General features: G+C 38.1%; 1 protein-coding gene across 15 annotated transcripts; it reads left to right on the top strand.

Annotated features, from left to right (window-relative positions):
- Positions 1-55437: 55437 nt before the first annotated feature.
- On the top strand, positions 55438-240078 carry MBNL1 (muscleblind like splicing regulator 1). Of its 15 annotated transcripts, XM_062212964.1 has the most exons (12): positions 55438-55651; positions 122938-123057; positions 125919-126475; positions 198945-199115; positions 211128-211328; positions 220380-220637; positions 221815-221868; positions 222724-222877; positions 230897-230932; positions 231619-231713; positions 234661-234735; positions 236688-240078. In XM_062212964.1, exons 4-11 carry the CDS (start codon positions 199047-199049, stop codon positions 234715-234717), a joined length of 924 nt encoding a protein of 307 aa, XP_062068948.1. In that variant the 5' UTR covers positions 55438-55651; positions 122938-123057; positions 125919-126475; positions 198945-199046; the 3' UTR covers positions 234718-234735; positions 236688-240078. The 15 variants fall into 15 exon arrangements, with proteins under 15 accessions (XP_062068948.1, XP_062068923.1, XP_062068940.1 ...); XM_062212939.1 differs by lacking the exon at positions 125919-126475; XM_062212861.1 differs by lacking the exons at positions 122938-123057; positions 125919-126475 and adding an exon at positions 85189-86182 and having other exon boundaries at positions 55439-55651.
- Positions 240079-288358: the final 48280 nt, after the last annotated feature.

Below are 288358 nucleotides of genomic sequence, written 5' to 3'. Positions count from 1 at the left end.
CTTCTGTGCTTTCAAAACTTCTGGAGTCAGCCCTGGCTCTGCCAGCCCAGCCCTCTAGTCCCGGAACAGACAGAAAAGGCTACTGAATGTGCTCATTATTTTGGTTTTGAAAGCAAAAGTTTATAAGCCTTAAAAGAGACCAGGAGGCAACAGGCATTCCAATAACTGCTCCCACTAATCATATCCAAATATGTTCTCAGTACAAAGTTAGGACTTCACTACATAGCCTTTATTTTCCTAATAAGAAGTTACATTTTAGACTCATTTTAGGGATAGAGAACTAAAGTCCAGAGGGGTCAGATAGTATGTCCATCGGCATGAAAGAGAACATTATAGGTCCAGAATCAAATCCCAGTTTGTTCCAGCCCGTGGTGCTGCATCTTAGAGCAAACATCATCCTCGTATTTCCTGGTTTCACCTTTCATTGCAGGAACGTCTTCATTTTCAGAAGCAACCTGGCATTTTCATGAAAGCTCCCTCTGACAAACTCTGTCCTCTGTCCTTGCCAAGACTGTTTTTCTTCCAGGTTCTATAAGCCTAGCAGCATTTACCTATCAAATTACAAATAGCTACATATGGAAGCCAGATTGACACACAGCAGCCAGATTGATCCCAGTAGTATTTTAGCAAAAATATTCAGGAACATATTGGAATTTCAGGCATTGTGAGCAGATTCATGGAGGGCATTTTGGAACAAGGGTAGTTATTAGTGACCTATGGAAGGCAGAAAGCTGTTTTCTGAAATCTGTGTAATCCTATCTTTTGTAGCCACACAATGACAATTACAGCCATAGTTAGTGGTAGTGGAAGATTTGCTTTATTGATCAGGAAAGGGATCTGGATGGAAATGGTTGATGTCTCTGTGGTTAACGTGTGGATTGTACAGGAAACATGAATCATTGGAAGTATAGGCAGACAGGAGGACATGACAATTGAATGAAATGTCGGAAGAAAAACAAAGGCACTAGCTTTTCAGTTCACAGAATAAGCTTCCTAACCATGACAAGAGACAGAGAGGGAAGTGGGATTTCATGCCTACAGATGACAATGCAATTTTCTTCAATTTACTGTATTTCTCAAGTGAAATGCTGTCCAGCAGAACCTCTGAAATAATGGAATTTTTTTATATCTCAGCTGTCTCATAAAGTACCCACTAGCTATATATGACTATGAGCACTTAAAATGTAGTTAGTTCTACTGAAGAACTGGGTTTTTTAAATTAATTTAAACTTAGATATTCTTCTATGGCTAGTAGCTACTATATGACACAGTAAAGCAGACAAAATAGAAATGTGTGTGTCTACCTCTCATTCCTGTCAGATTTCACAAGATACCTTTTTGTTAGGTTTTATGCTTTCTAAGTGTTATGAAGGACTCAAGGTTATATTACATACAGTGCAATTTAGATCCTACATCTCACATCTCAAAATGTCAGTTATAGTAAATAGTGTCATTAAAATAAAAATAATTTCACAAATATGCATCAGTAATGAGTGTGCAAAGATCCAAATAGCATCAGATATTAATGACTAAAGTAGCATTATTATTTAAAATGATGCCATGGAGGAAGGAGCTCCCTGGATAAGCACCAGCCAATGACAAGGACATCCTTCCTTAGTGGCTGCACATTGTGAGGAAAGGGGGAACTACTGAAAGGAAAGATGAGAATATAACTCAGATTTTTCAAATCCAAATGTCTAGAGGGCCTGGGCAAATAACAATATGTGATGTGTAAATCCAAGCTAAGTATGAAGCAGAAGGGACTCCCTCCTGTCCCCAGCTAGTGTACTCTCCAGTCATGGCAGTGAGCCATGGCATTCTGCCCTTACCACCATCACCACCGCCCCAGCCCATCTGGTATCTTTCAAGTGGTTTTTAACACCACCATACTAAAGGAGTTCTAAATTCTCCTTCAGTTCTGATGCTCTTTGACTCTAGGATTATGTGCCCAATATCTATAAAGAAGGGGAAAAAGGGTTTTGTTGGAATCTAAATGTTCCATCTTGGAGGTTTGATGTATAAAGATAATTTGTATCTGCTACAAGCGCTTATAAGGAAAGGGATTTAGAGATTATTATGTATTGTTTTTTCCCCTTGTAAAGTGCTATTCATCATTATTTGCACACCAACTAAGAATCCTAACTTAAGGAATATCCATGGGTCTCTAACTAGTAGTGTGTGTGTGTGTGTGTATGTATGTCTTATATAATTTGCATAATATCACCACATATCCACCCATCAACAATTTAGGAATATAATAGATGCTCAGTGAGCATTTAATGAATGAATGATACAGAAATCCCTGTAATGAAAACAAATACCTTTCTGCTTGTTAGAGTTAATTACCTAACATCTTCATGCTAAAAAAAAAAAAAAAAAAAAAATTCCAAATCCTTTCATTGTGATAGTGTCACTTTGTGCTTTTATTCATTTTTCAAGTCAGACAAAAAACAAGATAAATTATTAAAGTCAATGATAAGAATTTGTGCTTGCCTATTGTAAATCCTCAGAGAATAGCCACAGAAAGTGTCAGTTATCTGGGACTTTGCTAAGTCACAACTATATTTCCATCCCATCTTCACTCTCAAGACCCAGCAGTTAGCTTCTGCTAAGTGTGGAATCATTTTCTTTGTGTTTATTCTGCCCAAAGACCTTGATGAATCTGTAAGTTTATGGTTTTTAATGAGTATAGGAACATTGCCCCTTATTTCTGTTTTCTGTTCTTTCTTCCTTCCTTCTGAGTCTCCAATTACCTACAAACTAGACAGCTTGATATCGTTCCTTAGATTGCTGGAGCTGTGTTGATATTTTTCAGTTTTTATTTTCTCTGTGTTTCCTTTTGGAGAGCTTCTATTACTATATCTTTACACTTCTTGATCTTTTCTTCTGAAGTGAATCATTGCTGGTAATTTTATCCAGTGAATTTCTCATTTCAAATATTTAATTTTCATCTCTAAAAGTTTTCATTAATTTCTCTTTTATATACTTTGTGTTCTCATTATGTTCATATTTTCTTTTATATCCTTGAGAATATAGAGCATATTTATAACAGATATTTTAAAGTCCTTATTACAATTTTATCATCTCTTTAATGTCTGGATTGTTTCTATTGAGTGATTTTCTCTGGGTTACAAATTTTTATTCTTTTTCACATATCTAGTAATTTCTTATCAAGTGCCACACTGTGAATTTAAAGTTACTGAGTGCCAGATAGAGTTATATTCTTTTAAAAATTGTTATATTTTGGCCATATTTTAAAATTTTTAGCTTTTAGTCTCCTTTGAAAGTCATTTTAGGGAAGGTCTAGAATAAAATTTATTCTGGGCCATGTTAGTTCTATTTCTAAAATGAGCCCTTTGTGAACTCTACTGAAAGTTTTGTGTATTCAATCAGGCATGTGTACTATGCATGCTGGGAATTCAGAAAAAATTCCCGAATCTGTATGTGTTCTGTGAATTGTTCACCTCGCAGCTCCAACATAATTTTTCTTTCCCCAGAAGATGTACTGAGTTTGGACTCAGGGAGCTTCCCGTACTCATTCATATTTGGTGTTCAGATGAAATATCACAGAGGTTGCTAGTCAGTTCTTGGAGGTCTTTCTCTACATAAGTTCCTTTATCCCAGGCTCTTAACCCGAAAAATTCTAACTGCTACAAGCAGAAGTTTCCTGATTTTTAAGCATGACTTCCTTTAATGTATGTGATTTTACGACAGTTGCTTTTAACACAAGACCCATCCCCCTCCCTGACCACTGCTGCTTAATTATGTATAAAATAAAAAACATTCCTGAATAAGTGATTTTTCTCTTAGGTTGCTAATTCTTCTCTTCTTGGGAGAACCTAAAATATTTTTAAATCTAGATCTTTTACTGAATATATGAAACCACTTTTGGGACAAGACACATTTACACTCCAAATGGGGAGTCTGGTAGAGATGTATAGGAAGAAAGAATTAGATGCTGTTGACTCACAGTTCCAGTGATTAAGTGGTGGTACCTGCAGTTTCATGAAAATGAAATATGAACCTCAGTGAAAATAAAACCATAATACTAAATAGATTTTTATTATAATTTATTAATTGTTTATTGGTAGACTTTTGCTTGTTCTTCTGAGTGTTATATGCACGTCTAAGTTTTAAGTGAAACTCAAAGTGATACAATACAAAAGTTTCGTGCAAAATAAATCCTGAGAGATCAGGCATTTAGGTTAGCAGATAAGACACCAGCGTCCTGGATCAAAGTGCCTGGGTTTAATTTCTAGCTCTGGCTTTTGACTCCAGATTCCTGTCAATGCAGATACTGGGAAGCAATGGTGATGGTTCAGATAGCTGGGCCCCTGCCACCCTCATAGGAGACCTAAATTGATTTTCTGGCTTCGAGCTGCAGCCCTGATTCAGTCATGGCCTTTCTTGACATCAGGGGAGCGACCCAGCAGATGGGAACTTGCTTGCTCTCTGTCTCTGTCTTTCACTGTCTATGTCTACTTGCCTCTTAAATCAATAATTTTTTTAAAGATTTATTTATTTACTTGAAAGTCAGAGTTACACAGAGAGAGAAGGAGAGGCATCGAGAGAGAGAGGTCTTCCATCCGCTGGTTCACTCCCCAATTGGCCACAATGGCTGGAGCTGGGCCAATCCGAAGCCAGGAGCCAGGAGCTCCCTCTGGGTCTCCCATGTGGGCACAGAGGCCCAAGGACTTGGGCTATCTTCTACTGCTGTCCCAGGCCACAACAGAGAGCTGGATCAGAAGTGAAGCAGCCAGGACTCGAACCAGCGCTCATATGGGATGCCGGCACTGCAGGTGGCAGCTTTACCTGCTATGCCACAGCTCTGGCCCCTAAATCACTAATTTTTTTTTTTTTTTTTTTTGACAGGCAGAGTGGATAGTGAGAGAGATGGAGAGAAAGGTCTTCCTTTTTGCCGTTGGTTCACCCTCCAATGGCCGCTGCGGCCAGCGCATCGTGCTGATCCGAAGCCAGGAGCCAGGTGCTTCTCCTGGTCTCCCATGCGGGTGCAGGGCCCAAGCACTTGGGCCATCCTCCACTGCCTTCCTGGGCCATAGCAGAGAGCTGGCCTGGAAGAGGGGCAACCGGGATTGAATCTGGCGCCCCAACCGAGACTAGAACCCAGTGTGCCGGCGCCGCAAGGCGGATGATTAGCCTGTTAAGCCACGGCGCCGGCCCTAAATCACTAATTTTTTAAAAACATTTAAATCTGGCTTTAAATGTAACTATGAAGTTTGCCAGTTACTACTCATACTGAGTGAGGAAGATGATGTAGCTGCAGGTCTAGTTAGGCAAAAATTATCATAGTATTTTTTAACCTTGAAGATGATAAATATAGATCTGTTACCAAAATTGATTAATAGTCATCATCTTGAAGTATATCAAGTATAACTTTGTAGTTTAACTTCCATTTTAATCATAAACTTTGTAATTTGATGTGAGGCAAATTGTCCAAATGTGTATAATATCAAGGTGTTCATATTGCTATTTACTCCCATACAATACAATTCAACTGAAAAAGAAAAGGATTTTTAAGTGGAGAATTAACATATATTATGAACCCTATAGGGAGAAATATCAGGAAGGGTTATTCAAGGTCAAAAATAGTTTAATAACATTGTGTGGTATAAATTTGGTAAGTCAAAAAACCACATTTTTTAAAAATACTGATCTATCCCTGTAACTTATTCTAAGTAATATTGTGAATTTATTCAGGTAAACAGCAAAGACCTTGTGACACTGTATTTCAAAGTGAAACACTGCATGATGTACATCTTCAAATGTTTGGTAACATAAACAATTAAATTTGCCATGGACAGTCTGGAAAATCGCCTGGAATGAGGAGGCTGCACATTATTTTGCTTCGACATGAGATCTACGGAGTTGGAAAGCTACGGATCCTACCACTTTTTTGTCTCCCTCCCTTAGGGTTAGTTGTTGCACTTCCTTATAACAAAACTCCTTTCAAAAATCACTAGCATAATGGATGATAGCACACTGATCCAGTCACATTTCTGTTCTTTTGTAGTACGGTTAAAGATTTTATTGTTGTCTTGACCCAGCTAAAATAAAACAGATGCAAGTAAATCTGAAAAAATGTGAATTTGGCATATGAGGAGACAGAGAGTAGAATTAATATTTTTTCCTTATTATTTAGTTAAGCAATGATAAACATACCCTGTTATTGTGAACAAGGAGTAATACTTTAGTAGTAAAAACTGCTAAATTTTGCCAAGTTTGAAATTTGTAATAAATTGAGCTTTGGAAAAAGAGAGAAATGGGCAGCACATGACACTAACATCTGGGAAATCTGAACAATAGGATGGTTCATCATTGAATTGCTTTCTCAGTAAATATCTATTGAATGTTTTGTACGTGTGTATGTGTGTGTGTAATTGTAAATATACTGTGCTAAGTCATGTGGGAAATACAAACCACATTAATTCAAAATGTAGCCATCATCATAGAAATGATCACTGCAAGATAAAAGTGAGAAACCATAAATAAACCATAGTTTATTTACTTTTTACTCCAAATAATTTTATGGTACTGTTTTGTAAGAAAAGGAACAATCCAATATCAGTATGATTAAAGTCTACAAAATTGTTTATCAATCAATTTGGATGTTGCATTAGTCAGTATTCTCCAGAGAAAGAATTGATAGGATATATGTAGGTATATGTGAAAGGAGATTTATTTTGGGAACTGACTCACATGATCATAGAGGCTGAGAAGTCCAATGAGGGCCATCTGCAAGTTGCAGACCCAGGAAATCCAATAGTAGGACTCAATACACAAGGCCAGAAAAAATGGATGCCCCACCTGAAGGAGAAAGAGGATTTGCCTTGTCTCTTCCTTTTTGTTCCATTCAGGTCCTCAATGGACTGGATGATGCCTTCCCACACTGGTGAGGGTGATGTTCTTTATTAAATCTATTGATTCAAACGTCAGTCTCTCCTGGAAATATTCTCACAAATGGAAGCAGAAATACTGTTTTCCAACTATCTGTGCATACTTTAACTCACTCAAGTTGACATATAAAATTACCTATCACAGATGTTGATAATGGAGACAAAACTAAGTTTTAGTTGAACAAAAACAAAATAGTCAATTGTTGCTTAGGTCCATGGCCTGCCATATTCTTAAAAAGCAAGAACATCTAGATACAGTTTGAGTACATACTAAAAGATTCTTGAATTAGTTACCAAGAATCTTTTAAAGGCTGGCACTGTGGCGCAGAAGATCCAGCAGTCACCTGTGACCCCAGCATCCCATATCGGAGGCTCAGATCAGGGGGATGCTCTGCTTCCGATCCAGCTCTCTGCTAATGTACTTCGGAATGCGGCAGATGAGGGTCCAAGTGATTGGGCTGCGCCACTCATGTGGGAGACTATGATGGAGCTCCTGGCTCTTGGCTTCAGCCTGGCCCAGCCACCATGGCAGCCATTTGGGGAGTGAACTAGTGGATGGAAGATCTCTCTGTCTCTTCCACTGTCTCTGCAACTCTGCCTTTCAAATAAATAAATGAATAAATCTCTTAAAAACAGAAGTCATGAGAATTTAAGCAGGAAGCAAATATTTTCATTCTAAAAAGTTATATATCTTTTTTCCTTTTTAAAAATACATTCTAGACAAACTTTTCAACATCGATGTTCTATCCAAAACTTTACATATTCTATCATATAATATTCTATTATATCAGTTCTGCTTTAATTCTTAAGTAGACATTACGATATAGTAAAATAAAGTATAAAAATCTGAACTGTAGATAATTTTCTTCATTTTTTTTCTCTTTCCACACAACATTAAGCAGGAAATTATGATGGATTAAGATACACGATGTGACCAGTGCTGTGGCGTAGTCGGTAAAGGCACCACCTGCAGTTCTGGCATCCCATATGAGCACCAGTTCAAGTCCCAGCTACCCCACTTCCAATCCAGCTCTCTGCTATGGCCTGGGAAAGCAGTAAAAATGGCCCAAGTCCTTGGGCCCCTGCACCCATATGGGAAGACCCAGAGGAAGCTTCTGGCTCCTAGCTTCAGATTGGCACAGCTCCACCCATTGCGGCCAATTGGGGAGTGAACCAGCAGATGGAAGACCTCTCTCTCTCTCTGCCTCTCCTTCTCTCTGTGTAACTCTGATTTTCAAATAAATAAATAAATCTTTAGAAAAATATACATGATAATTTCAAATAAAATAAACCTACATAAATAAGCCAATAAAGGAAATATAGAATGTCAAAGATTACTTATTTATAAAATAATTGATTAATATTTTTAATACAGGCAGGGAATCATTAAAAAAATATGTCTTGATCCATTTTAATTTTTCTAGCTGAGAGAGAAACTTCTTCCTTATTATTTTTCCTAAGCAATATTATATGTCACCATGGAGAAGGGATGATTCATCAATGATTCAGTAAGTTTTATTCACATTCTCTCTGTAACCTTTTTGGAATTTTCAGTTAAAACAGCTTAAATTCTTGTGCATAAAGTGTACATTAAAATATTTCTGTTTCTCAATCTTTTTACCTAATAACAAGTATAACTTTACAAGGTATATATATATGAATATACATACATATATTCATATATATATATAATTTTAATCAATGCTAACCAATGGAGAATTGTTAATTCTCCCAATTTACTATATGCCAAAGAATCAAGGAATAAGCAATTAAAATTGCTCCCTTAACAAATAAGAGTAGACAGTAATCTATTTAGTACTTGAATTATGCCTCACATGTACAAATATGATAAAGTAATATGATGAATATGACAAAATAATTTATTAAATGTGATAAAATGAATAAGATGGCAAATATAAACTATACAGCAGTAAGAAACAATGAAACCCAGTCATTTGTAACAAGATGGAGGAATCTGGAAAACATCATGCTGAGTGAATTAAGCCAGTCCCAAAGAGACAAATATCATTTGTTTTCCCTGATCGGTGACAACTAACTGAGCACCAAAGGGGAAACCTGTTGAAGTGAAATGGACACTATAAGAAACAATGACTTGATCAGCTCTTGTCCTGACTCTAGATTTACAATGTTAATACTTTATCCTTTTTAGTATTTGTTGTTGTTGTTGTTGTTGTTCTAGTACTAGTGGTTGAACTCTGTAATTAACACACAATTATTCTCAGGTGTTTAAATTTTAACTGAAAAGTGATCCCTGTTAAATATAAGAGTGGAAAAAGAGAGGGAGGAGATGTACAATTTGGGACATGCTCAATCGGACTTGCCCCAAATGATGGAGTTAGAAATGTGCCAGGGGATTCCAATACAATCCCATCAAGGTGGCATGTACCAATGCCATCTCACTAGTCCAAGTGATCAATTTCAGTTCACAATTGATGGCTCTGATAGGTCTAAGAGTCAAAGGGATCACACAAACAAGACAAGTGTCTGCTAATACTAACTGATAGAATCAAAAAGGGAGAGAAGGATCCAACATGGGAAGCGGGATACACAGCAGACTCATAGAATGGCAGATGTCCTAAACAACACTCTGGCCTCAGAATCAGCCCTTAAGGCATTCGGATCTGGCTGAAGAGCCCATGAGAGTATTGTAGGCATGGAAAGCCAAGATACCATGGAAAAGAAAAAAAAGAAGAAGACCTAAATGAAAGATCTCTGCAAGTGAGATCCCAGTGGAAAGAACGGGGCCATCAAAGAAGGAGATACCTTTCTCTGAAGGGAGGAGAGAACTTCCATTTTGACTGACCCTAGCGGAATAAGATCAAAGTCAGCGAACTCTAAAGGCTTCCATAGCCCTGGCAACTCATGACTAGAGCCTAGGGAGATTACTGACGCCATGAGCAGGAGTGTCAAATTGTTAAGTCAACAACAGGAGTCACTGTGTACTTACATCCCATATGGGATCTGTCCTTAATGTGTTGTCTAATGTGCAGTGATGCTATAACTAGTACTGAAACAGTATTTTTACACTTTGTGTTTCTGTGTGGGTAGAAACTGATGAGATCTTTACTAATTATATACTGAATCGATCTTCTGTATATAAAGATAATTGGAAATGAAAAAAAAAAAACCTGGTGTTAAATTGGAAATGGCATAGAAAATTAATTAATTAAAAAAATATTATGTAGGATCTCTGTCTTTAATGTGCTGTACACTGTTATTTAATGCTATAACTAGTACTCCAACAGTATTTTTTTCACTTTGTGTTGCTATATGGGGGCAAACTGTTGAAATCTTTACCTAATATATACTAAACTGATCTTCTGTATATAAAGAGAATTGAAAATGAATCTTGATGTGAATGGAAGGGGAGAGGGAGCGGGAGGGGGGAGGGTTGTGGGTGGGAGGGAAGTTATGGGAGGGGGAAGCCATTGTAACCCATAAGCTGTACTTTGGAAATTTATATTCATTAAATAAAAGTTTAATAAATGAAAAAAATAAAAAATTAAAAACAATTTTAAAAAATGTTTGTAGGCCGGTGCCGCGGCTCATTAGGCTAATCCTCCACCTGCGGTGCCAGCACCCTGGGTTCCAGTCCCAGTTGGGGTGCTGGATTCTGTCCCGGTTGCTCCTCTTCCAGTCCAGCTCTCTGCTGTGGCCCGGGAGTGCAGTGGAGGATGGCCCAAGTGCTTGGACCCTGCACCCACATGGGAGACCAGGAGGAAGCATCTGGCTCCTGGCTTTGGATCAGCGCGGCGTGCCGGCTACAGCATGCAGGCCATAGCAGCCATTTGGGGAGTGAACAAATGGAAGGAAGACCTTTCTCTCTCTCTCTCTCTCACTGTCTAAATCTGCCTGTACAAAAAAAAAATTTTTTTGTAAAGATTTATTTTTAAATAATCTTTGAAAGGCAGAGAGAGACAGAAAGATCTTCCATCCACTGGTTAACTCCCCAAATGGCCACAATGGCTAGGACTGTGCCAGTCCGTACCAAGATCTTCTTCCAGGTCTCCCAAGTGCCTTCAGGGACCCAATAACTTGCCCATCTTTCACTGCTTTCCTAGGAATATTAGAAGGGATCTGGAACAGAAAAGTAGCTGTCGGTTTTTGAACTGGTGCCCACATGGGATGTTCTTGTCATAGGCAGAGACTTAACCCACTATGTCACAATGCCAATCCCAGTTTTTAAATTTTGATTGTATTTATATGAAAAACAGTGAGGCAGTGGCGGACAAACATCTCTCATTCACTGGTTCACACCCCCAACAGCCCCTAATAGCGAAAGCTGAGATTCAAGAATTCAGTCTGGGTGTCCCACATGGATGGTAGCAATTCAACTACTTGAGCCTTCACCTGCTGACATCATGCTGATTTGCATTAGCTGGAATCTGGAGTTTGACACAGAGCTGGACACAAATCCATGCACTCTGATACGCAATGTGAAAGTGGAGCAGTGGGGGTGCTGGTGCTGCAGGCTGTTGGCCCCAATGTCCCAAGTGACCTCCTAACTGCTATGCTCCTATCTTGACTGCATTTGACTGTTTTTGAAAGGTGTTCTCTGGTTTGACATTGATGAATTTTTGTTTTTCTCAAAAATCATGTTATAGGAATGAAATGAATAGGTCTTTATATATGTCAAGCATATGTATAAAACTAATCAACAGCAAGTAAAAAGATCAGGACTTCAGTACTAAAGACACCAGAACTGAGTTCTACATATAACCTAAGCTTGGACCCTACTGCCCAGATGCCTTCAGAAGACTCCTTGATTTCAACAGTTTAAGACTCTCAGAGAGGAGCCCACACTGTGCACAGCAGGTAAAGCTACCACCTGCGGAGCCAACATCCCATATGGGCACCCATTCGAGTTCTGGTTGTTTCACTTCTGATCCAGCCCCCTGCAAATGTGCCTGGAACAGCAGCAGAGAATGGCTCAAGTACTTGGGCCCCTGCACCCAAGTGGGAGACCCAGAAAAAGCTCCTGGCTCCTGGCTTTGGATCCATCCATCTCCAGCCTTTGCTGCCATTTGGGGAGTAAACCAGCAGATGGAAGATCTCTCTTCTCTCTCTCTCTCTCTCTCTCTCTCTCACTCTCTGTCTATCTATCTCCATCTCTATCTCTCTCCCTCTCTTTCTCTCTCTCTCTGTAACTCTGCATTTGAAATAAATAAATTGGGGCCAGCTCTGTGGCATAGTGGGTAAAATCGCTGCCTGCACTGCCAGCACCCCATATGGGCCCCAGCTCAAGTCCCAGCTGCTCCACTTCCAGTCTAGCTCTCTGCTATATCCTGGGAAAGCAGTAGAAGATGGCCCAAGTCCTTGGGCCCCTGCACCAGTGTGGGAGACCTGGAAGAAGCTCCTGGCTGTTGGCTTTGGATTGGCACAGCTCCAGCTGTTGTAGCCAATTGGGGAATGAACTATGGATGGAAGACCCTCCCCTCCTCTCTCTTTTCCACTCTGAATGTAACTCTTTCAAATAAATAAATCTTTTGAAAGAAAGAAATAAAGAGAGAGGGAGGGAGGGAGGGAGGAAGGAAAGGAAGGAAGGAAGGAAGGAAGGAAGGAAGGAAGGAAGGAAGGAAGGAAGGAAGGAAGGAAGGAAGGAAGGAATTTTAAAAAACACTTGATCAGAGAAATTAGCCATGCTATGCAAGGGTCCTGATCCACAGATTGTTTTATGTTGCCAAATTAGTGGTAATTTGAAGACTACAGAAAACTCACAGAAATGTAACAAAATTACCTATATTTTACTTAGAGTACACTAAAACTATAGAAAAATATAGCAAACTAATCTTTTTGAAAAAATATAACCACCATTCCATTATTACAGCAAACAAATTAACAATCTCTGTACATCTGATATTAAGAGGTGTCAGAGGAGTTGCTCATTCTGGCCGCCATATTTTAAGTTAAGTAAGCATTAATGAACCAGTCACAAAAGTTGACAACAAAGTGTAACCTAGTAACTATGGAGGAGCCAATTTAAACCACTTCCACAAACTTTTGGATCACATCCTAATAAAACCTGGAGCCTGTTTTTCTGCAATTAATCAGCTAGAGAGTTGTACTCAAATGATTGTAGAGACTACATTGCTTAGAACATGTTAAATCATGTCATAGTTAGTTTCCCCTCTGCAATTTTCAATAATGACAATGAGTCATTCATTCTAAAAGTTTTTGGAGAGTATGCCATTTGCAAATACATATTACCAATTTCTCACAATGGTGCTTTTCTCTTTTCAGTCTCATTTTGTACTATACTCAAGGACTTCACTTGGTTTTTCAAATGAACTATACAGAGAATAAAATACTAAATGAAAAATACCCAAGTGTTAATAATTTTTACTTGGATAGAGTTTAAGTGTATTAGTAATATTACTTTCTGAATTAACTCCATTTAGAATTTTTGTTTCCAAATTAAAAAAAACTAGTCATTTTTAAAAATACTTCTTCTGACACTCTGACATAAATTTTTTTGTGAATTTTACCTTTTGATTATCCTTAGGAAAATGTTCCTGGATGTTCTTTCAGACTTTGCCTATCCATCTCCCTGAAGTACTCCTTTGCAGTACTCCTCTAGATCCTTCTTTAAAGGCCTTTGACAGATCTGTAGTCTTTTTAGAATATTCCCAATGTTTTATGGAAAGATACTATTGATGCATCTCACTCACCTTTAATGTAAGAACAGCAAAAACTCATGAGTTTTCTTCATGAAGTCACATAGTTACTGATTCCCAAGCTTGGCTCTTGCAAGTTTTGGCCTATTCTGGTTTGGAGCAAGTATTTTGTGAGTATTTGCTGATAATGGAAGATATAGTAGTTGAAATTACCTTGAGGGGCCTGCATTGTGACATAGCAAGTAAAGTTGCTTTCTGCAACACCATGATACCATGTGAGCAATTCAAGACCCGACTGCTCCACTTCCAATCCAGCTCCCTGCTAATGTGCCTAGGAAAGCAGAAGATGCCACAAGTAGTAAGGGGAGAAGAACCTGGTTCAGCCTGACCCAGCCCCAGCTGTTGCAGCCCTTTGAGGAGTGAGCAAGCAGAGAGTGGAAGACCTCTTTCTCTGCAACTCTTTCACATAATAAAATAACTAAATCTTTTAAAAAAGAAATTACTTTAAACATAAAGTAATCAAAATAGCCACACAATCTTGGTTTGTTGTTAAAAGATTCAAATCAGCAGTTCTAAATGTGTGGACCACAGTCTTTACAAAAAGTCTTCTAATAACATGCAAATAATTCAGTAACCTGCATTATATATATCTTCTGTTAGAATATTGTACTGCTGTTGTTCAAACATATGTGTTGTTATGAATAAGAATTGTTAGTGTTATTAAATTTTTAGCAGTTCCACCATTATGTGTTTTCCCAGTCTATGACCAATAAAAGTTAAAAGACGGTATTGTAGGATTCTGCTGTGTATTTATAACTCCATTAATGAAATGAAAAATAGTCTCTAGGGGCCAGCGCTGTAGCACAGCGGGTTAAGCCACCATTGTAGCTCTGGCATTCCATACGAATGCCACTTCGAGTCCCTGCTGCTCGACTTCCAATCCAGCTCCCTGCCAATGCACCTGGGAAAGCAGAAGATGCCTCACGTATCAGTGTCCCTGCACCCATGTGAGAGACCAGGATGAAGCTCCTGACTGTGGCTTCAGTCTGGCCAAGCCCCAGCTGTTGTGGCCATTTGGGGAATGAACCAGCAGATGGAAGATCTGAGTCTCTTCTTCTCTCTCTGTAACTCTTTCAAATAAATAAATCTTTTTAAAAATCTCTAGGTAGAGCAATAGAAAGAAACATTAATCAAAAGGGATGTACATCAGTTGATTCTAATAGTGATCTTTGTTTCCCTTCTTACAATTTTTGTATGTCTTCTAATCTTTTATGATGGTCACATAGTACTTCTACAAATCCTTCCCACCAAACATATCTATATATATCCACACATATGTTGTGTAGGTATATCCCCAAGAAAAAGAATTTTCAGGAGGTAAACATGCATCATATCTTGACAATCAAGGAAACTTGCAAGCCATTAATTAAATGAGAGCATGAGTTTAGTTTCCCTGGTATGCAGTATGTTTCAAGAATCTGAGCTGTCGTATTCTGTGAATTTTCAGTCATTCTGTAACATAAGTGACTTCATCTGAAGCTTTCTAATAACAGTGTAAATGCTGGTAATTGGCTTTTGGGAAGAACAGAATGCATTAAGACCCAATTTCTGAATGTTTTATAACAAAATAACACATGGTAAAGCTACTGACCATGACCATCAGAGTTCAGTCTGTAGTGGCCAAATGGGTATGCACTTGCCATCAACTGTCAGAATCGATTCTCAGATGTCAAAAATGGTTAATTCTATTGAAAAAGACAGCTGCTTCCAACAAACAGTTATTAAATTCCTTCTAAGAAACACCACTTCTCTTTTTGATGCTTATATTCCCTACAAACTATGAATTCCTACAACATTTACAAATAGGGATCTCATTATTACTCCAACAAACAAACAAAAAGCAAATAGTGAAGACAATGAATGCTTTTATGAAAACTTCTAACAATAACAGCACCATTTTTCCCTGAAAGTCCTGTTAAAGTGGCCACTGCTATCTCACGGGGGCTATGATTGCTGTGAATACCACCAGTGGCTGCTGTGTTGCCTTGTCTAAGTCTAGGTTGGCCAGTTTCCAGCAACTCCCTTCTGGGTACTTTTACTCTGACCTGACCCCCATTTTGAAACATGTTCTTGTGTTATAGCAGTTGTGTACTGTTAAAGAACATCCTTTCTTTGTCTCACTATAGAAGTAACAAACATAACTCTCATTCAGTTGACAGCAACAAAAAGCATTTCACCTTGTATAAAGTGCCTCTACTCAGAAATTTGAAATATTCATACAGAAAAGGATGTTTCTTCCAAAAGTGCTTCTATCAACATAATTCATTTGCTAGGGCATGAAGACTCTTAGAATTCATATCATTTGACTAAACTTGTAATAGATATTCCAGAATGAAAAGTATTATATCTTTAAATCATTTCACATTTATGAAAAAACAGAAAATGCAGTGTTGATTAGAAAAATTTAATCAAGAAGTTAGGTTAAAATTGAAAACTATTTTAAAGAGTTTAATTTCATTTTGTATTACTTATTCAAGAAGATTAGAAAGACTATTATTTGTATTCTATAATTCACTAGTTCCATTAAACAAATATAATTTTTTTGAGAAACTGGGACAGGAAAGTAGTATGAACAAAGTAAAGCATATTCCTGGCTTTAGAGCTGACAGTTCATACTGTATTTTCCTGATTCTTAGATTCTTACTGCTTCCCTATTTAAATAAATCCAAATGCATACATTAGAAAAAATATTTTTAATCACTTATGCATCTTACTTGGCTTCTTCCTCTCCTGCATCTGATGATTTAGAAATAGGAAACCAGAAAGTCAACACCACTTAATGCCATGGGAATGTTCTGAATTTCAGTGAGAGAAAAAGAACACATGAGCAAGGTCTTAAGAAAGTCTTATTCAACATGAGATTATTTCTTTGACTGCCATGCTCTAGACGAATAAGTGTTTCTGCTCCCAAGAGAAATTGACGTGTGTCCTTAGGACTCCATGCAAGGGAATGATAGAGAAAGACTAAATTAAGAAAGTTGTGAAGATGTTGTAATGCCAGTTTATTTTTCTTAAAATAATGTTAAAAATGTTAAACAGGCATTGTGGTGCAGTAGATTAAGCTACAGCTTGGGATGTCTACCTCCTATATTGGAGTTCCTATTCAAGTCTCACTACTCTGCTTCTGATCCAGCTTCCTGCTGATGCTCCTGTGGAGGCAGCAGAAGCTGGCCCAAGTACTCGGGTTCCTGTCCCCTCATGGGAGATTCAGCTAGAGTGCCAGGCTCCTGGCTTCAGCCTGGGCCACCCTGGCTGTTGCGGGCATTTCGGGAATAAACCAGTGGATAGAACAAGTTTTTCTCTCTCTATCTCTCCCTCGCTCTCTGTCACTCTACATTTCAGATAGAAAAAAAAAAAACTTAAATAGATATATTAAATAGCTCTTCATTGTAAAGCTAAAAGAATTTCCTGTAGGCTGTCCACTTACTCTGTACTCTGGAATCTATAGCCAAGGACTTGCTATCCAATGGTATTGTGCACCTGGAATGTGGCTATTGCAATTGAGGACTGAATTTTTTTAATTAATTAATTTATTTTCATAGACAAGGTGATACAAAAATCTCCCATCCTACTCCAAATGACAAAAACAGATACAAGGCAGAACTAGGCCAGGCCTAAGCCAGGATCCAGGAGCCAGAAACTCAGTCTAGGTCTCTCATATGGGTAGCAGGGATCCAACCATTTGAACCATCACCTGCTCTTTCCCAACATGTGTATTAGCAGGAAGCTGGAATCAGAAGTAGGTTGAAGACTCAACCCCAGGCACTCTGAATGACATGTAGGTATCCCATCTTTTCTTAACCCTACACCAAACACCTATCCTTGAATTTTAATTGTACTTAATTTTAAGTAATTGATGCTTCCATTCAAAAATGGAAATACTATAATTTTCTATATTGCTACATATTAAAATAGTGATATTTTGAATATTAAGTTAAATAAAATGATTTATTAAAATTCTTCTCAATTGGTTCTTTACTTTTTTTATTTTTTACTTGAAAGATAGAGTGACAAAGAGGGAGAGGAAGAGGGAGAGAGAGAATCTTCTATCCACTGGTTCATTTCTTAAATGCCCACAACAGCCAAACAGCCAGGGTTAAGCCTCTCTGAAACCAGAAGCCCAAAACTCGATCCAGGACTCCCACAAGCATGGCAGGGACTCAACCACTTTGAGCCATCACCTGCTGCCTCCCAGAATGTGCACCAACAACAAGCCCACTAGGAGCCAGAGGAGGATTCAAGCTGGCACTCCAGTATGGGATGTTGGCATCCCAAGCAGTGGCTTAACTCGCTGCACCACAACAACCACTCTTTTTAATGCAGTTACTAGAAAATTTTAACACTATATGAGGCTTGTGCTTTATTTGTATTGAACCAGCACCAGTCTAAGAACAAAAACAAAGCTTTTTTTCTTGATACTCAACATTTCAAATGAAACATGCTACCTGCTCCACAGTTCCCCCTGCCCTGAAGTAGAAGACTTTTTGGTTGCAAAAGTCTTCTTGAAGTCTAGTTCAAGCCGGCACCGTGGCTCACTTGGCTAATCCTCCGCCTGCAGCGCTGGCACCCCAGGTTCTAGTCCCGGTTAGGGCATCGAATTCTGCCCTGGTTGCTCCTCTTCCAGTCCAGCTCTCTGCTGTGGCCCGGGAGGGCAGTGGAGGATGGTCCAGTGGAGGATGGCCCAAGTCCTTGGGTCCTGCACCCGCATGGGAGACCAGGAGGAGGCACCTGGCTCCTGTTTTCGGATCAGTGCAGCACGCTGGCTGTAGCGGCCATTTGGGGGGGTGAATCAACAGAAGGAAGACTTCTCTCTCTCTCTCTCTCTCTCACTGTCTAACTCTGCCTGTCAAAAAAAAAATGTTTAAAAAAAAAGAAATCTAGTTCAAATGGTTTTAAGAAAAACTAAGAATGTTGGGGCTGGCGCTGTGGTGCAGTGGGTAAAAGCCTTGGCCTGAAGGGCCAGGCATCCCATTTTGGTGCCGGTTCTACTCCTGGCTGCTCCTCTTCCGATCCAGCTCTCTGCTATGGTCTGGGAAAGTAATAGAAGATGGCCCAAATGCTTGGGCACCTGCACCCACGTGGGAGACCCGGAGGTAGCTCCTGGCTCCTGGCTTTGGATGGGTGCAGCTCTGGCCTTTGCAGCCATCTGGGGAGTGAACCAGTGGATGGAAGACTTCTCTCTCTGTCTCTACCTCTCTCTGCAACTCTGTCTTTCAAATAAATAAAATAAATCTTTAAAAAAAGAATAAGAATGTATTGGCTCAGCAAATGAAAAAAAGAAAAACGTGGTTCAGACACAGTTGGAATCAGGAGCTCTGATGATGTCTTCAGAACTTAGTCTCTCCTCTTGCTCTCCCTCTGCTTTGCTCACTTTGGGCATCCTTCTTTTGCTGCTAACCTCCTCACTGTGATCCCTAGGAGTATCAGATTTGCATGTTTCTTAGAGGTAGCCAGTTACTGCAAAAGTAGAGCTTAAGGTTTCCAGAAATAAGTGTTACCAGCTTGCTTGAATCGTGTGTGTCTCTTTGCACTGAACGTTGTGGCAAAGGAAACAGATTAGACTTATTCACCAGACATTGGTCACACACTTACACCTGCCTTGTTATAAGAGATAAATCAAGGTTGGTACCTCCGGTGGGCTGAAACCAAGGAAGGGCTTGTTCCTCAAAGAAAAAAAAAAGCATGAGACTTTCTACCACAAGAAAGAGACTCAGTACCAGGTAAGAAAAAAGCAGAGATACCCAAAAGACCTCATTGTGCACACTTACAACATGTTTGTCTGCCTTTCTCCACCAAAGGATGTATTTCAGTGCTCTTCATTTATTTACCAAGGTCTCTTTCTCTCTGCTTCCCCTGTTTGTGCTCCTTCATCAAGCCCTCTTCCACCTTTCCAGTTTGTGTTCCCAGGTAGGACATCAAATGCAACTCTATAAATGTGATACTATCTCTGTCTTCCCTGTCTTTTCCAATTTGCCCCACCCTTCCAGACACTCTTGAGTTCCCACCCATCCTTTAAGTCTTGGGGAAATCATGTTTCTAAGGCAATCTGGATTTCCTCTAGCCTAGGATGTCTTCTATAATTTTCTACCTCTGTGTTTCTTCTGAAACTGTACATCTTCTAATATGTCAGACTTACATGTATGATTTGATCGTGTGACAGTACTAATGTAGAATTTATTTAAGATTTATTTCTTGTTTAAGTTACTTATCCATTTTAAAAATAAATTTATTTATTTATTTTAAAATGCAGAAAAACAGAGAGAAAGACAGACAGAGAGAGAGATCTTCCATCTGCTGGTTCACTCTGCAAGTGCCCACAACAGCCAGGTCTGGGCCAGGATTCTGGAGCTCCATCAGTATCTCCCATGTGGTGGTGAAGGACACAACTCCTTGATCCATCACATTCCGCCTCCAAGACTGGGCATTAGCATGAAGCTAGAATAGTGAGCAGAGGTGAGAAACCACGTACTCTGATCTAAAATGTAGGCATCCGAAGCATTGGATGTCATAACCCTCAGCCAAATAGCTGCCCACTAATGTAGATCTTAAGTAAGATCTGCATGAATGGTCCATTAAAAGGATTCATTTTGGGGGGCCGGCATCATGGGGTAGTGGGATAAGTTGACGAACATAGAACCGGCATCCCATATGGGCACCAGTTTGTTTCTCAGCTGCCCCACTTCCTGTCCAGTTACCTGCTAATGTGCCTGGAAATGGAGCTTGGGCTCCTACATCCTCATGGGAGTCCTGGAAGAAACTCCTGGCTCCTGGCTTCAGCTTGACCCAGCCCTGGCTATTTTGCCCGTTTTGGGAGTGAATCAGCAGATGCAAGATCTCTCTCTTTCCATCTTGCCCTCTGTTACTATAACTCTGCCTTTTAAATTAGTAGAATAAATCTTAAAAAAATAATAATACATCTCAGTTGATATAATGAAAGGACTATCTAGAGGTGTTGGCATGATTAGGAGTCAATGCAAGTACGGTAGAGCGCCTAGAGATTAGCAATGGTAGGAAGCTATCACTACCCTGAGACTTGAAAGACATGGAAGAGCTGTGTAGCTGGAATCTAGTCAGAGCTCTGACTGAGAAGGAGGGGCAGAGGGAGAGGAGTCATGGCTGCGTGCCTGTAGATACAGGAATGTGGCCAAACCGTGCCCTGACAGAGTGAAGGGGATATAAAGAAATATTCCAATCTCTTCTTTATGTCATGCTGGTACCTCCATTAGCCAAAGTCATCCAGCAAGAAGAGGGCAAAAGAGCTTAATGGAGTGGTGGGTAGAGGTCACTATATCGGCAAAAGAGCAGGGAAGGGTAAAACAAATAAAGAAAAACTGCACAGTGTACTTCTTTTAAAAAAAAAATATTTATTTGGAAAACAGAGAGACAGAAAGAGACGAAGAGACAAAGAGAGGGAGAGATGTTCCATCCACTGGTTCACTTCCCAAATGGCTGCAACAGCCAGTGCTGGACAAGGATAAAGCCAGGAGCCAACAACTCCATCTGATTCTCCCATGTGAACAGCAGGCATCCAAGCACTAAGGCCATCTTCCACTGCTTCCCAGGTACATTAGCAGGAAGCTGGATGGGAAGCAGAGTAGCAAGAACTCAAATAGACACTGTAATACGGGATTCCACTGCACCACAATACCAGCCCACTTTTTCATTTTGTATTCTCAGCACTTCCCACAGTTCCTTATGGAAGGCTGATGAAAAATCTTCTCCTATATTCCTACATTGTTTAATTCACTTTTGTTAATGAATACATATTATTTTATGCATAAATATCTGCAATTTTTTTCAAATAAATTTAGAAACTAAAATTGTTTGGTCCAATGTGTATTCTAAAATTACAATTGTATATTATCAGCATGATAGTTATCAGGAAGTACATTCTTCCTGTTCCTTTACCCATGATAACCAATTAATCTTAACAGCACCCCAGTAAACTTGATATTCTCACCTCCTTTTATAGATATACAGACTGAGGTTCAGAGATATTTGAGGATGGTCAGGTGATACTCTTGTTTCCATTCCCTGACTGCACAAAAACAAACAGAAAAATTATGATTGTTAAAATATTGATGCCATTTCTATAGTAAGTTAAAAATAAAATCTGGGAACCTGAGGCATTTCTGTCACCACTGAGCTATGAAGATAGCAATTGGAATAGTGCTACTTCAATAGTTTTGAATTGGCATGAATTGTCCATGAAAGTATGCCCTCAGAAAGAAATAATGACCAAAATCATAAATATATTCATTTTACTTTAATTGAAATCTGTTTTCAGATAAATATGCACAGATTCTTTTTTACTTTTTTTATTTTTGTCCATGTGAAAGACAGCAATAGAAACAGAGAAAGAGAGAGAAAGAGCAAAATCTTCCATCCACTGATTCACTCCCCAAACACAACACTCCCCAAGCACAACAACCCAGGCTAGGCCACAGCAAAGCCAGGAGCTGGAAACACAATCCAAATCTCCCACATGGTTGGCAGGGACCCAATTACTGGAGCCACCACCAGCTCCATCCCAGGTATTACATTAGCTGGAAGCTTGATTCAAGAGTGGAACGGGGACTCTAACTCAGTCACTGTGATATGGGATGTAGGTGTCCCAAGCAGTGTCCCCTGCACCAAGCATATACTTCTTGTTCACTTTTAAGTCATAAGTGCACTTAGATCGAGTATTCCTTATCTAAAATGCTCATCTGAAGTGTTCTGGATTTCAGAATTTTTCTGATTTTAGAATATTTACATACATATAGGAGATCCTGGGGAAGGGATGTGAGTCTAAAAATGAGATCCATTTATGTTTTGTGTATACCTTATAAACAGCCTGAACATAATTTTATGCAATACTTCTAGCGTACCTGCATTCTGACTACAACCTGTTATATGACAGAAGGTTTGGGGTTTGCCACTTGCAACATCTCATTGGCACTTAAAAAGTTTCAGATTTTGGATTTTTGAGTTAGGTATGCTCAACCTGTAATAGCAAAAAAAAAAAAAGAAAAAGAGAATAAAGAAATGGAGAATTAAAAGTATAAACACGGATGGGCCGGTGCCGTGGCTCAATAGGCTAATCCTCCTCCTGCGGCGCCGGCACCTTGGGTTCTAGTCCCAGTCGGGCGTTCTAGTCCCAGTCGGGGCACCGGATTCTGTCCCAGTTGCTCCTCTTCCAGTCCAGCTCTCTGTTGTGGCCCGGGAAGGCAGTGGAGGATGGCCCAAGTCCTTGGGCCCTGCACCTGCATGGGAGACCAGGAGGAAGCACCTAGCTCCTGGCTTCAGATCAGCGCGGTGAGCCGGCCTAAGTGCGCCGGCCGCAGCGGCCATTGGGGGGTGAACCAACAGAAAAGGAAGACCTTTCTCTCTGTCTCTCTCTCTCACTGTCCACTCTACCTGTCAAAAAAAAAAAGTATAAACATGGATGAAAGTAATGGAAAATACTGTATTATTTTTCCAATCGGGATGATGATGTTTTGAAGTTCTAAATGTGAAGTATGACTACTGATATATTATTACCTTTATTTCTCAAAATATTCTTTCATACTAAAACTACGCTCAATTGTGATTTAAAAAGAAGATATGGGAGCCATGTTTGGCTCAGTGTTAAGATGCTACTTGGGACACCCACGTGGCATATTGGAGCACCTTGACTGGAATCTTGCTTTCAGTTCCAGCTTCCTGCTAGTATATAATGGCTCAAGTGCTTGGGTCTCTGCTGCCCACACAGGAGACCTGCATTAAAGTTACTGGCTTCAACCTATTGTAGCACCAGCTGTTGGGAACTGGACCACCATATGAAAGATCTGTCTCTGTCTTGCTGCCTTTGAAAGGATAAAAATAAATTACTGAAAATTTTTTAAATAAAAGGCATTTTCTTGTATGAGTATTAGATTTACTAAGTTAAATTATTTTAATGAAATATATGACATAATGTACACACATTATGAAACTTCTAACACATGTTTAAATTATTTTTTCTTCCAAGTGTGTATCCCTTGGCCCATAGCAGTAACTAACACCTTGCTAACTGAATTCAATCCTGATGTTAACGATAAGCCAGTAGAAGTGAGCTCCACTAAAGTTCACAATGTGATCTCAAAAACCTCTACCCCAATGAAAGGAGCCACGGTCCTTCAGGGAAACGGATGATTTCACATCTGAGGCAGGAAATACACCAAATTAGCCTAGTTATCTTGGTGTGCCAGAAAGCAAGAACATTATCAAAGTCTATTAAGGTCATCTCAAAAGGTTACAGAAACCAACATGAAAGGTCCTAAAAGGGATGATAGAAGACTGGAACATCATCAAAAAAGAAACAAGGGAAAAATGAATGATTGGACTGCATGGAAACAGGACGTTCTTCTAACCCCACAAATCAATAAAAAGCTGACAGTTATTCAAGAAACAAATGTCTGGAACGAATGAACAGGCAATTCACAAAACAGGAAATATAAGGGGGGCACAACATTAAAATATGTACAATCTCCATAGTAACCAGGGAAATGCAAATGTTAATATTGAGACACCATTTTTGTTCATCATATATGCAAATCTTTAAAAGTTTTATGATATCAAATACCAGCAATAGTGTGGAAAAACAAGAAATGTGGGAGGCTTAAATTGGTAAAGTCTTTTTTGATTGGAAAATTTGGCAGTAACTATTACCCTCTTCTGGCCCAGTAATTTCATTTTCCTTTATCTACCTGAGAGAATGACTTGTGCATACCTTGCTGGTTTTTTTTTAAAGATTTATTTATTTATTTATTTGAAAGGAAGAGTTACAGACAGGCAGAGGCGGGGGCAAGGGGAAGAGAGAGAGAGAGAGAGAGATTTTTCCTCCACTAGTTAACTCCCTAGATGGCCACAATGGCCAGAGGTGGGCCAATCCAAAGCCAGGAGCTTCTTCCGGGTCTCCCACGTGGGTGCAGGGGCTCAAAGATTTGGGCCATCTTTTACTGCTTTCCCAAGCCATAGCAGAAAGCTGGATAGGAAGTGGAGCAGCTGGGACTTGAACCAGCACCCATATGGGATGCCGGCAGTGCAAGCAGTGGCTTTACTCACTAACAGCACAGCGTTGGCCCCTTGTGCATACTTTGAAAGAGGCATTTGGCCAGGGCCGCGGCTCAATAGGCTAATCCTCCGCCTGCGGCGCCGGCACCCTGGGTTCTAGTCCTGATCAGGGCGCCGGATTCTGTCCCGGTTGCCCCTCTTCCAGTCCAGCTCTCTGCTGTGGCCCAGGAGTGCAGTGGAGGATGGCCCAAGTGCTTGGGCCCCTGCACCCGCATGGAGACCAGGAGAAACACCTGGCTCCTGGCTTTGGATCAGTGCGGTGCACTGGCCGCAACGGCCATTGAAGGGTGAACCAACGGAAAAAGGAAGACCTTTCTCTCTGTCTCTCTCTCTCTCACTGTCTACTCTGCCTGTCAAAAAAAGAAAGAAAGAAAGAAAGAAAGAAAGAAAGAAAGAAAGAAAGAAAGAAAGAAAGAAAGAACAAGGCATTTATGATGCTGTTGACTGGCCACATTATTTTTAATTGTGAAGAGGCTGATCAAATTCATAAAGTGGGGGGAATTAGACATATACCAATTAGTTCAAAAGGATGTCTTCGGAAAACTTGAAATGATAAGTTTAAAAAACGGCATGATGTTGTTTATATTAAAATCTCACAAAATTATTTAATTTCATGCATGTCATGTATGTAGGTATGTAATTACAGAGGAAACAGATCTGCAGAGATGAACATCAAACTGATAGCACTGCTTATCTCTAGGGAGAAGAATTGCATTAGAGAGAATTAAGAAGGACTTTTGCTGTATCTATTTTTTAATTCCCAAAGCACCAAGAGGTATTTTTTATGATTGTCTCATAATCCTATTATGTGATCATTTAAAGGCTCAATTTATTACCGAGGCAACAGGGCTCAGAAATAATGACTGACTTACCCATGCTAGACAATACTAGAGTGGAAAATCAATCATGTTACCCTTCCAGCCTCCGTGTAAACTCCTCTAGATCCCAAATAAGAATGATTCAGTATTTTGCAATGGTCAGAAATTCTCTATACAGGTATCCAGGTTGGAAACATACATTTGGGAGCAATCAGTATTTGCCAGTTGAAATCTTGGAACTACATTGAGGAGGCCAGTAAAGCTACCGCTCGCAGTGCTGGCATCCCATTTGGTCGCCGGTTTGCATTGCGGTTGCTTTACTTCCAGTCCAGCTCTCTGCTATGGCCTGGAAAAGCAGTGGAGGATGGCCCAAGTCCTTGGGCCCCTGCACCCACATGGGAGACCAGGAGAAGCACCTGGCTCCTGGCTTTGGATCAGCACAGCTCCGGCCGTTGTGACCAATTGGAGAGTGAACTAGTGGATGGAAGACCTCTCTCTCTGTCTCTCTCTCTGTGTCTCCTTTTCTCTCTGTACAACTCCAACTTTCAAGTAAATAAATAAATCTTAAAAAAAAAAAAAAAGAAATACATTGAGGAGTTGGTGGAGTAAGAAGAGAAGGTCTAGAACAAAATCCTGAGAAACCAGAACACTAGTTGATAAACACTGTTAAAGAATCCTATAAGTAAATTAAAAATAAAATGTTGCTACAAATCCAAAAATGTGGGTGTGGCCAAGAAACCAAGTACAGAGTGCCCTTCCAGGAGGAGGAAGTGGTCAACAGTGCCAAACACTGAAAAGAGGTCAGGAAGGAGGGCCTTAACGTGTCACTCTGATAACAAAGAGATCATTTAGTGACTTTGGCAAGAGAGTCTTGGTGCATAGGAAGAAGCAGAATCCTGAATGCAAAAGGAAGAACTATAAGGAAGAGAGCAGGACTAAACAGTACGTGGTTCCTCAAAGGTTTAAATGTAGAATTATCATATCTCCAGTTCCACTTCTGGGTATATACCTAAAAGGACTGAAGCAACTCAAGCATACTGATAGTTCAATGGATAAACAAATGCTCGATGCACATACACTGGCATATTATTCAGCCCTAAAAAGGAAGGAAATTCTTACCCATGCATCAGTGTTGTTGAACTTAAGTGAAAAAAGTCAAACAGAAAAGAACAAATCATGTAGAATTCCACTTACACGAGAAACATGGACTTGTCAGATAGGGGCTGAGGCGTGGTTGGAGTAAGGAAGTTTTGTTTATGGGTACATAGTTTCAGTCCAGAAGGAGAAGAAAGTTTGGTTGATAAATGGTGATCATGGTTGCACAGCTATGTGAATTGGCTTAATGCTTCTGAACTATACACTTAAACATTATTAAAGAGCGAGCATTTGGACCAGTTGTTAAAATCCTACTTGGGATGCATTCTGAATCATTACGCCTAAGTTTATGTCCCAGCTCTGCTCCCAATTCCACCTTGCTAATGTGCAACCTGGGAGGCAGTAAGTGATGACTGAAGTAGTTGGGTCCCTGCATGCGAAAGACCTAAACTTAGTTCCTTCTCCTGGCTTTGACTTGTATCAACCTTGATTGTTGTGGGAAGTGAACCAGCAAATGAGAGTTCTGTCTCTCTCTGTCTCTGACTCCTTCTCCCTTGATGTCTCTGCCTTTCCAATAAAATAGATAAATAAATATTTCAATGGTTAAAATGGTAAATTTTGTGCTTAAATACACACAAGAAAGATGAGGACTCAGTCATTATTGAAGACTTCTTCAAAAATTTCAGAGGAAGGAAAAGAAAGCAATAGGGCAAGTCAGACAGAGGAGAATTTTTTTTAAAGATACAGGAACTCTGCACTTATTTATTAGCCTGTAAAGGGTACATAGAGAAGCAAAGATGCACATCCACCATTCAGGTAATAGGGACACAAACCTCCAGATATTGAGTGCCATGCTTCCAGAAGGGAGCCTGTATCTTTGGGGCTCTTTGGGGCTGAATGAGCCTAGTGTTTTATAATGACACTCAAATATAATAGTATTTAAATTTACCCAAACAAATAGCGGTCTTAGTTACATCAAAAACTTTTTATTCAAGGATTTTCCTTTAAGTATTTCACTAAAAAATTAAAATAAAATTTGATGACTCTCAGGTTGTGGTTACTGTTACTTGTGCTTTTCATGTTTTTTTTGTGTGTACGTGTGTATTTTTGGTAGAAACAGCTTGCTTTATTTCTTTATTTATTTATGTGACAGAGAGAGAAAGAAACAAACACAGAGAGAAAGACATTCCATCTGCTAGTTCACTCCTAAAATGTCCACAACTAGGACTGGGCCAGGCCAAAACCAGGAGCCAGAAGCCAGGCATTCAATCTAGGTCTCCTACATGAATGGCAGGAACCCATGGATTTGAGCTATTACCAGCTGCCTCCCATGGCATGCATTAGCAGGAAGCTATAACCAGTACTAGAGCTGGGATTTGAATCCAGGTACTCTGATATGAGATGCAGGAGGCCCAAGTGGCATCTTAACATGGTTTGGAATGCTGACTCCAAGGAAGCAGCTTTCTTACAATTTGTTTTTATTTTTATTTCCTATAAATTCATATTAAATATGAGTTTAGGTGAAATAGAAACTTTTAGCATTCTAATTATCCTCTAAGTACTCTTTATTGTCCCTTTGGATATCCGGTTAAATAAAAAGCAAAACTGTGATACCCTGAGAGCATGATAATTTCTAAAACCCAGAAAGTGGTTCTTGCAATGTGTGGAGGTTTGCATAATTACTGTTTTCTTGCAATCCACCCCCTTCCGTTTCCCCAGTGAGCAAGAAGGGTGGAGGAACTGCGACACAAAAACTTAAGACTATCCAGTGGCTTCTGTTATCTGGCAACTTGAACCTGGGAGAAATGCATATTAGGGATATTCAACAACTTTGTGGGCAAAGAGTATTATGAAAAAACTATGCATGGATTTTAAATTTTTTGAATATTTCAAAATAAACATATCTTTTATTTCCATTTTCCCAAAACTTTTGAAAGTACCTTTGTATCTATCTGAAGTTGGTAGCAATATTTGCTTTGTTCCACTGTTTATGTCTTCTTTCTACTGTTGCCCCTACTGTCCTTTAAATATTTTTATTTAGTGCTCCAACCTGGAAGATATTTGACCAGTTCAATGCTCAGCCTTGTAGGCTCTGCACCTGTGTTTTACTCTTGGGGCTGCAGTTGTGAGAGACTATTGCTCAGGGATAGGTTAACAGTTTCAGTTTTGCAAGGCTTTATCTATAAGTAACAGACAACTATTCATGAGAAAGGAAGCATAAGACTTGTAGGTAGAAAACCACGGCCCAAATTCCAGGAAAACACTCATTTGCTAAACCTTTTTTTCGCTCTAAGTTGCCTATAGTCATATTAGAATTTAGGTCATATTCCAAAGACTTTATATTAATTAGCCATTACTATAAAAGCAAGTTTATTCCTCGCATATAAGCGCCACAGTTTTCTTCAACATAGAGCATGATTTTTTGTTTTTCTATAACTCTCATTTATTTAGTCACACAGGAGATATTTTCTTATGTAAATTAGCACAATTTATTCGAAGTATAAGTTTTGATAACTTTTCTAAAATTTTCCTGTGCATGTAAATATGTGTATACATTAATTATATATGTATACATGCACAAAATATAGCTTGCTATCATGATTCCAAGTATGTAAGCTTTTGAATAGTTTTCCATTCTCTGTAGAATTTATAAAGCATAATGACTCTGGTGTTTCACAACTTCCTCTTTTGGTGCACTATCCTTTTACAGGGAGGGGAAAAAAAATAATGTGGCCAGAAAAGAGAGTCTAGCAGAGAACAGAGCACTTTGAGGTGCTGGCAGTGTAACTGAACCAATGAAGCAGCTTAACAAGCAACTATAAATAAGGCATAGAGGTAAGCAATGCTGTTTGATATTTTTTCATTTTATTATTTGGATTGTTATCTATATACCAACAATTTAAATGTTGGCCACGCTACAAAGTAGACTAGAGAAATCTAACATTTCTCTCGAGAGTAGTCAATATTTAAAATGAAAAATTCAATAAATTTACAGTTTCAACCTCACAAACAACCTTTTAAAAAGCTATAAAGAAAGCTTTTAAAAAGATGAAAAAAGTTCCTATTGATCTCCCAATTATTTTACCTGTAAAATCAAACACTCCCTTTCATATGCAATTTTACATGCAACTTTGTGCTACAGAAACTTCTGGATTAATAATAAATTTGAGAACCTTCTTCTTTTTCAAATAATTTTCTTTTTGCCTAATATTGTTTGACACTTTCCAAGAAAAAGAAAATTTTTGTATTTGCTTTTACCTAAGTGAAACTATATTGTGTTATTTTAAATGTGATATTTCTGTACTATTTCTCATATCAGCACAATATACTTAAATTTGAAAAAAAAATAATTTATAGTGTAGCTAGTATGACTTAAAAGTCTAAATAAGAAAAGCTAATTTTAGAAACTCATCATTCGCTTAATAAGATTAATTTTTTATTTTCAATGCTTAAAATGTAGAACTAAAGCAAAAACTATTTAACTTGATAATAAAAAAATGAAACTAAGTTGAAATTTATCCTTTAATGAAATTCTAAAATAATCTAGAATCAATAGAAAAAAATTTGTTGTTTCAGCCAATCTAGAATAAGAGTACACATATTAACCATATTCAATAGGATTATATTTATAAGATAGCAATTTTTAAATCCTCCTTTTAAAATCCATTGCTTGCTTAGACTTTGGTAAAATCATTACATATGTTTAATTTAGTACAGCTTTAAAAATGCATTTTAAATGAACTAGTCTGGTTTTATATGTAATGAAGTTCAGGTAGTCTGCCTGTGCGTACTTTTATAACTTTTATAACTCCTAGTACTTTTTGTAAATTAACCATATTGAGAATTTGCCACACATTACACATTTGTATGAGATTTGGTAAAACAGATATCCCAAGTAATATATTTGATTGCTTACTTAATTTGGGCTTATATTTCAGACAAGTCTCATGACTTCCCCAAAAGAAAGTCTTATTTCATCAGTTAAAGGATTTGTTTTGTAAATTTAGGGCACAGTAGTATCATGCTGATTTAATTGTAGTATTTAGTGACTCCTTGTTTTCTTAAACTGTTTTCTGCAATTCGCTATATCAATAGATGCTGTCATAAGTATCGGGAGAAGAGAAGGATACTATTACTGCTATAAATTTGGGAAATGAATCCTTGACTCAATTTTAACACCCTTAAGCCAATCAAATATTTTAAATTGATAGTTGTAAGAGATTCATTAAAATTGTGCATCTTTATGGATCTCACACTAATTAAACACAACTACTTGAATCAGAATTTGGTTATGCTATTTGCAACAATACCATTTTTTGATACCCCTCTTCTCTCTTTTTAAAAAAGATACAAGTATTTTTAAATGTCCAAAATTTTAAGAATGAGATACTTTTATATCATAAACTATTAATTTCTATGGATATGACATGAATAATGTAGTATTACACTAAGTAGATAAAATCCACTAGAAAACATAGCCCATAGAAATTAGTTTAAGTTGGTCATCATTGTAATTCAGAACTGCAAACGAAAGCCAAAGAAGTAGGAAAAAATGCCATTTTCTTGCAAGATAGCATTGTTGGTTTCATTGCTGTTGTTTTTGTTATCATTGAGAATTACTAAAGTCCGAATGACCGATTCAGTGACAGATTATGAGAAACAAGTTTAAAATTTGTTCTTTCTTCGAGAAAATTCTGTTTACAAAAGAAAAAACAGTGCTTATCCGAGGGGGTTTTTATGAGACATGCAGATTGTTGAAGGAGAATGTTTGGGTCATGATGAGAACGGCAGGATGCATTACATGTATTTTTTTATTTCACATACTGTCATTTTAAAAAACCATTCAGAGTTGGTTACAAAAACCCAGAATTTTAAAGTGAAATTAGATATGAATGGTCATCAAAAGGATAATGGAAAATTCACATTATGAAAAAAACTATGAGTGGATTTCAAATTTTTCCAACAAAATAAATGTCTTTTAATTTAATTTTACCATGAAGCTTTTTGAAATATCCTCATTTAATATTATAAATAATTTATAGCTAGATAGATGAATTTTGACTTTTGAAGTATAGATATATTTTACTGTTTCAATAGATTATAATCGTGTAACACTTATGTAAGACAGACATTTTTACTGACTCTAAGAAGTGCTAAATGTGGATGGCTACAGCATCATAAAATTTGGTCTTTGCCTTAATAAAGAATGGTTGGCTTTGTGGGTGACATGTGGGTGACCTGTTGGGAGTCGCCAGACCTGGTCTTCATAATAATCTCAGTTAAGTGGGTATCTCTTTGCCTCCTCTTAGATGACCTTCCCAAAGTGTCCATCTGTAGAAAGGAAGACTTGGTTACAGAGTGCTCTATTTCACCTTAACGAAGGACAACTACACTATTTAATTTCACTTGAAAACAATGCTATTTGTGACACAAAGTACTGAATTTCCAAAAGAACATTGAAATATTTTCTTTTTCTTGATTGTTTTGTTTATACTTCTTTTGATTGTTTTTCCATTTGCAAGAATAAAGAATATTTGTTGCCTAAAAGAAAGATTATGGTTTGGGTGCAAACTAAGAGACTGACATGTTTTGAATTCAAAAAGAAAACCCTCTATATCTAGCCAAGAGGGGTCTTTCAGCCCTTTAAAAGTAGATTTGCATCCTCCTACATCTATTGACCTTCTACTTATTTTTAATGAACGCAACTTTCATGTAAGTGTCATATGTGGCATTTATGTATTTATTATATTAATGAAAATATGTGCTGATACTTGAGAAAACTCTTGTATTTGCAAAAATAAGCATGATTACAGTGCATGTGCTCTCAAGATAGACTGTGTATTTCATTTTCATAGAAGAAATAATTTGTGCATATATAAAGGGTAAGGACAAGTCATTTTACATTTCTATCGAAGCAAACAATTGAAATACAGTATAGTTTATACATCTGCACTATATAAAACAAAAATATCATTTGCTAATTTCTAATTTTTTAACGTCCATTTATGTTGTTTGAGAGTTACTGAACTATTTTCGTCATTTGTCTGACATCTTTGGCTTTTAAAATTATTTTACACGAACTAAAATTAGGCATTTAGACTTGATGTTCTCAAATTTTCTTTCAGTTTTATTTTTCATCATTCTAAATTATTGAAAATAGCTTTAAAAATTTTATGTATTACTTTAGTTACATTTAATATTTCCAAGGAAAATATCATATTTGTATTTTTAAATCCAAATTTAGAGAAAAATAGCATTAAAATTTAATTTGCAATCACAGAAAATTGAACAGAAATGAAGCTGGCCTATTGGTGTTGCTCCATAAACCAACATAAAATTTTCCACCTTGCTTTCATTCTATTTTACAGATATTTTATTGTGAGCCTTTTTTTTTAATATATAGTGATTATCAGAGTCTCAAAAATTCTTCTTACCTTGGGAGAAGAATTATCATTATAATTTTGACAAAATATCACCACAATTCTTACTCTGAAAAAAAATAAGATTAGTAGAATCTTAAAAGTACACTTTAATTCATTTTATTTATACTTTGCATAAAAAACAACTTTTCAGCTGGTTAGTTTTCTTCCCTTATGTTGGTGAGCAGAGCTAAACTGGAGCAGCTCCAGAATTCTCTGTGTAATGATGCTGCATCCCAAGTAAAATGAAATCAACAGAATATCTGATATCAACAGAATTTCTTAAATTCTCTTCAGAAACTCATGTTCATATCATTTAATTTTAAACATTTTTTATGTAGAAGTAAAGCCAAGCTCAAATAAGTTGTAAAAATAAAAATAGTACAACGAACACTCAATATCCTTACCCTCATTGGCCTAATCTTAATATTTTATTCCAGTTGCTTTATAATTTACTTTCATTCCTTTTTCCTACCCATCCTTCCTTCTGAATCCATAATTTTCTTTTCTGAACAACTCAAGGGTCAGTTACATACAGTGTGGCCATTTACTTCAGGGTGTGTATCCTTAGAAGAGAAATTATCTCTTTCAAAACAGATGCACACAATCATCTATTTCATAAATCTCATTAACATACTACTTTAATATTCACATTTTGCTGCTTATCTAATATTAATTTTATAATATTTACCTCTCCAACAAATGATCCAGTCTAGAATCAATTTTAGTGTTTTATTGCCATCTTTTAATTTTCTTTCAATAGCAAATAAAAACTGTACACTTATTGTGTGCAACACGCTGTTTTGACATATGTCTACAATGTGGTATGGCTACATCAAGCTAATTAACATATGTATTTAGCATATTTGTGGGGGGGAGTCAGAATAGTTAACATCTACTCTCAGAAATTTTCAAGAATGCAAGACATTGTTAAGAACTATAGTCACTATGTTATACTATAGGCCTCTTGAATATTTTCACTTTATTTCATGAAGATTATAAATAATATGTTCTATCCATCAACTCTTTTTTCTGTACTTTCATTTTAACAACATCACCCATTTTGTCTGACATTTCCTCGTGACTAGATTGTGCTTATGCATTTTCTGCTAGTCTACTTACTGCGTAGGGGATACTGTTTCTCTCTCTTGCTTTTCGTTATCTAGAGGCACATTAGGCTCATTCTCCTGCACTGATGATATTGACTTTTGTCACCTATCCATGATGTTGCCTGACTTCCCCACTGTATAATAACAACGGTTCCCCATCCAAGTTTATCCTTGGGTTTGGCATTCATTGATGTTATCATCTAATGAGATGTTTACTGTAATTGTTACAAATACACGATTTTCCAACTCCAGCACTCCCTTCACTTTACATCAGTCTTTCCCGTTCTACTGTAGGAAAATACTCCCTTCTCTCACATTTATTTAAGTATTGACTTATGTACTTATTTGCTATGGGCTCACAAACTTCTATCTTTTTCAATGACACATTACTCATGGCTGTCTTAATTATTTTGGGATCAAATTTATACACATTTGACCAGGAGAGTACCTTTATTCTGGATTCCATATCCTTGTTGGATGCTCTTATCTCATTAGTGGGCTCTTTCTATCTTCCTTCCTCCCCTGCCCCCCTTTTTTCATTTGAAAGTCAGAGCTACAGAGAAAGGGAAAGAGAGAGAGATGGAGTGGGGGAGAGAGAAAGAGAAGAGAGAGAGAGAAAGAGATATCTTACACCTGCTAGATCACTCCCTAGCTGAGCCAGGCCACCAGGAGCCAGGAGCCAGGAGCTTTCTCCAGGTCTTCCATGTGGGTGGAAGGGGCCTAAGTACTAGGACCATCTTCTGCTGCTTTCTGAGGCCATTAGCAGGGAGCTGAATAGGACAGGAATCAGCACCCATTTGGGATGCCCAAGTTGCAGGCAATGGCTTTACCTGCTGTGCCACAACACTGGCCCTGTTCTTTCTTTCTGAAATTAAAACGATATATTCTAGGCCAGTCTGTCACCTAATTTGTTTTACCCCTGGAATCACTCCTCATTTATTTAATAAGAAAAGATATTAGATACAAAGATCTGTTAGTCACATTCCTACTGGAATACTTTTCATTCTTGGCTCTTGCAATAGAAACATATTAATGTATACACTCATATACAGAAAAAATAAACATATATACACATCTATGTACAGACATATAAATATTAATATACATCCTAATATACACACACATTCTTTAGATATCATGAGTTCATTCTGATACCTGCAGTTTCAATCCATCCTCACAGGCTTTCTCCTTGCCTTTCTCCAGCCCATAATTGTAAGCTCCTTCTTCCACAATGTGAATCCTGCATCCTGAAGACATCACAGTTGCTCAATTCTATAATTTATCTAAAAGTATTTCAAGTTTTCTTTGCCCAAATCATTACAATAAAAGTCTTCCAAAAAAGAGTTGAGGGTTTGTGTGCATTTCTTCTCCTATACACCTGTATCTTACCAAGTACTTTATAAATTACTTGGATGAATTCTTCTTTTCCTATCTCTCTCCCTTCCTCGCTCTTTCTTAGTTTCCTCAAGGTGATCCCAACATTCTCTTTATTTATTTTTTTTATATTTATTTGACAGCTAGAGATATAGACAGTGAGAGAGAGAGAGAGAAAGGTCTTCCTTCCTTTGGTTCATTCCCCAAATGGCCACTACAGCCGGCGCTGCGCCAATCCAAAGCCAGGAGCCAGGTGCTTCTTCCTGGTCTCCCATGCGGGTGCAGGGGCCCAAGCACTTGGGCCAGCCTCCACTGTCCTCCTGGGCCACAGCAGAGAGCTGGACTGGAACAGGAGCAACCGGGACTAGAACCCGGCGCCCATATGGGATGCCGGCACCGCAGGTGGAGGATTAACCAAGTGAGACTCGGCGCCAGCCCACCAACATTCTCTTTAAATACAAGTACATTTGCTTCAGTTCATTTCCAGTTTTAGTTTTTTTTTTTTTTTTTTTTTCACTTTACATCCTGGTTTAAATCTTTTAACTAATTTACTTTAAATCTTTTCTCCCTAAATTGTGGCTATTAAACAAAACTTTTGCTAGCCATTGCTGTAAACTGATACATCCTAATTCAAATGTTATTGAGATAATTCAGAAATAGATGCTTGAGTTATTGGTTGAAATTTTAGCTATGTATTTAAAATTCTAATCAATCTACATTTAATGAAATTAAATTATCCTTTCTGGTATTCCAAAAATTTACAATTTCAGAAAACAAATTAGGTATTTATGGCCACTGTAGATCTTGGTTTATTTTGCAGATATATCGAAGGTTTTCCTGAGTTAAATGTGATGACACATCACATTTATAGAAAAGTAATTAAGTACAGAAAATAAAGAACGGAGCAATCATGAATTTGTATGGTGTATAATTTCTACTCTTTTATATGCAATTGTAGAGTGTTCCTACTCATAATACTTCCCCATATTCTACTCTAGTATTCACAGCTATAAATATTCTGTAATATCTGTGGTAGGAAGAGAAAGTAGGTTGATGTAAAAAGATTCATTTTCGAGTTCCATGGTGTCACTTACTGTCCGTGGATCTTGTAAAAGTTACTTTTCTTCTTTCTCCAAGTATGGAGTCCCATATATTTAAGTTTTTTTTTTAAATCATACATTTTTAACATTATGCTAATTTCTGGACTCATACTTCCAATTGATTATTAATTGTATTCACTTACATGTTAACAAGCATCTCAAATTCAACAGGCCCAAAACAAAAACTCCATCACCATTTCCCCAGTTACCTAGGCTAAAAGCACCCTTGATTTCTTTCTTTCTTTCATCTATACTCTGCTTATCAGAAAGTTTCTCTGTTCTACTTCTAAAATATATTCCAACCTTAACCTACTCACCCCTTCCACATCTTGAGAGAGCAGTGTAAAACACAAGCATGTCTGTTTTTGTTATAATTTCCTATGAAAATTCTTTCTCCTCCTGCATCCATGCCAACAGGACCTGTTAAAATAGAAACCCAATCATATGACTCCCTTCTCAAAATCTTCAGTTGCTTTCTATTTTAATTCTGGTGAAATCCAAATTCCTCTCCATGGCTTGCATGTCTTGGTCTCTGCCCACGTGTCTATCTTCGCGTGCAACCTCTCTTCTCTCCGTTCATTTTGTCCTAGCTGCACTCCACCCTTTGTCCTCAAAGCATCCCTAGCTGTTTTGTGACTTGGGGAGTTTACATATGTGCTTTCCCTTCTCTTCCTGGCACACTTTGCCTGCACACCTTATTGGGATACAATCCCGTCTTTATTCAGGTCTCTGCTCAAACCATCCTCCTAAGAGATGTCTCCCATGACCAACATTTATATTTGTAGTATCCCTAACCTAGTCATTTCTTATCATTCTATATCACTTTAATTTTCTTGATAGTACAGAATACTACATATAATTTTAGTTTTCATTTCTTTATATGATTAATTGTTTTCTGTCCCTGTCACTAGAATGTGAGCACCACAAGAGCAGAAACCTGGTCTGTCATGTTCACGATACAAACCCAGTTTCTACTGTTGAAATCTTTACTTAATATATACTAAATTGATTTTCTGTATATAAAGATAATTGAAAATGAATCTTGATATGAATGGAATGGGAGAGGGAGCGGGAGTTGGGAGGGTTGCGGTTGGGAGGGAAGTTATGAGGGGGAAAAAGCCATTGTAATCCATAAGCTGTACTTTGGAAATTTATATTTAATAAATAAAAGTTAAAAAAAAAACAGTTTCTAGTGAAATCCATGAAGCATAGAAAGTATTCAATAAATAAATGATTCAGTAAAAATCCTGAACATTTCTGAACCTCATATAAAAATAAAATGGGCATAAGGAAAATAACTCTGAGGCAATCTTGGGGAGCCCTTGTTATAGCAGCGCTCTAAACACCATGCAATTGTCAGGTGGGGTGCTTCTGTTCATGTGGAGCCGAAGGAACTGAAACCAAACCGCAGTCCCTGGAGACAACAAACAGACCAAGTTCTCATTTCTCCTACTGAGTCAAAAAGAGGCAAGTCCACATGGGTTGCCATCAACATTTTAGAATGCCAGGGGGCAATAGTCTTGCATGTCTTGCCCATCGTCTTTGCACGTGTTCTGCCCCTGCTCTCAACACCAAGAAAAACATGTGTCCATTCTTCTTTGACAGTTAGGGCTCTTTGCTTGCCTTCAGTCAGACGGAAGAGTAATCTCCTTCCAGAATTTAACCATCTGCTTCTGATGGCCTCACATCTACATGTAGCTCACATGTTGTTTTGTAATTACTTCCTCTATTTTTTATTTTGAAGTGCATTATAAAGCTACCCTAGGCAAACTGCTTTTCTTTTACATCCAAAGTATGAAACTCAATGATGTAAATATAGGAGTTGTTTAAGATTATTAGGCCCTCAATGATGATGATGATGTTACTAGTGATGGATTTATTATAACATGTTGTATCTTTGTGTATCATTGCATGTCAAGGGCTTCATATGATTAACTAATTTAATTTTCTCACTAGACCTGTGAATAACAATCTAAAAAATATTAAGTTGTCATGTGAAAGATCAAAATAACTGAAAATTGTACTTCTGAGGGCAGTGATACACAAGCATCCCTGGAGTAGGGTGTTTTAAAGTTGACATTGTTTCAATAGGTGGAGAAAAGTTGGTAATCATACAGTTTTAGAAGATTGCAGAAAAACTTTCAAATACATTAAAATATTTTAGTATTACATGAATTTAGTAGTGAGCCATTTGTTTCCTACTCTGTAGTCTTGGCATAGATATATTCTATGACCCTGAATTTGTGGTTCTTCTCAGGAAATGAAGTATTTGAAGAGAAGATTTTTAAACACTTATTTCAGGCTGGTGCCGTGGCTCAATAGGCTAATCCTCTGCCTTGCAGCGCCGGCACACTGGGTTATAGTCCCGGTCAGGGCACCGGATTCTGTCCCGGTTGCCCCTCTTCCAGGCCAGCTCTCTGCTGTGGCCCGGCAGTGCAGTGGAGGATGGTCCAAGTGCTTGGGCCCTGCACCCCATGGGAGACCAGGATAAGTACCTGGCTCCTGGCTTCAGATCAGCGCGGTGCGCCGGACGCAGCGCGCTTGCCGCGGCGGCCATTGGAGGGTGAACCAATGGCAAAAGGAAGACCTTTCTCTCTGTCTCTCTCTCTCACTATCCACTCTGCCTGTCAAAATAAATAAATAAATAAAAAACTTATTTCAGAGGCAGGAGGAGAAAAGAGAGAGTGAGGGAGACTTTTTGAGAGAGAGGTAGCTCCTATCCACTGGTTCACTACCTATATGCCTGCAAAGTCCAGGGGTGAACCAGTATGAAGTTAGGAGCTGAAAGTTCAATCCAAGGCTCCCATGTGGGTATCAGAGACACAATCACTTGAGCTATTACCCACTTCCTCCCAGGATCTACAGTAGCTGGAAGCTAGAATGGAGAGCATAGCCAGCACTTGAATCCAGGACCTCTTTTGTGGGATGTAGGTGTCCCAACAATTGGCATAAGCACCAGACAAATTTCTGCTCACAAGAGAGAGGATTTGAACACTTGTGGGAAGCCTTGGTTTTCATTCTGAAGTGAGTTGACTCATGTGTTCCTTTATCATGCACTAGGCATTGGGCAATATTCTAGGTCTTAGAGAAATAATGTTGGGTAAGACCAAGTTTCTACCCTCAGAGAGCCTTCAGTCTGGATGACAAGGGCATTGGATAGACCAGTCAATAAACAAAATTTAAATAATTTGGATAAAAATTTAAAAATTAAATAATTTGGATAAAGACAGTGACCTGCAGAAAATTTTGCAAAGTAAAAGGATGTAAAAACAAGGGAAGAAATCTCAACCTAGATGGCCTCCCAAGGTAGCTTCTCCAAAAGGGTACTATTTAAGCTAAGACCTGAATCATGCAGAAAGTTAACAGTGTCATTCAGAGAACTCTGGGAAGAGTTGCCTAAGAAGAGTGACTAGCAGGTGCAGGGGTGGGAATGAGTTTGGCATGTTAAAGAAGCAGAGAGAAATCCAGGTTTCAGGCAGAGGCTGCAAATGTCATTCAGCAATTAGGTTGATTAACGGCCAGGTCACACAGATCATTGGCTGAGAAATGGAGTAGTATATTGTGCGCAAACATTTGTAAGGACAGGTGCATTTGTGAATTGGGGATGGGACTGCAATGAATGAACAGGTCTTTACGACTAACATATTCTAGGAAAGACTATTATTTGAAGAGAATAGATCAAATGAATTATTATACTAAGATGATTTTCAGATAAGCCAAGTTTACCTCTAGAGGTTAACTACATTTTCTTTCTTTTTCATTTGCATGATCAGTGAAGGATAATAAAAGTGAAAAGGGCTCAAAATATTTTTTAAATTTATCAAATTAAGATTTTAAGCAAAATTGCCATGGAATGATTACTCTAACCATGACCATTTGAAAATATGTATACAGATAACTGGTAATGGGGCCCTCATGTACTTTAATTTTTGCATTGATATGAAGCAAAAAAAAATGAATAAACCATGTTTTCCAGTCTCCAGAGACCACAGATGTTCCTCTGTTTATTCCTCCAAATCCTAGCACCAATGACTATTGGGCCCCTGGCAAGATCAACCTGTTCCTCTTGACAAACAGCATTAACTTATTCTTCAATTTTCCATGGTAGTTATAAATTTCCTCTGCTTTATTTTTATTATCCCAAGAGATATAAATGATCCAAATTATTATGCTTTAAATCCCAGAATTAGTTTTATATAACTTTTTGGGGGGGTACGAGATTGTGGGGTGTGATTTGAAAAGGGAATATAGAATAGCTTACTGAAAAGAATACTTATTTTATTGAGTAAACCCAATGTATATTAATTAGGGACCACAAGAACAAGTGACCTTCTCCCCTTCTTAAGAAGTTAATGACAAGCATACCTTCTATTTTTGGTTTGCATTAAGAACTGACAGTGAGTAAACTAACTGGCCTTGTATTGAATGTGTCCTAGAAGGGTGACCACAGTCAGATGAGGAAGGGCACAACCATGATTTCCTCAAGACAGGCAAATATGAAGCTGTAAGAGTCACATGCTCACCTCTGAGTGCTCCTGCCAACCTTCAAACAGAAAACAATTGTGTTACTCATATTTCAGGATGTGGAGGGGTACAAACACCTTACGTACTAGTTAAGCAGTGTACTCCATCCCATCATGTAAATAAGTGGGTCTGATGATCCACCATATTATTGAATTATTACAGAATGTGCAGTACATAGTTCCCAACTGAACGTGTGTGAGCATAAACGCATGAATATTTGTAATATGTGAGAACACCTTCATGATGTTCATATTAAGCCACTTCCTGATCTGCATGAATTAACAAAGGAAGGAAATCTCTTAAAAGTATGAGAGCATTAGGTTTTTTGCAACGAGGAGTATGCATTTTCTTTATTCATCCATCAGTGGACACCCAAGTTGATTCCATATCTTACCTATTGTGAGTAGTGCTGCAATAAACATGGGTATGCAAGTATCTCTTCAACATAATAATTTCATTTCCTTTGGATGGACACATATATGTATATTTCAGGGAGTTGGATTGTTGGCTCATATGGTAGATAAAATTTTAGCTTTTTGAGGAGCTGCCATTACTGTTTTCGCAATGACTAAACTAGTTTACATTCCTACCAACATTATGCAAGGGTTCTCTTTTCTCCACATCCTGACCAGTACTTGTTATCCTTTGTCTTTTTGTTTTTGTTATAGCTAATCTAACTGGAGTGAGGTGATATCTCATCAAAACAAGTGTGAATATTAAGTATTTCACCATAAAAATGATTACTTTTGGTCATTGTTAATTAGCTAGATTTAGTCATTGACAACTATATACATATTTCAAAACATTGTGGTATACATAAAAAATGCATATAATTCTATATGCCAATTTTTAAATTAACTTTTCAAAAAGAGCAACATACATTTGTTGGTGAGAAACAGGTTCAGAAGAGAAATGTGGAAAGGGCATGGGGACATGAGGACTGATGCAGTTGAGTTAACATGGGGCTGACACCCTCCAGAAGTGGATGCTAAGGGTGCCTTCACCAGAGCCAAGAGTCATTTCCTCCTGCCTTATCTGGCTTTGGTCCTCTCACTGGGGATCCACTGTGTTAGAAAAAAAAAAAAAAGCCCTTTCAAAAGTGTCAATGTTCCTCTTTCAATGGGTGATGTCATCATTCCTGTAGCCAAGGTGTCTGCTACTAAACAGTACTTAGCAACACATAAGCAGTATCTTCTCCTCTTATTGCCCTCATTATGTTTTTTTTTTTTTTCCTGAGGGAATTGGGAAATAATATTTTTCCGGGAGGTAGGAGCAAGAGCTGAAGAAAGGAAGCTAGGCTTGAAACAATTCCTTGAGTTGTGTGACTTAAAAGAAGCAAGAACACAACTAAATTTTCACCCTGTGACAACAGCTCAGACGGGAAAAAAATAATAGCAATTTTGAAATATGGCTTTAAAGGAAGTGGTTTCCATGCATCTGTGCACCATACATTCTTCTTCAAAGTGCTAGATGCCTTTTGCTGGGCTTGGCTCGGTTTGTCTTTCTCATGTCTTTCTTTGTAAAGTGGGTGGGGAAGATTAGACAAAAGAAAGTTGTGCACTGGCCAATTAAGAGTGATGTTTAGTCTAAAGTTCCTGTTTCTCATTCTAGGGAATGTCTTGAGATAATCAAAATATGTAAGTGTATCATCTTCATCTATCTAGCTAAGACTGTCTTTGAGAAAATAGTTGTACATATTTTTAAAGATTTATTTATTTCTTTGAAAGTCAGAGTTACACAGAGAAAGAAGAAGAGAGTAGAGAGAGAGAGAGAGAGAGAGAGAGAGGTCTTCTATCCACTGGTTCACTCCCCAATTGGCCACAACGGCTGGAGCTGCACCGATCCAAAGCCAGGAGCCAGGTGTTTCTTCTTCTAAGTCTCCCATGTGGGTGCAGGGGCCCAAGGACTTGGGCCATCTTCTACTACTTCTACGGGTCTCAAACCGATGCCCATATGGGATGCTGGTGCTTCAGGCCAGAGTGTTAACCTGCTGCGCCACAGCGCCGACCCCAAGTTGCATATTTCTTAAAATTTATAGTTTGATTTAAATCCTCAAATTCTGGAAATAAAGTTTAATAAGAGGCTTGATATTTTTTAAAACAGTCTATATTTTAAAATTCATAATAACTATTTTGTTAAAGGTTCATGTATTTATTTGAAAGGTAGAGTGAGAAAGAGGGAGACACACACACACACACACAAACACACACAGATATCCTCTATCTGTTTCATTCCCCTAATAGTCAGGGATTGGGCAGGTCATAGCCAAGAGCCAAGAACAGAGCCAGGGGCCCAAGTACATGGGTTTTCATCTGCTGCCTCCCAGGTACATTTACAGGAAATTGGATTGGAAGCTTGAAGTAGCCCATATGGTTAGGGGCAACTCAAATGATACCTTAACCTATTGTGCCACAATTCCCACCACCTATTTTAAATAGTAACAATATCTATAATTAGTCAAAAGCCTGACATGTTAAAATAATTCTCATAAAGTCATTCACTATCATAATTTCATGAGAAATACATTTTGAATTTTCAGGAAACAGACTTGGAGAGATTATATAAAATCTCACATCTAATAACCTATTGTACAACCTATCTTCATCAAACAGGAGTCAAGGCTATGGGCTCCTGAACAGCAACCTTTGAAACACTACAGTTTTTTCCAACCTCAGTCTTCTAAAAGGTATAGTACATACCCAGACAATTGCACCAAGCTGGTGTTGGTTCAGGGTAATTGTGTATGCCCTGTTGCAGAGAGAAAGGCGAGGCTGCAGTAGGATGAGCCTGCAGCTGCAGTGAATTGTACTAGTGGAAACTGGCCCATGTGTCATAATTGGCATGTGAAGACCTGTTGCCAATAACCCTAAAGTAGACAGTGTTTTACTTTTAGTCACCCAGCAATTTAGTCATAAACAAAACAGATTTACTTCAATTGGCTAAGAAAAATACTCAATGTTGTGCCACATGTCATCCATGCACTCTTTCTTCCTAATAATTCATTGTGGCTGCTTTGTATGAGTTGAATACTGGTGCCAAACAGGCTCTTTCCCACAAGTTCAAGACTAATGTAGCAAAAGTTAACACCTTCCTGTGCCCACATGGAGTGCTTGTTCTGTAAAGGCTCTGACAAACTACTTATAGCTTCTTCCAGACAGACCTACTAGAGCTTTGTAAGAATAAACAGACTTCAAAGGCCTCCCAGGGGGAAAAAACTGTCCTGGCTAAGTCTATAATTTAGCCTATCTTTAGAGAGGCACAGCTCCATAAAGAGAGAGGCCCAAGGAGGCCAGGCTGTTTTATATAGTTAACGTTTCCTTAGCTTAATTGTAAAGACTAAATGACAAGTAGCAAACTGCTCTTGCAGGAGCGTGGGAGCCTCAAAGCTGTAGAAGGCAGTTCCACCATGCATGGGAGTAAGTGTGTGGGTGGGAGTTATAGTCTATTGCTCTATTGCTAGTCCAGAATAACCTGCATAAACATCTTTACAATGGTACCTTGAACAGAATCGATAAACCCCTATTAAAGGCACTTCATACATTATTTAAAATAAGCACATGGTACCTTATATCCGGAACAGAAAAATGTTGTTTTACATTCAAGAAAATGATTTCTAAAAGAGCATTTAACTCAACAAGATGAAAGATAATACAGTTGAGTTTTCATTTTATTTTCAAATATTAATTCAAAAGCCGATGTGCTCTACTCCTTCAGAAATATCAAAAACAAGTTGGCTTTGTTGCTGGCAAAGCCTTGATTAAGCCCAGGAAGTAAATGAAAGTAACACCAAAGAACACAGCAAGGGCGTAGTAGAGATGATCAGTCACAGATCTCTTCCATCCTGCCCCTCAGGGGCTATGTGATGGACACCCTGCCACATAGCAGAAATAAAGTTACTATTTCATGCAACTTGTAATAGAATTCTGTCCTTACAAATGAAGAGCAATGTAGGCCACATAGACATGTAGTACAAATACTGTGATGTCTCCCATGTGGCTATAATTCTGGACTTTGAATTTAATAAGAAAAGGGGGAATCATAAAAACAATGATATTTTTCTGTCTGCTGTCTTTAGATTTATCACTTGAACACTTTTGTTCTCTTTCACTACATTTTGCACGTGTATGTTATTTACTTAATTTATCATAATTACTTGTTATTTCAGGTTCATTGTGTTTGCAAGGCTGTATATTTCAAGGGATCAGGCCTAGGTCTGCTCACCTTACAGCCTCAGATGCTGTGAAAGGCTGGAGTCATACTTAATGTTCGGTGACTATGTGTGGGCAGGTTAGGAAAGTTGAAAGTAACAGGCAAATAGTGAATATGTAGCAGGAACTCCTAAGTTCGAGACCTACTGTGAGGTGAGCAAAGTTTGAAAGGGGGAAAGAATGCTCCACATAGTCTAAAAATATTTATTACCGGGAGAGCTAGGTGGGATCAGGCCCTGTCAGCAGTTATTCATTGCTAGGCCTACTGCAGAAATACAGGCATTCAGATCCATCCGGGAAGGGTCATTTGATTGATGGCACAATCACAAAGGGAACAAATTAAGACTTCTAACATTAAGTTTAAAAGAAATTCAAATAATGTATGTCATGTTAATTTATTTGTGTTTATGATTTAACACTATTACATTGTGGAATGAATTTATAAAATATACTACAATTTGCAAAAGAGCTTCTTGGATATTTCTTCAGACACTTATTCTATACCCTGAGGTATATCCTTGTGTGTGTATATTACATACCTATATATATTTATACATAATACATATACAAATGCTACATATAAATACTCCATATTATATATATGCAGACATGACACACATATGCAATCTCCAAAAGAAAGTGGTTCAGGATGTACTTGATCTCTCAGAGGCTCTGACATCTTTTTCAGGGTGCAACTATGATCATAATTTCTTATCAAGAGGCAGGGGATGGAATTTTAAGCAAACAGCAACCCAAGGATTTTGGAATATACAGTTATCCTCTATGTGATTCTGTTTCATCTAGCTTGCTTTTAAGCTCACAGATATTGGTGCTTACTTGCTCTAAAGTAAAACATGTTTTGGTTGCCTAAGGAGCACCATTTCCAACCAGCTGCATGATGAAAAGTATTCCTGCTTGACCAATTTAGTTCCCCATGACTAGCCCTAACTCTCACATTTCTAGAAGTTTAGCAGTTCCAGTTTACCCAAACCTGAGACACAGATTCCTGCAGATAACACTATTTCTACTGAGTCAAACTTTACTTGCCAAAGAAAGAAAGGTAGCAGGAATCACAGTTTGCCACTGATTATGGGTCATTTTCATTTCCTAAACTCTAGCTCAGAAGTTGGCAACCTTGACTGTACATTGGAATCACCCAAGAAACTTAAAAAAAAAAAAAAAAAAAAAAAAAAAACAGTGCTGGGGCTGGCCTTGTGGCATAGAGAAAAGCCAATGCCTTTGATGCTGGCATCCCATATGGGGACATGGGCACAGCTTCGAGTCATGGCTGCTCCACTTTCTGATCCAGCTTCCTGCTAATGTGCCTTGGGTAGGGAGCATCCAAGGATGACCCAAGTATTTGGACTTCTGCTACCCATGTGGGAGACAGAGATGAAGCTCCTAGCTTTGGCCTGGCCCAATGCTGGCTGTTGTGGCCATCTGGGGAATGAACCAGCAGATGAAAGATCTCTCCCTCTGTCTCTGTGTCTCTCCCTCTCTCTATAACTCTTTCAAACAAATAAATAACCAGCTAAATAATTAAATCAATGTCTGAGAGTGCCACTCCCAGACATTGATTTAATTGATTCAATTGGTCTAGGTTGTCTTCTATTTTTTTTTCAAGTTCTTTTCAGAAGTTTTTTATTTGAAAGATAGAGTAAGACAGTGAGAGAGAGAGAGAGAGAGAGAGAGAGAGAGAGAGAGAAGAGTCTTCCTTCCATTGGTTCACCCCCCAAATGGCCGGTAAGGCCAGAGCCATGATGATCTGAAGCCAGGAGCTTCCTCCTGGTCTCCTATGTGGGTGCAGGAGCCCAAGCACTTGGGCCATCCTCCACTGCCTTCCTGGGCCACAGCAGAGAGCTGGACTAGAAGAGGAGCAACCAGGACTAGAACCCGGCTCCCATATGGGATGCCGGCACCGCAGGCGGAGAATTAACCAAGTGAGCCACAGCGCCAGCCCTGTAGGTTGTCTTCTATTGATCCAAGATATAAACAAAGTTGAGAACAACTGTCCTAGTTTTAGTTGTATTTTTTCTATTATGGGCTCATAATTTCCACTGAGGGTTCGAAGAGAAATTATGAAATTATAGTCCTTAACATTCCAAATTCACCTAGTTCTATTTTTCCTTTATGTAGGCAAAAGAAATAGAAAAGGACAGAGGTAGGGGTGGGGAGCTTGGGAAGCTGGGAGAGTGTTATCCATCCAAAGAGCCCTGCAAGTTCTTCCAATTAGAGGTTCATTAGGGTTAACAAGCTCTCCTTTGTCAAAAGCAAACACTCTTGAAGGATTAAGCCTCATTCTTGCCTGGGTGTGAATGACTTTAATCAGATAATCTCCTATCACCTAGTTGAGGATTTGTGAACTGAAGGTCTAGGGGAGGCAAGGAGGTGGAGCTGCAAGGCCCAGCCTGGGGATACAGGCGCTAAGAAGCTTGCTCTTTGGGAACCCCATGCTCATGACACGTAGTAGATTTTTCACAATGACTGCAGTGGTTCGAATAGGATGTGGTTCCTGAATGTATGCTGAGAGTTAAATATCAAAGCCATTAAGTTGATGGTACTAAGAGCTGGAAGCTTAATCCAATTATGGTGTCTAGGAGGTGGGCCTAATGGGAGGTCCTTAGGACACTGGGGGTGAGCTCCTGGAAGAGGGTTGGTTGTAAAAGCCCAGTCTGTTGACTCTTCCTGCTGGCTTGCCACGCAATTGTTCTTCTGCCATGCTCTGCCATTTGCCATCCTCCAACCTCACAAGGTGATTGAACCAATGGATTCTGTTCTACCTTAGATCATGAACCTCCAAATCAAGAGCCATAATAAGGCCCCTGACTTCATAAATAGCGTGCCTTAGATATTTCACTGTAGTAATGAAAAGCTAATACAATGACAGTAGAAAGAATCTGAAAAATAAACATTGTCCATATTTCAATGATTTATTGAAAGTCATCAAGTCTCTCACCTGTATAATGGCCTCTATGATTTTTTCCTGATTGTCTTTCTGTCAGGAAAACACATCAGCCCCTTGAGTCTGAGGAGCAAGGCCTATCCTGTCCTTCCTTGTCACCTGCCAAGCACATGGAAAGTATGCAGGGTCTGTTGAATTTACTATTGCTTCATTTGCTACATTCTTTTCCAAGAGTGTTTCTTCCCACATGTCTGTCCCCGCTGCTGGATTAGACTGCTAATACTTATGGAAGATGAGAACTTCTGCATCCTCATTGCAAAGGATGGCTCCTGGCTTACAGCCAATATGCAATGACTACTTGTTAAAAGAATTAAGGAGCAATAGCCACATACTGATGCCTAAGATATTAAAATTTGCATAATTTTACTGCTCAGTTTCCACACCGTTGGACAAGCAAAGAGGGAAGAAGAGAAAAAGATGTGTATACAAAACTGCTACCATGTACTATTGGGACAAAAGTTTGTCTTATTCAAAACTCCTTTTAGGACATCCCTTGAAATATGATTTCAAAGTCATTTCTGGAAACTCATGAAGTTAAAAGTAAGAAACGGATCCAATAAAATATCCAAAGAAAATATCATAGGAGACAAAAGAAAGGAGTTTCAAGAATGGAATGAGTAGATATATACAGGAGACATTTAGAAAAGAAAAAAAGCAATCTGGCTTTTCACATTCTCAAAAAAAGTTTGCTTTTTGAAATAAATAAGACAACAGCTATATTTTTCCCTATGCTTTTTCCCCCTACATGAAACAGAGTTAATATATAGAAATGTTTGGATTGCAGTACATGAAACAGTTACACTATAACACTTATGCTAAGAAGATCCATTAGTTACTATTTTTATAAGATTACAAGAGAATTCTGGGCTAAGCTACAATTCACATTTTTAGGAGATGATAGAAAGCAGTCCATAATATTACATGTAGTTTTACATTATACAACTATAAAACAAATAGATAGTATGCCCACAAAGACCTTCTGGCTTCATATTTATTTTTTTATGTTTACTTTATTAAAAGGCTACTATGACATATTTTTTTCCTTATTGACAGTCCACAGTAGAAGATATATAAACATCCCAGGTAGAGTATTCAGAAATATATTGCAAATTATAGATTAGTTCAGGATCTTGGACTAAAGACTGGGAACAAAGTGAGACAGGAAGTTTCAAATCTTGTTAGCTGTAAGGTTTTGGTCAAGGGTCAACTCTCCAGCCTCTGTTATCAGATAAGAAAAATGAAGATTATAATGAAAGACATAAGAAATGTCATTTGTTTTATAAGGCTGCGTTAAAAGATGAAATGAAAAGAGAAACCAGAAAACAAAATTGCACATATAATACAATATGAGCGTGTAAAAAAATGTATTGTAATGCTCTAGAAGGAAATTAACTCTGACATTAAAAGTAGTTATCTTTGGGAACTGAAATCATTGCTGATTGCTCTGAACATATTCTAAATTCAGTAATTTTTAGATTTCTATGTTGTGTTGACCCTAAATAAGTCACAGGTGCACAGACAATACCACATATCTTACTTTACTTAGGGCTTGGAGTTGGCTGCCATAGGGATTCTTTTCAACTCCAAGAAGTAAGATCCTAATGTTTGATGTATCCACTGCTAAGGGCTTTAACCAGATCATTTCTGGCCACTGGGCCTCCAGCCACTTGCTTTTCTTACCCTCCAGGACATGGCCAACTCTTTTCTCCCATTCTCAGCAGCGGCACACTTCTTCTGTTCTGTTCTGAGATTAGACAATCAGCATCCACACAGCAACAGTCATTCAGTAATATTCGGGAAAAGCAGATTTGTATCGCACATTCTCCTCTTCCATCCCAGCCACCCACCCCCTGCACACACCTCTACCTGCAACCAGACCTCTATGTTTCCACCAGACTAAAAACATCATGACTGTAGCTTTGCATTTTGACTGTGATTAGTTGGATTGAAATTTATTGTTTCTCTTGCTCGATTGTAAGCTCCTTGAGGTTAGGTAGTCTGTTAGCTTTTATTCATCATTGGATTTCAGGCCTTACATTGAGGTCAGGTGTTAGGAACTGGGACATGTGGTCCCCTCTGGGATTCCTTTCCCAGGTATTCCTTACTTGACTCTTGGTTCTGCCTGTATATGACCACCTCAATCCTTGTCCTTCCTGTTTAATGCACAACTGCCTCTCCTTACCCCTGCAACCTACTTTATTTCATAGTGCTTATTTCCATCTGAAATTCCTTGCTACATTTACCTTTTTCTTTCTCTTATTCTTCCCTTGTTTATTACTTGTCTCTCCCTGGTAGAAGTTCCCTTGAGGAGAGTGATTTATTTGTGTTGTTTATTTATGTAGCCACAACTTCTAGAAAAGATTAAAGTCTGGTTGATAATATTATTTGTGTAATGAATAGGGTCATTGGGTGAAAAGGATTTTTCTGTTTGGAAAGAAGAAAGGAAGGATGGAAAAATGGAAAGAACAAAAGAAGGGCAATGGAAAGGAGGGAAAAATAAAGGAAGGAAGGATCATACTTCCAGAAGTTAACGTGACCCTTCACATTCAATTTGGCTACTCTTAGTCCTATATGAGAGCTTCTTCTTGCTTCCATGTTTTATTTACTTGTTGATTTATATTTATCTGAAAAGCAGAGAGACAGGGACAGAGAGACACAGAGAGATCTTCTACTCACTGGTTTACCCACCAGATGCCCATAACCCCAGGCTGGAACCAAGGCCAGGAGCCCAGAACTCATTCTGGTTCTCTCAAATGGATAGCAGTAACCAAATTACCTGAGCCATCACCACTGTGTTCCAGGGTACACATTAGTAGGAAGCTGGAATCAGAAGCAGAGCCAGGACTTTCACACAGGCACTCCAACGTGGGAGGTGGGTGTTTCAACTGGTATCTTAACTGCTAAGACAAAAGCCTACCCTTTGTCACCACTTCTTCAAGAAAAAAAAAAAAAAAAAAAAAAAAAAAAAAAAGAAGACATCAAAGATAAATAGCCGGAGAGATAGACGACACTGATGCCAGTTCTGCTCTGCCACAGTGACCAGTTCCTTGTATAATGCTCTCCTTTGGTCTAAGAAGGGAACAGGGCCGGATGGTATCTAACAGTCCATTCACTAGTAAAGTTCTGTATTTCTAAACTTTTAATTCTGAAATGTGTTTGCTTTCTATAGTTCTACTACCAGATCCGAAAATAATTATACTTAAGATTTAGATTTAATTTTCTGGTGGAATCAGTTGAAAAATGCATAATGGACTTAGTATCAATTATTTCAATTTTAATAAATATTTTAAAAGAAATATATTGATTTTATATAATATTTTGATATTAATATATTTTATACAATGAGGGGTATAGATTATGTATAGGTTACATAATATATGATGTATATTTATAAAAGAATACATATAATTTAAATAATGAACATAATTTAAGGAATGTATATTGTGTGTAAATATATAAAGGTCCTTGAAAATAAATTAAAACCATACAGTTTTATCAAATATATTCAGTTATTTGAGCAAGTATGAATTCAGGTTACAGGAGGGTCTCCCCTCTCTCCACCTCCTGCTTTGAAATTTAATATAGATACATTTAATGCATCTATTTAAAATTTATCCTCCATATAAGACTGTTTGCAATGTCTCATTGCTTTCTAGAAGCTTCTTCCTTTAACCATTTATATTTAAGAATTAGAAAGAAACTCAGTTTTGATGCTATCTTGCAATTAATTATTTATATCCTTGTATGATAAAAACAATATTTCGAGATCAGTGATTCAAGACCTTTTTGTATTTATATTTTTTTTTAAGTATGCTGCCTTGGAACACTTTCATTTAGATGACTGGGTGGCTGGGGAAGGGGAGGGGAGCAGAAGAGGCAAAGTATACTTGGGAGGCAGTGAGTGCTTATTGAGCTGCCAATGTGGTATACAGGACAAGATAATATACACACACACACACATTCACACACAGAGATGCCTTAAATACTTCCATTTTACTGAAAAAGATGAATGCTACTATTTCCTTTATCTGTAGTATTGGTAAACAAGGAGTTGATATTATCTCTAAAAGCCATATCCCTTAACTGAATTTCTTTTGGGATTCATTGGTACAATTAAGACTTGAATGGATGTTAGTATTTCAGACACTTGCAGTAAACACTCTCTTTTATATGAAAATGTAGCTTTATTTCATCTGAAATTGTTTTCTATAATTTCCCCTTCCACCCACAAATCACCTTCTTTTTATATTTATGGATATAGTCACTCATGAACCTGTGGATGATAACTACACCTCATAGAAGTAAGAGAAACCCTAATGCTCTCCTGGCACGGAGGGAATTCTAAATGGGGAACTATTAACTTTTTATTACTATAATGATTTTCTAGTAACCTCCACAATTTGAAATGTGGTTAGGATGTAGTTGAAAGCTGGCAACATGACTTAATATTTTTTACACATGATCTTGTGTTTCTTGCAGTGCTTCAAAATCTTAAAATGTCATTATATTTTATTGTTATCAATGACAATAGATTGAGCTCCACCAGTGGTAACGTGGTTTCCTATCACAATTTATTTTGATTCATTTTTGAGTTCTAGATTGACTATTGTTTGATGTGTTTTCTGAGCCATCTCTTTCTTTTTATCTAATGTAAAATAACATTTTCTGGCTTCTTTGTCATTTACTAGAATGTTTATTCTACTGTTCCTAACATTCAAGGGTCTTTCTTGTATTTCTTTGTGTTTTGTTCAGTGGAGCTGAAAATTTGTCTCAGGTTCAATTTCTTTTTTGTCTTCAGATGTTCACCCCTTCCTGCAGTGCTGAAGTAGAAAAATAATTTCACTTCTTGTACCATATACAGGTTCAAAGGCCTGATTTTCACCATGTTGTTCCAAACAGCGAATTTTCAAACCCTCATTAAAAACAAAACAACCACCAAAGCTTGAGCTTGGATGTCTCCAAGGATCTGAGAACAACTTAAATTCCTGAAATCAGAATTAGCCCTCCATGGTACATGGGAGCATTCTGAGGAGGGGCGTGGAGGCCCGTTAGGGCACCAACTTGCTAAGCAGGTTTAAAGATGGCCCACCGCAGAAGTCAGGTCTCCATTGTTAGAGAATTAGAGGCAAACTGCAGAAACCGAAAGGCAAGTAGCAAACAATCCAGTAGGCAAAGCCAGGAGTTGGGAGTCTCCCCAGGCTCCTCCCTTCCTCATTCCCTGAGGAATGAATGAGTCATTTTTCCAGTCTGTCCACACCCATTCACTCTTCCATAGGCCACCCTCATGTTCCCCACTCACGCTCCAAGCTACTGCCACAGGAGCTTTCGGCAACTCAAGCCCCTACTCCAACTATTGCCCCTCTCGAGTAGCTTTTCTGGTTCTTAGCAGCGTCAGGGTAAAGCTGAGATTCCTCGCATTAACACAGACCTACTGTTGGTCTCCTGCCAGTGCTTGCCGATACGGTTTCCTCCCTGGTCACAGAAAGGCTAGCAGGTCCCTCCTGTGTGCCATGCTCTTCTCTCCACTCTGCCCAGATTCTATTCCCTTTCCACACAGTGAACTTCTACACACCTCTGAAGGCATCAGTTAAATGTAACTCCTCCAGGAAGCCTTCTCTGACTCTCCTCCAGGCCTTCCTAAGTTTTTGTCTATGGTTGTAAAACCTTTCCTTAGGCGGAGCTGACGGGTATGTTTCTTATTATCCTTGGGTGCAGGGACTCTGTCTCACCCATTCTCGCGTCTCTGGCTCAGAAGGCACTGTTTGTTGAAATGATGGCTGGATAAGAAATCAAGCCCTTACAGCTTGGGGTAGTTACTAACTGGCAAAGAGAGAGTACCCATCCCTGCTTTCTGAGAACGTGTCAATGTCCTTTCACTTGGCTACAACTATGCGGGCACTGGGTACTGTTTACCTGGCTAACACCGGGCAGTGGTGCCATTTCATTACATAATTTGTTCTACAAGGGATCAGTGCACACTATTAACTCGACGTCGGGTGTGTGTGTGTGTGTGTGTGTGTGTGTCTAGCCGGGGGCCAAGAACTGGAGCCTGTTACTAGCGCCTCCCAGAAGGTATGTCTGTACTTCAGCACTTTTCCTCATGTCTTGCCTTCTTCTTAAGCCAGCTTTCCGCCCTCCTCCACGCAGCCAAAGAAACCTGCGGTAAGAATCGAGTCCCATCTCCAACATTTTGTCTCCAGTTGTGCCCCAGACGTGGAACAAGGCGGCAGAATTCCTTACATCCAAAGGAAATCCTGGTCCCACATCGCCAGAACTTTATCATCTCCCAGAAGTCTAGGATTCTTCCCATTAAGTGAAGCCAAGGCAGCTCTGAGTACCCAGGGAGCTAATGGGTCGCGGGCCTTATTTGCTTTGGAATACGCCACTGTTTCAGAACATGGCATTTTGTTTTTAAAGAGAGAGGTCTGCCATCTGCAAATCACACAGGGCCGACTTGGCAGCACAGGGGGCTCTCACATCTCCTATTCCTTACACACTAGACAGGAAGCTGGCGTGTGAGTGTCGGTGCTCGTGTGACAACCAGCTTTGCCGAGGCAGTCCCACACCGTGCACAGCTGCTACTCACGCACCGCTGGCGGTGCAGATGTGTTTCCCGCCCGTGGGCTCCCTTTTCAGGCGGCAGCTCCACCAGCTCACAGAGGGTTTTAGTCCAAGCGGATTGTTAACCTTCACTCTAACCTTGCAAAGCCCCACCCAAGGGCACCCCCTCCCCGCCCCGGGTGGTGGTGGTGGTGGTGGTGGTGGTGGTGGTGGTGGGGTGGTGGCCCGGCCGTGCGGGGCAGCGGCGGCGGGGCGCGTCCCCGCGGCGCTCGGCTGCGAGGCGATAATGCCGAACGTAGAAGATGGAAGATACCAACGGCACGCGGAGGGGATGCGCCGCGCCAGCGCCGGGCCCCGGCCGCCCTCCGCTCCCCGCGCCGCCGGGCGGGCGGCGGCCACGGGCCCCCGCAGAGCGTGTCCGGGCGGGGGGCGACGGCGCGGGCCGCGGCAGAGCGTGAGGGCGCGGGCGCGAAGGGCAGGCGCGCCCGTCGGCCGCCGCGTGCGTCCCGGAGCTCGACGAGTCCGCCCCGGGCTTCCTGGTGGGGCTGGGCGCGCGGGGGAGGGGCCGCGCAGCAGCAGCAGCGGCGGCGGAAACCAGAGCTGGGCGATAAGAGGCTGCACAGCGACATGCAACAGTCTTTTCACTGCGGCTGAATGAGTTGTGGCGCTCACCATGCTGCCGTGACGAGGAACTGACAAGTTCCATTTTCCACCGCGGGCCTCTGGGAACCATGACTCCCACAATGCCTTGGGCACTCGGTCGACAGTCGGGCTGCCTCTGAAAAACATGTGAGAGGTGAGTTTCCATTTTCGCCCTCTGCCCGCGCTGCGCCCCCGCGCCTCATTGTTCCCACGCTGCCGAGGCTGCCCACGGCCGGCCGGGCAGGCAGAGGAGGCGCTCGCGGCGCCGCGTGTCCCGGCTGCCCCCCTCCTCCCTCGCCCAGCGCCTCGCGCCGGGGGCCCGGAGGGGCTCGGGGTGGCGCGGCGGGCGCGGCGGGGCTGTGTCAGGGCGGCCCCGGGAGGACCCGAGCGAGGAGGCGGAGGAGGGGTGGGGAGCGGAGAAACAGGTGCGGGAAAGAGTACTTACAACTTGGCGGCCTTCGCGGGGCGAGGGGCGCGCGGGTCCTCCCCGCAGCGCCCGCAGCCCTCGGCCCCGGGGCTGACACCCAGGGGCCGCCTTTCCTCGGGGCCAAATATGTGCACGCAAAGGTTAATTCTCTGCCTGCTACCCATAAATTACGCATGACATGTTTAGCTGGGCTGCCTTATATGGAGAGCGCTGTATTTCAGTCCCGTTTGCCTTTTGCCAAGTTTGCAGGGCGGAAGACGCCCTGCATGAGAAAGGGAGAGAGAGAGAGAGAGAGAGAGAGAGAGAGAGAGAGAGAGAGAGAGAGAGAGAGAGAGAGAGAGGGCTCCTGCTTCTCTCCCTCCTCCCTCCCCCCACATCGTTTTGTAGTGCGTCACTCAAAAACTGTAAGAAAAGTAAGTACAGAGCCTCTCGGGTGGAGCCGCAGTTGGTTGGTTGAATGGCTTTCAGGGAACGGTTGAAAAGAATGAAAACTAGTTAGTTCTTGGGTTCTGGTTTTTAGACAAAAGCAGGATAAATATGAAGCGCCCCCCCCTCCTCCCCGCGCAGTTTTTTTTTTTTTTTTTAAACAGAGCCTGAATCTGTTATTGGTAGTAATGTGTCATGTGAGAATACTTTGATTCCAGAGCCTGTAACACGAGCAGGTATATGGTGGGGCTGCGCCTTCCCCCTCGCGCAGTGCTTTGCAACTACAAGGGCGTCGCTCCCCGCGTCCTACTGGTCCTAAGCCGCGAGGGAGTGTGCGGCCGCCGGAGTTCTGCTGTGGATCCACCTCCCCCCCCCATCCTTAGCCCCCCCCCCCCCCAGCCCCGTGCCTCCCCAGGGTCCAAGTTAAGAGGCTGCCCCAAAGGTTACTGCCACTGTCTTCACTGTGTGTGCCCACCAAGGCGGGCACGGGCGGTAGCCAGTGGAAGGTGGACTCTGCCACACTCTGAGGCATTTCTTAAGCAAATTAATACGGCAAGGGAGAAGTCCTAATTGAGGCCTTGGGCTTTGCAAGCCCCCAGCAACGTGCTTTGAAATACTACACCAGTGGACGCAGTGTTCCTCCCCCCTGGGTTCCAACGCAGTGTCTGTTTATACAAAGAGGGTATTTAGTACATGACTATTCTTTACCAGTCTAAGTGACCCACTCCACCTTATCTCTTGCTATGGGTTCCTAAGAGCCTGGGGGTTTCCCCTTGTCCTGCTGTGGAGATAGAATACAATCACCCAGGTGGGTTGAAATGAAAGTTCAATGATTGTAAAATTCATCCTAACAATGTTCAGTTTGCTACTTCGACTGTCTAGACACAGAGCTGGAGACACTGAACAAGTTACTTTGTAGTCCTAGAAAAGCATATTGCTGTCACTTGTATCTGTTTTGTTTTGAATGTGGTGACAACTGTGCCTACAGTTCAGAACAGTTCTTTAGGAAATCTACAGTGTTCAATTTTCATCTGTTTTGTTTGCAAGGGGGTTACTTTATTATTGTTGTTGTTATTTCTATGTTGTTAGGCCTTCTCTCAAAATGTAGTCATGATTTCTAGTTTTATTTGTTTAATGGGGGGTTTCTTTACAGAAGACTACAAAAGTTGCCCTTTGTGTTTTAGGGAACAGGTTGGGTCAGCGCTAGACCTGTTCATCCGACTGTAATTATAGTGTCACTTAGGACATAATAATCAGGTTGTATTATTACGGAGAGACTCAGAAAAACCTCACATGTGCCTAGTTTAATTTTTTTCGCATATAACTATGATCAAATTTGTGTGTAGACACAAAGTGTCTGCAGTCATGCCAGAAGAGAAACCGAAGTGTTACATGGTTTGAGATATTATTGCTTGTGTTTGTGTTTCCACATTTGAGGCAAATTTAGACTCCAAGTTGAATTCATTAAATTTTGATGCCAACATTCTGTTCTTCCTCTGGGCACAGAATTCCTATGGAATGAAACACCAGATTCTGTTCCAGAAGGAGAAGAGACTATCCCAAGGTTTCTCGTAGCGGGGGAGGGGGAGGAACGATGGGAAGGGAGGAGTAAAATTATATTTCTCCTGGAGGGAAGGGTATGTTAATTTATGATATAAAATTTCCCATCTTAATGATACACACAAAAAATCGCCCTTGAGTTTGTCACTGTCACCATACATTAGGCTGGTAGTTGACATGTCTATTTATGGAAACTGCATAGGCTTGCTGCACCTTCTGGCTTTCTCCTTGTTGATAGAAGATGCGCAGATTAGAAAACATCTCAGGTCTTGAGAAGTTGAAGAGTAAGGTGATTTGAGTTTTTTTATGCTAAAAAACCGTTAAGATGGGCAGCAAATACGAGGGCCGAGAATGGAGAAAGGGAGAGAAATATGCTCATTAAATGATTGCCTCAATAGCAAATCCTCAGACAGCGTACCGGTCGGTCATAGAGGATGCTACATAGGGCAATTTGAAAATACCTGGGCTTTTAGTTCAAAAGCTCTCTATTTTTGGAAATCTGGAAAGTGTTAACCAGTGCAGTAGCCACTAGCTGCATGTGGCTATTGAACACTTGAAATGTGGCTTGTCCGGATTGAGATGTGCTTTAAGTATGAAATATGCACTGGATTTTGAAGTCTTTGCACAAAGGAAAGAATGAAAAATTTCTGACTAATATTTTAAAAACCAATTGCATGGTATAATAATATTTTGAATATATTGATTTCAACAAGGCATCTTGTTAATTTCACCAGTATTTACTTTTTCTTTACTATGGCTACTAGAAAACAAAACAAATGTGGCTTACATTTTTTTGTATTTATATTGGACAGTACTGCTCTAGAATAAAGCAGGAAAATAGTATTCTGGTAGAAAGCAAAGTTTGTTGATCAAAACACAGTAAAATTTTGTTTTATTTTTAAGAGGTAAAGAAGCTTATTATTCAGAGAAATACCTAGTTTTTCTTATCCATTATATCCAAAATTTGAGAAAACACATCAACATCTATTTTTATTTATTCAAAGCTACTATTTAGGTTAGAAATTTAGTGGTGAGGTAGTAATAACAGAGAAAAGGCTTATAATTAGGGGGGTGAGTCTTAACACCTCTCAAAGGCCAGAATAGAGTATGATTGCTACTTATGAACATTTCAGAGACACCATAGTTATCATTGTCCTGAAGTTACCAACCATAAGCAAGTAACTAAAATTTATTTTAAAATAGTGTTTTCAGTAAATAGCAGTTATCTTCAAATGCTTAATATATGTTTTCCTTTGCTATGACTTTCCTTCCTTAGAAGATAAACACACAAGTAAATCCAAACTCCTGACCAACAAATGTTAATGAGAGATTAATAAATTTATGAGAATGAAAGACTTTCAGCAGCAAGGAGTGCAGCGTTGTTTTGAATGTTAGGAATGGTAAAAATATATTTCTGTGGTAATGTTACGGGCTTTGAAGATTTTCTATTATGTGGAGCCATTGTCTTTACAATTTGAACACATTCTTGAGAAAGCATCTGACTGGTAAACAAAGCACAATGGCACAGGTCCTAGAAGCATTCCTTTCAGATATTTTCAGAACTGAAATACATTTTGCCATGCACAGTGTTAAGCTGAGAAAATGTGGTCCTTTTCTAACCATATAAAGTGTGCTTATTAGTTTCTTGAAGGGTGTCAAAGATACAAGGTAAAGGTAGTAGATTCTTAGGAATGGGGCAGATTTTATAAAGAGCCTCAAGAAGACCTGACTGCTGGCTTGGTGCCATCTTGAATCTGTCTTCTGCTCCATGAGGCATGGCTCCCATTGGTGTCATCACGTGTGAGGAGAGTGAGGGGAAGAATGATCCCCATTAACTTTGTATGTCATTTCTGATGAGTCATGGTGCATATTCGCTAATGGTTGGAGAATTATTGATTGCAAAGCAGATGTTTCAAGAAGACCTATGGAACATGATATTACATGTTTCTGGATGTGTTTCATGTTTTTAAATTTGAGAAAGGGAAATTGGTTTTTCTGTAATATTTTTCATAAAATAAAATGTACATTTATGTAAGTACAGCAACTATTTCTTTGAAAAAAACCCTTGCAAACACATGATTACAATTGACTACATATTATTAGTTTAATGGGTCTACAACATCTTCAAGGTTATTGTGTTTTTAGAGAGGCGTCTTGTCACATGTGTTGTGACATCCATAAAAATGAAGACTCTTTGAAAGAGAGATATTAAAGTATTAGGCATTATGTATTTGGTACTCCCCCCATGGTTTTTGAAATCTTACTCTAGCTTTCTTTTATCCTTTATTAGAACATTTCAGGATATATTAATCTCACAATGAAATGTAGCCATATTGGAAACAAAATTATTTTTCCATCAAGATCAATTATTTCTGAAAGGTAAAAATGTTTTTTGAAATAGTGTCATGCTTCAAGTACTGTGCCTGCTCCCAGAGAAAAGCTATTCATTTTGATGTTATTTTGAGAAACACAGAGAATATCTTTTATATAACCAATGAAGTGAATAATACGAGAGATCTTTGAAAAATTCATGGAAATTTCATGGTATAAAGAAACTGCACATGAATTTCAAGTTTTAAAAAAATTTTTTGCACCCCACTAAGCTTAACTTTTAAGGTCCTTTTTCATAAAATTTTTGAAGTACCTTCATATATGATTAAAGTGCACAAAATACATGTTCCTATGAGTTATGAAGAGACATAATTTGTATGTGAGTCCATGTGTGGAAATCTACATTTTTCTAAGATAAGGTCAATTTATTTGAATTGTCTGGGTATTAAATGACATCATATTATTAGAAAAGAATCTGGTGAATATGAAATCCAAAGCTCAGAGCTGATGTTTATACAGATGGCAATTCCATTCTAGCCCCTCTCTACCTAAATTTGTAAAATGAAGAAATTATTTGCTCTAAAGAAGTTTTTCAAAAATGTATGTTTGACACTGGGTTTTCTCTTTGTTTACATTTTTCGAAATTGGAAGCTATGAATTAAAAATGTACTTGTTTTAAAAAGCTTCCAAGATTACAAGATTTGGGGACAAATTCAGTCATATAAAATTGATTCATAGGTGAATACATACCACGACAAAACTTTCACAGTATGTCTACTGCAGTTGACCAGGACATACCTTGTTATGAAAGAAATTTCAGTCTGGTAGGGGAAATGAGTTTTGAAAATAACTGTAAAGTAGAAAGTGATATTTCACAAGCAATGATTAGGTAACACGGTATAGAAGTTCAGATAAGGGAAAGGCAAGTCTTAATGTAGCTCTGACTCACATACATGTGATAAAGGGAGCAGTTCTAAAATGGAGATATGAGATAGATTCTTTATTTATAAGCTATACTAAAGCATTATTCTGATAACTTTTGTCATTAGTTTTATTGTTGAGTACCCAAAATGTCAACTTTTGCAGCCACTAAATAGTTCACTGTATCAAAATGGTGAACAAGAAGTGTAGATTTGCCCAAGAGAAAGCTAAGTTGAAAGTAAACTGACAATTACAACTACGTTACAATTCCAACTTTAATATATACTAAAAATATGTCTGTAAGGTTCAGAAATGGAATACTAAAACAAAAAAGTATGTGGAATACTAAAACAAAAAATGATTTCATTTTGGAAAATAATGAATAATATGAAATGAACAACAAAAAGGTAGAATAGCAAGGAGATTTTAATCTGAACCAGCCGGATTAAATAATTAATTATAGCTCTCAATAAAAGGAAAGTGAACAAAAAAAGGGAAAGTTTTGACAAAAGTAGATGTATCACAAATAAAAATACAATTTTTTGAGTTTTTAGCAAAATCATAGTATTTTAAGAACCTAGTCTGTGGAAGGTACAATAACATTGTAATTCTTTATTTAAAATTTCTGCAGGTTGACATCAATCTACAATGATTGTGACTGAATAAATTCTTCCTGGAAATTTAGAAAGTGTGACAACAATACTATAAGCAGTGGGAATGTGAGAAATATAAATAGTGAGAAGTCTTTACCATTGAATAGTCAATATACAACATAAGCTTGTACTGTGTAAAATAGCAGTGATGCCAAAATAAGGCTGTAAGCAGTTCGAACTCATATATAGAATATTATCTGAGATTTCTCAACTTAGCACTAGAACTTAGAGACCATTCACAAGATTTGCATCCAAAAAATTTGGATCGTATATTCAATCTATTTTAAAATCTGCCTTGCTTATGATAGTAAAAATAGCGGCGTTTTATTTGTTTCAGTCTTTCCTGATTATGAGAAAATTAGTATCTTTCCAGTGACATTTTAACACTCTCTGTGGATGGGTAACTTTCCGAAGGAGAAAATGCAGGAGAGTAGTTAAGCCAGGTAGTAGAAGATACAGAAGAGCATAGGGCTTGTGCAAAGGGAAAAGCTCTGAGCCTTTGGCTGGACTTGCAGCTCAGTATCACCGACCCAAGGCTCATTCACTGAGATTTCCACTTACTGAATTTCAGTTTCAGAAAGCCAAGCTATGGAGAGAGATAATACCATATCTAAATTTGTTTTTAAAGTCCTTTGTGAATTGCAGTGTAGGTAAAACAACAAACACTCCTCATTGGGGGAATAACATGTTTTGAAAACTGGGATTCTTTTGTAAAAGAGGGAATATTAGTGTTATGATTATTATCTTATCTTGTGTTTCTGTTTCTTAAACAACTTTTGGGCAAGAAAACCTTTATTCTTTCCATAATTTTGTTTATAACATGTAAATATTAAAACAATAGAAGTTGCTTCTTGCTATGCAATTCTTTCTAAATATCTCATTTAATCTTTTCTATGGCTGTGAAGTGGACCTTACGTCGTTTATAAAAATGATGTAGTGTGACTAGAACTATTTGGCTCATTTATAGAGCGGGGGCTTTCTCTCTTTTTTTACTTTGTTTTTTTTTTTTTTTTTTTTTTACAGATTTATATATTTATTTGAAAGGCAGAGTTACAGAGAGGCAGAGGCAGAGAGAGAGAGAGAGAGAGAGAGAGAGAGATCGAGGTCTTCTATCCGATGGTTCACTCCCCAGATGGGCTCAATGGCCAGAGCTGTGCTGATCTGAAGCCAGGAGCCAGGAGCTTCTTCCAGGTCTCCCACACGGGTGCAGGGGCCCAAGGACTTGAGCCATTTTCTACTGCTATCCCAGGCCACAGCAGAGAGCTGAATTGGAAGTGGAGCAGCCAGGACGCAAACCAGTGCCCATATGGGATGCTGGCATTGCAGGCAATGGCTTTCCCCGCTGTGCCACAGCGCTGGCCCCTCAATTTTTTTTTCTTCTGACATCCACATTTTAACGTATCCTCTAATGATATGTAAAGAATAGTGATAACAGTAATAGCTGTAACAGTAGCTATTATTTTGGAGCACTTTCTGTGTGCTAGGCCAAGATTCATTAATTAAATCATGTATTCCTCAAAGCAGCCATCTAAGGTTGGTACCACTAATATCTTGGCTTTCAGAGATGGAGAAACTGAGGCATAGATAATTCAAATTAGTTGTGCAAGGTAATTAACTAGGGGTTGGACCAATTTTAGAAACTAGGCTCTAAAAGTGTAAGAAAAGGTTTTAAAAACGTTTGCATTGGGTGCTGATAGGAGAGTTAAACCATAAGCATTTGGGATACTTCTAGAAGAGTCACACCTTCCAGGGCATTTGAGGAGACCACAGAAGAATAGGTAAAAAGTAAAATGGCAGAGAGAAAAGGCATGTTTGGGAATCAAGTGGGAGAAGGACAGCACTGCTGTAGTTTGGAGGTCACTGAGGAGCAGGTGCGGAGTTTTCTGCATAATGGAGTGATCAGAAGACAGAGAAGCAACCTGTCAGGTGTCACCTGAGTGACATTGTGGAGAGGAAGGATAAGACCCATAGAGGAGGCAATAAGTTGGAGTGTGTGGTGCAGAATCTAGGTGAGGACCTGGGAAGGAGAGGAAGGAACTGTGTGCTGGGAGATGTGACCAGCTCAGGGTCTGTGGGACGTGACAGTGGACTGCCTGTGGATCTTAAAGGTGATGGGGGATTTTAACAGTGATTTTAAAAATACAGAAAGACTGAAAAACTTTTTCACGAATCAAAGATTTCTTTTTAAAAACGCTGAAGTTTGCTTGTCATATTGCTCCTTATATGTTTTGTTAAAGGATTCTATTTATAATATCAGTAATAGAAAATCACTTGAAACTATGTTTTATCAGGGATTATAACTTGACTACTAAAAGATACATGTTAAGTTCTTTAAACATTTCATTTCTGTATTAAATCTTTTAAAGCACAGGATCTGATAAACTATAAGAAGGTCACCAAATTCTTTATCCTAAATTGGTAATTCTTAAATAAACTTAGTTTCATCTTTAAGGGTATGTTGTTATTTGCTGGGGAATGTCTCAGTGTCGACCAGGCAGTTCTGGCCCTTATGGAAGTCCCCACAGACTGCCTGTGTAACCTATCCTCAGTGATAAACAAGGTGGCAGATAGATACATGAGAAAACGGGTTTGCAATGTGCTCAATGTGCCTGGCATTTATGCTTCTCAGACCTTGCTATTTTAGGGAAGGTATCAGTATAACTGTGTATTCTTTTTCCTGGAAATATAAATCCTTATTAATAAGTTCTTTTTATAAACAGAGTGACATATGGGAATAAATAAGCAGTTGCATTTGGTTAATGGTTATCTGGAGTTAGGAGGACAGTTATGTTTCAAGGAGAATAGAATGCTTTATTAGATGCATTTTCACTTAAGGCCCATGCCTGCTTTATAGAAAGAAATGGCTTAACATAATTTAAGCAGAAAATGTCAGAGCTATGGTAGATTATGTTTTTTTAAATCTATCTCCCTATAAAACCAAGACAGTTTCAAAAAAAAGATTCTGTTTGTAATAAATACTTACCACTATTTTCAGTGTGTATATCCATGAAAGTAACACAAATTGCACTGTTTATATATTTTTAAATATTGTATGTTTACTTAAAGCTAGAAAATAATGTTCACTATTTTATTTCACTTTTTCCATGTGTGGATTAGTATTACATGAAAGTTACACTTAGTACTTGTTTTTCTTAACTGTTTTTGCTTTGTGCTATAAGATTATGGAAATCTGTAACATATTTAAGATAATGCTTAGAAAATGATCATTTTAAGTAACTAAGCAGTATTAAAATTAGAAATTCTTCTTTGCCTTTTTTATTACATCATTGGACTAATTTTTTTTTATAAAAAAAGATTTATGTATTTATTTATTTGAAAAGCAGAGTGATAGAGAGACAACCTTCCAGAGAGAATCTTCCACCTACTAGTTCACTCCCAAATGATTGCAACTGCTAGGGCTAGGCCAGGATGAAACCAGGAGTCCAGACATCCACCTGTATCTCTCAAGTAGATGGCAGGGTCACAAGTATTTGGGGCCATCTGTTGCTTTCCCAGGTGCGTTAGCAGGGAGCTGGATCAGAATTGGAACAGCCATGACTAGAGGTTTCTCAAGCAATGGCTTAAACTGCTGTGCCACATGGCTGGCTCCTTTGGGCTAATTTTAACTAGACAAATTACTCTAAGTTATTTTGAGTCATTATTTGAGTTTCACCTTTGTAAGATTCAAGGAAAGCTGCATTATCAACTTAGTAGCATTCAGATTAGGCTTTTGGTCTTAAAAAGTTCATCCAAAAGATGCTAAAAGATTTCGTGAACATAGTGTAAGTGACCAGCAGGGAATAAAAGAAAGTTTTTGACCCAGATGTAGACTGTCTCTGAGATATCATGTACTGTTTCCAAAAAAAATTAATTTGAACAGTACAAAACGATCATTGAGGCTATTAAAAAATATATACCTTAAGTAGAATTCTGCCTAATGCTTTCAGGGAGTAGCACATTTGCTGAAAACTACCTGAGAAATGACTGTACAGTTTAGGGGCTCATGTTGTGCAGCAGATTAAACCATGGCTGGCTGTGCCTATATCACATACAGGCAATGATTGAAGTCTTGGCTGCTCCACTTCTGATCTAGCTCCCTGTTAATGCACCTGAATGCAGCAGAAGATGGTATATGTACTTGGGCCCCCATGCCCACATGGGAGACCCAGAAGAAGCTCCTGGCTCCATTCTGGCTCAACCATTTGGGGAGGGAACCAGCCGATGGAAGATCTCCCTCTCTCTGTAACTCTGCCTGTCAAATAAATGAAGTAAATCTTTAAAACAACAACAACAAAAAACCACAAAAATACAGTTTTGAAGACAGAGTTTACAAGTTAAACACTGTTATTAAGAGCAATTAATTTAGGAAGAAGAATATTATGCCTCTTAGTAATGTATTAGAGTTTACTAAATGCTGAGGTCTTTTCCCTTAAAAAGTTTCTTTGCCATGTTAATGATAAGGCCACAGAGAAGCAGTTCATCTTTTGTGTTCTCTTAAATAATCAATTAACAAACATTTTGAGCACGTATGAGAATTGGGGGCACAAGAGGAAGATCTAAGGTGGAATTATTTAGTTTCTATCTTTTCTGTGACATATTGAGTTGGGGAGAAAGACCTGAAAAGTTTACAATACACGGCACTAGACTGGGAGTGTCAGAGGAGGAAACAGGAAGAAGGAAGTCTGCAGCAGTGAATGGTTAGAGCATGCTGTGTAAAGGAGGTGGTGCCTGATACAGGCCTGAAGATTAAGCACTCTTTTCAGAATATGGAAGGAAGTAATAGGAAAAAGATGGAAACAATGAAGCTACTAGCACCATATTTGAGTGTCTTTTGGGTGTGAGACATTTCCAGCTTCCATTCTTTTTGGGAAAAGGCTGGTTGAAGGAAAACATCAAGGTAATGGTAATAAACAATAGTAAATTGGCCTTGCAGGCAGGAATCACCATTCTCTTGATATTGAGGACACTGGGATGCAGAGATGGGAACTTACCTGTGTGCATTTACACAGCTGGTGAGCAGCTGAACTGAAATCTAGCCCCATCTTGTCTGTCTTCAAAACCAGCATTCTTTCCCTTTATGATTCTACTGGGAATGAATATGGCATGTTTATGCTATAGTAATTTAAAACATCACCCATGCAATAACTGACATCTAAGTCAAGAAGGTATAAATTTTATTTAAAAGGTGGTCAAATAAATTTGCATGTTTTTCATTGATGTTGAATTACAAATGGCATATGGTTTGACAAATGCTTGTAGTCCTTATTTTTTGGATTTGTAAAAACAAAAACAAAACACTTGGCTTCTTGTCTTTAACAGATACGGCAAAGGCTTGCAGTATTTCAGTGTGTTACAACATTGTGTCTGACCCGAGGGAGATCCACTTGGGATCACCTCAGAGGATTCTTTGAGAAGATTGCTAACAGTGTAGTTTCTCACCAGTGATTTGATGCCATAAGTTTTTTTTTTTTTTTTAAACCAAGAAATAATGACAGGGATTACTCCAAAAACATATTCTAAATTTGTAGATCATCAGTTTATTTTATGTTTTCATATTTTATCATTTTCATGCATTGGTCTGTGTTCTCTGTGATTCTCCCTGTGACATAGATTATGAATACAAAATAAATTGAAGATTTGTATTGTTGGAGACATGCCACTTTGCTAACAAATTCTTCTCTTTGTAGATCTGTTTGGAACATATTCCAAATAAAATTATATATTGTTTAGAGAAGGAAAATGGGAGAGTCCTGCTTCTCTTTGAGTTTCAGAGGAAAGCACTCTTACTTAACAAATATTTATTGAGTGTATTGCCTGTATGCAGCCTCTCATGTGATGTTCTTTGGAAGATAAATAGGTAGGTAGTAGGTGCCTGTTTTCAAGGTAGTTTCCAGTATAGTGATACAAGTATTCACAAATAATGTGCAGGCAAAACAAAGTGGGCACAGAAGAGCCAAGAATAGGCAGTTTGTGGGCAGAATGTGGAATTTGCCTAAGACCATTCAGTAGACACATTAACTCCTTAGATACTTGTTCTATATTGGGGAAAAAACAAAATAAAATCATGGTTTATTAAAATGATTTGACTCAATATTTAGCCCACTTATTTTTCTTTGTAAGCATGATCCAACTATAATACCACCCTGCAGTAAACAGGAGAAATACACTTGTCTCTGATGTTGGCATTTTGGAGAAATGTTGGAGCATACAGTTCAGCTGAATCTTTTTCATGTTAACTCCCTGATTAGGAGCAGAGTAAAAACCCTCAGTATTGACAGTAAGATTTCAGAGTCTATAACTTTTATGTTAACAGAAGGAAAAAAAATCCATAAGAGAGGTGAGCTGTATTTAACTTTAATGACAAAGGGTTTTCAATATGCTGTTTTCCCTTTAGCTTCTTTTTGTGCAGGAAGTAAAGCTGTATTTTGTAGGCCAGCTTCTAGATTTTCAAATTATGAAACTGCAATTGTGTATATTCTGTAAGACCCCATTCAGCTGTAAAGTGTTCCCTGTTTCCAAGATTTAATTTGCACTTTTTAATCATAAATATTTGCTTAAAGTTCATGGTGTAACAAGTTACACTATAAAATTTTGATTGGAATTTTCAGAAGAAATCATGGATAAAGTTTCTGATTTTTTAAATTTGTAAGTTAGAGAAAAGTGCTCTTTCATAAGTGAGATACTGAAAGCTGCACAAAAAGAAGAGAGCTGACGTGTAGTGATGGTAGTAATTATCAAAATAGCAAATTCTTTGTAGGCATTTACTCTTTAGCACCATGACCATATGTAGTCTTCTACAGCTGTGTGGGAATAGCTCACAGGTGAGAATATGCAATCTTGGGAGGATGAAGATTAGATAATTTGCTTTAGGATCTTACAAAACGGTACAGTGAGAGGTGAGCTTTCAGCCCAGGGGTTTTGCTGCTGTTTCTGTCCTTTTGGTACCACACTACACAGATATTCACAGCAATGTAGATTTGAGGCTTACTCCAAGTTAATTCTGGGAAGACTTAATGAAGGAGGTGAAATATGAAAGAGATTTTTTGAAACATTGTGGTCATAAAGCAGCAGAGATAATGGAAGGACTTTAAAGTTTCACTGGCTTTGAATGGAGGGATGTATCAAATGGCCTGATCTGCCTGAGTGATTTGTCCAGTATTACTCTTGCTCACACCTAATACCCTCTGCCTTAGTACTTGCCAAGATCAGCAAAATCTACTTTTAGACTCAAAATCATTACCACCTGTGAAGTTTCTATGTCACTTCTGAGTGACATAGCACTGCCAATTGCTGTATTGGGTGGATTGTTAAGTGGCACATTTTAAGAAGTATTTTGAGCCCACAAAGAGTGTTGTAAATGCTTATACCACATTCAGCTACATTATTGAGGGTACTAGGGTAATTCAATTCATTTCATCACTAAAAGCTGTTAATCTGTTGCCAATATTAAAATAAGCAAGCATGTCATTGAAAATTGAATAGCACTACATTCACTTGGAAATCTGATTAATGTTTCTCACTTCCCCCCAAATCCCTAGCAGAGTTACTAGAGCATGTCAGTGTGTGTGCATGTGTGCATATTTTGTGTTATGTCATTATGTTCATGTGTTTTCCATAAATAATTATGAAGTAGTCATAAGTTATCACTAAAAACAAAATAATAAGTATGTTTAACTAGGGGATCCATTCTCTAACTAATGAATTAATTTATAAATTTACTCTGACGTATATTTAAAGCCATTTTGTGATCCTCTGCATTGATTATTTTAAGCATCTACCATTATTGCAAAGTGTCTACCAATGTTAGATTTATTATGCTTGAGTGAAGTATTTTATTTTCCTGTAATGAAAAATGTAATTTTATGGTCAGAATTAGTTCTTTACAATTAAGCAAGAAAAATAGCATCATAAGATGATGCAGAAGGAGAAAACTCAATTTGGAGTGGCAGGAAACCATTGTGAGTTTAAAAGGTCAAGCTGGTGCAGAAGGCTCGGTTTTGCCCCTCAGTATCAAGCAGAATGCTGTGACAGACAGGGCTGATACAGCTGAAAATATCTGCAGCCTTGGAAGCCTTACAAGTTTCAATAGGTCATTTTGGCAGCATAGTAGGAGCACTGATTCACAGGAAAGGTCAAACTGGACAGCCCGGCAAGAAGATAGGTTGCTAAACCTAGTGGTAGATTTTGGAGCAATTGTCAACTGCAGTAATGGTATAATGGTATTCTAGTTTGATGTGGCCACCTTTCATTGAAACATTTATAGAAGAAGGAACTTTATATAATGCGTAAGTTCTACATTCTTTTTTTCCCTTTTGAAACTTTTTAAGTGTTTTACCTCCAGCCTTATCTGGTAGCTGGACAAATGTTACTTTTATTTATCTATGATATATTCTCCATCAAAACAGGATGTAAGTTAGTTTATAGCGGTAAAGTGCACATCAAATGGAACTGTAAAAAAATTACATAACAAATCAATTAGAAGTAAAAGATGAAATAAGTATTTGAGATGAATTGAACACTAAGTTTATCTCTTCAGCTTACTGGCAACAGAAGCAAAAGCTTCAGGAGGTAGAAAACCCTAAGTTTCTTTAATAAGATTTCTTCATATCCTGAATATTGTCTTATTCTAATGCTGTTCAGGGTGTTAGGTTAAATATTCCAACTCTGCCCTTGAGTTAAATCTTGGAATGGATGAATGCCAATTACTTAAGAAATGAAGGTTGAGTTCTTTATCCAGGCCTTCAAAACCTTTACTGATTAGATTCTAGCCCGAGTTCCGGCTTCATCTTCTGCCAGTTCCATCGCACTTGTGTGCTCATATTCAGCACCACATCCCTACTTTTGCCTTCTAGTCTGTATTGCTGTTCCTTTTTGTCGACTTCTAACAAACTAAAACTTATCCTTCCAGACCTATCTTAGATACTGTATTGGCCTTGAAACCATCTGGCCTCTCTTCCTTGGACTCACCACACTTGATTATCTCTTGTTCTCACTTTCTTACACAATTATTTGTGTGTTGTTTTTATGTCCTTCATTAATCAGCAAATTCCTCAAAGCCTGAATCCATGTAGTTCCCCTGCACCTAGCCTACATGGAGAGGATGATCAATAAACAGTTAATGTAATCAATATGTGCATTATCTGTGTTTTGTTTGTTGTTAATGAATATGGTTATTCATTTATCAGCATTGTTATATTGATTATATTTGGATTTCTTTAATTAAAACATTTCTTTTTATAACAGGGAACAAAGAGAATTTAAAATCACAATTAAGGGATGATACCTGCCAATTTTTGTCATGAGATATTTTGGGGCAGTGGAACTAGGATTGTAGTTTTTTAATTTTTATTGTATTGACTTTGGCTTTTCATTTTGTAAAGTATTGCGATATTTCCCTTTTCTCTCTGCCAAAAGGTAGCTAATATAATAGAGAATACGTTTGGTATATATAAAAGCAGAAATCATTTATGGCATTTAAAAATCCTTAGATCTTTTTCTCTGGTATACTTTTCTGTAACTACAGCTGTCAAGAAATCGGTCTGATTCTATGACTTCAAAGTATTTCACAGAGTTACTCCATCTCTTTTACTGCTCTTCAAACACTATTTTAGTAGTTGATACAGGTCAGCTTTAGTGAAGGCATGCCCACTTCGCATGTATCAGTTTTATACTTATCAAGCAGCATTCCATGTTACCTATCTGCAAGTTTTATGCTGACATGTTTTAAACTCCAGTGAAAACTCTGAAGAAAATGTAGGATCCTGTTTTTTGGGGAGTAGAAAGACAAGAGCAAAATCATGCTCAAAGTCCTCTTCCTCAATGGTTAATCTTTTTGTCAGTTACTGAGTATTTAGCATTGTGTAATCCATTGAAAACTGCTTAACAATCTTAATTGAGAAGAAACTGTTAGTGTAGAATTTTCAAATCTCCAAGCATACATTGTTAATATCTATTGTCTACTCCATAAACAAAGATAATAGCATCCTCCCCTCAGCTTTCTAGTCTTATTGCCTCAGGATCAATGAATACTCCAAGCTTTCTCCTCTGCTTTGCAACATCTCACTCATAACAAACCACATACCATGCAGTGGTGGTCTCTCCAATATTCCCCACTCTATTCACTATTCTTTATTTTTGGCTTCTGTTGTATTGCCATTGTTGCTTTCATGGAGTTTGATATTAAATTTCTAGCATGTGTTGAGAATGGCAAATGTTTTGGAAGCAGAAGACTGGATTTGGGTCCTCATTCTTCCATTTAGTTAGCTTAGAGAACTTTGGTAACCCAATCACTTATCCATGCAGGCCTCAATTTACGGGTATTTGTTCCCAAGTAAGGAAGATATAAGCATAGGAGTTATAAGACACAAATGACATATATATAATAAATGTATAAAATCGTATTTGCTGTTGTTAAATAAGGGTAGAATGTGTGAGTTGTGGGGAAAAAGAAATTTATGTACTTGGCTTGTCCAGTGGAAACCTTTTTTTTTTTTAAAATAAAAGAACCAAATTGTTCTTTATTTCACATTTTATCTATAATACTAACAACGTATGTGGTCATATTTTAATGATCGAATAGTTGCATTAATTTTTACTCATTTTTGGTGAAAAATTATACTATTTAAACTATTCTTATAAATAAGAAATGCTGGCCGGCGCTGTGGCTTAACAGGCTAATCCTCCGCCTTGCAGCGCCGGCACACCGGGTTCTAGTCCTGGTTGGGGCGCCGGATTCTATCCCGGTTGCCCCTCTTCCAGGCCAGCTCTCTGCTATGGCCCGGGAAGGCAGTGGAGGATGGCCCAGGTCCTTGGGCCCTGCACCCGCATGGGAGACCAGGAGAAGCACCTGGCTCCTGGCTTTGGATCAGCGAGATGCGCTGGCCACAGCGGCCATTGGAGGGTGATCCAGCGGCAAAAAGGAAGACCTTTCTTTCTCTCTCTCTCTCACTATCCACTCTGCCTGTCAAAATAAATAAATAAATAAATACATCTTTATATAATTAAAAAAAATAAATAAGAAATGCCTAAATATCACAATGTCTAAAGCATTTCTTCTATATGTGAATGTGATTGTATGTAATAGTTCATTTCACATTTACATGATAGGGAAATATGGGAAGTTTTGAGATTGCTACATGGTCACTCTTTTAATTTTTCTATTGTATTTCTTTAGGTATACTGTGGGAGTAGATTTTATGTGCTAATTTGGAGTGAGCTGAACAGGACTAAACCAGAAATGGTTTGAGACATGATGAATAGTAGTATATAGTAAATAGTATCTTAGAGTGATGTGGAAGGCATGCATGATTGAAAAGAATATTAATAATGAATAACAACAGAGCTTTGCATAATGTTTTGCAAGCAGGCTAGTTTTCTGAATAGTTGGTAGAATATAATTGAAGAGCATGTCACCAAATCTTCAAATAAGCCATCATTTCAGGGAAGATATTCTGGGTTTTGAGGGAATTATTGGGTAGAAACACAGTAAACAATCTCTAGTGACAGTAATATTTTACCTTCAGTTGATTATGATTGCCCAAATTTAATGGGATTACTAATAAACTGGAGAGTTTGGTAAAAATGTAGATTATTGTTCTCTCTCCCTCAGTAGGTCTAAGATAAGTCTAAGGAACATTCATTTTTCAGTCATCTGTGGATGACTGATCCAAGTAGTCTTAAGAATCTTTCTGGAACTTCAGTATCCCAGAACAGTAGGTCTTGCTGCTGTAAAACTTCTGGCAGTTCCTTGAGTTTATAAACCAGCTGTCGTGGGAAGGTGGTCATTGCTTTTAAAATATGGTGCTAATAGAAGCACCCAGAGCTTTAATCACTGTCTCATTAAAGGGGTGTAGTCTGTGCTTCATGTTTCCTCATGTGTTACATCTTTTCCAGAATGCTCAGGGTCTTATGTGTATGCAATTAAAATAATTAGGAAAAGAATATTTTTTCTATTTCACAAAGGAACCAAGTCTCAAACTGCCATGTTAGTTTTTCTGTTACATGCGTTATTTTGGAAGTATGAAATCCTAAGAATAAAATCTTTGATCTCATCTCCTGAGAAACGTGACATTATTTGTACTCCGACAACCTGGTAAAGTCTCAGGGTCAAAATGAAAAATCAGAGAATTTGAAAAACCCAGATTCTGCCAACCAATCATTTAAAGTCTTCTTAAAAACTCGCTTTCAGGTACTTTTTTGTTCTATGAACTGTCATTTAATAACTGAGAAGGAGGTTACTTAAGGGAGCCAAAGTGAGAGGAGAATGGCTTTATTTTCCAATAGAACATATGTGCAAAGGCAAAATCATACAAGAGTATGTAGTACCAATCTTGGTTATTTTAGCAGGAAGAGTACTGGTGCTCTAGGAAGATTTCCCATTCCACACTCAGAAATGACTATAAATGGAGTCCTGGCCTCAGGGAAAATTACCACATGGAAAAATATGTTGGGACCTACATGAGTTTTCCAGGGTTCCATTGTGCCTTAGCTTGTTTGATAATGCCTTACATTATTTATAGCAGTTGTCAGAACCATTTCCTTTAGTTAATTAGTATCTAAAAAGGAGTATAAAAAGAGGATTTTTTCCTGTCATTTGTAGAAATAATGTGCAAAAAAAGCATTCCCTTAATCATATGACATTGTACTATCAGAGAATTTCCAAATATAACATGCCCTGCGTACACTTTTAACTACACACTTTGTTTTTGTTATTAAGAAAATAATAATAAGCTTTGTTGAGTGTCCATTTTGTCAACTGAAACATATATTCTCAACTCCTGTTTTTTGGAAAATAATTACAAAATACAAGCATTGTAATTGTTTCAGCAATGCAGTGCTTTATTTTGAAATAGAAGTCATTGAAAAACTGATTTTACAAATGTTTCCATTGATCAGCTACCATAAAAAGACTACCAGTTGAAAATTATTTTGCAAAAAATAAAAAGTCTTTACATTCTGTTTATAGGAAAAGAGACATCATACTTTTAATGTGTTCCAGCAAGAGAAATTTATAGTGTAGATTTAAGGAGAGTATCTTTTTAAGTCATATCATAGATTTAACAGATACAAAAAACATTCTATTCATTGTTGCTGAAAGTAAATTTTGGTAATTGTTTTCCTGAAAGAAGTTGTGTTTCAAAGAAATTATGTGAATATACTTATGTTCTGAGGATTTATGTTATTAAAAACCTGCAAATGTAAACAAATTTATATGTGTAATTGAAGCATTGCTTGGAATTGAAAAATTGACATTAAGTTTAGTGACTATTAGTTAAAAAAACTGAGCAGATACTCAGTTAAAAAGTAAATTTTTGTTTGGCGGGTGCTGCGGCTCAATAGGCTAATCCTCCGCCTGCGACGCCGGCACACAGGGTTCTAGTCCCAGTCCGGATGCCGGATTCTGTCCCGGTTGCCCCTCTTCCAGTCCAGCTCTCTGCTGTGGCCAGGGAGTGCAGTGGAGGATGGCCCAAGTGCTTGGGCCCTGCACCCCATGGGAGACCAGGAGAAGCACCTGGCTCCTGGCTTCGGATCGGTGCCGCGGCAGCCATTGGAGGGTGAACCAAAGGTAAAGGAAGACCTTTCTCTCTGTCTCTCTGTCTCTCTCTCTCACTGTCCACTCTGCCTGTCAAAAATAAATAAATAAGAAAAATAAAAAAAAATTTTAAAAAGTAAAATTTTGTTAAAAATGCATTTGTTAAAAAGTAAATATGTTGTTCTGTTTTTATTAATATAGAAAGATCATTAATACATTTTATGATTCTACTTTGTTATTGAATATTAATCTAATTTGTTCAGTGTCTTAGATCTAATTAAGTATGCAAGATATTTGTGGAACTTTTCTCAAGGATATTTATGATACCTTGGAGTAAAAGTGTGCGTTGTCTGTGAATGTCTTTGCATTGTGACATATCTTTTAACATAGGAAAAAGCAATTGGATCTTGATTCACTATTAATGAAAATATTCTTATTTTTATGTCAGCACAAGTGAATTTGTTTTTTAAAAAAATCAAATTAAACTGATATTCTAATATTTTATTAGGAATAAATTGACATTGGCACATTATTAAGAATGTTTGGAGATTATTTGTTTAAAAGGTAATCTAAGTTCAGATACAGTAGAAATATACATAGAATTGTAATGTTAAACTGTGTAGAACCAGAATGGTTTAAATATTTGTAAAGTTTGGAAAAAAGAATACACTAGTAAAATAGTAGGAAACTTTACCGATTATATGGCAAGGAGAAAATATTTGCGTATTGTGTTATATCATGAGAAGTCCAATGCATTCAACTGATTTTCTACTATATTCACTCATAATTGGTTTCATTTGTTATATTCTGAAGAATAATTAATTTAAATGTTTTAATTTAATGATAAACATTTTCCATACTTTTCTGTAATTATTAATGATTTGCCAATATGTTTTTGGGAATCTTCAGTAGAAATAAGTTAGTAAATTTTTCCCAATTGTGGTCATTCAGTTAGATTTTACATCAGACATTTTAAAATTCAAGATCTGTGAAGGGCTAGTTTTTGTGCTCAGACTTAGGTAATAGTTTTGAAGGAAATTGACACATTAAGTTTTTAGAAATTTGGAAAATTCTGGTAACTATTTTAAGTCTGACCCTGATAGATACAATCCTTTATGTTTGGGCAGGATTTTTATTATAGCTGCCATTTCACCATAGGCTTATTTTACATTTTATCTCAATTATTTAAGTCTGCTAAGATGGATAAGAGGTATAGATTAATAATGTTAAAGATCACGTGACCACTGGTTGTGAGTCCAGTTTCTGCTGTGGAAGGAAAGTTGAAATAGTGAGGCAGAGATACAAATGAGGCAAATTTCACTTGTGTATGGGGTGTCATGGGAATATTTTATGTTTTATCACTGACATTTTTCAGATGTGCTTCAATATCATTAGGGAAGCATGGATGAATTTGCTACTATGTCTTAAGCAGTGAAGCTCTTATTTAAAAATGTCAGAGACATAGGTACTACAAACCTCAGTAACAAGCTAGATCATATTGTTCAGATTATGTAGAGGTCAGATTTAAAAGTAATATTTTTAGCTTTTAGCTCCTACGTTGTATAAAATATACCTCACTTAAGTCAACTTCAGAATCAGAGTCCATAATCAGGACATTACAATGGGATTAATAGTGTTACAGTGTATTTTATTCCATTTAGCATTCATAGTTGTGCCATGCTAGTTTCACATAGTTAGATTCTAGTTGTCAATATATCATTCTTCCTGAAAATTGAGGGAAGATTGATTTTTCTCACATTTAGCTTTTGAGCATATAACATCATCAACTTTATTGTAGTCTCTTCAGATTTCTTCTGTTTATCATTTTAGAATACTAAGTGTTATGGACAGGTGAGATGTTACTATTTGAGGTTAACAAGATAGCATCTTTGTGTGATATAGAAGAGTAAATAAAGCTCTAAATAGGGTTAGTATTTTCTTATGAAGGATGATAAAGTAGTTTTCACCATTTTACCTTATTATACCTTCTCATGTAGAATAGAGGAAGATGTTAAAGCCCTGGCTGTTTGAATGTCATCAGAAAAAATGCAGATGATCCCTTCTTTTGCCAGAATTGAAGACTGGTTCTGTCAGAAATTCACAGATAATTATTTAACTGTTTTAAGTTTGCAAAGCCACACATAACTGTTTCTGAATTATTCTGTGAATGAAAAAATACCTTTAACTTCAAAATCAAGGAGATTTTTAAATATGGTTCTATTTTAACTTCCTTGTTTTATCCTCTCTTCCAAATGAGCAGCATTTGATGTTGACTTCCTCAAATATTATAAAGGTGACACTGTAAATGTATTAAACTGTGTGTGTGTAGCTCATGCATTGTAACTTGTAGGAAATACTTGTAACCTAGTATTCATTTACACGAAGAAAAATAGTCTTGCTACAGATAGTGATTATTTGCTTCCTCTGGGTCAGGCACTGTTTTGTAGCAAAAACTGCCTGCTCTCACAGAGCTTGCATTCCTGCAGTGCAGGCACGTGCTAACCAGACAGTGGGATAAGTGCAGAAGGGTCCTCTGCTTCCCTTTTTATCTTGGTACTAGTTAGTGTTTGTTGTAATGTTATGTACTCTCTCAGGTCAGGTCTGAACTTCTCTTAGGTAGAACAGAAGGTTGGGTGCTTTTGAGAGTGGGCCTGAAACACCTCCAAGATACCTTTGCAGTGGGGACTGGATGAAGGCCTGGTGAGGCACAAAGCTAATGACTTAGTGTACAGTCTTTTAGAGATCTTAAGCCTTTTAAATTTGTTTTGCCTGATAGAGAAATCAACTCAAAATAACCTTTTATTATGTGGAAGCTTTGTTTTGTTTTGCCTAAAGTATAATTTCTTAATGGACAGAAATCACTTTCTAACTTAAATACTGTTTAGCTAGTTGTATCTGAGTTCCTACTCTTGAGCAACAATGTATCACCTAAACACATAGCCAACACTCTTTCATCCTTCCAGTAACAAATAGTAGACCACTTGATGAAGAGGGAACGAAGCCTATAAAGGGATCAGAATTTTCAAAGACTGCTTTGACAGGCCTTATTTTAGTAAACACAACTTTCCTTTTCTTGGCAGCAGCTTGTCTGAAATGTGTCAGACCAGCAGGCCACATTGGCAGTTTCTGTGCTATTCCAGAGGATGGGTGATGGAGGGTTATCTTTGTCTTAGCAATATTTCCAAAGTTTCAGTCATTTATACATCTCCTTTGTGATTTTTGCTGATTTGTTTACTTACTCTTTAAATTCTTTTGATTAAATTTTTATCTTCCTGAGCTATAGGGCTGATGTAATCACAGACTTGATGATCCAGTTTTAGCATGCTAATGAAGCTTTTAAAATTACGTTGTTTTTGCATTACATGGAATCTCCATGGGTACTATACGTAGTGTGCTTACTCTTTCAGTGAGAAACACTGATCTCAGCTTTTTGTAATATGGTGTTGAATACTACTGCAGGCTGCATTAACCCATTCAGACCATAGTTTTTCCCATATAATAAATAACTGCTTTGTTGCTTAGTACCTTATTGACTATACAGCTTCCAGAAATGCTTAATTGGTTATATACTGAAATCTGTTAATATTTGAGACAAATCCTGGGGAAAATTGTATGTGAGCAAACTTAGTTTGCTAAAGTATTGCATTGCTAATTATGACTTGCTGATGAAAGTGAGCCAGAGGAAGAAGTTAAAGTTCAGGGCAAGGGGTCCCCTCTTTTCACCTCCATACTTAAAGTTGGTTATTTCTTTCAGAGTTAAATTGTCTTAGTAAATGAAAACTCTTAACAAGAGACCCCAAATAATTATTTAATTAGTTTTCTCAGTACATTATATCAGCATAAACAGCCTATGAAAAAAGTCCCCAAAATTCCTGACTAACTACTCTGGGATATAACCAGATTGACCTGCCTTTATTTGTTTTAGAATAAATGATATGGTTAGTAAATTTCTGTGGCTAAGAAATTTAGCCTTGCTCATAGAGGCCATCCAATTCTCAAAAATAGAATTTTATTCTCGTACCTTGTAAGAGTCTATTTATTTTCTGTTGCAATCTGTATGCAACTCTTAAATAGATATTTATGGAGTGTGTCAGTTCAGTGCCATCCAGCTAATATATATCACTGACTAAAACAATAATTGTTAGTAATTCCCCATGGTTTTCTTATCTTTTTAAAACTTTTATGCATTTCTTATCTTTTAAAATCTTTATCCATTTCTTGGTTTTCATTATCCCAATGGTTTCTTATTTTCTTTATTTTCTTCCTTTCTATTTTTCCCCTTATAGCTACTTAAAGTAGAATATATGCATGATTTCTGAAGAGATATTGGTTCTTGGGTTTTGTGGCAATATATGTTTGTAGAAGATGTCATATAAGGTGAGAAACTATAGTGTTTGGAATTTGTTCAGTGGATTAAAGATGGCTTGTGGTTACATGCAGATTTCAAAATGTTTGATACTGCAAAACCAAGTCCCTCAAATAGTATTTTTGTTCCTTTTTCACAAAAGTTTATTACATATCAGGCAGAAATTTACCTCAGAAGCAATTTACTTACTAATAAATATATTGAAAATAGAAATATTACCTTTAATAATTACCTACAGAAGAAACATTTTTAGGGCAAATATATTTGTAAGAGTTTTCATAATCTGGACATTATCCATACATTGTAATTTTTTAAGATAAATGGCACTCAAAGTACTTATTTTTATTATTTTTATTTATTTGAAAGGCAGAGGGGGAGAGAGAGAAATATAGATTTTCCCTCTGTTGGTTCATACTCCAAATGCCTGCAACAGCCAGGGCCTGGCCATGCTGAAACCATCACCTGCTGCCTCCCAGGCTGCGCATTAGCAGGAAAGTTGGATCTAAAGGAGAGCAGGGACTTGAGATGAGGCACACCAATGTGGGATTTGAGTGTTTCAAGCAAGTCTCAATTACTGTGCCAAATGCCTGCCCCATGTACTTTAAACATTGTTTCTATTTATTTATTAAACATTTACTTATTTATTTGAAAGGCAGAGTTAGAGAGAGGCAGAGGCAGAAAGAGTGGTCTTCCATCCACTGGTTCACTCCCCAGATGGTTGCAATGGCTGGAGCTGGGCTGGTCTGATGCCAGGAGCCAGGAGCCTCTTCTGGGTTTCCCACTTGAGTTCAGGGGTCCTTGGGCCATCTTCCACTGCCTTCCTAGGCCGTGGCAGAAAGCTGGGTTAGAAGTGGAGCAGCCGGGACTCAAACCTGTGCCCATATGGTGTGCCAGCACTACAAGCAGTGGCTTTACCCACTGTGCCACAGTGTTGCCTCCTGTTACTATTTATAAAACAAAAACCCATTACTAGTAGAAGCAATGTTTTGGGAAGTAATATTGATCCAATCCTGTAAAATTTTACGCTGCCAATAGTTTTGGAGTTTTCTAATCTTCCCTGAAATCCTTTTTTACTAAAGAGGAAGAATATAAAGCAGTAATCTGATGTCAGCAATTTCATCCAGTAATTTATAGGATATAAGGATATAATCTGAGTGCTTCTGCCTCACTCCCTCCCTCTCTCTCTCTTCCTCTCTCTCTCTCTTCCTCTCTTCCTTTCTTCCTTTTTTTCCCTCAGTGCCCTATATCAAAGACTAGCACACACATTGCCAGGTTCAGCTAATAATGTCTGAAGTCAGTGTCCATTCTAATTGTTCAGTGTCAATGCCTGGCTAACTATAAATACTTTGGTTAATCATCTTTCCCTAAACCCTTTGCAATTGAATTGTATAATCAATTTAAATATACGTATGTGAGGGTACTTTGACAAGTTTGCAGAAAAAAATTTTTTTCCCTTCTTTTAAATTGAGAGGCAGGCAGGCAGACAAGTGAGCTCTCCCATAATAGTTAACTCCCCAAATGCTTGCAACAGCCAGGACTGTGCCAGGCAAATCTAGGAGCCAGGAACTCAATCCATGTCTTTTATGTGGTGTTAAAGACACAACTACTTGAGCCATCACTTGTTGCCTCCAAAGGTATACATTAGCAGGAAGCTGGGACTGGAAACAGAGATGAGAACATGAACTCTGATACGGAACACAGGCTTCCCAACATCATAACTGAAGGTCAAATACCTGCTCCAGAAAAAATGGAATTCTTGAAGTCCTTGCATAGCTTTCTCATAATATGCATTTTTGTCAACTTTTTCAAAACTTTTCATATACATGGATCTCAAAAAAATTTTTATTCCAAAATTAACTTTAAATTCCATTTTCCATGAACTTCTTGAAGTCATGTATAAGGCTTTCAGCAACACTTTTGAAATGAATAAAATTTCTTTCCAATAGAAAATGAAAATAACCAGAACACTTAATTTTCTAAGCATTTTAATGATTAAAATATGTTTTGTACTTGAGTCTGGCTAACCCTATTGTATGGCAAAAAGAGAAAAAACTCCAGAAAGCAATTTTGTGGTTGTGTTTAGACATAATTAACAGGGAATGTAAATATTTCTAATGGTACCTTTCTTCTTCCTCATACTTCATGGACCCCATAAATCATGATTTAATAATTTTCTTGAGACTGGGGACACATTGTCATGTAATGTATTTATTCCTACAGCATGAATATTCTTATTCATTTATCCAACGTGTTAGAAACATCTGTTACGTTCCATGCTGTGGGTGATGGTGGAAATTAGGAATGAACCCTGTTGTCTGGGAGTGAGGGGAAGGTACAATAAGATATAAAATATCGACAGTATTCTCAAATGGAATAATGTTTATGGTAGTTGGCTGTCTTATGCAGAATATTTGAATAGGAGTTTAAACAAGGAGAAAGGGATTTGCCAAGTTGTAGGGGTAAGGAAGTATGTGTCAAACCAAACAAAAAGTAGCATGTAACAAGTCCCAGGAGCTTTCAGCAGCCCCCAGCAGCCTGACAGTTCCAGAAAGCCTTCACAGCACCTCTCAGGAGGATAAAAGTGGTGTAGCACAGGGTAAAGCCGAAGGTAAAAGGTATCAGTTCAACGAAGGGAAAAGGTTTAAGAAAGAGGGAGTTGTCAAGTAAAGCCAAGGACCAAAGCATCTTTGGATTTGGCTTGTATGAGAGCACTGACAGTTTTTGTTGAGAAATAATGGGTAGGGAAATCAGACTGATAAAAGATTCAGAAGCGAATGGGAGAGGAAGAAGCAGACAAACTGTACATAACTCTTTAGATTGTTTGGGAACTCTGGGTTTAAGAGCATTAGGGAGAAGACGATGCATAGCCAGGACAGGGTCCCCTTCCTCCTGCCATGCCAGTTTGTCCATTTTGGAATTACTTTAGCAGGTTTATGGGCATGGAGAACTGCCGGAAAGGCAGGGCATGCAAGTAGAGGGTGTACAAAGGGACAGGTCTTGAGAAGGAACCAGGCAGGGTGGCAGCTTGTGGAAGCTTAATCATTGGCAGGAGGTGAGAAAGCTCCTGGAAGGTTGAGAAGAAAGATACAGATAATTTAAAGATGGCTCAGCAGAAGGTCAGATGGAATTCATGCCCCAGGGCTACTGTTTGTGAAATATTTCTGACGTGTTAAGTAAGAGCATCTACTGTTGACAGTGAGAAGGACATGGAGGAAGAGGAATTTGAGAATGATGAAGTATTAGAAGAGCCTCTGTGTGGAGTGGATGAAGAAGCTGTTCAAGACCAGAGGGAGACTTGTAGGCAGTAGGAGGGTCCCGGTGACCCTGGAATGTAATAATATATGTAAGCAGTGGTATGTGTGTATGTGTGTGTGTTTGTTCATGCACTGTGTTCATACATGTGTTTGCATGGATAAGTGAGTTGTAAGTGTACATTTTTTATGCCCTAGAGGTAATCCCAGTCCTGATGCATTAACTAATTATTTCATTTACCAGTGTTTATGGAACTCCATCTATTTACCATCACTATACCAGGCATTGGAGAAACTGAGATGGGTTATATTGTTTCTGTTTTTGGGAACATGTGGTCTTGTGGGTCACACATGTAAGGAAATAAAACACTGTAAATGGCAGGAGGTACATTGATAATTCAGAGAAGGTAATATTAGTGTTAATATTTTATGGAACTACTAATAATATATGTGAATAGAGATGAAAGAAAGGACATATTCAGAATCTTGTAGGAAGAAATAACATTGTAGCTGATTTTAAAGGAAGGGAATGGTTGCTGGTGATGCACCTGAAGTTTCTGGATAGAAGGACTACCAGGATTTTTGGCCATGTCCAAGGATTGAACTTATTGAGAAACCCTGGATCCAGAGCAAAGATTCAGGAAGGATAGAATATGTGACTGGACTTGATTTTGTTTCTGTTAGAACCAGCCATTAAGATATGAAAACTTTGTTGAAAAGAAAAATGCTTCTTAAACACTAACATGAGTTGGTTCTGTATCAAAAATTATCATCTTACTGCAGTGTTTCCCAATTAGCTTTGGAAAGTAACATTTAAAAAAAAAGTAAGAATAGTAAATAATCCTAAAATACAGTTTCTGAATTCTACTGATTTTATGTGAATGCACATATATATATATAAATATATTCATATTTTATATTCTAATTTCCAAAATTATGAGTGTACCATATGCCAGTAGACAATTGTTGGCCCGTGAATAAGTAAATGTAATCAATCACTATTTATAATACTGCATCATTGCCTCTTTGGAAAGTGAAACTTAGCTTTTAAAGCCTTATCTTTATTGGCAACATTCAAAAGAAAAGAAAAATGTAACTTTTTCTTATGTAACTTGTAAGATTTCTCTGAAAGTTCCTCATGTTGATTGAAAGTAAGTGTTAAAAGCAGAAATGCAAGGGTCTGAAGTGGTGTTGGAGTCTAGACAATGGGGGATCCTTCAGCCCCTGCCCTCTGGCTTCATTTGGAATTGTCCTCCTGAAGCGCATCGTGCTGCCCAAATCAAATTGCTCACTGAATATTTAATGTTTCTGCGATGGAATCACTTTCTCCCTGGAGGTTGACTTCAGATTTACCAGACACACTGACAACACTGCACTCCTTATTTTCCCCACATGACCTCAGCTTCTGCTTTAAAAATGTTGGAATAAAGGATGCTTTTGTTCATATCTCGCCTGCTTGTGATATATTGACAAAGTGTCTGCCGGCTGAATGGAATAGTTTTACAGTATGAGTGCTGCGTTCCGTGGAGGGGCAGGACTTGGGCTTCAGAAGGAAGTGAATTGGATAGGTCAGGAGAATGTACCATTTGTAAACACCCCTTTCCTTTTTTATTCACGTGTCAGGACAGCAGGAGCAGGCTGTTCAGTGCCCGTTCCTGCTCAGAGCCAGAGGGAAAGCAGCTTGGAAGTCAGCTGCAATTTTTAAACCTGGCTTTTTATTTCCTGGTAATGATCTTCAAGTGCTTGGACTTATCTTAGAGGCTGTTTTGAAACTAACATGGTTTAGTCCACTAACTGCATGTTGGGTAAATTCAAAACCCACATGCTCGTCCTCTTGCAGTGGAATAAGTCACATCTGATGGACATTTTCTGTGCTTATAGCATAGTAATGAACGTCTGACAGGCGCGACCTTTCATAAGACAACCCACACTATTGGCTTTCTGCCCAGAGTATTGCTGCAACACTATCTGTGATTGGTTATCTCTCTATCATGCATTGCTTCACAAGGGGAAACGGCCCCCTTTTTTAATAAATCTACGATGGCTGGCTGCAATATGCCTCACTGTAAGTATTTTGTATGTGTGTGTGGGTATGTGTGGGAGAGGGAGAGAGAAAGGCTGACTTGAGTATTACTTAGGCTGGTATCACATGGCAAGGTTGTGATACTGTAGGACATCAGTGAAGTGCTACTTAGTAAATCTTAACCTATCTCTTTTTTCTACAGGTTGGTACTAAGAAGTGCCTTTCCTGACGTCTCTGCTGCTTGGAACCGCTTCTAGAGCAGTCTCTGCTTTTGCCTTGCTTGCTGCCAGCTAGACTGTGACGACAGCACATCCACCCTCCACCTCTAGCCCAGACACCCCCATTTCTACTTCTAATCAAGAGAAAAGCTCTAAGTATCTGGCATTGCCCTAGGCTGCTTTAGTTTTAAAGGAAAAGTTTGCTGAAAAAGTGAGATATCTTCTGCCAGGAAATCAAGGAGGAAAAAAAAAAATCATTTTCTCGATTTTGCTCTAAACTGCTGCATCTGTCTATGCCAAACTAATCAATACCGATTGCACCACCAAACTCCATTGCAAATTCAGCTGTGAGGAGATTCCCTTTCAGACAACTTTACTGAAAGCAGCTTGGAAATTCGGTGTCAAAGGGTCTGCCACGTTTTCATGCTTGCATTTTGGGCTCCAAATTGGCACTGGGAAAGGGTTACTGAGAGCACAAGTCTGATTCCAGGCCCTACTTTTAAACGTTCATCTACTTACAATCCTAGTATTTCTCTAAAAACCAAAACTTCTTTGAATTAACAGTTTCATGCTGTGAATTTCTAGTGGGAGATCTTTTCCTTGATATTGAGAACACAATTTTCCATGTACTTTTAAAGCAGGGATTGGGGAAAAGTATTTTGGAGGGGACATTTTCATCATCATTTTACTGTTTTATCAGTTCAGCTTTTTTTTGGGGGGGTAGTTGTAGCTGTTTTTTTTCCCCCCCGGGGGCTTGGGGTTGTTGATTTCACTGAAAAATTTAACTACCTGTAAAACCTAAACATGGCTGTTAGTGTCACACCAATTCGGGACACAAAATGGCTAACACTGGAAGTATGTAGAGAGTTCCAAAGGGGGACTTGCTCACGGCCAGACACGGAATGTAAATTTGCACATCCTTCGAAAAGCTGCCAAGTTGAAAATGGACGAGTAATCGCCTGCTTTGATTCATTGAAAGTGAGTAAATATTACATTCTTTTAAGGCTATGCAATAATTGAATAAAGGAGATATGGACATGCAGTCCTCCGATTTAGGAATTATGGATGACTTTGTTAACAGTCTAGTTCTGTAGTGTGTTTCTGCTGATGATGTTGGGTTGGGGAACTTTATGAGAAGGAATAGAACCGAGTCTGACCAAACTTTTAACTCCATGATTTTTTTCTAGAGCAAAAAGTGTTGCTGTCCTTTTTACTTAGTAATGGCAGAGTCAGTATCTTACTTGGCAATAGTAAATGGAGATACATGCATGTGTTTAGCATGTACATATATTAGATGAGGCCATGGCAATAGCTGAATGAAGTGGTTTTTTGTGTGTTTGCATAAAGGAGCTTTAATGTTAAAAAAGAAGAGCAGATTTTAAATTAGCAAAACTTGGATAGTCTTTTTACTCTTGATATTTTGACATTTTGGGTTTCCTTTTTATTTTACTGGTATGTCATTTTTGTGCCAGAAGCTGTGCACTTTGTGGAATGAAATGCTAGAAGTAAGGTTGTAAATTGCTGTTTATAGTCACTTACCTGAGGGACAAACTTTGTTGAATGTGAGTTTTGTAATTAAATAGGAATGTGTAAGTACTATTATCCATTGTATTTTTTTTTTAGCTTCAAAAATTCTGATGTGAAGTAACTTAGCTATTCATTTTCTGTTAGATTCTGATCATGCTTTATATGTAACAGTCTCAGCCAGAAATATTAAAAGTTAGCTTTGGTGGGCACTGTAATACTAAAAGATTCACTTTAGTATTTTTTGACATTCAAATATGTCATTGGGTTCATAATTTAGGTATCAGGTTTCAGAATGGGTCTTTTGGAAGATAGCATACATGTCTTTATTTTGTTGGTAAAGGTCAAGACTAGAAATGTGTTCTTGGGGTCTCTCATTCCTTTTGATTTAGTTAAGTTTCTGAATGCTAATACCCCACTTTAATTCCTTGAACCTTTGAGGAGGGGATCCTTGTCACTTCTGATTATATAGAGAAGCAAAAGTCGCTTAGATCCATCTTGTCTTTTGCAAAAACCAAATAGTGCTATACCGATAAAGCTTCCTTAAATAACATGAGGGTGAGTTACAGGTTAACTGTTTTGAGTCATTTCCTCTTTACCAGTTTTCCCTTTTCAGTTCACTTGACTAAAGTTTTTGCCAGATTCTAAGGATATCATCTTCAGAGTGGGATGAAAAGGAGATATTCACAACATCAGAAATATTTGGAGATGTTAGATTAATCTTAATGTCATAGTTCCAAAAATCACTAGGTAAAAGTGGGAGATTCCCACGGAGCCTCCCTCTTCTCTCCTTTAAAAGACATCATGAAGGTCACATGGGTTGTACCTTTGTGAATGTGTGTTCCTAAATTCATGCTGACTACATTCAGGTGTAATTACAGACCAAGAGCCATAAAATGAGGGGCAAAGGGCTAATTGCTCTTGTTGGTAGCCAGCTGTGGCCATAAGTAACCCTGTTTTGACCCAATTATGAGTAAATCCAATTTTTAATCCTATAGACAGTTAATGGTGCACTCATAGCTGCAAAATGAAGGACGTTAAATTTGGCTGTGACATTGAGTGGTTTTCACAGAAGACCTGCTTCCACAGCATTGGGAAACATTGTGAAACCTTAACATTCAGTTGCTATTTTTCCATCTCAAAATATTTTTTTAGTTGCTGCTCACTCGTAGCCACAGAACAGTCCCCCTTTGAGTAAAGCAGCAGCATTGCTTAATGACATGCTGTGTGGTTAACAAGATTCAACTGCCACATCAAGGACTTTTTTTTTAACAAATAATTTTAAGATTTTAAATTTATTTTTGAAAGGAACTCCTTTTAGCAGCTAATCAATGAAAACTTTGTCCTCTTTCTTTGTCTTTCTACGAGAAACTAAAATTTAATTTGTAGTGTCTAAAACTTGGTGAAATATTTTGTACTGGGATATGAAGAAAAAAATGAACACAAATTTATTTATGGTGGACCTTCCTACCCAGTACAATAGCTCCTTAAATGTTAGTGAAATAATAACTTTATTAAGGATTAATTGAAACAAGTTTGAGTATGCAAATTAGTATTTATGTTTCAGAAACCATATTTCTTATGTATGTATATATTTATAACTAACACATATGTGATTCTGTATACATTATTTAGAATCTTACCTTTTAGATAGTGGTCTTCCGTATTTAATTTTGTGTCTCAGACACATGAAAAACATTTTAGAACAGTTAAAAGTAACTATGACTCACACATCAAGTTCTGAAATTTGGGAGTGTTACAAGGTTTGCATGCCAGTAACGGTTAGATCATTTGCCATTGTCTCAGAAAGTAAACGGAAGGAATTTAGAAAACTTGTAATATCCTGACTTCTTTAATAAAACGTGTTCTGTGTATTGCTTAAATCTGTAGTCCAGCCGTTTTTGAGTTCTTAAGCCATGAGATGGAGGTAGCCTGTGTAATGCACTATTTTTAGAAAGTTAGGAAAGCAAACCAAATACTCTCTGAGAGGACCCTGTGAAATGGCTGTACCCTTCAGCTGTGCTGTTTCAGAGTTGGGCCAGGATCCCAGGTGACTGACGTCTGTAGCAGACTTTGAGCTGGGAGAGGGGAATTTGTTTCATTAAAAAAAAAAAAAAAAAGCAAAACACACAAGTCTGACAGTTCAAGAAAGTATTTATGTAAAAGAAATCACTTGGCAAATTACTAAAGATAATAGGAAGAATATTAGCTGTTAGGATTTTAGTTTCCTGCTACGGCTTTTAAGGTTTATTGAGGTTAAATAGGAAAATGTAGAATTGTCTATCACAGTAATTATGTTGCTTAGTAAAATAGGAATATCTGATAATAAGGAATGTTTGCATATACCAGGTGTATCCAAATTAGAATAATAAGAAGGAAGAGCAGGAGCTATAATAATATGTCTAACATATAAATAAAACAATATTTTAAGCACTTAAGTTCGCTAATTTTGCTTTTATACTTTGTGTTTTAATTTATGGCACTCTTAAGAATGTACTTAATCTGAGACTTAGTAAAAATATTTATAGATTTAGGTATAGAAGCTACTTCAAAATTCCAGAGTACTTGAGAATCTACATTATTTTATGATGAAGATTTTTTTTATTATGGGTTATGAAAGGGACACCAAAAAAGAAAGCAACTTAAATGTCAACACTGCAAGCCACCATTAGAATGATACTATATTTTAGAGGTGACATTTCAAATAATAATTAATGACAAGTTGCCTATTTTCATTGTCCACGAGCTTTCAACCAAAAGTTAGAGATTTCATATAAAGGAAGTAAACAGAATGTATTTTATTGTGATGCCAGGTCATGTATATTCTCAAAAATGAGCTTTTACCATAGTCTACAGAATTAGACTTACTGCTTATACAGTTCTTTTTCAAGTATCCATTCATTTTTGAGGTGCAGAGGATAACAGAGGGAGACTATAACCTTTGTTTATTATCTCTTTTTAAAAATTTAGCCAAACTCTTAACTTTACTCTCAAATTGAGCAATTTTGTCCCAAACTGTTATTCTATTATATACATTCATGTGTGAAGCATTTTCAATAAGTTCATGGAAAACATGTGTTATGCAGAAATTGCATGGATTTCTGTTTTCTTTATATGCCCCCCAATTTTTCCATGAGTTTTTTTGAAATATCTTCATGTATGGATAGCGCCACTGATCAAATTTATCATGGATCCATTAGGTGTCAGATTCCACTTCAGAGTGGCATGGAATCAAAGGCAATGCATGAACACTTTTAAAGTACCTCTAAAGACTTGGCAAAATGTAAGAAGTATAGAAACCATGTATTAGGATGTACACAAATATTTGCACATACAGGTAAATGAGCAATTAGAAAACTCAAAATCAGTGAGGCAATCAGGTTTCCAGATGGTTGCATGTGGATTAAATGGCTTATCTAGACACTAAAGAAATAGTCTTAATATGTTCATGTTTACATTTTTGAATATCCTCTGTTGTTAGCAGAGTGTTTCTTTAATGCAGAAATTGTGTAGGTTGTTGCTTTTCTTTCTAAGTGCCCACCATAGTCTTCCTTGTATTTTAAAAGCAGTTGAAGAAGTAATCCTGATGAAATGATATCTGCAAGTTTCAGACTATTCATCCAATTTTGAATAAAAATTTTAATTAGGTTACTAATCTGAATGATTTTTACTAAGTATTCTGTTGTTTGATTTTTGCTCTTGGGATCGCCCCTATGATAATAAAATTTTGAAATATTATATCCTGTATGCCTCTAACTCACGTATATTCAGTGACTGGTTGACCCAGTTCTTCCTTGCTTCCCCTTATGATATGGGAGATGATCTAATAGAAGGCATCACTTACTCAGCATTGCATTTGGTGTCAGAGTTCAACTTTTGTTCTGTAAGCAGAAACTTTGCCTACTTCCATTCATATACTTGGAGATTCTTTAGAAAATGGTGATTTTTGAAAAAAATGAGTGCAGATTTTGTAAACTGTTGGGCCAATGAATTTCAGGCCCTGTTTTGAATACAGTACCTAAGGCAGTGATTGTAGATCTAGTTTTTTTTTAATTTTTATTTTCATAAGATGTTGGTATATTGCTTCCATTTTTTTTTTTTCTCTTTAAATCTTGCTCCTGTCTGTGAGTGTGACAAACTACACACATGGAAAGCAGCTTACAATGCAGACATGTACAACTACTCAAGAGTTTTGATTTCGATGAATAGCCTGAAAACGACCCCATGTACAAGACTGTCACTGCCTAGAAGATGGGGTAAATCCTCTTTGGAGGAAGTTTGTGACTGATGCCTAGATCATGCAAGAGCTAAGAAGCTGAGTGTTTCTCAGACCCCAACAGATACCTGGGGACCTACTTTGGGAAGCTTATCCTGTCTTTTTCCTTGCCAAGAATAAGTAGAGGATTTCAGCTATCAGCTTCCTCTAATCCGTTACCTTTTAAGGTTTTTTTTTTTTTTTTAATTTCCTTTTTTTTTTTTTAACTTTAGCTAAAATGCATTTGGGCTTTTAGATAAGGGAACAGTTTTCTATGTTAACAGACCAGAAATCACAACAACCAATAAAAGTGGGTGACTAAATAGATTGCTTTTGATTTGGCACTAATGATAATTATTGGTGTGCCAAAACTTAAGTGACAGCGATTGGAAAGGCTGGGTAGGAATATTTAATTGTTTGATCTATAATAGATTATTGGAATACTAATTTCTCTGCAGATTTCACTATAAACAGGATGAATTCCATTAAGGACTTCTTATTTTAATCATTTACAATACACTAAGCAAAAAAAAAGAGATTTTAAGATGTATTTGTTTATGTGAAAGGCAGAATTACAAAGGGAGAGAGAGAGAGAGAGAGAGAGAGATCTTCCATCCATTGATGCACTCTCCAAATGGCTGCAATGGCTGGAGCTCAGCTGATCTGAAGCCAGGAGCCTGGAGCCAGAGCTTTCTCCCATGTGTGTACAGGTTCCAAGCACTAGGGCTATCCTTTACTGCTTTTCCAGGTACATTAGCAGGGAGCTGGATCACAAATGGAGCAGCCAGGACTTGAACCAGTGCCTATGCAGGATGCTGGCACTGTGGGCAGTGGTTTTACCCAGTATGCCACAGTGCCAATGCCATAAAGATATTTTATTTAACACTAATTCTCCTATCTATATCATCAAGTACACTTTTTTGTATTTTAAGATTTGTTTTTCTGAAAGGTAGAGTTACAGAGAGAGGGAGAGGACAGAGAGAAGGTGCTCTTTCATCCTTTGGTTCACTTCCCAAATGGCTGCAACATCCTGGGCTGGGCCAGGCTAAAGCACAGAGCCTGGAACTCTGTCTGGGTCTCCCACATGGGTGGCAGAGGCCACAGCACGTGGACCATCTTCCACTGCTTTTCCAGGTGTATTAGCAGGGAGCAAGATTGAAAGTGGAACAGATGAAACTCGACTGATGCCCATACAAGATGTTAGTGTTAGAGGCCATGATTTAACTTGCTGTTCCACAACGGCAAATCCCATCAAGTGTACTTCTGCCTATTCCTTTGGGACATTTTTGAAGGCTTTTCACTTTGAGATAAAGTTTGGCTTCTTGTTAGAGATAAACATAGGAAAGTTACTGAGAAGTTGTCAATTCTGTAGCCCTTTGTGCATTATAATTTAATTGGCAGCCTGTGTCCTGGATACCTTTGGACCTTGGCCATCTCTGACCTCTCTTCCATTTTTGTTATCTCTCAGTTCTTTCCAGCTTTCTAACTGTTACTTCTGATTCTTCATATTTGTTTCTGGAATCACCTGTAAGTGATTTAGACGTTTTGTCTGTGCTGAGTTAGATTCAGCTGAGTTTCAGAGATACCTTCCCCATCCCCAGTATTTGGCCTAGATGAAATGGGGATTTGTGTTTCAGGCAGTTTTAGGCCTGTTTGGTGACTGCAGTCATTAGAACTCAGGTTTCTTCAACCCTTGTTCTTCAGGAGCACATGGCTTCAAATTTTAGAGCTATTTTGAAATTACAAGGTGACTGCTGCAGCACCAACCATCATCTCCTTATTCTAGGAAACGGGAAGAGGCAAGAGCAGAAGAGAGCACATCCTAGTCCATTCAGACTCCTTTTTGTGAAGGTCTTGTAAGCTTTACATGGTACATGTTCTCTGATCTCTCATTGGATATTTTTGGCAGCAGGAATAGTCTTAACTGTTGCCTTGATTAAAATCGGGCCTCTGGTAGATAAGTCAGAATGGATGAGCATTTACTGGGAGAGTAGAATTTAAGATGTTTTCTCTTCAGAAAGCTTCCAGAATCAAGTAAATCTCTTGACAAAACAGCTGGGTATGGGGATCCTTGAGAGGAAGACAATTCTAAAAAGAAACTTAAGTCTTATCTTGGCAGACCTGTTGCCACTTTGCCTGTTTAATTTAGTCTTAATTAGTCTGTCAAACCTGCCGTGTCATGAATGGATAGATTTTCATTTATGTAGAAAAATAAAACAGCTTCATTTTTATTATCCAATTGCAATGCCTATTTATATATACAGCTATGTTTTTATAACCAGAATATAACAGGAATATATGCCATAAAAACAACTCCCAACGATTTTACATGACAAGAGTCTAATGAGTCTTATTTCTACCTCTGTTATACATTCTGAGTTCTGTGCAGAATAAAATAATAAAATGAGTTAATATTTGTTGAAAGTTACTATATGTCTATCAGAGTTTTTTGTGCTTTTATTTGTTCATTGGAATTAGCCCTTATAAAAACTCTTTAAGATACTCATATTGCTTTCATTTAGCAAATGGCCACACTGAAATGCAGAAAAGTTAGGTGAAAGGCACAGGCCAGTCAACTAGTAAAATATGGACTTGAAGACTGGTAACTTGATTTCAGATCTTACATGGTTAACTACTTTGCTATAAAACTTTGTTTCTTTGTTTTTTTTTTTTTTTTTGTAAAGATTTATTTATTTATTCGTAAGTCAGAATTACAGAGAGGAAGAGAAACCTTCCATCCACTGGTTTACTCCCTACATGGCCTCAATGGCTAGGGTGAGGCAGGCTGAAGCAGGAGCCCGGAGCTCCATCCTAGTCTCCTATGTGAGTGGCAGGGGCCTAAACACTTGGATCATCTTTGAGTGTTTTTCCCAGGCAATTAGCAGGGACCCGGTTTGGAAGTGAAGCATCCAGGATATGAACTGCTGCTCATATGGGATGCCAGCATCACATGTAGCAGCTTTATCTGCTGTGCCACAATGTCGGTCCTTAAAACATTGTTTCTTAACTTACATATTTACATTCTAATGATAAAATAAAGAAAATACACTAACAGTGTTTAGGAATAAAAATGAATATTGAAGACAAATTTACAGTAAGTACTTGGAAGTATTATGCATGTTTTAAGTCAACAAATGAATCCATAATTGAATGCAAGATAGCAAGAGTGCTACTCTCAACTTTCAGAGCTTTAAGTTATGTCACCATATAAGAAAACAGATTTTAAATCCCTCATCTTAGGTAAGTAGACACTGTTTAAACTAGATAGCTGCCTCCTAATGTGTAACACAGCCATTTCCAAAGTGTTCATTGTTTAGAAAGTATTTTCCCACAGAAGCCATGCATTTAAAACTATTGGGCCAATCCTGAGAAAGCACAGTAATGCATAGGATGCTTGAGTTTTGGTCCAGTATAAGTAGTACCCTGGAAACTCTGGTTATTAATTGAACCCAGGAGGCTCCAGAGGAGCCTTCTGAGTACCGATTTCATCATAAATCTTATTGCTGGTGTCATAGATTCCAACTGGTTTTGTCAAGTTGTTTCTTCGATGGGAAATGTATTTTAAGTTTGGAGTTCTAGAAATGCATGTAGGCTTAGTGTAGGGAGATGACCTTTCCCAACCTGAAACACTTTCTGTGAGCCAGTGTAGGAGTTCTCCCCAACTTCAGCTTCGGGCTGAGCCTTTTGCCTGCAGCCCGTCTTCACCAGGCAACAGTGGCTCAGAATCCACAGGGACTAGTGATGGAGTGTTGAGTGAAGGCTGCCTCCTGTGAGCGTGTAGCCCTATGCTGGGAAAGCTTCTTGGCAAGTTTTCCAGGTGACCTCGTTTTCTTTTTTCTGAGGACTTGTCTTGCTGCTTTTCTGAATGTACAACTTGTTGGTCCTGGGCCTGATCCACTATGAAATATAGTATTTTTTAAAATTTTTTTTTTTATTTTTGACAGGCAGAGTGGACAGTGAGAGAGAGAGAGACAGAGAGAAAGGTCTTCCTTTTGCCGTTGGTTCACCCTCCAATGGCCGCCGCGGTAGGTGCGCTGCGGCCGGTGCACCGCGCTGATCCGAAGGCAGGAGCCAGGCGCTTCTCCTGGTCTCCCATGGGGTGCAGGGCCCAAGCACTTGGGCCATCCTCCACTGCACTCCCTGGCCACAGCAGAGAGCTGGCCTGGAAGAGGGGCAACCGGGACAGGATCGGTGCCCCGACCGGGACTAGAACCCGGTGTGCTGGCGCCTCAAGGCGGAGGATTAGCCTAGTGAGCCGCGGCGCCGGCCAATATTTTTTTATTTTTTATTTTATTTTTTTATTTTTGACAGGCAGAGTGGACAGTGAGAGAGACAGAGAGAAAGGTCTTCCTTTGCCGTTGGTTCACTCTCCAATGGCCGCCGCGGCCGGTGCACCGCGCTAATCCGAAGCCAGGAGCCAGGTGTTTCTCCTGGTCTCCCATGCGCATGCTGGGCCTAAGGGCTTGGGCCATCCTCCACTGCACTCTGGGCTACATCAGAGAGCTGGCCAGGAAGAGGGGCAACCGGGACAGAATCCAGTGCCCTGACTGGGACTAGAACCCAGGGTGCTGGCGCTGCAGGTGGAGGATTAGCCTATTGAGCTGCGGTGCTGGCCTGAAATATAGTATTAATGAGCAGGTTTCCCCCATTTTCTTTCCTTTCTGAACATTTCAAAAATGTGGCTCTTTTTTCAGTGTCATTGCTTTCTGATTGCTAGTAGCAATGGAGAAATAGGTGAAGAGTGGAAATATCACACTCAGATATTTTATTTGTTTTTCTTTCTGGTAGTTTTATCATGGACACAGTTGAGATCAGTAATAAAGGCCTGGATGTAAGGAACAGAGATGTTTGGAAGTTGATGGGGGATGTTGATTCAACGAGGAGTATCTTAAGTACTCCCTAGGTCGAACTTCGGGGAAGTAGATACTAAAGACACAGTCCTGAGGAAGCTAATTGCTGAGCATGTGACCAGTATGGAAGGTGGGGGTAGAACTTAGGAGGACTTCTCTTCAGCAGAGATACGCTTAGTGGCTGAACTGGAGGAAGGAAGAGAAAAATGACTCAGGAGGCTTATTTTACCTTTTCTTTCCTTCCTTCCCTCTCATAACTGCTAGACATTAGACTACCAGTGATGATAATAGAACTAGAGGAAAACCCCAATGAGAGAGTTCCCAAAGCCATAAGCAGCCAGATTGGGACAGATGTCCTTGGATCACTGATCAGTCAGTATTTTTACTTGAGATCAGAATTTTAGGCCCAGAAGAATTCTGAAAATATTTGGGTTTCTTCAGTAATATATTTTAATTTGTGTTAATGTGAGATTGAGATCTAAGACCCTGTTATCTCCAGATCCCATGTGACTACAGCATCCTAAGTTAGAATTTATCTTTCTGAATAAAATTCAGTCACTGAGTTCAGGATTCTGTATTTCAGAATCACTTATCTTTAAGTCCAGGCTGATTTCAAATAATTCAAGAAGCATCTGCTGTTAATAGATGACAGTAAATTACACAAAGTAAAACATGGAAAATTAAAGTTAGAAAAGCTCTTCAGCTTTTCTATCATTTTCAATTTTCTGTACAAATATGGACATAATCAGTGTTTAGGATCTGCTTGTGATGGGGAAATTACATCTGTAATTCATTCTTTTCCATGTTACTGCGTTCAGACGATAATTTGCTTTCAGATATCTTTGCTCATCTAATATTCTAAAATTGTTCATAGACTGAAAATTAGTCTAGTAACATCTCCCAATCCCAGGAAGCTTTTGTAACTAAAAAGTGTTAGCTCACCAAATGTGCGAAATTAAAAAAGAAAAAGTTTTGGAGAAAAACAGAGCCAAATTTATGCCTGAAATAAGATTCCTCTTCAGTAGAAGACACTGCTTTTCATAAAACAATTCTGCTTTAAGGGAGGCAACTGAGAAATGAACCATGAAGAAAGAAATAACTAAAGAATTCATTGTTTATATCAAGAATGCTGTTAAGAAAGATCTGTGTTTTGAATGAAATATCTTTCTTCACATCATCTCGTATCTCTTCATGGCTAAGTGGAGGCTAATGAAATCTAACTGTAGCTATAAGAAAAGATTATCATCATGATTTTATTTGTTGAATTTTTTTTTTTTTTTTGCTACTTTTACTGCCAGGCATTGCTCTCCATGTATCATACTAGAATAGTAAATTGAAAACAATTGTCCACATATGAAACAATAACAACAACTTGAACTTTGATGAACTGGGTCATTATTCACATTAAAGAAGAGTCATCTGTATTGCAAGTGTTTTTATGGCGGGATATATTTAAATAGCTACTGTAAAGCCTTTAAAATATGATTAAAGTATAGTAGAATAACAGGTACCATAGAGTATGGTGGGTTAAGTATGCAGAGTGAGAACTGTAAAATAAATGCAAATGAGTTTTCTTTTTTTAAAGAATCTCTATTAACTCTTCTTGGCTTCTGATTTCCCACTAAATATGCATAATACAGGAGGAGAGGTCTTTATCAGAAATGTACATTTAAAAAAAATTTATTTGAAAGGCAGAGTTACAGAGAGGCAGAGGCAGAGAGAGAGAGATTCATCTGCCATGCTCTGGTTCACTCCTCAAATGGCCGCAGTGGGCAGGGCTGATCAGGCTGGAGCCAGGAGCTTCTTCCATGTTTTCCACGTGGGTGCAGGGGGGGCCCAATCACTTGGGCCATCTTCCTCTGCTTTCCCAGGTACACTAGCATGGAGCTGGATCAGGAGTGAAGCAGCCGGGCCTTGAACCTGTGCTGTGGGTCCCAGAAATGTACATTTTTATAGGATGCTGCAGGCCCCAGAAATATACATTTTTAAGGTAAAGGTTTAATTAACAAATTGAAAGAGATTGCAGGACATAGTATATGTCTGCTTTGCATCTGAATTACTAGAAAATAATCCATTCTTTCTTTCCTCTTCACCTTTTATTAACAGCTGTGTAACAAGCATTATGTTGGCCAATCCTGTTAAAAGGGTGAATGACACTCAGAATCCCTGACTTTTTGAGTGCTGATAGCTAGTGGTTATTATTCAAGCCTCTGATAGGTCTACAGTGAAGATTAAAATGCTCAGAGAATAATAAAATTTTGTTTTTAACTCTTTTAGTCTTAACTTTTAAAATGTCCCTGAAGAACACAGGTAGATATTAAATATCCTGATATAAGGAGACTTCAAAAAGTTCATGGAAAATTGGGTTAAAAGATGTTTTCCAACATTTTAAAAAAACTTTATTCAGGAGGCAGAGAGAAAGGGAGATTGAGATTGATTCCATCTGCTTCATCACTCCCCAAAGGGTAGTGATGCCAGGACTGGTCTGTGCTGAAGCTGGGAACTCAAGTCAGGTTCTCCCATGTGGCAGGAACTCAAGCACCTGAGCCCTCATCTGCTGCTTCCCAGAGTCTCCACTGCAGAAGACTGTGACTGGGACCTGCAGCCAGGTACTGAAACTCAGGTACTCCGGTGTGGGATGCAAGCATGTTAAACAGCGTCTTAACTGTTTGGCTAAATGCCCACCAGCTTTGTTTGTTTTTGATTTAAAAGAAACCAACTGTTAAAATTCATGTATGTGAGTGTCCTTGAAAATGAATATTATGGGCTGGTGCTGTGGCTCACTAGGCTGATCCTCTGCCTGCGGTGCCAGCACACCCGGTTCTAGTCCTGGTTGGGGTGCTGGATTCTGTCCCGGTTGCCCCTCTTCCAGGCCAGCTCTCTGCTGTGGCCCGGGAGTGCAGTGGAGGATGGCCCAGGTCCTTGGGCCCTGCACGCACATGGGAGACCAGGAGAAGCACCTGGCTCCTGGCTTCAGATCAGTGCAGCGCCATTTGGGGGGTGAGCCAATGGAAAAGGAAGACCTTTGTCTCTCTCTCTCTCACTGTCTAACTCTGCCTATCAAAAAAAAAAATATATATTATGAAAAAAACCTGTGGTTTTAAAAAATATTTTGAACCAAAATGAACTCAACCTTTAAATTCTGTATTCCATGAACTTTTTGAAGTATCCTTGTATGTGTCTGAGAGATTTATTATGAAATATATTGGAGAACATAATGTAGTCATCTGAGAAGAATAGTTTCTGCTATGGGAATATGCTGCAAAAGAATCTGCATGGTTGTATTACTCTGCATATTACTCTGTATATTTGTATTACTGCTAATTTTTATATGGTAACAGATTTATGCCCAGGCCTATCATCAAATTCCATAATTTAGTGATACAAACCTGAGTCTGGTTAATTTTTTAGGTAACATGTAAAAATGGTTAATTTTAATTAATTGATTTGGTCATCTATTGATTTTTATAAAATGATGAAGCTCAAAACAGTTAAATAACCTATACAAGATTAAGTGATCAGTAGGTAGCTTAACCTGAGATTCAGCACAGGTAGTTTGAGCCTGCACTTTCAACCTCTATGCTAAGTTGAAGTTGTTTAAGGTGGTAATATAAAAGCACTGTACCATGATCCTGCACATAAAAATGTTACTTATTAGTGAATCTGCATATTATAGTGTCAGACATACCCGGAGAGAGAGAGAGAGAGAGAGAGAGAGAGCCCTTCAGTTCACTGATTTATTTCATCACTACCCACAACAGACAGGTCTCCCGCATGGGTGTCAGGGGCCTAAGCCCATAGACCATCTTTTGCTGCCTCCTAGGTGTATTAGCAGGAAACTGGATTAGAAGTGTAGCAGCTGGGACTCCATCCTGCACTCTGATAGGGAATGCAGGTGGACTCGACCTGCTGTGCCACAACTTTGGCACCGCTACATTAATTTTAAAGATGTATTTAAAAATTGGTCACATCTTTCTTTTTAGTTTAAGGCTTTATGTTATATGTAATTGAAATAAAATAACTACATAAATATAAGAATCATTGATGATATTGCATTAATGATGTGATGGATTGAGCATGTTTGTTCTCAAATATATACGAGAATGTGGTTTCCTCGTTATTTCATAAACATTAGTTTAAATTGTAATCCTGGACTCTTAATAGATGTATTTCAGTATTAATGTGCTAATGTTCATTGTGTGATTTTAAAGTGCTCTGTGTGAAAAATGGAATTATTATCACTGAGCACTTTCATTTGGCATAGCTTGGACAAAAAGGAATAGAAAACCATGAACCCCAATAGCTGGTACTTCAAGTGTTCTTTGCTTTACTGAAATGATGAGCAGCTCATTTCCTTTGGTCATTTTCTAGAATGAATTAATATAGTCAAACTGCCATTTAAAAAATGTTTTTTATAAAGTTGATTGTTGTATAGATTCAAACTTGGTATGTAGGTTGGGCTTGTTTTGTGTTCAGGACCAAGTTAATCACAGGAAAAAGCAAGTGGTGTTCCTTGTCCTTTGATCTGGGCATTTTCTTCATTTGTTTGCTTTAGCTTTACTTTTGTTGTGTTATTGATGTTTTCTGAGTGTCTAGATCAGCTTCTATGTTCTTTTCCTTAGTATGAAATTTTCAAGAATTGTGTATAAATGCGGGTACCAGGCGTAATAAGAATGTAGCCCTTAGTCATTTTCACTCAGACTCCAGTGCCACTTTATTTAAACCAAAGTAGGATCTTCAGAGTAATTGTACAAAGCCAGACACAAAGATGTGGAAGTTAAAAAAATAAAAAACTTTTCACAGCAATAAGTTAAGACCTTGTTGAGTCCAGACTGTGGATTCTGCTGGATATGGATTAGATTCCATAGAACTTCCTAGAGACTTGATGTCAGTCATTTTAGTTCTCTTAGTTGATTTCCTCATCTGTAAAATGAGTGTAGTAATACCAGCTTCAAAAGTTTGAGGGGGTTCAACAAGAGCAGCTTTAATATATAAATCATTTAATACTATGTGTCTTGCTTGGTATACTTCATAAATTGTAGCCACTAGTAAATTCTTGCCTAAATCCTGAATTCAGTCTCAGTTTTCTTTCTCCTTATGAAAGGAAATTTGTGTTATGTTAGAGTAACTCTTGCTTGTCATTTTGCATCATTGCACTATTGGTATCTATGTGCTACTTGTTTGAAGAAATTAAAAAAGGAATTACCCTTAATGTGTATTAATGTGCAGTGTCACACACTAGCTTATTTACCTACCTGCCATCAAAAGAAAATAACCTTGTAATCTTTTATCATGTGTATCTTTTGGCTTCAAGCTGATTAGGGTAGTATTAGACCAACTTAGTAGGTTCATTTAGTATGTGAATGGAAAAATGGTAGTAACCATCTGTTTCAAATTTTAATTTCATGTAAAACTAATACTTCTTTAGCTTTATGCTGTTTTACAATAAATAATTCACATCTGGGGGCCGGTGCCCTGGCTCACTAGGTTAATCCTCCGCCTGCAGCGCCGGCAGCCCATATGGGCGCCGGTTCTAGTCCTGGTTGCTCCTCTTCCAGTCCAGCTCTCTGCTGTGGACTGGGAAGGCAGTGGAGGATGGCCCAAATCCTTGGGTCCCTGTACCCGTGTGGGAGACCAGGAAGAATACTTGGCTCCTGGCTTCGGATCGGCACAGTTCTGTCTGTCGCAGCCATTTGGGGAGTGAACCAATGGAAAGAAGACCTTTCTCTCTGTCTGTCTCTCACTGTCTAATTCTGTCAAATAAATAAAAATAAATAAATAATTCACATTTGATATTCAAATACTGTATTGTTTATGTAAATGTCTTAAGACTTACTGAAGACTTGTTTTTTCAAAAATAAAATAGACATTTACTCATTGGAGTACTTGTACAGAGTAGGTTAAATGTTAAAGTCTGTTTTTTTCATGATTTACACTATTCTCTCTTTGTTCTTTTTATACTTAAATAAACTTCCTTGATGAAATGTCTACCACTTACTTCCTCAAAGGTGTAAAAATGCATCTCAATCTTGGTATTCTGTCATAGCCTCTTTTTTTCCCCCTTTCACTGCTACTTAGAATTGATAGGGATCCAATTCCGGTGCATGAAAATGATCCTTTTTCCTCCAAGGTATTTAAAGGTGTTTGCCTAATTTACAAGTTTGGAACTTTTGACTCGGTTAGAAATATATACTTTTTCCAGAAGTGAAAGGAAAGAAAAGCAATTCCCTGATTTTATTGGTTCTTTGGAAATAATAAACCTGGTTATTTCCTCTGGGCACTGCTGGGTTTCCTTTTGCAACTTGTGTAAATGTTATTGCTAATATTCTAATTCTATTCTAACTCATTACCACATATGAGTTGTGCATTTATTGTTTGATTTACTGAGCCATGCCACTGCCTTCTTGTTAAGGCTATTGATTATTGTCTGTTCTATACTATGTATTGATTTGGTATGTGGCAGTGAGTTAATTGTATTACTTGATGTTCAAGGAGGCTCAGATAAATGTCCAAAGGTGATGCTTGTAGCCTGTGTAATTGGGTTGGCTATTTTGTGCTTTAACATGTTGTGAAACGATTAGGAGAAAGGACAGGAGTACCTCTAAGAACAGGGAACATAAAATTTGTTTTCAGCTTTTTGGTAGTTTGTAAGATGGTGCAGTAAGACCTTCCTGGAGTTAAGAAGTCAGTTGGTATTTAGTTAGCAGATGCATAAAACCTAGGATTTCCCTCTTTTATTTCTTTTAAAAATCAAGAGATTTTTAGATGTTCATAATTCTCTTTAAGAATGGTTTCATATTGAAATTGTTACTAGAAACAAGTAGAAATAACAAGGAAAGTATTTATGTGTATGTTGGCACTCATGTTTTGAGGGAATTAGGGAGACAGAAAATTAAATGATTAAGCTGGGACTCAAATGCATTGTTTTCACTTTCTCCACTGTTTTACTTCACTCATGGTTTCTAAAATATCTTGTCTATGTAAATAATAACATTTAAAGTAAGTCTGATATTTTTTTATTTTCTTTGACATTAATAGTTTGAATGTTCCAATTTGCAGACAATTTACAGTTAATGTAAAAAAAAAAATAACCTTCAAAATGAGATCACGGTACCATGGTCTACTAATGAATGTTACCTTTTGTTTAAGCAGCTCTGTTGGCTCTAATCCATGGAAACATTTTTATTTCTCATTGGCTCCAGGGTTGGAACCAAACCAAAGTTAAAGAAACCTAAAGTAGACAGTTTCTATAGATAACATCAACAAAGTGCTTGCTTACACTTGCTCTCTTGCTCCCTCTTTCTGTCTCTGTCTCACACATACATTTACATGCTTCTTATAGAAATATTAGATCAGGAAAAATATTGGAATACTGATAATGAAAATAAATTTCATGTTACTAAATGCTCTCCTTATTAATCCTTTCTAGTCACATTATGGCCCCAAGGTTTGCTTGATGTTTCCAAAATATTCACTTTAGAATGAATTAAAGGAGTGCTGTTCTCTCTCCATATTACTGTCTTCCAAGGCTTTTTAATCTGTAACCTTTTGCCATGTCTCATTTACTTGGGTAGCATATGAATTTTAAATAATGAGGGAGCATAAATGATTAGCTGGTTGTTTTGAAATGTCTTCTAAAGCCCTGGCCTCAAAGGACCTGCCAATTCAGAATTTTACAGTAAGAATGTAAAAGCTCAGCATTGAAAGTAGAGAATATATAAGAGATGATGCCAATTGGACCACTGTGCTACATATAACTACTAGATGAGACCATTCCCTTGTCTAGTGATTGTGTGTATTAACAGAGGGTGGACTTAATGCCATGTGTGTCAGTAGCTTGCATACTGTGCCCACTATGTGCTGAACAGCATTTCAGGTACTCTTCCAGGCTTCCTGCAAAAAGCAGAAGATATTTGTGAAAGTATATTTATGGCCGGCGCCGCAGCTCAATAGGCTAATCCTCCACCTGCGGCACCGGCACACCGGGTTCTAGTCCCGGTTGGGGTGCCGGATTCTGTCCCGGTTGCCCCTCTTCCAGGCCAACTCTCTGCTGTGGCCCGGGAGTGCAGTGGAGGATGGCCCAGGTCCTTGGGCCCTGCACGCGCATGGGAGACCAGGAGAAGCACCTGGCTCCTGGCTTCGGATCAGCGCGGTGCACCGGCTGCAGCGCGCCGGCCGCGGTGGCCATTGGAGGGTGAACCAACGGCAAAGGAAGACCTTTCTCTCTGTCTCTCTCTCACTAACTCTGCCTGTCAAGAAAAAAAAAAATTAAAAAAAAAAGTATATTTATTCCCTTACCCCACAGGTATGTGTGTGTATGTGTGTGTATGTGTGTGTGTGTATCCAGATTAACAAACTATTTAATACTGCCAAGAGATTCAGGGAACATATTATTTTATTTATATATTTATATTTGAGATAAAGAGTGCTCCCATCTTCTTGATCATTCGCCAAGTTCTTGCCACAAGTCAAAAGCTAGTAATACAACCCAGGTCTCCTACATGGATGGCAGGAATTCAATTACTTGAACCATCACTCCTGCTTCTCATAGTTTGCATTAGCAGGAAGCTGGAGACAGGAGCCAGAGCTAGTTATTAAACCTAGGTACTCTGATGTGAGATGCAGGTGTCTTAACTGGCATCTTAAATGCTAGGATAAATGCCTCTTTCTGGAACACAGTATTTTTGCCATGACTTATCAATCTATTCAGAAGATGTATTTGTCTCTTAAGGATAAAACCATATGGTAATCTTCACACGTTCCAGACTCTTATATAGAGCTGGCCTTGCTTTCCTGCTACAGGTATGGATAAATTTAAAAAACAGAATGTAGAAAATAAAATAATCTCTTGACATAAGTGTAATTTCTTATTAAAGGATTTACTGTTTCATGAATGCTTCCATTAAGTTTCTGATTCAAAAAATAATTTTCCTCTCTGAATACCATTTCCTGTGTTCTTTGGTGTACAATGATTGTAATTAGTAGGTCTCTTATCTATAGATCTTTCACTTTGCTGTATTTCTTCTATTAATATATTTCTTCTATTAATGATAGTAACTAGCTGAGTGGTAAAATAATTTGTTAACTTTCAAAATATTTTTATATAATTTAAGAGACTTAGAATCCCAGTAAGTACTTAGTATGACTTTATAACTACTTTATTTTTGTACAGTATTTTATATATTTCATTTTATTATCTCCAAATATGTCTACATGGAGTGATCTAAAAAACTGTCATGTCTTCTCAAATTTCTAGTTGATCCTCACTTGTGGTACTAAAGTTGAGAAAGATGATAATGAGTTTATTATAACTTAAGGACATTTTATTTTAAGTTGTAATTTTTCTTACATAAAAAGTGGTATTCCTTAGAGCAAATGAATAGAGTGGACTGTGTTTATATGTAGTGTTATAAAATATCAACTCATGCAGGTAGTCTGATGTTCTCAATGTTAACTTTAGAACTTCATGTAAAAATTGTGTGTCTCATTCTTGGAAACAGAGAAAATTGGTGGTCAGCCTTTGCCTGAGTGTATTTTAGCAGCATGAATGAGTCAAGCAAGCAATTTTCCAGACTGTTTAATAGTACAAAGGAAAAGGCTTCTAAGGAAGTCATTCTTATGACTAGCTGGAAAATATTTTTCTTAGTAACTGTTTGCGATAAAAACAGGTCACCATGGGAAGAAAAAAGAAATCTCAAGTTACAGGCGTTCTGAAAGTGATTTAATCACTAAAATGTGTTTATGTTATGAAAAACTTCCTTAAAAGGATACTGGTTAGAATATTTCCAAATATTTAATGAATGTTGTCTTGAAACCCAACAAGAAATTATGTGGCACCATTATGTTTTAATTCAACTATGATAGAACTTTTTGAGATTTTTTTTTCTTGAACTGTTTATTGTCCAGCATCTTTGTAAAGATACAAAGATAAAATATTTTAGTTTATAAAATTCCTGCAAGTTTATTTCACTGTGTGGTTCTAAGCTGCATTTGAATTAAATAGTACTTGATCAATGGAAAGTCATTGCTTTGTGGGTTTATAGAGTCTATTCTAGGTCGTTTGAAAAGATGCACTGTCTGGCAGCAACTGTTTTTCACCCAGAGACATGGTGCTTATCGTGAGCTTGATGGATTCAAATCACTGGGTTTATCATTACTGCATAGATCTTTGAAAGGACAGGCTGCAAATCTTGTTTCTAAGCCATGACCAGCTATTATGTCAATTTGAAGAATAGAAGTAAAATCAATACAGATTCACAAAAGACACTCTGCAGTCATTCACAGGCTGCAGCCAGTTCTCAAATTTTAGCATCCTGGCTACATAAATTTCCCTGATTGTTATGATTTTTTTCTATATTCGTTTAATACTTAAAGCTTGGAATATGACCAACTAACCTTATTTCTCTTTGCGCTATCGGAAGTACCTTTACCATTTCGGAAATCACTTGGAAGCAAATAGAAAAGTCTCTGTGGTTCTGCTTAGGTTAAATTTTTACTGGAGTAACTGTTACAGAGACAAACGACCAAGTAGTGAAGCCCTTTACAATGAAAGCTTTATAAAAATGTTGAGTGAAAATTTCGTTTGCTAGATTTAGTCCCAAGAAAAATTTGTACTTACTATTTGTGTTTTGAAAGATTGTGAATGTAATGTTCAGGGGCTATCACCAGTGTTTAGAGGCTTTGTTGCATTCAGCATTGAACTCCAGTGTTCCATGGATTGTTGGAATTTCAGTTAAGAGAGTCTTCAGAAATGATGTCATGCAGTCTATTTGTTTTGCAGATTAGGAACAGTAAGGTTAGGGCTTAATCACAGTCATAAAGATTTCTAGGTTGCCAGGACACTGTCAATAGGACTAATTGATAGTTCATAGGAAAAGCTAGAAAATGCTCTATTTTATGAAGATATAGCATCATTGATACACTTGAAAGATGAAAACTGCTGTAAAGGTTGAATCCAAGTGAAGAACTTTCTTTTAATTTTTAAAATATTTTATAAATATTTATTTGGGGAGGGGGGAGAGAGAGAGAGAGAAAGCTCTTATCTACTGGTTTACTTCTTAAATGCCCACAAATGTTGGGGCTGAGCTGGGGCCAGAGCCAGAAATGCAATCCAGATGATCAGCTGCGTGACAGAAACTCAATTACTTGAGCCATCACCACTGCCTTCCAAGGTCTACATTTATGGGAAGCCGGAGTTAGGAGCAAGAGCTGGGAGTCGAATCTAGGTGTGAGATGTGGGCATCCTAACTGCTAGGTTAAAGACCCACACCTAACAAGTTTTCTTGACTTTCTTGATTTACTGGTTATTGGTGACATTAAAGTTTTTTTTTTAACTGTGTTTTGTTCTTTGACAATAGACTTTAAAAATATGCATATATGAATAAGTTTATTATAAAGTGTACTCATAGAGGATATGTAAAACGATTTAAAATTATAATATACAACACAACTTTTTTTTACTCCCCAGATGGCCTTAATGGCTGGAGCTAGGTTGATCCAAAGCCAGGGGCCAGGAGCTCTCTCTGGGTCCCTGACCTGGGCTGTTAGCAGAAAGCTAGATTGGAAGTGGAGCAACCAGTTGTTCCATGTGGGACCTCTGCACCTACTGGCTGTCATAGGCCCAATCCACTATGCCATAGCATAAGCCCCAACATCTAACATTTTAAATTGTATATGATTTGTTGATTCTTCCAGATGCTTTTTTGAATTGCCAAACTCTTGCAACTGTAGCCAACCTGTGGTTGTAATTCAGTGCTGTTAAAGAGAAGAGTCCCTCATCGTCCAGTGGTTTTCAAATGAGGCATCCTTCATGAGATGCATAACATTTACTTCTGTTTCCTCACCTTTTCAGTATCATGGGATAGATCACACCGTACCTGATTTTACAGTGAATTTGGGCATGTTTCTATTCCCTATTAATTTATAAGTGCCTTAAGAATGAGAAACTGCCAGCGCCGCGGCTCACTAGGCTAATCCTCCGCCTTGCGGCGCCGGCACACCGGGTTCTAGTCCCTGTTGGGGCGCCGGATTCTATCCCGGTTGCTCCTCTTCCAGGCCAGCTCTCTGCTGTGGCCAGGGAGTGCAGTGGAGGATGGCCCAAGTGCTTGGGCCCTGCACCCCATGGGAGACCAGGAGAAGCACCTGGCTCCTGCCATCGGATCAGCGTGGTGCGCCGGCTGCAGCGTGCCAGCCGCGGCGGCCATTGGAGGGTGAACCAATGGCAAAAGGAAGGCCTTTCTCTCTGTCTCTCCCTCTCACTATCCACTCTGCCTGTCAAAAAAAAAAAAAAAAAAAAAAAAGAGAAACTTACATTTTTACCTTTGCACACATGGTATTTTAAATACTCTTGGCATTCAAGAAGAGTTTAGTGAATTGAATGCATTGTTTCCTGATGACCATGGCCAGTGATTCTGAACAGATTTTATGTGCTTTTAATATCACCTTTGGAGAATTCCTTTTCATTTAATGGGGCATTTGTTGGAGAGCAACATATATCTGCTCACACAAATTTTCTCAAAGGAATCTAGCACCCTTCATTTCTGGTGAGATTCATTTAGTTAAAAGACTCTGACACTGTCGTGGACTATTGCTGTTCTGTTGATGTAAATTTCTGGAAAAGGCCTTTATTTGGACTCATGCCAGATTTTGTATGTTATCTTGTGCAGGCAGCACATGGGGACTTGATGGTCAAGCTTCCTGGTGTAATGGCTGTATATACAGCCTATGCCTCAGGAGGAAATGATAAATTGGTCAGTGTGGCAATGTGATACCCAGTTATTTCGTTAACAGTATTAACTCTTGGTTCAAAAGAGTACTTTGTTTAAGTATTGTTTCAATGGAGAATAGTGTTTACTCTTCATAGGGAGAAATGATACAACCAGAATAACAAATTCTATTAGTGTGTTTTCTTCTTTTTTCACTGTTAAGAATATTGAGAAGAGCTTTGTTTAGCATTGTTGTTTGTTATGAGAGGAACCAGACTATTACAATAATTGTTATTGTTTTTTCATAGAACTAATAGCTGTAACAAAGATACATGATACTTGGATAGAGATGCATTTAACTCTTAAACTTCTCCATGCTTTAATTTTAGAAAATAATTTAGGTTTTATATTACAAGGAAATCTTCAACCTGGAGTAGAGGAGGGAATCCAAACTTCTAAGAAGTATAAATATGTAGGCCCTGCCACTTGTTAACTTGCTTACTAATTTTTTCCATACAAAAGATTTGGGGAGCTATATGATACAAGCTATTTTTAAAAGAACTGAGAAGTTCCAGATTATGTATTGTTACCAGTAGTACTAGCGATTAAGTATTTGATTGAAGAGAAGCCTATATTTATCCACTTTGAAGAGGATCATCAGGAGGGATTAAATATTTTAGTACTTCAGGCTCATTAAGGGGTAGAGTGCAGTAATTATGCATGGAACTGGTAACAAATGCTACAGTCACCACTTGAGCATGAAGAGATGCTCCATTGAGACTTATTAGCCCTTTATCTTCAAGGAGCTTCACAATTTGTGAAAGTCATCTACTTGGAGTTTACATTCTGATGTTCCCTTATTTTATATTTGCACGATTTTCTGAAAGCAGAGTGTGTTTTCAGAGAAGCTAAGGCCTTGATAATAATCTTTAAAAAATATGTACTTTATAGACTAATTCCCCTAAGCAATTCTTAAGGTCTTGAACAGTGAGTCTTTTGTTCCTGAGGTGCTCAAGAGAAGAGTATAAGGAAGACCTTCACATTCTGTTTGTTTTGTTTGCTGGTGATTGGGAGGCTAGTCTCATTTTCTAATCTTGCAAGTCAGAAAATAATTAAAATGCTCAAGAGGCAGCAGATTGAGCTTGGTGTGCCATTCTTCATCAAAATTTCAAGAGATTTTATATCAGTAACTTTGCTGTGGTATTTTTAAAATCTTGCTTTTTATTTGTATTGTGCACAGTGGCATGTTAATTTCAAAAGAAAATAGAGTCAGATCCGTTTTCAAACTGACTGGAAAAGATGCTGGTATTTATTCAAAGGTTGTTTTTTTTTTTTTGTTATGGTGGTAGCTGTTCTTTGTTTTTTAAATCTAGACATCTCAGTTATCCCCTTAAAAAAAGTCTTTTAATTCCTAACCCAGAGTCTGTTCATTCTAGTTTTAAATAAGAATGTAAAAGCCAGGTAATATCACTGTAACACAGAAATTTTAAAAATGGTGAAAAAAATACATTATTACTCACATTGGTTTCCACCATAAAAATGCAGTGACTGGAGAGACACATAGAAATCTGTTGCCTCCAAGCTCAGACTGATGCTGTTAGATTTTAACTCCTTGTCCCCTGTTTGGAAGTAAGCTGTTTAAAACAAAGCCTCTGCCTTTTTCATCTAAGAATCTCCATTGCCTACCCTTAGCACTACTACATTATAGCCCTACCACATGTTAGGCTTCTAATAAATAGTACTCTACTGTATTGAATTTAAAATGGGATGGAATATGGAATTTCACCAGAAATAGTAGCTTCTGACCATGCCACAACCTTCCTTGTGTGTCCCCAAGATTTTTTTAAAAAACCATAACACTGTGAAATTAATTATAGTCATTAGAGTTGTAAATTAGGCCATGCATTTCATTAAAAACTGATGCAGTCTCTTTTTTGAAAGGCTGTGTCGAGGAGATGAAAACTAGCCTTGTGCTTAGAACTCTCAAATTATTTGACTTGAACTTGAATTTATAATTAAAGATAAAAAAGTACATTTGTATTCTCATTTCAGTCTGATAACTGGGCTGAAAAAAATGTCAATCCAGTTAAGTAACAGAACTGAGTTATTTTGTGTACTAGACAATAGTATTGTTGATTGATTTGTTTTTCATTTTTAGTCACTAATTCTGTGCGTTTTTTTCCCTCAAGGCAGTGAACTGAAAAAGTGATATTTTTCTGCCATTTATAAGCATTAAGAGGAGAAATCAATAGTTAAATTGACCCAATAAAAGATTTCTGTGCCCTACTATTGAGAGAACATCAGAAAGAAGATATATAGGCTCCAGCAAGGCTCAAAAGCATCTATTGCACCTGTTTTGCATATGAATTTAATAAGCTTAAGACAGTGCTAATGAATTGCATTTGTTTTCTGGAGTCCACTTAAGCTAGAATTCTAAGAGGCTCTGGGTTCCTGAGAGATTTGATAGCAGATTAACAGCAGACATGCCACAGGCCAAAACAGGGATATACTCCTTTCAGCTTGCTACGGGTCTAAGCAAATTTGTGTAGTTTGTGGCTTTGCTAATCATTGCTCTTTTTCTTTATTTGCATTCCATATGAAAGACAGATTGCAAATGTATTTTAAATTTATCTAAATATTTATTGGACACTGGTACATGATAAAGGAACTTTATGAAGTGGTAGGATCAATGTATTAATAATTTTTTTTAATCATTTTTGATACATGTAAAGCTCATTATACTACACTGTTCATTTTGTGCTATTAATTACCTAAAGGGATACTTTTAAGGCAATATTACACTAATGTTAATAATTTGAACTCCTTTCTTTACAAGTGTATCATATTTATCAAATATTAAATATAAGTTACCCAGGTCTGTGATTGGCTTTCTTCCCTCCTTTGATCTGAATATACATTCAACACATTTTATATGTGTGACAGTTTAAAAACCCAGGATATGGCCAGTGCCGTGGCTTAATAGGCTAATCCTCCACCTTGCGGCGCCGGCACACCAGGTTCTAGTCCCGGTTGTGGTGCCGGATTCTATCCCGGTTGCCCCTCTTCCAGGCCAGCTCTCTGCTATGGCCAGGGAAGGCAGTGGAGGATGGCCCAAGTCCTTGGGCCCTGCACCTGCATGGGAGACCAGGAGAAGCACCTGGCTCCTGGCTTCGGATCAGCGAAATGCGCCAGCCGCAGCGGCCATTGGAGGGTGAACCAAGGGCAAAAAGGAAGACCTTTCTCTCTGTCTCTCTCACTATCCACTCTGCCTGTCAAAAAAAAAAAAAAAAAAAAAAAAAGCCCAGGATATGCAAAAATAATTCCCCTGTTTTTAGTTGTAATGCCTATTGCTGAACTTGTTCAGATAGCTTCCTTCTGTTGTGTTTTCGTTTTCAATTTCTCTAGAAATTGAAATTAGAAATAAATCATCTTACGATCCAATATGGGAAGTGGGAGACACAGCAGACTCATAGAATGGCAGATGTCCTAAATAGCACTCTGGCCTCAGAATCAGCCCTTAAGGCATTTGGATCTAGCTGAAGAGCCTATGAGAGTATTTTAGGCATGGAAAGCCAAGACACTCTGGAAAAAAAAAAAAAAAAAAAAGAAGACGACGACCTAAATGAAAGATCTCAGTGAGTGAGATCCCAGTGGAAAGAACGGGGCCATCAAGGCAGGAGGTACCTTTCTCTAAAGGGAGGAGAGTACTTCCACTTTGACTATGACCCTGTCAGAATAAGATCGAAGTCGGTGAACCCTAAAGGCTTCCATAGCCTTGGCAACTCATGACCAGAGCCTAGGGAGATTACTGACACCATAAACAAGAGTGCTAAATTGTTAAATCAACAACAGGAGTCACTGTGTACTTACATCCCATGTGGGATCTGTCCTTAATGGGTTGTCCAATGTGAAGTAATGATATAACTAGTACTGAAACAGTATTTTTACACTTTGTGTTTCTGTGTGGGTGCAAACTGATGAAATCTTTACTTAGTATATACTGAATCGATCTTCTGTATATAAAGATAATTGAAAATAAAAAAAACTTGGTGTTAAATTGGAAATTACATAGAAAATTAATTTTTTAAAATAATATCATGTAGGATCTCTGTCATTAATGTGCTGTACACTGTTATTTAATGCTATAACTAGTACTCCAACAGTATTTTTCACTTGGTGTTGCTATGTGAGGGCAAACTGTTGAAATCTTCACTTTATATATACTAAACTGATTTTCTGTATATAAAGAGAATTGAAAATGAATCTTGATGTGAATGGAAGGGGAGAGGGAGCGGGAAAGGGGAGGGTTGCGGGTGGGAGGGAAGTTATGGGGGGGGGAAGCCATTGTAATCCATAAGCTGTACTTTTGAAATTTATATTCATTAAATAAAAGATAAGAAAAAAAAAAGAAATAAATCATCTTGTGTGCTCCCTGAGGGAGGAGTAGTTTAGCAAGAAATCACCTGCTAATCACAGTTCATTAATTTTATATAGAGAAAAATTGTTGATTATTGTCTGTCATTCATAGACAATGTATGTTTCCTTCAGGAATCTATATGAGTTACTTGTATATCACACATTATATTATACTCCTAAGAAGTTTATTAATTTCAATTATAAATTGATTGTTCTTTGTAAACAGAATACTATGAACAGCAGGGAGAGTAGTTGCACCTGTTTTTTGCTTTACTTACTGTCTTCTCATCTTCTCTACCAGTTAACCTGTTAATTTCACTCTCTACCTGCAGAGCTTGTTGAAAGCTCCTGGCAAAGGTGTGCTGGAACTGGCTCACTTAACAGCTTTTCTCAACTCCATGATCAGTAGTATCACATTGGCAGCCTGAAATTGGCTATGGTAGGAGCATTTACACCATGGAAATTGGCAAATGCTAGCTACATCTTTATGTCCTCCCCTGTCTTAGAGAGCCACTTGCTGCTTACAGTGTTGTCTGTCCCTTAATAAAAAAAAAAATGCTTCAATGTGGAATAGCCAGTAAAAATTTTCTTCTATATATTTTCTTTCCATACTGTTTGAAAGACTCAGAACAGTACTAACCATGCTACTTGCCAAGTAAGTGACTGGGCAAGTTACTTAGCTATTCTGTGCCCCAGTGTCTTTATCTATAAGATCCTGATAGTAACAGTTCCTCCCTCAGGGTTAATGGGAGATTGAATACAAAATCAGTTTATCACAGTGTTCTAGCATAATGGCCTTGCACAATGAGCACTCAAGTAAAGCTACCCTTTAGCTCTCTGTTCTTTGATTAATAGGCATTTACTGATCCCTTACTAAGTACCCAGCTTTTTGGTGAGTCCAATTGTTCATCTGTTATGGTAATAATTGAGTATTACCATGTTCACCTGTGGCAAATGACTTCTTTGGCTGCTCTAAACTAATGTTCTTTTTTTTTTTTTTTTTTTTTTTGGCCTATGGCTGTATGAATTTTGTACACTATTTTCTTATTTAGATTTGGTTTAGACATTACCTTTTCCAGGAAGCTTTTCCTTACCCTAGCTCTGGCCACATAATTGCCCTGTATCTGCTTTTGTAGCTTATCCAATTCATATTCTGTACTTTATTTAGAACATGAATCATGGCTAGGCATCTTCATCCTTGTCTGGATTTGAAGTCACAGACAGTGGCTTACGACTTTGTTATCACTCAGTAAGAAATACCAGACACAAACTCAACTACTAGCAGTGTTTGTTGAAGGATTGTTGGTTGAAGGAGTAAGACAAAGACATTATTCAGAGACCTTACTATTGGATTGAAGAGGTAACACGTGCACATGTGACATGAAGCTGAACAAGAACATTTATTAATGATAGCTATATTTTTAGTTTGTTTTAGTTTGTATTTTTTCATACACATATGCTATGTGGACATTTGTGTTAGAAATATATTGAAGGGGCCAGTGTTGTTTTGCAGAGGGTTAAGCTGCTGCTTGTGATGCTGGCAGTCCCTATCTTGAGTACTGGTTTGAGTTCCAGCTGCTCCCGTTTGGATTCAGCTTCCTGTTAATATGCCTGGAAACTACAAGTACCAAAGACTGCTTGTAAACCAAGTTTTGTCACTTCAGGTCAGAAATATGAAAGAAAGTTTAGTTACTTTTTTCTTTACAAGATGTTAACTTTTTTTTTTTTTTTGTAATTTGAAAATTCTTATGGAAATTGTTAAAGCACAGCCAAAATTAGAGAAAATGTTAAAATGACATCCATGTACATATCAATCAGAATTTAATCCATCATGTTTCATATATTGCCCACCCTACATTTTAGACATTAAAACAAATCTCAGACATCTTATCATTTTGCCTATAAATTCTTAAGTAGTATCTGTGACAAATAAGTTGTTTTAGATATAACTGCATTTTGAAGTCTGTCAAAATTGACAATAATTTCATTATATCATTTAACACTTGCTTTATATGTAACTTTTCCTGAATATCACTCAAAGTCTTTTTTAAAGATGTATTTTTCAGGGCAGCATCTAAACGAAGGTTACATAACTCCATTTGGATGTTATCCTTTTTTTTTTATTTTTAGGTTCTTAATAGCATGCCCTCATGATAAATGATATTTTATCATTGAAAAGTTTGTTATATAACGCTTGTACATATATATAAATACATATACATGTACATATAATAGTTATGGGGTACAGTGCAGTTTTTCAGCACATTTGCACGACATGAAGTGATCAAGCCATGCAACTCTCCAGTCATTTCTTTATCTCTTTATGGTGTTTGTAGCCTGCCAGCTCTTCTCTAGTTCTTCAAATGGTATATAATACATTATTGTAATCTGTAGATACCCATCTCTACTATGGAACACTAAAACTTGCTTCTTTTATCCAATTATATGTTGGTACTCATCATCCAACCTCCCTGAATCCCCTCTCACACACCCTGTCCAACCTTGAATAATCTGTATTCTAAATTCAGATTATTATTTATTTACTTTTTTTAGCACCACACTCTAACCAACTGAGCTAACCGGCCACCTTTTTTTTTTTTTTTTTTAAACTTTAAGTAATAACTGCTGTTAAGGGTATGGAGGGAAGGGAATCCTTAGGCACTGTTGGTGGAAATGCAAATTTAGTACTGCCATTATAGAGAATGGTATGGAAATTTCTCTAAAAACTTAAAATAAATGTGCCATTTGATTCAGCTATCCCACTTCTGAATATATATCTGAAGGAAATGAAGTCAGCATATGAAAGGGAAGCTGCACTCCTGTGTTCATTGCAGCACAATTCACAATACTAAGACATGGGATCCACTTAGCTGTTCATTGATGGATGAATGAATAAAGAAAGAATGGTATATATACACATGGAATATGATTCAGCCGTAAAAAGAATGAAATCATCTCATTTGCAGCAAAATGGATGGAACTGGAAGTCATTGTGTTAAATGAAATAAGCCAGGCACAGAAAGACAAACACTGCAAGTTCTAAGTTGTAGTTGGTTGTATGTTTTAAGATTCTTTTAATGTATAACAATAAACAATAAGATGAGTCTGTTTAGGGCACTGTATGTGACAAATAAGGAAATATTTCTGTATTAATTTATTTATTGAGGCAGTAAGAATTAGAAAAGAGAATAATGGTGTCCTACCAAGACTGAGAGCAAATGATAGGCTCCTGTGCTATTTTTTCTCAAGCAAACGTTTGACCTTGATTTCACATCTCTTTTCAAGACATAAAGGGAAAATTTTAGGGATATCTTTGTCTTCAATAATGTGTTCAGGATTTTTAAAGATGTTTTTGAAATTCAGAAAATGTACAGTTTCTAAAGGCTCGTGAACCTCTTAATGTATTATTAGCCAGTGTAAATAGAAGAATTCAGTTTCCCTGAGGTATCCTATGACTATGAGAATAGTGAATATGATATAATACCTGATTCACCAAAAGATAAACTTTGTAAATCTTGGGTTATGAATTATGTTGTTCTGTTAGGCATGTTTTGAATTGTAGAATCTATCAACAATCATTGATAATTCTAAAAATCTCAGATTTTTCTGTAGAAGAAAAACTCAGATCTTTTACTCATGTTCAGATACTCATAGCTATTATAACTGAGATTAAATGGAATGCAAATTCTTGGCATAAAACTAAAATATATTTTGAAGTCAAAAATTAGAAAAATGGGAAACCTTTATGCTAACATGTTTTATGATGTTATAGAGGAGTACTAGGGAGAAGGAAATCTTTAAAAGGAGTGGTATTCTGTTTGCTTTGGTAGAGTACCTTATCAGAAAATTTGAAAGGAGACAAAAAGCTAAGCCCTTTAATTGCAGTATCTGGTAACTCTAAGGATTAGACTGAATTTAAATTTGAAGATCGACAAATGTATATTTATTTATGCTGATTGAAAGAGTAGTTCCATTTTTGACTAGAGGAAGTAGCCTAACTGAATAGCACAAAAGTTGATAAAAATTTTTGTTAATGCATAACTATAAACTATTTTAATCTGTTGGAAACGGAAGGCTAGCACCAAGGAGACAGTAGTAAAATTCTAAAAGGAGCTGGTAAAAAATAAATGTTATGCAACATGAAAAGAATACCAGGGGAAAAACTGACAGAGTAGAATAACAGGAAGATTAGTCATTTCTGGAAGGGGAAAAAAAAGATGGGGGTGGGGAAAAGTAAAGACCAGGAATGTGGTACTGCAAGTGCCAGTGCTGAAGGAACCAGATGAGCTCAGTTGGGAGCTAAACTGGAGTTGAGTATTAATCACAAAACATAAAATGTATATTAACAATAAACAAAAAAAAGTGGAGAAATTTTCTGGTAAGAATTAAGAAAAGCCTGTACAAATAAAATAATGATGTTTATCTTTAGTGGAGCTGACTTGGCTTAGCTCTGACAGGAATGTCAAATGTGAATAAAGAAAAGGTATTTCTTATGAAACAAATTGAAGTGCTATTATTTTTTCAAGTATTGGATAAAATAAATACATTTTGAATGTCTTGATGTGTATGTTACTTGGTTTAAAATATTTCACTAATATATTTATTTATCTTATAACTGAAGGAATGGCAATCTCCAAATACTTGGAGAAGTATTTCTCTAATTACCCCAAAATATAAACCGTAACTCTTTACATATCATACAAAAAATAGACAATGATGCCTGAAAATGGAAACACAAAAATGTGTATGTGTTGGTGGAATCTCCTTAGTCCCTAGTTTTTACTGAAAATATTCAGAACATTCGTGAAACAGATTTTTATGTATGCATTTTTTAGCCACTCTGAGTGCTCATCTGTCTTGTAGAAGTGCACTGGCCTCAAAGTTGTGCAGTGAAGAGTAACTGAATTGGTAAAACATAGGCATTTACCTTCCACAAAAGTGGTATTTTGTCCCCTTACTTTATCCTATAGCATAAGTATGGAGCACAGATTTATATGATGTATGTTTAGTTAACACATGAGACGATGGACTGTTGCAGTGGAAGTTTCCTGATACCTCAATAGCACAAAATGTCACTGTGTGGGTTATATTAGTGTCCATACCTGACAAATATAAAACTATTATGTTGTTTGGGTATGTCTACAGTAACTCTAATAACTAGCAAGTTACACAATATATATTTTAAATAAAGTGGAGAATTCTAGGTTTATACCAGAGAACTTAAAAAAGTTCAGGGAAATACAAATAAAAAATAAGTTTAGGGGTGGGTGTTTAGCCTGGTGACTTTTCCTGTCTCTGGCTCCTGACACCAGCTTTCTGCTAGTACAGATCTGTCAGTGGTGATGGCTCAAGTCACTGGGTTCTGGCCACCCATGTAGGAGACATGGATTATATTCCCAGGCTAGTTTTAGCTGTTACAGACCCATTTGAGGACCGAGCCGGCTGACACGAGCTCTCCATCTCCCTCCTTTTCCAGTCCTCTTTATGTGCTTTAAATAAATGAAAAATTTTAAAATTGAGTTAAAAATAATTTCAAAATCAATGCATACTTTTTTCATATATGTATTTTTCATGAACTTTCTGAAGACCCCTATATTAAAATGACTGTACGAGAAAATCTACTCTTTGTTCTACCAGGAGGAAAAAATGCTATTAAGTTAATCTAGACACCCAAGTTTTCTATTATTTTATGTAACTATGAAATACATAATTGTGTATCACTGAACTCATGAAAATGCAGTATGCAGTCTGGTGGGCCGTATGGCTTATTTTATGATAAATTGCAATCCTTTCATGGCTCATATGCACACAATTTATGATGTAGATTCTAACTCTTGTACAAAATGACTGGTTTATATGAACAGCAAATACTGCTAAAAAAAAAAAAATCTTTTTCTGTCTCCTCCTCCCTCTCTTCCCTTATCCACATGCACTCTTAACACATACCATAGGCCACATACACACAGCCTACCTTGGGCCTAACTGAATAGGAAATGTTTATTTTCCAAATTACAGAAAACAAATGTTATCTCAAACATTGAAAGTCCTTCCTTTTCCTGGTTTGGAAACACTAAGTCATACTGAGTCACTGGTAGATTTTCCTTAGACAGTTTTATTTGAGGCATAAAGTTGTGAAGACAGAATGACTCAGGAATTTGTAATTCATAGTTGGATCTTTTCACTTTTCGGTCACTAGTTCATATATAGTTGGGTTAGTGTTAGTTAAGGATTGGCAGTTTAGTTTCCAGGAGAAACTAGAGTTCACTGTAACTTTACCTGTTCCCACCTTTGTGGCTTAGCCTCTCTACATAATGATTAATTTCTAGATAAAGCCATGTTTAAAGAATTAAATAAAACAGAGTAGACTCTGAAATAGTTGATGAATAAGAAGCTGTTAGCTTATTTATCTACAAATATTATTCCTATTGATACCACTTTAAAGTCTGTAAAAAGATCAGAAACTAATACATGTATGTTAATTACACAGGCTTTAACAGGGAGAAATCAGAACCGTATAGGCAGTGATAAGTTGAACACTCAGAATCTGTATGTCTAAATCTATCAATATGTGAATTTGTAAGACTGCATCAGTGAGTCATGATTCTTACTCGTCTAGCATTTAGTGATGCCAAGGTCATAAAAATTACTTTGTTTTTCTCACCCAAAAGATGTCAGAATGTGCTTTTCAGAATTTTTGAATAATTTTTCTGTAAATTCTGTGTTCAGATCAGACACTGAGACAAATTTAAATCTGTTGTCAGCCAAGGAGTAAATCAAGCTTATGTGGCTACAGTATACAACACCACTACCCAAGGGATTCTGCTAAGAAGGCAGTTGCCTAGAGATTGGCTATGAAATTGTCATCTTCCCTCTTTAGTAATTTTGGATTACAAAACTAATCAAGAAAACAGAGGCTCTAAATGGTACTTTACCCCAAGCTATGCCACCCAGCTATCTAAAAACTTCTTCCCAAATGCCACCAAATATCTCTCTTTCTTAGAGCTTATGGCTGAATTCTGGTAGAAGAAACACTGCACATAACTATATTTCACTCCAAAAGTTTTCATGTTTTTGTTTGTGCTAATCTATGTTAAGTTACAGCTAAAAAAAAAAATGAAGATAGCCAAAATTAGTCCAGAGATTAGGCTTGGTGTTGAAATTAAGGAATACATTGGTTCCAGTATTCTTCATTGATTTTGCAGTCTTCCATTCTGGGCCCTTGCTGCTTGCTGTAAGCTCTCTGAAGTTACCCAGATGACTGTCCTCAGAGCTGAGTCACGAAAAGTCATTTTAGCTGTTGAATATTCAAGGAAGTACTTTGGTCCAAGGTTGGATTCAGCCATATCTCATGGGGTGATCCTTGGATTTCGGAAGCTCTCCCTAGACTCATAATTATTGTCTGAGTCCTGCACAATATTAAATGTATTTGCCAAGGATGAGAATGAGATATAAGTATGGCTGGCTGAAGTGGTAGTTCTCCAAAACAGAATGACAGACACTATGATGCTAATAATGTTACTGCCCTGTTAATGCCTTGGAAGATAGAGTGTACACCTGAAAGAAATGTGCAAAATGAATTTATCCTTGACTTTCTAAAATCTGAGAATCACATGAAACATTTGTTAGTCTTTGAAACAAATAAACATCATTAAGAAAAGGATATGCATAATAAAGGCTTATGTAAATATTTTTATTTATTAAGTTATTAAAAAGAGATGGGGCTATCAGATCCTCTTCTCACCAGGGTTCTGGCCAGATATGTCATTTCTTAATGTCTTTCTTAAAAACCATTAACACTTCCTCATCAGCTTTGGAGAGAGACAACAGATGGCAGGCATAACACCACAACTTCAGGAGCTGTATGCCCTGGATCCAGACCCTCAGTGCCTAACATTCATCAGATGTATCTTGTTAAATGGGCCTACATATACCTTGTTGTGTTGTTGAGAATCTAGATAAATTAATACATGTAAAAGACTTGTGGAATTTCAGGGTGCACACTAAATCATAGCTGCATTAGCTAGTAAATCTTAATGTTACATAAGTATTGTGTACTATCCTGTTATCCTGGAAGTACAGAAATAAGTGAAAGCCAGAATTAATGTTACAGTTGTAACCAAATGATTTAGAGCTCCAGTGGTGGAACTATACAACTGGATTTAAAATACTGTGACCCTGAAGAGGCTATATAACCTAACTGAGCCTCAGTTGCCTCACTTCCAAAATGTGTTAAGTCCTAATATCTAAGTGTCTAGTATTTACTGAGTGTTCTGTATTAGTCATTATTATTACTTTGATGATGAAGTAAGCACTGTGAACTATTTACATACAAGAAACATACTCAGAATCTGTGTAGGGTTTTGGGTTTTGCTAATAACTTAACTCTTCCGTGTAGAGAATACATGCCTTGGTTTTTGTAATTCTCTAAGAAGTTAATAATTAGGAAAAATAATTATCTGTTTTTCACTTATCCTTTGTTGAGCTATTTGAATTCCAAAAATGTTCTCTAGGTAGTTTTTTTTTTTTTTAAGATGTTTTATTTGAAAGATAGGGGGGAGACAGAAAAAGGGATCTTCCATCTACTGGTTCATTCCCCAGATGGCCACAACAGTAGAACTGAGCCAAGCTGAACCCAGGAGCTTCATCTGGGTATGCTGCGGGGTTGTCAGGGGCCCAAGTACTTTGCTCATTTTCTGCTGCTTGTCCCAGGCCATTAGCAGGGAGCTGGATTGCAAGGGAAACAGCTGGGATACGAACTGGCACCCTTATGAGATGCTAACATTGCAGGTGGTGGCTTTATCCACTACACCACAATGCTGATTCTATATAGTTTTTTATCAGCAGAATTTTAGCTTTGTTTTTTTTTTTTTTTTTTTTGACAGGCAGAGTGGACAGTGAGAGAGAGAGAGAGAGAGAGAGAGAGAGAGAGAGAGAAAGGTCATCCTTTTTGCCGTTGGTTCACCCTCCAATGTCCGCTGCAGCCGGCGCATTGTGCTGATCTGAAGCCAGGAGCCAGGTGCTTCTCCTGGTCTCCCATGCGGGTGCAGGGCCCAAGGACTTGGGCCATCCTCCTCTGCCTTCCCTGGCCATAGCAGAGAGCTGGCCTGGAAGAGGGGCAACCGGGATAGAATCCGGCGCCCCGACCGGGACTAGAACCCGGTGTGCCCACGCCGCAAGGCGGAGGATTAGCCTGTTAAGCCATGGCGCCGGCCTCAGAATTTTAGCTTTGGATGTTTAAGCTAACTGAATGTTTTAGTAGTGGTGTTTAGTGCTTAACTCTGTTGTCTAGCCACATTCTAGGCAGTTAAGTTGAAAACTATTGGAAAGAAAAACAAATAGTAAGTTACATCAAAATGGGAAATGAAATGGAAGCAAAAAAAGTCTTTGCTCCTTCTGTAAAATAAAGATCATAAGACTTGCTATTTCCCGATCTAGTCTGAGTCTTGTAAACATTACAAAAGTACTAACGTTTGTAAAAAAGAATCTTAAAAAAAAAAAAAGTGATTCTTTGCAGGAGGGCAGATAAAGATTACTATGGAAGAATGATCTCATGGTGGAATTTAGTTCACATGATAGCATCCTTTCTTTCACTAACAGGAAATTTTTAGGCAGTCTACCTGCTTATTGGGAATCAATGGGGAAGTTGAACAAATGTTTGACAAGACACATCAAGACTTGATTATAATAAACCTTTTAGAACAAGATTTTTTATGCAATTAGAAACAGAATTTTGTAGTAACAGTATATTCATCACCTTGTTTGGAGCAGATTTTAAGTATGATCACAGAAAAACACCTGTGGAAAAGGTACAAACATACAGCAAGCTCTGTTTAGGTTTAGAGTAAACAAGAATGCTTTGGCTAGCATCCTGCAAGGAGGTGGGTCTGAACGATCTGCTCCAGCTTCTGCTGCTGCTGCTGCTGCTAATATTGCTGGGACGGAAGAGTGGCTGACCTGGCATATCCTTTACCCTTGGTGCTGCAGCAGTCACTCAGGAAATGTTGTTTAAGGGGAACCTTCTGGATCCTTTACATGGCACCATGGCAAGAAGAAGCCGTAACTTATCTATTGAAGATAAAGCATGGAGTTGGCTAATGGATGCTGGTGAGTGAATAAGGCAAATGGGGAGCCAGTTTACTATGGTATCTTTTGGGTAGACCTGGTCTCTCAAGGATTGAGATGGCATCCATGGAGAAATAGCATCTGATCTCTGTACATCTGAAACTTTATTCAAGAGAGGAATCAAGGTGTTAGCATTAGTGACCTGATCTGTGAGCCTGTTTATGTTTTATAAATAAAGTTCAAATTTATACCAAGATTCATTATTTGAAGATAGTAATCCCAAAGTGTGTTAGATATTTCAATAGATGGAGCATGATTTTCCATGTAATTTATTAGTCACTGCTTAACCTCTATTTTTTACTTAATCCATAGTGATTGGAAAAAAAAAACTTTCTAGTTATTTTGAAATGAAAGCAATTATTCCTCCTTTCATTTCTAAATGAGCTCCCTTACTTACCTCAACTCTCCCAACAGTAGATTATAGGGTTTTAAGTTCTTTTATGTGCATAATTCTTGCCAGGAATATTCTTTTCAATTGAAGGTGATTATATAAGCCAGTTCCTACAGTAGATTCTTATTAGTCACATAGTTACACAGGACATATCTTTGATATTAGCAATAAAGGAGTTTCCTGGAGCAAGTTCCTCTATTGGTGAAATAAATGCTGTGAATGAAGTATCTCAAAAGTCTTTTACTCACTAAAATTTTCTCTCCTCAAAGTGGAGGCCATTTTTGACAAAGCCTAGTAATGTGATTAGAAATAATAAATATTAACATATAGACAGAGCATATCTCTTATGATTTATAAACAGAGATGTGCCAATTAATAATTTACTTGTGTTCTTCATTAACATATTGAAAGAAATAGAAAGTTTAAATTGTCCATAGATATGTAGGCCAAATATCTGTAGAATTATTCTGAGTAATAGTATTCTGTAAAAACTATACCAATTAAATTTGAGAACTTAAAGCAGCATAATAAAGGTCTCACAGGCTATGCATGAGGAGACTTTCTTACCTTATTTAGAATTTTAACAACTTATTTGACCTTAGTGCCCCTGCTCTCCTCAGACACATGACATCTGCAGACTGCCTTTTTACCTGTGTCACCAGCCAAAAAGTATTCGTCGAATACCTACTGTGTTTCTGGGGAAACTAGAGGCTTGGGATATAATTTTGAGCACATTTGTCAGAAAATTTCTCCCATTGTGATATGTAACAATACTTAAATGTAAAATCTTGATTCACATGATCTGATCTTATGGAAGATATTTTAGTTACAATATAATATAATATAATTTTTATTTTAAAAATACCAGCACCTGTTTTTCTGTTCCCACTGAATGACATATCATAAAAGCTAAAGCGCTTTATAAATGAACTGTGTACTATACCAGATCAGCAACATTTATTTGCTTCATTGTCTTGTATTCCACATTTTTGGGGGTTTTAATTTTGTTTAGATAGTTAAAAAGCTGCTGTACAGAAATGGATGTGAGAATATTGGTACAATTGAAAGTCATATTACATTAAGAAAAAGTCAGCTTCCATTTGATTTCTGCCATAGAGACTCACCCAATCTTTCTATATCACATTGACATGATTATGTTTTTAAAAATTAAATTTTAATTTGAACCTACATCTAAACTTAGGCACTGCCTACAGAATTAAAAAAAAGTATTTTTAATGGGAAATTTAGATTTCTTATGCTTTTTCCTTATAAAATCCCTCAAGTTTAATGTATTAGCTGTTCTTATTAGCAGTTCTTAATATGTTTTAATGTAACAGTTATTGATTGTCTCACATTGTCTGACCCTGAATGACTTATCGTACGTAGATGAACTTTGCCCAAATAAGAGCTGCTTTTATTTCTTTTGTTAACAATATATGTTTTGGATGCAAGAGAAGGAAATAAACTTCTCTCTCCAAGAAATATTATTTCAAAAGATTATTTGAGCTATTTAACATAAGTAAAAATAACAATTGTTAGTATTGGTTATCTTGGACTTAAATATAAGAAAATAGAAGTAGAATGATGAAATCAAGGATTACACACACATTACTGCTATTAGGTGATAGGATTTCTTCTCACTTGGTTCTAAAACTAGTATGGTGAACTTGGGTCTAGGAGTTTCTAAATGATCCTGATCATTTTCATTTGATGATGTTAAGGGATCATTAAAAACCTCTCAGAGTTCAGACTTAGTCTCTGACTTGATTTTATCTGGCTCAGCAAAGCAAAATTGCCATTAGGATTTATCTCTTGTAATGGTTTAATATTTAATATTCAGTGACTCCTTCAGCGGAGTTCCTGAAGTCTGTGAGCATTTGAAAAGCTGTGAATAGTATTCAGCCTGTAGGGTCTCCATGGAAAGTATAACATGAAGTAGCACAGATTGAGGAGAATGCTGGCAGGGAATAGTTTATCTGATAATGCACCTGAACTAAGTTCATCACATTTCCTTTCTTCATCCTGCTTCCTCTTTTCCTTGTCATGCCTCCATCTCTAGCTTTTCTTATCTCTGCACATTCATTCTCCATTTGGCTCTTTTTTTTTTTCTTTGATATTTTCCTTCTTGTTGAATTCCTCCAGTCTCTCTCATATGATGATAACAGAGAATGATAGTTTGATAAAATATATGTCGTACTTTTAAAACCAACTTGAAAACCAGCTGAATGAGTTTACTTTTCTCTCTGTGTTTTTATTTGGTCCTCTAATTCCTGAAAATTTGCCTTTTAATTTTTGTTGCTAGTGGGTCAACACCCTGGGATTATTTATATTTGTAAATTTCTTTGATAGAAAGTTTGCATTGATACAATTTAGTAACATTAAGTCAGTTCTTAAATTTTAACCTCAAAATAGCTGGCATGCTATAATATGTGTTCCTTACTTTTCTTTCTAGAACTAGACCTCCATACCCCTCCTCATCCGTGTGTTTGGCTTTCTCATGGGATGCGTGAATGGCCGATCCCTTTGTATTTTGTTGCATTTCTCCATTGCTTCTTGTGTTCTGGCGGGGAATTTTGGTGATTCTTTTCAAGCGCTACCTGAGCTCTGTGCTAGTTGTTCCCCTTCTCCCAAGGTCTTGTGCTGCGTGGCCATGTCTCTACTTCCTCAGCCCTGCCCATTGACAGAACCTTAGGTTCTGTGATGGCTGCCTCTAAACCCTTGTAAGAGCAGGGAATATCCCTCCCCCTGCTGCTACAATTGAGTCCTGTGCTGGGTACCATGTTGCCCTCTACACTTGCTTTCAGTTGTTAAGGCTTCCCAAGCTTTGGCTGTGGCTCAGTGATCCTGCTGTCCAAACCCTGAAACTTTCCTAGCCTCAACACTCAGTGGTAGCAGCAGGTGTTGGGATTTCTCCAAGCCCTTAAGTCCCTGGGAGGAAGAGAATGGCTGTTGACATAGACCTCAGGAGTTTTCAAAGCACCAAGAAACCTCTACAGAAGATGTATAAAGGTAAGATTCTGATTTTTTTAGGAAGCTATTATAGAAGCTTAACATACCTGTAGTTATGGATTTAATGTAAACTAATAGTTATAATTATCCTTGGGGAGCTCTTTGATGATAGAACTAAGATATCAGTCCTAAATTGGAACTGCCTATTAAAAACATTTGTTTTAGGAAAGTTGTGTGATAACTCATTTCTATTCAGGTTTTTTTTTTTATGTTAAACTTGGCATTAAGCAGATTTTCAAAAAATTTTTTATCGTTTCTTCAAATTGGAATGGATGATGTACTTTTTTTTCTCTTTCACAATCTGCATTGTGTAGCTGGTAAGAGAAATTTTGTTGAAAGTTAAAATGATTTTTAAAAATAGACTATATTGATTTTACCAAATGCCTACATTTTATCTACTTCTTTATGACTATTTAAAACCAAAACCATTAAATGAATGTATCTTCAGTTTTTCAACTCAAATTCCTGCATCCTTAATTAATTCAAAAGGGATCAGAAGAGCAGCCCAGATTTTGGTAGTGCTAGGATGCATTACTCTCCTTTGTCACAAATTACTTCTTTAGAAAGAAATTGCTGCCTACCATTCTAAATGCAGCAGTCTCTATTTTTTTGGCAGTGGAGGGGTGGAGGCATTATTTTCAGTTTATTACAGGGTTTATCCCAACCCATCCCTACTTATGGTGAGAGAAACTCATGACGTATGGGTACAAATAGCATAGATGAAGGATGTATGTCAGTGAGATGGTGGGGGTGGTGTGCATATGAGGGTTAGGGAGAGAGATCAAAGCATCTTAATGTGGAGAAAAAAATCCATCTTTTCAGTGTTGAGGCTTTTGTGGCACCTGTAATTTATTTATAATCCCTTGTTCTGTACTCTGCTTCTATTCAAAGGCATTAATTTGTGAAGTGATTTTATTAAGACCCTTCTTCTAAAAAAGAGATCATTTTCAGCCTTACTATGAATTCATGTCTTCTTTTTTCACCCCTTTCTTTTCTTTCCAATATGGACTTGATCTGGTAATTGACTCCCTGTAATTGGAATCAAAGCTATTTAATTATGTGTTGAAACTCTTTAAAATTTCAGTAATCAAATATTCAGCTTAATTCTTTTTTTTTTTTTTAAAGATTTATTTTGTTTGAAAGGTAGAGGGGTGGGAGAGAGAGAGCGAGAGACAAACATTTTGCATCTTTTCACTCCCCAAATGGCTACAACGGCTGAGGTAAGACCAGACTGAAGCCAGGAGCCTGGAACTCCATCCTGGTCTCTCACGTGGGTGACAGGGGCCCAGGCACTGGAGCATCCATCCTCTCTTTCCCAGGCCCATTAGTGGGGAGCTGAATTGAAAGTGGAGGAGCTGGAACTCGAACATGGTGCCCATATGGGAGGCTGACATTGCTGGTGGCATCTTAAGTGCCACCATAACGCTGGCCCCAATGTAATACTTAAAATTTAAGATGAAGAATGTTTGCTAATAGTTGTATAAGATGAATTGATAGTCTTTATTTAGGATGCTTTCTGTAGTAAACTTTATTTTCATTGATATTAATGTAATTTTTGAAATAGGGCTGTGTGGATGATGAGCAAAAGAGTAGATATCCTACATTTACTAAAGATTTTTTTTTCCCCACTCTATTCTTAGGATGGCATGAGGTTCAGGAGCCCTCAGTGCCAACACTAATATTTTATCCCTTGATTATTAACTTATATTAAAAACATTAATATCCAAAAGTTGAGACTACTATAAAAAATAAGCTCTTATGTTATACACCTGTCATATTCTAATGATAATTGCTGATTTTTTTCCTTTCCAAGTTTAATTTTTCTTTTTAAGATTTTTATTTATTTATTTGAGATGTAGATTTACAGATAGTGAGAGGGAGAGACATAGAGAAAGGTCTTCCTTCCGTTGGTTCACTCCCCAAATGGCCACAACTGCCAGAATTATGCCGGTCTGAAGCCAGGAGCCAGGTGCTTCTTCCTGGTCTCCCATGCGAGTGCAGGGGTCCATTTTCTACTGCTTTCCCAGGCCACAGGAAGAGGAGCAGCCGAGACTAGAACCAGCACGCACATGGGCTGCCGGTGCCCAAGGTGGAAGATTAACCTACTGCACCATGACGCCAGCTCCTGTTTTTTTATTTTTTTTTATTTTTTTAAAGATTTATTTTATTTATTTGAAAGAGTTACAGAGAGAGGTAGAGAAAGAGAGAGCGAGAGAGGTCTTCCATCCACTGGTTCCTCAAATGGCTGCAATGTCTGGAGCTGTGCCAATCTGAGTCTCCCTTGTGGGTGGAGGGACCCAAGCACTTAGGCCATCTTCTGCTGCTTTCCCAGGCCATAGCAGAGAGTTGTATCAGAAGAGGAGCAGCTGGGACTCCAACCTGTGCCCATATGGGATGCCGGTACTACAGGCCTGAGCTTTAACCTGCTGTGCCACAGCACCAGCCCCTATTTTCGTTTTTTTTTTTTTTTTTTTTTTTTAACTAAAATGTTAGGATATGTGAAAATGCTTTACTTCTCTGAATACATTAAAAGTAGTCGAAGTGTGGGGATTTTTTAATCTTTGGAATCCAAACTCCTTGGATCCTGTGACATCTTTTAAGCACTGAACCCACCAGTGAGGAGCACAGCAGGCAGGGTTGGTACACTGCCTAATTCTGCATAGCTACTGACTGCCCGGCAAGCAACCAGTGCTGTGCAGCCAAAGCCAAACAGTTGTGATGGCAGAGTGGGTCAGTGTCCTCCAGTACCTTCTTCCCACAGTCTAGACAGGAGACTGTATCAGGCCTGCACCCAAACCACTTTCCCAAAGGTCTGGGCTGGTTGATGAGGGCAAAGAAGATGAAGGATGCTTATTTTTTATGAAAGATATTCCACAGGCATTTTATTTATACTTGAAAATATCCAAGTTTCGTTTCCTCTAGATATCAAAGTGTGACTTAGGTTTTGAAATAAGTTTTTATAGAGTATTAAGATGGGTAACTGGTTTCATATGTAAGAAAAGGAATGTGGAATTTGAATGCATTTATTCTTAACATTTAAAATGATTTTACAGTTTTAAAAAATGAATGACACAGCCTCCATCTAGGAATTTGTATTATTCTCAGGCATTTTCCTTTTTGTACTTAAACAGCTCTCATATTCCCTTGAGATTAAGAATCAGACTAACAGAAGAATCTAAGCTCGGAATTCTCTTTTTAGGAAGTTCAGTTTGCAAAACAGTTTGGGTCTGTTTGGAGCAGGAATTTACAAAGTTTATTTTGCAAAAAATATGAAGAACTTATTTACTGAAAATCTTAGAAGTTAGTGTTAGTTTTCAAAATAAATTCTCAATTCTAATCAAAATCATTCCTCGGAGAATTTCTGCCATTTCTCAGTTCATCAGACTTGTTCCTCTCAATTTTTCTTTCTTTTTTCTTTTTTTTTTTTTAACTTACATCCCCAGTGCCTAGTACAAACTTTTAATAAATACTTCTAATTGAATGTCCCATTGTTCTAACCAATGGAAGTTAAAAAAAAAGCTTAAAAGCTATTTATAAGCATGTAGGTTTACCTCTTTTATTATATGCATTAACTGTGATCTTAAATCTCTCAATTTCCATTATTTCCTCTTTCCCATGTTTTCCCTGTCCTCTTCTTGAATCATAGAAGAGTCATGTATACTGGTGCACCATGAGCAGAATATTTAAAGTAGATATTGAGAAAAGCTAGATTTCTTTCTTGTAACAAGTAGTTTCCAGCCTGATCACATGTACTGAGCAGGAGAGAAAAGAACAAATCCGCACTTTTTAGAATAGCTCAAAAAGAAGGTAGATATAACAATGAGCCCAGATATTCATATATTTTAAACCTTAGGGTTCAAAAACAACTCCATTTCCTATCCAGCTCCCTGCCAATGTCCTGGGAAAGCAATGGAAGATGGCCCAAGTGCTTTGGGTCTCTGAATCACATGGGAGACACAGTTCCTGACTTCAGTCTGGCCCAGCCCCAGCCATTGTGGCCATCTAGAGAGTGAACCAGTGGGTGAAAGATCTCTCTCTGTTTCTCATTCTCTCTCTGAAGCTCAGACTTTCAAATAAATAAATATTTGAAAAATATATTCCTGTTTATTCATTTGTATATAGAAATCAATGCTGCTTACTGAGCCAGAACTATTCAAAATCTTAAAGTCATCTTTTTAATTAATTAGAAATTCATTTGAATGTCAGTTCATTGTCACTGTACAACAAAACAGTGCTCCTGAAATCCTATAGCTTTTACATGAACGAAACTTGATAGGTGCTTCCCATAATTTCACATTAATCTTAAAAATATATATGATATTACAAATAAAATATATGTAATATTACCAATAAAAAACTGTAAAGCTGGAATAAGTCTTTCTGAATTATCACTAATAAAAATTAAATTTTTATTGACTATAAAAAATAATTTATTGGTTACCCATTACCTATAGTCCCATTATAATCATTTTAGTTATTTAGAAAAACATCTTCAATTAGTATTATTATTTCACCTTTACAATTGAAGAAACTGAAACCAAGAGAAGTTGAGTATCCTGCCCAAGGTATCACAGCTTAACACGAGGATTCAGACCCTGGAAGTGTGGCTCCAGAGTATATCTGTGAATGTTCTTATTTGTTGTGACCCTGACCATGAGTGTTCCCAAATTCAGCCCTAACCTTTTCCATAACCTAGTGTTATTGAGAAGTTTCTGCTAAAGCCTCCTCCCAACAAACTGCTGTTTGTTGGATTTTTGACCTTGGAAGGTTGACATATCATCCTCTCTCTGCTGTAGTCACCTCCTCCCTCTAAAATGTGAATAGTATCATCTCCTTGTCAGGATTTTATGAAGATTTAATTTAATTTAATGAGAGTGTATGCCAAGCACTTAGCACAGTGGCAAGCACATAGAAGATAGCCAATAAATTGTTGATGTTATTATGTAATTTTTCCAAGGTCACACGGCTATAAAGTGATGTGAGTCAGAATTCAGACCTGAGTCTGTCTGACTGGAAATCTGAACAAACTTGAAACACACATACATAACACACATGTTCCACGTATAACAATAGGAGCTACCAAGGAAAACTTGTGCTCTTTCTGGACTTGTCTACCTCTAACCATACCTTTCATGATGAATAAGCTAGGATGTCCTATTTGCAAGAGGGAGAAGAGTTAAGTGGTTTAGGGCAGATTAGAGGCTTCGGCTTCCAGGATTGGGATCCCAGCCCCATCACTTAGAAGCTGTGTGACATGCAGCAAGTTTAGGGTTATCTATATGTTAAGCTAATACTTGCAGCTATTATGTTGTCATGAACATAAATGATATAATTACAGTTAAAAAATTCCACTAACTTGGCCTCTATTAATTGTTAATGGAGACATAAATATCTATTTAAAAATACTATGTGTTTACAAAATTGAAATGCATATTTAATAAAAATTACAAACATGTAGAATTTTAGAGAGGATAGGATCACAGTGATTAGAAGATCTTTCATTCTCCCAAAATCTGTATGCCATTTAACCTCAGGGACAGGGCAGTGGAGAGGGGGAAAAAGGCATTAGAACTGGCCCTAATGTGTGGTGATTATGCTGTTAGAGAAATGGGCAGGCTTCTTGCAGTCTTGGCTGATGTCACCCCCAATGGTGGTATTGAGAGTCATCAGAGAGTGGAATTGTCCTGGTTAAGCAGTTGGAGGATTATCATTTTTGTGTCTTTTCTCTGAAGCAGAACCCAAACCAGCAACTGAATTTCAAGTCCTTTCTGAAGAGAAAGTTGCCTCAACTGAGATTAATGCTGGGGTTTAGCTTTGAATGATAATCATAGCAGGGTCCTCTTGAAATTCTTTTTTAAGGGGTTAATTTATTTGAAAGACATTGTGTCAGAGAGATCTGCCATCTATTGGTTCACTCCACAGATGCCTGTATCAGCCAGGGCTGGGCCAGGTCAAATCCATGAGCCCAGGATGCCATCTAAGTCTCTCTTACAGGTTGTAGGGGCCCAAGTACTTGGACCATCATCCACTGCCTTTCCAGGCGTTTTAGCTGGAAGCGAAACTGGAAATGGGGCAGCTATTACTTGACCTGGCACTACTATGCTGCTCTACAATGTCAGCCTCTTCTTGAGTTTTTGCTGCTTATGTGTCTTAACTTCTCTATCTTGATTCTGAGCTTCTTGAAACCAGGGATGGTTATCAATTATTTGCAGTTCTAGCACAGTGTTGGGAAATAGTTGATACTCAATTCATGTTTGTCAATTAAGATAGAAGAACCCCACTGAGGCTGTCAAGCAGCCAAAAGGATTGGAAAGCAAGGACGATTGGAAAGCAGCTGAGGAAGCACAGGATGCCTGGGGCTTCCTCAGGAGCAGAAGGAAGGGTTGGGGCAGATCATCAGGTCGGGGCAATGTGCCATGGAGCTGAGTATATGATCTTGGCAATGAGTGGTTTAAGGACCTGGCAGAATTGAAACTGTCAGTGTAGCCTGTTATATTTCAAATTGTCTATAAAATTTTGTTACGAAAATGACATATTTAAAGATTGAAAGCTATTGGAATCTATCTATATTTGTTTTTCATGCAGTGAATAATAACATTTCTGGCACTAAAAACTCAATTTTGGTGCCAGAGACTTGAGGAAAAGTGTACTTGTAAATGTGGCATTGATTTACACCATTATATAAATGAGTTATTAAAATATTTTAAATCTGTAATATCATAAAATTGTAGTTTGTAATATGTGAGCATAAAGTGAAGACGTTACATAGATGCTGTGGGGAGTTTGATCGTAGGTCTAAAATCTGAAATAGGGGCAAGTGTTTGGCCTAGAGTTTAAGAGGCCAGTTAAGACACCTCTGCCCCACATCAGAGTACTTGGGTTCAGGGTTTGGCTCCAGCTCCCCTTTTCAGCTTCCCGCTAATGTGGGACTGACAGGCAGCAGGTGATTTAGCTCACATAGTTGAGTCCTTGCCACACACAGGGGAGACTAGGATTAAATTCTTTACTCCTGGCTTCAGCCTGGCCTAGCCCTGGCTGTTGCAAGAATTTAAATGAGGAACTTTTTGTTTTTCCGTATTTCTGCCTTTCAAATAATAATAATAATAATAATAATAATAAAAGCTGAAATTTTTAGAAGGTTATTGTTACAACTTTCTTGATTCCGCCCCCCCCCCCCCCCGGAATGATATGGGAAAAGTGTCTTTCAATCTAATCTATATTAAAAACAGAAAACATATTGGCCGGCGCCGCGGCTCACTAGGCTAATCCTCTGCCTGTGGCGCCGGTACCCCGAGTTCTAGTCCCGGTTGGGGTGCCGGATTCTCTCTCAGTTGCCCCTCTTGCAGTCCAGCTCTCTGCTGTGGCCTGGGAGTGCAGTGGAGGATGGCCCAGGTCCCTGGGCCCTGCACCCACATGGGAGACCAGGAGGAAGCACCTGGCTCCTGGCTTTGGATCAGTGGAGCGTGCCACAACGCACTGGCCATAGCGGCCACTTGGGGGGTGAACCAACGGAAAAAGGAAGACCTTTCTCTCTGTCTCTCTGTCTCTCTCTCACTGTCTAACTCTGCCTCTCAAAAATAAAAATTAAAAAAAAAAAAACCAAAAAACATATTAAAAAGAACAAAGAAAATTATGCTTGATGTTAAGCCAAATGATTTGTGTTAACAGGAACTGCAAAGCAAAAACTCATGCTCTCCTTGCACTATAATACTTCCTCTCAGTTCTAGCTATACTATTTTTTTTAATTATTTTTTTTAATTTTTGACAGGCAGAGTGGACAGTGAGAGAGAGAGACAGAGGGAAAGGTCTTCCTTTGCCATTGGTTCACCCTCCAATGGCCGCCGCGGTTGTCGCGCTGAGGCCGGCACACCGTGCTGATCCGATGGCAGGAGCCAGGTGCCTATCCTGGTCTCCCATGGGGTGCAGGACCCAAGGACTTGGGCCATCCTCCACTGCACTCCCGGGCCACAGCAGAGAGCTGGCCTGGAAGAGGGGCAACCGGGACAGGATCGGTGCCCCGACCGGGACTAGAACCCGGTGTGCCGGCGCCGCAAGGCGGAGGATTAGCCTAATGAGCCGCGGTGCCGGCCTAGCTATACTATTAATAGTCAATAAATCAGGTTGCCCATGTGCTGAAGAAAAAACTTACATGGTTTAATGGTATCCAAAGGTAATTTCAGGCAGTCCCAACAGTCATTCAATGATTTGGCATGGTGGTATATTTAAGCCAGACATATTAGCACCTTGTATTCAAATTCTAGATATTGTGCTTTGGCACCTGAAGGAAAGTTGTTGAGAAAACTTCAACTGAGAATAAAAATCAACCCAAATGTTTCCATGAACATTTGTGTCTTCTTAATTTGAAAAAAACCATATGTTGCAGTAGTGCTTGTGTAAGATTAAGATAGGGGGGAACTTTCCAGAGCATATCAAGAACAAACTCTTAAATCAAGTGCCAAGTTATCACATCTATAATGATTATCCTTTAAAGAACAAATATTGATGTGAAGGTAAACAAAGATTGAGTCTGAGAAAAGAAAAAGTATCACTAACAAGCACCTCATTTTGTAGAAAGTAGTCTCTCTGTGCTTTTTAGTATTTTCAAATGTGCCTGTATTGGTTTTTCATTCTTGCTCTTCCTCCATATGCACAATCAGGAGCACACACGCACACACACAGGTACATGCACCCAGAGGCTTTTGCTTTCACTATAAAAGAGTTACACTGAAATAGGAATTGCATGATGCTGTCTATAATTCTCTATAATCCTTTCTTAAATGGCTGTGTGTGCTTGGAGTTATTTCTGTTTCTGATCTGGCTTAGCATTTGGGCCTGGAAATACTGCTTTACTGCACTTAGCCCTGGAAGTGCTTTTTCTTTTTCTGTTTCTTATTTCCTAATGCCACTTTTAGTTTATTTTGTCAATTCACCATGTAAATTTTAATTAGGTAGTAATTTTGGGATATTATTGAAGCAGTATGTGTGAACCAACAAAAGTTTAACATGAAGTAACTTAGCTACCTTGAGCCAGGATTTCTCTCCATGACCCTTGTCTAGGATGTGCTTTTGGCACTTTAATCTGCAGTTTTCCCCTTATAAAAACATAAAGGCAGTGGCACAAATAAAATCAGTGCTATCTCCCTGAGGAGAAATTTGTCATCAGAAATAAAAGTGTCAGCACTAAAAAAAAGAAAAGCTATAAAGTATGTGATGTTTGGTAATTGTCACCACTCTTGATCTTCTATGTGGCGATTGGCCTTTGAGGTAAGATTTTTAAACGAATGTTGCAATTAAAAAAACAAAAATCCATCTTAGTTATTGGTCTCTTTAGGTTTTCTGTGTCTTCATGACTCAATTTTGGTAGATTCTGTGTGTCCAAAAATCTATCCGTTTCTTCTGCAATTTCCAAGTTTTTGGCATATAGCTGTTTGTAGTAATTCCTGATGATTTCTTTTTATTGTGTTGTATCCATTTCCTTTTTCATCTCTGATTTGATTAATTTGGGTCTTCTCCCCTTTTTTGTAGTATCAATAGTGTATCAATTTTGTTTATTTTTCCAAAAACTCAGCTCTTCACTTCAGTTATCAGAAAATATTTAAAAATTTTTATTTGAAGGGTAACTGTACAGTTCAGTTGCTATGTGTGTTTATAAAATGTGTATAATATATTAGACATAATTTGCAGAAGCTGCTAACTTTTATGCTATTTCTAAATAGAATTGCAAATATACTAGTTTAACTTTGCGGCTAAGAACTTTAACTTTGGAGCCAGATCACCTGGATTAAACCACTTAGAACAGGGTCAGTAATTATATTTTGCTATTCTTTTTGTTTTATGTGTTGTTTCCAACAAAAGTAGTTATATAACCTCCTGTTCTATGAGGCAGGACCTGTGTAAAGTGTTAGTGTTAGAGAAAGGTATAACTGAAAGTCAGTAGAGGGACTAGTATAGTGGAGCAGCAGGCTAAGCTGCTGCTTGTGATACCCACATTCCTTATTGGAGTGCCAGCTCCAATTCCAGCTACTCTGCTCTTGATCCAGTTTGCTGCTGATGTGCCTTGGAAGGCAGCAGATTATTGGGGACCCTGACAACTGTGTATAAGTCCCAGGTGGAGTTCTGGGCTCCTCGCTTTGGCCTTGCCCTGCTCCAACCATTATGGTCATTTGGGGAGTAAACCAAGGGATGGGAGATCTCTCTCCCCTTAATCATTCCCGTTAGTTGCTCTGCCTTTCAAATCATCTTTTTTTTTTTTTAAGAAATTTATTTATTTTATTTTATTTTACTTTATTTTTTAAAGATATTTGTTTGAAAGTCAGAGTTCCACAGAGAGAGGAGAGGCAGAGAGAGAGAGAGAGAGAGGTCTTCCATCTGATGGTTCACTCCCCAATTGGCCGCAACAGCCAGAGCTGCACTGATCCGAAGCCAGGAGCCAGGAGCCAGGAGCTTCTTCTGGGTCTCCCACACGGGTGCAGGGGCCTGAGGCCATCTTCTGCTGCTGCATTCCCAGGCCATAGTAGAGAGCTGGATTGGAAGTGGAACAGCCGGGTATGGATCCGGCGCCCAAAAGGGATGCCGGCGCTTCAGGCCAGGGCGTTAACCCGCTGCGCCACAGTGCAGGCCCCAATAATCTTTTTTTAAAAAATAAGCCAAGAGGTCAAATGCCAGAAGCCAAATTTGCATGGTAGATTGGACTCAAAACTTAACCAAGCTTAAGAAAGGGAGTGAAGAGGGGAGTGAGCTAAGCTTAAGATAAAAACATTGTGAAAGTAGAGCCTTGGGCAGTGGGTGTTTGAAGTGTTGCCCCTTGGGAAAATTTTGGGAACAGTATTCCAGTTGTATCCATTCAAGATTTTTTTCTGCATCTCAGTGTCATATGGTCAGGAATTTCCACCAATTTAAACTATCCTTTCCTTCTGTTCCTTATGTATTCATACTTCTCACATCAATAAGCCAGACTGACTGACTTTCACATTCTTCCTTCCTTTCTGGCTCCTTGATTTTTCTTGGAAGAGTTTATTTTATAAGGATTAACAAAATAGTTAATACATGGAGTAGACCTGATGACCATCAGACTGACTAGATACATGATAGGCACATATTTTTTCTTGGAATAATTGCAACTTTAGCTTTTCTATTAGACCTTGTGTTACTATTTTGAGGTTAGAAAAGTGCATTCCTGCAGTTATGTGTTTGAAGTTTGCCTAGGCTATTTGAAGCCATCATTATCATCTACATCAAAAAGTGAAGGTTGCCTGGAGGAAAGTACAGAACATCTCCAATTAAAAACAGTAATGAAGGCCCCACAAGCTGCCTTTGTGATTGCTGATCCTGAGTTGGAAAGTTCTCTTGTCCCAGTTACTTCAGCAGGTGTGGTGACACTGTCCACCCAGGATTCACAGAAAATTTTGCTTGAAAATCACTTTAATTTGAGAAAATAATTAATTTATATTGTATTTTCTTACTGTCTTTAAAATATTTACTTATTTGTTTGAAAGGCAGAGTTAGGAAGGGAGAGACCTAAAGAGATTTTTCCATCTGCTCATTCTTCAAAAGGCTGCAATGGCAGGGCCAGACAGAAGCCGGAAACCTGGAACTCCATCCAGGTCTCCCAAGTAGGCGGCAGGGGCCAAATGACATCAGCCATCTTCCACTGCTCTCCCAAAGACATTAGCAGGGAGCTGGATTGGAAGCAGAGCAGCCAGGATTAGAACTGGTGCTTAGGTGGATGCTAGTATTTCAGGCAGCACTTAACCCACTGTATCACAACGTTGGTCCCAATATTGCATTTTCAAGTTGTAGGATTAAGAGCTGTTACTTTCTTTTGTGTGATTATAGCTTTGAAACTATTCTGACATATTCACAAATATTTGGTAAACTTTCACACAATAAAAGAGTAACTGTACTATATTAAAATTGTTATGTAAACAAATCTCTTTTTTTAAAAAAAGAGGCCATCTCAATTTAGAGGAAAGCTTGATTTATGTTCATTTTAGACCAAATTATCTTTATTTTCACTGGGTAACATTGAAAAAGCTTGATCTTTTACAAGTACTAATTGACACTTTTTTTAAAAGATTTGTTTATTTCATTTGAAAGTCAGAGTTACAGGGAGGGAGAGAGAGAGAGAGAGATCTTGCATTCCTTGTTTTGCTCCCCAAGTGGCCTCAAAGGCCAGTGGGCTAGTCCAAAGTCAGTAGCTAGGAGCTTCTTCTGGTTCTTCCATTTGGATGCAGGGGCCCAAACACTTGGGCCTTCCTCCATTGCTTTCCCAGGAGTGTTAGTAGGGAGCTGGATTAGAAGTGGAGCAGCCTGGACTCAAACTGATGCCCAAGTGGGATTCTGGGGCCTCAGGTGACAGCTTTACTGGCTATGACACAGTGCCAGCTCCTATACTTTATTCTTAAAAGATTTTTATAGCAGTTCTAATTGAGTTAAAATTTTCCTTTAAATTATTTTTGTTATAATTTTCTTTTTGTGAATTTTTAAATGTTTTACAGTGGACAATTCTCAACATGCACAAAAGTAGACAGCATTATACAATGAATTCCCATGTGTCATAATTTTCTATTTCAAAGATATTTTATACCTAGGTTTCATGTTTCTAAAGTCTGCAAATAGGCCACTTTCTATCTGTAGCTCATATGTGCCAACTCTTGTGGAATCCGGTAATTTCTACTTACAATTTTTATTTTATTAGCATTTTTGGTAAAAGGAGATTTACTACAAAGATGACCAAAAGTTGTGTAAGATAGTGGACAAAGCAATGGAATTGGAGGCAGTTATTTGATTTCCTGTGACAGACCCCCATTTAGCCACCAAGTTATCTGTGTGCCACTGTGTCCTCTGAAGCAGCCTGCCATCTTACCTCTGAGGGCTGAATGAAACTAATAATGACAGTGCACAGCATGATGCTTTTCAAACTCTCCTTCATCTTCTTTGCTTATCTGAAAAATAATGTGAGTGCAAGTTTCAACCTATACTGTGAATCAGTCTTTTCCAGAATTCTGCCCATGGATCCCACAATTTTATATTGTTTTCATGAACATTAAAGTTGAAAGTGAGATGCGTACTTAGCTTAGAGGCTAGCTAAATCAGTTAATATGTCCACATCCCATATACTATGTCAGAGTACCTGGATTTGAGGCCCGATTCTAGCTTCATGATTCCAGCTTCCTGTTAATGCAAGCTTTGGGAGGCAGTACTGATGGCTCAAGTAATTGGGTTCCTTTCATTTCTGGGAGGATTGAGTTCCTGGCTCTAGGTTTTGGCCCCACCCAGCCCAGGTCTTTGTGGGCATTTGGAGAGTGATTCAGCAGGTGGGAACTGGCACTCTCTGCCTCTCAAAAAATAAAATAAAAATGTAGTTTTTGTTTTTACAAGTATAGTTGGTAGCATAAATTTTAATCTGTTTAGAATATCAGGGTAGGAAGAACAAGTCCAGATTCTTCTTCAATTTATGTCATAGGTTTTACAAATAAGATGATATTTAAAACATAGTCCATGATTTTGAGCATGGTGCCTGTTGTTCAAGAGTTCTATATGTACGTTCCAAGACAGAAAGTGAATATATTGGGTGGAAAGATAGTGTCCAGAAAACAAAGCTGTGCCCCTTAGGGAAAAAATGGATATTGAACACTATAAAGAATATGCAATTTACTGTCAACAAAAAATGTTGTTTCTTCAAACAGCTGAGTAAGCCAGTGTGTATCTAATGAATAAATGAATGTGTTAGTGAAAATCAGTGAGTGAGTGAATAAATTGATGAACTTAGTAGGAAAGTGATAAACGAAATTCAGTACTGATTGAAAAATAAACTCTGGCCTATGTTATCACATCCTAAATAAAAATAAATAGATTTAAAAAATTAAAGTGGTGAGAATCTTTGCTGTAGAGAAAGATGCTGGGCTTCCACTGGGAAAGGTCATTGCAGAAATAAACTGAGGTGGGAATGAAGCAAACTAAGAGCCTTTGCTGAGAGGCATGCAAGGTCACATCAGCCTAAAGTCCTGGATCTCATGGCCTCATTTGGGACTCATTGCCTGGTAGTATGTCACTTGTGATACATGAACAGGGATGGAAATGCACTCCACAGAAAGTGGAGATTCTCCAGCAACAGTTCTTTTCAGGGTTACCATGTAGTGATTTCTAGCTGTTGCATTTTATTTTTCCTTTTACTGAGATGTAGAGATAATTGTTGACTTGTGTTACCTACAGTGTCTTGTTTCATAGTCTAGGATTAAACTATGTAAACAGCATTGAAGAAAAATCATAAACATCAAATATCCTTATTTAGGGAATAGAATGACTAATTGGAAATTTATTATGTTATATTTGTGACATTAAAAATGAAAAAAGAAAAATAATTTTAACTTAAACATCTGAATGGACAGCATATTTAATTCCCAGCTTATGATTTTTATTTCTGCTTCATGGTAGAAAGTTTTTACTCTTTCTTCAAAGGCCAAGAGGAAACCACTGAACTAGAAAAGCTGGATATCACTTCTGACTAATCTATTAGTCATCCTAATAATGGGAAATTATTTAGTTCCTGTATTTCATAGTAGTCCATCTTGAACCATAAAATCACATAGCCCACTCAAAGATGTTTCAGAAAATTTGAGATGATGATGCTTTGAAAAAAAAAAAAGTATTTAAAAGTAGGGCACAGTCAGTGTTTTGCATTATGCTTCTGTTTCATTGCTCATTTCTCCACTGAGTGGAGGTATGACCTTGAGATACGTAGTTTAAATGATTAGGATGGAGCATTGTCCTTTACCAAGATAAGATATACTCTCTATTTTTAGGGAAAATAAGCAGGGACCATCTAACTTGTTAGGTTTGAAAACTTCAAATACCTTTCACCTGTAACTGATAGTGCCTTGTTACAGGATAACAATGCCCAGAGAATGTATAGTAAGGAGAAATGATCTATAGACAAATGGTGCATCTCTGTCTAATCATCAGTCAAAAAGGATAAAAATCAAAGAAAGAGAGAAGGAGCAGGTTAATAGCAGGAAAATGAGGATGATGCATTTTCAAGAATAGCCAAAGAGAAAAATGTTTTGGAGAAAGTAGTTAATGGTACCAAATAAAATAGAGAGGAGAAATAATGGAAAAAGGACACCGCCTCTGGCAGATAAAAGGACACAAGTAACTTCTGAATGCAATTTGAGTAGAATCCAGTTTGCAAACCAGATTCCAAGAAGATGAGTCACTAGTAAATAGGGAGATATACATGAGGACTCAACAAGTTCAGACAACTCTATAAAGAAAATCGGTAATGAAAAGAAGTGGATGTCCTCCAGAGAATTCAGCACAAGACAGGCAACTGTTGCAGAGTAGTAGGGATTATTTTGTAGAACAGTGAAAGTGTATTTTTTCCGCGGAGAGAAAAATAGGTGTCAGGGAGAGGGGGAAAGAGTGAATAATTGTCAAGGTAGGGGTATTGGTTAAGCTGCATTTCAGAAGCCTGGGGAAGGGATCCACACTGTGGTTAGGGCTGTTGGACTTGAAAGGAAGATGAACCAAATGCTGCTTGAGAAACAGAAGTGAAGAAGGTGTTCAAGGAGTGAGATTGCTTTCCTGAATGTTGCTTCCTGTCCTTTTCATGTATGTGTTGCTCAGATGTTCCTTGTTCATGTGTTCTTACGCATTTCAGTAACTTCCACAGTCAGTGCTATCAGGAGCTGGGTCTGGTAGCCCTGCCAGACAATCGTAATACAAAGCTAAGGCTTATTGGCTACCTAGGTGAACCTCCAAAGTGGTTTCCAAAACAAATCCTTAGTTTCAAATGACTGGGACAGGATATTATATCACACTTTCTTTTCTTCCTGCTTAAAGCAGTTAGAACATAACAAAGCATAACTTAGAGCTCAGAAGTGGGTGCTTTGAAAGGCAGATAAAATATTTAACCATAGTTCATTGTAGAAACTTTTGACTGAAAAATAAAATAATTGTAAGACAAATTAATAGTTACTAAATGCTATGGTTTTTAACACCAATTATGATTAGGTTGTATCATTAACTTTGATCTGATCCACACATCCCTTGATTAGAATAAGCAATATTTTTGAAGCAAAAATAACTCTCAGCAAAAGTTAAGCCTAAAAATAGTCTTTGCCTTTGTAGTTGCTATTTATTTGTTCTATAAATTGAAAATTTGTTCAATTTTATTAAAGGTGTGCTCTCACAGTTGGAACATATTTCTCAAATCTTGACTTTTTAAAAGAACTTTAAGGTATATTTTTATGTCTGAGCACTTGCAGGAGAGGTATAAGGGTGATGGGCTTGAAAGTGAGACTGCTGGTGTGAATCACTAGCTGTGTGATCAGGTACAGGTTATTATAAACTGTAGTTGCCTCATCTACAAAACTTAAAAATCCTTCCTTGATTGGATTTTTGAGGGATTTAAATGAGAGAAAGCACATACAGCATGCAGATAGGATCTAGCACATAGCAAAGCCTCATTAAATGGAAGCTGTCATTATTATTAATATTTTTAAATTATATTTCAGAGATTCAGAAGTACTTAGTGGCAAGTACTCCTCCAAGCATATTCTTAGTGTCTAGAAGTCTACTTTTTAAATCTTTACATAAATGACCAATAATCCATTTCTCTGAAAAGTAGAGGTTCATCCCCATAGAGAAATTACAGACTGTTTACCATTTTTGTGATTTTAGGCTCCCCATTACATTTAAAATGAAAAATTGTAGCTATTTTTATTCATAAATAATGTACAGCTGTAATGTTTATAATGTTAGCCACTAAATTTTATTCCTTCTGAAAATACTTGGTTTTATTTCTCTTTAAAAGAGAAGAAAAAATAAAAGAGTGAGATGATACACTTAGAAGGAATATACACTTAGGAGGTATAGAATATGATAATGACAACTTTCATGTAACTAAAGCAAAAGCAAATAATTTTTAAAATCCACAACCACTTAAAACACTGATCAGGACAGATACGTTATTTTCTTCCGGAAGGTCCCAGGAAAGCAGAAGTCTCTCTACTAATATTGGAACTGTAAATTGCAATGTAACTTTGTCCTGGCTCACTTCTCTAAGGGACAGCTTGAACTCTTCGGTGTAAACTTTGCTCTCCAGCCTCCAGGAAGCCTCTTAAACATATTTCCCTGCCTCACATTACTGTTTTCATACCATTTCATCTTCTCCTGAAAAACTCCCTACTCTTGTTTTAATTAATGACTACCTATCCTTTTTGGCTCTATACTAGAGACAGCTCTCCCAGAGAGGCTTCTTTGGCCCTTCTAGTGCCTGGCTGTCCCACCCTGGGTTTCTATTCTAAGCATTTATTGACCTGAGCCCTCTGCAGTGCAGCTGGCACTGTGGCCATTGTTTCTGTATCCTCTGTCCCCAACGCCATTGTGTCAGTAGTGCATGCTCAGTATTGCTTGAATGACTTTTCAGGAATAGCTATTTGACTTTGGACATGAAGCTAGTTTTTCCATATTAGTTTGGAGACACATAGGCATACATTTTTGGATTCTGTGTGTGTTATTAAATAAACTTGTTAGAATCTACCTTATGATGATTAGTTTACTGGAATGTTGAAGTAGTGCTTGAAGTAAACACTCTAACAATTAAAAAAATTATACTATGTCAGAGGCACTTTCATCTTTTTATATAAGAGTAACAGGTTAAGTTGTGATCCTTTAACAAAAACCATTCTTATCTTAGTGACTTATCCTAGCAAAGGTTTATTTCTTTCTCCTCTAAGCAGTCCATCATCTAAGGGATCTAAGCTGGCTCCATTCACCAACATGTGACAGAGACAGAGAACATTGGCTTCTAATCATCTCTTAGAAAGTCAAGCTACCATTTATGTTTAAATGGTAAACATTTAACATATCTCCCGTCAGAGAGAATTATGTGGTGTCAACTCATTGCAACAGAGGCTGGAAAAGATCATACTTCAGAATACATAGGCAGAGGAAATAGTGCATAGGAATTAACCCATTCACTGTCTTCTGTTTCTCTGTTGTGTTTCTGGATTTTTTGTTTTTGTGCACCTTCAGAGTGGATAGTATAAGTAGATGTCACTAGGTGAATTGAAGTATAAAACATTAGTCCTGTGATTTACTGACCCTTTTTATATCTCAGGCATAATAATTACTGAAGAGTCTATTTCAATAGATTATTTTTTGGCATGTAGTCTATATGCCAAATTAACCAAATGTCCATATATCCTTTCTAAGATGGAAGGCATTATATAACATAGTATATCTATCAGTATGCAGCCTAAAAATCTGGCATGCAAACAGGGATTTGCAAAAATCACTGTAGCCCACCCATCATAACCTTTGTGGAGCTAAAGTCCCTAGGTCTGGGCTACAAAGATTGGTGACTTGTTGGAAAAGATGAGAGAAGTCAGTAAGGACATAAATTTTACTGCATTAGGGTGAACACAAGGAGCTTTTAAAGAAAATTAGGACTTCCTCAATTTGAGAGGAAGAGGTAATTTGCTTGCTACCTAGATACAGAACCACTGAGGAAGAAAAATGTAGACAATAGACAAAATTATGGATGAAAGTATAATCGAGAGTCAGGCTGCCGATTGAGGGCTGAACAATAGCTTTTATTCATAGTTTCTTGCCTGTATGAGGCTTTAATGATAAATGGATTAAATTATTCATGATTTTTTTCTGACTGCATTTCAGAGAAGTCAGTGCATTGCTATTAAAATATTATGTATTTGAATTTGGGGATCACACAGATTAGTGAAAAGACTACAGAAGATTTTACAGCTTAATTCTATATTCAAGTTTCTTCATTCTTTAAAATTATAAAGCAAATATCTTAAATTGGGATTTATTATTCCAAAGTATTTCACTCTAATTTTACATTTTTTATGTTATGAAAAATATCTGCCTTAAAGCCTTTGGTTTATACAGAATAAAACAGGGAACATGTTGCCATGTAAAGAAAGTTGATATAGACTTACAATGTTTATTTTTTTTTCCCCTGTGGAGAAATAAATGAAACATTGACATTATCTATAGTCATCCCACTGTGCAGAACACCAGATGTCTTATTCCTGTCTGGCTGTCCCCTGGTACTCATGAGTTTACCTTTCTACCCTCTTTACTTCCTTCCCTAGCCTCTAATATCCACCATTATATTTTTAACTTCTGTGAGGTCACCTCTCTTGTAGACTGCAGGTGTGAGTGAGGTCATATTTGTCTCTCTGTGCTTGGCTTATTTCACTTAACATAATGACCTCCAGTTCCATCAAATTATTGGAAATAACACAACTTTGTCCTTTTCATGGCTGGGTAATATTCCATTGTTTATATACACCACATTTATTTTACTCATTCATTAGTGGATGGACACTTAAATTGTTTCCATTTCTTGGCTCTTGTGAATAGTGCTGCAGTAAACATGAAAAGACAGATGTCTCTGAGATTCAGAGAATGTACATGATTCCCCATGAGTTTTTGTTTTAAGAACATTTTATACTACCATTTTCAGCAGTTTTCTCTCTCTGTGTGTGTGTGCGTGTGTGTGTATAAAGGAGCGAGTATTGTTGTAGGCTGCATTTAAAGAGAAGAAAGATTTTTTAATTTTAGAATATTAAATTTTCATATACTGCATCACTGAGGATAGCATCTGGCACCCTGTGACAAGTCAAATGTGAAGAATGATTAAGCTTTAAAAGCACATTGTGGGGAGCCGGCGCCATGGCTCACTTGGTTAATCCTCCGCCTGTGACGCTGGCATCCCATATGGGCGCTGGGTTCTAGTCTCAGTTGCTCCTCTTCCAGTCCAACTCTTTTCTGTGGCCCGAGAGGGTGGTGGACGATGGCCCAAGTGCTTAGGCACCTGCACCCGCATGGGAGACCAGGAAGAAGCACCTGGCTCCTGGCTTCGGATCAGCACTATAAATCATGTAAGAGTTTATGCACTACTAGTAAATGTCATTATCTTTGATTGCTGATATGTTTTATTAAAGGCATTTTTATTCGTATTTAAACACAAATGTGATGAAGTTGTGATATGTTACATCATTGACTTCTTAAGAATTGGATAGCTGGATTAATCAACTAAAAAAAAAGCCTGTCAAAAAAATAAAAAAAATTAAAAAATAAAAAAAATGATTAAAGAAGAGGAAAAGTAGAGTAGAAAATTAACCTTTAGGTATTTAAATGACTCATTAGCATAAATGATAAAAAATATATTTGAAAAATATGTATTTCATTCACTTTTAAATATATAAGGTCAAATAGTTTTCTTCTTAAATAGGTCTGTTTTCTTTGATTTTTAGTGGAATGAATTGAGATGTTCATGTGATAGCATTCTGCTTTTCGTTTCTTTCTGATTGTGTATTACATAAGAAAGTAAGCGCTTAGTTGTCTCCATCGGTTAATCTCTGAATTACATGAGGTTTCATCTTGTTTTTAAGCTAACAAATATACATGTTATAGGAAGATTTCAGTTACTTAAAATTGTATTAACTAATATCCTATATTTTATTAATTTCCCTTGAAGGGAAAACAATTTATTGAAAAATGAGATTTACTATATATGGGCATTTTATCTCCCCTAGAGATAAAATTTTATATCCTCAGAATAATACAATTTAAGCTTGTTCACCTGTTCTGTCATTTGACTTCTAGTACATGTTTGAGCAAGAAATGGTTTTTGCTTCCTTCTTGCTGACTTTAGCAGGAACTATATATATTTGACCTAGTCATATGGGCAGGACAAATTACATTGTAAGTTTCAAATAATTTGATTTACAGGAGGCATCCAAAGCTGATTTGCTTAACAATAGAATTCTGAATTAAGTTTCAAAAAATAATTTGTTTCTCATGTAGTTTTCATTTAAAATATTATTCAAGTCATATTTTTCAGTTGTAATTTATTATGAGATGCCTACTTTGGTTGCTGATTGTCTAGATGGGATGGATCCAGTGTGTGCTGATAGATGTTTATGGTCTGAGGGTGTGTGTATGTTGGGGGGGGGGGCACCTTATTTTGCAGATTTGCTGATTTCTGTGGCATAGGTATTAGCATTATAATACTAAGCTACCAGAGTGAAGTTAGTGATTATGGAGTAGAGACTGGATTCCTCCATCAGCAGTTTCCAGCCTGTGCTAACTCTCTCCAGACTAGATGCAGAGGGGTCAGCACTACAGAATTCCGAGATTTGAGGGAGGAGGCTCTGGATATCTCTACTGGTATTGGTGAATGTGATTGCTACATAAGTATAGGTTGCTTTGGGCCCCTTCTATTCAGATAAAAAATTACTCAGTGCCTTCCCTGGATTTAATAAACTAGGAAGGAGTTGAGACATTAAGTAAATCATCCATGTTTTATAATGCCTACCTTGGCTTCATTTGCAGTCTGACCAGCTTCGTGCTATAAAACTCAAAGCAGAATAATGCCCAGATCATATTCCTATGAGAGATTTAGAAAATTATGATCTTATTGCCTCTTGAAAACATTGACCTTTTTCCTCTTTGTTCAGCTTCTCCCATGATACCTGCTTGTCAAGTCTTCCTAGATTCTTTTGGCTTTTTCAGGACAGCCAGGTACCTTGACCAGAGCCTGATGATTTCCAAATGCTTAATTATCTTTAGTTTCTGATATCCTTGTTAGGTCACTGTTTTAGCATCTGTATATCTTCCCTAGGCCTTTGGTCTGCACTTAAAAAAAAAAATTATTTATTTGAAAGAATTAGAGAGCGAAAGATCTTCCATCCACTGGCTTACCCCTGAAATGGCCACAATAGCCAGAGCTGGGCTGATCTGGGGCCAGGAGACAGGCGCTTCTTTGAGGTCTCCTGTGTGGGTGGCAGAGGCCCAAACACCTGGACTGTCTTCTGCCACCCTTCTCAGGCACCTTAGCAGGGAACTGGGTCAGAAGTGAAGCAGCTGGGACTCGAACCTGCACCCATATGGGATGCTGGCACCGCAGGCAGTGACTTAACCTGCTACATCAGGCCTGCATTTCTAAACACATAAGTAGGGGCCTGTGCTGTGGTCAGGCCTAGTAAGGGGTTCATCTTCTGTGCTTCTCTATGGGGCTCCTAAAGCACTCTTGATCTTCATTAAGAACTTTCATATTTAATATCATGACTAGCATTTTCTCACAAAACTGTATTTGAAAAATTTTAAATCACTTTCAATAAAAAATTTCAGTACTAGCCTAAGGAATACCCTTGTGTCATTCAAGGAGATTTACCCACATGCACAAGAGGATCTGCAAAATGCTCATAGAAAAATGGAACTAAAAAGATGTTTTTAAGTCAATGCATAGTGTTTTCATAGTATACATTTTCCATGTACTTTTTGAAGGCCCCTTGTATATGCTAGTCTGTTATTGAAGAAAGCGTTTTGTGACACATGTCTGTGTGTATAACCTAATGTGATGTAATTATGACCTGATCATAAGAGAAACAATGTGACTTATAGACAGAGAAAGGACTCCGTATATCCACATCTGTTGAAGTACGATCATTCATCATTTCATTGATTTATTGATTCAGCAATCAACATTTTTATCTCCTCTGTGTCAGGCACTGCCTGAAATTCTGGTGAACACAGTTGGGATTTTTACCTTTAGAGAATCCAGTCTCATATAGGAGAGAGAGAGTTGAGGTCATCCGAGAATGCAGTGGAATATGATTGTGGAAGGAGATCCCCAAGGAGCTATGGAAACAGAAGAGAAGGAGGCTGGGTACTCTTTCTGAGTCGTTGGGTGGAAATGTGCAGGATATAAGGATAAGGAATAAACTAGGCAGAAAGAGGGACATTTCTTGCCCCAGTGTCTCTTGGGGACATTATTGCCCCAAGAGAACCTGTCAGTATGATTTCTGCAGGACATTTCTGCACATTTTAGAGTGAAGCATCTTTTTTTTTTTTTTTTTCCTTCTAAGATTCGTTTATTTTATTTGAAAGGCAGAGGCAGAGAAAGAGAGAGAGAGAAGAGAGGTCTTCCATCTGCTTGTTCACTCCCCAAATGGCTGCAAGGGCTGGAGCTGTGCCAATCCGAAGCCAGGAGCCAGGAGCTTCTTCTGGGTCTCCCATGCTGGTGCAGGGGCCCAAGCACTTGAGCCATCTTCTGCTGCTTTCCCAGGCCATAGCAGAGAGCTGGATCCGAAGTGGAGCAGCTGGACCTCAAACCAGTGCCCATATGGGATGCCGGCACTGCAGGTGGTAGCTTTACCCACTATGCCACAGCACTAGCCCGAGAGTGAAGCATTCTTGTGTGTCAAGTCAAAGGAGCATGACAGAGTACAGGTGTTCCAGGAACTGCTCGAAGTGGAATACAATGGGAGTGGCAGATGCTGAGGCACAGTCTAGAGAAAAGGGCAGGCACAAGGCTGCAAGTGTAGGCTCGGGGTTGCAGGTATAGGCCCAAGTTATGAGGGGCTTTGTGAGTTCAGCTTAAGAGCTGAAAAGCTTTGTGCAACCACTGAATGATTCAGGTAAGATGTAAGATAGTGATAGGTAACAGATTAGTGTTTTAAAAAACTTCCCTAAAAAAATAATGGAAAGGATTAATCTTGATACTTTTAATTTGGGGTATTAAATCATGTTTTACTGTCTGCTGACTCAAATATTAGCAGTGATTCAAAGGGAGATTTAAGATTTAGGCCATTATTATGCATTTAATAAATTGTCCAAATTATTGAGGCCTCAACCAGTTTCTGTTACCTAAAATTTTAGTTTCTTTCAGATACTTTCTTCTAAGGAAACTGACATCTACAATTAAAAAGTCTGTTGCTCTTAGCATGGAGTTAGTAAGCTCTGCAGCTAATAATGCTGAGGGAGAGAGAGAAAACAAAGGAGTTCCTATAATTAGACACCTGGCATTTCAGGGTACTGGATGTCATTCAAATCATTTTATTTCTTTCTGCAGAATTCTTTTTGTTGAATAAATGAGTAAGAATTAATCAATGAAAACATGACAGTGATTTTCTAGATTTTATAATTGATGTAATGTTTTTGTTTATTGGACCAATTAAGCCTGATTGACTTGCAGATTGCAGCAGCTCAGACAAAGCACCCATTGCTCACGCATTTCAATTCTCTTTGCTAACAGCACTGCGGATCCACTGGCAGGATCCACAGACTCCATAGATCTTGTGAGAAAGAGCTTTGGGTGTTACTTGTGCAGATCTTTGAAATTATATGATACACATTCAAAAACGTTACCTCGCTGTGTTAGTTTAATACATTTAGCTTGTTTTGCCATCTACAACCTGGTAGCATAATTCACACTTCCAGGTTATTGCTCCAAGAGAACCTGTAAGTATGATTTCTGCAGGACATATATTGCTAACTTTCCATGTTGTCTAGGTTTCAAAGCCTTGGCACTGTCATTGTGAATCTGTTAAATCGTACAGCTGTCCTGAGCATTGTAGGATGCTTAGCAGCATCCCTGACTTCCATCCCATGATGGTAGCAGCTCTCCTACAGCTTCCAACTGTGACAAAAAGCAGTCACCCATATTGCCAAATGTCCCCTGGCGAGCAAAACCACACCATGGTGTAGGCATTTAACAATTGAAATAAAACAACATAGGTGGTTTAGTTCACCTTCACATATGCTGATTGCATATACTCATTTTTTAAATCTCCATCAGTTTATATTGATGCATTGTTTTGATATTTTGCTAAATGTTTATATTTCATAGAATGAACAAATCTGAAGTCTGGAAATTTGTCTAAATTAATATGCATGAAAATTATTGTATTTTTTAAGATTAAGGTGGAGAGAGGAAACTCAAAGTGATGTATCAAATAAGATGAAGTTTTAAAATTCTGTGTTTTTACCTTCTTTTTTAAAATGATTTTTTATTTATTTGAAGGGCAAACATAGAGAGGAGAGAATCAGAAAGACAGAAGACAGAGAAAGGTCTTCCATCTGATGGTTCACTCCCAAATGGCTGCAATAGCCCAGATGGGCCGGGCCAGGGCCAGGAGCCAAGAGTTTCATCTGGGTTTCCCACATGGGTGCAGGGGCCCAGGGACTTAGGCCATCTTCTGCTGCTTTCCCAGGTGCATTAGGGGAAGCTAGATTGGAAGTGGAACAGCCAAGACTCGAACTGGTGCCCTTATGGGCAGGCCCTGGTGCCCTGGAGGCCTAGGCTTAATCACTCTACGCCACAGCCCTAGCCTATTTTTACCTTCTAAGAGCAGAAGTAAGGTTAACTCTATAAGAACATGATTACAAGAGTCTTTTTCAGACATGGCTTACAATTTTGGAATATATTTGTTTATTTTTCATGTAAACATATAACATTTTATTTTCACTTTTTACATATTATTACTACCATCAAAAATGGCATCAACATTCATGTTTTTATAGGGCTTTATACAGACCTTGCATACCAAGAGCCTAATCTTATATAAACTATTAGCTTAATATTAAATTTATAAATTAAACACAAGACATCAGCATAAGAGTATTACAGTAAAGATTTAGCAAGGACCATGTGCCATAACATGTTGACTAGCGGTATATAGCTTTTCTAGCTATTACAGAAGAGAAACATGAAAGTGGTAGATAAGTAAGACCAAGGCAAATAATTTCACTCTTAGCCTAGTGCTACAACTGTATCTAGACATCGTTCCTTTCCACCCCGTACCGCATAAGCATTCATCAAGTGCTGAATATATGTCAGGTATTATAGTACTAAACTGGGTGCTTTTACTTAGATAGTTTTCATTAATTCTGTAAAACGGCACACCAAATCAGGTATTACCAGCTCCATTTCCGAGATGACAAAACTAAGAATTAAATACCTAAATAAGGATTACTCAGTTGATTGGTGTTGGAATCAGAGATTGAGCCTCAGTGCTACAATGGTTTTTTATTTGGCATATTCAACTAGCACCTACAATGTACTGAGTAATTTTTCTGATGAAAAAATGTCGTTTACTGCCCTTTTATAGCTAAATCCTTCATCAGATCTCATATACATTTCATTATTTTTCATATTGTTTGTGAATAAAACTAAGAATGAGAATCATGAATCACACAACTGATGGCTCCAGGAAACATAACGTATGTTGATACAGTAGCCTTGTCCCTTCAGAACCTTTTCATAAAAAGAATACTGGTCAGGTGGACTTTTTGTTCCCCTAGTATAAATAAGATGCCCTTATTCTTCATGCACAGCTTCTGGAATAAGATTCATGCTTTTTCTGTATGATTTGATCTGGTAAGCTGTGAAATAGAGACTATAGTAACACTTTCTGTTTGTATTTCATAGCTTGTGTGATAGCATTTTTGTTTAGTGGTGCTAACATCGTTTACATTTAAAATTCCTTAAGAGGAGACATCTGTACACAATGTGGCTATAGTGTGACTTACAATAACTTTGTGTTTTTGTTATCTCAGCAAGAGATCACTTGCAAGGAGACAATGCACCTTTTGTAATTGCTAGTAAAATACCGCAGTTTTATGGGTCTAGCATATGTATAGTATGGTGGAGGTCAGGAAGGATAAATTCATTCTAGAAATCTGCCTCTGTTGGAATTGTTGTGTAAGTTGAAATCTATTTGTCCCCCCAGATAATTAATTATAGAACACAAGCTGCAACTGCAGTACATTTTTTATGGCCCAAACCTCTGATTTGGAGGTAAAAATAAAAGTATCTCTAAACCATTTTGTTTAGAACATATTTACAACTTAAGACTATTTTCCAAACTCAATCCTGTTAACATGATTTAACCTCTCATAAAATATCTTAAACAGGTAACATAAAGTTTTGACAAAAGCCTGTAACCTGGGGGGAGAAAAGTCGGCAGACACAGTGAAAGATTGTGAAGACTAAGATCAAATTTGTTATTACAACAGTGAAAAGGAGTCCAGGTTGTTATTTTGTGACTTGTCCTGTTTCTGGCATAGCCACTCTTGCCGTTTTAAATAAATATCCAGGTCAGTCCATGGTAGGGTTTTGGTTACAAATGTGCCAGCAGCTTCATAGAAATGAGCTGCTTTGAGTAAACGCTGATCTATCTTCCATTACACTGAGTCCAGACTTTCATAATTGGCCTCTCCTTTGGGAGACTCTTCAAATAATCCCAGATACTCTTTATCGCCAAATTTAGAATGGCTGCAGGTAACTTATTTAGGAGGCATTTAACTATGCTAGATGTTTGAAATAAAGGCATATCATATTTTTAGCCTGTTTTATTTAACACTATAATATGTATTTTGAAAGAAATTTCATAAAGAGTAATTGGAAATTTTGTTATTAGTTCATAAAGTTCATAAATTTGAACATAAAATTAATATGTGTGGGCTAGACAGTTTCCTGATAATTTTAATCTCCTTTTTTGACATGATTAAGTAAAAAGTTATTACATTTTTTTTCAGTAAAAAGACAACATGGTTGAATGTTTGGTAGTTCCACATTGCTTCACTACAAGCACTCACTCAGTGCTGTAATTATTTCTTTTCTGTCAAAATTCTTAAAGCCTTTTTCTTTTTCAAATTTTAAGACCTTAAATTAGATGACAGTAATTTAGTCTTTAAGCTCAGTTATCTTTCCTGATACAGAGATTGCTAGAGTGAATTGGTGGTGTTGAGGAGTTAATCTATTTTCAAAAACTCGTGCTTCCTCAAATGAAACTGACGAATCCTTGTTTAATTGTATTTTGTTTCTTAAGAACAGTTTGTGTGAACAACCGACACAACCGTAAGTTGCTATAAACAGAAGTGTGTTGTTTTAATTATGTAATTCTATGAAACATCTTTCATAAGGCTGAAGGGATGAAGACTGATGAAATATTTTTTGTAGAAATTTCAAGATTTTTTTCTTTTCTGAGATACTCTATTTGCTTAAAAAGAAAATATGTGTATATCTTTTTATTCTAAGATTTCATGATTTACTAACTACAAAATTAAAATTGGGGAAAAAAGATTAGCTTACAGTGCAGCTAAGAAATTGTTAATTAGGCTGGTAATCATAGCTAGAGGGTTTGTTGCTGTTTGATTACAGAGTAACATTTTTCTAACCCTGAATTTAATTGCCTTCAGAAGTGTCTTATTCTTAAAGACCATATATTTTAAGTTCCAAGATACAGTTTTTAGAGAAAGTACACATTCTCCATCACATGTAATTTTTGCAGGTTGGTTTTTATAGCTCTTAATTTTATTCCATTTCAATCCATTTTTCGTATTTTGCTGTGTGAGTGAGTCATCTTGCTAAGCTCTGCAGAGTATAATGGAATATCTTCAGCACCTAATAAGCTGGCAGATATATTTCCATTTGAATGTGGATGCTGTGGAAAATTTAACTGAATTAGATTCTAATGCTTCACTTACTTTTAAGTAGTCCATGCTGGAAGATTAATGAAGGAATTTTTTTTACCTCATTGTACAGTTTTAGAAATGTATCTATCTGATGCTTTGAAAGGATAGATTATAACAGGTGCAAGACTGTGATTTAAATACAGAAGCATAATGAAGAACTAAGTATTACAGCCAGTTAAGAAGGTGTCAAATGTCAGAGCCATCCTTTGTTGTTTTACTATTCATTATGAAAAGAGGGTATCAAATTATTTGCTTACTAATGTCAGTTATTTTGAATGTTGAGTAGAGTCAGATTTTCTCTGGGTACTATATATTATTTGCCCTTAATAATGAAGGGATAATTTGCAGAATGTTAGACATTTATAGCTGATCTGGCAAAGGTAGAATAAAATGATACCGTGTTCATACTTCCATTCTGTAATGTAATTAAGGATGTATTATGTATTTGCTTATAGTAATTAAAATTAAATTTTAAAGGAAAAGTACATGAGACATAGTTTATATTTGACTTATTTTGGGTGATTTAATTGATATAAGGAAAGTGGTGATTTAATACAAAGTTCTCTATATATATTCACACTTATTTAAGTGCTTCAAATGAAGGTTTTCAAGCATATACTTAAAGGTGGTAATATAATAGCCATAATATAATGCCAACAATTTAAAAATTTACTAATATGAATGCTTCTATCCTCCCACTATTTTGGAGATAGGGATGGGAGTGGACTCAAATATTTCAAAGCAAATCCCAAATGGCATATAATTTCTTGTGTAAGCACTTTAACAAGCATTTTTTACATATAAAGACCAATTTAAAAATGAACCTTTCCTTTATCTTTTCTTCTTTAGGAATATTTAAGCTTAAAGATAACAGTCAGGAGAAGAAAATATCCTAGCCATAGCAAGAGTACTTAAAAAAAATCAACTCTTCTTATAAATTTATTATGTGCAGTATTTTATTACTTGCGAATTGTCTGGTTTTTAAAAGTACAATGAAAGATATGATTTGGAGGTGGGGAGCTAGATGGAGAAGGGCCATGTTCAGTTTTTGAATTGTGAACACCTACAATGACCTGATGCAAGGAAAAAGCTCTGAGACATCATCAGCTGGAAAACATCCATACCACATTCTGTAATCAGTGTCAGCCACCAACATCTCCAGCAGTACTGTAAGCAGTCAGTCCCCAGCTCTGTTATAAATCGTTAAGTAGTCACACTATAGTGGTTTAATGCCAAAGAGCTGACAAATATGCCCTGGTATTTCACTTGAGCCTTCAAACCAGGGTGTCAGTTTAAGTTGAAGGATGCTGACTGAAAGGCAGGTTGTGGTTGCCAGGAAAGTGAAATTGAGGTGTTACTCATTTACCAGTATGGTAAATGGAGGTGTTGTAACATTTACCAGTATGAATCTGAATATGCAAAAACAGTTGGAAAAGTAGAGGTGGGCTTCAGTGGTATTGGAACTGATATGACATAGTAAGTGGCTGTGCCCCCATCTCTTCTTGTCAGTCAAAAGAGAAACTATGAAGTAAGAGTAATTTTTCCCATGGACAAAGAATAGTTGACTTCATGGTGTGATTTCTTGCAACTTGTCTAATATTCTTGCATTTTACTTGTATAGCAAGGAAGGTTTCTTCTTAGACAATAGATTATAAAGAGTAGAAGTCAGTAAGCTCCTTTAGTTCAGTAGTTGTGTTCTACAGTAAGTAAAGATAGATTTCCCCAAAAGGAATTTTTTTTCTTCCACAAGAAAAGCACAATATGAAAAGGCCTCCCTAAGCAACCTATTTATAGCTATTCTCATGATGAAGTGTAGAAAATTGAAGATTAATTCCATTGAAATCAGAAATGTACTACAGTCTGTAGATTATTACTTAGGATAAACACTACTGATTACCATTCAATTATGTGTACAAATATTTACAGCGCCTTTGTAATGAATTCACAAAAATAAATAATAATTATTGTAATAGAGACAATATTTATATTTTTCCAATCTCAAAAGGAGTTATTTTCCAACTCCCAATACTACTATATAATTTACTAAGGATGGGAAATATTTGAGATGTGATGTTAGTCACAAATTTGATTTAGATGTCTTAGAAGTTATTCTCCAACATTGTCCTAAGGGAATATGTACTGAATTATATCTTAATTGTTTATCTTTATTATTTTAGTCTTTTATCTATTGCAGTGGTTCAGTTCTGCCTTCATTTTAGATTTTCTTAAGCAAAAAAAATTCTTTGAAAGTACTGTTGTTATTTGTGGTTCATATCTGCAATATGATCCTGTTTAAGAAGCAGAGTGAGATGTTTATGATTTATACTAATAGGTGTTGGAAAATTTCCGTTTGTCAGTTTATTTTGTGGATGATCATATATTAGATCTAGCTAAGAGGAGTTTCAAAGCCCAGAGAATCTAAAAGAACGTGTTGTTGGTTAATAGTGTGTTTTTAAGAATAGCAGCTGCTGAAAAGAATGCAGAGGTGTTGTGTCGCTGCCCCATATCCATCTCTTTGGGGACATGGTGTTCTGCTCCTTCACCATGAAGTTTGTGTGTGGCTTGATCCCATTTTCTGCTTGCTTCCCTTCTTACCCTCACTTCCTGTTTCTCCTTACCATCCCTATTCCTATCTTTTCCTTCAGACTCAAGATGTGATCTGGAGTAAGGTTTGTGGTTGGTGAGTCACATGCCAACTTCCTGTTATTTTGAAACAAAACCCCAAATCCAAAGCAGTGACAGAAGCAACAGTAAGGCTATTCCAAGTAGTTGAAAGATTTTCATTGTGGATGAAAAGCTGTTAATGATGACTGTAATTGTCCCTTTCCTCTAAAGTGCCTTCATTGTTGCTAAGAGGATAATTTGCTATAGTTAGAGGAATTGTGCTCTGATACTGCTTTTCTCATTGGTTTGACCTGATCCTTGCTATCATGTGGGCCTTTGAGTCTGGGTTGAAATGGCCTCCTGTTCACTCTCTTTACTGTCTGCAGAGACCCGAACACAGCACCAGAGAACCAGTGTAGCTAGAACCCATAGGGTGGTCTTGAGTTCAAGGAAAGTGACATCTTTGTTCATCAGCCAGAGACCATTGGCGTATTCACCTGTTTGTGTTTCTCTTTCATCATCTGTCATTTTGAGATAATAATAGTGCCTACTAGATAGAATAGAATAGAGTAAGATCTGAAATGAACAAATACCTGTGAAACACTTAGAATGATGCCAGGCATATGGTCGATGACTAAATGTTCATTGTTATTTTGCATCACCAGGCACATTATTGGTAGAGTTGAAACCTATGTATCTGAGGCCACAATAATGATTGAGATAGAATCTTTGGCATTTACTTATTTAGAATTCCTTAACATTGAGAAATTCATAGTGCTTTAAATATCTTCTGTGATCATATTTATCACATTAGTTAACCTATTGTTTGATAAAAAGTACCACTGTCAAATGATGGGTGCAGGATAGAGCATAAAGACTATTATAGGAAGCAGGCATTTGGCCTGGCAGTTTAGATGCCTGCTAGGTTGCCTGTGTACTGTATCAGAGTTTCCGAATTCAGTGCCTGCCTTCAGTTCCTGATTCCAGCCTCCTGTAGTATAGATCTTGGGAAGGCAGCAGTGATGGCTCAAGTGACTGGGCTACTGTTACCCTTATTGGAGACCAGACTGAGTTCTAGGGTCCGATGTTTGCTGGGCCTGGTCCCAGATGTGGTGGACATTTGGGGAGTGAACCAGAGGAGCACTTGTGCTCTCTCTCAATCTCTTTCTTTCCCCCTACCCCATTAATTAACTTCCTTCTAATATAAAAAGAATATTTCATATATGTTTTAGCTATTCAAGTGACATATAGCACACATTCTTTTCTTTCTAAGTTTTGTTTTATGATAGCGAAATTTACATTTTGCTATTATGAAATAGGTATAAAATAATGCAAGTATATTTTAATGCTATTATTTATCTGTATTTGATTGTATTTAATAATATATTCCTGTAGGGCATTTCTGTGATAGCTAACAGCCTTTTGCAAATGTATTTTTTTTGAAGATTTATTTGACTTATTTGAAAGACAGAGAGAGAGGTCTTCCATTCGCTGGTTCACACCCAAGATGGCCACAACGGCTGGAACTGTGCCAATCTGAAGCCAGGAGCCAGAAGCTTCTTTTGGGTATCCCACATGGGTGCAGGGGCCCAAGGACTTGGGCATCTTCCACTGCTATCCCAGGCCACAGCAGAGATTGGATCAGAAGAGGAGCAGTTGAAATTAGAACTGGCGCCCATATGGGAAGCTGGCACTTCAGGCCAGGGCTTTAACCTGCTGCACCACAGTGCCAGCCCCTTGCAAATGTATTTTAAGTATGCTTATATCATTGCTTTTTTCTGTGAAATATTTACTCCCTAAAGTCTTTCAAGGCATTTTATAATTCGAGTAATTCCAAGAAATCATACTGAAGTTACTGTGTTACATTATTTTTATAGGAGACTAAGCACTCTATTAACTATACTTAGATACATAAAGTACTTATTCTGCATGTTTAACACATACTGAATTGCATAACACTAGGTTGGGAACAATGACAATTAAACATAAAAACTTGTTATGTAAGGTTGCTGCTGACATTTCTGATCATTAACATTAGGTTTTTCTCTTGAAGGCTGTAGCACATTTATACAGTCTGTGCTGAAGCAGTAATTCCTATACATCTAGCTTCATGCTAACTTTTTTTTTTTTAAGTTTATTTGAGAGGCATATACACGCGCGTATGTGCACGCATACACAGAGATGAGGCAGGGCCGGGGAGGAAATCTTTTTTTTTTTTTTTTTTTTGACAGGCAGAGTGGATAGTGAGAGAGAGAGAGAGAGAGAAAGGTCTTCCTTTTTGCCGTTGGTTCACCCTCCAATGGCCGCTACAGACGGCGCATCGTGCTGATCCGAAGCCAGGAGCCAGGTGCTTCTCCTGGTCTCCCATGTGGGTGCAGGGCCCAAGGACTTGGGCCATCCTCCACTGCCTTCCTGGGCCATAGCAGAGAGCTGGCCTGGAAGAGGGGCAACCGGGATAGAATCCGGCGCCCCAACCGGGACTAGGACTCAGTGTGCTGGCGCCACAAGGCGGAGGATTAGCCTGTTAAGCCATGGCGCCTGCCAGGGGAGGAAATCTTATCTGCTGATTCACTCCCTAAATGCCTGCAATGGCTGGGGCTGGGCTGGGGCAGGAGCCAGGATCTGGGTACTCAATCTAGATTTACCCTTTTGGGTGGCAGGAATCCAATTAGTTGAGCCATTACCACTGCCTTATAGTTTGCACTGACTGGAAACAGAGTCAAGGGCCAGAGCCCAGAAATGCACCCAGACATTCTGATGTGGGTCTCTGGTGTCCAGCTGTGAGGCTGAACACCTAACTTTTGATGTGGTTAGTGCTGAAAAATTTTACCAACTTTTCTGCCAATCAATGAGCGTTAATATTCAGTAATTTATAATTACTGTAACTAATTAATATTTATAATTACTGTAATTAAGTAATTAATATTCAGTAATTTTGCCTTGCAGTGGAAACTACCTGTAGATGCATAGTATATTTGCTTGGGTAATCAAGTGATAAAACTCTCTCAGATTTTCTTTCAAGTTGTTATTTTCATTGTACTTTGTATGTTTGGCCAGATGTAGTTTCCTTTCCTGGGACCTTTCCCAATTGCTCAGAATTATCTTCATTAAATTTGTTGCAAAACAGATTTACTATGTGACATATACATGTAATAATAGCTGCAGATAGGCATTGAGGAGCCATGAGAGTGGTTAGAAAACTTTCAGATTAGTAATTGATTGCTGGGTATAAGCTTCTAAATTAGAGTGTTGCAAGAAGTTTTATAGCTGTTGTCCACTCTACCTCACCTGCGGCCTTATCCCTGAAGCCTTAGCTAAATACACACAGAGCAGTGAGATCTTATGTAAGTTAAAATCCCAGTATTATAGCACATTTTAGTAAGCCCTTCATATGGGAGTTCTACATTTTCACATGATATATTTAAATATAGCTCTTTCACATATTTTCCTATATTGAGTTTATTTTGTAATCATTTCTGTTTATGCACATCAAATGTGTGTCTGTCCCATGATACATTTTTCTGGGCATTGAGTTAGTGGGTTTTTTTTTTTTTTTCTTCTGCATATTAGTATGCTGTTGTTTGGGATTACACAGGGAAGCACTTTAAATAATCAGAATATTTACAAGCAAATTACAAATTAATTAAAATTGTTGGTTACAAGAAAGTTTGAGATTTACACAGTGAAATAAATTGAAAATAGGGCAGTGGTAGAATAAACTGACTTTACTTAAGAAAATGTCTCCTTGTTTTCAGATGAATCTGAGTGGCAGAAATCACAGATATTTTGCCAAACTAGGATTTTATAATAGTTGTTTTCTTTATAGCAAGTTTAAAAAATCTGTGTTATAGAAAAGGCAGCTCTAAATTCTGATCACATGCAGTGTTATTTTGTAACGAAGCCTAGAACAAAAACTGAACCCATTTGGATCTGGGGAAATGTGTGCAGATGTGTGTATGTGGAGTTAGCAGAGGTAACGTTCTTTACCAGAGAATGTCTGTATGCTTCAGGCAGAGGTCAGAAAAGCCCAAGGCTTGTTGAGCTAGTGTTTCCTTGCCTGCTGCAAGTTAAATTGAAAGCAAACTCAATCCATTAGTGCATCCTATTTACATTTTAAATAATTTAAATTTTACTATAATGTAGTAATAGGAATTCATTTGATTATTTATCAGAATAGGTAAATGGGTTCTCTACTGTATACTGGAAAACCGCTTGTTAAAAAAACCCATTTTGATGATTATCTAATATATTCTGTAGTTAGAAAAATTTTATTTTACTTTTCTATATTGATACTTGTATAGAAATTGATCTTAAGGCAGAAGAAGTTTTTTCCTTTCTAATACATTAATTTACACATGTTTCTATGAGGAGTTTTTATTTAACTCTGATGAAAAAGTGTTACCTAGTGTAGATTTGCAACGTAGTTGGGTAAAAAAAGGCTGAAATTTGTTTTTTTGAAATACTTCATTTCCCTTCAAAACAGACTACTCAAAGTAGTGGAAGAGTTTAGTTATTTGATGTTAAATAACTGTTTGATTAATTTATTACTTCAGTTTTTAACTGCTTTTCACATCCTAACCTACTTCAGTTTAGAGATCACAGCTTCTAGGTGTTTGGTGTTGTCAATTGATTTAGAAATAACCTTTGTGTAACTAAGTAGTCATAACATATCCCTTAGTTACCCAAGGAAGGTATATTTAGACCTGTTTAGTAAGCAGGGGTGGTACTGTTTAACCAAGTAAGCAAATATAAGTATGAAATAGTTTGCCTTTAAACCCACTTGGCAGCAGAAAGAGCCAAATGGAAAACTAGCTGACCACTCTTATCCTGTTTGCCTTACACAGTAGTTAAGCCAAATGCCGCTCAGACATTGATTTATTAAGTTAAAGGAAACGTTTTTCTTTCCTAAAATCATCATGTAAAATAATGAATATAAGAATACGTTATGAAACTGTGATAGAATCCTTGTCCTTTCAAGGGACAAAAACTGGAGAAACCATACATTGCATTAGCAAGAGAAACTAGGGAGATAATACAAATAGGATTTCCCCAATCCCTTGCCTACAACCTCTAGTAATTTGAAGTGTGAAAGAGAAAGTACAAACTTTGAAAATCTAAAACAAGTGAAAAAATGTGCTTTTCTACAGGCACTTTTTCATTTTTAGAGGACGTCTCATGCCCAATAAACCCTGCTGGATCTGTATCCCAGTCAGTTAGGCAGAGTGCATTCATCTTTAATAAATACATTTACAGTTTGAAAGGTGTTTGTCTTTAGTAGAGGAAAAAATTGGAAGCAGCCTAGGTTTCCTTTGGTCTGTTATCTCTTACTACATGGGTTGCAGTTCAATTTTTGTTATCTTTAGTATGTCATCCTACTTCATTTTATGTTTTGCTTTAGCATTCCTAGTTAGTACTTTTTTTTTTTTTTTTTTTTTTGGACAGGCAGAGTTAGTGATAGAGAAAGACAGAGAGAAAGGTCTTCCTTCCGTTGGTTCACCCCCATATGGCTGCTACAGCTGGCATGCTGCACCGATCAGAAGCCAGGAGCCAGGTGTTTCCTCCTGGTCTCCCATGTAGGTGCAGGGCCCAAGCACTTGGGCCATCCTCCACTGCCTTCCCGAGCCACAGCAGAGAGCTGGACTGGAAAAGGAGCAACCGGGACAGAATCCGGTGCCCCAACCGGGACTGGAACCCGGGGTGCCGGCACCGCAGGCGGAGGATTAGCCTAGTGAGCTGCGGTGCCAGCTGACACCATATTTATAGGTTGTCTCAACTACTGCAATGTTAATAGTAAATCTCTTAAACCTGAGGTCTTACAGTGCCTACAAAACCCTCTGGAATTTTATGTAATTGTAAGTGTATATTTTTCTGGGAAATGAGTCCATAGCATACAGAGGTATCTGTGCTATGACCCTCCACAGTTTAAAAGCCCTTTCTATGCACTGTGCAGAACCAGAGAGAACTCTGAAAACAGAAAAAATCCAAAAACTCTGCTTATAGGGAGTTAGTGGTTATGAGTAGGGAATGCATATTATTCTAGGTGAGCTGGCCTAAAGGATCCAGTTTAATGAGATCAACAAAGATTTGTTATTCCCACATGGAAAAGGTGCTATGGAGCTAATTCCCAAGTGGATGCTCTTGAGTTGTTTTTGTCAGAATCCTCCAGGCAGTTCCATATTATATTGATGCTGAGGCAACACGTGAATGTTTTCAGAATGTAAACATGTCATGATATACTTCAGGGTCCTTTAGCTTGAAAACTATGTTGCTGCCATGTTGGAAAAATAACACCTAACAAAAAACATGGATTTCGAGAGTGTACCTTTGATCTGTAACTAAGAGCATTTTTTATTTCATCTTCAGTGACTTCAAATTCTTCTGTATAATGGAAATTGAGGAAGTCTATATTGTACTCATAGTACCTAAATAAATTCATATCATTAAAGGGAGTTTTAGATTTATTACATTTTTTAATTATTTATTTATTTGAAAGAGTATCACACACAGAAGGAGAGGCAGAGGCCTGGGGGAGGTCTTCCATCCACTGGTTTACTCCCCAGTTGGCTGCAATGGCTGGAGCTGCACCAACCCGAGGCCAGGAGCCAGGAGCTTCTTCTGGGTCTCTAATGTTTTCCCAGGCCATAGCAGAGAGGTGGATTGGAAGTGGAGCAGCCAGGACATGAACTGGCGCCCACATGGGATGCCGACACTGCTGGTGTGGGCTTTACCTGCTATGCCACAGCACAAGCCCTGATTTATTACATACTAAATTTATCATTTAGATTAATTGCAAATTTGACTTTGCTAACTGGGTAATGAAGTGACAAACATTTTATGTAAATTTTAAGTTATCCATACCTGAATTATTTATTGTTATTATTTTTATTTTAAAGGCAGACTGAGAAAGCAAGTGAATGCTAATGCTCTCTCCTCAAATTTGAGGTTCACTCCTCAAATGCCTGCAGAAACCTGGGCTTGGGTCAGAACCAGAAGGTAGAAACTCAGTTCAGCTGTCCCACGTGATTTACAGGAACCCAAATATATAGAGCTGTTGCTGCTTTTGCAGGATTACAATTAGCAGGAACCTGGAGTTAGGAGCCAAAGCTGGGGATTGAACCCAGGCACTCCAAAGTAGAATGTGGAATTTTTTTTTTTCTTTAAAGATTCATTTGAAAGTCGGAGCTACACACACACACACACACACACGGACGGACGGACGGAGTGGGGGAGGGAGGGAAAGTGAGAGCGAGAGCAAGTAAGAGCACTGCAATGGCTAGGGCTGGGCGAGCCAGGAGCCAGGAGCTTTTCTCTGGATCTCCCACATGGATGCAGGGGCCCAAACACTTGGGCCATCCTCTATTATCATCCCAAGCACACCAGCAGGGAGCTTGATTGGAAGTGAGTGTCCAGGTCTCAAACTGAGGCCCACATGGGATGCCTGCATCACAGATGGTGGCTGAACCCAGTGTGCCACAATGCCAGCCCCTAGGGTGTGGGATCTTAACCACTAGGCTAAATGCCTGCTCCCCATATTTGAGTAATTACAAATCATTAAGGACTCCATATATTTAGTGTATAATAAAAGTTTATAGTGGTTATTTTTAAGGAAAGTCATTCTTTGGGAAGGATGATAGAGGTTAAATGCAGCAAATTAGAGGAAATATTTCTCAGGGGAGTTACTACCAATCATTATACTTTTTATCAATATATCAGGGAAGTAAAAAAGTTTTAAAGCACTGTTCATATATAAAGTAGTCCTTTGTCCCTAAATAAGGTTTTGTTCATGAGTTTAAGTCTGACTAAAGAGTCACAGGAAAATAATAGAAAAAGGTATACTGTTTGAAAATAATCTCAATTAAATTCAAATTGATTTTTAGAAGTTACATTTTCAAAATGTCACCTTACATTGTCAATGTAAAACCATAAGTCTTCTGGTGTGAGTACAATGATAGGACAATAGAACCTCATGTCTTAGTAGAAGGAAACTAAATGACAAGCAGTTGCAGTCAGGGTGTTTAACATCCTTTCAGGCAGGCTGATGCAGCGTGAGCATGACAGAGTCTGACACGAGCGCAGCCCGTTTCAGTGTCCACTGGCACATGCAGGTTTTATACTGTTGTTTTTTTTTTTTTTTCTAACTTTGATTCTCAGACTTTGAAATCTAAATTGTCAAGAACATGTTTGCTTCATCAAAAAGACATTGTTTTGTATTTCTTTGGAGAGTTCTAACTTTGTAAATTTATGTTGTCAGGAAATTTTAATTCTAAACTTTGTACTATAAAATAGACAGTGGTTCTGAGCTGGTCAGTTGTTTATCTGAGTGTCACAGAGGTTATTCCTTAATGTGGGTGACCTCGTATAGTTTATTTAGATCATTGTTGTTTAAAGTCTGAAAGGAAGATCAAGTCACTGTGGTGTGATATTCAGAATTTATTTGTATTTTTTATGTAGTTGCAAAATAGGTTTTACATCTCTAGTGGAAATCTCAGAGAACTCTTTCTGTTTGGTAGCAGTAGTTATTGGTTTTTTGATTTTTTCAAAAGGCAGAATTGCAGAGAGAGAGAGAGAGAGAGAGAGAGAGAGATATCTTCATATGCTGCTGGTTCACTCCCCAATTGGCTGCAAGAACAAGGGCTGGGTCAGGCTAAAGCCAGGAGCCTTGAACTGCATCTGTGTCCCCGCTGTGGGTGGCAGGAGCCTAAGCACTTGGGCCATCTTTCGCTGCTTTTTCAGGTGCCTTAGCAGGGAGATGGATTGTAAATGCAGAAGCCTGGACTTGAGCCAGTGCTCAAATGGGATGCCAGTGCCACAGGTGGTGGCTTATCCCCCACAGACACAAATCTGGCTCCAAACATTGGTTCTGAGGTATGATTTGCAAGTTTACTGCAATTTATATTTTTAATTAAAAAAGGTTTATTTTATTTCTTTGAAAGGCAGAGTTAGAGAGGGAGAGAGAGAAATGTCTTCCATCTGCTGGTTCAGTCCCCTAATAGCTGCAATGGCTGGAGCTGGAACGATCAGCAGCCATGAGTTTCTTCCGGGTCTCCCATGCGGGTGCAGAGATCCATGGACTTGGGCCATCTTCTACTCCTTTACCAGGCCATAGCAGAGAGCTAGATCTTAAGTGGAAGAACTAGAACTCGAACTGGCACCCATATGGGGTGCTGGCACCACAGGCTGAAGCTTAACCCACTACGCCACAGCATTGGCCGTGTCTCATAAAATCTTTAGTTCTTTGATTTAAAAAAAAAAAAAGTCACCCTCTTTTTTTCCTAACAGCTGTGTTCTTTTGCATAAAGTATACTATGTTAAAATTTTCCTACATTTCCATTAAATCAAATCATACTATTTCTGGATAACCAATGATGAACTGTATTAATGAGAGTATTCTACCTTTTCCATATGGTGGGTAATTCTACCCTAAACTTACAAAGGAATAATTTCTTTAAATTTTAGTCTTGTAAATTATAATTAGTGATTATTTATGAGATAAAAAGTGAGGTTATGATTTATCAATACAAAATGGAATAATTAAACTAGGTAATGTATCTGTCACCTGAAATACTTAATTTTTGTGTGTGTTTGGGTGGAGAGACATTGGAAATTTACTCTCAGCTGTTTTGAAGAATACACAATTTTATTTTTAACTCTATTCCTCAACTATGCAATAAACCACAAACTGCACATATATTCCTCTTCTCAGAGGGTCACTTTATTTTCTGTATAGTGAATCAAGTCACATCATAATAGATCTACTCTTTCAAATTTTAAATGTGTTGCTTGCTTTTTTAGTGATGTGGGTGTGTGTACAATCTGGGAACTGCATGATAAAATTTCTTCAAAACATTAATGTTTATCTTTTGGTTCACAACCCAAAGACTAATAGCACCATGTCTAGAATTCTTGTCATGGACTGTGTTAGTAAAACAGTAATAAAAGTGATAGAGTAGTTCACTATTTTATATCCCGTGGCTAGTTATGGTCATCTGGCTAAAGTCTATCCCATATTAATCCCTTGAGTCAACAGTCAGGAATATTCAATGATGTACTTGAAAATTTTTTTTACATGTGGTATTTAGAATGTTTATAGTGTCAAAGGATCTTTTGTAGTGCTCTTCCCTTTGAGTAGTTCAAGAGATATTTTTAAAATTATTTTTCAAAGAACACAGTGTTTGGATACTTTTAGAAAATAAAAATCTAGTAGAGTACTTTGGAACAAAAACATTCACTTCTAGAAAAAAAATCGTAACACTGAAGTGATATATTAGTCAAATAATGTATGAAAAATTCAAGGAAAGAGAGTATGTTCATTTTTAATTGACAAAGGGAACTTTTTCTTTTTCATGAACAAGAGAAAATATTCAGTGTTCCCTTTGGGAACTACACCTTTCTCTATAATCGTGTTTTTCACATTTTATGTTCAAATGTAAATGACTGAACAGATCATATAACCTGTTCATAGTTTTCATAGAACGTATTAAGGCTATTTCTATGGCAACAACTTTTAATTGGCAAATATTCTGTTGATATGCTCAGGCCTGTTTTTCTTAGGTGGTTTGAGTTGTTGGGAATATATCACAAAGTGAAAGTTAGAGTTTGCATTATTCTTTGGAATTGAAGATGTTCACAGTCAAGGATTTATTTTACTAAATAATTTAGCATTAGTATGTTTGTGTAGTAGGTTGCTGTGGACATGGTACATCTATCCCAGCACTGTGTTCTGTGTCACATTGGTACAGCCACTTCTGGCTTGCAAACTAAGAATAGCAACTTGCCTTATTTCACTCAAGTAAAGAAAGCAACTGTCTTACCTGGCAGAAAAAACAGAGTTTGAAAAAAAAAATTAAATCCTTTTAAGTGATGTTTTAGATGTTTGAAAGGTGTATTTATGATTTTTAGTTCCATATGGTTCTGACTTTTATAGTATAAATTGATTTATTAGAAACAACCATTGCTTGCCGCTTTCTTCTCATAAATTTTATCTCTTGAATCTGTGCAGTTCACAATGTTGAAGCAGGTATTTGGTAAGTTGGATTCGGCTACTGCAGTGTTATAAAAATAGATTAGGTAAACAGACACAGCAGGCCAATGCAGCTTGGATTTTGAATGCTTCTGAGACCCAGTAGAACTTTAATAGTTATCCATGGTTCTAGGGAGGAAGAGGTATGAAACCCTAAAGTGATTTTAATATTATATAATGAAAGAAGAACTAGCTTATAGCAAAGAATCAGGTGTAATATCTTTTATAATTATTTTGGAGTGCTTTATCTGAAGCCTTCACATTTTAAGCTATTCCAGTCAGTGGTGTTTTTTTTTTTTCTTTGCTATTTTTGTATCACTGCAGTAGCATAACCCTGCACCAAGCACAAGACAGCATTGCAGTTGGTACTGAATCTAAAACTGTTATTAAATGAAAGCTTACAAAGCAAATCCTTGGAAAGAAGTAAATTGTCCACCTTGAAGACTTGCAATATTGAAATTAAAATTGTCTTCTAAAAATTAAAATGTGAAAGAAATGAAACTGTTTATTTCCTCCCTCAAAAATCATGAATTTATTTAGTCAAGAATCAGAATATGTTCAGTCAATTTAATTATTCTCCACTGTTGCAGATGTACTATAAAAATACTCCTTCCTCATATGTAATCTTTGTCTCTTAAAACTGTCCTTAATTGTGTTTTTGGATTTTCCTTCCTTTGTCACAACCCATAGAAAGCTTTTATGGCTGAATAAGTCAACCTTACCTAGGTAAATTACCATTAGACCTATCTCATCAGCCTGTTTCCTGAGCAATTGCAAAATCATTATTTTATAATTATGTGTAGGAAATTAAGTATATATTTAAGTATTTGTGTCTGTTTACTTAATGGTTTGTGAATGGATTTGATTGTATCTGTTTATTTCTAGCAGTCTAAGAAAAAAAATGAGAGGGCAGTATTAAATTAAACAAAAAGCGGTAAATCAGGTTACCAAGACAATTTCATGAATGAGTGAGGAAAGTGAAAATAAAAATAAAGAGGTCAGATGGCCTACAGTTCCCTGTAGAAAAATCTGTTCTCAGAGTTATAAGGCCTGAGCATTATTTTGTGGGCCAATAGGATCATCCATGTTCTTGTAGTTTAGATTTCAGGTTTTTAATATTCAGGAATAACTTCAAAGACTTAGGACACAGAATCAACTGTGTTGGTGCTTGGGAGTTTCAGTCTTGTACTTATTGTGAGCTTGGTGGCTCACTGGGGAGGGCACCCAAGTGGCCACCTATCCCTGTATGATGACTGTTTTCAGGGACTGGGAGTGTCCATCCAGTGAGCCATTTTAAGGCCTGCAGAATCATTTGGTCTGGCCCTACTGAGGTAACCACAAGCAGAACTAGAAATTCAGTAGATCTTTAGCGGGCTTATTTTTTAAGTTGATACTTTCGTATGGCCCGCAAATGATGTTATAAATATCCAAATGGTCCTTGACAGAAAAATGTACCCTACCCCTGATTTACATATACAACAATTTTGATGAAGTGGAGAGAATTTATAAAGATCTGGGGAACATACAGTACTAAATGTCAAGGCTCTTTTCATACAAGTGCCGTACAAACAGGACTTGAAAAACGAAGAAAATCTCGCAAAGGTTAGTTGTTAAGATTTACATCTTCAAGGCTGGCGCCGTGGCTCAACAGGCTAATCCTCCGCCTTGCGGTGCCGGCACACGGGGTTCTAGTCCCGGTTGGGGCGCCGGATTCTATCCCGGTTGTCCCTCTTCCAGGCCAGCTCTCTCTGCCTGTGTCTGTGGAAGACACCTGGTAGCCCATATGTATGTTATTTCCACAGGTATGCAGGTGTATGAACTGATTTATGTTTATTCCATGCAATGAACTGTGCTGAAAAATACTGGCAAAGGAGGTTACATCGCCTTATCAGGTAGACAATAATTCCCATTTTAATGATGAGAAAAGTGAGGTCCAGAGGCTTAAGTGATGTGTATAAGGCCACAGGGCAGGTAATTGGCAGAACTGGTATTTGAACCTGAATGTTCTTTTGTGGGTTTTTAGTCCCACTAGGAAGCCTAAACATCTATAAAGTTTTAAAGGAAATTTGCAACATAATACTACATATAAAGGTACTTTCTCTTGAAAAATTAAAACCTTGCCTGAAATGAATAATGATGGCTCTAAGCTTAAGACATACAGACTTCATAACAAAGAAGTAGGTTATGTAACTGCATAAGCTGTTTTCACAAATTTTTGACATTACCATTCAAATTCCTGACCTTCTTCCTACATTTCTATTTCTTTTTCCAGGTCCTCATATCTGTAGATTTTCTTCCTTTTGACCTTGTGATTTGCAAACCTGGTTCATGCAACTTTCTTAAAATATCACATGGGAGCAATAACGTTTCCTGCAGCTCCAGAAGCTTTTGGGCTGAAGGCTGACAGCATTGGGGACTTGGTTCTGCATACTTCCTTACTCTGCATTAAGCTCCATCCCTGACATGGTTTTGTTTTTACAAAATAAAATAAAAAACATATGCCAGGCATTATTGCAGTATTTCCTATAGAAAACATTTTGGCACAGTTCAGGATGAAAAACAGAGTATACATGAGAGGTGAAAAAGCAGATTTGATCAGCAAAGTGCTGACATCCTAATTGGAAGCAGTGAGAAGTAGCATACAATTGCCTGGGGCTTGCTGAATCTGTTTGTCCCCTACCCACCCCCACCTCACAGGGATAACAGGGAAGCACATTTGGAAAATTCTGATGAATTCATTCCAGTTCCATTTTGGTGGGAAAGGCTGAGTTTGCAAGGAATTTGTAAGGAAGTATTTGCACTCTCTATCTCTTTCATCTGCATGAATTGCAAACTGTCTTTAAGTTTCTTTTGCCAGAACATATAAGCAGCTTTATTTTGTATTTAAAAACATACATTATAGAAAAACAGTTGATTTCTACATAACAAATAGTGGCTAATAAAGATGCCTTTTCCCTTTATATAGTGGAATATAAATAGAAATCCCAGCAAGAGATACGTGAAGATGGACTTTATTATTTTTTAATATATAATCCCGTGCTTAGGTTATATTAAATCTATATTAATATGTATTTTACATCATACTAGTATGTAATGCTTTTAATAAAATTTAAAGGCTTCTTTCTGAGATAGAAACTGAGAATTGACAGCAATATATAACTCACTAGAGTAGTGTTAATGGGAACAGAGTTCAACAAATTGAGCCTTTTGTACATATTTACATTTCATGGGCTATTTCAGAACTCAAATGCTTTTGAAAACCTTCCTACTTCTCCTACTTCTGCCTTTTTGAATAAACAGCTACTCCAGAATTTCTACTTTTGTTAAGCTACAATAAAAAGTAGAAAACCTCCCTCATGTTCATCTTTAGCTTTTCAGTAATAAATGTCTACTTGAACATTTCTTTTTTATCCCTTTCTATTTTTCTTCTCTTTGGCAAAATGATGTAATAGTTTTATTTGGGTATGCTATGATTTTAGGGTAGGAAAAATACACAGGAAGAGAGAATACATGTGACAAAAGCTGCCTGTCAGAGTGTTCCATTGTTCTTCCGTTCCCTCATGTTCCTCTAAAAGGTAACTCCTTGCACTATTCTTATCATTTTTTCTTTCCTTCTTTTTTTCTTTTTTTTTTTTTGGTAGTAGTGTCAGGTAAGCCTCATATAATATGCAAAAATATTCCCGAGAATTCGAGTAGAAATCATAAGGTCCTTTTTTTATGTTTTTAACAAGAAACATGCCAGTACAGATCGCCTGTTGTGTTTTCCAGCATATTAAGGCAGTGTACAATTTGTTGCCTCTAATCCTGAGTTTCTAGAGATATTTATCTTTTCCCTCTAAAATACCTCTTAAAAAGGCCCCCAAATCTCTTGCCTACATGCCATCTGAAGGAAGCAGAATTCATAAACATCTCCGTCCTCCTAGCCAGCCCTCATGGGCCTGTCTCTTTGACATCTGGAATTTCTCCCTCAAATCCTGTGTATCTGTTCTGGATAATTCTGAGTTACTGGGCAATGTAATGCCAACAGAATGGATGGAGAAGGAGCATGCAGCCATTTAATGGCTTTGAAATCTGTAATGCAAATTAGAACCCTAATTGCCTTATACCTATAATTGTCTTAGAGAATTTTTGATATCCATGACTTAAGTTTCAGAATACTCTTACATTTTTATTTACCTACTTGTTTATTTATTATGCTTACTTAAAAGGCAGAAGCAGAGACAAAAAGAGGGTGGTGTATCAGATTGAGAGTTCCCATCCCCTGGTTTACTCCAGACATGTAAGCCAGGATTGGGAACTTAATCCATGTCTCCCACGTGGTTGGCAAATGTCCAGCTACTTGAGTTGTCACAGATACATCCTGCCAGGGTCTGCACTAGTAGCAAGCTGGAATTGGGAGCAGAGCTGGGATTTGAACCCAAGCACTCCAATGTGGAGTACAGGTATCCCAAGCAGTATCTTAATTTCTGTACGAAATGCCCTCCTCAGAATAGTTTTAATGGGTCTGGTAGTTCCAGGTCTTTCATTATCTGAGATATGAGACTCCCACAGAATGGCAGCAAAAATCAAGAGGTCTCAAACCATGTTGAGCCACTGGCTTACTTCTTGAGAGAAAGAGTAGTAGGTGAAATACAAATTCTCTCAGGACTGAGAGAGTGTCTTTCGACCTTCTTTTTCTCTCTTTTTGAGTGTTCTGAGGAAGTCATAATCCACTGATGTCTTCTAGATCTAACTTTCTTTACTAGTTAGAATTGTATTTTGTATTTCTTTTTCCATTCTGTATTATTCAGCATAATGATAAGCCAGTAGGAACCTGACATAGTGGGTTGAGGTAAAAAACATAGGCTTGCTAGGTTGCCAGTTTATAGCCTTCTTTCCTACAGATAAACTTGACACAATATATTTTAATATTTTATATTTCACTGGTTCGTTGTAGACATTATTTTCTTAAGAATCATTTCTTGTTCATAGCCCTTAAAGGTATTACCACTTTAGTAGGAGGTAAGAAACTGTTTCATTGCAAACATTTATTTATTTGAAAGTCTGAATGACACATACCGAGAGAGATATCTTCCACTTCCGAAATAGTTATAAATGACCAGGACTGGTCCAGGCCATAGGTAGGACCCGGAACTCCATCCAGGTCTGCCTTGTGGGTGTCAAGAGCCAGGTGCTGGGACAGTTATCCTCTGCTTTCCTAGGCACATTTGCAGGGAGCTAGATTGTAAGCAGAGCAGTGGGAACTTGAACCAGTGCTCCAATATGAGATATGGGCCTTGCAAGCATTAGATTAACCCAATGCACCACAACACCAGCCCCACAATAAATTATTTTAAATAATTTTTTTCTGTGAACTCAACTGAAAAAGCATCAGATTTCTTGAACTTTTCAAACAGTTACTTCGAGCAATCAGTGTATTATGAATCTGATTTTCTCTTTGACATTATTTTATTCTACATGGTTCTCTAAAATGAACCTACCATTTTAAAAACTAAGGTTATCAGATTGTCTTTATCCCAAAATGAGATCCACTGAGAGCTACTACTGTCTTTTTTGTAGTGACACTACTAATATGAACCAAGCAAGGGGTAACACAGATAACTTCGTTTGTATGTGTAAGTCAAGGGGCAGATGGTGTGGCATGCAGGTTAAGCTACCAATTGGTTTATTTGTATTCTGGCTACTATGCTTCCGATCCAGCTTCCTGCTAACGTACCTAGGAGGCAGCAGATAGTGGCCCAAGTACATGAGTCCCTGCAACCCATGTAGGAGGAGATCAGGAAGGAGTTCCTGGCTCCTGGCTTTGGCCTGACCCAGCCATGCCTGTGGTGGCACTTAGGATGTGAATTGTCAGACGTAAAATCTTTTCTCTCTTTGTCTTTCCCTCTTTTTCTGTCAATCTGCATTTTCAATAAATGAATAAATCTTAAAACAAAAAAGGGTAGACTTTGTTCTTTAAAAAAAAAAGTCCTAACTAAATGAATAAGGTATCAAAGTCGTAACAATCAACAAAAGTCAATTCATATATCAATTAGTATGAACTCATTGTTAAATATGTACTATGGTGATAGCTGTAAGAAGTCTAACTATATTTCTATCCATGAAAAAAGAGTCTTCTACAGATTATTTTCTAATTGCTGTACTTCAAACACTACTAGCTACTTGAATTTCTACTAGTTTTTTTTGGTTCTGAATAAAGCCTGACAGGTTTGTTTGTGCAGTCCATGTGAGTCAGGCAGATGTCTCTGTGACCTTGTATAGATTATGTAACTTCATAGAATCCGAGTCTTCTCTGCAAGGTGAAGGTAACAGTACTTACATCATTCAGTTGTTGAGAGGATTATGCGAGATGCGTTCTCTGTACCTTCATTCAGCACCCTATGACCTACCGGGTGCTAGGTGAAAAGAGGCTCCTGTCCTCATGGGTCTCACATACCCATAGGAGGAATCAGTCGATACATAAATTCATAAGCAAGCAGCATTATTACAGTTATGCCAGCTGCTTATAAAGAAAATAAATGGGGCAAGTGTTAAGTGGAGCTGGAAGGACTTTAGATCTGAAATAGGTGATATATACTGCTCTTCTGGAAGAGTTAATTTTCTTACCTTGTATTTAACTGTTATGTTTTTGTACATGATTATTTTTTAAGATTTATTCATTTATCTGAAAGACAGAGTTACAGAGAGGCAGAGGGAGAGAGAGGAAGGAGGGGAGCGAGGATGGGAGGGGTCTTCCATTTGCTGGTTCACTCCCCAAATGGCCACAGTGGCTAGAGCTGAGCTGATCCCAAGCCAGGAGCCAGGAGCTTCCTGTAGGCCCACATGTGGGTGCAGGGGCCCAAGGACTTGGGCCATCTTCTACTGCTTCCCCAGGCCATAACTGAGAGCTGGATCAGAACTGGAGCAGCCGGGACTCAAACCTTCGCCCATATGGGATGCCAGCACTGCAAACGGTGGCTTTACCCTCTATGCCATAACACCCATCCCAGTTGTTCATAATGCATAAGGCAGAAGTATAGATGAGCAGTTTTTATTCTATGAGAAATACTTTGTTTTTATAAATTTAACACAACAGACATGCCATTGTTTCAAGGTTCATGGGGTAACTAGGTACATTTTTGTTTGTTAATAAGGTACTGTAAATTGTTTTAAACTTTTTGTTTTGCTTAGGTACAATCCCAACTGGTATACTGTTTATCAGATGATAATCCTGGTTTTTGTTTAAGACTGTTTTTTTTCTTCTCTGCTATTTGGTTACATAACAAATTTATGGAGGAAGTTTATATGTGTAGTGACCCTATTAACCCACATGAACCATTTGGGCAGCTGTTTAACCCAGGGTTGTTAGATACTAAATAGCTACAATAGCAGTCATTATTCTTGAATCTGCTAAATGAGCACACAGTCTTTATCCTTGGGACCTCTTTGCTGCAGTGTCTTTCTAAAACTCAAACAGGCCTATGCAAAGACATTCACTGAATGGATTATCTTGGCTTCTGTTGTAGATTTCTTAACCATGTCTTTAAGGTTTTTTTCCCGTGTGACTCTTGCCTTAACTCTCTGAACTTACTTCCCCGAACAAAATCTTTACCCATCCACATTGATTTAGCCACTGTCTATTCATTGGTCTGAATGTTTGTACCTGGATGGTTTTATTTACTGCAGTTTTACCTAGTGGGACCTCCTAGCATTTTGGATTCCTGGGAAGCCAACTGTGTTATAGAGCACAGTCTTAAGACTTGTTACCAGACCTGCATTTTAGAAACTCTGCCACTCGGTGATCCTAGCCAAGTTATTTAGCCTTGCTGAACATTAATTTTCCCATTGGCATAATGTAGTTAATGCCATTTAGGTACTCTGACACCGTGTGGTTAATTGAAAATGCTTGTGGAAGTGCTTCACTCCCAGGCACTTTCCTCTGCATTTTGTCCACCATGATACTACAGTGCATTTCATATCACTGATCATCAATTTTCTGAGCTGTTCACTGTATAATGCTGCTGACCCCATCCCACCTTTTCTTCTGTGTTCTTAGTCAGCAGGTGAGAGACAGAAGTAAATTAAAATTCTCCAAAAGAAAGCTTAGGGATTACCTGTTCCATTTCATTGAGTCATCTGTTCATTTGTGGGAGTGAAGTATTTTATTTATGAAAAATGAGATACAAGATATGGTCTACATGAATCAACAAATATTTTTACATAGAAGACATGTAGAAATATAGTAAAGAAAAGCAAATAGAGCTACAGCATGATTTTAAGTGTATCACTGGGAAGACAACAAAATGAGAAATGACAGAAATATACCCACAGATTCATAGTAAGCTTGCAGGACAGTATGAAGAAAAATTATAATAAGGCAGTGCTGTTAAATCTGTGTAATGAGTGTTGTGCACGGCTGAAATACATGGCCTCATCTGTTAGTCTCCCCACCTGTACAAAAACTCAGAGATGAGAACATTCATGTTCCATTCCAAGGTCTACTTGGTCTCAAATGATTGCTAATATGTTTTTAAGTATATATGATGAAACTATTGATAATTTGCAAACTTGCTTGAATTTATTTAAAGTTTTTGCAGGTCTTTTTTTTTTTTTTTTAGAAAACTTTTATTTAATAAATATAAATTTCGAGAGTACAACTTTTGGGCTATAGCGGTTTTTCCCCCCATAACCACCCTCCCACCCGCAAACCATCCCATCTCATTTGCAGGTCTTTTTCTGATAATCTCATTTAACCTTTCCCTAAAATAACCATATTGACAAATACATTTTAAGTCTTTTCCTGCTGTATTATGTGGGTTTCCAGTACTTTCACCAGTTCCCTCATATGGACAGGAACCTGTCCATCCTTGCCTCACCCACCCCCACCATAAGCCAGTGTATCTCAGCAAAAATTACAAACCTGGCAGTTTATATTATAGAATATTTATTTTAGAAGAAATTATTTATTTGCATGTTTGGTCCATTTGATTAGCAGTTAATTTTTTTTACTTTCCAGAGTTTAATTCTAAAATCAAACTTTGAGTTATTAAAATGCCCACATTCCACACTGGAGTATCTGGGTTCATTACCCAGGGACAGCTCCTGACTTCAGCTTCCTGCTAACTCAGACCTTGGAAGGTAGTGCTGTTCACTCAGATAACTGGGTTTCTGCCATTCACATGGGAGAGCTGGATTTTTTTTTCTGGCTCTTGGATACTGCTGGCATAGCCCTGGCTGTTTTGTGTATTTGGAGAGTAAACCAATAGTTGAAAACTCTGCAGCCTCTTCTGCCTCTCTGCCTTTAAGGGCTTGCGGGATCAGAAGGGGTGGCCCACTGGCTTCTGCCCCACCAGCCTGCAAGCAGCGGCAGGGAACTCTGCTTCTGTAGCCTGCTCTGTTCGCAAGTCCTGGTGCCTCCAGCCCCCACTGACACGGGACCCTTCAGTCTTCCAGGACTGGAACTTATCTTTAAAGCCATGCTTTTTTTTTTTTTTTTTTTTTTTCTGAGTTTTCTGAGAATGTTGGCAAATCACACCAGTCCTCAGATGAGTTCTCCCTGTGGAAATGATGCCTTTATTTTGCTGAAACTGACAGAGAAACCTGGGATAGGGTTGAGTTGGAAAGAAATGTAAGGAAGAGTCATCTCATCGAGAGCCGGGTTTAGTGCAAGGGTTGAACGGAGGCTTGTGGCTCCCAGACTCTGCCTTCCTGGTGTCCTTCCTACCTCTTCTCTGGTCCTTGCCACCTTTAGGCAGCCCTCAACTTCTCTGTCCCCTGGCCTCTGTTCCGTAGTGGTGATAGCTCTTCTGGGATTAGAATACACTCTTGCTTTACTTTTGCTGTTCTTTGTGAATACTTGTTCCCCCCACATTCTATAGCCATAAACCAGAGGTTGGGTTAGAACTAGTGGATTGTTAATGAAATGAAACAACAGCAGTTTTTTTTTTTTAAGGTTTATTTATTTATTTGAAAGGCAGAGTTATAGAGAGGCAGAGGCAGAGAGAAAGAGGGAGGTCTTCCATCTGCTGGTTCACTCCCCAAATGGCTACAACAGCTGGAGCTGGGCCAGTTCGAAGCCAGGAGCCTGGAGCTTCTTCTGGATCTCCCATGCAGGTGCAGGGGCCCAAAGACTTGGGCCATCTTCCACTGCTTCCCAGGCCATAGCAGAGAGCTGGATAGGAAGAGGAGCAGCCAGAACTAGAACCGGCACCCATATGGGATGCCCACACTACAGGGGGTGGATTTACCTGCCTACACCACAGCACTGGCCCCACATCACCAGTTTTTGATGTAGCAAAGATTTAAATTTACCACCCCCTTTTAAGCAATTCATACAATTAAATTTCTTTAAGAATGAAAAAAATTAAGGCCGACGCCGCCGTGACTCAGTAGGCTAATCCTCCGCCTGCAGCGCTGGCACACCAGGTTCTAGTCCCGGTCGGGGCGCCAGATTCTGTCCCGGTTGCTCCTCTTCCAGGCCAGTTCTCTGCTGTGGCCCAGGAGTGCAGTGGAGGATGGCCCAAGTTCTTGGGCCCTGCACCCCATGGGAGACCAGGAGAAGCACCTGGCTCCTGGCTTCGGATCAGCGCAGTGCGCCGGCCACAGTGCGCCAGCCAACGGCAAAGGAAGACCTTTCTCGCTGTCTCTCTCACTGTTCGCTCTGCCTGTCAAAAAAAAAAAAGAAAAAGAAAAAAAGAAAAAAATTAGTTGAAAGTTCTGTGTTTCTATCTCTTGTCTCTCAGATAATTTTTTAATTAAACAAATGTCCTCAGTAACTCTTTTTTATTTTTTTAAAGATTTATTTATTTATCAGAAAGTCAGAGTTACACAGAGAGAGGAGAGGCAGAGAGAGAAAAAAAGAGGTCTTGCATCCAATGGCTCACTCCCCAGATGGCTGCAACGGCCAGAGCTGCACTAATCCGAAGCCAGGAGCTTCTTCCGGGTCTCCCACACAGGTGCAGGGGCCCAAGGACTTGAGCCATCTTCCCCTGCCTACCCAGGCCACAGCAGAGAGCTGGATGGGAAGTGGAGCAGCCGGGACTAGAATCGGTGCCCATATGGGATGCTGACGCTTCAGGCCAGGGCGTTAACCCGCTGTACCACAGCGCTGGCCCATAACTCTTCTTTTAAAGGCTAGTTTATTTGAAAACTGGTGTGAAAAAATTTATTACAGAATAGGGACCACAGATTTTTGTTTTGTTTTAAAGGCAGAGTGACAGAGAGAGTGAGCCAGCAAAAGATCTTCCTTCTGGTTCACTGCGTAAAGATCACAGCATCCAGGACTGTGTCAGGCCAAAGCCAAGTGCCAGGAACTCAATCTGGAATCCCATGTGATAGGAACCCACCGACCTGAGCCATCGTCTGCTGCTTTCCATATGCACATTAGCAGAAAGCTGAATTAGGAGCAAAGCCAGAACTGGAACCTAGGCATTGTGATACAGGATGCAGACATTCAGGTGGTGTCGTAAGTGTTAGGCTAAGCACACACTCCAGAAATGAAATTTGACATTATTTTGACTTATAGGTAAGTGCTAGCTGCCAAGCCAAATAAAACAGCACAAACATAGTTTCAGAAATGGCTCAGAATAGTTAAATGTAGAGACTTAACTTAGAATTCTTTTCACACAATTATGATTCACTGAAACTGTTTTAGAAAAGTTATCTAAAAGGCAGGCATAGCTAACATTTATTTTTATGCCAGTAATTTAATGCACAATTAACACAATTTAATGCACAAATTTAGCACAATTACTTTTAAGGGCCAAAAAAACCTTTCATGTTTGATTTATTGATATAGTAGGATTCTCTTACTGTAACTAATAAATTATTTTCAAATATTTGTTTTATAGTTATTTATTTCATATATAGAAAACATTAAAATTATGCAAAAATGGACATTGAACTTTATTTTTGTATCACTTTTGGCTTTTGTGAAATCAAGAAAAATGTAAAGTGGATGTTCTAACAAGAAATAATACAACCAGGAAAAAAAAAGCCATTGTAGTTGCTTTTTAATGATAGATCCCTTGAGCTTTTGATAGATCCCTTAGAACTTTTTCGATATTGGTATTTCTAAGTAATGCTCCTAACTTGAGTAACTCAGATCAGAGTTATTATTCACTGTTTTCCAATGTTATTTTAGTATGTAATCCAGTTTTTATCTTGGTTTGAAGGTAGCAGTTAAGCATAATAGCAGGCTAATGATTGAACCAGAAATTTGCTGTTGAAGTTGCAAGTGATTGAATAATCAAGCCTAATTGGCAGCTAATCAGCAGGCACATTTTGTGAACATTACTGGGTTTTACAAGTTAAACATATAGTTACTATATGTGATATTACATGTAAATTTTGCATTATGTATCTACTATATGATTCTTTCATGAGACTTCTTCACTTACCCTTTCAATGAATTGACACTGTTATGAGCCTGGCACTACTCCAGGTGTTCTCAGTTTGGGGAATACAGCTAGAAAGTAAACAGTCATGGTTCTTATCCTCATTGAGTCTGGTGTAGTGAAGGAAATAGACAACTAATAAGCAGTGTAATTGCTTAAGTGTAACCGATGGGCTGGGACCAGCTAAAAGAACATTTAACAAAGACTTGGAACGTTAAAGAAAACTTCCTGGCGGAGGTAATAAGAAACCCTAACTCTAACCAGGAGTTAGCCAGGCCAGAAAGAAAATGAGAGAGAGGGTGAAGTATTTTAATAGTTGGATCTACATGGGCAAAGTCATATCATCTGTAAGGGATTTCACACAATGAAGTTTAGTGTGGCCAATTTATAGGATGTTTGTGTGTGTGTTAGAATAGGAGAGTGGGAGGTTATGAAGAGATGGTCCTGGGATTTCCTAGAGAGCAGGAAGGTCTTTGTCACTTTTTTCCTGAATTATGAAGATAATTTACACTGTTGTGTCCTCCAGGCTCTTGGCCACTTCAGGTCCTCTTACACTCCTGTCTGAGAATTCATGAAATGCAGCTTTGCTAGTATCATCCCCACCCCATCCAGTGGCTCTTGTTAGCAAACAGAAGGAAGTAGACAATTGTTCACACAATATTTGAAACCTTCTGTAAGCTAGACTGAGCTACTTTTCAAACATTTCCCACTGCTCTTCTTGCAGATTTATTACTTTTTATTGATGTCTCCATTTTTGCTATTTTTCTTACTTAGATATCTTGTTCTCTCTTTGTATAAATGCCGCTTGTTCCTTGAGTCTGTTTCGTATCCTCAGTCTGCCTTAGCATTGAGCACATGAGCGGTCTCACTAAATAGTGGTTGAATTATTGTATAAATGAGCTATTCTATTAAGATATGGTATAAAATATACCTCTTTTTCAGCCTTATCCGTTGCTTCCTTTCTTCTCACTTATTTTGTCAGGCTAGATTAGGATATACTGAGTTAATTGTTCTGCTTTCCTTTTCCCTGTGTGTGTGTGTATACACGCATTCTAAATTTCCAATCTGGTATACATCTGGCTCTTCTAGAATAATGTTATGGTGTCAGAATGCCCTATTTAAGTCCAAATAACACAAAAGGCACATACTACTTAATTTTTTTGTGTTCTATTAGGGAAGCATATACTGGTTTTTCGTTATCTTTTCTAGTGGTAACATCATTTATATGAAAATAAGCAGAAACAACACCACTGGTGGAATGAATGCTGACCTAGACGATGCTAGTACTTTTTTTTAAAAAAAATTTATTTATTTAAAAGATTTATTTATTTATTTGAAAGGTGGAGTTATGGAGAGGCAGAGGTTCACTCCTCAGATGGCCACAATGGCTGGAGCTGCACTGATCTGAAGCCAGGAACCGGGAGCTTCCTCCGGGTCTCCAACACAGGTGCAGGGGCCCAAAGATTTGGGCCAACTTCTACTGCTTTCCCAGGCCATAACAGAGCTGGATCGGAAGAGGAGCAGCCAGGACTCAAACTGGCATCCATATGGGATGCCAGCACTGCAGGCAGCAAGCTCATCTACTATGCCATAGCACCAGCCCCCTTATTTTACTTTTTAAGGACTTCTTTATTTATTTGAAAGAGCAGCGATGGAGAGAGAGATCTTCCCATTTTCCAGTTCATGCTCTCATCCAAATACTAACCAGGCAGCAACCCTGCTTAGCTTCTGAGATCAGACAAGATCAGGTACCTTGAGGATGGTATGGCTGTAGACCAGTTCATTCTCTAAATGGCACAATGGCCAGGGCTGGCCCCTGCCAAAAATAAGAGCCAGGAACTCCATCAGGGCCTCCCACATGTGTGCAGGAGCCTAAATACTCAGCTTTCTGAGGTGCATTTGGAGAGACTTGGCTTGAAAGCAGAGCAGCCAAGACTCAAACTGGTACTGATAGAGGATGCTGGTGTTGAATTTGGCAACTAACCTGCTGTGCCACAATGCTGGCCCATACTTCACAGTTTAAAGTTGTCTTGGCCTTTAGTGGATTATTTAACCTTTGGAAACCCTCAGTTTCCTTGTTTGTAATTTGAGGCCAATAAGAATCACCTCATGGGATTTTCATGAAGATAAATGATAAGTATTATTATTAAAGTTAATGATAGACATTGTAATTACCTTTGAACAGGCGACTGATGAGAGACTTCTACCCATTGTAATTGTCTTCCAAATCAAATGGCAAGGATCCTGCTGTGACTTCTTATCTCCTTGCTTGGAAATTTATGATATGTTTGCTTACTTTTATAAACGTTTACTGCAGTTGTGAAAATTTTGCCTTGAGTTTAGACAGTTTATAATGGAATTGTATAAGCAATGTTGTCATATTAACATAGGTATTACCTGGGCCTGCATTGTGGCATAGTGGGTAAAGTCTTTCTGGTGCCGGCCTCTCATATAGGCGCCAGTTCATGTCCCAGCTGCTCCACTTCGAATCTACTTCTGCTGATGGCCCAAGTGCTTGGACCCCTGCCACTCATGTGGAATACCCTGATGAAGCTCCTGGCTTCAGCCTGGCCCAGCCCCGACCATTGTGGCTATCTGGAAGTAAAGATAGCAGACAGAGGCTCTCTCTACTCTATGTCTCTCCTTATCTCTCTGTAACTCTGACTTTGAAATAAATAGATAAATCCTTAAAAAAAAAAAAAAAAAAAAAAACCCAAGCAGAAACATAGGAACCACCTAGGCTCTCTAGCCCTCAATGAATGACAATGCAACTAAACTGTGTAGTTCCCAATATTATGTATACATAATACACTCTTTGGGGTACCATCTATGTTAGATATAATTAAAGAATCCTTAAGAATTTTCTTGCGTACATTGGAAGCCTGGATCCTTTATCCTTCCTTTTCCCTTGAGATCTGTTGACTCCTATGACCAAGGCATTTAGGAATAACCCTTTGTCACAGAGGTGGTGCTGGTCCCAGACCTTGTTCAGGATGGTATACCCAAAAGAATAAAGGACAGTAGCTCCTTTTGTACAGTCCCTTGTCCTTAAGAGCCCTTTTTCCCTCTGTGAATGAAAGGAGCTATTTAGCAAACAGGGGTGTCAGTTAACTGACAGATAACATTAGCAGCTTTCTTGAAACCATTGGCAAAAACTAGATTTAAAAGACCTCTGGAAAAGGTTGTGATGTGTAAATGAGAATGTGTGTCGATGTGTTTAGACTAACCGGTTGTCTTCAGAGTAGCACTCATTAGAATTATATGGGAGCCTTTAACATACATCTGTGCCTGTGACCTAGTCCAGGCTGACTAAATCAGGATTTCTGATAGAGGAGTTTTTATTTGTAATGTATAGTCATGATCAAGGAATAGTGACTTAGGCCTTCTAATGTGGTTTGTGTGTTGTGCCCTATTTGTCTCCAGAGTAACATATCAAATCCTGCAAACATTTACCAAAATACTTAGGTTGCTAAAGTAAGTTTACTCCTGTCTTCAGCAAGCTCTTTATGAAAAGTTGTAAACTTTTAGGAATTTTCTATAATACAGTTTGACAGTGCTGAGTTTATTCTATCTGGCAAGAAAGGAAAGCAGCAGTTGGCCGGCGCCGTGGCTTAACAGGCTAATCCTCCGCCTTGCGGCGCCGGCACACTGGGTTCTAGTCCCGGTTGGGGCACTGGATTCTATCCTGGTTGCCCCTCTTCCAGGCCAGCTCTCTGCTATGGCCCGGGAAGGCAGTGGAGGATGGCCCAAGTGCTTGGGCCCTGCACCCACATGGGAGACCAGGAGAAGCACCTGGCTCCTGCCTTTGGATCAGCGCGATGCGCCGGCCGCAGCGGCCATTGGAGGGTGAACCAACGGCAAAAAGGAAGACCTTTCTCCCTTTCTCTCTCTCTCTCACTATCCACTCTGTCTGTTTAAAAAAAAAAAAAAAAAAAAAAAAGGAAAGCAGCAGTTGTGAAGGAAAGTGAAAGAAAATGTCCACCGAAAGTGATTTTTGGAAAGGATCTCTTCTCTTAATCAAATTTAACCTGTGAAAACTGTTCCTTTGTGTTTTTAACCCCTTCTAAAATAGCCCAGTTTTTTAATGCTAGGAGAACAAACATGAGTAGATTCTTAGATTGGCCACTGAGTAAGCTTTCTCACAGCTACCCCAAGAGTTCCTGTTACTTAGACAATTTCGTCAACAAACGTACTGATTGGGCAGGGAGGTTGAGTATCTGTAGATGGCACATAGGTATGGGTGAGAAAGCTTCAGTGCTTTCGGGTCTCCTTGACTTCTGAATATGTAATCTCCCCACTGGATAGTAGAGTTTCCATTTGCAGGCACTAGTAGAGGTAATAGTGTGGTTTAGTTCATTAAAGAAGACTCTGATGGTGAGCAGGAAGGACTCTGACAAAGGAGAGGTTGAAGGAAGATGAGAAAGGAATTCTTTCGAGCTTGTCTGGAGAAGTAGTCCTGCATGATGAAAAACAGTGTTGCAAGGTTCCAAGGAGAGTGCTAGGAGAGTGCAAACAACCCAGTCGTTTTACGAGTACCAGCCCCAAATCAAGATTCTTGCTTACATACTCCTCATTTAGTACTCACTTCATCCCTAGGATGATGTTCTTATCTTCATTTTTTTAAGATTTATTCATTTATTTGAAAGAGTTACAGAGAGGAGAGGCAGAGAGAGAGAGAGAGAGAGGTCTTTCATCCGCTGGTTCACTCCCCAATTGGCCGCAACGGCTGGAGCTGCACTGATCCAAAGCCAGGAGCCAGGTGCTTCTTCATAGTCTCTCACATAGGTGCAGGGGCCCAAGGACTTGGGCCATCTTCTGCTGCTTTCCCAGGACATAGCAGAGAGCTGGATGGGAAGAGGAGCAGCCAGGACTAGAACTGGTGCCCATATGGGATGCTGGCACTGCAGGCGGCGACTTTACCCACTATGCCACAGTGCTGGCTCCAGGAAAGTTTTATTTAATGAATATAGTTTTCTTAGCTGCAAATTTAGGAATATAGTGGTTCTAACCCCTATACCTGCCTTTCCATCCCCACTCCTGTTCCATCTCCTACTCCCTCTCCCATCTGATTCTTCATTAAGATTTGTTTTTAATTAACTTTATATACAGAAAATCAACTCTGTATTAAGTAAAGATTTAAACAGTTTACACCCCCCCCTCCCACACACAGTATAAAGTACTGTTCAAAAACAGGTTTTACAGTTAATTCTCATAGTACAACTCATTAAGGACAGAGTTCCTACATGGGGGGCAAGTGCACAGTGACTCCTGCTGTTTATTTAACAGTTAACACTCTTATTTATGATGTCAGTGATCACCCAAGGTTCTTAACATGAGCTGCTGAGGCTACGGAAGCCTCTTGAGTCCACAGACTCTGTCAGTATTTAGACAAGACCATAAGCAGAGTGGAAGGTCTCTCCTCCCTTCAGAGAAAAGTACATCCTTCTCTGATGGCCCCTTCTTTCCACTATGGCCTCACTCACAGATATCCTTAATGTAGAATTTTTTTTTTTTTTTTTTTTTTTGCCACAGTGTCTTGTCTTTCTATGCCTGAAATGCTTTCGTGGGCTTTTCAACCAGATCCGAATTAATCTTCTATTTTTCTAGAAAGGGGGGCTGTAGTTCAGTGAGGTTGAATTGTCCACCCAAGGTCTCAAAGTTGGAATTTGAGCAAACAACTTTCTGACTGCAGTTCATGTGATCTTAAAGTACTGAGCTGGGGCTATATTGCCTTTTTTATATCAGATCCCAGGATTGTCTCTTTCTGAATCCTTGTACTTTTATAAAGGCTTTTGTATATGAGAAGCGGATAAGCTAAGAACCCAGACACATCCAGCAAATGACCATATTTGTTATTTGGTTGGAAGCAGAGTAACAAATTGTGCTTGGATAGCAGTGAGAAATTACCTGAAAAGATGGGCAAATGGGAAGAAACTAGGGGAGCAGAAAAATAGATTTGAATGAAGAAACAGAGCTATAGTATGGGAGTCAATGGAGATCATGGAATGCTTGACAACTGCTATATAGGACAAAATTTCCTATATTCTGCAGTATCATCTGGACACCTTCATTTGGCAAAAACATTTTGAGTTTGCTTGACTGGGAGTAGGTTGTGGACACAAGGACATGGAGGCACAGACTCCCCTCAGCAAGCAGTCATCAGGGAGGGAGACAAGCACAACGTACAGTCTTAGCAAGAGGCATGTTCAGTGTGCTAAGAAGGAAAAGATCACTGTTTCTAACAAGTGCCACCTGCTTTAGCCAGAGGTAGAGAGAGTAAAAAATCACAGATATGCTGCTACTCATTTAATGCACCCAAGCTGGGTGGTTAGCAGATCTGGGCTTTCAGCCTAAATGTTGTTGATACGATAGCAAAGGAAAAACATCATGTGATGGCCTTCTGTGCTTTTCTCCTTCACGTTCACATTCTGGTTTATTAAAAACAGTGTTGCCATGGCTGACATTCCAATGAGGCCCAACATCTATGCTTTTCATCTTAACTAAGCATTTAAGAATCTGCCCTGCAGTTTCTGATTGCTCTTCAGAACATAGCTCCTTGTGATGACTAAGCTTTTTCCAGTGCCTTTGCTTAAGTCGTGACTTTCATATCGCCTTCCAAACTTATCGGTAAATGTTTTGTAAAAGTTGCAGCAAAGCTTATAAATCTATTTTTATTTATTTGTTAATAGGGATTCCTTCCCCCCAAATTATTCTAGTATACTAGACACATACATGAAATGCTTCTAAAAATTCTGAGACTTTCTCGTCTTATTCCCAAGATAATTTTTAGGTGACGTTTGTTGATTTTTACTTCTTTTGATATTTGGCAAACTGCCCTAGGAAGCCAGTGTCAGTGGAGGTGGAGTGCAGAGGAGGAGACCGGCTCAGATAACCTGCATTGTGATACTGCTTTTTTGCTTCCAGAGATTTTTTTTTTATTCCTTCCTGCTTAGTCTGCTGCAGTGAGCATCCAAAACATGTCTGGGGCTCCTGAGCCAATTGCCTTCCTCCCCTCTGCAGCCTCAATCTGAGAGCAAGCTGATGGCTGTGTTCAGTTTTAGCAAATTGTGGTGGGGGTGTGAGGAGGTGTGCTATCCCTACGAGGACAGAGCCAGTGTCACTGAGCACATTTTGTTCAATTACAAAGTTGATCTGTCTGAAGGAGACAGTGGTAAGCTGGGGTGAAGACCTCTTTATCACCTCACCTGCTCTTCGTGCTCTGTCACTGTCATTTATGTGAAGCAGTAGCATTTAACAGCTGGACCTCAGGCAGATTTGTGAGGTTGGAAAGCAAAAGTGTGTTTTCAGTAAGAGAATCCCATAGGTTTGCAGAGGAGTACCAATTAAAAATTGTAGGAAAGGAAGAGTCTGATATTCGACAGAGACAATGATGTGTCTAAAAGGTTGGAGAACACAGTAATATAATATGCCTGCATATAAATGGCAGCCAAAATTGTAGACACCTTTTATAGTTTCGAAAATTATTTAAGCACTTGTTCTATTCATAATACACACTACCCATCTAGTAACCATTGATGGAAGGTTTGCAATAGAAATATTCATGTGAGTGAGTTGTTGGAAGCATATTGCATAATATTGTACCTTGAAGTTTATTACAACTAAATAATAAATGTTATGACTTTACATATGTAACTTTCGATAGGGTTTATGTTCCTTTAATTGTAGGGATATGTAATATTTAGCAAGTATAAATATAGCAGGTGCTTAATATAAATGTCAGGTGATGATGTGAGCTGACTTCATCAAAAGTTGTTCCCTTCCTCATTTCCTTTCTTTTTCTTTTTTAAAATTTTCCTGAGTAAAGGACTTGCCTGTTAAAATATATATTACCATCCAACTTATATGTCACACACACAAAAGGAAGTTAACTTTTTCATTATATCTGATACACACAAATTGCAGAGGCCAGGTCAGTGGAATACATAGATAATTCAAGAACCTCATTTGCCTCTCTAGTTTTTTTGTTGAAATGGATAAGGTGAAGCATCATCTTATCTTGTTTGATTTTTTTTGTTTTTTTTTTTTTCCTTGTGATCCTATAGTACATGTACTTCTGAGGGGGAAAAAAAACACCAAAATTAACTTGAACATCTAGGTTTTTCCATTACACTTTCGGAATACTATGTGGATTAGGTTTCTCAAAAATTGGTTGCTTATGCTGTGAAACATCTTTTCATTTGCAGAACTCAAAGTGGGTTGCAGCCTCTATATGGTTCTGACAGTTTTGGTTAGTCTTTTGCATTTCTAGTGTAAGCAGTCAATAACTAGGAAAACGTAAGATGATTAAGTGACATGTACTTGGTTTGAATCTATATGTCTAGGGCAATGATTAGGAGTGGCAGTTCTTAGACTGCCTAGGTTCAATTTGGGCCCTTGGGCAAGTCTCTTATCCTATCTGCACTTCAATAAAATGTAGCAGAAACTGTAAAATGTTATAAAAATATTTGTCAGTGATATTGAGACGATTAAGTGAATTAACATTGGTAAGTTGCTTGAAACAGTCCCTGGAACATAGGAAGCAGTATGTAAGTTCCATTTTACCAAAATACTGAAAATATACCTTTGGGATTTAATCCATATCTTATGGTAGGAGGAAGATTTAAAGATAGAAAGTTTTTGCTTTGTAAATGAAAGAGTTGTTAGCATAACTTTGTAAAGAACTGCCTAATCAAGTCTTCCAGGAGACTTATAAAGGGAAAATTGTGTACATTTGACTTAAGAAGTTTGCCTCCTTTTACCTTCAAGGAAACCCTAGAAATATAACAGGGAAAGTCTTGCTGTAATCCACTGAATAATGGTTTGATGATGAATTGGGTTATTTGTAAAACATTTTGTATTTCTCAATTGAGAGACATGCACTACAAGTAGAGCACTAAATTTTATTATGTAAATATTAGGGCTTTTAATTATTAGTCAAGATTGAGGAGTGTCTGATTTGGATGTCCTAAAACTTGAGGAGTGTTTGAGCTGCAAACAGTTTAGAAATCTGGCAGTTGCTCTATGGAAAAAATAATGAAGCAATTGAAAAAATAATAGAAACATAGTGATCTGGCATTTCCAATTTTATGATGCTATAAAAAAGCAGCCAACAAATGTTGGACTGTTTAATGATGCTGGCACTTACCAAATGTCACTGGACTTTCACAAGGTCATGGAGACTCTGGTTTGATTCAGGGATGCTAGCCAGATCCATCTTTGGAGCTCAAGAGGACTGTGGAATAGGGGAAGACAATAGTTGCAGTTAAACCCTTCATATCATTAGCTTCTGTGATGGCTGTGTAGTTTTGTTGGGTTCTGTAGGTCAGAGGAGGCCAAAGGTGTAAAAGAAAAGCGAGACCAATTCTTCCATCATCCAATCACAAGCAACTTCAAGTAGATCTTTGTAGGGCCACTCAGAGAAAATTAGAGTTCTTTAGATGGCTATCAGCTAACATGGGTATTGATGGCTGTCACAGTTGTACATGTATCTGATCTCTTGCAGGCAAAAGCTACTGGAGAAAAAGAATGGAATTTTTGTCACAAGACTCTGTGATTTGCTGTCTTTTCCACTTTCTCCACCTCCTCAGTGGTTGCTAACCCTGACTCCCACACATTATATAATACTTATAGAGGTGTCAGGTTTCACTTAATGCCATTTTCAAGATGATTAATGGGAGTTGTGCAATTACAGCTCCTGAGTTCTCTGGGGGAAAAAGTCACAGTATCCCTATGTTTGAGTTAGAGTACCTTGGTATTGCGTCAGCAGTGAGGATATTTTGGGATATTGTAAATGTCACTATTGGTTTTAATATCCAAGAATCTTCATTATCAAATTTAGGAATGTAATACAAAATAGAACCTGGAACAGCCACTGAAAAATGGATGGAGCTCTTTACATAACTTGAAAATTTTAACCTAAAAACCTGTTTGAGAAAAGATTAGACATTAATGGGAAAATGTTGCTTAATAACTTAAACCTATTACTTTCTTCCAAGCCATGCAAAATTACAAATTTAAACTCAACAGGCTGTCTTTGTGTGAATGTATTTGTATTTTTCTTTCTTATACTGACAGTCTTAAAATTGTTAAACTACAGTATGTGTGTGTGTGTCTATGAATGTGAACTTTCTGTGGGACCAGGAAAGGAAAAGAATCTAAATTTGCCTTATATTGTATTTCACTTGAAAACATATTTTATATCTGTGGTAAAGTAATTTTAAGAAATTGGGACTATTTCAATGAAAATACATTCATAAATTCTTCTGCTTTTTTTCCTCCTTCACTGGTAGGAAGAAAATCTCCCATTTTCCTAGTTGAATTGAACTCTCAGCATTTTGTGTAATGTTGATTGAATGAAGAAATAGCAATTCATCTGGAAAGTTAGGCTTTAAATATTGGTTATGATTGCTCTGTTGATATCATGTTAAGTTTAAAAGACTAGGGATTACTTGCCTCACAAAAGTGAGAGAAGTGATTCCTTTCTTCACCTCTACGGGGATGCTAATCATTTCTTCTTGGTGTTACCCAAAAGACCAATGAGGAAATTGAAAAAGAAACTGTTCTAGATTTAAAGAATAGTTTCTTTTCTTTCCAGGTGATAAAACTGTAAAAATAAGTACAAGGGTAATACGTTCATAAAATTAGGAAGCTATAGAATACAAAAAGAACCTCATTTACTTAACTAAGTTAAAGAATCATGAATATTTGAGAATAAAAAATATGTGTTAATATAAATATTTTAGTACATTAGGATATCATACTATTTAATATATTACATGTATAGTAATTGCTTGTTATATACTGTTTATTTACAGTGTGGTACAGTATTGCATAGTATTTGTAAAACAAAAGATAACATCAAAACAGTGTAATAGCCACAAGATTTTCTAAAAAAATAAATATAGTTGTTTTAACTACTTAACTACTTTAGATTTTTTTATTTTTCCAAAATGAGAGCTCAATGTCCCCTTTAGGTTTATTCATAGTACTCTAAAGGTCCTTAAGTATTATTCCAGATAAAACAGGAAATATAAATTTTAACTCATATATCCTAGGTTGCTTGAATTTACAACATGAGTAAAATCTAAGCATGTAATACATATGCTGCTTTTAGAAAGAGGTACAAAAACAGGGTGAATAAGTGTGTATATGTACAATTATTCACAAATATATATATGTTTGATTAAAAATAACAGCCAGAATTCAGCTGGTGGTCGGAAATCTGTGGTTAATTTTCTGTGTTCTCTGGCTACCTGATTTATATTTCCCAATAGCTTCTTTTTGAAGAAGGGCATTCCTGTTTAGCGAAAAATAATCATCAGCTCCATTATTCTGGTTTACAAGTGAATGAACCATTTGATATGATTTTAGAATTCTACTATTTATACTTTGATGTCCCGTAGTCTTTTGTTTTATCACAAGTACAAAAAAAATAATTGAAATACACACTTTAAAGATTTTAGAAATTGCAAATCTTTCAATTTGAAAAAATTAAAAGATTAAGTGGTCCACAGCCACTCCTTTTGATTTAAGTTTTGTAGTGAAATCTATTATCTTGCATTTGAGGAAATTACCAGAATAAAAGACCCTGCCACTTAAAGCTAAGGGTAAAAAATTTTAAAGCTACATAAAATAAGGCTGTATTATGAACTGTTTTTAACTATGTGTATCCCTGTTATGAATTGAATGTCTTTGTCCCTGTTAAATTTCTACTTTGAAGCTCTAACTTCCAGTGTTTATTTGGAGTTGGGTCCTCTAAGGAAGTATTTAAAATTAAAAAAAAATCTGGGTGGGGCTCTTATCTGCTAGGCTTATGGTCCTCATAAAAAGAGATACCAAGAAGTTCATTCTCCCATCCCTCTTGATGGTTCCCCACCCCTCATACATGCACCAAGAAAGGCCTTGTGAGGACTTAAGGAAAAGGTTGTGATCAGCAAGCCAGGAAGACAATCCCAATCAGAAACTGAATTGGCCAGATACTTGATCTTGTATTTGTAGCCTCTCAAACAATAAGAAATTACATTTCTTTTTTTTTAAGCCACATAGAGTATGGCATTCTGTTATGGCAGCCTGAGGAGATAACACAACCCTCAGTGAATTCCATTAGGTGTAAAGCAGTGATTGACTCAAAGATGGATGATTTCAGCCCCCCACCTTCTGGGATGTCACTATCTGGAGACATTTTCAGTTGTGGTAGTTATGGGGTGGGAGTGCAATAACCATCTAGTGACTAGGGGCGAGGGATGAAAGCTTCCCCAACAAAGCTTTACCTGCCCCCAAATGTCAGTCATACAGAGGTTGAAAAACCCTGAATATCCTTTTAGGGATGCATGTGTTCTTGTAATCTGACAGAAGTCTCTTATGAAAACAAGTAAGTTGTTAAGAAATTCACATTTAAGAGCTAGAATATACAGGAAACTGATCCTAAACTCATATCCACCTAAGTGATAACCAAACATTGGGTGTATATATGTGTGTATGAAGTACAATTTTTTTCTTACTCACTTTATAGACTGCCATAAAACTCCTAAATATATATCATGAGAAAATGATGCATGGGTTTCAAGATATTTTTGCACCAAAGTTAATTCCATTTTTCACAAATTTTTGAAGTACTCTCATATATATATATATATATATATATATACACCCACCTAAGTACTAGAACTGATAACTAAAAGCATGAAAGTCATGGAAGTACATTTTTAGAAGCATGAAATGTTGGGGCAAGCATTGTGGCGTAGCAGTAAAGCCTTTGCCTCCAAGTTCAGCATCCATCTGTGCGCTGGCATGAGTCCCGGCTGCTCCACTTCTGATCGAGCTCCCTGTTAACGGGCCTGGGAAAGCAGCAGAAGATGGTCCAAGTGTTTGGGCCCCTGCCACGCACATAGGAGACCATGATGAACCTCCTGGCTTCAGCCTAGCCCAGGCCTGGTTGTTGTGCCCATCTAGGGAGTGAATCAGCAGGTGGAAGATAAATTTTGTCTCTCTTTCCCTCTCTCTCCCCAACTCCCCCCCACTTCCTCCCCTTTTCTGTAACTGTGACTTTCAAATAAATCTTTTTTTTTTAAGGAAGTGTGAAATGTAACATTTTCACTGCCTGTGTTTTTTGGAAAAAAATTTTCTAGATACTTGTATCATTGTAGTTGAAACAAATTTGTAAGAATTTTCAGTAAGAAGTAACTAAAGTCCTAGTCAGTGTTTCTGACCAAGATATGAGCAATGAATATCTCCAGAAAGTGCTTCAAAAATATTTGCATATCTCAGCTGTCCCAAAGGAAATGAAACAAATGGTTATGATTTTGAACAGTCTTACCAGAAAACCAGCATTACCAATAAAATTTGGAAGGGCCTTATGAATATAAGCTGGAACTCTTACAATTTTTTTATTGCTTCTTTATTTCCAGATTTTGCCCAAATACGACTTGGTTATTTTTTTCCTACCATGTAGTTATCATTTGGCAGTTTAGTTACATGTCTTTAAATATTTAACTTCATAAATCACAACATTCCTTTTCTTGGGTGGAAAACAACTTAAAATGTGAATTTAGTTGTCCAGTTTTTCAAATGGAATTTTGTAATTGTATTTTTGAAGTAATTTCACTCAGTTTCTCATAGATTGTTTTATTTTAAATTGCTAGCTAGTTCTTAAATGAATATTAAAATAGGAAATTACGTAAATTATTTTCTAAAATATCTAAATTACTGTATCTTAAATATTTAGTTTTATCTTTATTCTGACTTGCCTTTAGTTACTTAACTTTCAGCATTTTATAATTTAAATCTTAGTATATATCACATATAGTTTTTATATAAAGATATTAGATATGCACTCATACAGTTAATTTAAAAGTGTACCTTTTTAAGTTATAACATTTTAAAATGAACCAGACATCTATTATGAGCATCAGTTAGTCTAAACATATACCCTCCCTTGTTATAGTCAAAAAAGTTGTGGTCATCTTAAAGTCCAGTGAGATAATCCTTAAATTCACAGATGAAAATTTGTAACTTTAATAGTTGGAAGACTTGATGGATTAATCTTTCAAATTACTGTTGTTGGTCTCATACAGACTTCTAGAACTTTAAAGGGAAATTTTTCTCTTTTTTGAAGTATACTTTCAATGTATAGGTGTAGTTGAATTACTAGAAAAAACAAACAGTGTGGACCAATATTTTATTGAATTCTTCAATAATACATACAGTTTTTTATATTACAGTCATGCCTGTGGAGTTTGTATTGAGTTAAGCTTATAAAAGCCTCCTTGAATGAAGCCTAAGGAATATAGGTTATAGGCTCTATAGAGTGGTCCTCTGTTCTGTGAGATAATTCTTTGAAAGTAAGATTTCAATGCAATCCATAGAAGCAAAGCATAAAAAATTGAATATTGGGAAGTGCATTAGAACAGCATTTTTCTTTGGTGGATATGGCAGATACAGAATGATGAGTAAGGATCAAACTTGTGTTGCATTATTGATGGTTGGCATGCACTGTCAACTTTTTTCACTACCTGGTGATACTTATATACCTCTTTGTTTTTCTTCTGTTGTGGCAAAGCTTTTATTTGGTTCTTAAATTATTGACCTCTGAATAAAGGCATCATGAGGTTAGTACAATGCAGAACCAAGATTTGGTATTCAATTTAGTGTTGTTGTTGTTTTTTAAGATTTATTTATTTATTTGAAAGGCAGAATTAGAGGCAGAGGCAGAGAAGAGTCTTCTATCCACTGGTTCACTCCCCAAATGGCCGCAACAGTGGAGCTGGGCTGATCTGAAGCCAGGAGCCAGCAGTTTCCTCTGAGTCCCCTACGTGGTTGCAGGGGCCCAAGCACTTGGGCCACCTTCTCAGGACATAGCAGAGAGCTGGATTGAAAGCAGAGCAACTGGGACTTAAACTGGACCCATGTGAGATGTGTGAACTTCAGGCAGTGGCTCTACCGGCTATGCCATAGCTCTTGGCCCTCAATTTAGTTTTTAAGCTGTTACCACTGCTGTCTCTAGAACATATACATCCTTTGGTGTAGCAATATGTGATGATGGAACCCCTGCAGATAAAGGAGGCAATGTAACTGTGTTGAATTTACCTTAACTCTCAAAGGAAGGTGGTTTACTCCAGGGTCTTAGGCAATACTCTAACAAAAGATGGTTATTCTAATTTATTCGTGACTTTTTGTATTTATCAAACCACAGTTCTTCAGCAGCATAGTCAAAACCAAACAAGTTTTGAAATTCCTTAGAAGTTTATTTAGTATCACTTATAGAGGTTACTGTTACTTTTTTCACACCTGTCACCAGTTCATGTGACTATGCTCAGTTACATTTTATAGTGTGTTTTGCATTATCAAAATCACCTGGATTGTTATGACCCCCCCCCCCCCCAGACCTTGGCTACAGACCCTGTGTGGGAGAGGCTTGACTATGTACTTTTTCACAAAATACCCTTAGTTGACTCTTAGGAAGGCAGCTTTTTCAAAGTAAAAGCCCAATGCATTCATATCAGGCCTGGAATAGAAGGGTAACATAGCTAAGAACAGCATTTATTCTGAGTAATTTTAATAAATACGAATGAAAACCAAAGGTCTGAGCTTCTCATTGATAACAATCCATAGTAAACACACGTGGATTTCACTCCATGGTTTCCTCCTGTGCTGTGTTGATAAGAGGGACCAGGTGGTATATGTTTAAGGGCGTTACTGGAATGCAGTGCCTGGGAAGATGTGTGTGAGTGTTGACAAGGCCTGGTTCACAGCCCAGGGCTCTCTGTGCTCTTTATGGAACTGAAGAAACTAACCTGAATGAATAGAAAGTAACTGAATCCTCAGGGTGGATATAATCCATTTATCTGCACTTAAATAATCCCAGTTTTTAAATAAATGTGATATGGAGATAGAACCAGAATTTCTCCTACAGACAGGTAGTTCTTTGTATTAGAAAAGTAGGCTTTCTCTAGGAGACTTTGAATGGATATCCCTGAAATTGGACCATGTTTCATTCGTGAGCTTATTTATTTTGGTATAGCACTCTGGTTTATTTTGATTCTAAGTGTTGTTTTGCATGAGATCCTTTTAAGCTAAGGATGTGCTTGGAATTTCAGTGCATATTAAACATCATAATTTTATATGAAATAAGTCATGTATGTATATGTTAAATTTGTGAACATAAAAATAGCTGTAACAAACATAAAAATTACTTTCATGTTAGTGTTTTGCTCTTTTGTGTGATAGCAATTTAAATTGTGGTGGGGATGATGTAGGTTTTTAAAATTTTTTATTATTTTTATTTATTTGAGAGACATAACTCCCACTTCTCCCACTTGCTAGTTCACTTCCCAAATGCACACAATAACCATAGCTAGCTCACCATGAAGCTAGGAGCTGGAAACTCGGTCTCCGTCTCCCCCACGAATGGCTAACTATTTGAGCCATCACTTGCTTCCCCCCAGCTGGAAGAAAGCTGGAATCTGGAAAGGAGCCCAGACTTAAACCTGATAAGGGTTGCAGATACTAGGCCAAATGCCCACCTCTGATGTAGGATTTATAGCAATTCTAGATAAAAACCCTGAGGCTAAAAGAAGTTAATTTCTTACATAGTTCACACAGTTGATGAGTAAGAGAGGTAGGCCTCTGTCCCAGGTCTTGTGAATTATAAGGTCCTTGCTATCAATCACTGTACTATATTGCTCCTGATTTAAAGGTACATAAAACTCCCTCAAATAGCAGGCAATAGCCTATATTAGCCAAGTTGCAACAACATTACTTTTAAAAAAAAGTTTATTATTTTCATCTATTTGAAAGAGTTTTTAGAGCAAGCAAGAGCAGGTAAGAAGGAAAGGAACAGGGAGATAGATATTTATAGACATTTCCAACTGTTAGTTCATTTCCAAAATGTCCACAAAAGCCAGGTCTGGCCTAGAACCCCATCCAGGTCTCCTATGTGAGTAGTAGGGACCTAGGAACTTGAGCCATCCTCTACTGCCCCTCAGGAAGCCAGATCTGAAATGAAGCAGACAGGATTCCAACCAGCACTCAGATGCTCATGAACAGTTTAATCTGCTGTGCCACATTGCCTGCTGCAACTTATTCCTAAATCAAAAGAGGCAAAGCAGATTGTTCGGATAAGCATGTGAACGATTTTTATCGTAAAAATAAGCATCAGTTTTCAGAGTCAATTTACATGATGGTCAAGTTAAGCTAAATTGATGTTTCTTAGGAGAAGAAAACTTGAGAAGTTGGTTGATGGCTTCAGTTAATACTTCTTTAACAAACAAGTTTAATTAAATTTATTGTTGAAAGGTAGTTGATGAGATCTGTTACTGTCATTATATTGAAATAATGTAGAGTCCCGCGCACAATACTGTATATTGTAGATGTTAATGACTATTTTTGATTAAAAGAACTATCCCAAAGGAAAGGTATATTCACACATACTATGTTTTATTAGTCTATTTGTTTCTCCATTTTACAGTCTGCATTTATTTGAATGCAAATACTCATTCTATTTTTAAAATATTTCTTGAGCAATGGAGACTAGATTTATCTCTGGAAGTTTAAAGGCCACATTTTACACCAGTGTTTTATTGCCCTAACTAATCTCTGTATGCAGTGGGAACACATGAAGTACTCTTCTTTTCAATTGTAAATTTCCTAACTCTTGGGCATACAGAGCTTAGTAGTATTTTAATTTTGTTATGAGATACTTGTGAAAGTGATTTACTGAAAATACAGTGTGCCTTGAGTCCTCTAAGTTCATTTCCTAAGAACTCAGTAAAAGTAAAAATAGTTGAGAACATCATGATTCTCTTGGATTCATTAAACAGTATTACATATAGTTAAAATGTATTACCTATAGTAAGAGCCTAATAATCTTTATTTGACATTCTGTGTTTTAGTATTATGGTTGGCAGTTTGTAGATTTTTAAATTTGAATATAGAAATATTAATGCTAAGATTATCAAAATAATGGAACTCCTTTATGCTTTTTGAAATGTCTTAACCCTCATTTTGATAATGTATTTTTCAAAGTGTGTGATAAAACAATATGGACAGAGCAGTATGTATGCAGTAATATGAAATACTTATGATAGTTCAAGTAGTTGGTTTGCATGCTTATTGTTATTTTTTACAACTTGCTAATTGTATTCCTTTTTAAAAAGGCATTTGCTCCTTTTGTTTTTTTTAGGGTCGTTGCTCCAGGGAGAACTGCAAATATCTTCATCCACCCCCACACTTAAAAACACAATTGGAAATAAATGGGCGCAATAACTTGATTCAGCAGAAGAACATGGCCATGTTGGCCCAGCAAATGCAACTAGCCAATGCCATGATGCCCGGTGCCCCTTTACAACCCGTGGTAAGCACCTTTTCAGTCTTCATCTGTAATTGTATTTATAATTCCTAGTGCTCAGTGTCATTGGTATGCTGATGAATGCAATGGATCAAGTAAGCACAGGTATTGCCTTCTTTTTTTTTTTTTTTTTTTTTTTAGCAAAATTAAAAATCAGACTCTGGAACAGTTTTCACATGTGAAACTATTCATCTTGTGAGTAAATCATGTGAAACTTATGTGATGGTGTTTCTCTTCCTAAAACTGTCTTCCAAATAAATCCTATGACTTACAGATATTAGAATATTTTTTGTCAAAATGGTGACCAAGCTCATCAGTATAGTTTCTGGGCATTTTCAGTCTACCTGTAAAAGTAATCATGATTTTTTTAAAATTGATATAGTCTTTAATTTTGAGAACATTTCCCCCTTTCCTCCCTACTTGAAGAGAATCTGTATAGTTTTTGTTAATGATGAGTCTTTGTTAATCTAAAATTAAACTTGAAATTATTTCATGGTTACAAATGCTAGGAAATATTCTGATAGTGATGAATTGACATTATGGACCTGGACATGTCATCAAAGAATTAATTAGTAGTGGCAGAAACTCTGAGGATTTTTTTTTTTTAAGAGTCAGTGTTGAGAAGTTGTGGCAGTCATAGATATTCTTCATTTGCTGAGCAGTGTATGTGGGTAACTCTTGCTTCAGAATGTATCTGTTTATTCAAATTTTTTGGCATGTGTGATAGTTTTAATAAGCTTTATATTCATGAAAATGTAAGAGATTAATATTATAATTAATGATAGGTTGAAAAGCATGTTTTGGTGCTAATTGGGATATAGTAATTATATGTTTAAATTTAAATGCTTGTTAAAATTTCCAGTGATCTGAACTGAATATATATGGCAGTAATTCATGTTACAAACTTATATGCAATATTATGGGGTCATGGAAGTATGAAGACCTATGTGTTTCTCATGCACTAACTAGCAGATGTGCTTTTTTTTAACACCTGAAGTCAATGTAATTATTCTGTCTTAAAAATTTACCACGAAAGTAACTGAAAAGGAGGGAGGGAATCTCCCTATCATACCAGCAGTGCTACCAATTAATAATACTATACAGTTACATCTTAAATTTGCTATTTATGACATGTACTAATTTCATATCTGACTTGAGATAGCTTGAGGATTTCCATTTCTTTTTTTTTTTTTTAAGTTTGTGGGTTTTTTTGTTTTTGTTTTTGACAGGCAGAGTGGACAGTGAGAGAGAGAGAGAGAGAGAGAGAGAAAGGTCTTCCTTTTGCTGTTGGTTCACCCTTCAATGGCCGCCGCGGCCAGCGCGCTGCGGCTGGTGCACCGCACTGATCCGAAGGCAGGAGCCAGGTGCTCCTCCTGGTCTCCCATGGGGTGCAGGGCCCAAGGACTTGGGCCATCCTCCACTGTACTCCCAGGCCACAGCAGAGATCTGGCCTGGAAGAGAGGCAACCAGGACAGAATCCGGCGCCCCAACTGGGACTAGAACCCGGTGTGCCGGCGCCACAAGGCAGAGGATTAGCTTGTTGAGCCGCGGCGCTGGCCTAGGATTTCCATTTCTTTAAAGAAAAGAAACTAGTTATAATCATTCTCTCTAATGGAAACACAGGACAGAAGTCTCTTTATACATGGCCCTCACATACAGTTTCAAAGATAAGAGAAATCCTTCAGATGGCTGCAGTTTAGTTGACAGAAAACCTGGATGTGAGAGACTTTGTTCTACCTAACATTAAAAGCATATTCCCTGCCAGGTTGTACCCTCTCTGGGCCCGGAGACACCTCAGAGATCAGCCGGTGTGGTTGCTCAATTGTAGAGGACAGTACTAGTGCTGGCAGTGAATTCCTCACTGTGAAGTCCTGGCTGATCTCCTGACCTCATCCCTGAGTCTGATTTTCAAGGCCATTCCAAGGTCATCACATGCACAATCCTGGGACAAACTACAAATGATATTTATGTTCTTTGAAAGACTTCTTTGAACTGCTAGTAACAAATGTATTGTTTAAGAAATCACTAAATCATGGACTTTTGAAACCATCAGAACAATCACTTCCCTCCCCCCCTCCCTCCCTCCCTCCCTCTCTCTCTCTCTCTCTCCCTCCCTCCCTCCCTCCCCCCACCTCTCTCTCTCTCTCTCTCTCTCTTTCTTTCTTTCTTTCTTTCTTTCTTTCTTTCTTTCTTTCTTTCTTTCTTTCTTTCTTTCTTTCTTTCTTTTGAAAGGCAGAGTTACAGAGAGAGTGAGGGAGATACAGAAAAAGATCTTCCATCATCTGGCTCACTGTCCAAATGGCCACAACAGCTGGGGATGAGCCAGGCCAAAGCCAAGAGCCAGCAGCTTCTTCCAGGTCTCCCATGTGGATGGCAGGGGCCCAAGTATTTGGGCCATAATCCACTGCTTTCCCCGGGCCCATTAGCAGGGAGCTGGATCAGAAGTAGAACAGCCAGGACTCTAACTTGCTTCCATATGGAATGCTGGCATTGCAGGTGTCGGCTTAACCTGTTATGCCACAACACCACTCACAACATTTTCTGATGCTTTTGTTAGAAAATTATCTGGTTAGATAAAATAATTATTTATTGTAAGCACATTCAGGCCTTATGTTAATTTTCCCTCCTATGACTAGATTTGAATGTGGAATCGCCCTTCTGCTAAAGGCATCCTGACATCATACTCCACAAATACACTGTATTCAGAGTGGCATTTTTGTAGTAAGTCTAGAAATCATTTAGTTATTTAATTTTAAAGTATTTGGGATTTCTGATCCAGGAAATTCGCCTTCAGAACTCGACCTGAGACTTTTCCATCCCTTCTCTAGTCAGCCCTATTTTGATGAAGACAATGACATGGAGATTCAGAAATAAATTGGACAGTCATAACCAGCTGCTTACTCGGATTTTGATGTGGGCCTACAAATAGGGATTATGACAGGCCTAGAGGAGCCAGGTGACTAATACGGAAAAGGGTTGATGTTCAAAGAGAATAGCCACTAGTAAAAATGAAACAGTTTGAAGGTATGGGATTAAGTTGGACCCATCCCAGGTAGTGGCAGTATCAAAGGAGATGATACCATGAGCACATTTTTAGCATCAGGAGTACCAGGAGTATCTGAGCGGAGACAAAGCTTACAATCAAGTAGGTGACAGCATCTTCAGTTTCTCAGGTCAACTAGTTTAGCCCCTAAAGCCCCAGGTGGAGGAACAGGGAGGGGAGGGAGTCTAGCAAGGCCTAAGCAAATTTGGAAACATCTCATATTGTATTTGGCTTATAGAAGAGACTGATAGTTGCCTGATGAGTGAAAGAACAAATGAAAGAATGAGTTTTCTGAATAGTAGGACAGCAGGCAGAGGTTCATGATAATTTACCTGCCCCAGAGACCGAAGGATTCATAACCAGAAACTAGAGTACAAGCCCAGATACACAGACTGAGACCTAGAGGTGCATATGAATTAGCAGTCTACAAGACACATGTTAGCAAAGGCAACCAGGACCTTGATGAGGTTGTTGTGGGCACCAAAATGTAACTACTATTCCACCTTGTTTGTATTCTCATATTCTCTCTCTTTTTTTTTTAAGAATTATTTTTTTATTTGAAAGAATTACAGAGAGAGAGAGAGAGGTCTTTTTTTTTTAAGATTTATTTTATTTATTTGAAAGACAAAGTTACAGAGAATGTTAGAGACAGAGAGAGGTCTTCCATCTGCTGGTTCACTCCCCAGATAGCCACAATAGCCAGAGCTGCACCGATCTGAAGCCAAGAGCCAGAAGCTTCTTCTGGGTCTCCTACATGGGTGCAGGGGCCCAAGGACTTGGGCCATCTACTGCTATCCCAGGCCACAACAGAGAGCTGAATCAGAAGAAGAGCAGCCAGAACCAGAACAGGTGCCCATGTAGGATGGCAACACTTCAGGCCAGTGCTTTAACCCACTGCGCCACAGCGCTGGCCCCAGAGAAAGGTCTTTGATTCTGCTGGTTAACTCCTCAAATGACCGCAACAGCCAGAGCTGAGCTGTTTTGAAGCCAGGAGCCAGAGGCCCAAGCACTTGGGCCATCTTTTACTGCTTTCTGAGGCCATAAGAGAGCTGGATCAGAAGTGGAGCAACTAGGACTGGAACCAACACCCATGTGGGATGCTGGCATTGCAGGCTGGGGCTTTAACCTGCTGTGCCACATGCCGACCCCTCTCATATTCTCTTAAATTGTGAGAGACCAAGTCTATAAAATGTGTGATCTTCAGAACATGCCACTGGGATAACTTGAGGAATTACAGAATTTATAGGATAGTTCTTGTTTTTATGGACTTATTAGCTTGTCTTGAAATGCCCAATTCAAGACTCAAAGGTAACATGTTTGAGACAAATATAATCTTTCAGGGGCATTTGCTGCACTCAGCACTTTTTGTACATTAAATTCTCACAAAGCATATAATGGAGGTAATATTATCTCATATTTAGAAATAAAGGTTGCAGGGTTCAGAAGGATTAAATTATTTGCTCGAGTTACACACCTAGGGAATAGCAAGGCCAGGATTTTAATTCAGGCTGTTTAGGTTCTGACATCCATGCCTATAGAAGCATAAAATGGAGACAACATCACCAAACAGCTCTGGGTCCTTGATTTCTTTGAAGATCTCTGCCCTTCCTCAACATACAGAGAGTGGAAAGTTTAAAATATCCCAGCTACAAGGTCCTGGCAATTTTTTTCTAAGATTTATTTTATTTATTTGAAAGGACAGTTATACACACACACACACGCACAGATCTTGATCTTCAATCCACTGGTTTACTCTCCAGCTGGCCAAAATGGTCAGGGCTGGGCTAGACCAAAGCCAGGAACCAGGAGCCTGTGGATGCAGGGGCCCAAGCATGTGGGCCATCCCTCTACTGCCCTCCCAGGCACATTAGCTGGGAGCATCAGAAGTCCCCACTAGGACTCTAACCCATATGGGATACCATTGCTGCAGGTGGTGGCTTTACCCGTTACCCTACAATGCCAGGCCCGGTCCTGACAATCTTGCAACCTGAACATAATTATTCCCATTTCATAAAGTGTGACAATAAATTGGTTTGTGTGTATAATTCCTAAACATTAGTATAATAAAATATGCAATGATTGCATTAATTCTATCATTTCTGAGCTCTAATAAAATTGTGAAAAGATTATTTTTCTCTTTTATCATTTTGTCTTTGAAGATAAATAAATGAAAGATCAATAACATTAATACAGGTTTAAAAATATAAACATCTGGATTCTTTTACTAAGTGCTACATTATTATTATTACTACTACTAGTAGTAGTATTGCTATTACCATGTTGCCACATATTGTCTGACACAAAGGTAACCTAATAAGAAATTATTACACAGTCTAGACAGAGATAGACTGTATTTTATGGCTCACAATCTGGGGATACTTGATCAATTTCTTTTCTGTTCCAGGAAAATTGTCCATGTGAAATTCTGTTAGTTCGAGGTTCTCTTCATTGCTCTCAAAGAACTCTGCATAAATAGTGCTGATGAATAGCTATATTAAGGCATTTCTATTAGTAATGGTTGCATGTGCCTTTTTACCTGTGATCCCAAAAGTTCATGCTGTCTGATGGTAACTGTTCTACAGGTACAAACATCTAGCCACCTCGAGGTTCATACCTCATGTACAAATAAATCTCTTTGTGTTTCATGAATTTGAAATAGCCTAGAGGTAGAGAAATTCAAACTTAGGATTTAACTGAAGTCTTGAGCATCCCTACTGCTCCATTCTCCACTTTGCTGCCATGTCATGTTTCAAGTATTTGTTGGCAGTCACACGCGGTATGCTTTGAAGTCATCATTTGTCACACTTCCAGGAACACCTAAAATTTTTAACTTGTTTTTTAATGCTTTACTTTCCAGTTTATCAACCTAGTGGTTGATAAGAGCACTTGGTCCCACAGTGTTTCTGGTAAAATGTTTCCACATCAGTCACTCCAGGTCCTTTTTCACCTGTTCTGATATTTATACTGCCTGTTTGAATGAGGAGCCTGTGAATCCTCAAGCTGCCTGAGAACATGCCTGGAATTTTTTTAACTGGGCTGTGTTTGGTTGATACCTTTCTACCAGGAGGACTAGAAATGAGTCTTCTTTATTAAAATATGAATATATTTTAGTAAAACCAGATTGAAAGATAAAGTGAGGGAAGCTTGTCCAGACACAAGTCAGTCTAGGGGTAAAGTTTATCATTGCACTTGTCTTTTATTTCAATTGTAGTCTATAAAAAAAAAAAGACTTTGTAATTTGAATTTTTTGATAACTCTCACTAGCTTTTGGTGTTTATATTCAAAATAATTATTTACTGAAACTCATTACAGCTCTTGGTACAGGCTTGTGCTTACTCAGGGACATGGTTACATATGTACACCTTGGTTGTGTGCTGTTAATTTAAAAAGGAATGGTTTTTTTTTTTTTTTTTCCTGCTTGCAATTTCAGCCTTCACACACACAATCTAGAGAAATTTGGAAATCCACCCATATGAGAGGTCTTCAAAATGCATAAATGAAAAAGCTGTGTGTGAATTAAAAAAAAAAAAAGTTTGCACCAAAATAAACTTGTCTTTCAATTCTGTTTTCATGAATTTTTTGACGTTCCCTCATATGGGTAAAGTAAATATCTGTGGAGCCCCTGAATAGGTGTGAGTTGCAGGCTGTACATAAAATGAACCCAGCAGAGGGCAGAAGACTGTCTTCTGGGAGCATATTAATGGTCCTATTCGAGTGAAAGATGCTCATTAAACACAGATAGTGATAAACGTAGCATTTGAGTTACAAGTTTTGTGATTGGGTCATGAAAACTTCAGGAGGAAGAGAACTGGGGCTGGGAGGGAGAACTATGAGGAATTAAACAGGTGGGCTGGGAAGGGTTAGCATTCAGTGTGTAGAAAAAGCCAGGTTCAAAAGAAGAGAGCTACAAGGGACCAAACATGTCTCCTTACAGACCTATTGGAGAATCACAGAGAACTGATTTCTGTGGAAGGCCACACAGTATACGGACCTGGAATCACTCATGAGATTTTAAACGCTACCATTGTCTGAGTGCCTTTGTCCCTAGACTCTCATAAGTGTAGAGTGGCCAAAGGTGTTCATGGTTTAAAAGTCATCAGAGTGGTTTTACTTGGGCACCTGGTCCATCAAAAGAGAACCACTGTTTTCAGAACCCCTTGGATTCAGACATCTGCATCCAAATCCTAGACCTTTCATTCCCTCATTTCCAACTGCAGGTATGTGGCATGTGATTTCTGCAAGCCTCTTTCTTTATCTGTAAAATCGGATAATAATGTCTTCTTGGCAAAGCTGTAGTTTATTCATTGATTCAGGCAGGCACTTATTCAACAAATATTTAGTGAGTGCCTACTGTATGCTGGGCATTGTTCTGTTTTCTGAGGATTTAACAGGGAGTTAAATAAACCGCCTCACTCCTACAAAATAAAAATATTTTAAAAAGCCCAGGGAATTTATGTTATGAGGATTAAATACAATAGAACAGGTAAAGCATACAGCACAGTGCTGGCATACAACAGATTGGAAATTGCTAGTAATCATGTTTGCAGTTAACTAGGGTCATAATGTGAAACTGAATAATATTTTCATTTATAATGAAGTCTGATTACCTTAGTGGAATCAGAATGTCTCATTTAAAACAAACAAAGATTAACCCATAAGTAGCACCAAGATTAGCAAATGTGTGATTTGTTTTTCTCTGGTGAAGGTGTTCACTGGCAAAAGGCAATCCAGCCTTCCTTATACCTTCCAGGAACAAAGATATCTGTAAATCATTGTCATGAGGATGTGGTCAGTATCAAATACACCAGTTACATGGTTACCTGCTATCCTGTGAGTACTTCAGAGAAAATAAGCTGCCACTTGATAATATCATTGAATTAATATCCTCCTTTGAGATTCTGCGAAACCCTCTGCAGGACAGCTTTTGGAACTGGCAAACTGGCAGTAGAACAGCTCAAGAGTTTTCCTAATCTGATTAGGTTACTCCAAAAGGGCTAGCAGTGACCTGCTTCCTACAAGGTACTCTTGGAAAGCAATATAAGGAAAGTGATGTAACAAATTTATAAGAATTCAAAAGAAATGGGGGAATGTTTCTTTTTCTTTAAGTTTTTTTGAAGCTTTGGGAATCAAATTTCAAAGTACAGAGCTATTGTTATTGATTGTCTGCCTGTTCAGCAAATAGCTCTACTTATCCAGAGAGGGAACAATTTGAGATAATGCTTGCTGAATAGTTGATGTTTTAGGTTTTTAGAAGCTGCTACAGGCTTTACTTGGGGACAGGGCCCTAAAATTCTTCATATTTGAATTTCCTTTGATGAATTAAGTCAGAAAATCAATTCACATGATAACTCTTTAGAAACATTTCAGAGAAAAGATTGTTGCCAGTTAAGATCAGTATTTTATATAATAAGAGTACTATTTTATCTGTAATGTGCAACGACTGCATTATGATCAGTGTTTGGTATTGAATGAGATCTAAAAAAGCTGAATTTTATTGGCCACTGGCCCTATTTTATTAAAATGAGGATAGTTTTATTCTTTCTAAATAAGTTTGTAAATTTTACCTTCACTTTTAAGTAATTAATATAGATTGTGTACATTAATATAAGCATTTTAATAAATAGCATTTCTTAAAAATGTACTGTCTGGAAAAATGCGTGTTAATCTCTTGCAATGGAATGCAAAGAAGACTTCTACCAACTGGCTCCTGTTCTAGCCTTTTAGTCCTCTGTGCTGGATTTCCTATATTTCTTAAATATCTAATGTAGACGTAAGCGTGCTAGTCTGGCTGGATTTTCACATACTGGATTTGACAGTGTGTAACAGAGTATATGTTTAACATGAATGTTCTTAGGTAGACATGCAGGTTAAACATAGCTTCATTATACAGGTCTTCCCGTGTCCTGCTGCTGCCTCAGCAGCCAGTTCACGGTGAAGCAGCATTTAATCAGCTGCTGCTCCAGGCACTGTCTTTCTGCAGAGACTGTCTGGGGGCCCAGTTTCTGACAGGTTGATTGTTAATATTTGGAGTACACAGATAGTTTCCTGTTGTCTATGAGTAGGTGCCCCTGGGCTCGGATGCAGTTAGGAATTGGAGGTATGACCTCAGGTTACTTCATTAAGCAAGAGCCATAGACCTGGAAGAACAGCTCACTGTGGCATTTAAACCAATTTGGAGGCATCATTTTTTTAATTTAAAAATAGCAATGTAATCTGTGGTATATTTTTCTTCCTAAAAAAATCAAAGCATGCTTTAAATATCCTGCTTTTTGCATTCTTCTTAGTAAAAATGTATATGCTAACTGCAAAGATTTGATTCCCAAACTGTGTGAGGTGAAGAGGAAAGGACATCCCTTAGGACAGGCAGTCTGAACCTTGGCACTGTTGGCAGAGGGGGCTGGATAATGCTTTGCAGTGAGGGATTGATTGCTATGTGTCTTGTAGGACAGTTAGTAGCATCTCTGGCTCAGCATTGTTGTGACAATCAAAACTGTCTAGTTATTACCAGATGTCCCCTGAAAGGGAAAATCACCCACAGTTGAGAACCATTGACCTAGGAAAAAGGGAGTACTTAAATTCCACTATATTCCTCTGAATACAGTATGACTGAGGGACGGACTAGATAAAAGCTATATTCTATTTTTCCACATACTTGTGCTATAGGATTTTTTTGGGTAATATATCATACCTTATATTGCATCAAGCTTTACTCCAAAGTTCTCTTGAATTCTGCATACTTTTAGATCATCTACGTTCTTATTCCTCTGAGAGGGAAGATTAGCTCTTTTTGAATGTTTTCATTATAAAAAAAAAAAAAAAGTCCCATGATTCTCTTCCTTGCCTCTTTAAAAAAAAAAAGAAAAAAAATTTTCTATAGAAGATGACTCATTTTGTTTGTGAGTTTTTATATTTCAGAGATAATCATTAGCACACAAAGCATTGAACTTTAAGAATTGAAATACTGTTGAATTGGGAAGTTGAAAATGTAGTCTTGATAAGATGGGAAAGTGTGTTCTGTTATACTTTAAAAACTGGAAAAACAGGCCGGCGCCGCAGCTCACTAGGCTTACCCCTCCGCCTGCTGCGCTGGCACCCCGGGTTCTAGTCCCGGTTGCTCCGCCAGATTCTGTCCCGGTTGCTCCTCTTCCAATCCAGCTCTCTGCTATGGGCCAGGAGTGCAGTGGAGAATGTCCCAAGTCCTTGGGCCCTGCACCCGCATGGGAGACCAGGATAAGCACCTGGCTCCTGGCTTCGGATCAGTGCGGTGCACCGGCCACAGCGGCCATTGGAGGGTGAACCAACGGAAAAGGAAGACCTTTCTCTCTGTCTCTCTCTCACTTTCCACTCTGCCTGCCTGCCAAAAAAAAAGGCATTAAAAAAAAAAAAAACCTGGAAAAACAAATTGTTAAAGTAGATTTCAGATACATTTAATTCTATTCCAAGAACAAATGTATTTCATAATATGCAATTTGGATATCAGCAAGTAGAGACAATCTTTATATATATCCTTTAAATCATATTTGGCAAAAATTCTGTCTTGTAGCAGTTTATTTAATGCTATCGTATGTATTTGAATGAACAAGCATGTAGCATGTCTTTAGAAGCATTCTGTTTCAGGCTTTACATTTCAGACTTCTCCTTGGTCAGGTGAATTCACTGTTGAGTGATAGGCTGATGGAGCATTTATAATTACTCCAGAAAAATCAGCATCAAGTCAGTATGCCAAACACTTTACTTCATATGCTCAGAAAGAATAGTGTCGGCTGGCACCGTGGCTCACTAGGCTAATCCTCCGCCTGCAGTGCCGGCACCCCAGGTTCTAGTCCCTGTTGGGGCGCCGGATTCTGTCCTGGTTGCTCCTCTTCCAGTCCAGCTCTCTGCTGTGGCCCGGAAGTGCAGTGGAGGATGGCCCTAGTGCTTGGGCCCTGCACCTGCATGGGAGACCAGGAGGAAGCACCTGGCTCCTGGCTTCAGATTGGCACAGTTCCAGCCGTGGCGGCCCTTGGGGAGTGAACCAATGGAGGGAAGACCTTTTTCTCTGTCTCTCTCTTTCACTAATTCTGCCTGTCAAAAAAAAAAAAAAAGAAAGAAAGAAAGAAAAGAAAGAATGATGTCATCATCACCTTTCATATACCCCATGAGATTTATTTACAGTTTCCTTTAACCATGAAACTCTGTTGTCCCTGGATGTTCTGATTTACTCCAGATAATAGGACACTGCAAATTATTAACAGTTGTAAACAGATCTTTCAAATGCATCTGACATAGCAGTTATTAAGTGTATTTCATAAATAAGTTTATGAATTAAATGTGGAAATTAGGTAACCAAAGCTTCTTGATTGAACAGTTAATATGCTATTCAAAGAGAAATGACAGGCCTAACACTTCAAAATTTCAGAGGAAGATTTAATGAAAATTTTACCTATTATATTTTAGAAATAGGAACAGGCTTTTGACCAACAGTAAGTATCTGCTTGGTTTGTCCACCTTCCATATCAGAGTGCCTGGTTTTGCTTCCAGTCCAGCTTCCTGTAATTGCACACTCTGGGAGGCCACAGATAATGAATGGTTCAAGTACTTGGGTCTCTTCCACTCATTTGGGAGACCTGGATTTAGAACTCAGGGCTCTTGGCTTTTCTTGACTGAAACCCAGCCGTTTTTGGCTTTTGTGGAGTAGAGCAGTGGTTGGAAGAGTCTCATTCTCTCCCTTTCTCCTTCTCTCTCTCTCTCTCTCTACCTCTCAAATAAAATTTTAGAAAAACTTGAAAAATGAATATTTTAGAAAAACATGATTCCACAGCTATTTATTAAGTAAATATCCTAAATAAAAGTAAATAAACCCAGGATTAAAGGGAGGGAAGGAAGGAAGAATAAGTGATGGATGGATGAATGATAGATAGATACACACATTATAAGATATCAACTTTGATCTGAGACTTGCCTATTAAATTTTGCTTTTTATTTTGCTTTTTCAGCCAATGTTTTCAGTTGCACCAAGCTTAGCCACCAATGCATCAGCAGCCTTCAATCCCTACCTGGGACCTGTTTCCCCAAGCCTGGTTCCAGCAGAGATCTTGCCGACTGCACCAATGTTGGTTACAGGGAATCCTGGGGTCCCCGTACCTGCAGCTGCTGCAGCTGCTGCACAGAAATTAATGCGGACAGACAGACTTGAGGTAGGAATAATCAATTGGTTTCTTTGTGCTCCATTCTAATTCTCAAAGTGTATTTTTTGTTTGTTCCCTTGGCCAAAAAGATTCTAAAAAGTCAAAGAAGAGATTTTGGTTTAGTGTTTGAAATGTTTTCCTAGGGGATTGGTGTGCTGTATTTTATGAATGTAGTGTTTCACAACATCCACATGTAGAATGGCAGATGAAATTTAAACTCTAGGTTAGTCTACCTGTTACGTCACTGTGCCTGAATTTCTTCATATTTAAAATGGGGATAATAACAGGACTCAGAGTTAGAAGACTGTTTGCCACATGGTGCAGGGGCTTCCTAAATGTTCGTGTTACTGTTAGTAAAGATGTGACAACTATTAATTACTCTTAGCAGAATGCATGTTTCCTCCTAAGGATGTACAATATTTTGGCTAAAAAGCAAGGTGGTTTTGTTTGTAAAGTGTGTTTGTTTTTTAGGATTTATTTATTTTACTTGAAAGTCAGAATTACGCAGAGAGAGAAGAGAGGCAGAGAGAGGGAGAGATCTTTCATCCGCTGGTTCACTCCCCAATTGACCTCATTGGCCAGAACTGCGCTGATCCAAATCCAGGAGCCCGGAGCTTCTTCTGGGTCTCCCACGTGGGTGCAGGGGCCATCTTCCACTGCTTTCCCAGGCCATAGAAGAGAGCTGGATCAGAAGTGGAGTAGCCAGGACTCGAACTGGCGCCCATATGGGTGCCGGCACTACAGGCGGCAGCTTTACCCACTACGCCAGCCCCAGAGTGTCTTATAAAAGATTATAATGGGAATTTGCATGATACTCCTAAGTCTTATAGTCATGGATGATCAGATGCATGTGCTTCCCTATTGCTACATGAAAAAAAATTTATAAATCTTGCGGGCAGGCATTGTGGTGCAGCAGGTTAAGCGGCTGCTTGGGGCTCCCCCATGCTTTACCTGGGTGTCTGGTTCAGGTTCCAGCTGCTCAGCTTCAGATCCAGCTTCCTGCTAATGTGCCTGGGAAGGAAGCAAATAATGACTCAAGTGCTTGGGTCCCTACAGCACACATGGTGTGGATTTTCAGGCTCCTCACTTGCCTGGCCGAGCCCTGGCTGTTGAGAGCATTTGGAAGGTGAACCTACAGATGCAAAATGGATCTCTTTCTCCTTTCCCTCTCCCTCTCCTTCATGTTTGTGTGTGTGTCTGTTCGTCACTCCACTTTTCAAATAAATGAATAAATACATCTTGTAAAAAACAAATCTTATTTTGAAGTATTTGTTCAGAGTTTCTGCATGGCTGTGAATTAATGGATCAGGTAAACTACAGTTAAAGGGAAAAAGGGCAACATCACTGTACATTGAAGGTATGAACTTAGCATTGAACCCACATAGAGAACAAAATGATCTTTTCCTCTTTTCTTTGATTAGAATAAGGCAATACTTAGTGCTGAGAAGTTCTGCATGTATTACTTGCAGAGCAAGCAGCAAAGTAAGTATTGTATGAACATAATTGGTGCCAGTAATTTTTCCATTTGGCCAGAATTTAGTTTAAAAGAAACAATATATTTTTAATTTTTATTTATTTGAAAGGCAGAGAGAGATAGAGATTGTCCATCTGTTGGTTCACTCCCCAGATTCTAGCAACAGATGGGGCTGAGCCTAGTCAAAGCCAGGAATCTGGAACTCAGTATTTCCTGTGTGGATAGGAGGGAGCCAAGTGCTTGAGTCTGACCTATTGCTTTTCAGGGTGTATAATCATCAGGAAGAAAGAATTGGAAGCAGAGCTGGGACTCGAACCCAGGCCCTCTATTATAGATCCAGATGTCCTAAGCAACATTTTAACTGCTGCATTAAAACTTGCCCCACAACTTCTCAGTAACCTTTTTGGCATGTACTACAGAAGATCTCAGATTTTATTTTAGCATATTTGCAGCTGTGCAACATCACAGATTTATTCCTCAAAGCAATCTTATGGGGACTAATTAACTCCAATTTATGGGAAAATCAGTTGAGGTAAAGAGATGTGGAATAACTTGTTCCTGCTAGAGAGGTACAGCTGGACTTTGGGATGGTTTGTCATTACACAATTGAACTTGCTCATTAACTAACTGATGCTGTCTACAGAGGAATTAGGAAGAAATTTAACAAATCTAAGATATTTTAAATTATTGGATGCTCAGCATGTGAAGCAGTTTTATTTCCCTTGACCTTTCCAAAGCAAACCCTGGGTTCCTAATGCATAATTGTTGATTGATTAATGGGATCCAAATAGGCAGTCTGAGATGAACTTTAAAGGATTAATTATTAATAGGAGATGATATTCAAAAAACAAAGAATGGAGACTTTAAAAGGCTGAGCTAAGTGTTCAGAACTCTTCTAGACTAATCCTCCCACAATGTTAGGTAGTCTGTCATTAGGTATGTTTTATAATGTTTAATTGAAATGAAGGCTTTGTAGTTTGCTTGTGCTTCTGTTTTTTGTGAAGCACAACCTCATGTATTGTATCCATTTTCTTTTACTGTTCTCGGAGTGAATGGCTGCCACCACAACAGCTGTGTCCCTTTAACCCAAATGCCACTTATCTAAATGTGTGATGATAGTGCAGTTTCCTTTCTTATGCTTGTTAACAGGATCTGATCCAATGCCACAATATCAGCCTGTTCAGATACTGCAGCAATGGCACTGAGAAGTGCATCTTCTTTATTTTTTTAAAATTTTTTAAAGATTTATTTATTTACTTGAAAGTCAGAGTTAAGAGAAGGAGAGGCAGAGGGAGAGAGAGGGAGAGAGAGGTCCTCCATCCGCTGGTTCACTCCCCAACTTGCAACAATGGCTAGAGCTGCGCCAATCCAAAGCCAGGAGCCAGGAGAGTCTTCTGGGTCTCTCATGCAGGTGCAAGGGCTCAAGGAACTGGGCCATCTTCTACTGCTTTCCCAGGCCATAGTAAGAGAGCTGGTTCGGAAGTGGAGCAGCCAGGACTTGAACTGGCGCCCATATGGGATGCCAGCACTGCAGGCAGCGGCTTTACCTGCTACACAGGTGCATCTTCTTTGTGTTTCTGATTTGACACAGTCCTAGCTCCAGTTTTCCTTGCATGCTAATTGCACCACATATTGAAGTCTAAAGACCTAGCAGTGATGCAGACACTTATTTACTAATTGGCCACATGTTTGCTTAACGTTGGAATACATGTTTTTTTCCTCTTGGAATTCTGAAGTACATTTTAAAATTTTTAGTTTCTTTTAAGGTGAGAGTTTCTAAATCAGTTAAAATATTAGCCAATTCTGGTTGCTGCTTCTTAATCTCTTTTTTACTGAAACTTGTTAGGCAATAAATTTAAAATACAATAGATTGTGAGTCTTCTGATTCTTTTTAATTGCTTAGAAGAACTGACATATTTATAGCACCCAGTATGATACTACTAAAAAATATTAATAGGAAAACAGGAATGCAAGGATTAGCACTTGGGATGTTGTTAATTAGGTAAGTAAGCTTGGATCAGGATTCTCATATTCTGGGCTTCCTATTCCTCACATACAAAATTAGAAGGTTGCATTAGAAAATCCCTAAGGTCACCTTTAGTAGAACACTTTAGAAACAGATCATTTTCCTGCTTTTAATACCAGGCACAAGCTATTGAAAGATTAATTTTATAAATTACATATATAAAAATATGTGTGTCATATATACAAGTCTGTCAAAAAGCTCATGAAAAACACATTTATGAAAAAACCAAATATGAATTTGAAAAATTTTTTGCACTAGAATATGCATTTTTCCTTTTTTCCACAAAGTCTTTGAAGTACTCTTGTAGTGTATCTGTATATATAAATATATCACATACACAAAATGTTCATATTATCTTTTCTATGTTGGGTACCTTTTTAAAGACTTTGTGGCCATATGCTTTCTAAATGCCAAAATTCAGACTTCATGGATATCTCTGAAGAGGAGCAGTTCTTCTAAATATTATTTTAAGGAATTATTAAAACCTGTGCATCCTGGGAAAGATTGAGTTTTTTTTTTAGTGATACCACTGCTTCATTATGAAAAATTGGTAATTAGAGAAATCATTGATTTATTTTCAAGTTGCACAGCAGTTTTTTTATGATACCAAAAGGATCCAAGAATCCTTTCATTCTCTCATGTACCCAGCAGTGTCCAATGGAGAGCTGTTGAACATCATCCAGGTAAAAGGCTTTGTGAGGAATATCTTTGAAACCTTTTTACTTTTGCTTATCAATCACAAGAATATGTCTGCAAGAGAATAGCCCTAAATTCATAACCATTGCCCAGTGATGTGTTAAATGAATGAGTAAATGTGTCAATAAAAGTTATTCAGTTAATCACAGAAGATAATATAGTATTTTCCTATTTAAGGCTTAGATTGATACTCCAACAAAGGTGATAAAACATGAAAAATTTTAACTTGAGGGAAAAAAAAGGATATTTTCCTTGGGAATATGCTTCTGCTGTTCTTCCATTAATTTTATCATCCAAGTTAAAATTAAAATTTCACTATTTTTATAGTAATTTAGAAAGGGTAATACAAGGAACTGTGGAATTGAGCATTTTGACATTGAAGAATTTGATTCAAACTTGCCTGTCTTATTGAATGTGCACATTCTTTTTTAGGAAGGAAATACATGAAAACCTGGTAGTAGATTTAATGGTTCTAATATTAGTTACTCCATGTAGTCAGATTTGATTTTTTATAGACTTATAAATGATTTTATAGATTTATAGATTTTTTGTAGATTGAGTGGAAAACTCATAGATAAATAGAAGAAGAATATAAATATTACATGGAAATATGCTGGCATTCTCTTGCCTCAGCAATGATGATAGGGTCTGCTTCTTAGATTTCACAGAAAACTCCCATTTGATGTGAACTAAATTCGTATGAAGTAGCTATAGTAGGTGTATTTTTCTTCACTGTTTTAAGAGAGAAAATAGATTATATTTCCACAACTATTGGAAAATTGAAACCAGAAAAACTGAAACCAGAAATCACCTCATCAGATATTTGTCTTAGGAATTTCATTGTACAATAAATTAGCTGTGACCATCTCTCTTAGTCAACAGAATTTTAAAATGTGGAGATTTTAAATTGAAAATACAGATTTTTTTGCATTAAATTTTAAACCTGTGACCCACAGTGCTTTGGATACTTTGATAACATTGTTGGTTTTTCTGTATTACATTTTTAAAGCATTCTGTTAGCTTAAGCTCAATACAAATGAATTCCAAGGTGCTCACTGTTGAATGGCATGCATGTATATGTCTTTGAATACATTTCTTAATATTTATCATTAAGTTTTATCATTACTACTACTACTACTACTAGTACTACTACTACTACTTGAGAAGAGACAGACACATAAACAGATGGAGATCTTACCCCATTGGTTCATTCTCCAAATGCCTGCAACAGCCGGAATTGGGCCAGGTAAAGCTGAAAGCCAGATCTCAATAGAGTTCTGAGTGGCAGGGGCCCAATTACTTGAGCCATCAGACCTGCTGCCTCTCAGGGTATGCATGAACAGCAAGATGGAACCTGGACTCAAACCCAGGCACTCCATTATGGGATGCAGGCATTCAAATGTTTTGTTTTATTTTATTTTATTTTTAGATTTTATTTATTTATTTGAGAGGTGGAGTTACAGACTGAGAGAGAGAGAGAGAAAGAGAGAAAGGTCTTCCTTCCATTGGCTCAGTCCCTAAATGGCTGCAATGGCCGGAGCTGCGCTGATCCGAAGCCAGGAGCCAGGTGCTTCTTCTGGGTCTCCCATGTGGGTGCAGGGGCCCAAGGACTTTGGCCATCTTCTACTGCTTTCCCAGGCCACTTGCGCCGCAGGTGGAGGATTAACCTGTGCCACAGTGCCAGCCCGTGAAATGTTTCTTAACCACTAGACCAATACCCACCCTGGTTATTAGTTTGTTTTTTTTTTTGTTTTTTGTTTTTTTTTTTTTTTTTTTTAGAGAGTTATTTATTTGGAAGTCAGAGTTAAATAGAGAAGGAGAGGCAGAAAGAGAGAGAAATCTTCCATCTGCTGGTTCACTCCCCAATTGACCGAAACAGCCAGAGGTGCGCCGATCTAAAGCCAGGAGCCAGAATCCTCTTTGGGTCTCCCATGCGAGTGCAGGGGCCCAAGGACTTGGGCCATCCTCTGCTGCTTTCCCAGGCCATAGCAGAGAGCTGGATTGGAAGTGGAGCAGCCAGAACTCGAACTGGCGCCCATATGGCAGCTGCTTTACCTGCTATGCCACAGTGATGGCCCCTAGTCATTATGTTTTAAGTTGATTTCCCAAAATAGTAAGATAAGATAGACTCATTCCTCATTGCTGTAATTAGTGCTCCATGCCTATTGTTAGATGTTACACTACAAAACTGGCTAGTTAATTATACAAATATGGTGAATACAAAACATTCTATTTTAAAGAGCTTTCTCCTTGAAGAACACACATATGATTCTTCAACTTTTAATAAATCCAAGCATTGACATTAATTTTCTCAGAATCCCAGTGCATTAACTACAGAGTTGCTTGCTTTAATAATATATATAAAACCTAGTATTAAAATTGAGATCAAGTAACAGAACTATTTATTTTAGCCAGATTTTTTTTTTTTTTTTTTTTTTTTTTTTTTGGACAACCAGAGTGGACAGTGAGAGAGAGAGAGACAGAGAGAAAGGTCTTCCTTTTTGCCGTTGGTTCACCCTCCAATGGCCGCCACGGCCGGCGCACCACGCTGATCCAAAGCCAGGAGCCAGGTGCTTCTCCTGGTCTCCCATGCGGGTGCAGGGCCCAAGCTCTTGGGCCATCCTCCACTGTACTCCCGGGCCATAGCAGAGAGCTGGCCTGGAAGAAGGGCAACCGGGACAGAATCCGGTGCCCTGACCAGGACTAGAACCTGGTGTACCGGCACCGCTAGGCGGAGGATTAGCTTGTTGAGCCACGGTGCCGGCCGAGTCTTGTATAGTTTCTTAAGTCATACTGTAGTCTATTTGTGTCTCAGCAACTGGCACTTAGTAATTATTAAATAAATTTTTTAAACTAGATAAATTGAAGTGCTGAATGGAGTTGGCCCATTGCTTGTGTGTTCAGAACACAAAGTTCTAGCGAGCTTGAGGTTTCAAATAGTGCAAGATGTCATTTATAATGTTGTTTTAATCACATAACATGTTAACAATTAGAATATGTGCTAAGAAGCACTTTAATAGTAGGTATGAATGTAATGGGGCACAGGGACAAGAGATTTAATTGCAGTCATTTTTTGTTTCTCAAATCCAGGAAAGCATCTTGTTCTTAAAATTACAGCAGGGGTATAGCTTCTCTTTGTTTATTAAAAGTGCTCAGTGTCTGCATTTGCTCAGTCTGTGAAAAGATACTTGAAAAATGAAAACTGTTTCCTTGAAGCATGAAGTAGGAGCTGCAAAATATTGAAAGGACATTCTGTGTTTTAGATGGCCCTCTTGTGGTAAGAAGGTCAAACTATCCCAAATGAAGATGACTGGAAACTTTGTCAAAATTGAGCAGATGAATGAGACATAATCCATTTGCACCTTTTCCCTGGGTTCCCCATGACAAAATTAATAGATGAAAAACAAGCAGACAGTAACAAAAACTAGTCTTTGTCATCTGCTTTATATAGCTACCAAGTGAATCTCCAATGATCAGAAAAATAACTCCTGGAAACATTTGAATAAAAAGCTACAATTTTTAATGCATTTCACTAGGAAATAATTTCAGATTTACACAAAAGTTGCAAAATAGAACCCAGAATTCCTGCCTTCTCTTAACTCAACCAAGTGTTTTCATTTTAAATTACCATAGTATCACTTTTAAAACCAGAAAATTAGCATTGTTATACTACTATAACCAATCTACAGAAATTAATCAGATGTCCTACCAGCATCCTCTTTTTTTTTGTATTACTTTCTTTTTTTTTTTTAATTTATTTGACAAGTAGAGTTATAGACAGTGAGAGAGAGAGAGAGAGAGAGAGAGAGAGAAAGGTCTTCCTTCCATTGGTTCACCCCCTAAATGGCCGCTACAATCGGTGTTGCGCCGAACCGAAGCCAGGAGCCAGGTGCTTCTTCTGGTCTCCCATGTGGGTGCAGAAACCCAAGCACTTGTGCCATCCTCCACTGCCCTCCTGGGCCACAGCAGAGAGCTGGACTAGAAGAGGAGCAACCGGGACTAGAACTCGGCACCCTTAAGGGATGCCGGTGCCGCAGGCGGAGGATTAACCAAGTGATCCAAGGTGCCGGCCCCACTGCCAGCATCTTCTCTGAGTCCAGTTTTGTTTTTTTTTTTTTTTTTTTTTTTATAACTTTGGCATTTTGGAAGAGTTCTGGTCAGTTATTTTGTAAAGCATTCTCTATTCAATTTATTTGCTGTTTCCTCATAAATAAATTTGGACCATAATAAAATTAAAGTGAACTAAAATGATGTTATACCCTTTTAAAAAAATCTTCATTTTGTTTGAAAGCAGAGAGGCAGAGATAGAGAGGGATCTTATATCTGCTGATTAACTTCCCACAATAGCCGGAGCTGGATCAGGAAAGTCAATCCAGATCCCCACTGATAAAGACCCAAGTACTTGAGCCATCACCCCTTACCTTCCATACTGTATGTTAGCAGGAAGCTGGATCCAAAGAAAAGGAGCCAGGAGTTGAACTCTGATATGGGATGCTGGTGTCCCGATCACTATCGTAATCATGGTGCCAAATACTCACCCTTTGTTGTGCCCTTTTCACTGCATTATATCAATAGGTACATGATATAATTATGTCTTATTACTGGTGATGGTAACTTTGATCACTTCGTTAAAGTGACATCCGCCACATTTTTAACTGGAGTTTCTGTTTTTCCCTTGGTAATTAATAAGTAATTATATCAGTACAATTTTAATGTGTTACCATAATAGTTACTGTAATTTAATTTTCTTTCTCTTTAACACTACAGTTATTTCTTCCTCTTTCATCTGTCACCTTGTATTGCCAGTCTCTGATGTTCTGCTTGTTCATGTTGACTGAATCCTATGCACTTAATGACCTCACAGGTATGTCGAGAGTACCAGCGTGGCAATTGCAACAGAGGAGAAAATGATTGCCGGTTTGCTCACCCTGCTGACAGCACAATGATTGACACCAATGACAACACAGTCACCGTGTGTATGGATTACATCAAAGGGAGATGCTCTCGGGAAAAGTGCAAATACTTTCATCCTCCTGCACATCTGCAAGCCAAGATCAAGGCTGCCCAATACCAGGTCAACCAGGCTGCAGCAGCACAGGCTGCAGCCACCGCAGCTGCCATGGTGAGTAGAGACATCTGCTCTCTCCTTGTTAGGACTCAAAAAAAGCAAAGTAAACAACTATGTCTGACTACAAGCTATCCATTTATTAACCTCTTTTTTTTTTAATTTTTGCTGAAGATATGTTTGTTCAGGTATCCCAGACAATACATAATGAAGTTACCATTCACAACAGTGAGGGTAACTCTTCAAATGGTCCAGATTGCTCCTACTCTTGGCCTAACTCTTTATATAATCTGTTCTATTCTGGATGTAGGGTTTCTGAAATTTCTGCTTTGTAAAGAACCACCTATCTCCTTTTCAATTTAATGATTTTGCCATTTTTGGTCTTCTTATTTCTGTGTGCCATCTAATCAGCCATTGTTTCCCTCTGGTGTGTTCTTTCTCACATCAAGGCTCCTCTCTACATATATCTTTGCTTTTAACAATCAAATAATCTGGAACTATTTAAGAGAATTGCTTCAACAAAATTGTTTCTAGAATTAGCTACAGGATTTTGAGTACTATGCTAGCTAGACTTATGGAAATTATATCATGGCATAAACATTACTGTAAACTTAGAAAAGCTTGACTATGCCATTATATAGAAAGGAGAAATATAATAGTACTCAAAGAGTCAGAAATTGCATCATTTAGAATAGATTCTAGGCTATATTGTTAAGGTAAATTTTAATGTGATCTAATAGCTGATTTTAATGAGTCCATTCTTTGTTCTTTGCTTAGCTGTTTTAATGTTGTCCTTTTTTACATAAATATATGAATTAATCCCTAAAAATTCATTAAAAAATCACTGTGTAGTGTTTCATTGCACAGTGAAATAATCACGAGAGAGGTCTTTTCTGTGTTTGTTTATGGATACTTGAGCAAAAATACAGAAGGCACACTCTCTCCTCCTCTCTTCTTTTCACTCTTTTTTTTTCTGTTAGAGTATCTTGTTTGTAATTAACTACAAAGAGGAGTTATCCTCCCAATAACAACTCAATAGTGCCTTTATTGTGCATGCTTAGTCTTGTTATTCGTTGTATATGGCATTCCGATGATTTGTTTTTTTATTTGTTTTTTCTCACCTACCCAAAAATGCACTGCTGCCCCCATGATGCACCTCTGCTTGCTGTTTATGTTAATGCGCTTGAACCCCACTGGCCCATTGCCATCATGTGCTCGCTGCCTGCTAATTAAGACTCAGTCGGCTGTCAAATCACTGAAGCGACCCCTCGAGGCAACCTTTGACCTGGTACTATGACCTTTCACCTTTTAGCTTGGCATGTAGCTTTATTGTAGATACAAGTTTTTTTTTTTTTTTTTTATATCAAGTTTAAAATATTTGTTTCTTTTTCTGTTATAAATTTGAAAGTACAATGACAAACTGAGTGTGGTTTCCTGATGAATTAGTGGAAAGACTATAATACAAGTACATAGACAAATATCATATGAGAGACTCTGAAAACCCAGCAGCCCACATTCAGTTTAACTACATTGTAGAATGTTCTAAAGAAGTATTTGAAGGACCTTAAAGTGTATTTTTGACTGTATTTTTATGTATCTGTTGGTTAGCATGGCTTTAGTAGTAGAGTTATTTACATTTTAATATTTATAGTTTAGAATATAAGAAAAAAATTGCATGCCCTGGGACATTTGCATGTGTAGGTAGATGGGGAGGGAGGAGCAGAGTGGGGTTAGTCTTTATTTGATCTGTTATAGTCACTCTGTACAATTAACAATTAACATTGCTTATACTTGTCAATCCTCATGGAGCTCGCAGTGCAGCTTTTCTTCTTTTCCCAAATCAATGGCTTCTCACAGAAAGCCTGAAGCATTCTGGGATGTAAAACACTTTAACGCATTGTAACATGTGCTCTCCTACTAGTGGGGTTTTGTTATGGACAAAAATAATGCTTCCTTTAAAGCTTTTATCTTGCTTTTTTTTCCCTTTACTTTTTTGTTTATTGGATATTTTCCTCCCCTGGGTAGTTAAGTGCTCTGCTGCTTGCTTGCTCATGCTTCCTAACAATTTTAGCCTTCTACTGATTTTTCTTTTTTCTTTTCTCTTTTTACTGGTATTTGTTTTTTATACTCATTCACTAAACAGGGAATTCCTCAAGCTGTACTTCCCCCATTACCAAAGAGGCCTGCTCTTGAAAAAACCAACGGTGCCACCGCAGTCTTTAACACTGGTATTTTCCAATACCAACAGGCTCTAGCCAACATGCAGTTACAACAGCATACAGCATTTCTCCCACCAGGTAAGGAGTTGTGTTTGTTAATAAATGAATCTGATGATTCACATAGAGATCTACTGTTAGAGCAGATAAACGAAACCCCAGATTTCTTTCTAGTGATAGATGAGGTGGCAGGTAAGATGTTCAACAGTGGAAGTGTATCTGAGTTATTTCATGTGGTTTTCCTAAAAACTTAAGAATGTTAGCTTAATGAAATGTGCTTTATTGATCAATTGTGTTTTACATATTTATTTGCATTTGTGTAATTTGGAATTGAAATGCAGTTCTCTTCTCTTTTTTTTTTCTCTTTCCTCAACACTGTTATATGTCTGTCAAGCTATTTTATGACACTTCGTGCTGTAAGACCCCTTTGCCTTCATGATTGCAGAGTTAATCTTAATTATACGAAATGACTTTCAGTTTTGATTTTTGTTTTTCATCCTTTGTTTTTGAGCTGGAGAATAAAAAACTGATTTTATGTTCTAGAGCTCTTAAAAAGGACTCTTCTTGAGTCCTAATCAGAACATTATATAAAATTATTATCATTCCTAAACTAATATTCAAATAGATCTAAATGCCACTGATGTTTACATTTATTGAATTTCACATTTAGTGATTTCACTTTATTTTCGATTTGGTCACATATACAAATTCAGTTTACACAGATACAAAAGTTAAAAACAGATGAATAAGTGAGTTAATTGCCTAGAAATTTATTATTTTTTACTTGCTCTGAATTTATTTCACAAAAGTATATAGTTAACTCATAACATTTAATTCATGAGAAACTCTAATCTCACATTCTTCTTTACATCTAAGCCTTTGTTTTAAAAATACCGTGAGCTCAGAGATACTTTAATAAAATAATTTTTAACTTAATAGATTAATAAATAGGTAGGCATATCAAAAATCCAACTCCTAGTATTTATTATATTGAGAGTATTTATAGTACTCTAGGTTTATAATACTATGACAGAATGTGTTAATTTATATTTGATTCATGAACCAAAAAATAAATTATATTCTTGGTAGTTTTGGTTGCTAAGCACAACTTTTTATAGAGTGAATCTTTAAAACCTGTCCATCTGTATGTAGAATAGATAGTAAGATTTTTAAAAACAATTATTTATTTGAAATACAGATTTACAGAGAGGGAGAAAGAAAATCTTCCATCTGATGCCTCACTCCCTAGATGGCTGCCATGGCAGGGCTGGGCCAGGACAAAGCCAGGAGTCGAGAACTCCATCTTGCCTGCCATCTTTGCTGCCTTCCCAGGCACATTAGCAGGGGGCGGGATCAAAAGTGGAACAATAGGGACTCGAACTGTTGCTCATTTGGGATGCCAGTTTCCCAGATGGTAGCTTATTAGCATGCTGCACTGTGATGCAGGCTAGATATCAAATCTTAATTAACTAGAATATTCCACTAGGTAAATTAACCCATGTCCTGGGTAGCACAGATAAAATGATCATTTCCAGTCATGAGATGGTATCTTACCAAGTAGTAGTTTGTCCATACTAGACTATTTAATCATTTTGATAAACAGTTTATTCACTTTATTTTGAGGGGAAAAGTCACATTTCTACTATGTTATATTTCTTTTGAATATACAGTTTTTTAGAGGTTTCCAGAAATTAATCTTTCTGCTTTTCTGTAAGTTGCCACGTCCTTAAATTTTTGCTGAATCCAATAATTGTTTATTCAGTAGATCACTAGACAAAGTTTCAAGTTATTGCAGGTACCTACCATAATCTCATTGAAGAAGCTGAAATTTTTAAAAATTTATTTTATTAAATAAAACATTTTCTCTATTTGAAATCTGAAACTAAAAACAATATATTTTCTATACCTTAAAGAAACTTGAGATGTTTTACCAAATGAGTTTTGTATTAGTTTCTCCAGTAACATTCATGTGAATATATTTTTAAGCATAACCATTGACTGCATGATCTGTATGATCCTCATTTATGATACTAGTATCTCCTCAAAATGGCTTTAGTCAGTAGACAGGGCAAAAGATGCTAGGTGAGGGTCAAATTAGTTAAAACACATTCATAATAACATAAACACATTCATAAATCATAATTATATTGGTCTCTGCATTCTTGAAAAGTTGAGCATTACTCATTTAAATACAGTATGCTCCAATATCTTGAAGTATGCTCAAAATTTTGATATATTTGAATTTTTCTTTTTTTTAATTTTTAAAAATTATTTATTTATTTATTTGACAGGTAGAGATATAGATAGTGAGAGAGAGGTCTTCCTTCCATTGGTTCACCCCCCAAATGGCCACTACGGCCAAAACTGCGCTGATCCAAAGCCAGGAGCCAGGTGCTTCTTCCTGGTCTCCCATGCGGGTTCAGGAGCCCAAGCACCTGGGCCATCCTCCACTGCCCTCCCGGGCCACAGCAGAGAGCTGGACTGGAAGAGGAGCAACCAGGACTAGAACCCGGCACCCATATGGGATGCTGGCACCGCAGGCAGAGAATTAACCAAGTGAACCACGCTGCAGGCCCCTGAATTTTTCTTTTATAGTGCATTTTGGATCAGAGATATTCTATTCTTGATACTTGTAATTGATATGACATGAAATTATTCCAGTAGTTAATATAAAATAACATTTACCTGCAACTCATTTTTTTTTTTTTTAAGATTTATTTATTTACTTGAAAGGCGGAGTTGCAGAGAGAGGGAGAGATATAGAGAGATCTTTTGTCCACTTGTTCACTGGCCTCATCTGCCAGAGCTGGGACAAACTGAAGCCAGGAGCCAAGAGCCTCTTCCAGGTCTCCTACATGGGTGGCAGGGCTCAAGCATTTTGGCCATCTTTGCTGCTTTCCCAGGTGTATTAGCAGGGAGCTGGATTGCAAGTGAAGCAGCCGGAATCAAATTGGTACCCATTTGGGTGTGCTTTGACTACTATGCCACAGCATATTATTAAAAAGCTGAAGCTGCATTTTGACTTTTATTAGTCACACAAGAAAAAGTAGGTATTGCCCAATTGATTCTTTAAAAATATTTTCATTATTAGATGATAGGCATGTATATGCACAATAATTAGCCGCGTAGACATGAAAAGTTTAATATCGATAGTCCATGTTTACTTCTGCCAAACCATTTTGTCAGTCAGAAAGGAAAAAGTCTTGCAGGGAATGTAAATTGGAGGCCTCAAGGGCCAGTCCAGGAACAAACAAACAAAGCAAGAAATAAACTGGGAGCTTGAGGTCTAGGAGGCACTGAGGAGCACAGGCCTAGTCTAAAGAGGATGGTCAGTGTTCAAATGCAGGTTTTTCAGGTTTTTTTTTTTTTTTTTTTTTTTTTTTGCTTCAAAGAAAGATCTGCCTGGCAGATCTGTTGTACCTCCATTTACAGTACAGTCTATGTGAATGAAGATTGGCTGTGTCTGTGCCTTCTAGGGCTGGTTGTAAAAAGCTGTACAATCTGACACACTAATCCTGATATACAGTGTTGTAGATATATTTTTAATAGATATTCTGGGCATTTGTATGTTTATTGTTGAAATCTCCCAATTTTAAAATTTTTCATTAATTCACTCTCTTAAAAATCACAACTTGAAAACCAAAGAAAATATATCTTATCACAATCTCATATGTAGCCTGTTGTATAATACAGAGAAAATATAGTTTATTTTCCAAAGTCTAGGTTATTCCACAGACAAATAATACAGAAGAACTATATGATCAAAGCATCCCATCTGACTTCAGTATATAATTTGGGAGATATACTCTGAAGGCTTTATTGGGAATGCAAAGAAATGGTAGTCATTTATTTTTTACAGCTCAAATGTTTAGAGTATTGAAGTCTCTTGCTTCAATGATAACTAAAGAGATACGTAGTCCTATTTCATTCAAATTACCCTAAAACATGGTTGGCTAATTCCTTAGAACAGGTACCTATGTATACAGACTAAGTTACTGACAGAAGATCAGGGCTCAGTTGCAACACAGCCTACTCGTTAAGAAAAAGTAATACATGATATAACATAAGAACAGAATTGGACTTTATGTGGCAGCTACTCATCTAACCATTTTCCATGTATCCATCCTTCCATCTTCATTCTACCATTAGCTTCCTTTCTTTTTCACTTTCTTTGTCCTTTGTTCCTCTTCTCCCTTCTTTCCCATCCTCTGTCCTTCCTTGTTCTCAGTCCATTCATTCACTTACTCAACATACATTGATTGCATGTCCATAATATACTAATATTTAATTTAACAGTCCTCAAATTCATGGCCCAAGGGCAAAATCTAGTATCTAAAAATATTTGTTTGTCTAAGAGTGTTTTTGAGTGTTTGCCATGTGCCATGGTATGCTGGATAATTTACAAAATGTCATTTTTTTCTCAAAACAACCCCCAAAAATTAGCATTAGTATTCTCATTTTAACAATGAGTATATTGCATGCGGGCAGAGGTCCAGTGATTTTTTTTTTCCTGCAAATTACATAGCTTGTAAGGTATAGACAGAACTTCAATTTAGGTCAAATGGACTTGGATTAGTCTCTCAGTATCTATCAGCTCATTACACAAAGACCTAAAAGATGTGTGGGAGAATGAAACTCAGCCCTTAATGATGAACTGTCTCCATGCCTAATGTTTTACAGCCTTAGTCTCATTTAAAGCAAAACAGAAGTGTTAGATTAAGATCTCAGTGAAGTTTGTTTCAATTTTAGCCATATGCTACATGTATTTTTTTTTAACTTTCATTTGAGGACTAACTTGTTATTCATGCAGATTTTACCTATTCTAGGGTCTGTTTAAATTGCATGTATGAATTCCACCCCTGAAATCAGGGAAAGACATAACACCTTTATTTACATCACTTCTCCCACTAAATTTAACTAAAGTCCAACTCTTAACTCTAATCTCAATGGGTTGGATAGAAATAACAGGTATTACTGGGAATCCAGGATCCCATTCTCCCATCTCATCTCCCTTCCCAAACCCTCCCTTGAAGTGAGTTCCTGTACAGTCTGGTATTCTGAAATGGAACTCTCATTCTCCATTCTTCAGCCACCATTGCTCACTAATGATATGATCAATCTCCATGCGTGACAGGAACTCTTGAAGACACACACTCCATGAGGTTCTATGCTTGCCTTGTCTTATCATAAGCTTACATGTAGCCCATGCCCCTTGAGCACCTGCCTTTTGCAAGGTTGTCCTGAAAGAACAGGCTGCATGCTTAGCTAGCTGCGATCTGGCAGACTGCCCACTGCTTCAGACTGGAGGAAATCTTCTTGGGCTTTCCAACATCATTTTTGTCTCTGCCATCTGCAGAAGTACACCTCTCCTCTCTCCCTAACATGCTTTCCTCAAGCAGTGTTGACTTCTGATTTGAAAAAATCTAAAACTAAGTTTGCTGTAAACAACTGACACTCTTGCCTTGGCCTGTTTCATAACTCTATGCGAAATCAGGAAACATAAGACCTGGAAACTGTCATAGGTGATGGTGGTTGGTAATAGGCAGAGGAATAGGGTTGTTTTTAAAGAAAGAAACCAAAGATTTCTAGCTTGTCACTTTTATTGTAATTGATAAATAGAAATATAATTATTATTAACAAAGTTATAAAAATAAAGTACCAATTTTGAATAATTAAACTGCTTTTGAAATTTTAGTCTTAAAATGATGTATGATTTTAGAACATTTTAAATCAGCTTTATATTTCTTATCACAATAAATTTAAAAGCCTGAGTTAGCAAGATTCCAACTCCCAACCAAATCTCCACTATAATTCTTATTCTTCTACATCTATCCTTTCTCCTTAAAGTAGTTTTAATTATGCATACATTTCATTTGCAAATTGCCATGCCAGTTCATTTTCCTGTATTTGCATACAGATAAATTAGAAATTTAATTTAAAAAGTCATATAATTAAATAACACATTCCTCAGAAACACATCATTCTGCTTTGCAAATATATTTGTAGGGGTAATTGGAAATTGACAGATGCATTTACTTAAATTCTGCCTTGTGCTGAAAATTGATGAAAAAATTCAAATTGGCTATTTGTGCATTGTTATTAGTAAATCAACCCATTTGAAGTAAAATGGATATTATGGTCATTTCAAAAGTGATTTTTGTTTTTGGTAAGTGGGTCCTACAGCATTATGTCTTCATATTTGTGAATTATTGCACCCTGGCTAGTATTTCCATTGCTGCCTTATGTTTATTTGTTGCAAATCCCTCTCAAAACTGTGTGCATTGGTGATAATGGTAAAACAGATAATAATTCAAACTAAAATTCAAATAATAAAAGCTTTAGGGTTTTAGAGAGATGGTATATGGCTAACTCATGTTCAACATGTGCAGCCTTATTTATGCATGAGATGAAATACAGTAGGCAAATTGCAACATAATAAATGATATATTTAAAAATATAACCTCTACAATATTTAAATCAGCTTTTAATATTCCTTATATACCTTGTGCTCTTTTTCATTCATCTGTTCTTTTCCAAATTTCTGGCCCCACCATTAGAGGGGAAAGATTTCACAAGATCTAAATCCAGAATTAAAAGTTTGCTTGCTTGACTGTCTCAGATTAACATCTTGTTTCTATTGTTTTCTTTCTCAAGTCTTTTGCTCATTAGTAGTAGCAGTAATGGCAAAGACAAAAATCCTATAGTATCTTAAATAATATCTGTTAATATAATACTACTCCACCTGAAAGGATCTTCCCCTGTATCCATTACTGAGTTTAATTGCTGGTTTGTGTGCCCACAGTCTAATTGTGATAACAGACTAATTGCAGCTGTTTCAAGGATGCCAGTTAAGTAATGTGTGTTTCATTTCAGTGTCTCAATGGCAGCTTTGTTTTGTAAGGCCCTCTCTGAAAAGATTCAATTGGCAGACATTTTTCTAACAAATGTTCACCCCAGATGCTACTAGTATTTAAATAGGATGTGCCAAAATTTAAATATAAATATAAAATAATTTGATATTTTAAAACCTAGAAATCTAAAATGATCTCATAGAAAGAACAGTAGGTCCCCATATTAGAAAGTGCCCTATACTTGATAAAATTGATCAGATTTTCAATGTTGTATACCACAGAGAAAAGGGACTATACATGTAATCTTCATTTTCACTTATTATGGTCAAACAATTATGAACAGCAGTGGTAACACCCCATATGTGATGTATGTATCTTTATCATCTCCCACTCAGGGTTTTTTTTATTGAAGTCTAATTAGCAGTTTCTTGTGTGAAATTTTGTAGAACATTCGGTACTCCAAGAAATCTTGAGGGTCTAAACCAGCAATGAAAATCAGTCTGTTTTCCTGGATACGTACCATGTAAACCAATTTGAGACCTATAAGAAATTATATCTCCTCTTAATGCTTTTTTCTATATTATTCCCGTCAAGGGAAGCATGGACGTTTCACTTTCTTTTATGCATAATCTGTTTCTTGGTGTCCCTCCAAATAAAATTCCCATGTAGAAGATGATAACCCATTTCTTACCTGTATGGTTGCTGCTGCAGTAAGCAGGGAAATAAAACTAAGGGAATTTCAGTGAATGGTTGGGTTCATTTTGTTAAGTCAGTTTTGTTCATTGAATTTAGCATCTTAATAATAATTAATATCTTGAATTATTTAGCCTGTGTTCAACCTAAAGAAAACATTAGTTAGTGCATTAATATGTTAGAGTCAGAAATAGCAAAGCAACCAGATGGCTAGTAACCTGATTAAAAAAAAAACAAAATTACAGAATTATTTTTAAAAGAATTAAGCAGGTTTAAATTTGTTTCCCAAAATACTTTTATTTATAGACAGCAATTAAAAGAAACAAAGTGTACCAGCACACAGTTAAACTGGCTTTTATTCTTCACTTGAGACTAGTTCTAATTGATCACTGTGCTATTGTATGATTTGATTGTGCTGACAGTTACATGCCACTGTTCCCATAATAACAATTTTTCTTCTTTGTTCAAATGAATTTCCTAATTACACGTGTGATGGGATGTTTTAATTCTTTTCCCTTTTCAAATCCACCTTCCTGTTGCAATGCATGATGGGCAGGCTCAATATTGTGCATGACACCCGCTACAAGTGTTGGTAGGTGCCAGCTTTGTTTCTTGATTATCTTAAACCTATGGTGCACCTCAGAGCCCCTCAAAATCCACTGCTAAGTTTAACTTTTATCTATTGGGCAAGTCCATTTTCCCTTTACTAACACCTGTCAATTAAATGCCATTTTCTATTTAATTGACATGGACTCACATAAATGTTTTCTTTACACACAACGGTTTCCTTTGTCACCTTTGGTGGATTTTGATTGGACTATGAGTTCTGGTTTGTAAAAAGAAAAAAAATCATAAAAGTAATATACTGTACAGTTTTATCATAGTAAATAAGAAAAAATACTTTCATTCAAACAGATAACTGTGTTTAAAAGTAAATACCTGTATTTTGACTTAGATTTTGAATGTCTAACTATGAACACTATATAAAATTCTTGTTTTTGACTTAGCAAATTAAGCCTGTTTGTGTCAATTTTCTTGATTTGATGGTAACAAGCTTTTTTTCCCCTTTTTTTTCCTCTTTCATCCCCCTCCCATCCTCTCCTTGGAATGTTGTCCTGCTTTGCGCTGTGATTGCATGTCACTCGCTGGTGATGATGTCCTGTCACATGGCTTATTGCTATGATAAACGCCATGCCCAATTATCTCTTCCATGTTGCCATGGTTTCCATATTGCTACACTCTTCTGTATGTTTGCTTATATGATTTTCCCTCCGAAAGTTCCCATGGTGCACGGTGCTACGCCAGCCACTGTGTCCGCAGCAACAACATCTGCCACAAGTGTTCCCTTCGCTGCAACAGCCACAGCCAACCAGGTTTGCTAATTTACAGCTTTGTTTCTTAAAAAACCAACTCTAATAGGGCTCAATCCAACAGCCCTTACGCACGTGGATTTCCCATTGAGGTCAGTGGGAGTCGTGTGTACGTGAGGGCTGTAGAGGGTGCTTTAATAAGCATGGGGTTTCAAAGATACCTCTTGTTGGCCTACACATTCTCTCTATGATGAGCAGCAGAATGCTTTTGTGCCATTTATAAATGCTCCAAAGTTGTCGCAGCTCCATTTCTGAAGCTACTAAAATGATATTTACACAAGCAATTCTTAATTTGATCCTAACCAATTGTATAGGTGTTTCAACCAATCAAAAGTAGAGGCAGTTCTAAAATTTTCATTAAAGTATTTGGTATATACAATTTCTCAATTCTTGCCTGCATTCTTGATAAAAAGCCAAGTATTTGAATATATATGCCACAAATGACCACTCTTGTAAATAGTTTGTTATGAATTCATTATAATTTGATAAGTAGATTGCATATTTAAAATAATTTTGTGTACAGCATCTTTAAGCTTTAATTTTCAATGCATTAAGTGAAAAAAAAAAAAAAACAAAACAAAACCTCTGTGTTCTCATTTCTGTAATTACCCTGCATATTGTTGGAGATTTATGAAGAAAAAATAAGTGTGGCAAATTGGCATTCATTCTGTGTTCTAAACAAGTTTATAGGATAACAGTTATCCACAATACTTTTTATATAAAAGAGGTCTGTTTAGAAATTTAAATTTTATGATGTACAGGAGTGACTACTTAAAGTAAGATGGTTATTTTAAATATTTAAATTAAACTGCAATTGATTCAGCCTGCATTTGCTGATCCAATTTAAAAATGCATTCCAGAAAGTACTTGTTGAATAAAAGTCACATTTATGTAAAGTAGCTTTGGGCTTGATTATATAGATATGTTTATTATGAAAGCAGAGGTCAATAGGATTGATAATATATGAAAAAATGTAGAGCCAAACCAAATTTCAGGTAACCCTCAGGCCAAGGTTAAATGTAGCTAAATTAACCTTGTGAAGTCTGCTATTTGATGGGAATCAAGTTGTTTCCCCTTGGGAAGAGAAAACCAATTAAGAGCCATCTGAATTTGTGATTATATTTTATGAGTGGAAACCACCCTTGTTTCTGTAATGCAATCGTGTTCTGTTGATGAACTTTCAACTTTTAGGGTAACCATTAAAACTTTTAAAAGCAGAATGCTGAAAATTTTCAACAAGTTTTAAACATTTCTTGGCAAAGAGTCATTAGTTTTTCAGAAGCTTGTCAAAATAGGCCTGGATTTATGCTAACACATCAGACTTATTTACAAGAATGCTAGATTGTGCATATGTGGCATGTTTGTAAGTAATCTTTGGCAGAAATATCTTAATGGATTCAATGCAATCCATTTATGGTACAGATCAATGATGCTGAACACTCATGTTTACCGTGTATGATGATAGAATTGCTGGTGTAAGCAGAACTATAGCAAAGCAAATTTCAACATGCCCTTGGCCACCTGGGTTGTAGGGGACACTTTACTTTTTGCATTGTGCTGTGACCATTTCATGCGTAATCTTGGGTCTTCATACTATTTTACAACCACAAGGAAGAAAAGAGAATGGATATAAATATATATTTATATATACACACATATATTATATCTACATATACATACATATGTATATGCCTACAGTACATTAGCAATGCTGGAAATAGCTGATGCCACAAAATGCAGCCTGCATGCATGCAGAAGTTTATAGCTGGCCCTTCATCTGCATCGATTGGTGTTGAAGGTCCTTGGTATGTTTCGACAGCCCCATCCTTGATGCTTCTACACTGTTGGGTGCAACATCCTGTCCTGCAGCAGCAGGAAAAATGGTATGAGAAGCTTCATTATGCTTGGAGCACATTTTCGTGCCATTTGCCAATGCTGTAAAATTGTGTAAAAATGTCAGCTAAGAAATGGAAGTGAAATAGGGACGTAGTAATATACATTCCAGACTGTGGATTGTAATAAGTTGAATTAGTCTAGGATGTCTAAATTGAAACAAAAACAAAATGCCTTTATGTATGTGACTTCATTTTTCTCCCATCAATCTTGCTAAAATGGGAAGAGTGTCATTTTACAGAAGAAACTTAAGCTTAGATTAATTAATTGCTTTGCTCAAGGTCACACAGCCAGGAAATGGATCACCAGTGTTAGAACCCATGCTTTCAGTCTTCTGATGGTCTCAATCTACTGTGCTGCCTCTCTCAGTTAGCAGCCATTAATTCTGAGTTGGAGGAGAATCAAGCTACAAATTTGAAGTTCTTGGCTTTTGGAACTTATGAAATAAGCCATCTATGGATTATTTTCTTAGAGTTTCAAGTTCTCTAGTTCTCTTGCCCATTTGAAAATAAAATTAAACGTGCAATCAGGATTCAGAAATGTGTTTCTGAAGTAAATGTATGTTCTTATTCAGTTCTTCTTGTAGTAATGAAATAATTGTTACGTGGTAGTTTTAATTTGGAAAAATGTTAGAAACCCTACTATAAGTGCAGTGTTAGAGAGTTGGTTGCACAAAATCAAGCAAGACATTTCTACTCTGATTTCCGGATTATAACTGAATAACTGAAACCACAGGTGTGTGTGTGTGTGTGTGTGTAGGCCAACAAAAAGGACTTCTTTCAATTACTGCTCTGCATGAAATTTTGGTAGTCTTACTTCTCTTACTTCCTAAAAACTGATAAAATTTATAGTATACTACTTAACACAAAGATTTAAAAACAATGAGTTGCTATTTTGGCATTTAAGTTAACATTAACTTGTTGTGATGTTGAACAGATAAGGTGTCACCTCACAGCTGAATGTCACTTCTGTAAAAGTCTAATATTAAAGTGTTTTCATCTCTTGGTTGTTGGCCTGCTTGCATGGATCATTCATTAAATAATTTCTTATTTGCTAGATACCCATAATATCTGCCGAACATCTGACTAGCCACAAGTATGTTACCCAGATGTAGAATTTCCATCACTAAACAGTAAGTTCATTGTGTAATATATATTTGTATATTCATGGTGATTTCTCGAAAAACAGTAACTGTATAGTACACTTAAAATTTTACAAAAACTCTGAGAAAATATCTATAGAGCTCACATTTTTATTCTAGATGAGTTATAAGGGTTTTTAATCATACAAATTTATAATTAATATGTTAATGTTTAAATATATTTCCTATTAGAAATAAGCACAAGAAATGAAGACAAAATATGACTTAAAACTAATTAGAAGGTTTAGATCAGAGGCTGGCAAATTTTTTCCTAAATGAATGAGATAACAAATATTTTTAACTATGTGGGCCACGTGGTTTCTATCACAAGTACTAAGTTCTGCAGCTGTAGCATGAAAACAGTCAGAGATTATGTAATCCAACATGTGTGGCTATGTTCCAGTGAAACTTGATTTATAAAAATAAGTTGAATTCGGTCTACAGGTAGTGTGGCTGATCCCTTGTAATAAATCACTTAATTTATTTTTTTATTGGCTGATCCTTAATGAGAATATGTACCACCTCATACACAGGGTAATTTGAACACAGTGAATCTGACTGTAAGTAAGTAAATATATAAACTCACATGATGCGACTACACATATATCCATATACCAGGATGAAAATTAGGTACTTCAGAGTAGTTGCCTTAGAGGATCATAGAATTTTGAAAATGTTGCCAGTCCTCCAAAATGGTTTTGGAAGTCATGTTTTTCCATTGAGAAACAGTGTCTTAAAAGCTTGTAAAGGTGCCCATTTTTTATCCCTAGGAGTTGCAGTTTATACAACATGCTTATATACAAATTATGACATGTGCTCAGAAGTGTGTTAGAGATGTATTTTTATATTTAGAAAAAGCCACAATATCTAAAACTGAACCTGATGATCATTCTTTGTTGCTTACTTAATTAAATTATTTAGTCTTTAACACACAATGGGTCTTCAGAAGTTTATGGAAAGAATGTATGTTTTGAAAAACCTGTGCATGATGTAATTTTTAAAAAATCCTGTTTTAAGCGTTTATAGTCAGCTGGCTGTGTTCAGAATGTATGCTACAACTGTCCATCTTCTTAGTAATAATTAATCCAGGTTGAAAAGATAGATACCAAGTGACCTGAAGCCTATTAATAATTAGCAAATCAGTGAGTTTATCTGTATTCAAGCTTAGGATGTTAGTGTTCTGTTCTTCGAACAAATATTTCTCATTTTCATGAAGAGAAAGTTATTTAACTGGTTTTTGAATCAGCAAATTGATAATTTCGTTTTCAGTGCTCTAATCTAAAACATTTTTAATAGGTGGAATTCCCTGATAAGAATAAATTCCATGTAAAAACTGAAGCAATTCACAAGTACATTGTCATATCTATTAAAACTTAATCAGGAATCTTTTCTTAACTCATAAAGAATGATTTTTATTTTTCTTGGCTTTTGGAGAAGAAACCCTATAAACTTTGAATTGCTAACACAGTCACTTAAAATATCTTTCTTTTTTTAAAAAATTATGCTAATCCAGCCACCAGATAGAATGAAGCATGTTTAATGAAATTTACTGCGTGAATTTTTAATTTTATGGGCCAAATTGTTATTCTTGAAATATATTAAGCTTCAGAAGTCAAGTAAGTTCAAGTTCTGCCCCACAGTAATAGCGTTAAGAAAGAGCTCTGTTACAGTATATTATACCTTTTGATTCTGCAGCTGTATTTTACACTTGGCAGCTTAGTATTGGTAAATTTTTTAGCAGTCCATGATTTCATTAAGCTGAATGCCATTTCAGTCACACAGGCAAATTTAGACCCATTTGCACTTGTGAAGTTTTGTTTTTACGTGAAGACATCATAACGTGTGAACACGTTGTACAATCAAGAAAGAAAATGTTCATGTTAAGTATTTATTGGAAAGTCTTAGTTTCATTTTAACAAAGATTCTCTTTTCTTCCCTTGTAGATCATACTAAAGAGGAAAGGACAGTGTGCTTGGTTAGAGTAAAGGACGAGGTCATTAGCCATATTGTATATACCGTCAAGCAACACACACACAGCTCCCTCAGCCACAGGACATCCACGTATTGCATGTTAACCAGAAGAAAAGACAACATGGAAATCCACTGCACACTGTTGCCTATACACTTTGTACATTTAATTGATATTTGTGCTGAGGTGATATTCCTGTCTAAAAGAACAGCATTGTCTTTCTTTTCTAGCACAGAGGTATGCATTAAAATATGCATACCTAATTAGTTTCCTATATATTCATGCCATCTTGAAAAGACAGACTATGGTGTAACCATGATTCTATTATGTATTGGTACGTCTGTAGACCAAGATATAATTTTTTAAAAATAAGTTTATTTCTTTCAAGGTTTACAAATAACAAAGGTGCACCTTGTATTTAAAATTGCCATTATAGATGAGAGCGTGCATGCACAGTCATTTTTGTTTAAGAGTAATATTTTTAATGTAATAGATTGTAAGACGTGGTGAGGGAGGGATCTGACAGACATGAATGTGCCAAGCAAAACCACAACTGTGTATATTTTAAAGCACATCATGGCTTTAAGTACCATGTTGTTAAGGATTCTCATGAAGTGCCATAGACTGTACATCAAATTAGAGTATTATTTCTTCAGTGTTATTGTTTTCAGAGCCACATTTTGTTGCTTATTTGCTAGTACTAATCAGTCAAAGGGCACCATACTTTTGTTTTGAAACCAAAGCTGTCTCAGAAATGGCCAATTTAACTTTACAGTAACAATAGACAGCACAACACAAACTCTCTCAATACAGATAAACTCACACATACTGGAGATATATATGATAGATATATATAAAATTATTTTAATGCATTATAGTGTAATATTTATGCATACTATACTGTATAACATGTTATTCAAAAGGGATATGCCATTTCTGAGACACGATAACAAAAAATGTTTGAGGAAATTATTTTGCTTCTATTTATAGCCTCTGTCAAAAGTCAAAAGACTATAAATGCTTTGCAAAAATGGTTTCATGTTTGCTTAAATGCTTCATCACAGTCACATTCAAAATAGTGACTCTAAACAAAGAAGAAAGCAGCACTGTCATCAGATGCATGATAAACCAAAATATGAAAATGGGAAATGTTTAATTAACCTAGTAATTGGGTGGGTTAAGTACATGGGTGAATTTTATATGTGACTTTTTTTGTTTTGTTTTGTTCAGATTAACTGCTTATAGCCTTAGAAAGCCTTTTACAAAATTAAAAAAAAAATAGATGTGCATTCAGTTTTTAAGAATGGATTCATCCAAAGGAATTCCTTTTTTTGTGGTTTGGATGTTGCAGCTAGTAAAGGATATTTTTGCTCTGTTCAGCAGTTCTAAAAATTGCTGAAATAGGGGCCAGGTCACTGGTAGTTATAGTATGGAATGGGAGAAGTGAAAGTTCAGTTATAGAACTTTCCATACTTCCAAGTTTACTGCAAGTTTTTATGCTTGAGAGAGATGCTTTCTAATATAAGACTGATGTGTTGATTTTACTGATTGTACTGTACATCTATTAAAGCCTTAGATTATTACATTACGGGTTGGAACCCATACCAATGTAATTTCAATCGTGTTAAGAGAGTAATGGTGACTTCACATGTTATTGTAGTTAGTTACATTATAGAATATTACTTATTTTTCTTGTTAAAATGTAGTTTTTCATTTCCTACATTTATTAGATTTTCATTTTCTATTAACAATTGAATACCATTTCAGTTTATAGACTATTGTTTTATTAGATTTTACCGATGAATTTTTCAAAATACAAAAAAAATTAAAGTAGTTTTTCTTTCATAACATACTCAGTTTTGAATTACATGTAGTGTCATGAATATTCGTATTATTGTTAACTAAATGATTTATATTTTACTGATTTAATATTACAGTGTAAGAATGTCAGTCATTGTTAGTTCTTGTCTAGTTTTCATTAAAAGAACAAAGATCTTTTATATGGATATCTTATAAATATATAATCATTGCTAAGTAAGAAGTTAAGTTGTTGCTATCGCAACAATCCTGGCAGACAATTGAGTAATATTTTGATGATTTATTTTGTTTGTAATTAGTTATTATAAGAAGATCTAGATCCTAGATATTAGAATAAAATTTATTTTCTACTGTATCCATTTCAAATGTTAAAGTATTGTTTAATATTTTTGAAATCCCTGAATATCAGGCCTTGTTATAAATAAGCTGCATAATCAATAAATAGAACAAGGGACTTTTTGTTGATAATCCAAATACTCAAAGTTTACGTAATGAGAATTATAGCGTGTGTGCAAACTCTTGAGGGTTGATTATGCTGCAATTTAGCATGTTGGAACGTCTAGAGAGAAGGTTGACTTTTTGCACTTCTGTATATAGTCAAAAGAGAGAAACCTGTATAATAGTAAGATCTTATTTTGAATAAAAACGTCTATAATTACAAGGAGTTTTGTTAAGGCTAATAAAATGACAGACTGAGCAAAATTGCTTGCAAAAGTGGCACAGAGTTAGCACTCCATACCCCTTCAAACATGTTGCTTTGCTTTTTTGTGGACAGCTTGTAGTTTGCCAGGATTTTTTCAGCTGGGAAGATATGCCATCCTTCCGAGATCTCATGACTGACAAAAACTCCATTGGGCCAAATATGCCTGAAGATCATTACCAAAAATAGCAGGTACTTTGACCATTAAGGTGAAATCATGGATCAAATATTCCTTACATTTTTCAAAACTACTGCATGTTTAAAGTTCAACAAAAAAGAAAAGAGAAAGAACTATACTAAGGACATATATTATCTAAATCAGTTTCTGCCAATTTCAGTGGTTTATCATTCACAAAAAAAAGAGAAAATCTTCAAAACAAGTATTGACTTTGACAAAATTTAAACCATAAACAGGCAAACCAAACAGCACACCGTAGCTATAGTTGTTATGTGATTGTTTTTTAATTGCTGTAGGATCCTGTTCTTTCAGCAGGTGAAAAAATAAAACACAGCTCAAATTTCACAGTTTTAATTTTCAACTCAGAAGCACTCAAAAAAGCAAAATGTGATAATGGGCACTTGTTTAATGAATTAGTGTATCCAGCCTTCACTCCAGCTGGTTAATAATGTTGCACTTATCCGCAACCCCACCACTTTCATCTGCTGAAAGGACAAATGTGCTTGGTTTTACTATTATGTAATCACAACTTACTTTCTGCTTGTAGTTGCTTAAAATTATGTATTTTGTCTTGGGCTGCAATTTGTTTTATGCTTATTTTATTATTACTGCAGTAGTTGACTTTGCTGTATGGAAAAATAAAGTGAAATTGCCCTAATAAAACTTCTCTTTCTTAAGTATATTTGTGTATCGGAGCTTCAGTCATGAATTCTTTCTGCGTGTTTCATGTATTCATGCATGTTTACTTTTATGAACACATTGGTGTATAAATTTATTATCCGGTTGTCACACTACAATATTTACTGTCTTTCTCACAAATCATCGTTTGATGCTGAGATTTTGAATTAGGATATGTTGCCTTCCTGTGTCCAGTGTTTTCTGATAAGGCTAGCTCTCCCTTCCCCCATTGCTGTTAAGTGCTAATCAAAATGATTTTAGTTGTAGGGAGGGAGGGAAATAGTAAGGAAAACAGAAAAAGAGCATCTCATCAATTCTAGATCACCATCTTTCTATTAAAGAAACATTATTTGCCTGACTGCTTCATCTAACTAGCGCTGGCAATCTGGCAGTGTAGGGAACCGTTTCGATAATGAAATACATGACGGCATTTGATTTAGAGGACAAAAGAGCTTATGCGTACAGGCTGCCAAGTCAGGCAAAATGTGACTTCTGAGTGAGGGTGTGTGTGTGTGTGTGTGTTTGTGTGTGAAAACTTACTACACAGTGAATCGAAAATGTGGCTGAAGCAAAGCCTGGTAGTACATACAGCTTTCTCATATTGTAGTTTCTACAGAAAGCCAGCATTCCCATGAGAGATTACTTATGTTGATTGTGCTGCTTGGTATTGGGTCCAAGTCTGCAAATTCTCCTTTGTAGGTTGACTTATTTTTTTCTCTAAGATTTGTTTCCATTTGCTGGTTCACTCCCCAAATGACTGTAACAGCTAAGGCTGACCTAGGCCGAAGCCAGGAGCCAGGAACTCTTTCTGAGTCTCCTATATGAGAAGCAGGGGTGCAAACACTTGGGACATCATCTGCGGCTGCCTTCCCAGCCTCATTAGCAGGAAGCTGCATCTGAAGTGGAGCAACCAGGACTCAACTGGCACTGTGATATGGCATGCATATCTTAACCTGCTATCACACAATGTCAGCATGTATCTTTTTTTTTTTTTCTAAAAGTTGCTGCAATAAAAATTTGTGCATTATAATTAATACAGCGTTGATACTGGTTGAGTTCTGTAGAGCCTTTATTCTTAGTAGGCACAGCTGTTCATATGCCTCTTAGAAAAGAGCGGCTGCCCTAGGAATGATTCTTGTGGCAGGGATCCCCAGCCTTTCTGTGTAACATCAAGAAGTCTGGCTCTCGCCAGTTAGTGATAGTATTTTGGGTACTTCTTTCTTAATTGAACAAAAACTCATCGTTAACTTGCGAAATGAATTATGTTTAAAAACTATTATTAAGTTTAAAAATTTGTAAAATGAAATGTTTGAAAACTTTTATTAGTCATGATTAATACTTTTCATATGCATGCATATGAAAAATAGTGTGTGAGATACTGATTCTCCAGATAACTCTTACTTTGCCGAAGGTGTTATTACTTCAGGGCCCACTAGGGGTCCTCAGCTCACAGGATGAAATCCTCTGTTAGAAATTAGTTTCTTTCTCATTTGGGAAACAAAATCATTTGTTAGAAAACCGGTTCTTTATGATGTCTCCTTAGTACTCATGAATTTTACACGTTGAAGGTCAGTGACATGTGACAACTATAATTTTACTGAGGCATACTTTTTTTTTTTTTTTTTAAGATTTTATTTATTTATTTGACAGAGTTACAGAGAGGGAGAGAGACAGAAAGGTCTTCCTTCCGTTGGTTCACTCCCCAAATGGTCGCATTGGCCGGAGCTGCGCCAATCCAAAGCCAGGAGCCAGGAGCTGCTTCTCAGTCTCCCATGTGGGTGCAGGGGCCCAAGCACTTGGGCCATCCTCTACTGCTATCCCAGGCCACAGCAGAGAGCTGGACTGGAAGAGGAGCAATCGGGACTAGAACCAGCTCCCATATGGGATTTCGGCGCTGCAAGCGCAGGATTAACTTAGTGCGCCATGGCACCGGCCCCAAGGCATACTTATTAAAAATAGCTTCCTGCCGGCCAGTGCCGTGGCTCACTAGGCTAATCCTCCGCCTGCGGCGCCAGTACACCAGGTTCTAGTCCCGGTTGCTCCTCTTCCAGTCCAGCTCTCTGCTGTGGCCCGGGAAGGCAGTGGAGGATGGCCCAAGTGCTTGGGCCCTGCACCTGCATGGGAGACCAGGAGGAAGCACCTGGCTCCTAGCTTCGGATCAGCGCAGCGCACCGGCCCTAGTGGCCATCTGGGGAGTGAACCAATGGAAGGAAAACCTTTCTCTCTGTCTCTCTCTCACTGTCTAACTCTGCCTGTCCAAAAAAAAAAAAAAAAGCTTCCTGCCTACAGTGAGTTGCTTAACATGTGAGTGAACCAGGAGCACACAGCAACAAGATTTTATTTACTACTTGTTTAGACCCTATGAAGAGTCTGAGACCATCATTTTATATTTGAGTTAGTCCACTGTATGTGCTGAGGAAAGTAGTAGCAAATTTGTTCAAGAATTTGGGCATTTGTGTTTTAAGAGTGAGTGATTGCTTTGAAAGGCAGAGTTAGAGGGGAGGGAGGGAAAGGCACAGAGAGGGAGAGAGATCTTTGGTCAACTGGTTTCACCCCCCAAAATAGCTGCAATGGCCAGAGCTGAGCCAGGCAGAAGCCAGGAGGCTGGAATTCCATCTGGGTCTCATGGGTGGCAGAGGTACAAGTACTTGGACCATCTTCCACTGCCTTCCCAGGCATATTAGCAGGTAAACTGGGAGTGGAGCAGCCAAGACTCCAAATGGAGTCCATGTAGGATGCTGACATCGCTGGCAGTGGCTCAACTGCTGTGCCACAGGGATGGCCCCTGAATTTGGGGATTTTTGAAAGCCAGAACTGATGCATCTTAACTTCTCAAAAATATGTAATGTTATGCAGAGGTCCAAAAACGTGAAATTAGAGTTTTAAAGGAAAACACCAAAATGCTTCATTAAAATGGCTCAGTTTCCCTCTATGCTGTTGCCATCCTTGGCCGGACACTGGCATGTTACTCTTGGAACAGTTAGTCCTAGCCATTGCTGGAAGGGGCCTCGGCATCAGTATAACTTGAAAAGTATGCGTAGATAGTGGCTGTGGAGCCCACACTGGTCCACAACTTCTTACTCCACAGCTCTCTGGAGTAGGACTCTAGTTCTCACATGCCCAGTAAGCAGGATAGCAGTACCCAGGTATGTGCTTATCATATGGGCGTTAAATATTTTAATTTGTATTTCAAGTTATTGCCCCTACAGAGAGGGATTCAGAGCAGAGTCATAAATACAATACACAGAGAAGGATTTATTTATTAATTTATTTTTAGATTTCATGTCTTTATTTGAGAACGTTACAGAGAAAGATATCCTCCCTCCACTGGCACTCCCTAGAAGGCCGCAACTGCTGGGGCTGGACCTGGCCGAAGCTAGGAGACCGGAGCCTCCTATAGGTCTCCCACATGGGTAGCAGGGGCCCAAGGAAGCACCTGGGCCATCTTTCTAGGAAAAGCCACCTGTTTTTCCTAGGCCATTAGCCTGGAGCTGGGTCAGTAGTTGAGTAGCTGGGATCTGAACTAGTGCCTGCATGGGTTGCTGGCATCACAGGTTGTATCTTTACCCACCAGGCCCATCAAAATTTATTTAATAGAATGAATGTGCATTCGCATATGAGTGTTGGCAACCCCACAGAGAGTTGCCTGTTGCCTGTATGGAGAGAGTGGGAGGAGGCCAGAGAAAAACATGAGCAATGCCCAGAAGCCAAAAAGCAAAAAAAAAAAAAAAAACCAAGCATGTGTGGGGGAGCACTGCCACGTTTTTCATGCGGTAGGTGGTGGTTCTCCTCTTTGAATATACCAGTGGGGTGGAGTTCAGTGTATGTGAGGCTTCTCAGGAATTCCATGGTGTGGCCACGTGGAGTTTAGCTTCCAGGTGGCCATCATGTTTCCTTCCTGGTCCTAGATGAGACACAGGTGCATTGTGGGAAAGTGGACGTACTTGATTGAGAAGTGAGGGGTTGGAATTAAAATGGGGTGCTAGAAAGATATTGTGAAAAGAATACTAACTCCCTGCCAGGCTCCCCCACATAACGGTCGCTGACCTGGAAAAGGATGGGGTGGGCAGGGACTGTCTTCCAAGCCCTACTGGCGGATTTACTCAGTGTTGTCTACGTGTGCCTTCCAACAATGTCATCCTCAATTACCGTGTCCTACTCAGGGCAGAGACTGCCCAAGAGCCAGGCCCTACTTCTGTGTCTCCCAGTGCCGAACTTCCAAGCCTCTCCCTTGGAGTTTCTTTGTTCTTGTATCAGCAGTCCTGAGTAACCACGTCAGGTCAGGTTCCAGAGACAAACCCTGTTACCAGCAGTGACCCGTTTTGGTCTTCCAGAAATGATGTGCTGGGTCATGCATGCTCAGTTACCTTCTTTCCTCCCGGCTGGGTTTCATAATGACAAAACCTCAAATTTCCTTTTTAGCAAATAAGGAACAAACCTGAAGGTTTTATTCTTGGTGGTTGGGAGCCACCTGGTTGTTATGTAAATTTTAACTGCCACTCTCAGTCCTGTTTGCTCTTGATGGATACTGAATATGAGCTTGGGATTAATAAGAGCTCAGTGGTGGGGTTTAGCTGCGCTTGTGTGATTGTTTCAATGGCACAGTGTTCTGGAGGACAATAATTAGTGCAGCCACTGCCTACACCTGGGAAACAAAACAGCTACAGAAGAAAGCATCTTCTCCATCAGGGGTCCCTAGACCTGTGTCACTCATCAGGTCCATGGGCTTAGCTTATTACATCTGCTCTGGCTCCAGATATCCAATCACCGTGAAGGAATTACGAGTTGTAATCCACCCTCCCTGTAAATTTCAGCTGTAAGGCAAATAGCTTGGGCCAGGATAACTGGGACCAAGATTGCCAAAGTAGACAAAATATACTCTCAAGAGAAGCCCCAAGTTCATAATGGACTTACCAACCAGCAACTAAACCTCTATAGTCCATCATGTAACATGACTTGTGGTTTAGGATGACAGTACAAAGAGATCCAGTGAAACAGAAGCCTGCAGAGAGATTAAACAAAAGGAGCTGCAGGAACTCACATCTAACAGTCAAAATCTGGGCCCTGCCAAGGGGGCTTCAGTAATAGGAAGGCCTTAATGATTGCCCATGCCTTACTTGACCAGTGGGTCTTTTCCTTTCTCAAGTGCACCTAAGTCCCAGGAATGGGCTTGTGTGGCTGTCAAAGTAAATATAAATAGTAGCATCTGGGAGATTGAGGTGTTGGGGCAGAGAGAAACATTGGTTTCTACGACCTTGTATATGGCAAGTGTGGGTAGTATCCACAGAGGCCCATACCCCAGCTACTGGTAGAAAACTGAAACCGTAATGGATAGACCATCACCACCTAAAGGTATTTCTTTTAAGACCTGCATTGAAAATTTCTTTAAATTATTGACTATCAAAGCTACTCATTAAAATGATACCAAAGGGGCTGCTTCTGTGGCTTAGCACGTTAAACCTCCACCTGCAGCGCCAGCAACCCATACGGGCACAGGTTTGAGTCCCAGCTATTCCAATTCTGATCTAGCTCCTTGCTTCAGCCTGGCCCAGCCCTGGTTTAGTTGGGGAGTGAACTAGTGTACAGAAGACCAACCTCTCTCTCTCTCTCTGTCTCTCCCTTTCTCTGTGTAACTCTAATAAATAAAATAAATCTTTAAAAATAAAATGATACTGAAACACTGGGGACACATGACAGTGGTTAAGGTCAAGGGCTCTAGAATCAGAGCACCTGTGTTCATGTCTTGACTTCTTGGCTCTTTGTTTTTTGCATTTTACCTCACCTCTCTGCGACAGTTTCACTTTCATAAAATAGGAACAAGAATGTCTGCCTTGTAGGATTGTTTAGTAGTTGCTGAATTTTACTGCAGATTGAAATCATCTGGGCGGTTTTTAAAGTATTGGTTCCTCTCCTAAAACATTGTGGCTCTGTTACTATTAAGGAAACTGCTGGATTAATCCATAGGAATTAGAAAAGCTGTTACATGTTAGCTGTGATTGCTATTTTATTTTATTCATTTTTCAGATCATTCCATTTTTAACTTTCCATCCTAGTTCTTGGGTTACATATCCCATTCAAAGCAGCCAGGTTCATGCTGTCTGACTGTGTTGTCTGTAGTTCTGTCTTCATTGCTCAGTAGCAGAGCTGTATCTTCCTGTAATTTACCACCACAAATAGGTCCTGCTCATTGGTTCACTTGTAGTATTTCAAAAATAGAATGTACTTATATTTTGACTCAGCCTGAAAATTTTTATGTCTTTCTATAGTTCCTGTTTCACTTTGATAGGATCACCTAATACATGTCAGTTTGAAAGTAATTTAGATATATCTAAACTTAACTACTCTGTGACTCTCCCTTTCAAGATCAAATAATAAAATATATAATGGATGTATTAAAATTGTCCTGATAGATAATGTATTTAACTCTTGTTATATTTATCCAAATAATATTTCCAATGACATTTGAATGGTCCTAATATATTTCCATATTTTGTTTTTCTCATAGATTTATTTTAGATGCTGAAATTAGCACTGACTCAACTCAGCAAGCATACATTAAGAATCTAGCTATGTGCCAGGTACATGCTAGGCTCTGAGAGAGAAGGATAAATGGCAAGACTGATAATGGAATGACTAAAAAAGATGGAGAATATATAACTGCATCTGACTACAGACTGATCTAGTATTTCCCACATCCCTTACTAATCCCAGCCTTTTAAACCATACCACAAATAATTTAGACTATTGCCTAAAAACTACCTTCTTTTCTTGGATGCAAAGATAGGATTGTGTTATTCATTACCTAGTTCATTTTATCCTTTAAAAGTAACCAGAATGGGGGCCAGAGCTGTGGCATAGCAGGTAAAGCTGCTGCCTGCAGTGCCAGCATCCCATGTGGGTACTGGTTCGAGTCCTTGCTGTTCCTCTTCCGATCCAGCTCTCTGCTATGGCCTGGGAAAGTAATAGAAGATGGCCCAAGTCCTTGGGCCCCTGCACCCACGTGGGAGACCCAAAAGAAGCTCCTGGCTTCAGATCGGTACAGCTCTGGCCATTGCAGCCAACTGGGGAGTGAACCAGCAGATGGAAGACCTCTCTCTCTCTTTCTCTCTCTGCCTCTCCTTTTCTCTCTGTGTAACTCTGAATTTCAAATAAATAAATCTTTTAAAATAAATAAATAAATGTAAAAAAAGTAACCAGAATGTTGAAAAAATTATCAATAAATGTTAATTGCAGCATTTTTATAATTAAAAATAGGAAAACCATAGATTTCAATAATTAGGAAATGAGTAAGTGAAGAATTAGTTTATGAATTGAGTGTGAGTGTTAGTGTAGTAATATATTTAAAAAGCATTTTTGGGGGTGGGCATTTGGGATACCTGCATCCCAAATCGGAGTGCCTGAGTTTGATTCCTGCATCGGCTTCCAGTTTTACTTTCCTATTAATGCATACCCTGACACCAGCAGTGATGGCACAGTACTGGGCACTGTCACCCATGTGGATGCACTGGAGTAAGTGTGTGGCCCCTTGGCCCAGCCCTTGCTGTTGTGGGCATTTGGGGAGGGAACCAGCAGTTTGGAAGATCTCTGTCTCAAACACACTGGTTTCCGGACTTTCAAATGAATGGGAGAAAGAAAGAAAGAAAGAAAGAAAGAAAGAGAGAAAGAAAGAAAGAGAGAAAGAGAGAAAGAGAGAAAGAGAGAGAGAAAGAGAGAAAGAGATAAAGAGAGAAAGAGAGAGAGAGAGAGAGAGAGGGAGGGAGGAAGGGAAGGAAGGGAAGGAAGGGAAGGAAGGGAAGGAAGAGAGAGAAAGGAAGGAAGAAAAGAAAGAGAGAGAGAGAAAGAGAGAGAGAAAAGGAAGGAAGGAAGGAAGGGAAAAGGAAGGAAGGAAGGAAGGAAGAGTATTTTAGAAAATGATTTAATGACATGAAATAGTAATTTTAGAGATAAAATTGTAGGAGACTCTGACTTTTTTGGGTTTTCAAAAATCTAATTTTTAGTAAACATTCGTTGCTTTTCATCTAAATTCCTTTGTATATTATTTCTATAGTTTTAACAAAGAATTCATTTATATTGTTTCTTAGACCATCTCTCCATTTAGAAAATCAATTGTTAAATTCAGGATATTAAATCCTCTTGCCAGGTCAGGAAAATATATAATGTTTTAAGGCAGAATAGCAAAAGGGTGTTAGTAAAGCCCCTCTTAAATTTTAGATTTCATTCTCTAAAATTATAACTGGTTTCCATGTGATTAAGTCATCACTTCATTTTCTTTGCAGTGCAAATCTCTTTTTAAAATTAATCAACTAATTATTTCATTATAGTTCATTTATTTATTTGGAAGTTTGTCTTTTCCCCCTCCAAAGGCTACCCTGAGTCATCTGAATTGATTAACAAGCCATTTATTACAATTTTATCAGAAAGGGAACATTTGCTGGCAGGGTACTCCAGCTCTCCAAGGAGGTGACATTTCAGTAGAGGCCTGACTGAAGTAAAGGTGACATAACATATCCTTGGAGACACACCCTTTTTAGCCTGCTCTGCTGTTGAATGTGGACTCGTTTTTACTGCTAAATTAGATGCCACTGCATCTCTGAGCATTCTTCTCCTCCTTCCTGACACCATGAGGGCTGCACTAGTTATTTCTTTCTCCATTTTTCTCATAGTGTATTGCTGTTACTTCCATTGGAGTACTCATTTCCTTCTGTCTTATATTAAAGATTTGTCATTTACAATCGGGATCTCTACAAAGACAAACAGAATCAGTCTTAGTCACCTCTGTATAGCAAGACACTGATGGATTGTTTGTTTACAGGAATTTTAATTAAATCTATCTCCTAGCCTTGATTAAAGAATGCAGATTAAGAACTTCCCACTCTTCTTCGATGCAAAAATGTGATTACTTGGGGCCAGTGTTGTGACACAGAGGATTAAGCTGCCACCTGCAGTGACCGGCCCCGGTTTGAGTATTGGCTGCTCCACTTCTGATCCAGCTCCCTGGTAATACATGTGGGAAGGTAGCAGAAGATGGCCAAAGTGCTTAGGTCCCTGCCACCCACATGGGATATCAAGATGAATTTGCAAGCTCTTGACTTTGTCCTGGCTCAGCCCTGGCTATTGAGGCCATTTGTGGAGTGAACCAACAGGTGGAATATCTTTGTCTCTCTATCTCTCCCTCTCTAACTCTGCCCATCAAATAAATAAGTAAATATTAAAAAAGAAATTCAATAAACAAAAATAAATAATTCTCTTGCCCCATGAACTTTACAAAAAAGTGATTACTTAACTCTCTGTCTATGGAGAAGAGAACATAGGAAAGACTATTCTCATGTGTGTAGTATACATCGTGAACATTTTCCTTTAAGGAATCTGGCAAGACTGAGAGAGCATATCTTTATAATCTTTCTACAGTCTTTAAAATATTGCCAAGTCTGGGCTTGAGAATCTGTTGCCTTGCATGTGAATGCTTTTCCTTGCTATCTGCAGAACTGTTTTATTTATGTATTTGTTTCTTTTCTCAGGCACCTCAAGCCTGTGTTAAAGAGCATCAACAGCCAAGCATAGACGGAATATGAGTCGTTTACTTGTGAACAAACTATAAGAGTGACAGTGAACATTGACTGTACAGAATATATATCTGCAGCCTGAATTTTTTTCCAAACATATATTTGTCTTGTTTTAATTAGTTGGCTTCTTTATCATCCTCTGGATTCCCTTATAATGTCTCACAAGGCTGTGAGCTCCGAGCACTGTATTAGACTGTCTCAGCTCCCAGCAAATCCTTCATTATGAAAAGGTACATTGGACAAGGACTTCGTCTGATAGGATTTGGAGGGAGTCTAGAGGGTGTTTCCTCTAGAAACAATCTCCTCATTTGCTCACTGCTAATTAACAATCTTTGAATAAGGGATGAGTTTTAAAAAGCAAAAGTAAATGCTGGGGCAACTCTAGAGTACCACAAAGGTCTTGTTTCTTTAAAAGCAAACCTGATTTAAATACTTTAGGAGGAATTGCTGAAAAATGACTTAAATATGGATTAGTTTACTTTATTTCCTTACTCTCTTTTCACCCCCCTCTTCCACGGTTTACATTCTTTAGTTGCTTTCTCTGTAAAAATTTACGATCTACTAATCTGTGTCATGCGCTGAGAAAGACATTGAAGACAACACTCACGTGTAAAGCAAGCAGCCTCTATGCTCAAGGAACCCAAAGAAGGATGACAAGATACACGTGTCAACAAATAGTTAAAACACAAAACAATAACTGTTACATGAACAGACCATGCAGACTCTTATGGTACAGGAGAGAGAAAGACCATTGATTCCAAAGGAGCAGCAGAAGAGAAGGGCCCCAGAAAGATGGGTCAGTAGTTGTGCAAATCTCCCCAACTTCACAGTTCCCCCCAATTGTCAGTGCCAAGCAGCTTTCTGAAAGTGATATCGGGAATGACCCCCTAAAATCTATGCAAAAATGTGGCCCTTTAAAGTTCCCCAGAAGTGCCATCTGGGGTGCCACATATGCTACCGGATTTTGGGGGGCCATACGATTTCACCATGAGCTTATTTATAAATCCCCAATATTAATAAGCCCGAGAGGGTTCTTGCCTAATATTTAGAGACGAATTCTAAATACTGGCACAGATAAATGAGGCAGCATGGTACATTTTAAGCCTTTATTTAGTGAGAAAAATGCATAGGAGAGTGAGAGCTTTATCTAAGAGAGGTAAATCTGGGTTCATACTGAGCACCAGGAACCAGCTATGTGGATGAGCACCTAGGCCAGGAAGCCTAGAGCACATGTCCTGAAGGCCATGCACCCTGGAGGCACAGAGCTACAGCTAGCCCCCTCCTGGCAAGAGGCCAGGGTAAAGAAGAGAGAGCGTGGACACACCGTGTCCCAGGCTTTTAACCCACTTCCAAAAAGGAGTGGTTAATTAACCTGATTGGCGGGTGGGCACCCAGGTGTGGCCAGGTAGGGGCATGAGGTTACACAGGGGCGTGGGGAAGGTATCAGGTAGGGTGTGAGGTCATACAGGGGCATGGTGAAGGCGTGGTCTTCCAGCTCACAAACCTAATCAATTTTAACCTGTATACCTGCCTACTTCAAAAGCACTATCAGGCTCAGGAGAATGTTACTGTGCTCCTTCAGTAACTGTCCAAGACCCAAACCTTGAGTTGATTGAGACAAAATGAAAATCACTTTGAGCCTCATACATTTTGATTATGTAGTTTTTTGACTTGAATTGATTGGGTGTGTTGACAAAATCTGGGTGTCTTCAAATGCTTTCATTGGCCAATATCAAGTGAATATTACTATGTACATGTGTAAATGGTTAACATATTTCAAAGTATAACAAAGACAAAAATAATAAAATACTTACCTCTTTGTGTAAGTATTTTTTCAAAACCACAAGAGATTGAGCTGGCATCTCATATGGACACTGGTTCATGTCCTGCCTACTCTTCTTCCAATCTACCTCTCTGCTGATGGCCTGGGAAAGGAAGAGGAAGATGGTCCAAGTGCCTGGGCCCCTGCCACTCATGTGGGAGAACCGGAAGAAGCTCCTGGTTCCTGACTCCTGGCTCCTGGCTCCCGGCTCCTGGCTTCAGCCTGTCCGAGCTTTGGCAGTTGTGGCCATCTGGGAGAGTGAACCAGCAGATGGAAGATCTCTCTCTCTCCCTCTCTGTCTCTCCCTCTTTCTCTGTAACTCTGACTTTCAAATAAATAAATATATCTTAAAAAAAGAGAGAAAACTAAATTTTATTAGTCTTCTTCAAATACAAATAGATAAGAATGAGTGAATAAGTCATATAACCTCCAGACAAAAAGATTAACATTTTTAAAATTTTTTTCCAGAGCTGCTCTCAATAAAGAACAGATTGACTCTGATGTGGTCTTGTTTTCTTTCTCTCACTCACCCCCTGATAAGTGTCCCTATTACCTTAAAAATGACTCAAATTCTAGACAACCACTGCTCTACTTGAGTCATCCCTTAAAATAGAAATAACTTGTCCCTTAATGATTGCAAACTAATCAATTTTTACTCTTAAAGTTTCTAAAGATAGTAAGTTAATGAATTACTTGAGCCTAATATTGGATCTAAGAATGTGCTAGCACTAGCAACATGAAGACAAAATGAGTAAGGCAATGAATGCCCTGCCTTGGTGGAGGTCACAATTCAGTTGAGGAGAAAGACACAAAGGCCGTAACATGTAGGACCTAGAAGTTTGGAGGGAGAGGGGGTGGGGAGAGGGAGATGCACGGGAGGGGGTGGAGGGTCCTGTTCCTGTGCTACTCTAGCTTGGGGCAATCTGTGAAGTTCTCCTGGAGGACGTGCTGAAAAGATGATCAGTAGTGTGTAGGCAAAGAGGAGGAAATTTCATTCCAGACAGAGGAGGCAGCAGTAGCTAAAGCACAGAGTCAGCACGTACAAGATGTGAGTGGAAAGCTTCAACCTTTGGTAGCGGTGTCACATACACTGGGAGCCTGAGGAGGCAAATGGAGAAGCTGAAAGGATAGGTTTGAAAGGGGTCACAGGGGCCTCGTGGGCCTCAGCAAACAGTTGACACTTTCCGAGGGCAGCTATGGACATACTGGTTACCACTGGCAAAGGGTTTGTGAAGCAAAAACCGGAAGAAGAAAATCAGTGGTGTGGAGACACCATGATGTTGAATTAGGGAAGTGAGTATAGGGACTTACTTGAGGTCTTCTAGGAAAATCCAAGAAATGCTATAGGAAGGGAGCCAGAAAAAGTGGAAAAAGATGTCAAATAATCCTATAGCTCTTTCCTGGGAAGGAAAGAAAAAAGGGTAGGAAGAATTTCAGACTACAACACAACTGTAGAAGAAGTTCAGCCCAGCCAACAGAGTCTCCAAACAGAAACAGCCCATTAAAGAAGTCTGCATCCTCCTACAATGGGTCTGCAACAATGGGAGTAGCTCGTGGGAGACTTGACCTTGACGTGAATGTGGTGTTGAATTCAGGAAGCAAGCAGCTAGCACTGTCAGTTACTCGTGAATCTGCACACGTTGTAGAGCTGAGAAGTGCACATTCATGGCCACCATAGCAATGGGGAGGAATAAATGAGGCATACAAGTATGGAGAGATGGGATTTGTAACTGTCTGAATGTGAGGTGAGAAGAGAATGAAAGAACACAGGATGGCACCTTCTTTGTGATCTGATGGAAAGCAGTCTCTTGCATGGGGAAAGAATGAGGAGCTTAACAGGGGGTGTCAATCAGTTCGTCTTCATCATAGTGAATATTAACTACTTCCGGAGTATCTGTGTGGATGCAGCCAGTTCACAAATAGGAAAACATACCTGTAGGTAAGTAGATTCCCATTGGGCCTTATCATTACCCTTATCCTTGACCACACACACAGATGCCCTGAAGGGGGAGCTATTTGCTCCTCAGAATCTTAGATTGGAAAGCATTTGATCTGAGTCATTTATGTGATGCATCGCGATAAATTTAACCACCTTAAAAGTAAGTAAATCAGGCCAGAACGGTGGTATAGTAGGCTAAACCTCTGCCTGCAGCACAGACACCCCATATGGGCGCTGATTCATGTCCTAGCTGCTCCTCTTCCAAACCAACTCTCTGCTATGGTCTGGGAAAGCAGTAGAAGATGGTCCAAGTCCTTAGGCCCCTGCATTTGTGTGGGAGACCCGGAGCAAGCCGCTGGTTGCTGGCTTTGGATCAGCCTAGCTTCAGCAGTTATGGCCATTTGGGGAGTGAACCAGTGAATGGTAGACCTTTCTCTCTGTCTCTCCCTTTCTCTGTCAATAACTCTACCTATCAAAGAAATAAATAATACTTTTTTTAAAAAAGCAAGTAAATCTGGTTCAAAAGAAGATAACAAGAAACTGAAAAGGCAAGTTGCAGAGCAAGAAAGGTATTTTTTTTTTTATTTGATAGGTAGAGTTAGACAGTGAGAGAGAGACAGAGAGAAAGGTCTTCCTTCCATTGGTTCACTCCCCAAATGGCTGCTACGGCTGGCACTGCACCTATCCAAAGCCAGGAGCCAGGTGCTTCCTCCTGGTCTCCCACACAGGTGCAGGGGCCCAAGCACTTGGGCCATCCTCTACTACTATCCCAGGCCATTGCAGAGAGCTGGACTGGAAGAGGAGCAACCAGGACTAGAACCCAGTGCCCATATGGGATTTCGGTGCCGCAGGTGGAAGATTAACCAAGTGAGCTGCAGCACCGGCCCCAGAAAGGTATTTCTAACACAATAACACAGGCCAAATAAACAGAATTTATAAAGAATTTCTAGAAATTTCTAAAACATAACTTTATGAAAATGGCTAAGGGATTTGCATAGTACTTTACTGAAGTAAATATTTAATGGAAGTTTTTTTTTTTTTGTTTTGTTTTTTTTTTTTAAAGACGAGGGACAGGTGTTTGGCCTACCAGTTAAGATACTGGTTGAGACACCTGCATCCCAAACTGGGGTGCCTGAGTTTGAGTCCCTGCTCCCAATTCCAACTTCCTGCTAATGAAGATCCCACACATGATGGCTGAAGCAGTTGGGCTCTTGCCTCACATGAGGCAGACCTGAATTGAGTTCCTGGCTCAAGGTTTCAGCCTAGATACATTTCAGAAGTGAACCTGTGGATTGAAGCTCTGTCTTTTCTCTCTCTCTCTCTCTCTCTCTCTCTCTCTCTCTCTCCCTCCCTCCCTCCCTCCCTCTTTCTGTCTCTGTTTCTGTGTGTATGTCTATATCTCTGCCTCTCAAATAAATACTTTTTTAAAGCTTTATTTTATTTTATGTGAAAGGCAGAGTTAGAGAGAGGGAGAGATAGAGGCAGAGATAGAGATAGAGACAGAGACAGAGATCTTCCATCCACTGGATCACTCCCCAAATGGCCACAATGGTCAGAGCTGGGCCAATCTGATGCCAGGAGCCAGGAGTTTCTTCCGGGTCTCCCACATGTGTGGTCCACTTGGACCATCTTCCACTGCTTTTCCAGGCACATTAACAGGGAGCTGGTTTAGAAGTGGAGCAGCCAGGGCTTGAACTGGTGCCCATATGGATACCAGCGTTGCAGGAGGCAGCTTAACCCATTATGCCAGAAATGAGATAACTGCCTATTTCATGCCAATGACTGAAATAAAAAAGCCTGGTCATATTAGGTGTTGGTAAGGGTGTAATTAAATTAAACACTACATGCTGCTTGGAAGAATACACACTCTTTGGTACAAACTTTTTACAAAATGGCTTAGTGATACTTAAGAAATTGAAGACCCACATATTGTAGTAGCCAGCAGATCTGCTCTCTGGTTTGTATCCAACAGCAGTGCCTGCACATGCACAGGGATGCTCACAGAATTACAATGAACTCCACATATGTAAGACCCATATGTCCACCAACAGTAGATAGAATCAACAAATGACCATACAGTCATAAGATGGAATCACATTCATCAGAGAATCGCATTCATACAGCTACATGTAACAACATGGATGAAGCGCATAGAATGGTAGCACAATGAAACCCAACACACACGACAAAACTGTGCACTTGAAACCCTTTTAAATAATATTGAAGTCCAAGCAAAATGAGACTACAGTCTTAAGAAGTGTATACTGATGTAATAAAATGTAAAGAAAAGCAGAATGTAATCGAGTGGCAATGATAGTCTTTGTTAGCATACAGGCAATGTTCTCTTTATCTTTGTAGTAACTATGAGTGCTTATTTTGTTATAATGCAGTAAGTTATACATTTGTAATTTATATACTTTTCTCATATACTTGTTATATTTTATTTCTTAATTTTTTTAATATTTATTTTATTTATTTGAAAGAGTTATAGAGAGAGGAAAGACAGAGAGAGAGGTCTTCCATCTGCTGGTTCACTCCCCAGTTGGCTGCAATGGCTGGAGCTGCACCAATCTGAAGCCAGGAGCCAGGAACTTCCTCTGGGTCTCCCACGTGGGTGCAGGGGCCCAAGGACTTGGGCCACCTTCTACTGCTTTCCAAGGCCATAGCAGAGAGCCTGATCAGAAGAGGAGTAGCCAGGACTCAAACCGGCGCCTATACGGGCTGCCGGTGCTTCAGGCCAGGCTTTAACCCGTTGTGCCACAGACTGGCCCCATACTTGTTATATTTTATAATACCAAAAAAAAAAAAAAAACACACACAAATGGACAAAAGAAAGATTTTATTTTCACAAATAGGAAAACTTGGGGAAAGTAAATTCAGAAGAAAATATAAATATAACTAATATGGAATACTCATGGCTGGAAGCTAGGAGCTAATTTCTACAGATAACAGTTCTAAATATAGAGACTCTTTTTCTGAAAAATTAAACAAAATAATTTTTATCAAAATTTTTTCTCTTGCTGAAAAGTTTCAGTAAATAAAAAATAAGCACATTGTGGGGGGCCGGCACCGTGGCTCACTTGGTTAATCCTCTGCCTGTGGCACCATCATTCCATATGGGCACCAGGTTCTAGTCCCAATTGCTCTTCTTCCAGTACAGCTCTCTGCTGTGGCCAAGGAGGGCAGTGGAGGATGGCCCAAGTGCTTGGGCCCTGCACCCGCGTGGGAGACCGGGAAGGGGCACCTGGCTCCTGGCTTCGAATCGGCGCAGTGCTGGCCGTAGTGGACGTTTGGGGAGTGAACCAATGGAAGGAAGACCTTTCTCTCTCTCTCACTGTCTATAACTCTACCTGTCAGATAAAAAAAAAAATAAGTGTAGTAAGGAATATTTTACATCAGATTATACTTTAAATTTAAACATGAATATATTGAAGAAAGTATATTCTTTTTTCCTTTTGACTATTCCCTAAATATCTTGTTAGTACCACAAGTGAGACAACACAAAGGAAACAGAAGAATAGGCAGAATAGTAAACAAACCATTTGTCAAAACTTTGCTCTCCATATCCAGAGAGACTGTGGCCTCAAAGATGATTTAGCCTTTTAGTTTTTAACTCCGGAGACCACTAACTATATAACTTGTGAAACATTAAGATGAAAATTTATCAAATTTTCATATGCAGAGATACGTGTCATATTTTGCTTTTAAAAATGTCAAACACATTCATTTGGGCCATGTTAAGGACTAAATATATGAATTTGCACTTCAGAGTCATACTCTATGGTCATAATTTGTTTTCCATAAAAATACTTTCCAAAAAATGCTCAAACTGGTTGAAGTTTGCATTTCTTAACATATTAGTTATTTGCGTTTAGAGGTAGTTTCTTAGCGTCTTGTTTTTGTGCATGTTATTTTTCTTTTAAGCAAACTCAGGAACCATGGGCAGTGTTTCCAGCAGATGTCAGTGTTGGTGTTCTCTTAATCTAGGAAGGTCTCCAAACCTGGGTCCCTATATTGATGATGAGCAGAGTACTGTTCAGATCCTCAGTTCTCGTGATGCGTGGAAAGGCGTTCTGGAGAATTCTGAACTCATGGGGGAATGTTTTCTTAAAAAATATTTGTCGGGGCCGTCGCAGTAGCACAGTGGGCTGGGCCTTTGCCTGTGGCACCAGCTTTCCATATGGCTGCCAGTTCCATCTCAGCTGTTCCACTTTGGATCCAGCTCTCTGCTACGGTCTGAGATAGCAGTAGAAGGTGGCCCAAGTCCTTGAGCCCCTGCATCCACCTGGGAGACCTGGAAGAAGCTCCTGGCTCCTTGCATCAGATTGGTCTAGCTCCAGCTGTTGCAGCCATTTGGGGAATGAATCAACAGATGGAAGACCTTTCTTTCTGTTTCCCTCTCTTTCTCTGTAACTTTACCTCTCAAATAAATAAATAAAGTCTTAAAAAAGAGAAATATATTGTCATGATCAAGAAACAGAGCTTCGATAACATCCCTCATTCTCTGTGAGATTTATGCAAATAAGTTTCAATTATCTTGAAGGATTAAGACAATTCAAGGTTATGAGAACTCTGAATTAGTTCTATGTTCCCTGGTTTAAAGTTAGAAATGTAATAATTATTGATCAATATAGTAACTGGTGTGGTAGATGAAATCACTCATTTAGAATATGATATAATAGGAATTAAAGGGTTGATAGTGGGGCCAGCGCTGTGTGTAGCAGGTAAAGCCACTGTCTGCAGTACCGGCATCTCATATCGTCACCAGTTTGAATCCTGGCTGCTCCACTTCAGATCCAAATATCATCCAGCACATGGAAGACCCCCCCCTTCTCTCTGCTTCTGCCTCTGTAACTCTGCCTTTCAAATAAATAACTAAATCTTTAAAAAAAAATGTTGGTAGTCTGTTCTGAAAACCAGTATGTTTCTGGGGTATCAAATCCAGGATTTTACTTAATTCTCTTGCCCTTGACTCTGGGACAAAAGATCTAGAGAAGAATCCCAGTGTCTCTGATTTTGGCTTCAATATTCCTGACATAGCATGAGTGCAAAAATGTACCTTTATTTTCTCCTACAAATGAATTCTTTCTGTGAAAGAGCTCCCCTTCTGCTTGAAGTAAAAAACTAAAAGCCACACAACAAATAAGAAACGCACTGATTTTCATCTCTCCCCAATAAACATACTCAAATGTGGTGACTGAGCTTTCACTGTCCGGCCCTCAATGGCATTCTTCTGTGATAACCACATTCTTAACCACTCCCTGGCAAGGACCAGGCTACAAGGCAGCCTCTTCTCTTAGCTGCATTCCAGGCTTACAGTAATCACTCCCTCTCACCTAACTCTGGTACCCTTTGTCTTAAACGTTGAGCAAGCTTGGTCTCTCTCGAGCCTCACTAGAGTGTTTCTAACACACTTCACAGATATGCCATATGGTAAGAGGGCATCTTGCAATATTGCCAATAACCACAGTAAGGAAGGGACTGCTAATTTTCAGGTCTCAACTCTGGAATCATCTTTCAGTGGTTCTCGAAGGCATATTGCTACACTAATGCAGCCATCTGAGGAGTGAATCAGTGGATGGAAGATCTCTCTCTCTCTGTGTGTGTGTGTGTCCCTCTCTATAACTTTGATTTCTAAATAAATAAATAAATAAATATAAATATTTGTTTTAAAAAATAGCTAGTCTTAAATTGTTCCCATTAACACACTTTACCTATTCTGAATATTCTTTTGGTCATTTCTAAGTGGCTGAAGGAAAGTAGGTAAGTCATTTTAGCACCTACATCTGGCACCAACTATATTTGGTCATTCCAGTTACATCAAGAGAAAGGTTATGATTGAGTGGAAGGATTAAGTGACTTACAATCCCCTGATGAAGGCGATAGAATACAAACCACATAGGACAGAGGATAGAAATGTCTTTTGTCAGGCATTTCCTGAAGCAAAATCATGAAGGCAGGAATGATTCATATCATAAAGGAAACTTCACAAAACAAATTTCTTACAAAGAAGCCGTGATGTGCCTATAACAATAGTGAATGAAAAATAATCCACTATCCACACCTACTTTGAAGACACAATGTACAGATAATGAGCAGAAGCCAAAGTCAAGACTGTAGCTAATTGTTTTAAGAGACAAGGGCTAAAGAGAAGAAGAAAGTACTTTCCAAGCATGGAATTAGGGTTCTGGGAGTCAGAATCCAATCATATTAACAGTATGAGGCTCTTTATTCTTTTCCTTAATTATTTAAGCTTATTTCAGGTATTTACGCCATGAATATGGTCCAGGTACAGAGGGTTTGGAGGACATGAAATTGTCCAGGGATACACTAAGAATAATTTAGTCTACATTAGAAAGTTTCCAATGTCTTGTTTGTGTGATCCCTTTGACTCTTAGACCTTAAGGCATTCGGATCTGGCTGAAGAGCCCATGAGAGTATTTTAGGCATGGAAAGCCAAGACACTCTGGAAAAATAAAAAAAAGAAGACCTAAATGAAAGATCTCTGCAAGTGAGATCCCAGTGGAAAGAACAGGGCCATCAAAGAAGGAGGTACCTTTCTCTGAAGGGAGGAGAGAACTTCCACTTTGGCTATGACCCTGTCGGAATAAGATCGAAGTCGGCGAACCCTAAAGGCTTCCGTAGCCTTGGCAACTCATGACTAGAGCCTAGGGAGATTACTGACGCCATAAACAAGAGTGTCAAATTGTTAAGTCAACAACAGGAGTCACTATGTACTTACGTCTCATGTGGGATCTGTCCTTAATGTGTTGTCCAATGTGAAGTAATGCTATAACTAGTACTGAAACAGTATTTTTCACTTTGTGTTTCTGTGTGGGTGCAAACTGATGAAATCTCTACTTAGTATATACTGAATCGATCTTCCGTATATAAAGATAATTGAAAATGAAAAAAAAAACCTTGGTTTTAAATTGGACATTGCATAGAAAATTAATCAATTTTTAAAAAATATTGTGTAGGATCTCTGTCCTTAATGTGCTGTACATTGTGATTTAATACTATAACTAATACTCCAACAGTATTTTTCACTTTGTGTTGCTAGGTGGGTGCAAACTGTTGAAATCTTTACTTAATATATACTAAACTGATCTTCTGTATATAAAGAGAATTGAAAATGAATCTTGATGTGAATGGAAGGGGAGAGGGAGTGGGAAAGGGAAGGGTTGTGGGTGGGAGGGAAGTTTGGGGTGGGGGGAAAGCCACTGTAATCCATAAGCTGTACTTTGGAAACTTATTTTCATTAAATAAAAGTTTTTTTTTTTTTGAAAAGAAAGTTTCCAATGTAAGAGCATTTGTTGGAATTTCAAAAATGGACTATTTTATTTCAATTCAAGTCATGTCAATGACTCTCAGGACTGGTGGAGCCTGAGTACATCATCTGGAGACATTTGACACATAACACAGCCATCAACTCGTGGGAACTAGGCCCCAAAATATCTCCGATCTATTGAACACCATTTAGGCACCAAGCACTCTGTTAGGTCAATTATATATATTTGTAAAATCTCATTTAATCCAAAAAAAGCATCATAAAGTCTTATTAAGAGATATGAATATTGTAATTCTGAAACTTTAAATAACTTTCTGAGATCACACAGTGGTTTAATAGAAGGCTGAGAATTAATATAAGACCAGTTTTACTCCATCAAACTCTCCTCTGTAGATTCATGGAAAGTGATGAAGCTGTCTTTAGTAACTCCAGCTCTTCAATCATTTAGAGAGGTAAATCTTACATCATTTTTTTTCTGGCCATAGGTGCTATGAACTGAATATTAAAGTTCCCCCAAATTATTGTGTTGAAGCTGTAGTTTCCATGATATTTGAAGGTGGGGCCTCTGAGAGGTACTAGGTTTAGATGAGGTCAGGAGTATGGAGTCCCCATGATGGAATTCATGACCTTATAAGGAGATGATGAGAATAAGACCATAGCTCCTTCCTTCTCATATGAGGATGTAGCAAGGAGATATTTGTTTATAAACTAACAAGAAGGACCTTACCAGAAAATGATTTTGATCTTGGGCTTCCCATCCTTCAATATTATTAGGAATGAATGTCCCAGACACTCAGTCTAGAGTATTTTTTCTATAGCTGCAGAACTGACTAAGACACAAGGCAAAAGCTAAAGCTCAGAAATGTGACTGTATCAATCAGGCCTGTCTGACAGCTTCTATGTGACAGTTTGTTTTTATAAACACTTTCAGCATTTGGTACTTTGATTTGTAGTGGTAAATGTATGTAGTATGTGGGGTACAGTTTTTTACTTCACCATTGTGATGTTAATTTTTGTTTGTTTGTTTGTTTTTAACTTTTATTTAATGAATATAAGTTTCCAGTGTACAGCTTATGGATTACAATGGCTTCCCCCCTCCCATAACTTCCCTCCCACCCGCAACCCTCCCCTCTCCCGCTCCCTCTCCCCTTCCATTTGCATCAAGATTCATTTTCAATTCTCTTTATATACAGATCAAATTAGTATAAAGATTTCAACAGTTTGCACCCACATAGAAACACAAAGTGAAACATACTGTTTGAGTACTAGTTATAGCATTAAATCACAATGTACAGCACATTAAGGACAGAGATCCCACATGAAGAGCAAGTGCACAGTGGCTCCTGTTGTTGACCCAACAAATTGACACTCTAGTTTATGGCACCAGGAACCATCCTAGGCTGTCGTCATGAGTTGCCAAGGCTATGGAAGCCTTCCAAGTTTGCCGACTCTGATCATATTTAGACAAGGTCATAAAAGACAGAGTGAGGATAGTAACCAATGATCCTAAGAGTGGCATTTACCAGGTCTGAACAATTATACAGCATTAAGTGGGGAAGAGGACCATCAGTACACACAGGTTGGGAGCAGAGCCATTGGTGGTAGAGTAGAGGTTATGATTACAAAGGAATGAGGCCCAAGTGCGCTAGACAGGGTCTAGAACAAAGGACAGAGTCATTATTAGAGGAGCTAAGAAAGGTGCTGTCTAAGCTACAAGTAATTTTTCTGACTGAGAGGCAAATAGAACCTGATAGAAGGGGCTTGATAATAATCTGGTGGGCTTTAGGCCTTGTAAATTCAGAGGCCCAGACCTATCTATCTCTTCACATGGGGTATATCCTAAGGGAGGTGTGAACCTCCTAGGGGAAGGCACTCTGTTGACTTTCATTACTTGGCTGGCCTGGGAGGAGAGCTGGTCAGGTAAAGGCAGGGGGCATCTCTAACAAGAAATTTACAGTTCTGCCTACAATGTTGCTGACCCTACTTGGCCATCCCCTCAGCTGCAGTGGTCACTTTGGAAGTTGGCTGAGTGAAGGGCTTTTCAGCTTAGAGCCAATAAGATCTGTGGCTCTGACCTGGGCATCTTTCGACTCCAGGGCAGGTCCATTTCCAGTGATCCAACTCTTGGCAGAGCTGCCAGGGCTCTTCACAAGCTGGCTTCTGCTGAAGCCCAGGCTTACCACATTGAAAGCCACTGCAGTGGACTGGCCTGTTGGGTCTCCTTGAGGGCAGATCACTGTACAGATCAGCCATTAATAGGCCTGCCACCCATTGCTTCTGATGCCGAGCTTTCTTTTCCTCCTGGTTTGTGTTAAGGCAGACCAGAGGATGCAAGTCAAGGGAGCACCCAAGTCCCATCTCTAATCTTCGGTGGCCTGAACTACAAGTCTATAGTCACAGGCATGTTCTGTAGTAGTTTTTCTAAGGTAGACAATGCCCATGAGGAAAACTATATTCTCACTTTAAAACTTTCTTTCCCTTTGGTCTGAAAGGGAGGTTTTTTCTACTTACTGTATACTTCGCTGATGGCGAAGTGAATCTAGCTATGAGATTATTATTTAAGTTCTTATTTTGGCTATGCTATTACAGAAAAATGTTAGCCATCTCTTTTATAAGGTCTAAAGATTAAATTGTGCGTCCTACAGATTCCTTTATAATAGAATTAGTTTCCTAACTTGAAGAGAATAGAGAAATGAAAGAACAAGTTGGGCTTAGAATAGAGAAATGAGGGAGCAAGTCCTAGATCGCTTGCTGACAATAGCAATATCACATGAATACTTAGCAAACCGTTTCAACCATTAGATAACAACTTAAGAAAACATTTACCAGAAGGTCCAATGCCTTCTATAAATTTTAAGAATCATGTATTTGGAAACACCTCTTAAATATCTAACATGGTGTACTTTGTTTAACCAGTAAACTTAAGCACAACCATATAAAATGTTTTTAGTTTCTTTCTACCAACAAGTTTAAAACATATGATACACAGGTTCAGGTCACACAAATTAAAATATATCTTTGATTGATTTTAGCAGCTTAAATTTATGGACAATCTTATCTATAAGCCCTTTAAAATAAAACTCTTAATAACATTTCCCCATGTGGACATACAATATGTACACACATATAACATAGCATAATAGACCAATATAGCAATTTTAATAATAGCTTTTAAAATCTTTAATTCTTTTTGTAGATTGCCAATTGATTTGAATTGCTTTTTGTTTTTAGTAACCTCAGTTAACCATACTTTCTCTCAGTTGGTACTGTTAATACATTATTGGCTTCATCTGTTTACAGAGCCATCCCAAAGTACTGAATACAATAAAAGTGGCTGGAAAAAGTCCATAGGAACCTATAGGAGGACAGCTAAACACAGAACCAACAACGCTTTAGTTTTATGAGCAGCACATCATATATAACTATGGATGACAAAAGACTTTAAGTCGCCATGTTTAAAATTATAAACTCATCAACCAACAAGAGGCACTTGCTTACTTCACAGTATTTTTGAAAGCACCTGTAGGATTTTACAAGTATTTAACCCTTTAGGCCTCTGGGGCTTTCTCATTAAGATAACTATCATGTCTAGTAACACAAGATCATTAGACTTTTTAATTCTCAAACATTTGTATTAATAGCATTTTCCATTATAGAATCTTAAAGTCCAAATTATCTGGTTGAAATAAGATTCCTTAAAATCATGACATAACATAGACCAAATTTGATCATTGTTACAAGGCGATTATTCAAATCTTTGAAAAGAAGCACATATTTAAATAACCCATAGCTCTTAATAAAAATTCAGCTGTTTTTGAACAATTAGAATTTAACAGACATCAAGAGAACATAATAGATTACTTTAACACATTGCTTTAACAGAGTATCAGAGTTTAATTCTATGTCAAAGAGAAATTGAGCTTCCTGTGATCTTTTGCTGTGAGGTTTCCTTCCTTTACCTTCTTTCATATTGGTGACCATGTTTCTGTGTTTCTGTGTGTAACACATCTTTAAGCATCTTTTGCAGGGCAGGATGAGTGGCAACAAATTCTTTCAGTTTCTGTTTGCTATGAAAAGTCTTAATTTCACCTTCATTCACAAATGAGAGCTTTGCAGGATATAGTATTCTGGGCTGGCAGTTTTTCTCTCTTAGTACCTGGGCTATGTCTCGCCATTCCCTTCTAGCTTGTAGGGTTTCTGATGAGAAGTCTGCTGTGAGTCTAATTGGAGATCCTCTGAGAGTAATCTGACGTTTCTCTCTTGCACATTTTAGGATCTTTTCTTTATGTTTCACTGTGGTGAGTTTGATTACAACATGTCGTGGTGAGGATCTCTTTTGGTCATGTTTATTAGGGGTTCTATGAGCTTCCTGCACTAAGATGCCTCTGTCCTTCTCCAGACCTGGGAAATTTTCTGCTAGTATCTCACTGAAAATGCCTTCTAATCCTTTCTCCCTCTCCATGCCTTCAGGAACTCCTAGAACTCGAATGTTGGGTTTTTTAATAGTATCCTGTAGATTCCCGACAATATTTTTTAGATTTCTGATTTCTTCTTCTTTTCTTTGGTTTGCCTGTTTCCTTTCCTGTTCTCTGTCTTCTAAGTCTGATATTCTCTCTTCTGCTTCGCCCATTCTGTTTTTAAGGCTCTCTAATGTGTTTGTCATTTGATCTATTGAACTCTTCATTTCATTATGATTTCTCGTCACTATCAGAGTTTCTTGTTCCACTAGTTGTTTCATTTCATTTTGATTCCTCCTTAATATTTCATTTTCATGAGAGAGATTTTCTATCTTGTCCATTAAGGATTTCTGTAGTTCAAGATTTTGTTTTTGAGAACTTCTTAATGTTCTTATCAATTTTTTGAGATCCTCTTCTTGCATTTCTTCGATCTCATCATCTTCATAATCTTGAATTGGGGTGTCTTTTTCATTTGGGGGCGTCATAGTGTCTTCCTTGTTCTTGTTAGCTTGGTTTTTGCGTTTGTTGTTTGGCATGTTGGAGATATTTGGTTTCTTCACTGTGGTGTTTTTTCTTGTTACACTATGGCTCTATATTAAGTGGACTGTCTGCTTTCAGTGGAGCCTTAGAGGCTTGAGATGAGTGTGGCCTGAGAGCTGTGTTTGGTTCCTCAGGGTTGAGGGTGTGTCAAAGATGACACTCCCAGGTTAGGTGTGGTAAATCTCTCTTTCTTTTTTTGATTCAAAAGGGAAGTAATTCTGCACAGCTGAACATAATTGGAGGTAGTTAGCAGGCAAATGATATACCCACAGGAGCCAGAGATTGGAAGCTCTTTCCCAAGGACCACACAGGGAATCTCTGCTGTCCTCAGTGTGGGCTCCAATTCTCCTGCAGTCTCCCACTGGGTTGCCAAGTTAGATGCTAATCTCCTGTTATTTCACCCCTCCCCCCAGAGTCAGGTGTTTCTGCTAGGCTCAGGGCTGGTGCAGACCTGAGGTCGCCCTGCTTATGACGTATGTCCAAAATGGCGCCTGCTCTTTGTCTTGCTCGCCTTTGAGAGGTGAGCGGAGAGAGAGAAACTTGTGTCCGTATCGGTCACTTTTTTTATTTTTTTCCTCTCTCTCTTCTGGTTAGCCTGGTGAATTTTTCCCCACGGAGTTTCAAGCCTCGTTCCCTCTAGCCTCCTCTTTCCGCTTGCCCGCTGGTGTCTCGGGCTATTGAGGTTCGGCTCACCTCGTGTTCCAACGCTGGTGTGTTGAGTCTGCTGCTGGTGTCCCGAACTTGGGCTCCCACGCTCTCCACGCAGGTACACTGTGAATCACTAGTTCCGGAAGAGTTTCCTCTGCTGTTTCATCCCCTACTCTTCCTTGACCCTGCAGTATTTCCACTTATATTAAACTGTCTCTGCCCCCGGACTAATAGTGTGCTCCCTGCCTATTCCGCCATCTTGCTGCTCTCCTGTGATGTTAATTTTAGGTAAATATTTGACTGGGTTAAGGAATAACAAGAGAACTGGTAAAGCATCACTTTTGCTGTGCCTGTAGAGATGTTTCCAGAGAATAGCATGTGATTTAGAGTGATGAGTATGGAGTTAGAGGAATGAGTATGGCAGGTTTACCTTCGGTTTGGGCAGGCATCATCAAATCATCTGTGCATCCAGAGAGAACAAACTTGGACCTGGGATAGAGTTTTCTTTCCTGCCTTTGGAAATCAGCATTCCATCCTCTTTGGTTTCAGATGCCGGGACATAACACCAGCACACTGCTGGCTTCTCAGACCTTCTGCCTTGAACTGAGAGTTACTCCACTGGCTTCCATGGTTCTGTGGCCACTGGACTTGGCCTGAACTGTGCAAACAGTATCCTGCTTGCAAATAGGCTGTCATAGGACTTCTTAGTTTCTGTTTTCACATGAGCAAATTCTCTAATAAATCTCCTCTAGTATTCATCAGCTGTCTATCTATCTATCTATCTATCTATCCTCTATCCATCATCTATCTATCATCCATCTCTATCATTTATATATCATCTACCAAACTATGTATCTACATGTCTATCTATCTGGGTATCATTTCTGTTATCTACCAAACATCATCACTTATCTCCTACTGGTTCTTTCCCTCTGGAGAATCTAATAAGATTACTAACCAGCTATACGATATTTGGTGATGTATCCTTTCTAAATGTTTCTTCAGTCACCTGTGAACTGGGAAAAATCATAATAGTGCTCACCTCACAGGACCAACAAAATTACATGAGACACTATACGTAAAGTGGCTGGTTCTTACTCTGTGTTTATGTTAAGCAACTAGACTTACAAAAATCTAACTTTGATGGGCAAAAAGCAGTATTGCTGAAAATAAGATTCCAAGAATTTTTAAAAAGTTGTTCATCTGGTTCTCTAAGAATGATTGCAAATATTTTTTACTGAGTGTCAAAGAGATCCATTAAGAGCTTATTCCTACAAACATACAGCACAAAAAGATCATTTTTGAAAAACCAATGCAGTAAGAAATGCATGAAAAAATTAAATTAAATTGGTAATCAAAGAAATGTTCAATGAAACAACACTGAGCTCTAATTTATTATATATTAATTATCTCCTGAAAGATAGTACTCAGTGACTAAGAGTCCAAAAAAAAAGTAATTTTATACATTGCTGACAAAGACTAACATTTTTGATAGTAATGAAACATTTTTCAGAAAATATATAAAAATAATATTAACTAAATATCAGTTCTAATTCTGAGAACTCTCACTAAGGATATAACCCACAGGATGAGAAAACACTGTAGATGCAGATTTTTATTATAATATAATTTTTTTAAGATTTATTTATTTGAAGGCAGAGTTACAGACAGAGAGAAGGAGAGACAAAGAGAGAGAGGTCATCCATCCTCTGGTTCATTCCCCAAATGGCCACCATGGCTTTAGCTGAGCTGATCTGAAGCCAGAAGCCAAGTGCTTCTTCCAGGTCTCCCATACAGGTGCAAGGGCCCAAGCATTTGGACCATCTTCTACTGCTTTCCCAAGCCATCAGCAGGGAGCTAGATTAGAAGTGGAGCAGCCAGGACTCAAACTGCCACCCAATGGGATGCTGGCGCTGCAGGAGGATGCTTAACCTACTATGCCATAGCACTAGTCCCTATTGCAGTATAATTTAACTGATGACAATCTAATTACTCAACAAGAAAACTTTGCAATAACTATTATGATTTCTCTTAGCAAATTATGTGCCAATTAAAATTAAAGTTATGAGGGCAAAGTGGTATCATGGTAAGGCTTCAAAAATATGATATAAATTGTATGTAGCCTGATTAAGGTTAAATGAGAAATAGATACTCAGGCAAATAATTATTGTAACAAAATCCAATTTTTTTTCTTTTAAATATTTATTTATTTCTTTGAGAGATAGAGTTATAGACAGAGAGAGTGAGAGACAGAGAGAAACGTTGTCCATCTGCTGGTTCACTTCCCAGGTGGCTGCAATGGCCAGATCTGAGCCGATCCAAAGCTGGAGCCAGGAGCTTCTTCCAGGTCTCCCACGTGGGGCCCCAAGCACTTGGGTCATCTTTCACTGCTTTCCCAGACTATAAGAAGAGAGCTGGATCAGAAGTGGAGCAGCCAGGACTAGAACTGACTCCAATATGGAATGCTGGCACTGCAGGCAGTGGCTTTAACTGCTACACCACAGCACCAGCCCCCCAAGAATTATATCTTAACAGTTACCATTTTCCTGTTGAGATATCATCCTGTTCATCCCTTTTGGGCTACTTTGTCTTTAATTCTCAGAAAGGGCTTTTTCTTATTACTTTGTACTTGTAACAGCAACTCTGAAGTATCTATCTTGGCTAGTGCAACATCAAGCCAACCAGGAGTGGGTTCTCCTTGCCATTTTTCTGGATTATAGATCTCATGTTCCTCTTTATTTGCAGATCTAATAACACCTGTGAAATCTGGACTTTAAAGATACTATATTGTGTTCTTCCATGGATTTTAAAAAATAATAGTAACTTTCCTGTATTCAAACTATAACCTCACTTTTTCCCATGGAAAGCAGCAGCTGATAACAGCTTATTTTTCACAGCATCCAGCTGCTGCTATTGGGTTTGTCCATTGAGGCTGTCCACTGTCACTGCATGGTAATCAGCTGGAGACCCAGGCAAAGCATATTTTCACAATTTTAAGTTCACATTACCATGATTACCCTGCTTCTGGAAATTCATTCTTATATTTCCAGATGTTCTCACAGCTTCAGGCTCATTGCCCTGCTGTTTCAATCTAATAAGTCTTTATGTTTTCCCTTGTCTGATCTGTGTACGAGTTAGGGAGCGCACTTAGTTTAAAAAAAAAAAAAAAAAAAAAAAAAAGAAGACAAAGCAAAACAAAAACCAGAACATGCACAATCTCATATCATGACTCTTTCAAGGTTGAATTCCCCTGTGGTCTTTGTCTGCTTTATTGGCCAGACATTCAGGACTTTGCTTTGTAAGTCAGGCATCAGTTGGGGATTTCTGCAGAACTCAATACGCATTTTGGTTCTCACCACTTCTTCAGTTCTCTCATTTACAGAATTTACCTTTGAAATATGCACTTGCCCCTCTAGGACTGAGTTATTTCTTCTGCCTCCTGGAGCTGGCTAGGCAGTAAGATGTTGCCTTCTCTAGAGTGTGTGCTAGGGGACATACTCAGGTATTTCTTATCCTTTGTAAGTACTTGGATTCAAGAATAAAATTTCCTCGGGCTTTTATTTGCATTTGAATACTTCCTATTATCTTTGAATAGCTGTGTGGTTTTAAAAACATTATGTCTAGATTTTATAACTTTCATTTGTGGGAAGATTCTTGGGACATTTATTTGCCACCATAATCAGAAAACCACCCAACACCCAACACAGACCACCCATATTTGGTCCCCTTCATGGACCAGTTTCTATAGCTGCTGTTGCCTTTCCCTACTGTAATGACGTTGAGACTTGAAGTTTGAATAGTTGTTTTTAAAGGGTTCTACTGTTAAATAAATCTTGGCAAGGCCATTCTACTTGCACTCAATAGATCTGCAGTCTAATTTTGTTTAATTTGAGCTGTTGCTTCACTGCCCTATATCATTGCTTTTTCTTCTAAAGAAATGGGATGAGACAAACAATAATTTCTGTTGAAATGTTCTATATTTTTCTCCTATGGCCAAGTCATTAAACATTACCTCTACTAATTTACAGACATAGGGATTGCCTAGGCTAACTTCATCTTGCTTCAATTTTCCCAGAAGAGAGGCTACTTGTCAACTGAGATGTTCTCATGAATTGAATAAAGCATTTTATCTATTGTCTCCATGGCTTTCTATATCCTGTTTTCAATTCCAATGCCAAAATGGTCAATAGGCTCATTACTCTCAAGGTGAATTTTGCGATGTTCTCTAATTTCCCAACCAAAGTGTATCATTTTTCTTCCCTCGATTTGCTGTCAATTTTCTCCCTTTCTTTGTCTCTCTGCTATCACTCAACTCTAATTTCCAATTCCTTCTCAGGATTTTTATATCAGGTTGCATTGTTCCTAAGTAAAAGAAAAACTACCATTGTCTGTCTTGGCTCAGAATATTTTTGCTCTTTGCACAAATCAAAAGATAGATGCTGAGCTATATTTTCTCTGCTGAATGACAAAGTCAACAAAATAAGAAATATGTCAAGAAAAATGTCAGGTGTTAGCTAGAGATGGAAAATAACAAAGTGAACAAAGTGTAGAAAGAATTCTGCCACAAATGAAGTCCTCACAAACTATGAGTCATAGTTTTTATCTTTATTTTCTTGCCATATTTATGGAAAAATATTCATGTTATTAAGTCTAGCATGCTATTTACTACATGTATTAAATATATGTTAAATTACTTGACTTTAAAAAAAATGGCATGAGCAGTGAAGAAACAAACTGTCTCCTACTCACTGTTGCCACCAAAAGTCATGGGAAGATGGAAAGCTCTATGCAGAGTTGACTGATCATTGGATTCGGAAAGTAGGCATGGCTGTGGGCCAAGAGAGTGGACATGTAACTCAAGGATAAACTTCTTTTGAAGGTGACAGTATGAGTGATGAGTTAGAAAAGGAAAGGTCAGAGATGTCAAGCAATTTGTTTGGCTATTTTTCCCACTAAATAAACCAAATTACTTCTAATTACTCGGATTTGAAATCCTATTATGTTACAAATGAAATACCTGCTCGTTCTGACAGTTCAAACAAGCTTAAGTCATTTTTCAGTGTTAGTGAAGGATCAGTTGCCTTCATATTATGTCATCAGGATGGCAACACCACAGTACATTTTCCTTGCATGTATTAAACGCACAGCCAGAATATATTAATTTAATTATCATGAAATTGTGAACCAAATGTTTAAAAACATGTTCATTTCAACTTATTTATAATGGACATTGATATCAATATGTGTTAATTTTATATATATAATATTTAGATTGTGTGTGAATTTAGAATCAATTTATGAAAGCATTTAAAATATTATTTAGAAACGCAATGTATCTTTAAAAAATATTTATGTATATATTTGGAAGACAGAGTTACAGAGGAAGAGAGATCTCCCATCACTGGTTCACTCTGAAAATGTCCCCAATGACCTAGGCTAGATCAGTCCAAAGCCAAGAGCCAGGAACTCTATCGGGGTTTCCCATGTGAATGGCAGGAGCCCAAGCACTTGAGTCATCATGTGCTGCCTCTCAGGTTGCATTACAGAGAGCTGGATTGGCAGTGAAGCAGCTGAGAGCAAACAAGTGGTCTCATATGTGCTGCTGGCATCTCAATGGCAGCTTAACCTGCTGTGCCACACCACTGGCCACCCAACTATCTATAAAAGCCAATGATGTCTTCCAAAATACCTGTTGAAAAAATTTTAAACATTAGTTTTCTGTTAGCATTTGTTCTATAATTCAGTCATGCTCCACATATGATGTTTAGACCAAATTCAGCCTGTATATATCACTTTGGTTGCATAAGAGTACATTGCTCAGTGATGTAAGACAGCCATTTTTGTTTTGTAAGTATACTCTGTGATGTTGACACAGCAAGTTTATCTAAAGATGCAGTTTTCAGAACATGTCTTCACTGTTAAGCAATGCATGACCGCAGGTTGATTTGTCGGTTGCTGGATTTCTGGAACTGGATTTAAAAATAAAGCAAAGCAGAATACACCAAAAACTTTCCTCATATGACCTTTTATAGATATGACTTCAATCATGGCTATTTTACATGAATATGGTACTATATTTTGATTTAATGTGAAATATGGACATGCCAGAGTTTTTAAAGGATAGACTCCTTATTCGCTTGTTTATGAACACAAGGCTGGAGATTGCAGAACCCAAATATGGATCAAAACCCCTTATAGTCCAATCATTTTGTTCTGGTGGCAGGGACTAAAAGGGGGCAAGATTTCCTAATCGCAGCCTGAGGTGGAAATTTAGGAAAAGAGAAGTATGTTTTCAGTAAGAAAGTGTAAACTTTTTTAAAAAAACTCATCATTGATATGTAGTCAACTTTAACATAAATGTGCATATTCAAGCAAATAAACGTTTGTATTTATAAACTATCTTTACAATTATCACTAATGTGTGAAACACAATCAAGTATATTAATATTGGTTATATTGACTTTAAACAGATATGGTGACTATGTTGTTACAATTTGAAGCTATCATGTTTACATTTATCCATAATTATCAATATTATTTATCTAAAATAAATGCTGCTCTGTCGAAGAGGACGACCTTACCCACTAGAGGAGGACCGGTCTTCGGTCAAGGCTATACGAGTAGCTGTGCTTCCCTGCTAGAACCTCCAAACAAACTCTCAAGGAAATTGTTTTTTTTTGTTTGTTTGTTTGTTTGTTTGTTTTTGACAGGCAGAGTGGACAGTGAGAGAGAGAGACAGAGAGAAAGGTCTTCCTTTGCCGTTGGTTCACCCTCCAATGGCTGCCGTGGCCAGCGCGCTGCGGCTGGCACACCGCGCTGATCCGAAGCCAGGAGCCAGGTGCTTCTCCTGATCTCCCATGGGGTGCAGGGCCCAAGGACTTGGGCCAATCCTCCACTGCCTTCCCAAACCACAGCAGAGAGCTGGCCTGGAAGAGGTGCAACCGGGACAGAATCCGGCGCCCCAATCGGGACTAGAACCTGGTGTGCCGGCGCTGCTAGGCAGAGGAATAGCCTGTTGAGCCACGGCGCTTGGCTAAGGAAATTGTTTTTCTAATATATATATATATATATATGTATATATATATTTACTTACCTTTCAATGCTTAAATTTCAACATCTCTGGACAAAGATAAATATTCTGCAAAAATGGTGGACATAATCATACATATGCATGGTAAGACTGACAAATAAACAAAGAAAGCATGTGAATAAGAATAAACTCATGAGGTGTGTGTGTAACCCAGCAGTTAAGGCACCTGCATCCCTGGGTTTGATTCCTGGCTCTGTCTCTTGACTTGAGATTCCTGCCAATGTAAACCCTGGGAGGTCATAGTGATGGTTCATGGAACGAGGTTCCTGCTACCCACATGGGAAACCTGGACTGAATTTTTGACTCCAGGCTTCATCTGGGAAGTGTATCAGTGGATAGAAGCCTTTTCTGTTTGTATCTCTCTCTCTCTCTTTTTTTTTTTTTAGATTTTATTTATTTATTTGAGAGGTAGAGTTACAGACAGATAGAGAGAGACAGAAAGAAAGGTCTTCTCTCTGTTGCTTCACTTCCCAAATGGCCGCAATGGTCCAAAGCCAACAGAAAGGTGCTTCCTCCTGGTCTCCCATGTGGGTGCAGGGGCCCAAGCACTTGGGCCATCCTCCACTGCCTTCCCGGGCCACAGCAGAGAGCTGGATTGGAAGAGGAGCAGCCAGAACTAGAACCAGCACCCATATGGGATGCCGGCACCTTAGGCAGAGGATTAACCTATTGTGCCATGGCGCCGGCTCCCTGTATGTCTCTTTCAAACTGTTTTTTAATTAAAAAAAGAAAAGAACTTTTTAAAAAAGAGACAGTAAACTTATAATAGTACATGCAAGTATTGGGGAGGTTAGGATAAGAAAGGGGGTCATTATGAATGAGAAATTTTACTCAATTTCTAAGAAACAGAAGGAGGAGAAATCACAGAGAGGAAACAAGTGGAAGAAACAGAAACTTGAGGTGGCTTTTGGGCACAGTGAACTTGTCGCCAGACTTTACTCCCCCAAAATAATCACATGATATTTCCCACATGTCCTGGGAAGTTGAGCACAGCTTCGGAGGAATGCTAATCTCTATGTGGGTATTATGCCATTTGGCAAGGCTTGAACCAGAAAGCCCAGCACCACATGAGTAGTCACCCTGCCTTGCACATGTAAAGTGACTACAGGCAGAATGCCACTCCTGGATGACCCGCTGAAGAAAATGGCTTTATGTATTTATAAGCCCACAGCACTGGCCACATTTGTAAAGGAGGAGCTCTTTGACAGATTTCATCTGCCTTTTTGAGTATTTTTTTCTCATTGGAGAGTTCAGTTTTAGTAATATATATCTCCTTGAAAAATTAATCTTTTCATTCTTGTTTTAAAATATTTTTTCATGGAGTTTAATCACAGTCAGTTATGATTATTTAAACTTTCTTTAAATCTGTGGCTGTTTCCTCAACTTCATTTATTGTTTGTCTATTGTTTTACTTCTTTTCTTTTGATTAGGTTAAAGTTTGAACTGTTCCAATTAAAGTTACTAAATTTTTTTAAAGATATTTATTTCTATTTGGAACATGCTCAATCCGACTTGCCCCAAATGGTAGAGTTAGAAATGTGCCAGGGGATTCCAATACAATCCCATCAAGGTGGCATGTACCAATGCCATCTCACTAGTCCAAGTGATCAACTTCAGTTCACAATTGATCACACTGATAGGTCTAAGAGTCAAAGGGATCACACAAACAAGACTAGAGACTGTGAATACTAACTGATAGAATTAAAAAGGAGAGAATGATCCAACATAGGAAGCAGGATACACAACAGACTCATAGAATGGCAGATGTCCTAAATAGCACTCTGGCCTCAGAATCAGCCCTTAAGGCATTCAGATATGGCTGAAGACCCCATGAGTGTATTTCAGGCATGGAAAGCCAAGACACTCTGGAAAAAAAAAAAGACCTAAATGAAAGATCTCTATGAGTGAGATCCCAGTGGAAAGAACGGGCCATCAAAGAAGGAGGTACCTTTCTCTGAAGGGAGGAGAGAACTTCCACTTTGGCTATGACCCTGTCGGAATAAGATCGAAGTGGGCGAACCCTAAAGGCTTCCGTAGCCTTGGAAACTCATGACTGGAGCCTAGGGAGATTTCTGACGCCATAAACAAGAGTGTCAAATTGCTAAGTCTACAACAGGAGTCACTGTGTGCTTACTCCTCATGTGGGATCTCTGTCCTTAATGTGTTGTTCAATGTGAATTAATGCCATAACTAGTACTCAAACAGTATTTTACACTTTATGTTCTGTGTGGGTGCAAACTGATGCAATCTTTACTTAATATATACTAAACTGATCTTCTGTATATAAGAGAAATGAAAATGAATCTTGATGTGAATGGAAGGGGAGAGGGAGCAGGAAAGGGGAGGGTTGCAGGTGGGAGGGAAGTTATGGGGGGGGGGAAGCCACTGTAATCCATAAACTCTACTTTGGAAAATTATATTTACTAAATAAAAGTTTTTTTAAAAAAAGATATTTATTTCTTTGAGAGGTAAAGTTACAGACAGAGAGAAGGAGAGAAACGAAAAAATGTCTTCTACCCACTGGTTCACTCCCCAAATGGCCAAAATGGCAAGAGCAGAGCCGATCTGAAGCCAGGAACCAGGAGCTTCTTCCAGGTCTCCTATGTGAGTTCAGGGGTCGAAGCACTTGGGCCTTCTTCCACTGCTTTCCCAGGGCATATCAGAGACCTAGATCAGAAGAGGAGCAGCCAGGACTTGAACCAGCTCTCACATGGGATGCCAGCACTGCAGATGGAGGCTTAGCCCATTATGCCAGAGCACAGGCCCCCAACAGTTTTAAATTTTGTGTTACTTCATACATTGCAATTCTAGGTTGATGATGATGGGATGATGCTATATTTGTTTTATTTTAATATTTAGATTATATTATTTTCAAGTATTTTGAGGAGTAAATGGAATAAATACTTTTTTATTACAAAATTTTCAGTAGAATCCAAAAATATAAATCAGATTAAAGAACTATTTAACTAGTAAAACTTCATTTATATGCTTAGTTAAGACATTTATTTATTAATGACAATGAATTTATGCTTTACAAAAACTGTTGAAAACTATAGTCAAAGATTATAATTACAAACAAATCTGCTCCATCAGCCAATGAATCTCTGGATCATTTTTAAAGCAGTTGCAGGTAACAAAATCTTTTATTCAGTCACTTTGTATCCTTGACATATTCTTGAATTAAACTGAGCAGAGTACTTAAATAAAGAGTGGAGATTTGTTTCCATGTCACTCATTAGGAATGCTGTAATGATCTATTACAGTTCTTGTTTTGGAGGGAGGCAGCAGTTTCTCTAGCCAATTCATGTTTCTATTTTTAGGAATTGATTTTTGTTATAGAAAGTATTCAACTGTACACTTGTTTTTTTTTTTTTAAGTATATAGGTGGGGGTAAGCATTTGGCATAGTGGTTAAGAAACCTCTTGGGGTGCCCAAGTTCAAGTCCCAACTCTGATTCTTATCCAGCATCCTGCTAATCACGCAGTAGGAGGCAGCAGATGATGACTCAAGTACTCAGCTTCCTGCCACCCATGTGGGACACCTGGATAGAGTTCCTGGCTCCAGGCTTCTACCTGCTCCAGCCCCCACTACTGCAGGCATTTGAGGAGTATGTCAATATATGAGAGATTACTCTCTATCTGTCTTTCTCTGTCTCTTGGCCTGTCAAATAAATTATTTTTTTCAACTGAAAAGAAAAAAACACATAGATGAAGCTATCAACTGTTAATGAAAATTATCAATAAGATCACATATATGAGGGATCTTCAAAAAGTTTATGAAAAATGTAAAAAGAACTATGCATTGGTTTCTATTTTTTCCACCAAAATAAACAACTTTTAATTTAATTTTCCACAAAATTTTGAAGTATCCTCATATTTAATTTTAAGTTGAATTTGAATAATTTTAAATTTTTAAAAATATTTATTTATTTATCTGAAAGGCAGAGTTACAGAGAGAGAGAGAGAGAGAGAGATCTTTCATTCACTGGTTCACTCTCCAAACGGCCACAAGGCCAGAGCTGGGCCAATCTGAGGCCAGGAGCCAGGAGCCTCCTCAAGGGGGTACCATATTGCTGTAGGAACCAAAAGACTTGGGCCATCTTCTGCTGCTTTCCCAGGTGCATTAGCAAGGAGTTGAATGGCAGTGGAACAACCAGGACCCGAACCGATGCCCATATGGGATGCCGGCGCAGCAGAACAAGGTTTAACCTGCTATATCACAGTGCCAGCCCCTTTTATTTTTGTAACTTTTTTTTTTTTGTAGCTTTTATTTTTGTAACTAAAATTTTGTGGCTTAGATGTAACAATGTGTATTGTCTACTTGAGCTGGTTTAACTCATTAAGACATATAGTAGAATATACCTTGGGTTTTTAGAAAACTTTTTGGATACACCACTAAATGCGTGAAACATGAAAGAAAAATTATGAAATTGGGCTCCAGTGGAAATAGAAGCCTGTGCTATGTAAAGGACACTGTTGAGAGAATGAAAAGACAAATCACACACTGGGAGGAAATCTTTGTAAGCCAAACATCTGATAAAGGACTTGTGTTGAAAATACACAAAGGACTCTTGTTTTTAAAAATAAGGTACAGTATTTTTACACTTTGTGTTTCTGCGTGGGTACAAACTGATGAGATCTTTACTAATTATATACTGAATCGATCTTCTGTATATAAAGATAATTGGAAATGAAAAAAAAAACCTGGTGTTAAATTGGAAATGGCATAGAAAATTAATTAATTAAAAAATATTATGTAGGATCTCTGTCTTTAATGTGCTGTACACTCTTATTTAATGCTATAACTACTACTCCAACAGTATTTTTTTCACTTTGTGTTGCTATATGGGGGCAAACTGTTGAAATCTTTACCTAATGTATACTAAACTGATCTTCTGTATATAAAGAGAATTGAAAATGAATCGTGATGTGATTGGAAGGGGACAGGGAGCGGGAAAGCGGAGGGTTGTGGGTGGGAGGGAAGTTTTGGGAGGAGGAAGCCATTGTAACCCATAAGCTGTACTTTGGAAATTTATATTCATTAAATAAAAGTTTAATAAAAAAATAAAAATAAGATATATTTATTTGAAGGGCAGAGTGACAGAGAGAAAGAGGGAGAATCTGAAAGAGAATGAAAGAAACATCTTCCAACTGCGGTTAACTCCCCAAATAGCCTCAACAGCTGGGGTTGGGCCGGGATGAAGCCAAAGTCAGGAACTCCATGCGGGTCTCCAACATGGGTAGCAGGGGCCCAAGCACTTGGGCCTTATTCTGCTTTCTCAGGAACATTAGCAGCAGCTGGATTTGAAGTGGAGAAGCCAGAAAAGGAACCAGAGCTCTGTTATGGGATGTCATACGATATGGTGGCTTAACCTACTGTGCCACAACACAGCCCCACAAAGGACTCTTAACACTAAGGCACAAAACAACACAGTTTAAAAATGGGTAAAGATCTGAGAAGACAGCCCACTGAAGATACACAGATGGCAAATAAGCATTTGAAAAGATCCAATATCATATGATATTAGGGAACTGCAAATTAAAATGACCAGGAAATAGACTACGCACCCAGCTGCTAGTGATGCTGGCTTCAAGTCCCATCAGAAAATGTGCGAGTTGGCTTCTTTTTCAGAGAGTGAATACTGTCTCTACGGAACCTACAAATGGCTCTCATAAACTTCATTGTACAGGATTACTTCAGGATAGCTGGTAATATTTTGTACGTTTTAAACAACTCAATTTTTAGCAATCAATGCAGTCATTATGTTTAAGATTTAAAGTTTTTTTTTTCTTCTAGCCAATCATTTGTACTTTTTTTTCTTAATTGGCTGCTGTTTTCAATCAAGTACAATTGCCCTAAAGTTAGAGTCACATTCCACTGATTAGAGTTGTCTTCTAATGATTAATGAATCAGTCTGAAATTCACACTATGCTTATTTAGACCATGATAGCTTCATTCAGTAATGAACTTTTAAGAGGTTATTTATTTCCCGTTGCCATATTTCTAATCAAGTGCTCATATGCATAATGAATGCTTCAAGCAAATCTGTTTTTTGCCTTGTTTACAAGAGTCATCATCATGGCAAACCATGAGCAAGTTGAGATGAATTGTCTAGACAGAGCTGAATGTGAATTAACTTAATTCACAGATTCATAAACAAGTAAATACAATTGTCTTTCAAGTGCTAAAAAAAGCAGAGAAAACAGAAAGTGAAAAGGCCATGGAAGGAGGGAGTCTGGAGGGTATGTTCAAAAACTAGCAGGGAGAATAGCCAGAGAAGAGTCAGTTACAGGAAATCGGTGGGTGGTTAAGGCAAAGAGATAATCAGGGAGACTGAGGGGTTATGGAGACTTTACAAGGTTTTGAGCAAGGGAGTGGCAGGACCTTTCCTAATTTTAAAAGAACAATTACTTGATATGTGGTAAACAGATTATATGCAAAAGAGAAGGAGAGACCAGAAGACTGCAGGGTGGAGACTGTGGCTTTACCAAGGTAATAATAGTGTATAGGTGATCTGATTCCAGTTATATTTTGAAGGAAGAACCTATTGGATGCACAAATGGATTGGATGTTCAGAAAGGAACAAAATATAATAAATCAGATGACTAACTTGAGCACTTAGAAGAGTAATTGTACCACTTACTGAACTGGGGAAATCAAATTCTTGATGTATGTTTTGCTATGCCACTTTGGTGGCATAGGCAGGTAGATAGATCAATTGTAATTCAGGGGAACAGCATTAGCCCAGTGTCTTTTAATGTTATTATTTGATTGGTCTTGATGCCAAATGTTCATTTTAGGTCTAAATTGCAGTATTAAAAATAGAATAACTGTATTGTCAACATACACTAAAAGAGTTTTCAAGCTGGTGCTGTGGTATAGCAGGTGAAGCCACCGCCTGAAGTGCTGGCATCCCAAATGGGCACCGGTTTGAGTCCTGTTGCTCCATTTCCAATCTAGCTCTCTGCTATGGCCTGGGAAAGCAATACAAGATGACCCAAGACCTTGGGCTCCTGCACCCGTGTGGGAGACCTGGAAGAAGATCCTGGCTCCTGGCTTTGGACCAGGATAATTCTGGCCGTTACTGCCAACTGAGGAGTGAACCAGTGAATGGAAGACCTCTTTCTCTCTCTGTGCCTCTGCCTCTCTGTAACTCTGCCTTTCAAGTAAATAAATAAAACTTAAAAAAAAAAGTTTTCTTTGAGTTTGAGGCTTGTAGCAGATATTGTAGTAGAGTAACCCCTGCCTTCACAATGAAGGCATTTATTGCCTCAACTTCCAGGCAAGTGGGTAAGTACAACTAGGCTGCAACACATGAGGTAGATTGCCCTTCCTTCTGAAGGGGGCTGCTTTGCATACCCCTCCCCCTGGGTGTAGTCCACATTCAATCATTGGTTAGTGTGTGGGGGGAGATAATAAAGCCTGGCCCCTTTGCCTCAAGTTGAGGACTCTTACATGGGCATCGCATTTCGACTTCTTCCTCTGCTTCTTCCACTGTACAGCACAAAGTGTTCCTGAGAGCATGAGACCTGAGACACACATCTCTGTCTCAGAATCTGGTTTTCAGGGAGGCCCAAGTTAGGCCAGAAATATCCTATAGGAATGAATATTAAAAATAAAATGATATGAGGTTGAAAAAAAAGGTGATAAGAATACTAATGATACAATTGAACTTGGGATTATTCGCATTTTTGTAGTAACTATCCAAGAGTATTGATTAAAGAATAATATTCAATTAATCTATATCCTGTTCAGAATTATCTCACCAAATGTAGATTTGTCTAGGCAGAACCAGAATTTTGTGGCAAATATGGATGCCATTTGCCTTATGTTGTGTTTAAAGTTTAATTTTAGGTGAAACCACAGGCCATTTCACATAAAGTACATTTTAACAGCCATTATACTTAACACAAACAGAAAATAAATTGAGCCAAATAACAGTCCAATTGCAAAATTACCTCAGAACAACATGATCGGTTCATAATTTTTATGATTCAAAACCTTCACAGAAGACACTGGGATCAAACTCCGAAAGCTTTTGTGTGAATTCCCACCTGTCAATCAAATATTCATTTTCTGAACATGTTGCTTTTTGTCATTTCAAAAAGTTGACACTTCTATGATTAAGATTATTCCCTCTTTTAAAAACATTTTCCCCTGATTTCCTATGTTTTCCAGTATTTTTTAAAAAACACTGATAAATGGTGTTTTGATAGATTCAGTTTGTTTACTAGACTTCTTATAAACCAACAGCCTTTAAGAAACAGAATATTTCTTCTTTTTAAATTCTTAAAGTATTTAAACTTGTTGAGTGGATTTCCTTTATTATGTATTTACTAATATTAAAGTAAATGTTTTTTGAAAATGTGGGAAGAAAATCATGACTACAAAAAGGGAGATACATTAGAAAACTCATTATTTAGTGAGGTTTTTAAAAAAGATTTACTTATTTATTTAAAAAGCAGAGAGAGAGAGAGAGATCTTCCACCCACTGGTTCACTCCCCAGATGGCCCCAACAGCAAGGTCCGGGCTTAAGCAAGGAGACTGAAGCTCCATGTGGGTTTCCCACTTGTGTGGCAGGGGCCCAAACACTTGGCCATCATTATCTTCTTTCCTAAGTGCATTGTCAGGGAGCTGGATCAGAAGTAGAGCATCTGGAATTTGAATCTGTATTCCCATATTGGATGTCTGGTCCCATGTGGTGACTTAACTCACTGTACCACAATGCCAGCCTCGCTTAATGAGTTTTAAAAGTTCAGTACAAAATAGGAGACATATGCTTTAAAAAACTCGTTGGTTTTAAAACATAATGCATCTGAATTGTCTATTAACCAGATTTTTGGAAATTGCTGATCTTTTCTCTGTTTCTTTAGAATTTCAGCCTTTGATTTCTTATTGTTATTAGGATAAAACTGTATCTTTTTTATTTTTAAAAATTTTAATTAATTTATTTCATTTTATTTGAAAGGTAGAGAGAGATAGACAGATCTTCCATCTACTGGTTCAACAGCCAGAGATGGGCCAGGTAGAAACCAGGGGCATAGAACTCAACATGGGTCTTGCACATGGGTAGCAGGGACCTTGATACTTGAGTCATCACTACTGTGTCACAGGGTGCACATTAGCAGCAAACTGGATTAGTAGTGGATGAGCCAGGAATTGAATCAAGCACTCCAACATGGGGTGTGGAAAGTCAGAGTTACACAGAGAGAGGAAAGGTGGGGGTGTGGGGGAGAGTGAGAGAGAGAGAGAGAGAGAGAGAGAGAGAGAGAGAGAGAGAGGTCTTCCATTCGATGGTTAACTCCCCAGTTGGCCACAATGGCCGGAGCTACGCTGATCTGAAGCCAGGAGCCAGGAGCTTCTTTCAGGTCTCCCACATGGATGCAGGGGCCCAAGGACTTGGGCCATCTTCTACTGCTTTCCCAGGCCATAGCAGAGAGCTAGATCAGAAGTGGAGCAAATCGGGGTTCGAACCAGTGTCCACACGGGATGCTGGCACTGCAGGCGCCGGCTTTACCTGCTATGCCACAGTGCCGGCCCCACATCTTAACTGTTGTGTCAAATGTCTGCCCCTAAAATTTATCTTAACTGAGAACATGAGCAAAGCTTTTTAGATTATTTTAAAGTGAAATTACACTATTTCAAATTATATTTCATAAAGAAAATGAAAAATTGTTTTCTTAAAAGTTTTAACAACTGAGATGATATTTAATGTTTTGGAAGAAATTTCAAGTTTAAACTCTCTGGCTTAAAGTTCATTGTGGGATTTTGTTTTTATTTTTCTTTCCTTGTGACACATCTGAGTAAGAAAATTGTAGCGTGATTTAAGAAAAGTTGATGGGATCCAATTATGTTTTATATCTCTTTAACTCTCACAGGTTTCTTTGTTGCTTAAGCTATTCTTGATACAAACTGTAAAACTTACTCAGTTTCTTTATCCTGACTAATGCAACTCAGTGGCCCAGCAGGGTTCTATGTCCCCTCAAAAACCAGTCAGCAAATTGGAGCTGAATTAGATTTTTTGCTTGTGCACTTCCATAAGGAAAACCCATGAACCACATGTGAACCTAACATGGGCACATTTCAGCATAATGGCAGAAGAAACTTCAAGCAATTACAACTGCACAGCGTTTAACTGAACAGTGAGTTACCATCCCTTGCTATGCTTAGAGCAGGAACTGATGTTTCATTCTGTTACTATGACTTTTTCTCTGTATGGAATGGATTTCATGCCGTGTAAAATCATGAAGTTTTCAAATTTATATTAAAAATCTTCAAGTTGAAGCAACGAAGCTGCTTTTATTCCTCCCAGTGCTACAAGGTCTACTCACAAATAGAGTCCACTGGCCAGTGTGAATTGTTCTTGAACTTACTGCCTCTGAGTTCGCCTTGGAAGGGTCAACTCTTGGGTCACACTGGGAATGAAGCCTTACTATGTTATTTTCACAGTGAATTTCTTCATTGCCCCATGGAGGGTGAACCTTGTAAAGTCATTCAAAAATATTTCAAGTTCAGCTATTTGTGGTTGGCAGGATAATAACCCCTGAAGATGTCCAAGTCCTGTCTCTGGGATCATTGAATATGCCACTTACATGGCAAAAGGGGACTTTGCAGATATGATTAAGATTAATTAAATTGAGGGGCCGGTGCTATGGTGCAGTAGGTTAATCTTCCGCCTGTGGTGCCGTCATTCCATATGGGCGCTGGTTCTAGTCCTGGCTGCTCCTCTTCCATTCCAGCTCTATGCTGTGGCCCGGGAAAGCACTAGAAGATGGCTCAAGTGCTTGGGCCCCTGCACCTGCATAGGAGACCAGGAGGAAGCACCTGACTCCTGGCTTAGGATTGGCGTAGCTCTGGCCATTGCGGGCATTTGGGGAGTGAGCCAAAGGAAGGAAGATCTTTCTCTCTGTCTCTCCCTCTCACTGTCTGTAACTCTACCTCTCAAATAAATAAATAGAATCCTAAAAATGTATTAATTACATTGAAATGGGGAGATTAATCAGTTGGGCTCAATCTAGTATGATTCGAGTATGTCAATGTTGTCAGAGACGTGAGGACAGAAGCAAGGTCAGAGCAATGGTGTGTTATAAACTTTGAAGCAGGTGGAAAGGAATGTGGGCAACTCTAGAATCTGAAGAAGGCAAGAACATGGAATCCCTTCTACTGCCTCCACCAAAATAAGCAGCCCTGCCAACACCTTGAACGATATGAGCAGACACATGAATGATAGGAGAATGAAGCCTTTGGGATGCTTGTCAATCAGTATCTATTGTTGCATCTTGGGAAGGGAAGGTCGTCAGTTCTGAATGATATCTCTTCCATGACAACCTCCTGAATGGCATCCTTTCTTAGCAACCTTGGTGGCAGGTCTCTCAGTAGCACCTGTGTCAGACTTTTGACCTAGAGAAACTGTGGCATTACAAATTTGTGTTGTTTTAAATCACTACACTGTGCTCATATAAGGAGACAATAGGAAATTAATATAGCATCTATGAAGCCACCTGGCTTTCTTTTTGCCTGTTAGCAAGAATGCCAGTGCGTACAAACATCAGAGGGGAGAGCAGCCATCTCTTGCAGAATGTACATGTCTGCATTGCTTCACTGTCCTTCTACTGTGTAGATCTGGGTTTCTCCAAACAACCAAAATGACTGAGATAACCAAAATACTTGTAATGGATTTCTGAATGATGACTCTGGGATATAGCAAGACCTGAAAGAGTTTTTTAAATCATCAATTTAAAACTATGATCCTCAGCACTGGTTTAGTGTGGTCCACTCACAAAGAGTATTATGATTGGGTTCCAATTATTTAAAAAATTTCTGTCAAGACTCAGAGCATCTACTTTCTGTTGAAGGAAAGGTACGCACTCATAGATTTAAAGGTGATCAATACTTCCTGAGACAAAAAAGTCTATTACCTTCCCAAATTAATTATGACTAATTTGTACAGGAGAGCATTATTTTTCCAGATGCAACATTGTTAAATTACCTAGTATGGTATCTGAAATATGGTAGATGCTCAATTAATGGTAAATCTATTATCATCTGGAAATACTATTTGAATGTGAGCTATAAAAACCTAAAGATAAGTGGCTTAAAAATCACATTAGGGCCGGCGCCGTGGCTTAACAGGCTAATCCTCTGCCTTGTGGCACCGGCACACCAGGTTCTAGTCCTGGTCAAGGCACCGGATTCTATCCCGGTTGCCCCTCTTCCAGGCCAGCTCTCTGCTATGGCCCGGGAAGGCAGTGGAGGATGGCCCAAGTGCTTGGGCCCTGCACCCACATGGGAGATCCGGAGAAGCACCTGGCTCCTGACTTCGGATCAGCGCAGTGCGCCAGCCACAGCGGCCATTGGAGGGTGAACCAATGGCAAAAAGGAAGACCTTTCTCTCTGTCTCTCTCTCTCTCACTATCCACTCTGCCTGTCAAAAAAATAAAAAAATAAATAAAAATAAAAATAAATAAATTTCTAAAAAAAAATCACATTAGGTTTTTCCTCATGTAAGGTGGAGTCCAAAGCAGGCTGCTCAGCATGGGTGTGTTGACTCCATCATAGCATCCACATCTTAGAACATTGATAGTTCCTGCATTGCCATTCTCTGCTGAATAGAGAACACTCTCAGAACCACCTAATGTTCACAAAGTGGCTGCCACGACACCCATCACATACAGGTAGAGAGAAGGAAAAACAGCTGGCTGTGCAAAATGGTGAATGTCAGTAGAATCTATGCCATTTTAACTTTTATTCACTTATTTTATTTGAGGAGCAGAGAGGCAGACACAGAGGCCTTCCCTCTGCTGGTTCAATTCCCAGATGACTGAGAGCTGGGAACACAAACCAGGTTTCTCACATGCGTGACAGGGACCCAACCACTAGAACCATCTCCTGCTGCTTCCCAGGGCGTGCCTTCACAGGAAGCCGGATTAGGGACAGGAACCAGGACTCAAACTCACACCCTCTGATGTGGGACACAGGCATACCGCACAGTGTCTTAATCACTATGTCAAATGCCTGCCCAATGCCATTTTTTAAAAACATTTATTTATTTATTTGAAAGTCAGAGTTACACAGAGAGAGGAGAGTCAGAGAGAGAGAGAGAGGTCTTCCATCTGCTGGTTCACTCCCCAGCTGGCCACAATGGTTGGAGTTGCGTCCATCTGAAGCCAGGAGCCAGGAGCTTCTTCCAGGTCTCCCATGCAGGTGCAGGGGCTCAAGGACTTAGGCCATCCTCCACTATGTTCCCAGGCCATAGCAGAGAGCTGGATTGCAAGCGGAGCAGCTGGGCCCAAACTGGTGCCCATATGGAGCAGCAGAGGATTTACCCACTATGCCACAGCACCAGCCCCTGCCCAACGCCATTTTAAAGAAGGTTTTCCAGAAACCTATCCAATAACTTTTGCTCCGATTTCATTGGCCTGAGCTCAGTCATGTACTTCCCTTTTTAACAAAATGAAGTTGCTCTTGTTAACAAAGAAGGCAAATTGCATTTGAGTGAAAACCAGCAGTTTTTTCCGCTGTTATTGATTTGGAAGTCTAAAACTAGTTTTTCTTCATTGGCTTACTTTTCTTTTCTTTTCTTTTTTACTTTTATTTAATGAATATAAATTTCCAAAGTACAGCTTATGGATTACAATGGTTCCCCGCCCCCCATAACTTCACTCCCACCCACAACCCTCCCCTTTCCTGTTCCCTCTCCCCTTCCATTCACATCAAGATTCATTTTCATTTCTCTTATATACAGAAGATCAGTTTAGTATATATTAAGTAAAGATTTCAACAGTTTGCACCCACATAGCAACACAAAGTGAAAAATACTGTTTGAGTACTAGTTATAGCATTAAATAACAGTGTACAGCACAATAAGGACAGAGGAGTAAGTGCACAGTGACTCCTGTTGTAGACTTAGCAATTTGACACTCTTGTTTATGGCATCAGTAATCTCCCTAGGCTCCAGTCATGAGTTGCCAAGGCTATGAAAGCCTTTTGAGTTCACCAACTCTTATCATATTTAGACAAGGTCATAGTCAAAGTGGAAGTTCTCTCCTCCCTTCAGAGAAAGGTACCTCCTTCTTTGATGACCTGTTCTTTCCACTGGGATCTCACTCGCGGAGATCTTTCATTTAGGTCTTTTTTTTTTTTTTTTTTTGACAGAGTGTCTTGTCTTTCCATGCCTGAATACTCCCGTGGGCTTTTCAGCATTGGCTTACTTTTCTATGTGACTATTATATTTCCCCTTCATTAATGAGCTGGAGTCTTCTATACCAGCTTGCAAGAGCCAATGGAGAAATTTTCAAGAACTTTGCAAACCAGAAATTAAACCCAACCATTATTTTTCTTTAAGATTTTTATTTATTTATTTATTTGAAAGGCAGAGTTACAGACAGGCAGAGGCCACAACTGCAGGAGCTAGGCCTATCTGAAGTCAGGATCCAGGAGTTTCTTCCAGGACTTGGGGCCATCTTCTACTGCTTTTCCAGGCCATAGCAGAGAGCTGGCTTGTAAGGGCAGCCAGGGCTTGAACCGACTGCTATATAGGATGCTGGCACTGCAGACAGAGGCTTAGCCCACTATGCCAGAGTGCTAGCCCTAACCCAGCCATTATTTAAACATTAAATAATATAAGTGGGGCTGGCGCTGTGGCACAGGGGGTTAACACCCTGGCCTGACGCACTGGCATCCCATATGGGTGCCGGTTCAAGACCTGGTTGCTTCTCTTCCGATCCAGCTCTCTGCTATGGCGTGGGAAAGCAGTAGAAGATGGCCCAAGTCCTTGGGTCCCTGCACCCACGTGGCAGACCCGGAAGAAGCTGTTGGCTCCTGGCTTCAGATTGGTGCAGCTCTGGCCATTGCAGCCAACTGGGGAGTGAACCAGAGGATGGAAGACCTCTCTCTCTCTTTCTCTCTCTCTCTCTCTCTC

Source organism: Lepus europaeus, chromosome 2, assembly GCF_033115175.1.
Source record: "Lepus europaeus isolate LE1 chromosome 2, mLepTim1.pri, whole genome shotgun sequence".
NCBI classification, from domain to species: domain Eukaryota; kingdom Metazoa; phylum Chordata; class Mammalia; order Lagomorpha; family Leporidae; genus Lepus; species Lepus europaeus.
The sequence above is the reverse complement of the archived record's forward strand: the minus strand, read 5'-3'. Positions and strand labels throughout refer to the sequence as shown.

What these genes read in the sequence shown, in the direction of transcription:
- MBNL1 (XM_062212861.1), top strand. Translation starts at nt 86,009, where the DNA reads ATGGCTGTTAGTGTCACACCAATTCGGGACACAAAATGGCTAACACTG. An exon ending in CCTGCTTTGATTCATTGAAA is followed by an intron (nt 86,183 to 198,944) that starts GTGAGTAAATAT and finishes TGTTTTTTTTAG; the next exon opens with GGTCGTTGCTCCAGGGAGAA. An exon ending in GTGCCCCTTTACAACCCGTG is followed by an intron (nt 199,116 to 211,127) that starts GTAAGCACCTTT and finishes TTGCTTTTTCAG; the next exon opens with CCAATGTTTTCAGTTGCACC.